At 40.9% G+C, this 268,139-nt stretch overlaps 7 protein-coding genes across 13 annotated transcripts; all 7 read right to left on the reverse strand.

The window, feature by feature from the left end:
• Nucleotides 1–2,797: 2,797 nt before the first annotated feature.
• Nucleotides 2,798–8,918, reverse strand: LOC125376141 (serine/threonine-protein phosphatase 6 regulatory ankyrin repeat subunit C-like). Of its 2 annotated transcripts, XM_048387943.1 has the most exons (2): nt 5,708–8,918; nt 2,798–5,503 (listed from the first exon to the last, which is right to left on the reverse strand). In XM_048387943.1, exons 1-2 carry the CDS (start codon nt 8,863–8,865, stop codon nt 3,469–3,471), a joined length of 5,193 nt encoding a protein of 1,730 aa, XP_048243900.1. In that variant the 5' UTR covers nt 8,866–8,918; the 3' UTR covers nt 2,798–3,468. The 2 variants fall into 2 exon arrangements, with proteins under 2 accessions (XP_048243900.1, XP_048243899.1); XM_048387942.1 differs by having other exon boundaries at nt 2,798–8,918.
• Nucleotides 8,919–9,451: 533 nt separating this feature from the next.
• Nucleotides 9,452–49,735, reverse strand: LOC124124932. The gene is made up of 5 exons (XM_048387716.1): nt 49,638–49,735; nt 34,366–34,501; nt 31,823–31,912; nt 11,185–13,481; nt 9,452–9,511 (listed from the first exon to the last, which is right to left on the reverse strand). The coding sequence occupies exons 2-5, from the start codon at nt 34,493–34,495 to the stop codon at nt 9,452–9,454; spliced, it is 2,577 nt and encodes an 858-aa protein (XP_048243673.1). The 5' UTR covers nt 34,496–34,501; nt 49,638–49,735.
• Nucleotides 49,736–70,282: 20,547 nt separating this feature from the next.
• Nucleotides 70,283–75,141, reverse strand: LOC125376145. The gene is made up of 2 exons (XM_048387951.1): nt 72,515–75,141; nt 70,283–72,171 (listed from the first exon to the last, which is right to left on the reverse strand). The coding sequence occupies exon 1, from the start codon at nt 74,627–74,629 to the stop codon at nt 73,643–73,645; it is 987 nt and encodes a 328-aa protein (XP_048243908.1). The 5' UTR covers nt 74,630–75,141; the 3' UTR covers nt 70,283–72,171; nt 72,515–73,642.
• A 3,886-nt stretch (nt 75,142–79,027) lies between these two features.
• LOC125376143 lies at nt 79,028–95,168 on the reverse strand. Its single transcript, XM_048387949.1, has 4 exons — nt 95,063–95,168; nt 91,502–91,642; nt 90,987–91,082; nt 79,028–81,328 (listed from the first exon to the last, which is right to left on the reverse strand). Exons 2-4 carry the CDS (start codon nt 91,629–91,631, stop codon nt 79,179–79,181), a joined length of 2,376 nt encoding a protein of 791 aa, XP_048243906.1. The 5' UTR covers nt 91,632–91,642; nt 95,063–95,168; the 3' UTR covers nt 79,028–79,178.
• An 823-nt stretch (nt 95,169–95,991) lies between these two features.
• Nucleotides 95,992–124,933, reverse strand: LOC124141914. Its single transcript, XM_048387717.1, has 5 exons — nt 124,879–124,933; nt 123,937–124,077; nt 123,011–123,100; nt 111,919–114,293; nt 95,992–96,141 (listed from the first exon to the last, which is right to left on the reverse strand). Exons 2-5 carry the CDS (start codon nt 124,064–124,066, stop codon nt 95,992–95,994), a joined length of 2,745 nt encoding a protein of 914 aa, XP_048243674.1. The 5' UTR covers nt 124,067–124,077; nt 124,879–124,933.
• A 23,600-nt stretch (nt 124,934–148,533) lies between these two features.
• LOC125376142 (serine/threonine-protein phosphatase 6 regulatory ankyrin repeat subunit A-like) lies at nt 148,534–164,141 on the reverse strand. Of its 5 annotated transcripts, none has more exons than XM_048387947.1 (4): nt 164,048–164,141; nt 157,217–157,357; nt 156,691–156,786; nt 148,534–153,699 (listed from the first exon to the last, which is right to left on the reverse strand). In XM_048387947.1, exons 2-4 carry the CDS (start codon nt 157,344–157,346, stop codon nt 148,784–148,786), a joined length of 5,142 nt encoding a protein of 1,713 aa, XP_048243904.1. In that variant the 5' UTR covers nt 157,347–157,357; nt 164,048–164,141; the 3' UTR covers nt 148,534–148,783. The 5 variants fall into 5 exon arrangements, with proteins under 5 accessions (XP_048243904.1, XP_048243903.1, XP_048243902.1 ...); XM_048387946.1 differs by having other exon boundaries at nt 157,217–157,352; nt 164,063–164,132; XM_048387945.1 differs by having other exon boundaries at nt 164,063–164,129.
• Nucleotides 164,142–172,574: 8,433 nt separating this feature from the next.
• LOC124141900 (zinc finger protein mnm-2-like) lies at nt 172,575–241,676 on the reverse strand. Of its 2 annotated transcripts, XM_046510093.2 has the most exons (9): nt 241,516–241,676; nt 241,097–241,136; nt 234,010–234,049; nt 204,352–204,921; nt 196,342–196,450; nt 189,737–189,827; nt 187,698–187,879; nt 181,806–181,980; nt 172,575–178,795 (listed from the first exon to the last, which is right to left on the reverse strand). In XM_046510093.2, exons 1-8 carry the CDS (start codon nt 241,637–241,639, stop codon nt 181,808–181,810), a joined length of 1,329 nt encoding a protein of 442 aa, XP_046366049.1. In that variant the 5' UTR covers nt 241,640–241,676; the 3' UTR covers nt 172,575–178,795; nt 181,806–181,807. The 2 variants fall into 2 exon arrangements, with proteins under 2 accessions (XP_046366049.1, XP_046366050.1); XM_046510094.2 differs by lacking the exons at nt 234,010–234,049; nt 241,097–241,136; nt 241,516–241,676 and adding an exon at nt 206,960–207,296.
• Nucleotides 241,677–268,139: the final 26,463 nt, after the last annotated feature.

The raw sequence follows: 268,139 nt of genomic DNA on the forward strand, positions 1-268,139 counted from the left end.
GAGTGCATGGGTGAAACTACAGGTGCCTTGTGTCAATATTCCAATCACATATTTGCGCTAATAATACGACAATGGGTTTCACATATTGTCCAACAACCATCAAGCAACGTCTGACACTATGTTCCAAACACATTCGGCTTGAAATATTCTTGTATCCGTTAAATATTCAAGAAATACATTATTAATGCAAATAATGAAATGACTCAAAAGGCATTAAGATCAACAATTTATTTTACAGAAAATACTTGAAAATGACAAATAATCAAGTCTGTGACACACAAGCCAATAAGGAGTGTGTGCAGGGGGTTGGGATGTGGGGGGGTGCCATCAAAAAAAGGCACCGCGCCTGACCACAAAATAATACTTTTCAAAATCTTAATATTTAAATTAAGTGGAAGGCACAGGTAGCCCGTCGTCTAAGGCTGTGCAGAATTGCGTCACATATGATCCTGAGTTCCCCCAATTATGTTTCTAGTTTTGTCAGCACCATACATGTGCTCGTGGGTTTCACCAAAGTGGTTAAAGTCTGAGCCCTGCATCACTTTCCTCCCACATTTTGCTGACACGTCTTGATATAACTGTTCAAAGCAGCGTTGAACGTAACTCACTCACTCACTCAAATTAAGTGAAATACATTCACATCTTTCCAATAAAACGGCAGACATATATAATCCTGCTAAGAACTGACAATTGCAAATGAGGGAATGTTGTTGAGCGCCACAGTCATTATCAGTCCAGGCAAAATAAATGCCCCAATAAGGATCTTTGGTTATAAACAGAAGGTTAAATTGATAAACCTAAATCACTTTAAGTTGCCCTTCCACACTAAGTTGACTCTGAATTAACCGAAGGATTGTTCACTGGTTTGTCTGGTGGTTTTGACTGGCATTAAAAAACATTCACTCAAACCAACAAAACAAATATTATCATCATATTAATATATATATAAATATAACATTTCAACTTTGACACTGTACAATCCTAAATGCACCATAACAACACTATACAATGCTACATACACCACTACATCAATATACAATGCTATATACGCCACTACAATACTATACAATGCTACATACACCACTACAACTCTATACAATGAAAATGACGCCACTACAACACTATACAATGCTATATATGCCACTACAATTCCATACAATGCTACACACGCCAATATAACACTATACAATGCTATTTCTAAACAATGCTTTATACACCACTATAACTCTATACAATGCTATATCCACCACTATAACACAATACAATGCTATATACACCACTACAACACTAAGAAATGCTGTATATGCCACTACAACACTATACAATACTATATATGCCACTACAACACCATACAATGCCTATACACCACAACAACACTAAGAAATGCTATATACGCCACTACAAATCTATAGGATGATATATATGCCACTACAACACTATACAATGCTATATACGCCACTACAACACTATACAATGCTATATATGCCACAACAACACTATACAATGCTACATACACCACTATAACACTATACATTGTATATACACCACTACAACACTACACAATGCTATATACACCACTACAACACTACACAATGCTATATACACCACTATAACACTATCCAATGCTATATACGCCACTACAACACTATACAATGATATATATGCCACTACAACACTATACAATGATATATACGCCACTACAACACTATACAATGCTATATACACCACTACAACACAACACAATGCTATATAAGCAACTACAACACTATACAATGCTATATACACCACTACAGCACTATACAATGCTATATACACCATTACAACACTATACAATGCTATATACACCACTACAACACTATACAATGCTATATATGCCACTATAACACTACACAATGCTATATACACCACTACAACACTATACAATGCTATTTACATGGCATTATTCATATCAATGCAATGCCACATTTAATGCATAAAATGCCTCACACAAACACACAATATTACATCATTCATATCAAGTAAAAATAGACATATATTTGGTCATCAATACTACTTCACCAATAGTAACACAAGGTAACATATACCAAAAACCTGAATCCACACTACAAGTATGTCTAAACCATGTGAGGATATATTCACTATCATAAATCATGATAGACAAAGTAGAAAAAAATCTAACATGTGGCATATTGTCTACATTACAAGAGAAATACTACATCATATGGTAATCCAGAGGCACCACCCTATCTAAATATATACAACTGATAAATAGCAGGTACATAAAACAGGATGCTGCTATGGTATATACAATATATGGTGTTTTCACTATTGAACATTATAGCTAAAATCGATAGAATTATCATTAAACCGCCCGCATGTTATCAGAAATGAGTGGGCCACTGTAACTTGATAATGCCCTCATATTGCTTGGCGACGGGCCATTATCACGCCCGTTGTTAGGTGACATCATAGGATAGGGATAGGTGACGCCACGTTCAATAGTGACATCATCTGGTTTGTTCTATGACGTTTCCATATTTGTAAAAGTGGGTCAGTGACATTCGTATTGAATGCAGTAAATGTTTAAAAACCGATATTGTTGTTTCTTTTTATTTGATAACAAATTCCATCCATTTAAGCTATAATAACGGTAACACTATTTTTCAGGGCATTATCATTTGCAGAAGCCCGAGGTCTTCCATTAACTGCCCGACAAAGGAGGGCAATTGAAAAGACCGAGGGCAATTTAATGCCCTGAAAAATAGCATTACCTTATAGTAATTCATAAACACATGCTTATGATATAGTTGGAATGCAATATATACCACTACAACACCTTACTGCTGTATACACCACTACAATGCTAGTGTACTTATATTATGCTTCAACCAACATGTGAGTGTGCGTTTGTTGTTTTACGCTGCACTCCAGGATTCCAGCTATATGACAGCGGTCTGTAAATTATCGAGTCTCGACCAGACAATCCAGTGATTTACATCATGACCATCAATCCACGCAATTGGGATACGATGACATGCATCAAACCAAGCCAGCGAGCCTGACCAACCAAAGAGGCAGTACGAGGGAGAGACCTAGACGCAGCAGATTACCCTTGACCAGGCCAAACGACAACTGCTACCTTCGGGTTTTGCACCTCAGGAAATATTTTTTGGTGGTGACGTCATCGGCTGCAACAACCTTAGATTATCAGAGTACACCACCGATGAGGGAAATGGCAGGCATGTTTGTTGTGATCTGGAGGTCGATCAACATGGTGTGGCAAGGAATCTGTGGTGATGCCAGTGTGAATTCTCAACGCTAAATCAACCAGGAACATCATTCCGTTGTCCTGCCTTTTCCTCCACTCACATGAAGAGACCTTGCTCAGACACTGGTTGAGGAAGGTGCCAGATGTAAGCAGCCCTCGTGAGTTTGGTGTCAAGTTACAAAAATACAGGTAACAATATTCTAGTCTGTGTTTTCGTCTTCGGTAAGTGTCATATCTGCACCCTCAGATACAAGGAGATGATAAATATCATAGAGTTCTCCTTCCAATGCCATCATAACTGGTGTTTGTTTCAAATATCCTCCCCGCCTGTTGATGTCGCATGTTTTCATTGACAAGACATGTTTCACTATAGATAGGTTTCCTCTCTTACATGCCAACATCAGACAGTCTCTGTTGTCATCATCAGTAACAGTGAGATCTGCACCCTCAGACACAAGGAGATGATAAACATCATAGTGTCCTTCTTCCAATGCCGTCAAAATTGGTGTTTGTTTCAACTTTCCTCCCCGCCTGTTGATGTCGCATGTTTTCATTGACAAGACATGTTTCACTATAGATATGTTTCCTCCCTCACATGCCAACATCAGACAGTCTCTGTTGTATTTATCAGTAACAGTGAGATCTGCACCCTCAGACACAAGGAGATTATAAACATCATAGTGTCTTCTTTCCAATGCCGTCATAACTGGTGTTTGTTTCAACTTTCCTCCCGGCCCGTTGATGTCGCATGTTTTCATTGACAAGACATGTTTCACTATAGATAGGTTTCCTCTCTCACATGCCAACATCAGACAGTCTGTGTTGTCGTCATCAGTAAGGGTCAGATCTGCACCCTCAGACACAAGGAGATGATAAACATCATAGTGTCCTCCTTTCAATGCCGTTATAACTGGTGTTTGTTTCAAATATCCTCCCCGCCTGTTGATGTCGCATGATTTCAATGACAAGACATGTTTAAGTATAGATAGGTTTCCTCTCTCACATGCCAACCTCAGACAGTCTGTGTTGTTATCATCAGTAACAGTCAGATCTGCACCCTCAGACACAAGGAGATGATAAACATCATAGTGTCCTCCTTCCAATGCCGTTATAACTGGTGTTTGTTTCAACTGTCCTGCCGGCCTGTTGATGTCGCATGATTTCATAGACAAGACATGTTTCACTAAAGATACGTTTCCTCCCTCACATGCCAACATCAGACAGTCTCTGTTGTATGTATCAGTAAGGGTCAGATCTGCACCCTCAGACACAAGGAGATGATAAACATCATAGTGTCCTTCTTCCAATGACGTCAAAACTGATGTTTGTTTCAAATATCCTCCCCGCCTGTTGATGTCCCATGTTTTAATTGACAAGACATGTTTCACTATAGATAGGTTTCCTCCAACACATGCCAACATCAGACAGTCTCTGTTGTATTCATCAGTAAGGGTCAGATCTGCACCCTCAGACACAAGGAGATGATAAACATCATAGTGTCCTCCTTTCAATGCCATCATAACTGGTGTTTGTTTCAACTTTCCTCCCCGCCTGTTGATGTCCCATGTTTTAATTGACAAGACATGTTTCACTATAGATAGGTTTCCTCTCTCACATGCCAACATCAGACAGTCTCTGTTGAATTGATCAGTAAGGGTCAGATCTGCACCCTCAGACACAAGGAGATGATAAACATCATAGTGTCCTCCATCCAATGCCGTCATAACTGGTGTTTGTTTCAACTTTCCTCCCCGCCTGTTGATGTCCCATGTTTTAATTGACAAAACATGTTTCACTATATTTATGTTTCCTCCCTCACATGCCAACATCAGACAGTCTCTGTTGTATTTATCAGTAACAGTCAGATCTGCACCCTCAGACACAAGGAGATGATAAACATCATAGTGTCCTTCTTCCAATGCTGTCATAACTGGTGTTTGTTTCAACTTACCTCCCCGCCTGTTTATGTCGCACGTTTTCAATGACAAGACATGTTTCAGTATAGATAGGTTTCCTCTCTCATATGCCAACATCAGACAGTCTCTGTTGTATTTATCAGTAACAGTCAGATCTGCACCCTCAGACACAAGGAGATGATAAACATCATAGTGTCCTTCTTCCAATGCCGTCATAACTGGTGTTTGTTTCAACTTACCTCCCCGCCTGTTTATGTCGCACATTTTCAATGACAAGACATGTTTCAGTATAGATAGGTTTCCTCTCTCACATGCCAACCTCAGACAGTCTGTGTTGTTATCATCAGAAAGGGTCAGATCTGCACCCTCAGACACAAGGAGATGATAAACATCATAGTGTCCTCCTTTCAATGCCATCATAACTGGTGTTTGTTTCAAATATCCTCCCCGCCTGTTGATGTGGCATGTTTTAATTGACAAGACATGTTTCACTATAGATAGGTTTCCTCCAACACATGCGAACATCAGACAGTCTCTGTTGTATTTATCAGTAAGGGACAGATCTGCACCCTCAGACACAAGGAGATGATAAACATCATAGTGTCCTCCTTCCAATGCCATCATAACTGGTGTTTGTTTAAACTTTCCTCCCTGCCTGTTGATGTCACATGTTTTCATTGACAAGACATGTTTCACTATATTTATGTTTCCTCCCTCACATGCCAACATCAGACAGTCTCTGTTGTATATATCAGTAAGGGTCAGATCTGCACCCTCAGACTCAAGGAGATGATAAACATCATAGTGTCCTCCATCCAATGCCGTCATAATTGGTGTTTGTTTCAACTTTCCTCCCGGCCCGTTGATATCACATGTTTTCATTGACAAGACATGTTTCACTATAGATAGGTTTCCTCTCTTACATGCCTGCATCAGACAGTCTGTGTTGTCATCATCAGTAACAGTCAAATCTGCACCCTCAGACACAAGGAGATGATAAACATTATAGTGTTCTCCTTCCAATGCCGTCATAACTGGTGTTTGTTTCAAATATCCTCCCCGCCTGTTGATGTCGCATGTTTTTAATGACAAGACATGTTTCACTATAGATATGTTTCTTCTCTCACATGCCAACATCAGACAGTCTGTGTTGTTATCATCAGTAAGGGTCAGATCTGCACCCTCAGACACAAGGAGATGATAAACATCATAGTGTCCTCCTTTCAATGCCGTTATAACTGGTGTTTGTTTCAAATATCCTCCCCGCCTGTTGATGTCGCATGTTTTCAATGACAAGGCATGTTTCACCATAGATAGGTTTCCTCTCTCACATGCCAACATCAGACAGTCTGTGTTGTTATCATCAGTCAGGGTCAGATCTGCACCCTCAGACACAAGGAGATGGTAAACATCATAGTGTCTTTCTTCCAATGCCATCATAACTGGTGTTTGTTTCAAATATCCTCCCCGCCTGTTGATGTCGCATGTTTTCATAGACAAGACATGTTTCACTAAAGATACGTTTCCTCTCTCACATGCCAACATCAGACAGTCTCTGTTGTATTGATCAGTAAGGGTTAGATCTGCACCCTGAGACACAAGGAGATGATAAACATCAAAGTGTCCTCCTTCCAATGCCATCATTACTGGTGTTTGTTTCAAATATCCTCCCCGCCTGTTCATGTCGCATGCTTTCAATGACAAAACATGTTTCACTATAGATAGGTTTCCTCTCTCACATGCCAACATCAGACAGTCGCTGTTGTGTTTATCAGTAACAGTGAGATCTGCACCCTCAGACACAAGGAGATGATAAACATCATAGTGTCCTCCTTCCAATGCCATCATAACTGGTGTTTGTTTCAAATATCCTCCCCGCCTGTTGATGTCGCATGTTTTCAATGACAAGACATGTTTCACTATATTTATGTTTCCTCCAAAACATGCCAACATCAGACAGTCTCTATTGCAGTGATCAGTAAGGGTCAGATCTGCACCCTCAGACACAAGGAGATGATAAACATCATAGTGTCCTCCTTCCAATGCCATCATAACTGGTGTTTGTTTCAACTTTCCTCCCCGCCCGTTGATGTCGCATGTTTTCAATGACAAGACATGTTTCACTATAGATATGTTTCCTCTGTCACATGCCAACCTCAGACAGTCTCTGTTGTTATCATCAGTAAAGGTCAGATCTGCACCCACAGACACAAGGAGATGATAAACATCATAGTGTCCTCCTTTCAATGCCGTCAAAACCGGTGTTTGTTTCAACACCCCTCCCCGCCCGTTGATGTCCCATGTTTTCAATGACAAAACATGTTTCACTATATTTATGTTTCCTCCCTCACATGCCAACATCAAACAGTCTCTGTTGTATTTATCAGTAACAGTGAGATCTGCACCCTCAGACACAAGGAGATGATAAACATCATAGTGTCCTCCATCCAATGCCCTCAAAACTGGTGTTTGTTTCAACTTTCCTCCCCGACCGTTGATGTCGCATGTTTTCAATGACAAGACATGTTTCAGTATAGATAGGTTTCCTCTCTCACATGCCATCATCAGACAGTCTGTGTTGTCATCATCAGTAACAGTCAGATCTGCACCCTCAGACACAAGGAGATGATAAACATCATAGTGTCCTCCATCCAATGCCCTCAAAACTGGTGATTGTTTCAACTTTCCTCCCCGCCTGTTGATGTCGCATGTTTTCAATGACAAGACATGTTTCACTATAGATAGGTTTCCTCCCACACATGCCAACATCAGACAGTCTCTGTTGTATTGATCACTAAGGGTCAGATCTGCACCCTCAGACACAAGGAGATGATAAACATCATAGTGTCCTCTTTCCAATGCCATCATAACTGGTGTTTGTTTCAACTTTCCTCCCCGCCTGTTGATGTCACATGTTTTCATTGACAAGACATGTTTCAATATAGATAGGTTTCCTCCCACACATGCCAATATCAGACAGTCTCTGTTGTATTGATCAGTAAGGGTCAGATCTGCACCCTCAGACACAAGGAGATGATAAACATCATAGTGTCCTCTTTCCAATGCCCTCATAACTGGTGTTTGTTTCAAATATCCTCCCCGCCTGTTGATGTCGCATGTTTTCAATGACAAAACGTGTTTCACTATAGATAGGTTTCCTCTCTCACATGCCAACATCAGACAGTCTCTGTTGTATTGATCAGTAACAGTGAGATCTGCACCCTCAGACACAAGGAGATGATAAACATCATAGTTTCCTTCTTCCAATGCCGTCAAAACTGGTGTTTGTTTCGAATATCCTCCCCGCCTGTTGATGTCGCATGATTTCAATGACAAGACATGTTTCACTATATATACGTTTCCTCCCTCACATGCCAACATCAGACAGTCTGTGTTGTCATCATCAGTAAGGGTCAGATCTGCACCCTCAGACACAAGGAGATGATAAACATCATAGTGTCCTCCATCCAATGCCGTCATAACTGGTGTCTGTTTCAACTTTCCTCCCCGCCTGTTGATGTCGCATGTTTTCAATGACAAGACATGTTTCACTATAGATAGGTTTCCTCTCTCACATGCCAACATCAGACAGTCTCTGTTCTCGTCATCAGTAAGTGTCATATCTGCACCCTCAGACACAAGGAGATGATAAACATCATAGTGTCCTTCTTCCAATGCCATCAAAACTGGTGTTTGTTTCAACTGTCCTGCCGGCCTGTTGATGTCACATGTTTTCATAGACAAGACATGTTTCACTATAGATAGGTTTCCTCTCTCACATGCCAACATCAGACAGTCTCTGTTCTCGTCATCAGTAAGTGTCATATCTGCACCCTCAGACACAAGGAGATGATAAACATCATAGTGTCCTTCTTCCAATGCCATCATAACTGGTGTTTGTTTCAACTCTCCTCCCCGCCTGTTGATGTCACATGTTTTCATAGACAAGACATGTTTCACTATAGATACGTTTCCTCTCTCACATGCCAATATCAGACAGTCTGTGTTGTTATCATCAGTAACAGTCAGATCTGCACCCTCAGACACAAGGAGATGATAAACATCATAGTGTCCTCTTTCCAATGCCATCATAACTGGTGTTTGTTTCAAATATCCTCCCCGCCTGTTGATGTCGCATGTTTTCATTGACAAGACATGTTTCACTATAGATAGGTTTCCTCTCTCACATGCCAATATCAGACAGTCTGTGTTGTTATCATCAGTAACAGTCAGATCTGCACCCTCAGACACAAGGAGATGATAAACATCATAGTGTCTTCCTTCCAATGCCGTCATAACTGGTGTTTGTTTCAAATATCCTCCCCACCTGTTGATGTCACATGTTTTCAATGACAAAACATGTTTCACTATAGATATGTTTCCTCCCACACATGCCAACATTAGACAGTCTCTGTTGTATTTATCAATAACAGTGAGATCTGCACCCTCAGACACAAGGAGATGATAAACATCATAGTGTCCAAATTTCAATGCCATCATAATTGGTGTTTGTTTCAATCCTCCTCCCCGCCTGTTGATGTCCCATGTTTTCAATGACAAAACATGTTTCACTATAGATATGTTTCCTCCCACACATGCCAATATCAGACAGTCTGTGTTGTTATCATCAGTAACAGTCAGATCTGCACCCTCAGACACAAGGAGATGATAAACATCATAGTGTCCTCCTTTCAATGCCATCATAACTGGTGTTTGTTTCAACTCTCCTCCCCACCTGTTGATGTCGCATGTTTTCATTGACAAGACATGTTTCACTATAGATAGGTTTCCTCCCTCACATGCCAACATCAGACAGTCTGTGTTGACATCATCAGTAAGGGTCAGATCTGCACCCTCAGACACAAGGAGATGATAAACATCATAGTGTCTTCCTTTCAATGCCGTCATAACTGGTGTTTGTTTCAAATTTCCTCCCTGCCCGTTGATGTCGCATGTTTTCATTGACAAGACATGTTTCACTATAGATATGGTCCCTTGCTCACTTGCCAACATCAGACAGTCTCTGTTGTATGTATCAGTAAGGGACAGATCTGCACCCTCAGACACAAGGAGATGATAAACATCATAGTGTCTTCTTCCCAATGCCATCATAACTGGTGTTTGTTTCAACTCTCCTCCCCGCCCGTTGATGTCGCATATTTTCATTGACAAGACATGTTTCACTATAGATAGGTTTCCTCCCACACAAGCAAACATCAGACAGTCTGTGTTGTTATCATCAGTAAGGGTCAGATCTGCACCCTCAGACACAAGGAGATGATAAACATCATAGTGTCCTCTTTCCAATGCCATCATAACTGGTGTTTGATTCCACTCTCCTCCCCACCTGCTGATGTCGCATGTTTTCATTGACAAGACATGTTTCACTATAGATAGGTTTCCTCCCTCACATGCCAACATCAGACAGTCTCTGTTGCATTCATCAGTAAGGGTCAGATCTGCACCCTCAGACACAAGGAGATGATAAACATCATAGTGTTCTCCTTCCAATGCCATCATAACTGGTGTTTGTTTCAAATATCTTCCCTGCCTGTTGATGTCCCATGTTTTCATTGACAAGACATGTTTCACTATAGATAGGTTTCCTCCCACACATGCCAACATCAGACAGTCTGTGTTGTATTTATCAGTAACAGTGAGATCTGCACCCTCAGACACAAGGAGATGATAAACATCACAGTGTCCTCCTTCCAATGCCACCATAATTGGTGTTTGTTTCAAATATCCTCCCCGCCTGTTGATGTCGCATGTTTTCATTGACAAGACATGTTTCACTATAGATAGGTTTCCTCCCTCACATGCCAATATCAGACAGTCACTGTTGTTATCATCAGTAAGGGTCAGATCTGCACCCTCAGACACAAGGAGATGATAAACATCATAGTGTCCTCCTTTCAATGCCGTTATAATTGGTGTTTGTTTCAACTCTCCTCCCCGCCTGTTGATGTCACATGTTTTCATTGACAAGACATGTTTCACTATAGATAGGTTTCCTCTCTCACATGCCAACATCAGACAGTCTCTGTTGTATTGATCAGTAACAGTGAGATCTGCACCCTCAGATACAAGGAGATGATAAACATTATAGTGTCCTCCTTCCAATGCCATCATAATTGGTGTTTGTTTCAACCTTCCTCCCCGCCTGTTGATGTCACATGTTTTCATTGACAAGACATGTTTCACTATAGATAGGTTTCCTCCCACACATGCCAACATCAGACAGTCTCTGTTGTATTCATCAGTAAGGGTCAGATCTGCACCCTCAGATACAAGGAGATGATAAACATCATAGTGTCCTCCTTCTGCTGCCTTCATAGCTGATGTTGGGATTAAATATGTTTCCTTCTTGTTCACATTAAACATTTTCAGAGAAATCAAAAACCTCACAGTTGACAGATTGCCATTTTCACTCGCCAAGTGCAAACAATCTACCAAGTTATAGTTGGTAAGAGTTAAATCGGCTCCTTTTTGTTTAAGGAACTTTAGGATCAAAAGGTGACCTGCTTTGGCACAAAGCATTGCAGGTGTTAAACCTACAAAACTCATGGAATTAAGTATAACAGGATGCATTTCAACCACCTTTCTGGTCAACGCCATGCTTCCTGATTCACAGGCATAATGTAAACAGGTGCTTCCTGTCCAGTCCGTCACTGAAATATCAGCACCCTTCTGGATGAGGAAGTTGAACACTTCTGACTGTCCTGACTTGGCAGCCATGATCAGAAGGGTTTTCCCGTCTATGGAAAATTCAACATTGAATCCTCCATGTAGACTCATGACTGTAACGAGGTGTTCCAAGTGTTTCAGTTTGCCATGAGTAACACAGGCTACCACACAGTCATATAGATTAGTTGATGTGTCACCCTGTCTTACAACAACTTCTAATGACTTTGAGAATAGAAAGTAGCTCTCAGATAGGGAAGCTAAATACAAAAAGGATTCACCTGAGTCCCTATCCTTTTGTTCGACAATATCAACAATGTTATCATTAATCCCTGTCCATAGTAGGGAGGCAATCCTCTCATCACGGAGAACTGGATGTTTCACTGTCCAAATGAAGCATTCTTGTCGAATACCTTCCACCAGTCTGTCCACTACTGTTTGGTGTAGTTGGGGGGTGATGTAGATCATGTTTGTGACATCTTCAATGTCTGATGTCTGTATACCTTTACCCAGCCTCACTCTTTCATACAGGAATTTCAGGGAGCAGTGTTCCAGCAGCAACACGATATTGAGATGTCCCACAGCACAGGCTGCAGCATCGTATATGGAGGGGTGAGAGAAAGATGCGATGTGATCCACGACTGTACAGTAGACCCCAGTAAAGTTTGTGATCTCCTTGGCAATCCCGGTGCTTGTACAACAAGGAACTACGTCCTTCACAGCATCAAACATGACATTTCCAGCTTTCCGTGACTGCAAAGAAACAAGGTTCAAGTTTCCATCACACAGGACCAGGAGGAGGATGGCTGCTGATCTATTGCTCTCTTCCCGGACAATGGCGTCAAGGTCACCTCTCAGGTAGGTCAGAGGATTATTGAAGAATTTTACGTTGTGCATCTGGAAGACTGCATGAGTGAAAAAGAGTCTGCTGATAAGAGGGAATCCAAATATGTTGTGTTTTGAATCTGTGATGCTACAAATATCCTTTTCAGAGATATCATATTTAGGATGTTTGCTCTTGTAGGAACGTAACATACGTTTCTTTTCTTCAACCGTGAGATGGTCTTTAGTCATATCAAGCATAGCCTCTGTTTTAAGTAGATCCACTTTGTACTGATGTAGTCTTGAACACCCCTCCTTCCAGATGTATGTCCTAGATGTAAAAACAAGCTTCAGTCTGTAGATGGGGGTTTCGTCATTGGACTTTTCCTTACCTTTTGATTGTTTATCTTTCTTCTTCTTGGAATCCTGCTCTTTATCAGCGGCAGTTTTAGCAAGATCATCAACCAAGGCACTGAACAATTCATGTAGTTTTTCCAAATTTGAACTGAATGTGACAGAACCAAATATATCATCAAAAACAACCAGCATGTGTGATTGCCGTTTAGAAATTGTATCAACGTCAAAACGTTCAATGTTTTCCACAAACACTGTTTCATATCTCTTTTGTTGATATGCCTCACAGATCTTCAGAGCAATGCTGGTCTTCCCATCTCCAGGAGCTCCACAGATGCTGACATGGCCATGCTTCTCAAGGAGCTGTTGGGCTGTCTGGAGGGCATGGATGTCCACAAAATACTCCTTGAGCAGTTCCACCTTTTGGCAGTAACGTTCTGTGGGAAAAGGGGAAACATTGATTGTGTGAATGTTAAGTTGGTCTACATATAATCAAATTTGGACCTGTGGTAGAAAGCATCATTCCAGGCAGAATAGACAACACAAAAGCAAGGCAGAGTTTAAATCAAGCCACACAGTTTTACCACTTGGATCTGATTCAGGCTGTTCATACAATTATCACAAAGATTTAAAACATTGCGCCGAGTCATTTCTTTGCTTACCAGGTGCGTTCAATGATCCTAAGCAAACTCATAATCATCCTCAATCCCCCAGCCATGTCATACCAAACAATGGTAAAAGTATTCACCATGAAGGAGACAAAACAAGGATTGGTCAGTTTGGAGTTAGTATCGGTGGACATACGTATTGAACTGTGGCATGGTATCTCAGTGGTACAGCACCATAAAGCCACAATATATCCGGACTAGTACAAGCAACCATACAGACACATGCATGCCCATCGCTATGCATGTGTAGTAATCTTCAACATGACTTTAAGCCCAATGTCTATGCTGAGATAAAAAAAACATATTGTATGTTCAATCTAAAAGTTGAATCACTATCTTAATCTCATTGCCAATGATTAAATGTGCATCCCATTTCACATGATACATATCCTACCAAAATGTCGACTTTCCCAGCATTTGCATTTTTGAGATGATCATTGTTAAATATGTTTCTCAATTAAGAAAAATATTTTTGGTCAACAGAATAAAAAGATATGGTCCTTCACATCATAATACACACATGCATCTGAGAAGAAACATTCAGTCAGTGAAACCACAGGTACAGAAGCTCACCTTTATTCAGTGATGTAGCACTTAATGGGTGAAGATGTGCCGAATGATTTATTTTGCATAAAAGACATAATTACCAATAAACGGTTAGTTTTTTTAATGAATAATTTAAGTTATTAAGTGATGAGTTTTCTTAAAAAACCCATCCTCTGTTTATAAGCTGGCAAAAGGATAATGACTACATATTTCTCTCACAGTATCTATGAAAGTCATTAAATATCAATTCTTCTCTCTTTCTATCATAACCTATATTCTCTGGGTGATGACACATCTGCAGGATTACAGCTACTGTTTACACATCTCAATTCGGTTGACGTCAGTTGCTGCATGAATCACCGAGAGATGATTTGCTAAAAACATGAGGAAGCAGGTTTTCTCATTGGAGATATCTGATCACTGCCATGCTATCTGTCCAATAATATACAAATGATATACTCTTTAAAAAAAGAAATGCAAAGCTAGATTTGTGTGAGGTAGGAAAATACATTTATGCGAGGAACCGTACAAAGTATTGAGCCAAAATGTTGTGGAGAGAACACTTGGTGATTGTAGTCATCTCATTTATCGGTACATAGGAAAAGTCCTAGGTGAAGGTCAGCTACAATCAATAACGCGTATGTCCCCGTTGGAATCGATAATGGCATGACATCTCCTGCCCATGGTTAAGACGAGTAGGCAAATCACATCCTGGGGAATTGTCTCCCACTCAACCTACAACGCAAAAGCCAACTGCTGAAACGTATGGGGTTGTGGTTGACATCAGCGTAGCTGTCTATCCAATCCAAATCATCTCACAGGTGCTCCATCTATAACGCTACCCTCACCAAACCTGTCCACTTCCTGTACGCAGTTTCCGGCGTAACATTCTCCCCGATGTCTGTTGACCCGTACTCTTCAATCACCTCGACGGAGGAGAAATCTTGATTCATCTCTGAACCAGACATCTATCCATCGCAGTTGAGGCCACACCCTGTGTCAAGGACACCAATGCCGTTGTTGTTGACGATGTTGTCAAATCAGTATGACCCATCAAACAGGACATTTTGCTCAGGTCACCTGCTGCTCTTAAACGGTTTCATACAGTCTGGTCAGAGATTCTGCCCAGTCCGGGTATTTGGGATGAGGTTGACGTGGCTGTGGTCGTCTTTTCACATAGGTGGCGCAGTTGGATGTTGCAATCTTGGGCGGGGGTGGTTACTCTTGGTCATGCCGGCCTTGGCTGATCTATGTGTTGAACAGGGGTCCAGAAACCGTCATATGCGCCGGACATGAGCAGATATAAGTCATGAATATTAATTAGACCGTTCCCTACGTTAACAGATTGTTATTATAACAGAAACAAACGTATGTTTTCCATGTATATCTAAAATGATATTATTTGTTATTAATTGTCCAGTGAATTAAACAACTTAGATTGAAATAATTCATCATATTATGAATACGTAACAACTTGTAATGTGTGTGAAAAGTCGTACTAAAATACGCTATTTGAAGGGGGCGTGACCTAAATGCAAATGTCCGATTGGGATTTTAAATTTTCCGGACCCCTGGTGTTGACCCATGATGTTGAAACCGATCCCATCGCCTTGTGATGGTGCTGGGCGCTACATTGAAAACCCTGGCTACAGCTGATCGGGATTCCTCTTCCTGCAAGCATCCTATGATGTTGTTTCTTTGCACTTCTGTTAATCTTGGTACGTTGTTAACTGTCACTGTTCGATTGATGCAGATGCTAGGAAATCAAAAACCGTTCACTTTAATACTGTTCACCGTTCATAGTGTTGTTAATGCACTGGGTGCTTTTTCAGAATCATAAGTGTTTCCCATATAATGGTTTGCATGTCCTTGTTGTGATCATTTTGATTCGTGAAATTTGTCACTGACACTATAACACTTTAAACCTCTTCACTCTGCACCTCTTAGTTTTGCTTTTGTGGCCAAAAATATCCGTTTTGCTTTTCTTTTTTTGAAGAGCATATTTAGAGCTCTATCTCTTAAGAGTCATGGTACTAGTGCGAGCAGTGAGCATCGCTGCGGTTAGTTCCATTCTCATCTTTCCAGCAGTTTACTGACTTTAAAGTCCAGTTTTCACCCTTGCCGAACTTGGCTTTCAGTTGCAAGTTCATCTTGTTCAAGATTTACACTTTTTAATTCCTTTGATAGCTCTCCTTTTGAAATTGTGGCCATGACTGAGTAAATGTTGATGATCCATTTAGTTAAATGGAAGCCACCTTACTGGCATGGTTCACCCACATTCTTTACAAGATGTCTCCCTCATCTATAGGCCCACACTTTAAACAATTGTCCACACAAAAGCTCTTTCTTATCACTACTAATGCCTTCTCTGAAAAGTCATTTTTATAATGATTTGCCCCTTTCGAGCAGCTTTGTGATGATATTGAGCCATACAAATGTGCCACCATTCCATAAGATGTTGGGTATAGATGTACATCGCTTCCAGCAACAGGTAGTATCTGAAGAAATTCGGGTCATCTTTCACTACTTCCACCTGGTGGAACATGGCTTCATTATCTGCCATTATGGCTGTATGTTCCTGTCTGAATCGCAGAAGGACGCCTGTGAGATTACTTTGAGCTGACTGTTTTGGGACATACCTTCATATGCTGCCGAGCAGCCAAACACAACCCGCAGTGTATCAAGTTCCTGAGGGTGGTACACACCATGGTGTGGCAAGTACCACACAAGGCCGATAGTACCCATCACCTCATCTGTAGGTATGCTCTCAGCATTGCCCTAGTCAACAAGTTTAGACATGGAATCTTCATATTCTTCCAATAACTTCCCAGCTAACACACGACGTTGTCACAAGGTTGTGGAAAGGTTGTGGATAGGTAACGTCGTGAAATAACGTTATTATAACGTCAACGTGCAACGTTATTTCACAACGTTATAACAACGTTGCACATTCACGTTGTGAAAACGTTGTGCATCGGACATCGCACAACGTTTTGTAACTGCGTTTCTGAAACGTCGTTTGCTTCTTGATAGTCATATAGGAATAGAACTGCTTTATCAAAATCAACATGGATTTGTCAGAATACCAAGGCAGTAATGCATTACCTTTCTGTATATTCGGCATTTGAATTTTCATCTCTTAATACTAAAATTTCCAGAACGTAATTGCGTATCTCTATTACAACGTTAGTATTACGTTACATTGTAACGTTAGTATTACGTTACATTGTAACGTTATTCCACAACGTAACAACAATGTTGCAAATTAACATTGTAATAACGTTATGCTTTGGACATTACAACACTTTTTGTAAATGATGTTTAGGAAACCACTTGTAGATCTACCATCTCGTAGTTTTATTTTTTTTTAAACATATATATCTATGAACGAAGTTATCCGTCTACTAAATGTTGTCACAAGCAAAATTACAGTTAAAAACACATTGGCCCGCATTTTTTGCGGCGTGAAAGCGACTGCTGAAAAGTTTAGCCTGTTGCCTCGTGAAGTGATGTCAAAATGACGTCACATTGTCGCGGAAGATTTGCCATCTTAGTTCAAGCTTAGTTCAACCAAGTGATTGTGCAGCAACGGGAACTGGACAGATGATCTGTGAATTCGGATAAGTTATTTTTCAAAAGCAGTCTCCGCTTGTTGATATGTTTCTGTACATGCAGATAGTCAAATGATTTAAATGTATCGTATTATTCAGAAGCGGCGGGGTTTAGAATGCAGTTTGCCGGTCACTTTCACTGAGCTGAGCGTCAGTGTTGATAGTAATATTTGATACACAGAACGTGATGTATATAGAGGTGAAGGAAGCCCATGACTTTTTACCATATTATTATTTTATGGATACCAAGGGAAATTACCAAGGGCAAGCAGTATATGTTTGACCAGAATTCAGTCTGGCGGCGTTTTGTGGTCGTCATATTATGTTCGGGTTTCGATCGTAAGCGTATAAGGTCTGTAGGCCTAAATAGGCCTAACGTATGCATCGCCTACTGACCACTGACAGTTATTGCCATTTCTTCCGTGTTATTTCTGAAATCTGAAAGTTTACATGTACTAATATTCTGACTTTGATTTTTGTGAAACAATGTGGCTCATTCAGGCCATCGGAAAGGTTGAGTAGATTTCTCTTATACAGCGAAGAGAGGGAATCAAAACAATGGAAGTATTTTCAGATCGACTCTCTGTAGGCTGCTAGTTATAGCCCTAGTCTAAAGGGCTCAATGATGTTATGAAAAATTGTATTTTCGGGAAGAGACAGAAACATACTTGTTGTTCCCGAAAAGGCCCAATTAGCACTGACTGAAGTAGCCTAATGTGGATCATATGGTTGTTGGTGCTGTCTATAAAGTTTATTTGAGCAAGGCGCTTATCATGTGTATTTTTAATATTTCCCAAAAAAAAGAATCAATTCATCATTTTCCGATAACTAGAACTATGTCCGATTCCCTTCTAATGAAAACGAGCAAAAGTAAAACGAGTCTCGTCGCACGCTATAACGGGGTGTTTGCGGTATTGTTCTCGCTGGTGATGATAAGCTAGTCGATAGTCAAAAGTTAAATACCACCATACATTGTCAGTGATTTGGTCATCGTTTGTTGATTATTAAGGTGAGATAGGTATAGATCTAGTCAATGTGCACCAATGAAAAATACAATAGAATTGATAGCAACCATATTCGTTCGGTTTTCGATCTCCGTATGTTGCCATGGAGGCTACCATACTACAGAACTATATTTAACGATATTGAACTGTATTATGTTAATAAACGTAGTAAGTATATGATACTTGGTTCTCTGAAACTTTTTGGCAATGAGAGAGAATAAAATGGTGATCGAAAACTGAACGAGTAAGTTCCAGTGCTCGCTACGAAATCGTACTGTAGCTAGATCTATATAAACAACGCTGCGATGAAGATGTGAGTCATTATTAGCTACAATGTCTGTCTAATATATATGTTCCCGTTTGGATTCCGGTTTAGAAAAGGTCCCCAACAAACCATGTTTGTACTAACATGATTGAGTGTCATTGTACTCTGACAGAGGTTGTGAGACGTGGCTCACTAAAACAATCACTGGTTTGCCTGACCGGTTTGTCAGACCGGTGTATATGTAAAACCAAATTACATTAGGTGTTGTTTTTTTTATGATGGTACTCATAATTGTGTTACTTATATCTGTAGCCTGAGTTTATTTCCGATCGGACCTTATACATGAAGACTTTAGATTTACAGTTTTCCTAAATTTTAGGCAATTATACAATGTATGTTATCTTTTTGTTTAGACTACAGATCTAAATGTATGCTTATTGAATATAGTTGTAGTTTTGACCTTTTTAATATGTTTTCGTTGCAGCAAGGGGGAAAATGTTGCACGACCATTCCAGGAGATAAAATCAAGAATGTTGAATCATTGAGGAACACACCAAATAAACCCTGGGCTGTGAATTATGTTAAGGTAAGTACAATTGTTTATAGGTACATTCCATTGTCTATATCCATGTTAATTGGTGTGGTTTTTTTTGCTTGAAATGAATGCTAAGAATGTAGATCTATTTATATCAATCTATGCTCGTACCACGTTTTGTATTCAACCTGATTCTTGATGTCTCTGAATGAATGTTAAAATTTGTTTCCATCAGTCACTTGAATTATACATTATTGTTTGAATATTGATAAAACCTTATCTCCAAATGAATGTTTCTCGTCATATGAAATCTTTCATATACCTGCTCGAGATTTATTATTTCAGGGAAGTGGAAGTGAACACCAAAGAAAGAAGATTCTAGCATTCAATAATTTCTAAAAGTGTATAAATTTTCTATAATCTAAAAATAATAAAATGTCAACGCAAATGTGTCTTGGAGTTCTTTGTTGAATGGTGACTTCGCATGACTGAAAGTTGAAGTATACTATATGGACTTGATTAAAGACCGACCATTTAATATTCAAGGAGGTGGGGACCTGGAACTTTTCTATGGAGATTACATACGTTTTCGGTCACAGCTACAAAAGCAGATATATGATTTTCTTTAACTCTATGAGCCTGAAGATAAGCACCTTGCATCTAGATCTATGTCATTTTTTTTGTGGCAGGCATTTTTTTCACCAGTCTGAACCATAATTATTTTGGTCAAGAATTTTCGGTGACAATATATTTTTTCGATAATATTCCAGAACCCGACTATCCATCCAAACCTGGTTAGTGTGGCATGTGGACTTCCACTTGGTCCAGTCTTCCACACTATCCATCCAAGCCTGGTTAGTGTGGCATGTGGACTTCCACTTGACCAGTCTTCCACACTATTCATCCAAGTCTGGTTGGTGTTGCATGTGAACTTCCACTTGACCAGTCTTCCACACTATCCATCCAAGCCTGTTTGGTGTGGCATGTTGACTTTCACTTGACCAGGCTTCCACACTATCCATCCCAGTCTGGTTGGTGTCGCATGTGGTCTTCCACTTGACCAGTCTTCCACACTATCCATCCAAGCCTTGTTTGTGTGGCATGTGGACTTCCACTTGGTCCAGTCTTCCACACTATCCATCCAAGCCTGGTTAGTGTCGCATGTGGACTTCCACTTGACCAGTCTTCCACACTATCCACCCAAGCCTGGTTGGTGTCGCATGTGGACTTCCACTTGACCAGTCTTCCACACTATCCATCCGAGCCTGGTTGGTGTCGCATGTGGACTTCCACTTGACCAGTCTTCCACACTATCCATCCAAGTCTGGTTGGTGTCGCAAGTGGACTTCCACTTGGTCCAGTCTTCAACACTATCCATCCGAGCCTGGTTGATGTCACATGTGGACTTCCACTTCACCAGTCTTTCAAACTATCCATCCGAGTCTGGTTGGTGTTGCATGTGGACTTCCACTTGACCTGTCTTCCACACTATCCATCTGAGCCTGGTTGATGTCGCATGTGGACTTCCACTTCACCAGTCTTTCAAACTATCGATCTGAGCCTGGTTAGTGTGGCATGTGAACTTCCACTTCACCAGTCTTCAAAACTATCCATCCTAGTCTGGTTGGTGTTGCATGTGGACTTCCACTTGACCAGTCTTCCACACTATCCATCCAGCCTGGGTGGTGTCGCATGTGTTCTTCCACTTGACCAGTCTTAGTCTTCCACACTATCCATCCAAGCCTGGTTGGTGTTGCATGTGGTCTTCCACTTGGCCAGTCTTCCACACTATCCATCAGAGTCTGGTTGGTGTTGCATGTGGACTTCCGCTTGGTCCAGTCTTCCACACTATCCATCTGAGCCTGGTTAGTGTTGCATGTGGACTTCCACTTGACCAGTCTTCCACACTATCCATCCAAGCCTGGTTAGTGTGGCATGTGGACTTCCACTTGACCAGTCTTCCACACTATCCATCCGAGCCTTGTTTGTGTGGCATGTGGACTTCCACTTGACCAGTCTTCCACACTATCCATCTGAGCCTGGTTAGTGTGGCATGTGGACTTCCACTTGACCAATCTTCCACACTATCCATCCGAGCCTGGTTGGTGTCGCATGTGGACTTCCACTTGACCAGTCTTCCACACTATCCATCCGAGCCTGGTTAGTGTGGCATGTTGACTTCCACTTGACCAATCTTCCACACTATCCATCCAAGCCTGGTTGGTGTCGCATGTGGACTTCCACTTGGTCCAGTCTTCCACACTATCCATCAAAGCCTGGTTAGTTTTGCATGTTGACTTCCACTTGACCAGTCTTCTGAACTATCCATCCAAGTCTGGTTAGTGTGGCATGTGGACTTCCACTTGACCAGTCTTTCACACTATCCATCCAAGCCTGGTTAGTGTTGCATGTTGACTTCCACTTGACCAGTCTTCTGAACTATCCATCCAAGTCTGGTTGGTGTTGCATGTGGACTTCCACTTGACCAGTCTTCCACACTATCCATCCGAGCCTGGTTAGTGTGGCATGTGGACTTCCACTTGACCAGTCTTCCACACTATCCATCCAAGTCTGGTTAGTGTGGCATGTGGACTTCCACTTGACCAGTCTTCCACACTATCCATCCCAGCCTGGTTGGTGTTGCATGTGGACTTCCACTTGACCAGTCTTCCACACTATCCATCCAAGTCTGGTTGGTGTTGCATGTGGACTTCCACTTGACCAGTCTTCCACACTATCCATCCAAGCCTGGTTGGTGTGGCATGTGGACTTCCACTTGACCAGTCTTCCACACTATCCATCCAAATCTGGTTAGTGTGGCATGTGGACTTCCACTTGACCAGTCTTCCACACTATCCATCCAAGTCTGGTTGGTGTTGCATGTGGACTTCCACTTGACCAGTCTTCCACACTATCCATCCGAGCCTGGTTAGTGTCGCATGTGGATTTCCACTTGTCCAGTCTTCCACACTATCCATCCAAGCCTTGTTTGTGTGGCATGTGGACTTCCACTTGTCCAGTCTTCCACACTATCCATCTGAGCCTGGTTGGTGTCGCATGTGGACTTCCACTTGACCAGTCTTCCACACTATCCATCCAAGTCTGGTTGGTGTCGCACCTGGACTTCCACTTGGTCCAGTCTTCCACACTATCCATCCAAGCCTTGTTTGTGTGGCATGTGGACTTCCACTTGACCAGTCTTCCACACTATCCATCCGAGCCTGGTTAGTGTGGCATGTGGACTTCCACTTGACCAGTCTTCCACACTATCCATCCAAGTCTGGTTGGTGTTGCATGTGGACTTCCACTTGACCAGTCTTCCACACTATCCATCCAAGCCTGGTTGGTGTCGCATGTGGTCTTCCACTTGACCAGTCTTCCACACTATCCATCCAAGCCTTGTTTGTGTGGCATGTGGACTTCCACTTGGTCCAGTCTTCCACACTATCCATCCAAGCCTGGTTAGTGTCGCATGTGGACTTCCACTTGACCAGTCTTCCACACTATCCACCCAAGCCTGGTTGGTGTCGCATGTGGACTTCCACTTGACCAGTCTTCCACACTATCCATCCGAGCCTGGTTGGTGTCGCATGTGGACTTCCACTTGACCAGTCTTCCACACTATCCATCCAAGTCTGGTTGGTGTCGCAAGTGGACTTCCACTTGGTCCAGTCTTCAACACTATCCATCCGAGCCTGGTTGATGTCACATGTGGACTTCCACTTCACCAGTCTTTCAAACTATCCATCCGAGTCTGGTTGGTGTTGCATGTGGACTTCCACTTGACCTGTCTTCCACACTATCCATCTGAGCCTGGTTGATGTCGCATGTGGACTTCCACTTCACCAGTCTTTCAAACTATCGATCTGAGCCTGGTTAGTGTGGCATGTGGACTTCCACTTCACCAGTCTTCAAAACTATCCATCCTAGTCTGGTTGGTGTTGCATGTGGACTTCCACTTGACCAGTCTTCCACACTATCCATCCAGCCTGGGTGGTGTCGCATGTGTTCTTCCACTTGACCAGTCTTAGTCTTCCACACTATCCATCCAAGCCTGGTTGGTGTTGCATGTGGTCTTCCACTTGGCCAGTCTTCCACACTATCCATCAGAGTCTGGTTGGTGTTGCATGTGGACTTCCGCTTGGTCCAGTCTTCCACACTATCCATCCAAATCTGGTTAGTGTGGCATGTGGACTTCCACTTGACCAGTCTTCCACACTATCCATCCAAGTCTGGTTGGTGTCGCACCTGGACTTCCACTTGGTCCAGTCTTCCACACTATCCATCCAAGCCTTGTTTGTGTGGCATGTGGACTTCCACTTGACCAGTCTTCCACACTATCCATCCAAGCCTTGTTTGTGTGGCATGTGGACTTCCACTTGACCAATCTTCCACACTATCCATCCGAGCCTGGTTGGTGTCGCATGTGGACTTCCACTTGGTCCAGTCTTCCACACTATCCATCCAAGCCTGGTTAGTTTTGCATGTTGACTTCCACTTGACCAGTCTTCTGAACTATCCATCCAAGTCTGGTTAGTGTGGCATGTGGACTTCCACTTGACCAGTCTTTCACACTATCCATCCAAGCCTGGTTAGTGTTGCATGTTGACTTCCACTTGACCAGTCTTCTGAACTATCCATCCAAGTCTGGTTGGTGTTGCATGTGGACTTCCACTTGACCAGTCTTCCACACTATCCATCCGAGCCTGGTTAGTGTGGCATGTGGACTTCCACTTGACCAGTCTTCCACACTATCCATCCAAGTCTGGTTAGTGTGGCATGTGGACTTCCACTTGACCAGTCTTCCACACTATCCATCCCAGCCTGGTTGGTGTTGCATGTGGACTTCCACTTGACCAGTCTTCCACACTATCCATCCAAGTCTTGTAGGTGTTGCATGTGGACTTCCACTTGACCAGTCTTCCACACTATCCATCCAAGCCTGGTTGGTGTGGCATGTGGACTTCCACTTGACCAGTCTTCCACACTATCCATCCAAGTCTGGTTAGTGTGGTGCATGTGGACTTCCACTTGACCAGTCTTCCACACTATCCATCCGAGCCTGGTTGGTGTCGCATGTTGACTTCCACTTGACCAGTCTTCCACACTATCCATCCCAGCCTGGTTGGTGTTGCATGTGGACTTCCACTTGACCAGTCTTCCACACTATCCATCCAAGCCTGGTTGGTGTGGCATGTGGACTTCCACTTGGTCCAGTCATCCACACATCCATCCAAGCCTGGTTGGTGTTGCATGTGGACTTCAAATTAATCGAACTGCATACATGTCCCCAATCAACAGGCCAATATCTGCTGAAGCTTATCATATGTTATGTTATGGCATACGAATGTCATGAAGATGCGGCCAATGACAAATGTCTGCATGCATTGGGATATTACACCGCGAGACAGTCATGTTGTCCTTTGTGTAGACCCTGGATGGTTCAATTACATTCTGTTCATCAATATCACACACTTCTTTTCACACTGATTTTAAGGTGATGCGAGCTGAAATGGGGATTAAGGTCGCGTTCAAGATTATTGTACCTAAATAGCGACGTGCATGTACGTGTGTGTGTGGCTGCTTGTTCTAGACCAGACAAATGCCGATTTTATAGTGCTAGCCCACTGAGATACAAGTGAGATACCCCATTTAGACACAGTATACTGGCTCCAAGCTGACCAGTCCTTTTTTTAGCCCCATAATGCCGAGTACCAGACAAGAGAGCAACAAGTACCATCTTTTAGCATCTTTTGGTATGACTGAACCCCCGACCTTCCACTCTCCAGGCAGACACTCTACCTCTAGACCACTGTCAGAATCTTAAAACTTTTTGTAAAATTTGAATTGATAAATATACTTCATACAAAAAACATGCAATCAATTTACACTGCTTATAATAACATAAGAAGTCAAGCAGTATCAGACAAGAAGATCTCTAAAAGCATTCTAAAAGGGCAAGGATCCGTCTACTGCAAAGGTCATAGTTGGGGTTATCAGGGGTTAAAGGGTCATGTACCCTTTTAAGTCCTCCGTCAATAGAAAGTAACCCTTCTTTGAAGTACTGTGGGGCTTAGCCCTTGCCTCAACAGCTGACAATTCGTGGACAATTTGGTCCTGCTTGAACTTTTACTATTCATTTCCTACATCAAAATGTGCATGAAACTTAGCCTAAGCCACAGTTCATATAGTCCTTTCTTGGATGTAAAAAATACAGTAATACTAGAAAAATGGGTATGTAAAAATCAAAGGTCATAAGTGGGTCAAAAATATAAATTTGTCAAAAAATGCATGTAACTCCAAAAGATGCATACTTGCTGCATATCAAATTTCATAATGATACAAGCAGAAATGCTGAAATAACACCAAGGACATTTTCATGATGGCCACCTTGGGGGCCATGTTTCATAAAATCAGATTGAAATCATATGAGCATATCTTAGAGATAACATAGCTTGGATCATTCATACAAGTTTCCCATTTTATTCTTGCGCCAACGCAGGTTTGCTTGGCATGCTTTAATGTAAGCAGGGTTAGCTCCCCTTGGTAGCTCGCCTGTCTTGGGAGGCTCGCTTGGGTTTCGCGGTTTGTTTCGAGTGTTGCCAATAAATATCATCAAGTCTTTACCTGTGTCCTGTCGATGTGTGACAAGTGTACAGTTCCCGCTAACCTAACTGGCGTGGTGGCAGCGGGTTTGAACTCACGTCTAACGAAGCAGGCGGCACAACGAACTGTAGTACTTGCATACTTTCACTGAACGTGATCAACAGGTCAGGCGGTAGAGTGCCTGGATAACGCAGAGTAAACAAGACTGTCATTATGGCCAACGCTCAACGTGCCCCGAAGCAATGGTGCCTCGGTAAGATTGAGACTGTAAATTCTTTCGAGAACTGGAGGCAAAATCTCCTTTATACATTATCTTTGGACACAAATTTTACTCCATTTCTTGCCGACGGGGCAGTCTGGCATAAGAAACTAGGGCCACGCCACTCAGGGGCATGACTGACGATGGGGAAGACGTCCGTGAAGCTATTAGAAGAACTGCAAGACAAAAGGTTAGCAGTTTGGAGCTCATGCTCGGCCAGATTGCCAATTATTGTCCGATAATTTCCCGGAACACCATAATAAAATCCTCAACGTCTGTAGATGCCATATGGCATGCCATACGCCTACATTTCGGGTTCCAAGCAACCGGCGCTCATTTCATTGACTTTGCCGAAATCAAACTTGAAAATGACGAGAGACCGGAAGATTTGTATCAGAGACTAATGGCTTTTGTGGAGGACAATTTACTCCGCCGTGAAGGGGGAATAACCCACTATGGCAATGCACCTGAAGAGGACGAGGAATTGTCACCATCGTTAGAAAATTTTGTTGTGCTCACATGGCTGAGGCTGATACACGTTGAACTTCCAAAGCTCGTCAAACAACGTTATGGGACAGATCTTCGCTCACGAACAATTTCCTCTTTGAAACCTGAAATCTCACAGGCTCTCGATTCACTTTTAGATGAAATCCGCACAGCAGAGGATGCTAAGGTTATGAGGACAAACACTTCACAACAGCGCTCGTCATTCTCACGTTTTGCTAAAGCACAACAAACGGGTAGAAAGTTTCAAAAATCATGCCCACTGTGTAAAGCTGCAGGACGCAGCGATCACCTTCATTATCTCAGCGAGTGCAAGTTCCTTCCAGATCATGACCGGAGATACATGGTCAAAGCAAGACAAATTGTCAGTATACTTGATGACCCTGCTGACAATGCTAGTGATACAGTTGAAAATGCGTGTGCAGTGCCATCTACTGAACCTGTCTCCACTCTTCGTGTGCAAGTCCGTCAGTCGCCCTATATGTACTGTTTCTGTGGCCACCAGACGGCACAGGTCACTGTAGATAGTGGAGCTACTGGTAATATGATCCGCCTCTCAACAGCAACAGGCTTCGGCGCTGACATCCAGACTAGCTCTCAGTCAGCCCATCAAGCAGATGGCTCTTCCCCACTGAAGGTCGTTGGAGAGACAAGAATCCTTTTCACACGCGACAACAAGGAGTTCGATTTTAATGGTCTTGTGGTGGAAAACCTGGATGTAGAAGTCCTTGCAGGCATACCATTTATGGAGGCCAACGATGTGGAAGTATGCCCTGCAAAACATCAGATCATACTTGGTGATGGTACGACATACACATACGGTTCCACAGAAACAACTGGTGACGAACATACTGTGAGACGAGCTTGTGTACTCAGAGCCCCAGACACTTCTACTACCATATGGCCTGGAGTCTTTATTGAGGTGCCGGTTCCTGAAAGCTTTGCTCCTTCGGATTTCACATTTGCCATAGAACCCCGCATAGATACCAGACCTGGACGCTCTACCTTATCATCCACTTGGCCAGAATTAGGAATTATCTCAAGCGTCTCAGGCAAAATCAGGATCCCGAATCTGTCCGACACTCCACAACTGCTCAAGAAACACGAGCACTTTTGCCAGATTCGCCCAGTTTTTATACCTGACTGCAACCCTGATTATGATGTTGAGCCGGCACATCTGCTACCACCAACTATGTCCCCTCAAATTAAGGACATTGGTTTCTCATCCACTGTTTGGGTAGACCCAGACAATATCCTCCCGCAAGATACCAAATCTCAGTTTGAGTTACTACTTACGGAGTTCGACGATGTGTTTAACCAACATATCAATGGCCATAATGGTGCTTCAGGCCCCTTTCAAGCATTTGTTAACATGGGACCTGTACAACCTCCACAACGGAAGGGTCGTGTCCCGCAATACTCACGAGATAAACTTTCTGAGCTCCAACAAAAGTTCGATGAACTTGAGCGGATGGGTGTATTTGTACGACCTGAAGATGCAGGTATCCAAGTAGAATACCTCAACCCTTCTTTCCTAATCAAGAAGTCCAGTGGTGGTTACAGATTGGTGACCGCCTTCTCTGATGTAGGACGATACAGTAAGCCACAACCTTCCCTCATGCCTGATGTCGATTCTACTCTAAGACAGATTGCCAAGTGGAAGTACATTATAACCACAGATTTAACCAATGCCTTTTATCAGATTCCTCTGTCCAAGGAGTCGATGAAATACTGCGGTGTAGTGACCCCGTTCCGTGGTGTGAGAGTATATGCCAGGTCTGCAATGGGAATGCCGGGCTCTGAAACTGCATTGGAGGAGCTCATGTGCCGCGTACTAGGGGATCTTTTAGAGGAAGGGGTGATTGCTAAGCTTGCTGACGACCTTTATTGTGGTGCTGATAGCCCGGATGAGTTACTTCGTCATTGGAGACGCGTACTTGAAGCGCTCAAACACAACAATCTCAGATTATCTCCTAACAAGACAGTCATTGCTCCCAGGACAACAACCATCCTAGGATGGCAATGGCACCAAGGATCCATTCAGGCAAGTCAACACCGCATATCAACTCTGGCTTCTTGTTCACCTCCGGAAACAGTGACTGGCTTACGGTCATTTATAGGAGCTTACAAGGTCTTGTCCCGTGTAATACCTGGTTGTTCCACACTCCTTGCCCCACTTGATGCTGAAGTGGGCGGTCGCCAGTCTAGTGAAAAGCTTCTGTGGTCTGATTCTTTGCTCGATGCCTTCAAAACAGCACAGACTGGTCTCGCATCCAACAAATCCATGGTACTGCCCCACCCCGATGACCAACTCTGGATTGTAACTGATGGTGCTGTTAGGAAGCCAGGAATTGGAGCAACACTTTATGTAACACGTAGTGACTCGCCACGACTAGCAGGATTCTTCAGTGCCAAGCTTCGGCGACAACAGGTCGCATGGTTACCATGTGAAGTGGAAGCCCTTTCAATTGCTATCGCTACAAAGCATTTCAGTCCTTTCATTATCCAGTCAAAACACAAAGCATGTATCCTTACCGACAGTAGACCATGTGTTTTGGCATTTGAGAAGTTATGCCGTGGGGAGTTCTCTGCTAGTCCTCGGGTGTCTACCTTCTTATCGACAGTTAGCCGCTACCAAGCAACGATACAACACCTCGCTGGTTCTGCAAATGTGCCATCCGATTTTGCAAGCAGAAATGCACCAGAATGTGACAATCCCTCTTGCCAAATCTGCTCCTTCATTGAGCGCACAGAAAGCTCTGTTGTTCGACAACTGTCTATAGAGGACATCATGAATGGAACAACCCGCCTTCCTTTCACAAGCAGGTCTGCTTGGCGTTCCTTGCAAGAGGAGTGCCAGGATCTTCGACGAACACATGCTCATCTTCTCCAAGGTACCCGACCATCCAAGAAGATAACAAACATCAGGGATGTCAAACGATACCTAAATACAGCAACCATCTCCAAGGATGGATTGCTTGTTGTCCGAAAATCTGAGCCACTCGGTTCACCAAGAGAGTGCATTGTTGTTCCAAGACAAGTATTAGACGGAGTCCTGACTGCCCTACACATACAACTGGATCATCCATCTGCACACCAACTCAAGCAAGTATGCCATAGATACTTCTTTGCTTTGGACCTTGACAGATTCATAAACACTGTCTCAAAATCTTGTCACCGGTGCGCCTCCTTGCGTAAGACACCTCATGTTGTTGTGGACCAAAGAACCAGTGATCCACCTGAAACTGTTGGGTTTGCATTTGCGTCAGATGTTATGCGCAGGGAACGACAACTAATCCTCGTTCTACGTGAATGTGTCACATCCTACACTGCGGCGTGCATCATTACCGATGAGCGTGGCTCCACCCTGTGTGAGGCATTGATTCGTCTTTGCATTGAATTCCGTCCACTTGATGGCCCTCACGCTGTTATCCGCACTGACCCATCCCCAGAATTAGAGGATGAGCTTGTGCGCCAAGACCCTGTACGGGGCCCCACTACACCAACAGCTCTTGCCATCGCTGTCGCCCGCCTAAACACACGCATTCGATCACGAGGCCTGTCTTCTCGAGAGATGTGGACCCAGAGAGACCAATTCACAAACTGTCAGTTGCCTCTGTCCGACAAGCAGTTGATCACAGAGCAACATGTTAATCGCCAAAAAAACCACGGTCACAGTGAAAAATCCAAGGCTCCTCGGAGTCATCGACCTGTTATTGATCAAATTAAGATAGGCGACCTGGTGTACCTTCATAACGATCGCAATAAAACATGTGCACGGAATCGTTACCTAGTAGTCACCAAAGATGGCCTCTGGTGCAATGTCCGCAAGTTTGTTGGGACCCAACTGCGGAACACTTCATACAGAGTTAAGCTCTCAGAATGTTTTAAAGTCCCCCTTTGGAACAAGACATGTGTGCATGAAGCGAACAGTGAGGACACATCTGACATCGATGATGACCCACCTGAGACACTTCACCAGACACCGGAGACTCCGCACATTCCTCTGGAAATTTCTACTCCTCCTCTGCCACCGCTTAAGAATGACGTGTTTGATGACAATCACCCAACTGACATCAGTTCTGCGTCGGATCAATCTGACCCCCTATTTGACCCAGGTATACAGTCATCTTCAACTTCAAGGCCATCGCGTCAACGTCAACGACCAAAGCGATTTGATGAATACGTTTTGGACTTTTGAAGTATTGTGTTTGTTTATTAAATGTTATGTTTGTGAGGGGCAGAATAATCCCCATCGACCAGAGGGCAGTCTACCCTATGATGGTTTACTTACCAATTGGTTTCATGGTTAACCAGAAATTGGATCTTTATTACATCATTGTTTACTTACCAAGTTGTTTTTCACGCCTATTTCCTTCATTATGGTTTGTTTAGATAACGTTTATCATGAAGAAAAAAAAGACAGTCACGCCAACGCAGGTTTGCTTGGCATGCTTTAATGTAAGCAGGGTTAGCTCCCCTTGGTAGCTCGCCTGTCTTGGGAGGCTCGCTTGGGTTTCGCGGTTCGTTTCGAGTGTTGCCAATAAATATCATCGAGTCTTTACCTGTGTCCTGTCGATGTGTGACAAGTGTACAGTTCCCGCTAACCTAACTGGCGTTGGACATTTTGTTTGATACATTTCCAAGCCCTCTCCCAAATAACAATTGGTTGGTCCTGTAGCATGTTTGAATCATGCTAAATTATCCTCTCTTAATTCTTATAATAATAGTTGTCCTCTACATCAATTTATCAGCATGTGCATGCTGAGTGGCATCTCACCTTGTGACAGACATCCTCTAGCTCCTTGTTCCCCGACGGAGACGGAGACATTGGTAGCATTGGTCAAGTCCACCTGAGACACTGGACCACCTGCAACAGAGTAAACCTCTGGTCTCATTATCGTCAGATACATACAAGCAACAAAACCCTCCCACAATCATGAGAAATCTCTCCTGAAAATATATTAACATACTTTGACATACTTTGGAATTTGGCACAAAATGAATCTTTGTCAAAAATATTTAAAAAAACATCAACACCAGAGAACTATCTGTCTCTACTATTCACCTGAACAGATTCCATCAGTCTGACAGGTAAAATTGTGGTGAAAATTATATGAATGGATCACTAATAGTCGTGAGGACACAAGGTGTTGGTGAAAAGGGTAAGCATGTCCTGCCCTACCGGTAACACCCTCCACTCTGTGTCTGTATGGTGCCTGATGCTGCACAGCAGTTTCCGTTCAATCTCAGCCCTGCTGACACGTATATTGTTTGCATATGTCAAATCAAGGTCAAAATTAATAATATTGTTAAGAATGGACGATAACTGTTTACTCCCAACTAACTACAAATATGCAAAATAAACATTTGAAAACAGATGTCCTTGTAATGGTCATTTGTGGTTGTACAAAAGCGGCCATATTAAATTCAGATAGGAATCCTGCAGCGGTTTGTGGAGACACCATAGCTGGGATCCTTCAAATGCTGTTTAACCTTCACAGTCGTAGTTTCACCTTCACAGTCGTAGTTTCATCTTCACAGTCGTAGTTTCAGAGGAGATGTATGTTGAAAATACAGTAACAGTCAAAAACGGGGATATTTGAAGGTCAAAGATTGTAGCTTGATAGAAAATATTCTTAAAATGCCAACCACCCTCCCCCCCCCCCCAACATTGTATGTTATTCTGCATATAATATACTATATTCTTGCAACACATCATATTTCAGAATAAAACATGGATCAATAAATCATGCTGCCAATCCTGCAAGAAACATTGCATCCTGTTTACACATCCCTTGACTTCCATTCTGTCACAAACCAGCTTATTCTTATCAAGATGTTACTATATATGGTACTGTTGGTACATATTATACATATCTAGATATGTTCAACTGTGAGTTTGACAGTTGCTATTTTGTAATTTAAAGTGTTCTTTATCGTGATCATCAAAAGTAGTGGGAAATCCAGAATTCTGTGAGCATCTTTTCGAGACATTAAAATGATGATACAAATTTTCAGCTCCACATTCCATTCCTTCATCGCCACATTTCAGCAAAGTGAAAAATGCTGTTGGAGAGGAATAGAGGTCAAAGGTCATAACTTGATAAAAAATCACATTATGTCTCAAAACAGTATATGTTACTTGGCTTAGAACATATCACATTTTCAGATTGATACATGCAGAAATGAGTGAGTTGGGTTTAACGCTGCTTTTAACAGTATTCCAGTTATATCGCGGCGTGTCAGCTTAATGTGGGAGGAAAGCCCGGAGTGCAATTACCACTTTGGTGAAACCCACGAGCACGGGTATGGTGCTTACAAACCTAGAAACAAAATCTGGGAGAACCGGGTTTCGAACCTAAAATCATATTTTCCTGGCGTGCCCAAGGGACGCAACTCTGCACAGCGAATCATGGTGCCTTAGATGACTGGGCCACCCGTGCCCCCACATGCAGAAACGGCAAAAATGACAATGTGGTCATGACAGAGTATAAAATCAGATCAGAACTCTGTGCACAAGTTTAAGAGACATACAGCTCCATAGAGGTTGTTGTTTCAGAGGAGACGTCCACGATGTGAAGTTAAGATGGACAACCTGATGAAGGACAACACCCTACGGCACTCAGTGAGATGAGCTGAGGACATATTGAATAAATTGGCATAGCAATTACTTCGTATTCACAGAAGCCTTACAAATATAATATCATTGGGAGTAAAAAACTTACATGGAAATTTTTAGAAAGGTAGGGCTGGGACAAGTCCAAATTTACTACCCGGGTACCCCACCTGCCATTACCCGACCCCACCCGGGTACCGGCTACAGGTCTCAAGAGATGGGTACACAATGTCCGATTGGGACTAGTTTGACCGTAGCCCTGGTAAAATGTCGATACTCGTTTAAAACGATCTGGTCATGCATACAATGAAGTTGACTGAAGTTTTATTTCTATTCAAGTTCTACTGAAGTTTTATTTCTATAAAGGTCAGAATGGTGCTTAGTCACATAGTGACTTGTATTGTTACCATAGAGTTCCAGATATTTTTTTTCTTTAAACAATATATCATGTGACTAACCACGGGTCCAGGTCGTCCTGTGGGTACCCGGGTCCTAATCAGTACCCACCCGAGTACCCGAGTTACCCGTCCCAGCCCTATAGAAAGGGCATACTTATGATGTGTTTCTTTTTATGTTTTACATATATCATTCCACATGTCATGCATATGACTTCCTGTAATTTGTGGGATATCAGACAATCTGATATCGATCTTACTCCTTCTTTTCTAGCTGTATGCATGACTGTACAGGTTTGAAATGCTCACTGTAGTTTTGCTGTATTGCAGTTGTGGCAGTAGGTTGTCTCCCTTGTTCAGTTCTCCTCAGTAAATCAGCTGCTTCCTCTGTGAGGCGTCCGGTCATCTGATGGTCACGTGAGTCTGGATTTCCTTCCATTTCTCACTGATCTGAAAGAAAACCATAGTTACTACCATCGATGATATGTCTCAGGACATTGATCAAGCAACACCAAATTCCCCAAAGCACAATAAAACGTTATCAACTGTTATCATTTACCAAGTCTCAGGATTCTACACATAAACGTACAAGAGTAACTGGCAATGAATGATACAACAATCTTTCACATTAACCTCAATGATGACCTTGGCCTTTGACAGACTGTTGACGAACTTTGATAGATATATTGTCAGAGTAGCACCCCATCCTAAAGAAGATGTATCTAGAAGTTTAAGGATAACTGCATTTATACTTTTTGAGAAAGTGCAACCACAATTGTTTCAGTGAGACTTTCTATCTCATGCCCTTGACCTCTGATTCCCAAGGTCAATGTGGGATAAGTCAATTGTAGGCAATCCTCCAATGCTAATACTCTTTACAAGTGAAAGAATAATACAAAGTTAGAACACAGTTGTAATACAGATCCATTGTGAGGCTAGAACTTGGTTGTAACATGTCTAGCCTGGTTGAAAATACAGGGCATTGATCTAGATCAGGAAGTGGTTTATCTTTTCTGGCTTTATAGTTTATACTTAAAAATTACGGTAGGCCCAGCATTACGAACGTCCTGCTCCCGTGTTTTCCAACCAGTCTGTTAAACGTGAAATGTCACGGACGTGCATGTAGCAGCAGTTAAAGCATCTCCCACAGCGGTTTTTGTTTTACATCCGAGTTCGAAGTAGTCTTAGACAGTAGTATAGGTAATGATGGTTCTGCCGCAACTCCACTGGAGCCAGGTTTATATACCTATACCACCACTACAGGAGGAATTGTTTATGCCAAAATGATTATGCGATTCAACGATAGTCATGAGATTAAGTTAAATTGGGTCTAGCTCACCAATACCTGGAGTCTATGATATAAATTTTTATAGGTAATGATGGTTCTGCCGCAACTCCACTGGAGCCGGATTCATATACCTATACTGCTACTACAGAGGGGATTTTTTATGCCTAAATGATGATGCGATTCAACGATAGTCATAAGTCGTATTAAAATTAATATTAATTAATAATGAATAAAATTTACTATAGCCCACGAGGATATTGGAAAGGTATAGGAGCATTAAAAAAATTAGCCACCGCGGCTAAGGTATCTAAAGATGTGGCCAAGGATTGGTTAAAGAAACAAGCGATGTGGCAAATATACTTACCGGCACCGCGTTATATACCGAGGAAGACATTTGATATTTTTACAACGAATGAAGTTCATCAGGCTGACCTCTTGTTTCTTCCCTACGATAAGGTAAAACGCAAAACGTATAAATACGCTTTAACGGTAGTGGATGTGGCTAGTCGCTACAAAGAGGCTGAGCCATTAACCTCGAAAGATTCAACAGAAGTAGCTAATGCACTGAGCCGTATATATAAACGCGGACCACTAAAATGGCCTTTACTATTTCAAGTAGATCCCGGTCGCGAGTTTATGGGATCGATAACTAAACTGTTAACAAAGCACGATGTCGAAATCGTCCGTGGTGAAAGAGAGGCCCACCGCAGTCAAGCTATCGTCGAAAGATTTAACAGGACATTAGCGGAACGTTTGTTTGGCTATCAGTATGGGATCGAAATGAAATCTGAGCGATTGAGATCAACCGAATGGGTGACACGATTATCAGCTGTTGTATCAGCGCTGAATAATGAAGTAACGAGATTAATAGGGAAGAAACCATCCGATGCTATTAAAATGAAATCCGTGACTTCCGATTCTTCAGCACCGAGGAGAGACAAAGAACGAAAACTTCCGGATAGAGTAAGGGTAAGATATTTATACCAGCCCGGTGAACTCGAAGGAGGCCTACGTCGCGCAACCGATCCCATATGGTCCCTTAAAACATATAACATTAGTCGATTGGTTATGAAAGAAGGAGAGCCTATTCTTTATTATCTTCAAGATGGACCGGGTAGGGCATTTGTACGAGAAGAGTTGTTCATAGTTCCCGACGGTACGGTATTACCGCCATAAGCATAGGTAGTTACACCATCATTATCAATCCATCTCTTTGTATCTAAGGGGGATAATGATGTCTTGTTCATTCTTAATCCATATATCCTATGATTGTAACTTCTTAAAGAGTTCATCTCGTGTTTGAACATTCTACCGTTGAATAATGATTCTTTATACTGTTCGTGTTTGATATGCTTTTTTACAACATACTTCTTAACACCCTTAGCTTTTCTTATCTCTCCATTATCAGACTTTTTTATAGAATACATCTTAGGTCTTAATCCTACATACTCCGCTATAGGAATCCCAGCACATTCATCCTTCATCTTACCTAATACCTTTTTATTTACTACGCTGTGCAGTGGATTATCTTTAGGGTAATCACTCGTGTCGTACATATCTATTTTTTCTGCCATATCTTTATACACGTCCTCGGTTTGTATTTCCATCAACAAAGAATCTGTGTCGGTATATAACACCTCGCATCTATCGCCGTATTGTTTCTTAAGTTCGTTGTAATAAAAGTCATACATTAAGTGTTTTGACAAGTCGAGAATACTCATACCGACGTACACCGGTCTGTTGAATTTTATATTACTTTTCTGCATATGCAACGCGGGCTAAGTCGTTATTGAATATCTTGCTTCTGTTAAAAGCCGGACTGGCTATAAGTTTCCTGAGTCTTTCTTCCTCATTAGATCTGACTAATTTAACATCAACACGCTTCCTTAGATTCTCCATAGTTTGACCAAATACCGAGTTATTCATGAGCTTATATAGATTCTTTTCGAAATCGCTGGTAGCTATCTTTCTTAAATCTGTGCCTTATATAGGGCTCCATCCAAGGGCTTTGATCAAACTTTAGAACTCTGTGTATTTTCTTAAGTTTCATACCTAAGGATAGATATAACTGGAGATTTCTGTAGTGAACTATATATTTTGTCTTATCCATCAAATTTGGTACGAGTTTTTCTACGTTAGCTAACCTTGTATTACCCATCAAGGAGCGTTGATATTCTGACATCCAATCTTTATTAACCATTAATCTTTCGGGAGCTAGCGGATAACTGTTATGGTCTTTATGTAACGAACTTGGATATTCCAAGTCAACATGTAGTATGTGCCCTTTATTCGCATCATTATTATGGATATCATCGACCCACTCAAAACTACCCGTGGGTAAAGGTTGACTCATAGCCCATCCGTATAAATTGTTGGCATCGAGATATAATATGTGCGTGTCGGGTTTACTGGGATCGTACCCTTCCACTAATTTATTATTAGCCTTAGAATACCTTTTCGCTACCATCGATATACCCCCTCTTAATCCTTTCTCAATAAACAAGTTCATATCGTAATCTGTGAGTAGTTTTAGTTCTACGCCGGTCTTCTTCAACAATGCATCCCACGATAGTCCGGGACTGGAATAGTACCATGCCGGGTCCAAGCCGTATTGTTTTAAACACGTCTTTCTAAATATCTCGAATATATCGACGAGTAAATTCTTACAACCTAATTTATCCCAGACCGTCAGAGCGTGTTCATAATCGGCATCGGTTATTTTAGATTCCGTTAAGTTACTATAGAATGATTCAAGGGGTGGTAATTTAGTTTCGTCGAATCTAGACCAATCATCCATATATTCGTAAGGATATACACCTTTTCTCAGCAACAAATGACGAGTTATCTTATCGGTATATTGATTTGTTATCGCAAAGTCATCGGGATTGTTCGCATTAGCTAAATTGTCCAGGGAAGATAACAGAAACTGTATGGAGTCTATGAATCTAAGCCCATTACTTTGCTTTATTCTGGATTTCCCATCCTTGTCCCTATAATGTATAGGTTTAGTCAACGAGAACGATATGTATTTTTCCATATTGTAAGGAATGTACGTTAAACCGCCGTCGGTCTTTGAGATAGCTTGCATGATGAGATGTGAATCGTATCCCCTAAGGTTATGAAACACAACGGGGATGGGTATTGTTTGAGAATTCATTTTTAGTTTCAAGTTACACTCGTTATGCGCGGCTCCCCGATAAATACCAATGATCTCCAGGGGTTTATTACAAACATGACAACTCGTTGACTTCTTATAGGCCCTCCAATCATCCCTCGTCATACACATGGGTTTCTTACACGATAATTTTTCCCTGATTATTCTCTCTTCATTTTGTAGATATTCTAGGAACTTTCCCACCTTACAACTATATATCCAAACCCACAAGGAATATGTTCTTGAGTTTTGTACGTAAAACTACTACCTTGATTATTATCTTGGTTGGTATTTTCTATGGGTTTGATAAGCGCTTCGAAGTCGGCATAAATTACGTACGGTACTGGCATTTGATTACAATAATGTTCAAATTTTAATATATTTTTTCCCTCTTTAGGTATATCGATCCTGATAGCGGTCTGTCCAACACCTCTACAGTCTTCTTTATGCGCTTCTAATAGATCTTGTCTGCTGTACCCATGTAGGCATCTTTCGCAGAAATATTTCTTTCTAGCATGTTTTGTTTGATCGTATAATAGCCTGTTTAAACTCTTTATCCACGTATAATGATATTTTCCATCTTTTTCGATCAGAAATGAATTGATTCTGGGGATATGTTCCGGAGCGGAGCTTATCCTGTGTACAGCAATTCCTTTAGAATGTCCGAAAACATTTATAGCTAAATTATTTTGCTTTTCCACCTTATCAATTTGTGATATTGGTGTAGGTTCGTCTATACCATCGAAGTTGAGTCCATCGTTTTGGGGATAGCTAGAAGGTCTATTTGCAATTTTAGAATCTACGGGGAACAATGCAGATCTTATCATCATTCTTAAACAGTCATCGGATTTATTTTTTACGTTAATTATGGCTTTTTTCTTTTTATGATACGGGGTTAAATCTATATAAGATCCACCTTTGAAGGGCATATAATTCGCTATATCTAAATATAAACTATCGATTTTATCCACACCCCAACCCGAACCTCTATTAGTCCAGCGTTCTAAAGTTTCCTGTATCCTCTGAATTGATGTATCTAATGATGCGTTTATAGTATCGGATTCGGTTATAACTTCTTGATTGCTACGGAAATATGGTTCGGTATATTCGGTGCTATCGTCTGCGCTACTTTTACTCAATGACATTTTAATCGTCAGCTGGTATTTCATACTATGTAAATCATCTAACTCCTCGTTGATTTTACTCCATATGATGGGCTTAATATCGTTAACATCCATATTGGAATTAATATCCATCTTCCAACCTCTTAGATATTTACCAACGCCGGCGGATGTGGGTACAAATATTAATTCCTGTTGTTCATTCTCAACATTATTATTATTATGTTCAACATCATTATTATCTAGTAAAGCGATCAATTCAGCTCTTCTCATTCGAGAATAACCTCTCAGCCCACTGTTTCTAGCTTGAGCTTTGAGTTCTCTAACAGTCTGGGGTCTGTTGTATTCCAAACCGAGTAAGGTAATCAATTCAGCTTTTCTCATTCGAGAATATCCACGTAGACCACGTTGCTTTGCCATAGCCTTCAACTCTCTGACAAAAACCATTGTGGTTAAATGGTATATGCAAAATGAGACAAATGTCTAATTGGTTGTTTTTCATATATCTAAATACGTATTCTCCCCAACCTATTCCTCTCATTGATGTAATCTCTCTTCCTAGCATAAATAATCTGGTTCCTGACCCTATCAGCACCGTGTTCCTTACATAAACAATAACGACCTTTGACCCCTATCCCGCATACAGAACACGTATAGTTTATGTTTCCGTGCCTGATGTAATAATTGTGTATGCCGCAGTAAATTTCAACACAGCGTCGGTTACATAGAGCTTTTTTCCCCATGAGTGTAAATCTGCAATGATTCATGGTTTATACATCTATCATATCATTTGTCTAAATGCAAATCACATCTACTCTAGTGAGATATTGATTAGGCAGTCAACCAACACTATTTATAGATTAGCTGTCACTCTGACTCCCCTAACTAGGTCATGGTTTATGCGTAGCCACAGCTGTTACTCTGGCTTATGCGTAGTTATGGTATAGCTGAAAATCAATACAGCAGATAACCCCATTATCACAAATGCGACCTCGCGGTTCTTTTGAGCCTCTGACGGTGTATAAAACTGACTCATTGTTGGTCTCGGTATTGGGTCGAGTTTTTTCCCATAAAACGAGGTAGTATTCGTGCATGGCAGATTCGACATCCTTAAACGTTTGAATTGAATGTCCTTCCTTAAGCAGTTTTTCATGAATAAAGTCTAATCTCTTCATTCTCTGCCGCGTATATTGTGACTGGGCTGCTTGGAGTTGTTCCATTGCTTCGTTATGTCGTTTATGCTCCTCTTCAACTTCTTTAGCGTTTGATTCCCTCATACTAGAAAATAAAAAATTACTCCCCGAAAAAGCTAGAGCATTAACAATAGCTCCACCGACCATCATCGCAATTGTTGCCATATGTTCAATAATATAAAATATTCAAATGTTTATATGAATATAATATATTCAAATGTTTAATTACTTCATTATGTCTTCTGGGATAAGCCCTTGTTTGATGAGCATATCCTTCGTTGCCATAGCATATCCAATAACCAGAACCATCATTGGTATATCATAACTATTAAAATCTAGCTTGGGAGGTGTGGCGTTAGTAATCATTTTAGCCATACGAGCATAGCCAATGGCCAAGCCGGTGACCACCGCTGAATGATACGTTGGGTTTACCAACATTTTACCGTCTGTAGCTGGAGTAGTCATGCTTCTTATAGCATTATATGGGGGCTAACCTCTAATTGAACTTGTTGTATTGGGGGTGATGTTTTCTCTTCTCCGATCTTATAAAAGAACCATACAGCCGCTATACCAGCAACTCCTACTAGTGCCCATGTTTTAATCGGATAAATATTTGAATTATTTATTAATTTCGCTTTCCTCGCCAGTCCTCCCTTTCTTCCTGCGGCTATTTTCAAAGGATTCTTTGTCACTCTGGCTTTAAGTATTTTCTCATTCACATGTGGTGCAATCTGTTTGTGGTGCATTCACATCCTCATTCACTCGTTGTTCCGCAATCTGTTGTGGTTGTGCAGTTATTTCCTCGTTCACAATCTGTTGTGGTGTCACCTGTTGAGTCTCCATTATTATTAAGTTGGCACGTATGTTTAAATTGACAATACCTAGCCGTTATTAAAGCTGTGGTGAACGGAGCTAAGAACATTCCGTATCTATGATAAAACTCACAGCTCACTTAGCTTATAGCCTGTTCGATGAATGGGTCTTTCTCTAGAGATTCGCATAAATACATGCGATGTTCTGCCGGGATAGGTAGAAACGTACTAGCTACGACTGTGTATAGTTGTAATATAGCCGACCCTATCGTTTTAGTCATGGTAGCTCCAAGTCTAGACTCGTAACGCGCGTACAGTTTTTTAATTTCTTCGTCGGTCATGTTATCAATTTTTTCGATGGTATAATTTTCCCCAAAATATTGGAAACATTTTCCACCGGCTACCAAAGCTGCGAGTCTTTCTCTATGTTTATCTAAAGATTTATCTGTAACTTGTTGATCAGGCTCATATTTGAGGATTTGTTCGATGAGTTCGTCGCATTCCATAATGTAATACCCAAGGAGATATTTAAGTCTAACATAATATAATATGGCATATCCAATACATCCTGTAATAATGAACTGTTGCGAAAGAATGATGATTTTGAGCCACATTTTATGTCATATTAACGGCTAATGTTCAATTTGCTACATTTTGCTATATATGCTATAATTTTGCTATATTTGCTATAATTTTGCCATATTTTTGCAATATTTGCTATAATTTTGCTATATTTGCCATAATTTTGCTACATTTTGCTAAGCAATTGCATAAGCATCTGGTTGATCGGTTTTTAATATGAGTTTACAGTGCTTCGTTGCCGATAACAGTTTTCTGACTTTATCTCGTTCGAGCTTGGTATAAATAACATCATTTTCGCGTAAACATTCCTCGAATGAATCTCGATCTTTGCAATGAAAGAGAGCTACCCATTTGGTTTGCTCTCTGAGATCTTTCAGGACAGAGTTGTATTTTTGAGTAAGTACCCAAACGCTATGTTGAGTATGCGGTCCGAAGAATGCTAAATACGAAAGCATATCTTTCTTTTTTGTGAGTTCTTTACTAGTGCTGCAGTCGTCTATTACAAAAAGGGTTGATTCTCCTTTGTATTTTTCGTGACATACTCGGAGACAGTCTTGTAAACGATCGCCCAGATCGACTCTGTGTACCCCGTCGTCGTTCATTACCCAATCTCTCGATAGGTATGTTTTATTAACGCTTATAGTCGGGCACAGAATAATAATATGATCGAAAACGTCCCTATAATGACTTTGTAAAATATCTAGAATAAAAGCTGTTTTTCCACAAACCGTTTGCCCGCATATGATAGCGCAGTGCGGATCTTTAGGTAAAAGATTATTAATAGATTGCTTGCACGAATCTCCCATTCTGTATATTAAGTTGCGCATCCATAATCACGTACAAATATATGTTTAATTTACCAGCCAATTCCTGGAGCTTCGTTATCTGTATAGTGACACCCTCGCTAGCATTTTCTATTCTCCTCCCACTGCTGTGTAGTTGGTCATCATCCGTTGTTCGCATGTCGAGCCATAGCGCGTACTTCGTGGTGAGGTATTCACCCATCGATACACTCCCGAGAGACAGATCTTTCACGACAGCGTTAACTTCCGGGGAGCGTTTTATAGAAGGAAGTTTTTTAATCTCATCCCACTGGTGATTAGCTAGCATTCCTTGGCTATATAGTTGATTAGGAACGCCCTCGATAGTCAATTCTACTTTTGTAATCTTGGGATTGTAGAACTTCTCGGTATTTCTTTTAAACGCATCGGAGGGGTCCTCGAACAACATTAAAATACCCTTCAACGATATCGTGGGGACGTTTAGATTGATATTCCACGTCGTATCTTTTTTGTTCCTGGAGATCTTTCGATGTCGCAGCACGCAATCGTACAAAATGGCTAAACTTCCGGTATAATGGTTACGAATTTGTCTGGCTAATTCGGGATCCCTTATCATATCGTACTCCAGCGAGATATTGTCAATGGAATAGCTAGCATCTTCACCAGCTCTGATTACTCTACCGTAGTCATTAAAAGTGAGTTCGTATTCTAACCTATCGCCTAGGGATGTTTGATAAAAGGGCATGTGGGAATCTAGTAATTCAAAGTCTAGCGGAACATAGAATCTGTTACCTAATGCGTCGGCAACGGCCTTATCTTTTACGACGGTATCATCACCATTTTCAGCACCTACGCGCAGTCTCAATGTGTTCTTATTACAAATACATTGGTATTGTAAGTTTTCCCGCTCTTTATCCGTTCTCCAGAGATCCATGTAACAATAGTATACATCGCTATCGTCGATACTCAAAACTTCATTACCGCTAATTTTAATGGCGATTTTCTTAACGATAGCACAACCTATGTTCTGAACGGGCTCCCTGTTAACGTCATTAGAATTCAAATTTATTGTAAATGCTAGTCGGACAGTTCCCTGAACTAACACATCGTGTGCGCCGAGATTAGGAAAGCGAACCAGAAGCGTTTGATTCTGATCGATGGTACTAGGGTTATTAGTTATAGTTACAGACTGACGAATTGCTCTGACCCCTAATGGATCTTGAAGTCTACGTTGTGGGTTTAACTTGCGTCCGTATTGGGAAGACATTGTTATATTGAAATTATATACCCATATGTTTAATATAAAAATGACTGATTTTGATCTAGATACCTTTGATGACTTTGATAACCCGAATCCAATCGAAGATACTGATGAAACCAGCTTTGGTGGCCTGAATCTTATGGATGAACTTTCACAAGCAACCAGTGGTGAAAATCTTTTGAGATCAACCGTTGATGATTATTACAATTCCTTTAAAGATGATAGTCCTATTGGTCGTGAGTATTCAAAGTTTACGATAGATAGTAATGGAATATTGCGACTGCGTGGCTCTCCGGATATTGATCTTATGCATTCTCGTACTCGTAAGCCCCTAGCCTTGTCTACGATAGCCGGTAAACACGGCATCAGCACTGTTCGTGATAAATTAGGTTTTGTAGACTACTCACGACTTTCCGCAAAGACTACTAAGGTTCTTAGGACTGTGCGTACTGAACTCGTTAACAACACAGATAATTTGGAAGCTTCCTCGAAGGTGGATGTATCACCATATTCGGAATTCAGTATTAGGGAATTACGAGGTCTTGACAAGGCAATGCAAACAATGCGGGGAGAACTCACCAATAATATGGCCAAGATATCCGAAATTGACAAGCATAGTTTACGAGAAAACAAAACTTGAACAGGCGGGCGATGAATTCAGTAGACGCCGCGTAGCGGAAAGATTGCGTAACTTAGCAGACGAAAGATCGGCCCACCTCGAGGCTGCTTCCAGTAATAGAGAGGCACTTCGTTCGCAAATCAGTCGAATTCGAGAAACTATCGATCGAGTCCTCAACAAAGACACTACACTGGCCGATAAAATTAAAACATTGTTCAGAGAACAGGGAATAACAATTGCCAGTATTTTAACCGCGTTGGGATTTATTATATCGACTTTGTTTCTCCCGTTAACCGGTGGCAGTACAGGTGGTGGTGGAACACCGCCTAGTGATGATATAAAAGAGTGGATAAAAAAGCATTTAAAAGCATTAGGTTCAGCACTGGGAAAGCTCACTGAGAAAGTCGCGGCCGCACTTTCCGGTATAATAGGTAGTATTGTTTCCTGGCTCTTGAATTTATTAGCTAAGACCACCACTTGGCTTAGTCAAAACTTGTGGGGGGTGATCGTAGCAATTGCAGGGCTGTTGTACGTATTCGCTAAGAACTATTTAACCAAATCAGTTCGCTAAGAACTATTTAACCAAATCATGAGTAAACCAGCCGCGACTCCACCTTATACAAGCACTGTTTTTTCATCGATATGTTGTTGATTTTTAGCCGCAATATGTGGTGGCACTTGTGCGTCAGTAGATGTTTGAACGATAGTTGGTGTTTGCGGCTTGACTATTCCCTTTTCGCCCGTGATCGTTTGCATTATTAATTCGACGTTAATATCTGAATTTATACCTGGTTTTTGTTGATCGGTAGCAATAACAATTTTATTATTATAGCCTATCACTTGGCCGATCTTAAGTTCCATATTACTCGGAGACATGTATAATCCCGGCGCATAAACGTAGTCCACTTTGGATTGAGCGTACTGTAATACATCTTGAAAACGCTTTATAGACAATGGTATGTCAACTGGTGAATTAATGGCGTCCTCCACGTTTTGGAGAAACTGTTTTTGCGCATCGAGCGCCGTCCCAGAACCGATAACGGACGTTCGTGTTTGCGATTGTGCACTGAGAATTGCCCATACATAAGTTCTTATCGATTCATTAACTCTTACAAATCCTGGGTTAGTAAAATTATTTTCCGTTTTATCATTAAGAAATTCATTCCAAGCGTTTGCGGTATCGTTCAGTTGTATAAATTTTGTAACAATATAAATTAAACCACTCTTAAAACTCATAATATCTCCTCTCCAATCGTTACTTGAAAGTTCCCAGTCTTTATACCAATGATGAGTTTTTAGAAAATAATCATACATTCTTATGTAAAGTTTGCTGGTATGCAACAACTTAAACGCATCAATTGGACCTTTGTTAACTTCTTTAAATAAATCATCACTTTCTTCTTTGACGGTTATTTCCCCTGTGTAAGGAACACCTAGACCATGGTTTGCTCCTTTAATACGCCAATCTTTACTCGTAGAAATATTAAATTCCTGACAAATACGCTCATACGCGGACCTATTGTACGGATTATTTGTGGAATTCCACGCTCCATCCTGCGGTAATGGAGCACTAATTTCTTTAAGTATACGTCTAATCTGATAGTACACGTGAAATGATATAACAGACTTATTTAGCATAAATCCTGGGGAATAAAGAGATACACCACATCCCGTTAACGTTGTGGCACACCATATGGCAAAGTTTAACTGATTCTGCCAAAATTGCACCGGATTGTGAAACCAATCGTGCACCATTTTATCGCTAGTTGCCGTGACTCTGTACTTTTCAAAGATATCAGGGAATTTTATGATAAATTCAGCACCAGAGGCAGTTACTATAATCGATTGATTAGTAATGTATCTCGATTTCATATTTAAGTTATGATATAGTATCATTGTATATTTAATATGTATGTTACACTCCCGGGAATAACAAATGGTCAGTCTATTCAACTGCTTCGTACTATCGATAACTCGGATGGTCAGCTCGAAGTCGCTATCTGTGACGTAACGTATTACCCGCTGTGGAACAATATAAATGCTGCAAAAAGAAATAATAAGAAGATGGTTATATTAGATGAAAAAAATATAATTGAAAAATTCATTATTATACTTGATGGGTATTACAGCGTATGCTCACTCAATGATGAAATTTTTAAGCCTAATGGAATTAGTTTAACACAAAATGAGTCGAATGGTACAGTGAAAATCGACACTTGAGAAAAAGGTGTACGGATTGAAATGAACTTATCAGCTACACTTGGATTTACACGCGGAATTATATCATTATTATTTAGGGCAACATCTGATGGAGATACATTACCCGATTTAGTTCCCTATAAAGAGTTGTGCATCCATCTTGATCAAATAAGCACGACGGATAATATTCAACTAGAAAGTCCTTCAACTCTGCTCAGATCTGTTCCAGTGAAAAATGAAAAATATAATAGCGGTAGAACGGAATCTTTCTCGTCATTACAATATAAAAAATTGAAGCGTGGTATTATTTCAGACCTCAAAATTTCTGTATTAGATGTAAAACACCAACCTGTACATATAGGATACTTAAGTGTAACACTCCATATTAAAAATAATGGTTGATGCATCAGGCCCTGGAACAGTAAGACAATGTAATACAATTGCGCTTTCCGATCTCGGAGACACAGAAGGATTTGATAAACCCGGTTACAATGGTAAGTTATACGCTTTACACTTACACGATAATGTATACAAGCGGAAAGAAGTCACATTCACGGGTAATCTAGGAGATTTAAGCGATGTCGACGTTAGTAGACTCATTAAAAACACTTCGTACAATATTACTCGCAACGACGATAATAAATGGACTATGGTCAACGCCATCATCGAGTGGCTACTGAATATCGTCATTACACCGCCGTATGTGATGATGGGTAAGGGACATAATTTAACTAAGATAATAAATAGTGGCATCGTACTCGCGGCTTATATCCCATCAAAACGAAAAAGTGTGTTAGTCACTTTTCTGCCAGAAGACCCAGGTCATATGTTATATAGTCGTCCGGCAGTAAAAAATGTTACTTTAAATTGGTTGCTGAATTCGATGATATTAAAGTTAACCTGAGTGCAATACATGTACCTCATATTTCTATGCTTATTATTGAAGTCTTGTTCGGAAATGCACCGGTAGATGCCTTCGAAATATTACCAGGCATATCGATTAAATGGCTCAAGAAACACGAGCGTCAACGTTGCAGTATTATTCATATCGGAGCATCACCCGTGGCAACCCTCGAGGGGGTCCAAATTACTAAAAGTGGTAGTATTTCTCTTTCTAAGATATTCTTGCCGTATAATATACATTTGATAAGGTTGATGTATACTCTCAAAACATTTATGCAAGACCAATTAAAGACTATTGTATGATCGTAATATACACTATGGGTTTATATCCAGCGCTCGATGAAGCATTTGAAAAGATGGATACTGTTGATGGATTTCGATTACATCAAATAAGCGACATAAAACATCGAATAGAGAAGGATAGGGAGTTGAGACTTGGATTGTATAAAAAGTATCGCAGAGCCGTAAATGCTCTGGGCGGAGTTGACACCGCGCTTGTAGCAGCTGGCATGGGACTCGGTGTAGCAGGTGTTGGTTTATTATCAACTATAATCGCCGCGCCTGTCGTGCTCGGCATGGAAATAGCGACCGGAGTCTCGGGACTGGCAGGAATAGCGATAAAATTCATTTCTCGTAGGTTGCAAAAGAAAGCATTAAAACACAATAGTATTCGGATACTCGCCAGGCAAAGTTGAACAGCATCGAGGATCATATTTCGACAGCAATGGTCGATTGTAAGAAATCCGAGTATGAGTTTCGTTTAGTGTTGTCGGAACTCACCAAATACAACGCAATGAAGCAGGAGATTCGATCAAAATCTCATAAGACCAGTGGTATTAGCGATGACGAGAAAAAAAAGTTTATAGAACAGGGGAGGCAACAGGCGCGTCAATTATTCCGTGCCAAAACCAAAAAACTGGTTGGAGATTAAAAATAGATTGTTTACTATCATTAGATCACATTTAGACAAATGCTTACATAAATATATAATAATGGAGAAAGCTATTCAATGGAGAGAATTTCCACAAGGTTTTTATTATATCAGTGATGTCAAACCAACCAAATACGGTTATCAATTGTTTCTTATCAATTTACAAGAAGAGTGTAATTATATAGTCTGGTCTCCTAGTAAAATGAATGAAGAACTTAATAAAAATGTTGAATATCGCTTTATTGATAAAAATAATAAAGAATATTTTTATTACCATTTAGGCTCATCTAAAGCAATGATTGGTCCCAGGTATTGGTGAGCTAGAGTCACTTTAACTTAATCTCATGACTATCGTTGAATCGCATAATCATTTTGGCATAAAAAATTCCCCCTGTAGTAGCAGTATAGGTATATAAATCCAGCGCCAGTCGTTGCGGCAGAACCATCATTATCTGTAAAAATTTATATCATTGACTCCAGGTGGTGGTGAGCTGGAGCCAATTTAATTTAATCTCATGACTATCGTTGAATCGCATAATCATTTTGGCATAAAAAATTACACCTGTAGTAGCAGTATAGGTATATAAATCAGGCTCCAGTGGGGTTGCGGCAGAACCATCATTATCTATACTACTTAGACACTTCTAACCAAGTCATGGCACTGTTTTACACCCATCGTGATCTACCCTTGCCATGACACCGTGTTACAAGCACCACATACATATAAAATGCTCACATTTCGTCAGTTGAACATGCTGAAGGGGCTGTGTGAGGCTCGTCTCATCGACTTGCATCAGGAATTTAGGTGTAGGAAATATCAACTTTCGCTTTCGCTTTGGCAAGGGAGGTAAGTATATAATATTCGCCATTAGTGGTATGCACCTCCTATGCCTTGTCTCATGGCAAGCTCCTTCCCAGCGCGTGACTCCTTCGTTACTCTCTCGATATAGAGAGCTCTGCGAACGAGATATCGCTGTGAGGAGCTTGGTCTCATGGCGCTTCAACAAACATAGAGAGTGATTAAGTAAACTCCTTAGTCCTTACTGGCGTGGTGGGAGTGACAAAGAGCCCATACGTCGCCACTCTTGGTGCTTATTTCTCCGTCACAAGCCCCTGCGCACCTGAGGACATATTAATTTTGTCAGTCGAATCACCGGAATAATAGGGTGAAGCTGCAGTAAAATATCGCAATAGCAACAACACACAGATCCCCAAAGCAAGTGGTGTCTCACTTGACAGGAAACTGGACGTCCTTTGAGAATTGGCGCCAGAATCTATACTGAACAGCAAAAGGAATGCAAGCTCATTTTTTGTTAATAATGACTGTATACACACCATTTTGTCTGAATACATTGGAAAATGCCGAAATGACGTATGAACTAGCGTCATGCAATGTGGCGTCCATTACACACATACACACAAACACAACCAACCAAAACCATGAATTGTGCACGTGCTGGCATAAACCGGGGTAAAAGCGCGAGCAAATATATTTTTTATAAAGGTGAATATCAAGGTTTAGTAGTATTCATACGAGAAGGTCTGCAGTTAACGTCAACGATGCCTAGACTGCCCTCTGTGCAGCGAGGAATGGCTCCCTGGAATGTTGTAGGCCGGTAACTCAGTAACAGTTATAGCCAGACAGTTTGGATGTCAACTCACCACTATCACAAGACTTGCACAACGTCAGCAGTTTACTGACCGACCACGTTCTGACGACCCAGAGTTACAAAACCTGCACAATATGGCGTTATGAGGGTCCCAGTCCTCAAGCTGCAACAAGAACAGCAGCTGTAGTTCAGGATCCAGGGGGCGCAGTATCAGCAGACACCACGCTGCTAAACTCCGCTGTCAACGTCCGTATGTCTGACCAAATTTGACACTGCAACTTCAACAACGTTTACAATGGGTCCGGCAACATCAACGTTGGCGACGTGCTCAGTGGTGTCAAGTGTGGACTTTTCGGACGAGTCTCGCCACCATCTTTTTCATGCTTACGGTCGTGTACGTGTTTTGCGTCGCCGTGATGAATGTTACGCTGATTTCTGTGTCATTCAGGCCAACAGATGGGATACATCAGCTACAACATTAGGTCGCCATGTCCCCATTTGTCTTCATGCATTCCTTCAGACCCCCGTTAACTCGACGAGGCGACGTTGTACCGCCTGTGTGCTAGCCCAGCTATGGGGCATGGTACCGAACCCAGATCTGGTGCTCTTGCCTCTATCAAACCTGAAATTTCACAAGTACTAGACTCTCTTCTGGATAAAGTGCAATCATCAGAGGGTGCAAAAGTAATGAGCGCGGCAACATTTCATGTAGGCAACTCTCACATAACTCCCTACTCAAGTCAATAAGGACTTGGTAGTCAATGTTTTCAGAAAACATCTTGAGTATGTTTCTTGTGTGAACTTCCAACACATACCACTATCTGAGTGAGTGTTTATTTCTGCATGAATTTCACTGGAAGTACATGCATGGCCCGCGCTCGCCAAATCTCTCACAGTCTGACGAAGATGCTATTGGACAGACTGTTCCGTGTGAGACTGCAACCAGTGCAACGGAATCTGTCAATACTACTCGTTCCGCTTCCACCCTCCGCGGGATAAAGATCCATCTGAAGTTATAGGTACAATGCTGATATTCTGAAATGCGAGACACAATTAATTCTAGTCCTTAGAATATCTAACTTACTTAAGAAATGCCTGTCACTTTGTGTGAGTTCATTGGATTAAGAACCTTCATAGGGTGAGGGCCAAGTTTTATGAACGACGACATTAATGCAATGTTTGACCCAAACCTTTTAAAGGTTAAAACTCCATTAGAATAAGTATTCAGCATCCCATGCTTACCGTAAAAGGCGACCATGCTTATCGAGGCGACTAACGGGACGTCAGGCTCGCTGACTTGGTTGATGTATGTCATCGTGGATCGATGCTCATGATGTCAACCACTGGATTGTCTGGTCCAGACTCGATTATTTACATACCGCCGTCATATGACTGGAATATTGCTGAGTGTGGCGTTAAACAACAAACAAACAAATATAAGCCCCCGTATGTTCATGACGTGGGTCACTGACGTTGCACCACTTTACGTAACACCTCTATCTACAAAACCATGGACATGGTCAATCAGAGAGAGGGCCCAGGTCAGCGATGGAAGCGGACGGATTGAACGTCTAGTCTCTCCAACGATTATGTCGAGGACGCAGAATCGCGGTCCGGCTTCCTGCTGTGTTTTAGTGACAGAACGGGTCTCCGCTCCTGCTGTGTTTTAGTGACAGAACGGGTCTCCGCTCCTGCTGTGTTTTAGTGACAGAACGGGTCTCCACTCCTGCTGTGATTTAGTGACAGAACGGGTCTCCGCTCCTGCTGTGTTTTAGTGACAGAACAGGTCTCCACTCCTGCTGTGTTTTAGTGACAGAACGGGTCTCCGCTCCTGCTGTGTTTTAGTGACAGAACGGGTCTCCGCTCCTGCTGTGTTTTAGTGACAGAACGGGTCTCCGCTCCTGCTGTGTTTTAGTGACAGAACGGGTCTCCGCTCCTGCTGTGTTTTAGTGACAGAACGGGTCTCCACTCCTGCTGTGTTTTAGTGACAGAACGGGTCTCCACTCCTGCTGTGTTTTAGTGACAGAACGGGTCTCCGCTCCTGCTGTGTTTTAGTGACAGAACGGGTCTCCGCTCCTGCTGTGTTTTAGTGACAGAACGGGTCTCCGCTCCTGTTGTGTTTTAGTGACAGAACGGGTCTCCGCTCCTGCTGTGATTTAGTGACAGAACGGGTCTCCACTCCTGCTGTGTTTTAGTGACAGAACGGGTCTCCACTCCTGCTGTGTTTTAGTGACAGAACGGGTCTCCACTCCTGCTGTGTTTTAGTGACAGAACGGGTCTCCGCTCCTGCTGTGTTTTAGTGACAGAACGGGTCTCCGCTCCTGCTGTGTTTTAGTGACAGAACGGGTCTCCGCTCCTGCTGTGTTTTAGTGACAGAACGGGTCTCCGCTCCTGCTGTGTTTTAGTGACAGAACGGGTCTCCACTCCTGCTGTGTTTTAGTGACAGAACGGGTCTCCGCTCCTGCTGTGTTTTAGTGACAGAACGGGTCTCCACTCCTGCTGTGTTTTAGTGACAGAACAGGTCTCCGCTCTTGCTGTGTTTTAGTGACAGAACGGGTCTCCGCACCGTGAACATATGGGCCACTCGGTCCCGGTGTGCGTTCTGTCACGTGATTGCCATTACTTGTATCTTTTCGACCGATATTCCCCATCAACTCTAAATATGGCGGCTGTCGTCCAAACTTCACCCCTGAGTTTTGTTTTCCGTCATCCCCCTAAGCTACCACCCGAGGGCAAAACGTACGCTCTTGGACAAATAACTACTAGAGCAATGGAAACCATGCACGAGTCTTGATAATCTATAATCTTGACCATCTTTAACTCTACTGATTCAGGGTAATAACAATCTCATTAAAATCAGATCTGAGTTCTTGCTACCGCTAAGATGTGTTTACCGGTAGCCAGAACTGAGATCTGATTTTGATGACATTGAGGTAATAGTATCTTATAATCCAAGTATGGTTCCCAGTTTTTTAATTCTATATTAAGATACAGTTACGACAGTCGTATGCAAAGATTGCTCTAGGGAACGACAGCTGCTAAATCGCATCAACCACTGGTTTTTGTCTCCATTATTTACAGGCACCAATGAAGCGGGACTACTGCCGAGTGCTGTGTTAATTCGGGACTATGCTCCGTCTTCTGTTGTCATTTCCAGTCTAGATCTAGACGTCATTAGACATCAGTGTCTGCATCATCAGAAAAATCATTAACTGCTACATTGACACACACAATACATCCTGAACTAGCAGACAACGTGGTGTTTGAAGGTCTTGAATCACATTTGCCGGACCCGATCCAACAACCCCCTTTTAACAACAAAAATAAACTTCAAGTTTACCAAACGGTTCATTTGAAAAACTATTTGGTCCAAAGTAATAGGTATCAGTGAGTTGAGCTGCTTCTTACTATTCCGCATGGGGAAAAAGGTCCGGCGGACTCATGAGCTCGCCCCCAGGACGTTCAGTAGGACCACGTGAGGTGGGAGTGAGGTGAAATGGGGTTTAACGGCGTCCAAGGTTATTGCACTTATATAGCGACGTGCATGCACTGGTGTGTAGCTGCTTGTACTAGTCCGGACTGATGCCGATTTATAGTGCTGGCCCACTGAGATACCATGCCGCAGTTTAACATGATTACCCCACTCAGACACAGTATACTGACTCCGAGCCGACCAGTCCTTGTTTTGTCCCCTTATGCCAGACAGGGTAACAAAAAGTGCCATCTTTTAACGTCTTTTGGTATGACGCGGCCGGGGATCGAACCCGAGAGCCGAAGAGGCCGCTCTACCACAAGAGAATGGAGGCGGTAGTAAGACCACATGCATCCGTATACCTAACGATTCTGTTAAGAATGTCTAGACTATGATTCTGTGAGGAACGTCGAAACAGTGATTCTTTAATCTGAGCTTTGTTTATCCAGGATACTACACCGTCCGGATAAACGGGTCTCACTGATTATTCATCTACAAGCAGTGGCAAAGATAACACTGCATCTGAAGGAAAGGTTTAAGAGTCGAAGCAGCATTTCACAAAGGATCTCCCATATTCTACCGACAGAAATAAGGGAACTAGTGATTTCAATGTACTTATCTTTGAGGTGCACAGTTACAATACCGTGGCGCTGCATCTGAACGCAACATCTAATCACGTGTAGTGTGGCGCGTGGCGCGTGGCGCGTGGCGCGCAGCATTCGTGAACGGCACGTGATGCACGTGCACAGACAAGCTAAAGGTTAGCACTTATAGGGGAACTCACAATCACTAATGCATTTGGGCTAAACACATGCTTAAAATGCATCCGAGACAGTATCTTAATGATCAGGGAAAATGGTAAATTGTGGGTTAGAAAGAGAGTAGAAATATAGACTACTAAACGAGCTCCCGTGTAATACCAATTTAATGAAATGAGTGAATAGTTGTGGTATCTGATGAGCGAAAACGAGTCAGATATCACAACTGTTCACGAGTTTCATAAAATTGGTTTTACACGGGAGCGTGTTTACTATTCTATTTATTACTTGCCATTTATAACGTTTTTAGAATTATACTGTTGAGCATGAATAGGATGACACCTAGACGATTCACGGCATAGTCCAATTGAGTTTAACATAATAATACTTCAAACGCGTCAAAAGTTGAAACGTATGAATTTAATATCATACAACGGTCCACCTTTAGAATTCAGGCGTCCGTTCCACAAAATTATCGTAGCGTTAATGTTATCGCAACTCACACACTTTAACTTAGAATAACGACTGTCGTTGCGCTACAAAATAGTCCGGTAATTAAAGGTTTATTTTTCATGAAGGTTCAACAAAATTGACGGAAAAGTTTTTTTAAGACATTTCACTGCCTTGATAGGTCTACTTTAAAACAAAAAATAGTTTACCAAAATTTGACTTGGGGAAACACCCAAAATAGGTCAAATCCAAGATGGCCGCCATCAATACATAACGAAAATCGAAAAAGTAAAAAAAATAAGAATCAATCAAAATCTAAACATGGATGATGACTCTATCTATAACCAACTTCATAGGATCAAGACAGTGGAATATATATTTAACAATTTTGAAGTGAAATCTTACACAGAAATAAATTACAGCTGCCCGAAATGTGAAAAAAATGCAATTGTTCCATATCGGACTACAAAATACTTAACACGGGCTTATAAAGAGGGAATAACACTGCAATACTACAGTTTACAAGTCAAACTTACTATCAATTTAAATGTCTAAAGTTCAAGACAGTCTTTATATTCACACTCATATACTGGACATGAAGAGACGATTATTCAGTAATTTCAGAGGGGCGGTCGGGTAGCCTAGTGGTTAAAGCGTTCGCTCGTCACGCCGAAGACCCGGGTTCGATTCCCGACATGTGTACAATGTGTCAAGCCCATTTCTGGTGTCCCCAGCCGTGATATTGCCTGAATATTGCTAAAAGCGGCGTAAAACCAAACTCACTCACTCACTCACTCAGTAATGTCAGAAAAGTCATGACTTGGTCCATTTGAACATGTCATCCCTTTGCATTTTCCACATGCTGAGGTAATTTGTAGACCAAAAATTTCCGCATGAGCATGTGTTTTCATCCACACTTTCCAGTAAAATTGTATCTGATTATTTTCAGAAATTTAGGAGTGACAGCTTGGTGCCTTGTGATTGGTTTCAATATAGTGCCCTTGTTGCTCTTGTGAAGCGTCTAGCCCTATTCTGTCGCATCCATATTGTTGCCTAGCCAGGTCTGCACTTGGAGTCAGACTCGTTGGCTGGGCAATCTGGCAGCATCTGATGTCGGTGGAAGGTGTCGAAGGGGTAGGTAATTTGAGCTTGATACATACCTTCTCAGTGAATTTTGTCACACGTTCAGAATTCAAATCCAAGCCATGCATACAGCCGTAGAGGATTGCAAGTGCCTGATTACCAGCCTGCTCGATTTCTGCATGGTTTCCACCTGTCACCATGAAAACCGTTGAATATTCCTGAGACCATCCCTATGCCATATGGCCTCGAAGTTGTGTCGGTCCCTGACAATGCATGTACAAAGAGCAAAGAATGGCTGAGATTAGGATCAAGGATCATCTGTAGGATGAAGATGTCAATGATCTTTGTAACTTATCTGAAGAAAGATGGCCTCATGGTATCAGGTCTGAAGTGATATTGCAACAGGATGAGAATGTCGGTGTCATTCCCTACCACTACCACAGGCTGTGTTTGAGCCAATGTACAGGCAGACATTGAAATGTCATAGTCAGCATATCCAGATGAGTGTTTAATCTGAAAACCCACTTTTTTTTTATTTTTGACTGCAACAGAGTGATGAATTTCTGTTTGTTTCTTTCATTTGCCAAAAGGGCTTTTTCTTCATTTTCAGAATCATGTCTGGTGTGAAATCCACATCCACTCCAATCTCACTTCCAGTTCTTCTCTGATGGGTCTCATCCTTGGTCGAAAAACACAACAATAACCATCAAACACGATAAGAGCATTGCAGAAGTGGTTCCTCAAGAAATGAGCCCGCACAGCTTGTGACACTGATTTGCCGGACAACATCTGATCTGTACTACCCTCTGAATATACTTGAGTGATGAACTCCTTTAACCCAAATCCAGCCATCAGATTCCCAACGGTACCCACAAAACTCATCTCAGTATGGAATCCCCCCAAGACCAGGGCTATTTGATGCAAGGGGCTCTCAGCTGGCCGTGATTCGATGATCATGTATGCAATTCACCAAAGTTGCTGGTCGATTGTAATAACCGGTGTGATTCCATGTCGTCTGGCATGTTTGGAAATATACTCCAGCGTTGATCTGACACAGGATTCGTCACTTGGTGTCATGTTGATAATCGACAAGAATATCTCAGAGCACTTCCTGGGGTATGGAATGTCAGAATTGAGCAACTGCATGCAACCGGAACACGGTGGTCGACACACACAGAAGTGGCGCACTCCACAAAATATTTAGTTTGCTATTCTTTTCATCAAGTCACCAATTGGTGGATAGATAATGTTCGCCAGCACTGCCTTTGGATTTCTTTGTGAGAATAGTTTGACACTGTTGATTTTTTTAACATCATCCAAGTCCACCTTAACTCTTGGTACCCTCCGTTTCACCATCTCGCCCATGGCATGGATTGAGCCAGTCCCATCAAACCTTTTGCTGGCATGATCTATATAACCAGCCTGGTATTGCACGAATGTATCTGCAATGTCTCTGATTAGGTGAACACCATGAGTTCTAAATTTACGGGAGCTGAAACCGAGTTGGCTTATCATATCCACTAAATTACGATGACCATATTTGTGTTACTTTGTCAAACTTGTCGAGGAGGCAGAAATGATTGGGACATGTCGAATGCATTATTGCCTGACCCAATGACGCAGTATGGAGTTTACTGTTTCAGCTCTTGATGATAGCTTGAAGGAGGATGCGTAATGCATGTGGGAGGTAATCAAGATTTGTGTCAATCAATGCCATCTGCTCATTGTCGAGATACACATCAACATGTTTTGACATGCTCTCTACCTGCGTATGAATGTATCCTCTCCCAACTTTAATCAAACTGTCCATGTCGGATTTGTCCACCTTTGCAACATTTTCATATGCCTTAGGGGATGCAATGTTAGGTTGTTGCCTGATTGTAGTTATGAATACCTTGTTCCCATAGTGATTCATGAATTCCCTTTTCGGCTGAGATGTAGTGTGTAGTAGATCATCACTCAGTGCACTCATTGACTTCATAATGTGATGCAAATTGTCCAAAGGAATCGTTTCATCATCATTCTCTTCCAAGTATAAATGGCAATCTCAAATGCTGTCATCCAGGACATACACTTCAGTCGACCAAGTGTCCGTTTCTTTGGTAGAGCTGCAAGTATACTTGTCCCTCTCCGAAAATTCTTATCACAAGCATGGTGATGGATAGCTTCTTCAGCTGGTAGATCGTATATGGGCACGATACTTGACTGTACCATCTTGGCCCAATCATCTTGCCTGTTGACACAGTATGTTGCAGACATACGAGGGGTGATCATTAAAGATTTCCCCTAAACCACTTAGGGTTATCATATTTGGTTGAAATTTCACATGTGTAATGATACATGTATCTATGGGTTATGTCTGAATTTGCAGCACCGAACTATTAATCTTACCACTTTTACAGGTGTTATGATCGAGTAGGGTGTGACAATGGAGCCAGTAGAATACCGAGCAGTGATTAGGTTTTTATATTTGAAAGGTCGCACACCAAAAGAAACTTTCGATGAAATGAAAGCAACTTATGGGGAAGATGCCCCATCATATGACGTTGTTAAACACTGGCATCGCCAGTTCAAGTGTGGTCTGACATCTGTGGAAACAGCTGCCGTTCCTGGTCGCCCCCATTCAGCCATTGATGAGGACACTATCCATCAAGTGGAGACCGCCATTTTGGCAGACCGACGTATAACTGTTCGTCAGTTAGCACAAGATGTCAAGATCAGTGTAGGGTCTGTGGAAAAAATCATCCATGACAGTTTGAACATGCATAAGGTGTCTGCACGATGGATTCCCAGGTTGCTCACACCTTTCCAAAAGCAGGAACCAGTCAATTGCTCAAAGGATCTTTTGATCATGTGCCACAAAAACCAGGCAAACCTTTTTGACAGACTTATCACACAGGATGAAACATGGGTCCATCACTTTGATCCTGAGACTAAAGTTCAGTCGATGCAATGGAGCATGTGGAGTCACATGTGATGTCTGGTGCATCTAATTTGTGCAGTCTGTTTGCGTTATTAATGCTACAGCAGCATTTTGCTGTCAACTTCACATAATCCGGGGGTTTGTCCTGGTTAACTGGTTTCATGCATAGCAAACAAGTCGCCATCTGTGATCTACATAGGACACCTTCAGTTGAGAATAGTCACCTGCGAATAGTAACAGTTGATAGAAATATGGCTGACATGTGTACAGATACAAATGTTGCTTTTCCGATTATAGCAAATGATTTTTGTACTAAATGTCTTGATTATATCTTCTGAATTAACTTTTAATAAAGTTTCTGAGAAGCTAATACCATTTGAGAAAAATAACTGCTTCCTGGAGTTTGGATTATCTCCCTTGATTTTCCTTGAAACAAATGTTGATGTTAATTTTAAGGCTCTGTTTCAAATTTTATATTTATATTTGTTCATATTTTCATCAGTTATTCCTCTCTAGAGCGAATCAACAATATATTATACAAGTTTTCATTTTAGCTATAAAAGAAAAATAGCTTATACATACCTTTATGTTCTTGAGGTCTATCTTTAAAACATTGTATGCTCGGCCACCATTTTGAAGAAGGGAATACTTTGGGTTTTTTTCAATTATATTTGTTTCTAACTTGATTATTTATGTGAAGACAATAAACTGTATGATTTTATATGTAAAACGTCAACATTATAATAAATCGGTTCATGTTCTGCAAGAATTACTGATATTAACAAATTTATGTACTTTTTCGTCATTTTGAAGCATTATTTTATATTTCTATGTGAATTTTCCTTTCAAAATTGTTAAATATATATTCCTTTGCATTTAACCTGGCAAGCTAATATAGATAGACTCATCATAAATGTTTTTATTGTTATTGGTTCCACGTTTATGACTATTATTACTTTTGTTGGCGACCATCTTGGATTTGACCTATTTTCGGATGGTTCCCCATGTCCGATTTTGGTAAACTATTTTTTATTTTAATGTATAGGTGCCAAGGCACCAAAATCCAGCAATAAACCTTTTCGTCAATTTTGTTGAACCTGGACCTTTTAATTACTGGACTAAAAACGATCGCCGTGTGGAATGGGCCTTGCACCTCAAAGTTTACAATCACGTCACAATACCCGATGACGTAATCTGTGGAATTTTGTTGCAAGGTCCATCGGCAAAAAATTGCCATGTGACGTCAGCCTAGCAACAAGGTTGCTGGGGTCATCGAGTGTGCATAAGCTCCTCTCAGTGATCTATCAACTCCACACGCAATGTCGTTGAATAAGCCAAGGGATGTTGAGAGCTTTCAATATTTGTTCGTGAAAACGTGAAACGTGTTTCCGAGAGTACATAAGTACGCGTTTTGGTATTACACAATGTGTAATACAACTGTATGTTTATTAAACGGGAGATATCTTCACGGGCAAGTAATAAACGTCAATATCCCACGTTGCCCGAATGAAGGCTAAGCAAACGGTGCAATCTTTCCACTGTGGGACAAGCACCTTCATATGGGTGGGGCTGCGAATAGATCTGGGCGTGACTGGCCTAAAAGACACCTAGACAAGATCGTCTCATTACGTTATTGCACTAAGCAATAGATTCAAATGTGTCCTGTTATCAATTGAGAAATCCGTTCAATAACAGGAAGGCGAATTTCAACCACTGAAGACCGGCTCTATGCAGCCCGCCTGAAAGCAAGGCGCCCTGGGAAGAGTGCGACCCGAATAGCTAACCAAAGGCAGCAAAGATTCGGTAGGCCAGGCAACCGTGACGCGGGACGTGTCGTGGACCACTGGCGTTACACCATGTTGACAGACGAATCAAGGTTTTGCCTCCGATCTCAGATGGCAGAAAACGTCACTGGTTTGTCAAGGCAACAATTCTTGACTATCATTGGTATGTGGGCGGAAGTGTCATGACAGGCGAAATGATTTGGTTATTCTGAATGTACACTGACTGAACGTACGATATGTTGACGAAATTTGCGTCTTGCCTTGTTCCATTCGCAAGAATTTTCGACAGAGATTATGAACTGAAAAGAGACAATGCCAGACATGGTTCCCAGGTCGTCTCCGATTATCTCCGACGAGAAGGCATACGGACATTGGACAGGTCCGCTGAGTTTCCTGACATGTCCCCAATAAAGTACATGTGGGATTTCTGGGTCTGAGAGTGTACACTGTAAGGGTACAGGTGGTCTGTAAGTAATCGAGTATGGAGTAATAACCAGGCAAACCATAGACTGAACACGTGAGCAACGATCCAGGCAAACCATGGACTGAACACATGAGCAACGATCCTGGCAAACCATGGACTGAACACATGAGCAACGATCCTGGCAAACCATGAACTGAATACATGAGCAACACTCCTGGCAAACAATTGACTCAACACATGAGCAACGGTCCTGGCAAACCATGGACTGAATACATGAGCAACACTCCTGGCAAACCATGGACTGATTACATGAGCAACGATCCTGGCAAACCATGGACGGAACACATGAGCAAAGATCCCGGCAAACCATGGACTGAACACATGAGAAACAATCCTGGCAACATATGGACGGAACACACGAGCAACGTTCCTGGCAAACATGGACTGAACACACGAGAAACAATCCTGGCAAACCATGGACTGAACACATGAGCAACGATCCTGGCAAACCATGGACTTAACAAATGAGCAACGATCCTGGCAAACTATGGACAGAACACGTGAGCAACGATCCTGGCAAACCATGGACTGAACACATGAGCAACGATCCTGGCAAACCATGGACTGATTACATGAGCAACGATCCTTGCAAGGTATGGACTGAACACATGAGCAACGAACCTAGCAAACCATTGACTGAATACATGAGCAACAATCCTGGCAAACCATGGACTGAATACATGAGCAACGATCCTGGCAGCCTATGGACTGAATACATGAGCAACGATCCTGGCAAACCATGGACTGAACACATGAGCAACGATCCTGACAAACCATGGACCGAACACATGAGCAACGATACTGGCAAACCATGGACTGAACACATGAGCAACGATCCTGGCAAACCATGGACTGAACACATGAGCAATGATCCTGGCAAACCATGGACTGAATACATGAGCAACGATCCTGGCAAACCATGGACTGAACACATGAGCAACGATCCTGGCAAACCATGGACTGAATACATGAGCAACGATCCTGGCAAACCATGGACTGAACACATGAGCAACGATCCTGGCAAACCATGGACTGAATACATGAGCAACGATCCTGGCAAACCATGGACTGAATACATGAGCAATGATCCTGGCAAACCATGGACTGAATACATGAGCAATGAAGCTGACAAACCATGGACTGAATACATGAGCAACGATCCTGGCAAACCATGGACTGAATACATGAGCAATGAAGCTGACAAATCATGGACTGAATACATGAGCAATGAAGCTGACAAACCATGGACTGAATACATGAGCAACGATCCTGGCAAACCATGGACTGAATACATGAGCAACGATCCTGGCAAACCATGGACTGAATACATGAGCAATGAAGCTGACAAACCATGGACTGAATACATGAGCAATGATCCTGGCAAACCATGGACTGAATACATGAGCAATGAAGCTGACAAACCATGGACTGAATACATGAGCAACGATCCTGGCAAACCATGGACTGAATACATGAGCAATGAAGCTGACAAATCATGGACTGAATACATGAGCAATGAAGCTGACAAACCATGGACTGAATACATGAGCAACGATCCTGGCAAACCATGGACTGAATACATGAGCAACGATCCTGGCAAACCATGGACTGAATACATGAGCAATGAAGCTGACAAACCATGGACTGAATACATGAGCAATGATCCTGGCAAACCATGGACTGAATACATGAGCAATGAAGCTGACAAACCATGGACTGAATACATGAGCAACGATCCTGGCAAACCATGGATTGAATACATGAGCAATGATCCTGGCAAACCATGGACTGAATACATGAGCAATGAAGCTGACAAACCATGGACTGAACACATGAGCAATGAAGCTGACAAACCATGGACTGAACACATGAGCAATGAAGCTGACAAACCATGGACTGAACACATGAGCAATGAAGCTGACAAACCATGGACTGAACACATGAGCAACGATCCTGGCAAACCATGGACTGAACACATGAGCAACGAACCTGGCAAACCATGGACTGAACGCATGAGCAACGATCCTGGCAAACCATGGACTGAACACATGAGCAACGATCCTGGCAAACCATGGACTGAACACATGAGCAACGAACCTGGCAAACCATGGACTGAACACATGAGCAACGATCCTGGCAAACCATGGACTGAACACATGAGCAACGAACCTGGCAAACCATGGACTGAACACATGAGCAACGATCCTGGCAAACCATGGACTGAACACATGAGCAATGAACCTGACAAACCATGGACTGAACACATGAGCAACGAACCTGGCAAACCATGGACTGAACACATGAGCAACGATCCTGGCAAACCATGGACTGAACACATGAGCAACGAACCTGGCAAACCATGGACTGAACACATGAGCAACGATCCTGGCAAACCATGGACTGAACACATGAGCAATGAACCTGACAAACCATGGACTGAACACATGAGCAACGATCCTGGCAAACCATGGACTGAACACATGAGCAACGATCCTGGCAAACCATGGACTGAACACATGAGCAATAAACCTGACAAACCATGGACTGAACAAATGAGCAACGATCCTGTCAACCTATGGACTGAACACATGAGCAATGAACCTGACAAACCATGGACTGAACACATGAGCAACTCTATTTGTACACAATCAGAGTCTGAATGCACACAATCAGACAAGTGTTAGATTTATACTGAGGTCATCTTCCCTTGGTGTCCTTGCATGGTGACAAGCTTTCAACACTTCACTCAGCAATATTTCAGCTTTCTCACGGCATCTGTAAATGATTAAAGTCTGGACCAGACAATCCAGTGCTTGACATGACAATGATCCACACAGTTGGGTTACGATGACATGCAATCAACCAAGTCACCTAGTCTGACCACTCGAGCTGTTTAGTCACTTCTGAGGACAAGCATAGGTTGCTGGTGAACTTTAGTCTTACCCGACTTCCTCACTAGTCTTCACATTTGGTAATGGTATAGAAGAACGTCCTATCAAAAGTTGGTCAAATTATTAAAATATCTCATGTAATCGGCCTCTAGCAAAATCCCTGCCTGTACTGCATGAAGAAACATGTGTTTACTGTGCATACTGAGGAAAGACCTGTTACATGTATACAGATCAGAGAGAGTGCATGGGTGAAACTACAGGTGCCTTGTGTCAATATTCCAATCACATCTATGTGCTAATAATACGACAATGGGTTTCACATATTGTCCAACAGACATCAAGCAACGTCTGACACTATGTTCTAAACACATTCTGCTTGAAATATTCTTGTATCCGTTAAATATTCAAGAAATACATTATTAATGCAAATAATGAAATGACTCAAAAGGCATTCAGATCAACAATTTATTTTACAGAAAATACTTGAAAATGACAAATAATCAAGTCTGTGACACACATGCCACACAACGATCAGGTGTGTGTGCGGGGGGTTTGGATGTGAGGGGTGCCATCAAACAAGGCACCACGCCTGACCACAAAATAATCCATTTCAAAATCTTAGTATTTAAATTAAGTGGAAGGCAAAGGTCATCTAAGGCGCCGCAATTTGCTGTGCAGAATTGTGTCACAGATGATAGTGAGTTCCCCCAATTATGTTTCTAGTTTTGTCAGCACCATACCAGTGCTCGTGGGTTTCACCAAGGTGGTTAACGTCCGAGACCTGCATCACTTTCCTCCCACATTTTGCTGACACGCCTTGATATAACTGTTCAAAGCAGCGTTGAACGTAACTCACTCACTCACTCAAATTAAGTGAAATACCTTCACTTAAGTGACATCTTTCCAACAAAACGGCAGACATATATATATATATAACTGCTAAGAACTGACAATTGTAAATGAGGGAATGTTGTTGAGCGCTGCAGTCATTATCAGTCCAGGCCAAAAAATGCCCCAATAAGGATCTGTGGTTATAAACAGAAGGTTAAATTGATAAACCTAAATCACTTTAAGTTGTCCTTCCACACTAAGTTGACTGTGAATTAACCGAAGGATTGTTCAATGGTTTGTCTGGCAGTTTTGACTGGCGTTAAAAAACATTCACTCAAACCAACAAAACAAATATTATCATCGTATTAATATATATATGTTTATAACATTTCAACTTTGACACTGTACAATCCTACATGCACCATAACAACACTATACAATGCTACATACGCCACTACATTACTATACAATGCTATGTACACCACTACAATACTATACCATGCTACAGACACCACTACAACTCTATACAATGATAATTACGCCACTACAACACTATACAATGCTATATACGCCACTACAACTCCATACAATGCTACAAACGCCAATACAACACTATACAATGCTATTTACACAACAATGCTATATACACCACTTTAACACGATACAATACTATATACACCACTATAACACGAAACAATGCTATATACACCACTACAACACTAAGAAGGCTATATACACCACTACAACACTATACAATACTATATATGCCACTACAACACCATACAATGCTATATACACCACAACAACACTATACAATGCTATATACGCCACTACAACACTATACAATGCTACATACACCACTACAACACTATACAATGCTATATATGCCACAACAACACTATACAATGCTATATACACCACTACAGCACTATACATTGTATATACACCACTACAACACTACACAATGATATATACACCACTAAAACACTACACAATGCTATATACACCACTACAACACTATCCAATGCTATATACGCCACTACAACACTATACAATGATATATACGCCACTACAACACAACACAATGCTATATACACCACTACAGCACTTTACATTGTATATACACCACTACAACACTACACAATGATATATATGTCACTAAAACACTACACAATGCTATATACACCAATACAACACTATCCAATGCTATATACGCCACTACAACACTATACAATGCTATTTACATGACATAATTCATATCAATGTAATACCAGGTGAAATGAATAAAATGCCTAACACAAACACACAATATTACATCATTCACATCAAATAAAAATAGACATATATTTGGTCATCAACACTACTTCACCAATAGTTACACAAGGTAACATTTACCATACACCTGAATCCACACTACAAGAATGTCTAAACCATGTGAGGATATATTCACTATCATAGTATATTCACTATCATAGATCATGACAGACGAAGTAGAAAAAAATCCAACATGTGGCATGTTGTCTACTTTACACGAGAAATACTACATCATATGGTAATCCAGATGCACCACCCTATCTGAATATATACAACTGATTAATAACAGGTACATCAAACGAGATGGTGCTATGGTATATACAATATATGGCGTTATCACTATTTAACATTATAGCTAAAATGGATAGAATTGTCATTAAACCGCCCGGGCCACTGTAACTTGATAATGCCCTCATATTTCTTGATGATGGGCCATTATCACGCCCGTTGTTAGATGATGTCATAGTACAGGGGTAAATGACGTCACGTTCAATAGTGACGTCATCTGGTTTGTTCTTTGACGTTTCCATATTTGTAAAAGTGGGTCAGTGACATTCATATTGATTGCAGGACATGTTTCAAAACCGATATTGTTGTTTCTTTTAATTTGATAACAAATTCCATCCATTTTAGCTATAACAAGTATTTGTCACAGAGTGACGAAATATCCCCCGCCTGTACACCATAGTACCAAATATGAAGACAATCCAGTGATTAGTTCTTGAGATATTGTGGCAACACCGTTTTCCAACTCAAAAAACAGATTTGCCTGCTGTGACCTTGAAAATGGGGATAGGTCACCAAATCTGACAGGTGTATGCGGTGTCTGTATATACACTATAGTTCCAAATATGAAGACAATCCAGCGATTAGTTCTTGAGATATCGCGGCAACACCGTTTTCTAACTCCAAAAGCAGATTTGCCTGCTGTGACCTTGACAATGGGGTCAAGGTCACCAAAACCGACTGGTGTCTGCGGTGTCTGTATATACACCATAGTTCCAAATATGAAGACAATCCAGTGTTTAGTTCTTGAGATATCGCGGCAACACCGTTTTCCAACTCCAAAAGCAGATTTGCCTGCTGTGACCTTTAAAATGGGATCAAGGTCACCAAAACCGACTGGTGTCTGCGGAGTCTGTATATACACCATAGTTCCAAATATGAAGACAATCCAGTGTTTAGTTCTTGAGATATCGCGGCAACACCGTTTTCCAACTCTAAAAGCAGATTTGTCTGCTGTGACCTTGAAAATGGGATCAAGGTCACCAAAACCGACTGGTGTCTGCGGAGTCTGTATATACACCATAGTTCCAAATATGAAGACAATCCAGTGTTTAGTTCTTGAGATATCGCGGCAACACCGTTTTCCAACTCTAAAAGCAGATTTGTCTGCTGTGACCTTGAAAATGGGATCAAGGTCACCAAAACCGACTGGTGTCTGCGGAGTCTGTATATACACCATAGTTCCAAATATGAAGACAATCCAGTGTTTAGTTCTTGAGATATCGCGGCAACAAACAGGTGGGACGTACGGACGGACGTACGGACGTACGGACGTACGGTCGTGAATACTATATCCCCCGCTTCGCGCTTTCGCGCGGCGGGGGATAATAACGGTAACGCTATTTTTCAGGGCATTATCATTTGCAGAAGCCCGAGGTCTTCCATTAACTGCCCGGGGAAGGAGAGCAATTGAAAAGACCGAGGCAATTTAATGCCCTGAAAAATAGCGTTACCCTTATAGTAATTCATAAACACATGCTTATGATATAGTTGGAATGCAATATATACCACTACAACACCAAACTGCTGTATACACCACTACAACAACACACTGCAGTATACACCACCACAACATCATACTGCTGTATACACCACTAGAACACCTTACTGCTGTATACACCACTACAACATCATACTGCTATATACACCACTACAACACCTTACTGCTGTATACACCACTACAACACCTTACTGCTGTATACTGTAACCTTAGGTTCCGGGTACTTTACCCTTCTACCTATGGTCACTTGGTATTAATCAACTACTCCTTGGTTCTAGGGATGATGTAGCTCTCTCAAAATCACAAGTCAGATGGTTTGCTCCAGTCTCTTTTTATTTATGATAGAGTTAATCATAAATACACACACATGGTCCTCAGATTAGTTCTTGTTGTTGCCTGATATAAATACAACACATACCTAGATGATGGTTGAAGAGCCTGATGGTTTTTTCTGATGAACGTTAACTCTACTTCTTTTCTGACTCGGGGTCCCAAAACCACAGTGAACCTTTCTATTCAGCTGTATGCTCCCGACTCCCCGCACCACTCTTGGACAACTAACAAAATACTATCGATGATAATTTTAGCTCCTCCCTCCAAAATCACATTTGACATCATGAGAAATGAGTCATAATGGTCATTCCCCAATTTCCATAGTAATTAGTTTTACCATAAAGCCCTTCGGTCTAACCAATTTGATTACCTCTTTAAGTCATTGGTCAACTTGGACATACTCATATAATCAAATACCCTCAAGTTCTCTGCCAGACTGGAAGGCACCGAAAACATACTTAATCATGTTATTTTGACATTCTAATCAAGCAGTAATACTCATAAATATTTGATCACCACAAGACTAACAATTTTGTTCCATCCATCTATCTCCCGTCTGACATTTTTATTGCAAGACCAATTCTACTAATTCATTGTACTAATGAAAGGTAAACTCTATCACTTAAGAGAAGCAAAACCAATAATCACTTGCCCCAGGAGTGTTGCCCTGACCCTGTACGGTCACTTCTCTCATATACATCCATATTTTACCCAAAAGCTTCATTTAGTAAACTACATTTTAAGTAAATATTAAAAACCCCTTTTTCCAAAATACCCTGGTTATACATGCCCTTCCCGTTGTAGAGCATGTCCCATGCGATTGACCAATGATAATAGAATATGAAATGTAAATACAATAGTACAATATCAATATGTAACAACTTGTGTGTGTATGCATCTGAGGACCAGAAAAATCAATACAATTAAATTTTTACAAGATAATGTCTCAGATAGGATCTGTCTTGGGTTGTACCTATCTGAGAATAATAACATGCCAAGACTTATAAAGGCATAATCAAACAATTCTTCTTTGTAAAATTTACACTTTTTCAGTAGATGCAGATTGGTAATAAAAACATTTTCTTAACATTTCGATCTTATATTTAAAGACATATGAGCATTTTCCTTCAGGCAAAAATCACAATAGTATCACAACACCAATAACCAACTGATGATCAGTTTCAGAGTTCTACGTATCCAATATATAGTCTTACTATTCTGTATCATCAACATGTTCCATGTCCGTATGTTCTAGAACATATTCAACTTACTCTTACTCTTATGGTCTTGATCCAATGGGAAAAGTTCTCCATATCAAATGATCAAAAATGTCCTCGAAGTTCATTAAGAAATGATTCTCTCCATCATCTTATAGAATGAGGTTGCTCATTCCTACATGTATGACAGTGAAATCTTTGACAGTCCAATCTCTGATGTCCAAAAAGGGTTAATTGTCCAAAGATTCAGTCATTTGTAAATCAATTAGGAAATTACTGTAAATTCATGTATTACACTCCATGAAGTCCTCTTTAACTGAAGATTACAACAGTTTGTTCTTATAATATCTCAAGTAAATGTTGAAATTTAGCTTCAGCATCTATACACAGTAAACAAACAACACCTCACCTGACTCAACAATCACAATAGTTTGGGGTTTTTTTGAATATCAAAACAACATCAACTTATCATAAAGTCACTGGACATGCACCTATATAGAATATTGTCAAATGTCTCATTGGGCAGTGATCGCACATGCAATCTATCAACTCCTGAGATGCAATGCAATGCACCATATACAACATCCTGGTAACATATAACGGATAGATTTTCTCTCATGAAATTCAACATATGTTTTTCTCATATGGTAGGTGTACCCATTCATATATATTATAAATAAATGCATATAGGTCAGCACAAAAACATAAATCATGTAGTAAAAGTAACATCTTGAATACAGTATAACATCAACATTTATACAAGAGGACACTAACATGTCTGAGATTACTTAAATTTCTAAAACTGTGACATTGCAATGTTCTCTGGTCTCTGCGGAACCAATGGATAGATTAACTTTACATCCCTAACAGCAACTGTTTGAGTAGCAATGGTGCAAGGTAGTGGAGTAGAAGGTCTACACAATTCATAAACAACTATGGGATATTGTACGTTCCCATGTAATCTTGTGACACGTTAAAAGCTGCTTCTTCCGCTCTCATTCTATTTGATAAGATATTGATATGTTGTCGTATTATGTTCACGCCACTGTCACGGCGGTACCAAATAAATTATTTGAGAATTCACCAATAAAAGGTAGCAATGCTCTCTTGGAGCGAGTCTGAGAACCAACAATTTGACCTCAAAGAATAATGTTCCTGATCAAAGTAACCCCTTCCAACATGTCTTCGAAAGTGTCGTCATGTATGCGATAAGTAAAATTCAATATAGCCCTCATATTCTCATCACAGGACGTATGATTCGCCTGAAGACTAATATTCCCTCACATCTCTCTAAGCATAATCGGATAGTTAGAGATCTTGGGCAATTCAATAGCAAACGTATGATACCATGTCTGTTTGTATGTTAAGTCGTCCCATATATCTGAAGGTATTACCCCAGAGATAGATATCCGGAATGCATGTCGTCAATGGGTTCCACATCATGAGTAGTGTCATCATAGCTTTAAGTGCGAAGCCTAAGGGTCCTTTAGAACGCAAATATCCAAGTAATCTCTCAGATTTTAGATCTGATCTCAATTCCCACTCTGTTATCCCTGTGAAGCCATATCTTCCCTAAGTGAAAAACAATAAACAACAATCCCTATTGATCGTCACCAATGTACCATACAACATATTACTCTCTCATAAATAATGTCTACCAACATTAAGTAAACCGCAGAACACAGCGCTTATGTTCATACAGTTCCAGTTCATGTATCAATAATATGTTATACTTGTGGGTCAGTTGAATATTTTGAAGTTAAAACGGCCTTGTTTTTAAACAACCTCTGATTTCTTACATCTTCAATCGCAGATATATATAACCGTATGTCCCTTTTCCCTCCTATTGTTGTGTCTTTATCTGTGTCAGCATCATAACTCATGAAAAAAAAAAAAACTCTTTAATATTCCATCTGTACTCTCTTCAAACATTTCCTCTCCTCAACAGGAGGTATACAACAGCCTTCTGACTAGGCAAAACTCTTCTGTACAAATATGATTGGCCAATCATCTACATCCCACGACCGATTTATAGGTCTTCACCCAGGCTACGAGACAAATCGACCCTCTGTCCTTCGTCCCAAGTGAATTCATCGTTAGTCTTTCGACTGTCCTCAACATACTCAGCAACTTGAGGTAGAAACATATCTACCTCACCACTAGAGACTGTCAGGCATCTCTAGACTTGATCTTTCAAGCTTTGAAACAGCATAGGCATTTCCTCATCTATGTGTTTATATTCAAATAACGTAGGCATGTCTCCTCTACGTCCCTGTCGACATTATTACTACGTGGGCATGTCTCCTCCACGGCTTGACAGCGTAGGCATGTGACCTCTACGACTTACTATCTTTTCATATCTACGTAGGCATGTTACCTCTACGACGTTGTTCATCATCTCATATCTGCGTAGGCATGTTACCTCTACGACTTTTCATTATCATCCTTGATTTCCTATCTGGGTACCCATTTACACATGACACTATAACTTGGGACTAAAACCAACTTGTTATCATAACCTTGGATCTACATATCCTCCGTATATCATATACCTATATGATTGTCACACTTCCTTACGTGCAGTTCTATTGTTTACTTTTTGTTGTTTTCTTTCTTCACTTTCCCTGTCATTGTTCTTCTGACATGGAAAACCTCCACAATTTCTGAATTGAGAAACTCACTTAGGACCCCTTCGCTTTTCGAGACACCCGGACTTGGTATCTCATTCCTCTACGACTTATCAACTCCCATTTCATATTTGGATATCCATATTCCCGTCAATCAATGAGTCTTGTCAATATCAACATGGTTGAATGCTTTGTCACCTGTGGTGATAGGCATGGTATGTGTGTTGTCACTGTCTTCTAACTCTCCACACACATTGGCAATATCGACTTCTTCAATGACACCTATTGCTAACTTAATCTCTGAACTAGCAGGGTTCATCAACCTAAACAATGGTACTTGATTGACAGATGAAGTGAGATATCTAGCACCTCACACATGTAACCATTCTGCAATAGACTCAATCGGCTCAACAACGCCTAACTTAATGTACACCGGCAACAAAGTTTCATGTGTGGTGGTGGTACCACATCACATATACATGTAACAAGGTTGGTATTAATCTGAATAGGCAATGAAATTTGTCTCTGTAAGTCCATCCTACAAAGTCAACCTATTATGGCTAACATCAATGCTAGCCTCTGGCTTCTCAAGAAATCTAAGCCTAACAACACATCAATTGATAAGGCAAAAAGACCTGAAAGACCTGTACAACACATAGCTGACCAACTGTAAGAGGAATTGTAGATACACCTAACACATCTAATGGTTTCCCATCTGCACCAACCAATGACCTTACACCTCATTTTGTTATAGGAAATCTACTCTCACCTCCAATAGATGAGAATACATTTGAATTCATACAGCTCAAAGTTTCACCTGAGTCCCATAGGGCACTGTAAGTCTTTCCAGATATCTTTACCCTAATACTGCTGTGAGATAAGCCCACACTACAAGTCAAAACAACAACCTCGCTCAAATCACTTATCATTTCTATGATCTGGTTCTGTATTATTTCTCATTGTAAAAGAGTGGCCTATGATGTTACCAACATTATCAAAATCAATATTTGCTATATTGGCGGCAGGCTCAAATCCACATGTAGCACTGCCCCTGTTAACCCTTGCATATGTTTGGCTTAATTAGAAAAGTAGAATCTGCTTAGGTGCCCTATCCTACAGCATTGAAAACATTGCATAGATCTCACAAGACTCTCAGACATACTAAAATGTGTCCTACCTCATTGTCCACAAATGTTCCATAATTGTGGTTGTGACACTCTATGCTCCTCATTGCTCATATTCCTTGGAGCAGGGCTCCAGTTTTGTCCACAGGGCACATCATTGTCACTCATGTCCCTGATATCAACATGTGTTGATGCACAACCACTTCTGTGATGTTGATGGAATGTTTGTGTCACGTTCTTCACTGGTTGTTGGTCCTCAGTACACTCAGTCCCAGTTTTAATGTACTGTTTTCTGTACATAGAGTCATCCTGATGCTCATATGAAAAGTTCCCTCCTGTTCGAGTATTTTCTGCACTGGTCAATAAGGATACTTGTCCAACGAGCTCCTCTATAACAGACACAAGTCTGTCATTCTCTGATGTGGCCAGTCCAAATGCAGCATCTGCTATTCTCGCACTTTCCAGGACTTGATCCTTTGTCTCATGCAATCTTGTCAAAATGAACTGTTTAATGTGAGGTTGAGAATTCCTAATGATGGCATCCATGATAAAGTTGTCGTCCACTCTATCAAGATGTTTTGCCTCATATTGCAATTCTTGAAGAAAGTCCTCAAAATCCTCAGACTGTTTCTGTTTCCTATTATAAAGCTTGTCTAGTCTTTCATATCTTTTTGCTGAACTTAGTTTGTACCTTGCAAGGAAAGCTGTCTTCACCTCATTCCAGGAATTGTCACTAAAGTCTTGAGCTTCATGCCACTTTAAAGCATTTTTGTCTAACCATAAACTAAATGCTGTCTTTGTCCTTTCTTCTGAATAATTATGTAAAGAATTAAATTTCTCATATCTGCTTAACCATGAACTTGCAATTTCTGGATCACTTCCATTGAATTTCTCAAGAGAAAACTGACTTAGGGAAAAAGCCCTTGCTAAAGCTGCAAAATTGTTCCCTAATTTGTCCTTATTCCCAAGTCCTCTTGAAAATAAACTGTCATTTGTCTCTGTAATATCAGAGGCAGAACAATTTTCATTGTCATGAAACATTTTGAGTCACTTTGGTTCTTCCCTGACAATATGTCCAAATTCAACATCATAATTTCAAGACGTCTCATGCTCATTGTTGGTGATGAGAGATAAAAACAGTCTTATAATACCGCAGAAAGTTCCTATGCACACCAGTGTGCAGCAAGGGTCCTCCATCAGTATGACTGTCCCACACTAGAAAATCAATATCACTGTTATGGTAGTAGCCGTACTACCAAAGAAATCAATAACACAGTCTCTTCATGGGAAACTGACCACCCCAAGGCTTTCAAACAGTGAACCATAGTCCCGCTGGTGAGCATAGTTCACCAATACAAGGGCAAAACACATCCCTCACAATCAATTCACGCTTTACAGGACATCACCTACCGTGAATGGCAAATAGCATCGGCTCGTGTCAGGCAAACAACCATCAAGTGTACATCAACTCAGCTGCAGGTGCAAACCGTTCAAACTTGTGATGAGCATGGTACGGTGATCTTAGAGCAACTCCGCCATATGTAACCTTAGGTTCCGGGTACTTTACCCTTCTACCTATGGTCACTTGGTATTAATCAACTACTCCTTGGTTCTAGGGATGATGTAGCTCTCTCAAAATCACAAGTCAGATGGTTTGCTCCAGTCTCTTTTTATTTATGATAGAGTTAATCATAAATACACACACATGGTCCTCAGATTAGTTCTTGTTGTTGCCTGATATAAATACAACACATACCTAGATGATGGTTGAAGAGCCTGATGGTTTTTTCTGATGAACGTTAACTCTACTTCTTTTCTGACTCGGGGTCCCAAAACCACAGTGAACCTTTCTATTCAGCTGTATGCTCCCGACTCCCCGCACCACTCTTGGACAACTAACAAAATACTATCGATGATAATTTTAGCTCCTCCCTCCAAAATCACATTTGACATCATGAGAAATGAGTCATAATGGTCATTCCCCAATTTCCATAGTAATTAGTTTTACCATAAAGCCCTTCGGTCTAACCAATTTGATTACCTCTTTAAGTCATTGGTCAACTTGGACATACTCATATAATCAAATACCCTCAAGTTCTCTGCCAGACTGGAAGGCACCGAAAACATACTTAATCATGTTATTTTGACATTCTAATCAAGCAGTAATACTCATAAATATTTGATCACCACAAGACTAACAATTTTGTTCCATCCATCTATCTCCCGTCTGACATTTTTATTGCAAGACCAATTCTACTAATTCATTGTACTAATGAAAGGTAAACTCTATCACTTAAGAGAAGCAAAACCAATAATCACTTGCCCCAGGAGTGTTGCCCTGACCCTGTACGGTCACTTCTCTCATATACATCCATATTTTACCCAAAAGCTTCATTTAGTAAACTACATTTTAAGTAAATATTAAAAACCCCTTTTTCCAAAATACCCTGGTTATAATACACCACTACAACACCTTACTGCCGTATACACAACTACAATACTAGTGTACTTAGATTATGCTTCAACCAACATGTGAGTGTGTGTTTGTTGTTTTACGCCGCACTCAGCAGGATTCCAGCTATATGACAGCGGTCTGTAAATAATCGAGTCTGGACCATACAATCCAGTGATTTACATCATGACCATCAATCCATGCAATTGGGATCGATGACATGCATCAACCAAGTCAGCGAGCCTGACCACCCGATCCCGTTAGACGCCTCATACGACAAGCACAGTCGCCTTTTAAAGCAAGCATGGGTTGCTGAAGATCTTCACAGGTCTTAAGCAACATGGCCGTTTTTGAAAACTCAAATATATAAGAATTGACTTTAAATAATCAAAAGGCAATACAGGTGCAAAATGATCTCCAAAGGGTATAAAAGCCAATTCGATCAGAATTTACACAAAGCAACACTTATGCCAAGAGTATCACCTGAGCAGAGAGAAAGGGCCATCGGTGTGATGCAGACAGGGGCTACCCAAAGAGATGTAGCAACAACCTTAGCCTGCGCACACATCACAATCACCAGATTGATGGCTCGTTTCAACCAAAGAGGCAGTGCCAGGGAAAGACCTAGATGCAGGAGATCACCCGTGACCAGGCAAAACGACAACTGCTACCTTCGGGTTTTGCACCTCAGGAAATATTATTTTGTGGTGACGTCATCGGCTGCAACTATCGTTGATCGTCAAGTCAGCAGGACAGTGTCTCTGATTGAGCATGGTATTCAGGCGTATATATCATTCCATGGAGTAGCCCTAAGGCACCAACCTTGACATCAGAGACTGAGATTTGCACACACAATTTGTTACTGACAGAACAGCAACTGGCAAAGACTGTTCTGTTGTGATAAAAAGGTCGATGCCAACGATGATATGATTATCAGAGCACACCACCGATGAGGGAAATGGCAGGCATGTTTGTTGTGATCTGGAGGTCGATTGTCATGGTGTGGTAAGGAATCTGTGGTGATGCCAGTGTGAATTCTCAACACTAAATCAACCAGGGACATCGTCCCGTTTGTCCGGCCTCCACTCACATGAACAGACCTTGCTCAGACATAGGTGGAGGAAGGGTGCCAGATGCATGCAGCCCTCGTGAGTTCGGTGTCGAGTTACTTAAATATAGGTAACAATATACTACATTAAGTCTGTGTTGTCGTCTTCGGTGTCATATCTGCACCCTCAGACACAAGGAGATCACAAACATCAAAGTGTCCTCTTCCCAATGCCATCATAACTGGTGTTTGTCTAAAATATCCTCCCCGCCTGTTGATGTCCCATGTTTTCATTGACAAGACATGTTTCACCATAGATATGTTTCCTCCCACACATGCCAACATCAGACAGTCTCTGTTGTATTTATCAGTAAGGGTCAGATCAGAACCCTCAGATACAAGGAAATCACAAACATCAAAGTGTCCTCTTCCCAATGCCATCATAACTGGTGTTTGTCTAAAATATCCTCCCCGCCTGTTGATGTCCCATGTTTTCATTGACAAGACATGTTTAACTATAGATATGTTTCCTCCCACACATGCCAACATCAGACAGTCTCTGTTGTATGCATCAGTAAGGGTCAGATCTGCACCCTCAGATACAAGGAGATGATAAACATCACAGTGTCCTCCTTTCAATGCCATCATAACTGGTGATTGTTTCAACTCTCCTTCCCGCCTGTTGATGTCCCATTTTTTCATTGACAAGACATGTTTCACTTTAGATATGTTACCTCCCTCACATACCAACATCAAACAGTCTCTGTTGTATTTATCAGTAAGGGTCAGATCTGCACCCTCAGACACAAGAAGATGATAAACATCATAGTGTCCTCTTTCCAATGCCATCATAACTGGTGTTTGTTTCAACTTTCCTCCCCGCCTGTTGATGTCACATTTTTTCATTGACAAGACATCTTTCACTATAGATATGTAACCTCCCTCACATACCAACATCAGAAAGTCTCTGTTGTATTTGTCAGTAAGGGTCAGATCTGCACCCTCAGAGACAAGAAGATGATAAACATCATAGTGTCCTCTTTCCAATGCCGTCATAACTGGTGTTTGTTTCAACTCTCCTTCCCGCCTGTTGATGTCGCAAGTTTTCATTGACAAGACATGTTTCACTATAGATACGTTTCCTCCAACACATGCCAACCTCAGACAGTCTCTGTTGTCATCATCAGTGAGGGTCAGATCTGCACCCTCAGATACAAGGAGATGATAAACATCATAGTGTCCTCCTTCCAATGCCATCATAACTGGTGATTGTTTCAATCTTCCTCCCCGCCTGTTGATGTCCCATTTTTTCACTGACAAGACATGTTTCACTATAGATATGCTTCCTCCCCCACATACCAACATCAGACAGTCTCTGTTGTCATCATCAGTGAGGGTCAGATCTGCACCCTCAGATACAAGGAGATGATAAACATCATAGTGTCCTCCTTCCAATGCCATCATAACTGGTGATTGTTTCAATCTTCCTCCCCGCCTGTTGATGTCGCATGTTTTCATTGACAAGACATGTTTCACTAAAGATACGTTTCCTCCAACACATGCCAACATCAGACAGTCTCTGTTGTATTTATCAGTAAGGGTCAGATCTGCACCCTCAGATACAAGGAGATCACAAACATCAAAGTGTCCTCTTCCCAATGCCATCATAACTGGTGTTTGTCTAAAATATCCTCCCCGCCTGTTGATGTCCCATGTTTTCATTGACAAGACATGTTTCACAAAAGATATGTTTCCTCCCACACATGCCAACATCAGAAAGTCTCTGTTGTATGCATCGGTAAGGGTCAGATCTGCACCCTCAGATACAAGGAGATCACAAACATCAAAGTGTCCTCTTCCCAATGCCATCATAACTGGTCTTAGTCTAAAATATCCTCCCCGCCTGTTGATGTCCCATGTTTTCATTGACAAGACATGTTTCACTATAGATATGTTTCCTCCCTCACATGCCAACATCAGACAGTCTCTGTTGTATACACCAGTAGGGGTCAGATCTGCACCCTCAGATACAAGGAGATGATAAACATCATAGTGTCCTCCTTTCAATGCCATCATAACTGGTGTTTGTTTCACACTCCTCCCCGCCTGTTGATGTCGCATGTTTTCATTGACAAGACATGCTTCACAATAGATACGTTTCCTCCCTCACATGCCAACATCAGACAGTCTCTGTTGTATTTATCAGTAAGAGTCATATCCACACCCTCAGATACAAGGAGAAGATAAACATCATAGTGTCCTCCTTCTGCTGCCTTCATAGCTGATGTTTGCATAAAACATGTTTCCTTCTTGTTCACATTAAACATTTTCAGCGAAATCAAAAACCTCACAGTTGACAGATTGCCATTTTCACTCGCCAAGTGCAAACAATCTGACAATTTATCGTCGGTAAGAGCTAAATCGGCTCCTTTTTGTTTCAGGAACTTCAGGATGAAAAGGTGACCTGCTTTGGCACAAAGCATTGCAGGTGTTAAACCCGCAAAACTCTTGGCATTTAGTAAAACAGGACGCATTTCAACCACCTTTGTGGTCAACGCCATACTTCCTGATTCACAGACATAATGTAAACAGGTGTTTCCTGTCCTGTCCGTCACTGAAATATCAGCACCCTTCTGGGTGAGGAAGTTGAACACCTCTGACTGTCCTGACTTGGCAGCCATGATCAGAAGGGTTTCCCCGTCTATGGAAAATTCAACATCGAATCCTCCATGTCGACTCATGACTTTTACAAGGTGTTCCAGGTGTTTCAGTTTGCCATGTGTAACACAGGCTACCACACAGTCATATAGATCAGTTGATGTGTCACCCTGTCTTACAACAACTTCTAATGACTTTGAGAATAGAAAGTAACTCTCAGATAGGGAAGCTAAATACAAAAAGCATTCACCTGAGTCCCTATCCTTTTGTTCAACAATATCAACAATGTTATCATTAATCTCTTTCCATAGTAGGGAGGCAATCCTCTCATCACGGAGAACTGGATGTTTCACTATCCAAATGAAGCAACCCTGTCGAATACCTTCCTCAAATCTGTCCACTACTGTTTGGTGAAGTTGGGGGGTGATGTAGATCATGTTTGTGACATCTTCAACGTCTGATGACTGTATACTCTTACCCAGCCTCACTCTTTCATACATGAATTTCAGGGAGCAGTGTTCCAGCAGCAACACGAGATTGAGATGTCCTACAGCACAGGCTGCAGCATCGTATATGGAGGGGTGAGAGAAAGATGCGATGTGATCCTCGACTGTACAGTAGACCCCAGTAAAGTTTGTGATCTCCTTGCCAATCCCGGTGCTTGTACAACAAGGAACTACGTCTTTCACAGCATCAAACTTGACATTTCCAGCTTTCCATGACCGTAAAGAAACAAGGTTCAGGTTTCCATCACACAGGATGAGGAGGACGATGGCTGCCGATCTATTGCTTTCTTCCCGGACAATGGCGTCAAGGTCACCTCTCAGGTAGGTGAGTGGATTATTGAAGAATTTTACGTTGTGCATCTGGAAGACCGCACGTGTGAAAAAGAGTCTGCTGATAAGAGGGAATCCAAATATGTTGTGTTTTGAATCTGTGATGCTATAAATATCCTTTTCAGAGATATCACATTGAGGATGTTTGCTCTTGTAGGAACGTAACATACGTTTCTTTTCTTCAACCGTGAGATGGTCTTTAGTCATATCAACAATAGCTTCTGTTTTAAGTAGATCCACTTTGTACTGATGTAGTCTTGAACACCCCTCCTTCCAGATGTATGTCCTGGATGTAAAAACAAGCTTCAGTCTGTAGATGGGGGTTTCTTCATTGGATTTTTCCTTACCTTTTGATTTTTTCTCTTTCTTCTTCTTGGATTCCCTCTCTGTATCAGCGGCAGTTTTAGCAAGATCATCAAACAAGTCACTGAACAATTCATGTAGTCTGTCCAAATTTGAACTGAATGTGACAGAACCAAATATATCATCAAAAACAACCAGCATGTGTGATTGTCGTTCAGAAATTGTATCAACGTCAAAACGTTCAATGTTTTCCACAAACACTGTTTCATATCTCTTTTGTTGATATGCCTCACAGATCTTCAGAGCAATGCTGGTCTTCCCATCTCCAGGAGCTCCACAGATGCTGACATGGCCATGCTTCTCAAGGAGCTGTTGGGCTGTCTGGAGGGCATGGATGTCCACAAAATACTCCTTGAGCAGTTCCACCTTTTGGCAGTAACGTTCTGTGGGAAAAGGGGAAACATTGATTGTGTGAATGTTAAGTTGGTCTACATATAATCAAATCTGGACCTGGGGTAGAAAGCATCATTCCAGTCAGAATAGACAACACAACAGCAAGGCAGAGTTTAAATCAAGCCACACATTTTAACCACTTGGATATGACTCAGGCTGTTCATACAATAACCACAAAAAATTTAAACATTGTGCTGAGTCTTTTCTTTGCTTACCAGGTGCGTTCAATGATCCTAAGAAAACACATAATCATCCTCAATCCCCCAGCCATGTCATGCCAAACAATGTGAAAAGATGGAACTTGTTACCTACCTGGTATTCACCATGAAGGAGACAAAACAAGGATTGGTCAGTTTGGAGTCAGTATCGGTGGACATCCGTATTGAACTGTGGCATGGTATCTCAGTGGCACAGCACTATAAAGCCACAATATGTCCAGACTAGTACAAGCAACCATACAGACACATGCATGCCCATCGCTATGCATGTGTAGGAATCTTCAACATGACTTTAAGCCCAATTTCACTCTGTCATTCTGAGACATTGCTGCTTACCAGGTACAATCAAAGTGAGCTGTATAATAATGGTCCATAAAAAAAAACGAATAGTATTTATTACTGGTGAGATAATAAAACATACTGTATGTTCAATCTAAAGATGAACCTCTATCTTAATTTCATTGCCACTGATTGACCAGTCTTCCACACTATCCATCCGAGCCGTGTTGATGTCGCATGTGGTCTTCCACTTGACCAGTCTTCCACACTATCCATCCGAGCCTGGTTGGTGTTGCATGTGGACTTCCACATCAATCCGAGCCTGGTTGGTGTCGCATGTGGACTTCCACTTCACCAGTCTTCCACACTATCCATCCCAGCCTGGTTGGTGTTGCATGTGGACTTCCACTTGACCAGTCTTCCACACTATCCATCCGAGCCTGGTTGGTGTTGCATGTGGACTTCCACATCAATCCGAGCCTGGTTGGTGTCGCATGTGGACTTCCACCTGACCAGTCCTCCACACTATCCATCCCAGCCTGGTTGGTGTTGCATGTGGACTTCCACTTGACCAGTCTTCCACACTATCCATCCGAGCCTGGTTGGTGTTGCATGTGGACTTCCACATCAATCCGAGCCTGGTTGGTGTCGCATGTGGACTTCCACCTGACCAGTCTTCCACACTATCCATCCGAGCCTGGTTGGTGTTGCATGTGGACTTCCACTTGACCAGTCTTCCGCACTATCCATCCGAGCCTGGTTGGTGTTGCATGTGGACTTCCACATCAATCCGAGCCTGGTTGGTGTTGCATGTGGACTTCCACTTGACCAGTCTTCCACACTATCAAACCGAGCCTTGTTGATGTTGCATGTGGTCTTCCACTTGACCAGTCTTCCGCACTATCCATCCGAGCCTGGTTGATGTCGCATGTGGTCTTCCACTTGACCAGTCTTCCACACTATCCATCCGAGCGTGGATGGTGTTGCATGTGGACTTCCACTTGACCAGTCTTCCACACTATCCATCCGAGCCTGGTTGGTGTTGCATGTGGACTTCCACTTGACCAGTCTTCCACACTATCCAACCGAGGCTGGTTGATGTCGCATGTGGACTTCCATTTGGACCAGTCTTACACACTATCCATCCGAGCCTGGTTGGTGTTGCATGTGGACTTCCACTTGACCAGTCTTCCACACTATCCATCTGAGCCTGGTTGGTGTTGCATGTGGACTTCCACATCAATCCGAGCCTGGTTGGTGTTGCATGTGGACTTCCACTTCACCAGTCTTCCACACTATCAAACCGAGCCTTGTTGATGTCGCATGTGGACTTCCACTTGACCAGTCTTCCACACTATCCAACCGAGGCTGGTTGATGTCGCATGTGGACTTCCATTTGGACTAGTCTTCCACACTATCCATTCCAGCCTGGTTGGTGTTGGCATGTGGTCTTCCACTTGCCCAGTCTTCCACACTATCCATCCAAGCCTGGTTGGTGTCGCATGTAGTCTTCCACTTGACCAGTCCTCAAATCAATCGTCATGCAAGAATATTCCCAATCAACAGGTCAGTATCTACGAATGTCATGATTGGGATATTACACCGCGAGACAGTCATCTTGTGTAGACCCTGGATGGTTCAATTACATTCTGTGCATCAATATCACTCACTTCTTTTCACACTGATTTTAAGGTGAGGTGAGTTGAAATGGGGATTAACGTCGCGTTCAAGATTATTGAACCTACATAGTGATGTGCATGCACGTGTGTGTGTGTGTGACTGCTTGTTCTAGTCCAGACAAATGCCTATTTTATAGTGCTAGCCCACTGAGATACTATGCCGCAGTTTAACATGAATACCCCACTCAGACACAGTATACTGACTCCAAGCTGACCAGTCCTTTTTTAATCCCATAATGCCGAGCACCTGACAGGAGAGCAACAAGAACCATCTTTAAGCATCTTTTGGTATGAACCCCTGACCTTCCACTCTCCGGGCAGACACTCTACCACTAGACCACTGTCAGAATCTTTTAACTTTTTGTAAAATTTGAATTGTTAAATATACTTCATACAAAAAGCATGCAATCAATTTACACTGCTTTAAATAACATAAAGAGTCAAGCAGTATCAGACGAGAAGATCTCTAAAAGCATTCTGAACAAGCACAGGTCCCATGTGCTCCCAAATGAATGCAGATAATTTGATGAAAAATGATGGCATGCTAGTGTGCGGTTGAATCTAAGATATGGTTTCCAAATTTGAACCTACTTTGATTTTTTTTGCCCATGAGAGCGTCTTTCACTTTCATGACACTATTTTCATGATAATGATGTAACCTAATATGACTATGATTGACGGACGTATTGAAAAATATCAAATCAGAAATCTGTGATCAAAATTCAGTTCAGTGGGATCAGTTGGCAAAGTTTCAGTTCATAGGTATTGTCGTTTTTTGGATGTAAAAAATACAGTAATACTTGAAAAATGGGTATGTAAAAGTCAAAGGTCATAAGTGGGTCAAAAATATAAATTTGTCAAAAAAATGTATGTAACTCCAAAAGACGCATATTTGCTGCATATCAAATTTCATAATGATAAAAGCAGAAATGCTGAAATAACACCAAGGACATTTTCAAGATGGCCACTGTGGGGGCCATGTTTCATAAAATCAGATTGAAATCACATGAGCAAATTTTAGAGATAACATAGCTAGGATCATTCAAAGTTTCCCATTTTATTCTTGGACAATTTGTTAGATACATTTCCAAGCCCTCTCCCAAATAACAATTGGTTGGTCCTGTAGCATGTTTGAATCATGCTAAATTATCCTCTCTTAATTCTTATGGCACTCGTGAAGAGCAACCTCCTCGTGGTGAGTGCTGGGTAGCGCTAATAGCTCTTCCCCCGTGTGGAACCGGGGTAGAATATATCCACAGCACCCCATTGCTGGTCGTAAGAGGCGACCAAAGTGGGCAGCCCGTTTGCCGTGGGTTGCGTCCCTGTGTCGGCGGAGGACGGGAGTCTGGTGGTTGAGGGCACTGGTTCCAGGAATAGTGTTCCTTTGCCCAATACACCACTTCGACCCTTACTTCGCCTAGACGGGTGGTAAGATGGGCCCGGTCTTATCAATCGGCTGGTCATGCCAAGCCCTGAGCACCTTACCTTTTTGCTCAATTTTCGAAATATTCGGCTTGGAAATATATAACTGTATTTGATTTACTGTTTGAATTTTTTGAATTTATGACATATGTTTGAATATACATGACTATTGATTTTGTTCTTGATAAATTCAAAATTTGCCTAGATGCCAGTGCCAGAAGGCGGTGGCTCATGGGCCAATCCGGTGGATATATTGATCTTCGATTAATACTTCTGCTTGAGTATACCCTCCTGGTATCCTTGGTGCCGTCTGTTGGAGATCCACAGACGTGTGGCATCGTCCACGTTGACACTCCATGGTGGGTGGGGAGCTAGGAGGGTGAACCACATTTAAAACTACCATGGCACCCCCACTCAAAAAACGCTCTCACGAATCTGATGATTCGTTCTCTTCTGAGGATGATGATACTCATAAACGTCCCACAAATCCTGAATATTGGTCTCGATTTCTTGTGATGTCTGCTCCAGATGGTAGTCCTTTAAAACTCAATCCGTTTGCCATAGCAAAGGGCATAGAAGGTTTGGCTGGCAATGTGAAAGAAGTGAAAAAACTACGATCTGGCTCTCTTCTAATTGAATGCAGAACACCCACTCAATCTCAAATTCTCTTATCAACCAAATCACTGGCTAATGTTCCTGTTCAGGTTTCTCCTCACAGAACATTAAATAGCAGTAAAGGCATCGTACGTGACATCGGACGTTGCCTTTCAGACATGACAGAACATGACATTGTGACAGAGTTGACTTCCCAAGGAGTAACTGCCGTCAAACGCTTCACAGCAAAGAAAAATAATGAAATTACCCAAACCAACACTTATCTATTCACATTCTGTCTTCCAGTGCGTCCAGACTCACTCAAAGCTGGCTACTGTAATTTAAGGGTAGATACATTTATTCCAAATCCCTTGCGCTGTTACTCCTGCCAAAAGTATGGCCATGGATCAAAGTCATGCCATGTTCCAGCTGCATGTCATCGATGTGCTGGCACATGTGAAAACAATACCATCTGTGACAAACCTCCACTCTGTGTCAACTGCTCTGGCAACCACCCCTCTTCATCCAAAGATTGTCCAACATGGAAACTCCAGTCTAAAATTTCACGAATCAAGCACGAGCGCAACATTTCTTTTTTCGATGCCAAAAAGATTGTTCTTGATCAGGAACATCCAGGTCCAACCTATTCTACTGCTCTTTCAGCTTCACTCCAGATTTCTAAGACTAAACCTGTTACATGTCACTCCACCGGTTGCCAGACCGATTACACATGGACTAAAACATCTGGTCCCACATTATTGTCTGCAGCTGTCCAGGTGAGGCATTCACATGAGAATTCTAGTTCCCAAACACTCATCACGTCACAAGAAATAACTCGGTCCAAGACTTCTTGTGGTAAGGATTCAACTATAACTCGAGAACAGTCATCAACTCTATCAGCTCAACCATCTGACTCAGACAAAAATATCAAACAAATTGTTAAGAACAAGTCTAAACCAAAATCAGAATCTTCCAAAAGGTATCAGAGTGGTAGAGCCTCAAAAGGGGCAGAGAATATGATCCAACTTTTTAATAAGTATGGATCCCTTGAGGACATGGATGTGTCCGACATCAGCCATCAAAGGGCACAAAGTTTGTCACCCTCAAGGAAGGTGAGGGGTAGATCTCCTGTCAATCCCCCTAAAAGTTAATGTCTTCAAATAATATTGTACAGTGGAATTGTAGAGGGATAAAGACTAATTTTAATGAATTACATATCTTAGTCCAGGATCTTAATCCATCAGCGTTCTGCTTACAAGAAACCTATTTAAAGCAGACAGACAATTTTAATTTACGTCAGTTCAGTGCGTATCATTCGTTTTCTCCTCCAGGGGATAAGGCCACAGGAGGATCTTCAATCATTGTGCGACAGAACGTTATACACAGTCCTGTTGTTCTCAATACTAATCTGCAAGCTGTTGCAGTGAGACTTACTTTGCACGTTGCATTTACATTGTGTTCTCTGTATATTCCGCCGTCATCAGCTCTCCAGCAGTCTGATCTTCAAAATCTCTACGATCAGCTCCCTAAGCCCTGTGTTATCATGGGTGATTTGAACGGCCACAATCCACTCTGGGGTGGTACAAACACAAATGCTAAAGGTAAAGTACTTGAAGATTTTATATCTAATTATGATCTGTGTATCTTTAATGATGACTCCCATACGTATCTGCATCCTGCAACTGGCACTTACTCATCTTTGGATGTGTCTCTCACTGATTCTACTTTACTGAACGATTTTGAATGGTCAGTTCACAATGATCTATGTGGAAGTGACCATTTCCCAACTATACTATCAACTGTTAATCCAACTGATGTTCCACCTTCTACAAGATGGAATTTTACAAAGGCCAATTGGTCTTTATTTCAAACATTATGCGCTGAAAGACTAAAACCCGAATTATTTCTAAATGATAATGACCCTATTCAGGTTTTTGCTGATGAATTGAATATAGTAGCTGATGAATGTATCCCAAAGTCCTCTACGGTTCCACATATCCGTAAACCATGGTTTACCATGGACTGCAAACAAGCTAGAAAGGCTAGAAAAAAGGCTGAAAAATATTTTCGTCGCCATCCAACAGTCCATAACTTGAATCAATTTAAAATTTCAAATGCCAAGGCTCGTCGCACCTTTAAGCAAAATAAACGACAGTCATGGCAAACATATGTTTCTAAAATTAATTCCCGAACGCCTATTTCAAAGGTTTGGAATATGGTTCAGAAAATTAAAGGAAAAGGATCCACATCCAGTGTTCACCATCTCAAGGAAGGTGACACTCTACTAACCGATAAATCTAATATTGCTAATAAATTAGGTGCAACATTAGCTCAACATTCCTCATCATCTAATTATGTACCTAACTTTCAGAAATATAAGGAACAACAAGAAAAAAAGAAGCTTAATTTTCACTCAGATAACGGTGAGGATTATAATGAAGTATTTTCCATTCATGAGCTCCATACTGCCCTTGGGCAAGCTCACGATACTGCTTCGGGGCCTGATAATATTCATTATCAGCTCCTTAAACATTTACCTGAATCGTGTTTAGAAACTATGCTAAATATCTTTGACAATATTTGGACTTCTGGAAATTTTCCATCATCTTGGCGACATGCTACTGTCATTCCTATACCTAAGCCTGGTCGTGATCATACTGATCCCTCGAATTATAGACCAATATCCCTCACTAGCTGTGTTTGTAAGACTATGGAACGTATGATAAATAATCGTTTAGTTTGGTACTTGGAAACCAACAATCTCATTACTAACATTCAATGTGGTTTCCGCAAAAATCGTAGTACTGTCGATCACTTAGTCCGTTTAGAATCTTTTATTAAAAATTCCATAATAAATAAACAACATGCTGTATCAATATTTTTCGATCTCGAAAAAGCGTATGATACTACATGGAAGTATGGTATTTTAAAAGATCTACATGATTTTGGTTTAAGGGGCCGTTTGCCTCTATTTATATCTCAGTTTTTAAAAAATAGACAATTTCAAGTTCGTGTGGGTTCAACCCTGTCTGACCATTACAATCAGGATCAGGGTGTCCCACAAGGCAGTATCTTGTCTGTAACATTGTTCAGCATAAAGATAAACAGTTTGTCGAAGGTTTTAAACGATTCACTTGATGGATCATTATTTGTGGATGATTTTAATGTTTCTTGTCGTGGTAAAAACATGCATACCATTGAAAGACAACTACAATTGTGTTTAAACAAAATCAATAAATGGTGTCTGGAAAATGGCTTTAAATTTTCAAAAGCCAAGACCAACTGCATTCATTTTTGCAGAAAGTATAAGCAACATAAGGACCCTGATTTAGTTTTGGATGGTGCTCCTATCAAAGTTGTCAAAGAGGCCAAGTTTCTTGGTCTTATTTTTGACCATCACTTGACGTTTCTGCCACATATAAATTATTTAAAAACTAAATGCCTGAAGGCTCTTGATATCATAAAAGTAATTTCAAACGCAAAATGGGGAGGGGATCAGAAAACCCTCCTCCAATTGTACAGAGCCCTCATCCGCTCTAAACTTGATTACGGCTCCATCGTCTATGGTGGAGCATGTAAAAGCAATTTGAAAAAACTGGATTCTGTTCATCATCAGGGCCTGAGGCTTTGCCTTGGAGCCTTTCGAACTTCTCCAATTCATAGTTTGTATGTGGAGGCTGATGAGCCTTCACTTAAACAACGTCGCATTAAGTTATCTCTACAATACGTTTCTAAATTACGTTCTTTGAATTCCAATCCAGCCTATGACTGTGTTTTTAACCCTCTTTATGAAGACCTATATAATAAAAAATCATCACTCACTCCACCCCTTGGACTAAGAATACAATCGTCCATTTTGGCTGCTCAAATAATTCTCGAAAATATAGCCCCCACCCAACTTTTGACTTCCCCTCCATGGCAGTTAGTGAAACCAGAGGTGGATCTAACCTTAACTAAATTTAAAAAATCTGAAACCAATCAACTAATTTTTCAACAAGAGTATAATCAGTTACGAAACAAATATAATACTTATCAATCTATATTTACCGACGGATCAAAGGATGGTGACGCAGTTGCAAGCGCCACCATCATCGGATCCAGGACAATATCATCTAGAATACCGGATAACTGTTCTATTTTTACAGCCGAGTCAAACGCCATATTAACAGCACTAAAATACATTCGTAAACAATCGAAGCATAAACAATTTATTATATTTTCCGACTCTCTTTCCTGTCTTCAGGCAATTACAAATCAATCTACAAAACATCCACTTTTAATCGAAATACTTGAATTATATAATGAACTTGCCACTGGCCAATGCGACATCGTTTTTTCCTGGTTACCAAGCCATGTTGGAATCAAAGGTAACACAGTGGCCGATGCTGCTGCTAAAGCTGCACTCAACAAATCTGTGACACCACTTCTTGTTCCATACACTGATTACAGGCCTGTGATTGGATCATATATACGAGATCTGATGCAACAGAAGTGGGACACCCAAGTAGGTATCAATAAATTACATGACATTAAACCAAATATCGGTTACACCTACTTGGGTTGTCAGTCCAGATTTGAAGAGGTCATTTTACGACGATGTCGTATTGGCCATTCGCGTTACACCAATGAATATCTATTGAAAGGTGAGGATCCTCCGTTTTGCATCCCTTGTGATGAAAGAATCACGGTCAAGCATGTCCTGCTTGACTGTGTTGATTTTTCCATCACAAGGGATAACTATTTCAAGGTTAATTCTATGAAGGATCTTTTTAACACTATTAGTTCTCATTTAATTATTGGCTTTTTAAAAGAAATAGAGTTGTTCAGTAAATTTTGTTAATTAGCTTTGTATATAATAAATGAATTTTAGCATTAGTGGAATAAATAAATCTGTGATTGATCGTGGCTGTATCCTCAAAGGGGGTTAAAGTAGTGTAAAATTATTGTCCCCCTGAGAGGGTATCGTAAGTCCATATCATTCAAAGTATGTTTTTCCAACTACAGTTTTAATCGTAGAATATGTGTTCTTTTAATTTGGCTACATTTGTCAATAATTGCCAACACCTGAAGGGATGATGTAAATCCGGCTGGGGTCCATGCAGGTAGCAAAAGTACTGTAAGTCCCCATGGACCCTAGCATGGTGATCTACCTTCAGTTGTTGGCGATCTATAGCCCGTTTTTATAATGTATTGTTATGTATAACGCTATTGATTTTATTATTACATACTAGTTTTAAATTTATTGCTGTGATAAGTCTAGTTGTTTTACTGTCCCTCGTTGGCAGGTTTTTACAATCGTTTCAATATATGTATTCTATTTAACTATTGATAGTCACGATATGGCTGAAATATTGCCGGTGTGACTTAAAATTAACTCACTCACTCACTTAATTCTTATAATAATAGTTGTCCTCTGCATCAGTGTATCAGCATGTGCATGCCGGGTGGCATCTCACCTTGTGACAGACATCCTCTAGCTCCTTGTTCCCCCACGGAGACGGAGACATTGGTAGAATTGGTCAAGTCCACATGAGACACTGGACCACCTGCAACTAAGAAAACCTCTGGTCTCATAATCGTCAGATAAATACAAGAAAACCCTTCCACAATCAGGAGAAATCTCTTACATGGAATTTTTTAGAAAGGTAGGGCTGGGACGAGTCCATATTTTCTACCCGGTGTAACCATAGAGTTCTAGATATTTTTTGTCAATAAACAACATATAATGTGACTAACCACGGGTCCAGGTAGTCCTGTGGGTACCCGGGTCATGCTCAGTACCAACCCGAGTACCCCGTCCCAGCCCTATAGAAAGGGCATACTTATGATGTGTTTCTTTTTATGTTTTACACATGTCATTCCACATGTCATGCATATGACTTCCTGTTATTTGTGGGATATCAGACAATCTGATATCGATCTTACTCCTTTTCTAGCTGTATGCATGACTGTACAGGTTTGAAATGCTCACTGTAGTTGTGCTGTATTGCAGATGTGGAAGTAGGTTGTCTCCCTTGTTCAGTTCTCCTCAGTAAATCAGCTGCTTCCTCTGTGAGGCGTCCAGTCATCTGATGGCCACGTGAGTCCGGATTTCCTTCCATTTCTCACTGTTCTGAAAGAAAACCATAGTTACTACCATCGATGATATGTCTCAGGACATTGATCAAGCAACACCAAATTCCCAAAAGCACAATAAAATGTTATCAACTGTTATCATTTACCAGAGACTGTTACGTGGTATGCACTCTTGTGACAACAGTTGCTTCCCTTGGCGTATGTCAGCCATGCAAGTTCTAATAAACGTTGATGCTTTAACCTGAGTTGGCTATGGCTATCCAGACATGTGTACAGCATACACAGCACGTAACATGGTGGCAGCAGGTGACTTTCTCACTCCTCTATGATACCACAACCTATTTCTGTCAGTTTTATGTCTGAAATGTTATAATGGAAGCCGAGGTGTTTCAGACCACGTGCGTTCGTTTGCTATCATTCAAATGTCTCAGCAGTGATGTCACTCGCTGAAATGAATGAACACTTGAATCTATTAGCTTAATTTGACGTGATAAGTGACATTCTGCACACTCGAGAGATTCCTGTCTGCATTTGTCGATGTCAACTAGCTACAAGTGTGTATTGTCTGTGAAGATAGTCTAGCCTTGCTTCAAGTCTGCAAATATGGCCGACAATCCTCCTCAAGCTCACTCAGCAAGCACTGCTCAAAGAGGGGGACTCTAGAAAGATGTATCGACATCTGTAAAGCCACTGAAAATGCGTCAGTTAGTCAAAGTTGATCAGACCTGAACCTATCAATAGAGTTGCAATAGACTTTTTGAGATCAAGGCAAAAGAAGCCTCTTCGTTCAAGTCAAAAGATGAATTCTCCATCGAGAAGTCAGAGACCCCAATCTCAGCATGAAAGAGACTGTAAATTCTGTGGTTATTCTCATATCATGGCTCGTAAAAGTTGTCCTGCATGGGGAAAAAAGTGCACGAAGTGTCACCAGCTGAATCATTTTGCACCAAAGTGTCCCAGTAAGAAGCAATACAGCAAAGTCAACAATGTTGAACGTCCAGATGAAGATTGGATAAATTCTGTGCATGAAGATTCAAACACGGACAAGCCTGCTAAATGTAGAATGACCGTGGAGGGAAGAGATGTCTTCTTCACTATTGATCCTGGTGCTGCTGTTAATATCATTCCGTCTTTTAAGGATGCTCTTCACAAACATGCAGAGAGGGCAAACTACCAAGCAGCAGTTTGGAAGAGGAGCCTGCAGCAGAAACCAGAGGTGCCTAGTCCTGATGGCTTTGGCTGGAGAATTGAGTGTGCACCTGAGGGAGGAGAAAAGCTTGTCATTGATTGGATGGACGGTGCACCAGCACCAGAAGCAGTACTTGAATTTCTTGCATGCAAATGCTCACGATCATGCAAGCTGCCATCATGTCCATGCATGGTCAACAGAATGAAGTGCTCTAGCATGTGTAAACTGAAAATGTGTGAAAATCAAGAGGATGAGGTTGAAACAGGAACTGATGTTTCATCTGAGGATGAATTTGATGAAGTCGACTTTTAGGGTGGTTAGAGGTTATCAACCACAAGAGGACTTTTCAATGTCCAATAACATTGTGAGTGCAAAGAATGAATCAATTGTGTAATATTATGCAATGAAAAGATATTACAGATATTTCTTTTCACAAGTTAAACTGTCCTTGAATTGTTTGTTGAAAGAGAGCATCGTTTCATGGAATGACAAGATTTTAGTTTGTCACAAAATGGTGGACGTACTCGTGGACATATTTTATATATAAAGCTACCAGTTACAGACTGCTATCATGCATTTTTATGAAGCAGGGATATTTCCCTTTTGAAAAAACAAGGTTAGAATTTGCCCCCTTGAATGTAACCGATTAGTCAAATATGGGTGCCCGGCTGACAGACTACACATAAACGTACAAGAGTAACTGGCAATGAATGATACAACAATCTTTCACAATAACCTCAATGATGACCTTGGCCTTTGACAGACTGTTGGAGAACTTTGATAGATATATTGTCAGAGAAGGACCCCATCCTAAAGAAGATGTATCTAGAAGTTTAATGATAACTGCATTTATACTTTTTGAGAAAGTGCAACCACAATTGTTTCAGTGAGATTTTCTCATACCCTTGACCTCTGATTCCCAAGGTCAACGTGGGATAAGTCAATTGTAGGCAATCCTCCAATGCTAATACTCAGGGGTTTTCCAGCCAAGCAGTAGCCACGTCAAAATAGTATATATTTTTATATATTTTTATGGACATGTAATATCATTCATTTATTAAATCTATCACATTTCACAATGTCTGAATTTCATTTCAATTGATCATTTTTTATCGATAAATTAAAACATTATTCACTATTTCCCGCGATGTTATTAAAATTCTCGTACACACATTTCGACAACGGGTCCACATCGAACATGTCAAAGAGCAAAATAAAGACGTTTTAAACAAATCTTTAAATATATTGTACAAAGTAATATATAAAATCAACAAAAATATATCTAAAAGTAATGAAACTTACATCTAAGTTATTATTTCCATCTTTTCGTGCGATCGTGTGTAATTTAAGCCAAATGACATCTCCGCTTTCGTCGCCTTGAATTCTCGGCTCGGACACGATGTTTAATGCAAAAATATATGCATGAAAAATCTTTGTCACAGCTCGTAACCTAGCACGATAAATTCACGAAATTCCATATTTTTAATATATATCGTGATTTCCTGCTTAAAACGTTTAGAATAACACGATTTAACAAAAATCTTTCGCCAACTTCTGAAATTTATCAAACACGAGCTTAGTATCACAGCTGTAATTTGATTGGCTGCCTGATGTCACGTGCTCAAAATTGACCAATCACGAAACGTGTAGCAGAATTCGGCAAGAAAGCGTCATTAGAAACCAATTTTAATCCAATGAAATCGCTTGTTATACCTACGGGGAAAAAACAGGCGATGTTACGAAAGCGCGAATACGAAATTTCTCTCAGCTAATTTATTGTACCATTTTACCAGTAGTTTGACATGTAGACAGTGATAGTAATTTCCAATATTACTTGCCTCCGGACAAGTTAAAGTAAGTGTTTTTGTTGCCCGACCTCGTATTTCTACTTGCCCCGGGAGTCGGGAAATGACAAATTTCCACCCCTGTAATACTTTTTACAAGTGAAAGAATAATACAAAGTTAGAACACAGTTGTAATACAGATCCATGGTGAGGCTAGAACTTGGTTGTAACACGTCTAGCCTGGTTGAAAATACAGGGCATTGATCTAGATCAGGAAGTGGTTTATCTTTTCTGGCTTTATAGTTTATACTTAAACATTACGACAGGCCCAGCATTACGAACGTCCTGCTCCCGTGTTTTCCAACCAGTCTGTAAACGTGAAATGTCACGGACGTGACAAGTCATGGCACTGTTTTACACCCATCGTGATCTACCCTTGTCATGACACCGTGTTACAAGCACCACATACATATAAAACGCTCACATTTCGTCAGTTGAACATGCTGAAGGGGCTGTGTGAGGCTCGTCTCGTCGACTTGCATCAGGAATTTAGGTGTAGGAAATATCAACTTTCGCTTTCGCTTTGGCAAGGGAGGTAAGTATATAATATACGCCATTAGTGGTATGCACATTATGTAATTCTACCATCAGTGAGGATTACCTTCCACCCCTTGTCTCATGGCAAGCTCCTTCCCAGCGCCTGACACCTTCGTTACACTCTCTGTATAGAGAGCTCCGCGAACGAGATATCGCTGTGAGGAGCTTGGTCTCATGGCGCTTCAACAAACATAGCGAGTGATTAAGTAAACTCCTTAGTCCTTACTGGCGTGGTGGCAGTGACAAAGAGCCCATACGTCGCCACTCTTGGTGCTTATTTCTCCGTCACAAGCCCCTGCGCACCTGAGGACATATTGATTTTGTCAGTTGAATCACCGTAATACAAGGGTGAAGCTGCAGTAAAATATCGCAATAGCAACAACACACAGATCCCCAAAGCCAGTGGTGTCTCACTTGACAGGAAACTCGTCGTCCTTTGAGAATTGGCGCCAGAATCTATACTGAACAGCAAAAGGAATGCAAGCTCCTTTTTGTTAATAATGACTGTATACACACCATTTTGTCTGAATACATTGGAAAATGCCGAAATGACGTATCAACTTGCGTCATGCAATGTGGCGTCTATTACACACATACACACAAACACAACCAACCAAAACCATGAATTGTGCACGTGCTGGCATAATCCGGGGTAAAAGAGCGAGCAAAATACATTTTTTTATAAAGGTGAATATCAAAGTTTAGTAGTATTCACACGAAAAGGTCTGCAGTTAACGTCAACGATGCCTAGACTGCCCTCTGTGCAGAGAGGAATGGCTCCCTGGAATGGTGTAGGCCGGTAACTCAGTAACAGTTCTAGCCAGACAGTTTGGATGTCATCTCACCACTACCACAAGAATTGCACAGCGTCAGCAGTAGGCTGTCCGTTACTGACCGACCACATTCTGGCGACCCAGAGTTACAACACCTGCACAATATGGCGTTATGAGGGTCCCAGTCCTCAAGCTGCAACAAGAACAGCAGCTGTAGTTCAGGATCCAGGGGGCGCAGTATCAGCAGACACCATTCGACGACGTCTCCACGCGGCTAAACTCCGCTGTCAACGTCCGTATGTCGGACCAACTTTGACACTGCAACTTCAACGTTTACGGTGGGCCCGGCAACATCAACGTTGGCGACGTGCTTAGTGGTGTCAAGTCTCGCCACCATCTTTTTCTTGCTTACGGTCGTGTACGTGTTTTGCGTCGCCGTAATGAATGTGACGCTGATTTCTGTGTCATTCAGGCCAACAGATGGGATACATCAGCTACAACATTAGGTCGCCATGTCCCCATTGGTCTTCGTGCATTCCTCCAGACCCATGTCAACTCGACGAGGCGACGTTGTACCGCCTGTGTGCTAGCCCAGCTATGGGGCATGGTACCGAACCCAGATCTGGTGCTCTTGCCTCTATCAAACCTGAAACGTCACAAGTACTAGACTCTCTTCTGGATGAAGTGCAATCATCAGAGGGTGCAAAAGTAATGAGCGCGGCAACATTTCATGTAGGCAACTCTCACATAACTTCCTACTCAAGTCAATAACGACTTGTCGGTCAATGTTTTACAGAAAACATCTTGAGTATGTTTCTTGTGTGACGTTCCAACACATACCACTATCTGAGTGAGTGTTTATTTCTGCATGAATTTCACTGGAAGTACATGGCCCGCGCTCGCCAAATCTCTCACAGTCTGACGAAGATGCTATTGGACAGACTGTTCCGTGTTAGACTGCAACCAGTGCAACGGAATCTGTCAATACTACTCGTTCCGCTTCCACCCTCCGCGGGATAAAGATCCATCTGAAGTTATAGGTACAATGCTGACATTCTGAAATGCGAGACACAATTAATTCTAGTCCTTAGAATATCTAACTTTATTTACTTAAGAAATGCCTGTCACTTTGTGTCAGTTCATTAGATTAAGAACCTTCATAGAGTGAGGGCCAAGTTTTATGAACGACGATATTAATGCAATGTTTGACCCAAACTTTTTAAAGGTTCACCCTCCATTAGAATAAGTATTCAGCATCCCATGCTTACCGTAAAAGGCGACTATGCTTATCGTAAGAGGTGACTAACGGGATCGGGTGGTCAGGCTCGCTGACTTGGTTGATGTATGTCATCGTGGATCGATGCTCATGATGTCAACCACTGGATTGTCTGGTCCAGACTCGATTATTTACATACCGCCGTCATATGACTGGAATATTGCTGAGCGTGGCGTTAAACAACAAACAAACAAACAAATATAAGCCCCCGTATGTTCTTGACGTGGGTCACTGACGTTGAACCACTATACGTAATACCTCTATCTACAAAACCATGGACATGGTCAATCAGAGAGAGGGCCCAGGTCAGCGAAGCGGACGGATTGAACGTCTAGTCTCTCCAACGATTATGTAGAGGACGCAGAATCGCGATCCGGCTTCCTGCTGTGTTTTAGTGACAGAACGGGTCTCCGCTCCTGCTGTGTTTTAGTGACAGAACGGGTCTCCGCTCCTGCTGTGTTTTAGTGACAGAACGGGTCTCCGCTCCTGCTGTGTTTTAGTGGCAGAACGGGTCTCTGCTCCTGCTGTGTTTTAGTGACGTGATTGCCATTACTTGTATCTTTTCGACCGATATTCCCCATCAACTCTAAATATGGCGGCTGTCGTCACCCCTGAGTTTTGTTTTCCGTCATCCCCCTGAGCTACCAATCGCGGGCAAAACGTACGTCCTTGGACAATAACTACTAGAGCAATGAAAACCATGCACGAGTGTTGATAATCTTTAATCTTGACCATCTTTAACTATTCTGATTCAGGGTAATAACAATCTCATTAAAATCAGATCTGAGTTCTTGCTACCGCTAAGATTTGTTTACCGGTAGCCAGAACTGAGATCTGATTTTGATGTCATTGAGGTAATAGTATCTTATAGTCAAAGTATGGTTCCCAGTATTTTAAGTTTTTTATTAAGATACAGTTACGACAGTCGTATGCAAAGATTGCTTTAGGGAACGATAGCTGCTAAATCGCATCAATCACTGGTTTTTGTCTCCATTATTTACAGGCACCAATGAAGCGGGACTACTGCCGAGTGCTGTGTTAATTCGGGACTATGCTCCGTCTTCTGTTGTCATTTCCAGTCTAGATCTAGACGTCATTAGTCATCAATCAGTGTCTGCATCATCAGTAAAAACTGCTACATTGACAGACACAATACATTCTGAACTAGCAGACAACGTGGTGTTTGAAGGTCTTGAATCACATTTGCCGGACCCGACCCAACGCCCTCTTTTAACAACAAAAATAAACTTCAAGTTTACCAGACGGTTCATTTGAAAATCTATTTGGTCCAAAGTAATAGGTATCAGTGAGTTCAGCTGCTCGTTACTATTCCGCATGGGGAAAAAAGTCCGGCGGACTCATGAGCTCGCCCCCAGGACGGTCAGTAAGACCACGTGAGGTGGGGGTGAGGTGGAATGGGGTTTAACGGCGCCCAAGGTTAAACAGCGACGTGCATGCACGTGTGTGTAGCTGCTTGTACTAGTCCGGACTGATGCCGATTTATAGTGCTAGCCCACTGAGATACCATGCCGCAGTTTAACATGAACACCCCACTCAGACATAGTATACTGACTCCGAGCCGACCAGTCCTTGTTTTAGCCCCTTAATGCCGAGCGCCAGACAGGGTAACAACAAGTGACATCTTTTAACGTCTTTTGGTATGACGCGGCCGGGGATCGAACTCGAGACCTTCGGCTCTCCGGGCGGCCGCTCTACCACAAGAGAATGGAGGCGGTAGTAAGACCACATACATTAGGAATACCTGAAGATTCTGTAAGGAACGTCTAGACTATGATTCTGTGAGGAACGTCGAAACAGTGATTCTTTAATCTGGGCTTTGTTTATCCAGGATACTACACCGTCCGGATAAACGGGTCTCACTGATTATTCATCTACAAGCAGTGGCAAAGATAACACTGCATCTGAAGGAAAGGTTTAAGAGTCGAAGCAGCATTTCACAAAGGATCTCCTATATTCTACCGACAGAAATAAGGGAACTAGTGATTTCAATGTACTTATCATTGAGGTGCACAGTTACAATACCGTGGCGCTGCATCTGAACGCAACATCTAATCGCGTGCATGAGTGTAGTGTTGCGTGTAGCTCCGTGAACGGCACGTGATGCAAGTGCACACACAAGCTAAAGGTTAGCACTTATAGGGGAACTCACAATCACTAATGCATTTGGGCTAAACACACGCTTAAAATGCATCCGAGACAGTATCTCAATGAACAGGGCAAATGGTAATTGTGGGTAGGAAAGAGAGGAGAAATATAGAATACTAAACGAGCTCCCGTGCAATACCAATTTAATGAAATGAGTGACTAGTTGTGGTATCTGATGAGCGAAAGCGAGTCAGATACCACAACTATTCATGAGTTTCATAAAATTGGTTTAACACGGGAGCAAGTTTAGTATTTTATTTATTACTTGCCATTTATAACGTTTTTAGAATTATACTGTTGAGCATGAATAGGATGACACCTACACGATCCACGGCATAGTCCAACTGAGTTTAACAGAATAATACTTCAAAAGCGTCAAAAGTTGAAACGTTTGAATTTAATACCATACGACGGTCCACCTTTAGAATTCGGCGTCCGGTCCACCAAATTACCGTAGTGCTAAGACTATCGCAACTCACATACTTTACTTAGAATAACGACTGTCGTTGCGCTACAACACGATCGCATTGTGGAACGGGCCTTGCACCTCAAAGTTTACAATCACGTCACATTACCCGATGACGTAAATTGTGGAATTTTGTTGCAAGATCCATTGGCGAAACAATGCCATGTGACGTCAGCCTAGCAACAAGGTTGCTGGGGTCATCGAGTGTGCATAAGCTCCTCTCAGTGATCTATCAACTCCACACGCAATGTCGTTGAATAAGCCAAGAGATGTTGAGAGCTTTCAATATTTGTTCGTGAAACGATATCTTCACGGGCAAGTAATAAATAGAGGATCTCACCCTCGTGTCTTTTGATATCCAATATATCAACACGAGTTGAAAAAAGTGGAAAAATTCCGAGGCTTGCCGAGGATTTTTGCCACTTTTATCAACGAGGTGTTGATATATTTGATATCAAAAGACACGAGGGTGAGATTTTATTTATCATCCAACATCATTCTTTCAACTTTTTCAATTTATAGACAGTAATTAGCAGTGTCTTCAGTGTAAAAAGTACTGCAAACAGCTTCAGTAGCAGAGCCATTAGTGATGTCATTTGATTGTGACGTCATGGTAACCAGTGACGTCACAATGGTCTGCAAAGCATTGTGATGTAATTTCATTGCAGCGATATCTACAGTGTAGATATCGCTTGATCTCATCCAAGCGATATCTCCTGTGGGAGCCAGTTTTGGATGATAAATAGAGATTACTACACGAGTGTCTGTCAGATACCATTGATCTTACAACGAGTTGTTTCAAAACGTATCTAACGAGCGAAAGCGAGTTAGATACGCTTTGTAACAACGAGTTGTAAGATCAATGGTATCTGACAGGCACGAGTGCAGTAATCTGTTTCTTACACACCCTAAAATCGCACCTTTTTAGCATCGAACCGATGAATTTTGTCTATTCTCATGATTGCAGTAGCGCATTAATACATAACACCACTGTCATAAGTGACGTCATCCTATGTGCTGCTTACTTCTCATAAATAATGTGACCCTACACAAAAAGGTTTTCGTCATATCTGTGGATTATCAAGGCGATGATGTAAATGCAAACTAGACAAAAACAAAGAACACGCTGGGTGCCAAGTTGAAAGTGTACACCTCAAAGAAATTACCAAATATGTACAACAATGTTTACTTCCGTATTACATCACTACCGGTGACCGACATTTACAAAATGGCGTGTTCACTGACAACAGTACGCGGGATTTCCAGAGGAGGATTTTCTTTGATTGAGGGATCGTATACACATAAATGTTTCACGTAAGTTATCAGAAACATTCTGACAATCTGCGTACTGTTATTTATCATATAATGGGTAGGTTTCTCGGCAGGATAAAGCCAACGGATAAAAACGATATCCGTTGGGGTCATATGCGGATAGAGATGCAAATATCAAAGGTCAAGTAGGGACTACTTTCACTGTTTATAAACAAACATCGAGTCAAAATTAACCATCGGCAATCTGGATAAACTACAGAGATAATTGCTATCATTATCAAAAGAACAGTCTAATATACTGGAAATCAGTGTCTAACTGTGACGTAGCGAAGGCATTTTATAAGTTTTGGCAACTTTGGAGAAACAATTTTGCGAGGGCACGAGGCCTAGCCAAGCGGGATCAGTAGCCATATCTGTGCTTGTAGACCTCTGCGGCTTGAAACCTCCACAAATTAAAATAGTTGGATTTGGCCGAAATATGTTTGAATTGTTACCTTGTTTCGTTTTGTCGCTGTGTGTACATCTGACTACACTGCTTAACGTTATGACAGGACAGACCGACTGTCAACAACGTCTGACTGTGGCCGTGACATCTCGTAGACTAGGTTTGGAGTAGCTTCCCTTTGACAAAGGGCAGTTACTCTAGCGGACAGACCGATGGATTGCCGCGAAAGGCAATTAAAAACAATTGTTGTTTTGCGTATATGTTGCTTCGCCACTGTATAAGAAACAGATTTTAGTTGGAACTATATTGTCTTCTGTCACTGTCCGACTGACACATCACTTACCCTGTGACGTAATAAATATTAATGCGCGCATTCCAGGAAAACTCGCAATGTTTCGGTAATGTTTATGAGAGAGGGAAAGCGATTTTGAAGCACAGAATTAAAGAATGACATTATATGATAAAGAGGTTATCACGCTTGTGTGTTTGGGGATGGTAAATATCCTGTATTAGGAATAAACACTATGTATTTAGCTCGCCAAGGCTCGCTAAATACAATGTTTATTCCTTATGCAGGATATTTACCATCCCCAAACACACTCGCGTGATAACCTCTATTTGTTTACCATGTTTTCCAATGTAACAAAGAGAATTAGTCAGAAATGCAGATAACTACTGTCATCGTTGTGCGTGATTTAGCGTCAGTCATGACGTAACACAGGACGGAAACTTTTACGGCTTTAATTTACCACATCATTGTTATGTGTATATGTGTATTTCTATAATTAGTGCAACGATACTCTTCCCATGTATAATCTTAAACGCGTGATCGAGCCAATGTATGCAACACTTAGACGAAAGTACCTCTAAAAATGCTACACAGTGTAAAATCTGAATTTTGCTTTGTTTACATTTCAGCAAGTACAGTTTTCCAAGCACAGTTTTCGTTTCCATACCTATACTCTAATTTATTTCGCATGATTTCATCTAGATAATTTGCATTGGTGACAAAGAGCATTTATCCATTGTTTCGAAAATGTATGAGGAATTCAGGGATGCTTGTATAGCAGCTGAGTTTGAAATATACCTGATCGAATAGGCGTCTAATAACCGGCATTTTGTAAACACAATCCAATCCAATATGGCGGAACGTATTTTCCAAAACATTATAAACGATTCTCGGCTTATCAGCGACGTTTCAGAATTATCATTAGTGATTTGATACCCTAGATCGCTAATATGCTATTTTTCTTCTTTAATGATTTGAGTAAATATCTGATATTTAGATTTCTAAACACACAATAAATATTTATATAACGCCGTGAATTGTGATTTGGCGAGGTTTACAATGTATCTAATATTCAGAAGTCACGTTCAGTAATTTTGAATTGCCTAAAATGACAGTAAATCATAAACAGAAGGGGGAATTCAAAACTGTGCACATGAAGTGTATTAGTCTGCGTGATGTATTTTGAATTTTATTCCATTTCGAAGTGAGGGTTGAAGAGGAGGGACATATGTGTCCCTGTGGCATCCAGGGGGTTTACGCTCTGAAAAAAACCAATAATGTTGACATAACAACAGATAATGTACCTGATAATAATACCAAACAAACTCGCAGACGAGGACGAGGTTTGTTTATTATTATTATAAATGACACGGCCCTGTTGTTCACGACAGACGTAGGTGAACATTCGACTGAAGCACGAGCACTTATGAATGACTGACACTCAGGAAAGTAGTCCGTCATCATCTGACCTCAGGTCATCACCACGGAGTAGCCAATCACGGGCCTGGATTTCGATCTCACACATATGTTTGATACCAGTTATCTCAAATGGGTTTCTCACCCACAGGTGTGTAAGAAACGTCAATATCTCACGTTGCCCGAATGCTGGCTAAGCAAGAGGTGTAATCTGTCCACTGTGGGACAAGTACCTTCATATGGGTGGGGGTGCAATAAGATCTGGGCGTGACTGGCCTAAAAGACACCTAGACAAGATCGTCTCATTACGTTATTGCACTAAGCAATATATTCAAATTTGTCGTGTTATCAATTGAGAAATCCGTACAATAACAGGAAGGCGAATATCAACCACTGAAGACCGGCTCTGTGCAGCCCGCCTGAAAGCAAGGCGCCCTGGGAAGAGTGCGACCCGAATAGCTAACCAAAGGCAGCAAAGATTCGGGCAGGCCAGGCAACCGTGTCGTGGGACGTGTCGTGGACCACTGGCGTTACACCATGTTGACAGACGAATCAAAGTTTTGCCTCCGATCACAGATGGCAGAAAACGTCACTGGTTTGTCAAGGCAACAATTCTTGACTATGATTGGTATGTGGGCGGAAGTGTCATGACAGGCGAAATGTGAATGTACACTGACTAAACGCACGATATCTTGACGAAACTTTGCGTCATGTCGTTGTTCCATTCGCAAGAAATATCGACAGAAATTATGAACTGAAAAGAGACAATGCCAGACATGGTTCCCAGGTCGTCTCCGATTATCTCCGACGAGAAGGCATACGGACATTGGACAGGTCCGCTGAGTTTCCTGACATGTCCCCAATAAAGTACATGTGGGGTTTCTGGGGCGGAGAGCGGAGAGTGTCTATAAGTAATCGAGTATGGCAACCTATGGACTGAACACATGAGCAACGATTCTGGCAACCTATGGACTGAACACATTAGAGTTGAACCTGACAAACCATGGACTGAACACATGAGCAACTCTATTTGTACACAATCAGGGTCTGAATGCACACAATCAGACAAATCATAGATTTATACTGAGGACCTAGGGACCGCATCTCCTCCGGGTCCCCTTGCATAGTGACAAGCGCCCCCCAAATTGAACAAATGATATATACTGAACAAAACAAGTTATGAATCATGTCTCCTTTGTAGTGAAGACTGAGCACACAATTTGCTTGCTTGGTTATTGACTGTCAACGCTTCACTCAGCAATGTTTCAGCTTTTTCAAGGCATCTGTAAATGACTAAAGTCTGGACCAGACAATCCAGTGCTTGACATGGCAATTATCCACACAGTTGGGTTACGATGACATGCAATCAACCAAGTCACCTTGTCTGACCACTCGAGCCATTTAGTGAACTCGTAAGACAAGCATAGGTTGATGGAGAACTGGAGAGTCTTCCCCGACTTCCCCACTTGTCTTCATATTTGGTAATGGTATAGAAGAACGTCCTCTCAAAAGTTGGTCAAATTATTAAAATATCCTTATGTCATCGACCTCCAGCAAATCCCTGCCTTTACTGCATGAAGAAATATGTGTTTACTGTGCATACTGAGGAAAGACCTTGTACATGTGTACAAATCAGAGAGAGTGCATGGGTGAAACTGCAGGTGCCTTGTGTCAATATTCCAATCACATCTTTGCGCTAATAATACGACAATGGGTTTCACACATTGTCCAACAGACATCAAGCAACGTCTGACACTATTTTCTAAACGCATTCAGCTTGAAATATTCTTGTATCGGTTAAATATTCATGAAACTCATTATTAATGCAAATAATGAAATGACTCAAAAGGCATTCAGATCAACAATTTATTTTACAGAAAATACTTGAAAATGACAAATGATCAAGTCTGTGACACACATGCCACACAACAATAAGATCCTGAGTTCCCCCAATTATGTTTCTAGTTTTGTCAGCACTATACCTGTGCTCGTGGGTTTCACCAAAGTGGTTAACGTCTGAGACCTGCATCACTTTCCCCCCACATTTTGCTGACACGCCTTAATATAACTGTTCAAAGCAGCGTTGAACATCTGTGACATCTGTGACATCTTTCCAACAAAACGGCCCACATATATAATCCTGCTAAGAACTGACAATTGTAAATGAGGGAATGTTGTTGAGCGCCACAGACATTAGATCAATAATCAAGATATCTCACAGCTGTCTATGAACAATGAAACCAAGGCCAGGAGACAAGTGTTTGTGAGGCCGATGGTGGGAGGAATCGTGTGTTTAATACAGCATCACTGAATCACCAGTAATAACTGATACCATGATGTCTCATTGCTGTGTCCATGGGAATGATAGATAGATAGATATTTTTTATTTCCTCCAATTGAATGAAGATTACAATATGCAGATATGATTATGTTACATATTTAACATGAACTGAGGGTATATTTACACATAACTGCGCTGCAGACATTATCAGTCCTGGCAAAATAAGGTTTCACTTGGAACAAACTGCAGCAGAATTTATTTTACCACAATACATTTCTACAAGGTCCCAAAAACAACATACTGAAAGTCCCAAGCAATCCCAGTTTGGGAAATATGTCTAATTTGCATAATCCAATATGGCCACCAATTATCAATATATCTTTTATATTTCAGGTTTGGTTTGAATTCCAGAAATGCCCCAATAAGGATCTTTGGTTTTAAACAGAAGGTTAAATTGATACCCCTCTATCACTTCCACACTAAGTTGACTGTGATTTAACCAAGGATTGTTCAGGACTCACTCACTCATTCATGACTCACAATCAATCACTGGTTTGTCTGGCGGTTTTGACTGGCATTAAAAAACATTCACTCATAGCAACAAAACAAATATTATCATCATATTAATATATATATATATATATATATATATATATATATATATATGTATAACATTTCAACTTTGACACTGTTCAATCCTACATGCACCATAACAACACTACATACTCCACTACATCACTATACAATGCTCTGTACACCACTACAACACTTTACATTGCTATATACGCCACTACAATACTATATAAGGCTACATACACCACTACCACTCTATACAATGATAATTCGCCACTACAACACTATACAATGCTCTATACGCCACTACAACTCCATACAATGCTACACACCCCAATACAACACTATACAATGCTATTTACACAACAACACTATACAATGCTATATACACCACTATAACTCTATACAATGCTATATACACCACTTCAACACTATACAATGCTATATACATCACTACAACACTAAGAAATGCTATATACGCCACTACAACACTATACGATGCTGTATATGCCACTACAACACTATACAATGCTATATACGCCACTTAAACACTATACAATGCTACATACACCACTACAACACTACACAATGCTATATATGCCACAACAACACTATACAATGCTATACACACCACAACAGCACTATACATAGTATCTACAACACTACACAATGCTATATACACCACTTAAACACTATACAATGCTATATACACCACTTAAACACTATACAATGCTATATACACCACTACACCACTATACAATGCTATATACACCACTACAACACTATACAATGCTATATACACCACTACAACACTATACAATGCTATATACATCACTACAACACTAAGAAATGCTATATACATCACTACAACACTAAGAAATGCTATATACATCACTACAACACTAAGAAATGCTATATACGCCACTACAACACTATACGATGCTATATATGCCACTACAACACTATCCAATGCTATATACGCAACTACAACACTATACATTGCTACATACACCAGTACAACACTATACAATGCTATATATGCCACAACAACACTATACAATGCTATATACACCACTACAGCACTATACATAGTATATACAACACAACACAATGCTATATACACCACTTAAACACTACACAATGCTATATACACCACTACAACACTATCCGATGCTATATACACCCCTACAACACTATACAATGATATATACGCCACTACAACACTATACAATGCTATATACACCATTACAACTCTATACAATGCTATATACATCACTACAACACTATACAATGCTATATATGCCACTACAACACTACACAATGCTATATACACCACTTCAACACTATACAATGCTATTTACATGGCATTATTCATATCAATGCAATGCCAGGTTTAATGCATAAAAAGCCTCACACAAACACACACTATTATATCATTCATATCAAGTAAAAATAGGCATATATTTGGTCATCAATACTACTTCACCAATAGTAACACAAGGTACCATATACCATACACCTGAATCCACACTACAAGTATGTCTAAACCATGTGAGGATATATTCACTATCATAGATCATGACACACAAAGTAGAAAAAAATCTAACATGTGGCATGTTGTCTACATTACACGAGAAATACTACATCATATGGTAATCCAGATGCACCACCCTATCTAAATATATACAACTGATAAATAGCAGGTACATCAAACTGGATGCTGCTATGGTATATACAATATATGGTGTTTTCACTATTGAACATTATAGCTAAAATGGATAGAATTATCATTAAATCGCCCGCATGTTTTCAGAAATGAGTGGGCCACTGTAACTTGATAATGCCCTCATATTGCTTGGCGACGGGCCATCATCACGCCAGTTGTTAGGTGACGTCATAGGATAGGGATAGATGACGCCACGTTCAATAGTGACATCATCTGGTTTGTTCTATGACGTTTCCATATTTGTAAAAGTGGGTCAGTGACATTCGTATTGAATGCAGTAAATGTTTCAAAACCGATATTGTTGTTTCTTTTTCTTTGATAACAAATTCCATCCATTTTAGCTATAATAACGGTAACGCTATTTTTCAGGGCATTATCATTTGCAGAAGCCTGAGGTCTTCCATTAACTGCCCGACAAAGGAGGGCAATTGAAAAGACCGAGGGCAATTTAATGCCCTGAAAAATAGCGTTACCCTTATAGTAATTCATAAACACATGCTTATGATATAGTTTGAATGCAATATATACCACTACAACACCTTACTGCTGTATACACCATTACAATACTAGTGTACTTATATTTTGCTTCAACCAACATGTGAGTGTGTGTTTGTTGTTTGACGCTGCACTCCACGATTCCATCTATATGACAGCGGTCTGTAAATAATCGAGTCTGGACCATACAATCCAGTGATTTACATCATGACCATCAATCCACACAATTGGGATACGATGACATGCATCAAACCAAGTCAGCGAGCCTGACCACCCAAAGAGGCAGTACGAGGGAGAAACCTAGACGCAACAGATTACCCTTGACCAGGCCAAACGACAACTGCTACCTTTGGGTTTTGCACCTCAGGAAATATTTTTTGGTGGTGACGTCATCGGCTGCAACAACCGTTGATCGTCCAGTCAGCAGGAGGACAGTGTCTCTCGTATATATCATTCCATGGAGCAGCCCTAACACCAACCTTGACATCAGAGACTGAGATTTGCACACATAATTTGTTATTGGCAGAACAGCAACTGGCAAAGACTGTTCTTTTGTGATAAAAAGGTCGATGCCAACGATGATAGGATTATCAGAGTACACCACCGATGAGGGAAATGGCAGGCATGTTTGTTGTGATCTGGAGGTCGATCGACATGGTGTGGCAAGGAATCTGTGGTGATGCCATTGTGAAATCTCAACGCTGAATCAACCAGGAACATCGTCCCGTTGTGCTGCCTTTTCCTCCACTCACATGAAAAGACCTTGCTCAGATACTGGTTGGGGAAGGTGCCAGATGTAAGCAGCCCTCGGGAGTTTGGTGTCGAGTTACACAAATACGGTAACAATTGTCATATCTGCACCCTCAGACACAAGGAGATGATAAATATCATTGTATCCTCTTCTCCATGCCGTAATAAGTGGTGTTTGATTCAAATATCCTCCCCGCCTGTTGATGTCGCATGTTTTCGTTGACAAGACATGTTTCACTATAGACAGGTTTCCTCTCTCACATGCCAACATCAGACAGTCTCTGTTGTATTCATCAGTAAGGGTCAGATCTGCACCCTCAGACACAAGGAGATGAAAAACATCATAGTATCCTCCTTCCAATGCAGTCATAACTGGTGTTTGTTTCAACAATCCTCCCCGCCTGTTGATGTCCCATGTTTTCATTGACAAGACATGTTTCACTATAGATATGTTACCTCCCACACATGCCATCATCAGACAGTCTATGTTGTCGTCATCAGTAACAGTGAGATCTGCACCCTCAGACACAAGGAGATGATAAACATCATAGTGTCCTCCTTCCAATGCCTTCATAACTGGTGTTTGTTTCAAATATCCTCCCCGCCTGTTGATGTCCCATGTTTTCATTGACAAGACATGTTTCACTATAGATACGTTTCCTCCCTCACATGCCAACATCAGACAGTCACTGTTGTTATCATCAGTAAGGGTCAGATCTGCACCCTCAGACACAAGGAGATGATAAACATCATAGTGTCCTCCTTCCAATGCCTTCATAACTGGTGTTTGTTTCAACTTTCCTCCCCGCCTGTTGATGTCGCATATTTTCATTGACAAGACATGTTTCACTATAGATATGTTTACTCCCTCACATGCCAACATCAGACAGTCTCTGTTGTCATCATCAGTAAGGGACAGATCTGCACCCTCATATACAAGGAGATGATAAACATCATAGTGTCCTCCTTCCAATGCCGTCATAACTGGTGTTTGTTTCAACTTTCCTCCCCGCCTGTTGATGTCGCATGTTTTCATTGACAAGACATGTTTCACTATAGATATGTTTCCTCTCTCACATGCCAACATCTGACAGTCTCTGTTGTCATCATCAGTAACACTCAGATCTGCACCCTCAGACACAAGGAGATGATAAACATCATAGTGTCCGCCATCCAATGCCGTCATAACTGGTGTTTGTTTCAACTTTCCTCCCCGCCCGTTGATGTCGCATGTTTTCATTGACAAGACATGTCTCACTATGGATATGTTTCCTCTCTCACATGCCAACCTCAGACAGTCTGTGTTGTTATCATCAGTAAGGGTCAGATCTGCACCCTCAGATACAAGGAGATGATAAACATCATAGTGTCTTCCTTCCAATGCCATCATAACTGCTGTTTGTTTCAAATAACCTCCCCCCCGCCTGTTGATGTCGCATGTTTTCATTGACAAGACATGTTTCACTATAGATAGGTTTCCTCCCATACATGCCAACATCAGACAGTCTCTGTTGTTATCATCAGTAGTGGTCAGATCTGCACCCTCAGACACAAGGAGATGATAAACATCATAGTGTCCTCCTTCCAATGCCTTCATAACTGGTGTTTGTTTGAAAAATCCTCCCCGCCTGTTGATGTCCCATGTTTTCATTGACAAGACATGTTTCACTATAGATGGGTTTCCTCTCTCACATGCCAACATCAGACAGTCTATGTTGAATTGATCAGTAAGGGTCAGATCTGCACCCTCAGACACAAGGAGATGATAAACATCATAGTGTTTTCCTTCCAATGCCTTCATAACTGGTGTTTGTTTCAAATATCCTCCCCGCCTATTGATGTCCCATGTTTTCATTGACAAGACATGTTTCACTATAGATAGTTTTCCTCCCACACATGCCAACATTAGACAGTCTCTGTTGTATTGATCAGTAACAGTGAGATCTGCACCCTCAGACACAAGGAGACGATAAACATTATAGTGTCCTCCTTTCAATGCCGTCATAACTGGTGTTTGTTTCAACTCTCCTCCCCGCCTGTTGATGTCCCATGTTTTCATTGACAAGACATGTTTCACTATAGATAGGTTTCCTCCCACACAAGCAAACATAAGACAGTCTGTGTTGTTATCATCAGTAAGGGTCAGATCTGCACCCTCAGAAACAAGGAGATGATAAACATCATAGTGTCCTCCTTTCAATGCCGTCATAACTGGTGTTTGTTTCAACTCTCCTCCCCGCCTGTTGATGTCCCATGTTTTCATTGACAAGACATGTTTCACTATAGATAGGTTTCCTCTCTCACATGCCAACCTCAGACAGTCACTGTTGTTATCATCAGTAAGGGTCAGATCTGCACCCTCAGATACAAGGAGATGATAAACATCATTGTGTTTTCCTTTCAATGCCATCATAACTGGTGTTTGTTTCAAATATCCTCCCCGCCTGTTGGTGTCCCATGTTTTCATTGACAAGACATGTTTCACTATAGATAGGTTTCCTCTCTCACATGCCAACATCAGACAGTCTCTGTTGTTTTTATCAGTAAGGGTCAGATCTGCACCCTCAGATGCAAGGAGATGATAAACATCATAGTGTCCTCTTCCCAATGCCATCATAACTGGTGTTTGTTTTATATACCCTTGCCGCCTGTTGATGTCGCATGTTTTCATTGACAAGACATGATTCACTATAGATAGGTCTCCTCCCACACAAGCCAACATCAGACAGTCTCTGTTGTCTTCATCAGTAAGGGTCAGATCTGCACCCTCAGACACAAGGAGATGATAAACATCATAGTGTCTTCTTCCCAATGCCTTCATAACTGGTGTTTGTTTCAAATATCCTTGCCGCCTGTTGATGTCCCATGTTTTCATTGACAAGACATGTTTCACTATAGATATGTTTCCTCCGACACATGCCAACATCAGACAGTCTGTGTTGTTACCATCAGTAAGGGTCAGATCTGCACCCTCAGACACAAGGAGATGATAAACATCACAGTGTCCTCTTTCCAATGCCATCATAACTGGTGTTTGTTTCAAATATCCTTGCCGCCTGTTGATGTCGCATGTTTTCAATGACAAAACATGTTTCACTATAGATAGGTTTCCTCCCAGACATGCCAACATCAGACAGTCTCTGTTGTATTGATCAGTAACAGTGAGATCTGCACCCTCAGACACAAGGAGATGATAAACATCATAGTGTCCTCTTCTTGCTGCCTTCATAGCTGATGTTGGGATTAAATATGTTTCCTTCTTGTTCACATTAAACATTTTCAGAGAAATCAAAAATTTCACAGTTGACAGATTGCCATTTTCACTCGCCAAGTGCAAACAATCTACCAAGTTTTTGTCGGTAAGAGTTAAATCGGCTCCTTTTTGTTTCAGGAACTTCAGGATCAAAAGGTGACCTGCTTTGGCACAAAGCATTGCAGGTGTTAAACCTACAAAACTCATGGAATTTAGTATAACAGGACACATTTCAACAACCTTTGTGGTCAACGCCATGCTTCCTGATTCACAGGCATAATGTAAACAGGTGCTTCCTGTCCAGTCCGTCAATGAAATATCAGCACCCTTCTGGATGAGGAAGTTGACTACCTCTGACTGTCCTGACTTGGCAGCCATGATCAGAAGGGTTTTCCCGTCTATGGAAAAATCAACATCGAATTCTCCACGTAGACTCATGATTGTAACGAGGTGTTCCAGATGTTTCAGTTTGCCATAAGTAACACAGGCTACCACACAGTCATATAGATCAGTTGATGTGTCACCCTGTCTTCCAACTACTTCTAATGACTTTGAGAATAGAAAGTAACTCTCAGATATGGAAGCTAAATACAAAAAGCATTCATCTGTGTCCCTATCCTTTTGTTCAACAATTTCAACAATGTTATTTTTAATCTCTGTCCATAGTAGGGCGGCAATCCTCTCTTCACAGAGAACTGGATGTTTCACTGTCCAAATGAAGCATCCTTGTCGAATACCTTCCACCAGTCTGTCCACTACTGTTTGGTGTAGTTGGGGGGTGATGTAGATCATGTTTGTGACATCTCCAATGTCTGATGACTGTATACTCTTACCCAGCCTCACTCTTTCATATATGAATTTCAGGGAGCAGTGTTCCAGCAGCAACACGAGATTGAGTTTTCCAACAGCGCAGGCTGCAGCATCATATATGGAGGGGTGAGAGAAACTTGCAATGTGATCCTCGACTGTACAGTAGACCCCAGTAAAGTTTGCGATCTCCTTGGCAATCCCGGTGCTTGTACAACAAGGAACTACGTCCTTCACAGCATCAAACATGACAATTCCAGCTTTCCGTGACTGCAAAGAAACAAGGTTCAGGTTTCCATCACACAGGATAAGGAGAAGGATGGCTGCTGATCTATTGCTTTCTTCCCGGACAATGGCGTCAAGGTCACCTCTCAGGTAGGTCAGTGAATTATTGAAGAATTTTACATTGTGCATCTGGAAGACTGCATGAGTAAAAAAGAGTCTGCTGATAAGAGGGAATCCAAATATATTGTGTTTTGAATCTGTGATGCTACAAATATCCTTTTCAGAGATATCACATTTAGGATGTTTGCTCTTGAAGGAACGTAACATACGTTTCTTTTCTTCAACCGTGAGATGGTCTTTAGTCATATCAAGCATAGCTTGTGTTTTAAGTAGGTCCACTTTGTACTGATGTAGTCTTGAACACCCCTCCTTCCAGATGTATGTCCTAGATGTAAAAACAAGCTTCAGTCTGTAGATGGGGGTTTCTTCATTGGACTTTTCCTTACCTTTTGATTGTTTATCTTTCTTCCTCATGGAATCACTCTCTTTATCACCGGCAGTTTTAGCAAGATCATCAACCAAGGCACTGAACAATTCATGTAGTTTTTCCAAATTTGAACTGAATGTGACAGAACCAAATATATCATCAAAAACAACCAACATGTGTGATTGCCGTTTAGAAATTGTATCAACGTCAAAACGTTCAATGTTTTCCACAAAAACTGTTTCATATCTCTTTTGTTGATATGCCTCACAGATCTTCAGAGCAATGCTGGTCTTCCCATCTCCAGGAGCTCCACAGATACTGACATGGCCATGCTTCTCAAGGAGCTGTTGGGCTGTCTGGAGGGCATGGATGTCCACAAAATACTCATTGAGCAGTTCCACCTTTTGGCAGTAACGTTCTGTGGGAAAAGGGGAAACATTGATTGTGTGAATGTTAAGTTGGTCTACATATAATCAAATTTGGACCTCCGGTAAAAAGCACCATTCCAGGCAGAATAGACAACACAAAAGCAAGGCAGAGTTTAAATCAAGCCACACAGTTTTACCACTTGGATCTGATTCAGAGCTGTTCACACAATTATGACAAAAAAATTAAAACATTGTGTGAGTCATTTCTTTGCTTACCAGGTGCGTTCAGTGATCCTAAGAAAACTCATAATCATCCTCAATCCCCCAGCCATGTGATACCAAACAATCTTAAAAGATGGAACTTGTTACCTGCATGGTATTCACCTTTAGGGGATAAAACAAGGATTGGTCAGTTCGGAGCTTGTATCGGTGGGACATCCGTATTGAATTGTGGCATGGTATCTCAGTGGCACAGCACCATAAAGCCACAATATATCCGGACTAGTACTAGCAACCATACAGACACATGCATGCCCATCGCTATGCATGTGTAGTAATCTTCAACATGACTTTAAGCCCAATTTCACTCTGTCATTCTGAGACAGTGCTGCTTACCAGGTACACTCAAAGTGAGCTGTATAATAATGGTCCATAAAAAAAACAAATAGCATTTTGACTCTGCTGAGATAAAAAAAACATATTTGTATGTTCAATCTAAAGATGAATCACTATCTTAATCTCATTGCCAATGATTACATGTGCATCCCATTTCACATGATACATATCCTACTAAAAAGTCGACTTTCCCAGCATTTGCATTTTTGAGATGATCATGCTTAAATATGTTTCTCAATTAAGCAAAATATTTTTTGGTTAACAGAAAAAAACGATATGGTCCAACACATCATAATACACACATGCATCTGAGAAGAAACATTCAGTCAGTGAAACCACAGGTACAGAAGCTCACCTTTATTCAGTGATGTAGCACTTAATGGGTGAAGATGTGCCGAACGACTTATTTTGCATAAAAGACATAATTCCCAATAAATGGTTAGTTTTTTTAATGAATAATGTAAGTTATGAAGTGATGAGTTTTCTTAAAGACCCCATGCTCTGTTTTAAGCTGGCAAAAGAATGATGACTACAAAGTCATATTTCTCTCACAGTATCTATGAAAGTCATTAAATATCAATTCTTCTCTATTTCTATCATAACCTATATTCTCTGGGTGATGACACATCTGCAGGATTACAGCTACTGTGAAGGTGAAGGTCAGCTACAATTAATAACGCGTATGTCCCCGGTTTGAATCGATAATGGCATGACATCTCCTGCCCATTGAAAAGACGAGTATGCAAATCACATCCTGGGGAATTGTCTCCGACTCAGCCTGCAACGCAAAAGTCAACTGCTGCAACGTCTGGGGTTGTGGTTGACATCAGCATAGCTGTCTATCCAATTGATCCCACAGGTGCTCTCTCTATAACGCTACCCTCACCAAACCTGTCCACTTCCTGGACGCAGTGTCCAGCGTAATGTTCTCCCCGATGTCTGTAGACCCATGTTCTTCCATCCCCTCGAACGAGACATCTATCCATCGCAGTTGAGGCCACACCCTGTGTTGATGACACCAATGCAGTCGTCGTTGATGATGTTGTCAAATCAGTATGACCCGTCGAACAGGATTTCTTGCTCATAGACCTGCTGCTCTTAAACGGTTTCGTACGGTCTGGTCAGAGATTCTGCGCAGTCAAGGTCTTTGGGGTGAGGTTGAGGTGGCTGTGGTTGTCTTTTCATGTAGGTGGCGCAGTCGGATGTTGCAATCTTTGGAGGGGATGGTTACTCTTGGTCATGCCGGCCTTGGCCAATATATGTGTTGACCCATGCTGTTGAAACCGATCCCATAGCCTTCTGATGGTGCTGGGTGCAGCACTGAAAACCCTGGCTACAGCTGATCGGGATTCCTCTGCCTGCCAGCCGCCTATGACGTTGTTTCTTTGCACTTCTGTTAATCTTGGCATGTTGTTGAACTGTCACTGTTCGATTGACGCAGATGCCAGGCAATCAAAAACCCTTCACTTTAATACCGTTCACCATTCATAGTGTTGTTAATGCACTGGGTGCCTTTTCAGAATCGTAAGTGTTTCCCATATAATGGTTTGCTGTCCTTGTTGTGATCATTTTGATTCGGGAAATTTGTCACTGACACTATAACACTATAACACTCTTCACTTTGCACCTCTTACTTTTGATTTAATGGCCAAACAAATCTGTTTTGCGGTTCTGTTTTGAAGAGTTTATTTAGATCTCTATCTCTTAAGAATCATTGTACTGATGTGAGCAGTGAGTATCGCTGCAGTTAATTCCATTCTCATCTTCCCGAGGCAAGGAGTTAAATGACTTTAAAAGTCCAGTTTCTACCCATGCCGAACTTGGCTGGAATTCCTGGGCTTGATCGTAGCGCCACCAGTGGTCATTACGAGTTATGTCCCTTTTAAGCCACTCCTATGGATCGATCAGATTCCACATCTCGTATCACTTGCATTTGTTTCAAACAAAACGGCTGCGCCCAGTCAAGACGATCTGATCAATAATCAAGATCTATATTGTGATAAAACGGGTCTTACATCGCGAAGTGCATCAAACCAAGTGTGCTCCTTGATTAGAAACATGAAAAGACTTGGAAATTATCTGTTGACAATGTGTTAGCGGTGCACATGTTTGCAAATCCTGCAATAGACCAGTTCTTAATCGGAAGTCGAATGTAACAACCACGCCAAAGCTTTGTTCACTGGCATCACAAAACACATGCTATGTATTTGAAATGACTGATCCAAAGTCAGCTGGTTTCTAATATCTGGGTACTTTCATGTTTTCCAGGTTAGGAAGATTCAAGATCCAGATTTACGCTTCTGTAAAGGAATCCCACTGACCTCGTCATCCCAGTCCACCTCTATTGTCACAATTCTTATTAGAGAATGAGGCGTGCAAAGTAACAGGTGAAGCAAGTCATAAGTGGTCATACACTGAAGTGACTGTAGGGAGAATTCCCCTTCCAGTTGAAGGCTGATTCGTCATCTGAATTTTGAAGCTAATCATGTCAGGTTCTACCTCTAACAGGACTCCAACAGCTCGTTCAGATGCAGGTTCATCTTGTTCAAGATTCAAACTTTTCAATTCCTTTGATTGCTCTCCTTTTGAAATTGTGGCCATGACCGAGTAAATGTTGCTGATCCACTTTGTTAAATGGAAGCCACCTTACTGGCACGGTTCACCCACATTCTTTACAAGATGTCTCCCTCATCTGTAGGCCCAGACTTTAAACAATTGTCCACATAAAAGCTCTTTCTTATCACAACTATTGCCTTCTCTGAAAAGTCATTTTTTATAATGATTTGCCCCTTGCGAGCAGCTTTGTGATGATATTGAGCCATACAAATGTGCCACCATTCCATAAGATGTTGGGTCTTGATATACATCGACTTCCAACCACAGGTAGTATCTGAAGACATCAGTGTCATCTTTCACTACTTCCACCTGGTGGAACATGGCTTCATTATCTGCCATCATGGCTGTATGTCCCCGTCTGAAACGCAGAAGGACGCCTGTGAGATTATTTGTTAAATCTGGCCCTGCAGCAGCTGACTGTTTTGGGATATACCTTCATATGCTGCCGAGCAGCCAAACACGACTCGCAGTGTATCAAGTTCCCGAGGGTGGTACACACCATGGTGTGGCAAGTACCACACAAGACCGATAGTACCCATCCCCTCATCTGCACGTATGCTCTTAGCATTGCCCTAGTCAACAAGTTTAGACATGGAATCTTCATATTCTTCCAATAACTAAGGATCTCTCTTCAGTTTCACTTTCAGTTATTCGAGTTTCTTTAGGACTTGGGTATGGTTGTCTGGTAGCTTCACCTCTGCTTTTTTCAATGGCAATTTTATGCTGAAATGACCATTCTCCAATGTAATGGAACTGTTCACGTTTTGCATGAATATCTAATCCTGGGAAATGAAGATGGATTGATTGTTTCACAAGTCTTTCCAGCTCGTTCACTTCATTTACAGCTACTACTTCGGTCCTGTTCAAAAAGGTTCGTCTGCCTAACTCCACTTGACCAGTCTTCCACACTATCAATCCAAGCCTGGTTGGTGTTGCAAGTGGACTTCCACTTGGCCAGTCTTCCACACTATCCATCCGAGCCTGGTTAGTGTCGCATGTGGACTTCCACTTGACCAGTCTTGCATGTGGACTTCCACTTGACCAGTCTTCCACACTATCCATCCGAGCCTGGTTGATGTCGCAAGTGGACTTCCACTTGACCAGTCTTGCATGTGGACTTCACCTTGACCAGTCTTCCACACTATCCATCCAAGTCTGGTTGGTGTCGCAAGTGGACTTCCACTTGACCAGTCTTCCACACTATCCATCCGAGCCTGGTTGGTGTCGCATGTGGACTTCAACTTGACCAGTCTTCCACACTATCCATCCCAGTCTGGTTGGTGTCGCAAGTGGACTTCAACTTGACCAGTCTTCCACACTATCCATCCGAGCCTGTTTGGTGTGGCATGTGGACTTCAACTTGACCAGTCGTCCACACTATCCATCCCAGCCTGGTTGGTGTCGCATTAGGACTTCAACTTGACCAGTCTTCCACACTATCCATCCAAGTCTGGTTGGTGTGCAAATGGACTTCAACTTGACCAGTCTTCCACACTATCCATCCAAGTCTGGTTGGTGTCGCATGTGGACTTCCACTTGACCAGTCTTCCACACTATCCATCCGAGCCTGGTTGGTGTTGCATGTGGACTTCCACTTGACCAGTCTTCCACACTATCCATCCAAGTCTGGTTGGTGTCGCACGTGGACTTCAACTTGACCAGTCTTCCACACTATCCATCCGAGCCTGTTTGGTGTGGCATGTGGACTTCAACTTGACCAGTCTTCCACACTATCCATCCGAGCCTGGTTGGTGTCGCATGTGGACTTCCACTTGACCAGTCTTCCACACTATCCATCCGAGCCTGGTTGATGTCGCATGTGGACTTCCACTTGACCAGTCTTCCAAACTATCCATCCAAGCCTGGTTGGTGTTGCATGTGGACTTCCACTTGACCAGTCTTCTACACTATCCATCCGAGAATGGTTGGTGTCGCATGTGGACTTCCACTTGACCAGTCTTCTACACTATCCATCCGAGCCTGGTTGGTGTCGCATGTTGACTTCCACTTGACCAGTCTTCCAGACTATCCATCCGAGCCTGGTTGGTGTCGCATGTGGACTTCCACTTGACCAGTCCTCAAATTAATCAAACTGCATGCATGTCCCCAATCAAGAGGTCAATATCTGCTGAAGCTTGTGGCATATGAACGTCCTGAAGATGCAGCCAATGACAAATGTCTGCATGCATTGGGATATTATTACCCACATGGTGAAGATACAGGTGGTAAGGTACTAAATCCGTACGTCACATGTGTGTCGTACAAGGTTGACCCTGTTTAATTTGTTTTGATTGGATAACCGTGACCTCTGTCACACCGGGACTACTTTTTTCATTCATAAAAAAATCGCGAGACATCATTCATTTTGCAGCTACAAGGGAGAACTGAAGCAATCTCATGTGAGCGAGGGATATTAACAAACATTTTATTAAACCAAACAAGATAGTCACAGGCATCAAATTCGGTTTGCATCCTATATAAGTTATGCATTGAGCTTCCACAGACATTATATAATCGGGCTATATCCATTTACAATGTTCGACTACCATTCAATAGTCCGAGGGTCCCCATGAGCGTGACGCATCCGACCACTTTCGCAATTTCCAATTTGATTTAACGTAAAAGGATAAGCGTCGTGAAATGAAGTCAGTTTAATCTATCTTGACAGATATCTAGACTTACTTGGTTGTGCCATCAGTGTCCTCTTCGAAGCGTATTTTGTGGCACTGTTGCGGGAGTTGTTTGTTCACGACTGCACGACCAGACCACTCAAAGTGAACATTTCCGATACAAATCATTCGAAAACTCCGTGGAAGTGTGCCTGATTTCTGATTATGTGGCCCAAAATATCCCAAAGGTGAACAATAACATTCCCTATCTCTAGCATAAAACGCTGAGAAGATCACGGTTGTCTTTTCTTATTCCGGTGGTGACCTTGCCCTTCGTTCGAAGCTGTCACTGACATGCAAGCAGACTTGAGTGGTTGATTTTTACGTCTTCAGTCAAGGGTGGTACAGTTAACATGAATGTCTTTGGCGAACACTCTGATTTCCCTCTTCCAAAATGGTATGGACATGATATAAATTCAGCTGATAGATCAAGGAAACCGAACCATTTTGAACGCACAGACGGGACCCCGGCAGTGCGAGTGACCGACTATTGCTCCAATATTCAAAGCGTGGCGCTAATGTGACTTTTCAAATTTTCTTATAGATCTCTAGGTGTCCTGCGTACTTACAACATGGCGCTTGAGTTCTCATAAGTTGAAGAAATTCTTCGAAAAGGATCTTGAGCGTCGGTGCTGTTATGTTTTCGATTACAACTGCAGGCACAATTTGTTAATGCGCATGCATAGGAATGTAAACAGTGCCCATATTTCGGCATATATCAACAATCATGCGCAACCAGATTTTGCAACCGGTTCCAGTTTGGTCTGTCAATGCATTTACACTTACATACATATTTAACGTGGGTAATAAAAAAAAAAACCACACTTATTCTCGTTAGATACCATATTTACGTAACTTGTGAACTTTCTATGGTATCTGGCCTCGCTTTCGCTTGGTCAGATACCATAAAGTCCACTAGTTTTGTAAAAATGGTATCTAACGAGAATTAGTGTAGTATTCTCTATTTACACCGCGAGACAGTCATCTTGTCCTTTGTGTAGACCCTGGATGGTTCAGTTACATTCTGTGCATCAATATCACACACTTCTTTTCACACTGATTTTAAGGTGAGGTGAGGTGAAATGGGATTACTGTCGCGTTAAAGATTATTGCACTTACATAACGATGTGCATGGATGTGTGTGTGTGGCTGCTTGTTCTAGTCCAGACAAATGCCGATTTTATAGTGCTAGCCCACTGAGATACCATGCTGCAGTTTAAAATTAATACCCCACTCAGACACAGTATACTGACTCCAAGCTGACCAGTCCATTTTTAATCCCATAATGCCGAGCACCTGACAGGAGAGCAACAAGTACATGTACCATCTTTTAGCATCTTTTGGTATGACGAGGCCAGGCATTGAACCCCCGACCTTCCACTCTCCAGGCAGACACTCTACCACTAGACCACTGTCAGAATCTTTAAACTTTTTGTAAAATTTGAATTGTTAAATATACTTCATACACAAAACATGCAATCAATTAACACTGCTTATAATAACACAAAGAGTCAAGCAGTATCAGACGAGAAGATCTCTAAAAACATTCTAAAAGGGCAAGGATCCGTCTACTGCAAAGGTCATAGTTGGGGTCATCAGGCGTCACAGGGTCATGTACTCTTTTAAGTCCTCCGTCAATAGAAAGTAACCCATCTTTAAAGTACTGTGGGACTTAGCCCTTGCCTCAACAGCTGAAGTAATTGGCAAAAACGTTTGTCTGCCATTCGTGGACAATTTGGTCCTGCTTGAACTTTTACTATTCATTTCCTACATCAAATTGTGCATGAAACTTAGCCTGAGGCACCCTATCAACTGCTTCTCCCAAAGTTGCTGGAACCATTTCCTTTTTGAGTTTGCTTTCCATGAACAGTATTCAAGATATAGCGCTAGCATGGCTTAGTGTAGGAGGAAATCCCACAGTGAGGCAGGTCTCAGACATTTACCACTGAAACCAACAAGCACGGTTCCCACGTGTTCCCAAATGAATGCAGATAATTTGATGAAACATGATGGCATGCTAGTGTGCGGTGGAATCTAAGATATGGTTTCTGATGTTGAACCTACTTTTGATTTTTATTGCCAATGAGAGCGTCTTCACTTTCATGACACTATTTTCATGATAATGAAGTAACCTATTATGACTACGATTGACAGTCATATTGAAAAATATCAGATCAGGATTCTGTGATCAAAATTCAGTTCAGTGGGATCAGTTGGCAAAGTTTCAGTTCATAGGTACAGTAAACTACGGTTATAACGAACACGCTTATAACGAACTGACGGATATAACGAACGTACTTTTTGGTCCCGACTACTTGCTGTAGTCATGCTGTATATGTACTTATAACGAACTACGGTTATAACGAACTAAAGTTAGCAGTCCCTTTGAGTTCGTTATAACCGTAGTTTACTGTATTGTCGTTTCTGGGATGTAAACAATACAGTAATACTTGAAAAATGGGTATGTAAAAGTCAAAGGTCATAAGTGGGTCAAAAATTTAAATTTGTCAAAAACTCCAAAAGACGCATACTTGCTGCATATCAAATTTCATAATGATACAAGCAGAAATGCTGAAATAACACCAAGGACATTTTCAAGATGGCCACCGTGGGGGCCATGTTTCATAAAATCAGATTGAAATCATATGAGCATATCTTAGAGATAACATAGCTAGGATCATTCATACAAGTTTCCCATTTTATTCTTGGACAATTTGTTTGATACATTTCCAAGCCCTCTCCCAAATAACAATTGGTTGGTCCTGTAGCATGTTTGAATCATGCTAAATTATCCTCTCTTAATTCTCATAATTATAGTTGTCCTCCACATCAGTTTATCAGCATGTGCATGCTGAGTGGCATCTCACCTTGTGACAGACATCCTCTAGCTCCTTGTTCCCCCACGGAGACGGAGACATTGGTAGCATTGGTCAAGTCCACCTGAGACACTGGACCACCTGCAACTAAGAAAACCTCTGGTCTCATTATCGTCAGATAAATACAAGCAACAAAACCCTTCCACAATCAGGAGAAATCTCTTACATGGAATTTTTTAGAAAGGTAGGGCACTAATTGTAATAAAGAAGTTGTTCATCCATATTTCATCACCTCAACTTCTAAATGCCACTCAAAGAAGGGCTGGGACGAGTCCAAATTTACTACCTGGTACCCTACTCGCCATTACCCGATCCTACCCGGGTACCAGCTACAGGTCTCAAGAGATGGGTACAAAATGTCCGATTGGGAATAGTTTGACCGTAGCCCTGGTAAAATGTCGATACTCGTATAAAACAATCTGGTAATGCATACAATGAAGTTGACTGAAGTTTTATTTTTATTCAAACCTATAATGGTCAGAATGGTGTTTAGTCACATAGTGACTTGAAATGTAACCATAGAGTTCTAGGTTTTTTTTGTCATTAAACAATATATCATGTGACTAACCACAGGCCAAGGGAGTCCTGTGGGTACCCGGGTCATACTCAGTACCCTCCCGAGTACCCGAGTTGCCCGTCCCAGCCCAATAGAAAGGGCATACTTATGATGTGTTCCTTTTTATGTTTTACATATATCATTCCACATGTCATGCATTTGACTTCCTGTAATTTGTGGGATATCAGACAAATTATGTGTTAACAAGATCAATGTTTATACCTGGTTTGGCTTCAAACAAAGGTACTATAACAGATTCTCCAATTTTAACTCAATTTTGTTTGTTAGATCAACTTCTGATATCGATCTTACTCCTTCTTTTCTAGCTGTATGCATGACTGTACAGGTTTGAAATGCTCACTGTAGTTGTGCTGTATTGCAGTTGTGGAAGTTGGTTGTCTCCCTTGTTCAGTTCTCCTCAGTAAATCAGCTGCTTCCTCTGTGAGGCGTCCGGTCATCTGATGGTCACGTGAGTCCGGATTTCCTTCCATTTCTCACTGTTATGAAAGAAAACCACAGTTACTTCCATCGATAATATGACTTGGGACATTAATCAAGCAACACCAAATTCTCCAAAGGTATGAACCTTGCACTTTAAAGCACAATAAAACGTTATCAACTGTTATCATTTCCATGATGACCTTGGCCTTTGACAGACTTGACAACCAATGCTGACATTGACTGTTGACGAACTTTGATAGATATATTGTCAGAACGGACCCCATTCTAAAGAAGATGTATCTAGATTTTTAATGATAACTGCATTTATACTTTTTGAGAAAGTGCAACCACAATTGTTTCAGTGAGATTTTCTCATGCCCTTGACCTCTGATTCCTAAAGTCAACGTGGGATAAGTCAATTATAGGCAATCCTCCAATGCTAATACTCTTTACAAGTGAAAGAATAATACAAAGTTAGAACACAGTTGTAATATAGATCCATGATGAGGCTAGAACTTGGTTGTAACACACATCTAGCCTGGTTGAAAATACAGGGCATTGATCTAGATCAGGAAGTGGTTTATCTTTTCTGGCTTTATAGTTTATACTTAAACATTACGGTAGGCCCAGCATTACGAACGTCCTGCTCCCGTGTTTTCCAACCAGTCTGGTAAACGTGAGATGTCACGGACTTGCCTGTAGCAGCAGTTACAGCATCTCCCACAGCGGTTTTTGTTTTACATCCGTGTTGGAACTAGTCTTAGACACTTCGAACCAAGTCATGGCACTGTTTTACACCAATCGTGTTCTAACCTTGTCATGACACCGTGTTACAAGCACCACATTCATATAAAACGCTCACATTTCGTCAGTTGAACATGCTGAAGGGGCTGTGTGAGGCTCGTCTCATCGACTTGCATCAGGAAGTTTGGTGTAGGAAAGAGAGTCAAGAATCAGTCAGGTCAAGAGGCAGTCAGTCATTTAGTCAAGAAGCAGTCATTCTGTCAGTCAAGAGGCAGTCAGTCAGTCATGAGGTAGTAACTCAGTCAGTAAGTCAAGTGGCAGTTAGTCAGTCAGTCAATCAAGAGTCAGTCAGTTAAGAGTCAGTCAGTAAAGAGTCAGTCAGTAAGTCAAGATGCAGTCAGTCAAGAGGCAGTCAGTCAGTCAGTCAAGAGGCAGCCAAGAGGCAGTCAGACAGTCAGGCAGGCGGGCAGGCAGGCAATAGGCAGGCAGGCAGGCAAGAGGCAGTCAGATATACTACTATTCTATAGATGTAAACACATTTGATGATACGTTGATTTTGACAACACGGGCCAAGTCGGACATAACACAGACCAAACACTTCTCAGTGAGACTATGTTGAGAATATACAGTTAAAGGGGCTTCAATTTGAGCAACATGGTTTAGTTAAATACTGCGATCCGAGACATAATAAAGAGGCATATAGGTAGACATAATACCAGCCTATCAAACACATTTGATGAAACATCTGTGAGTTTCAAGTTGATTTTGTCAGCCTGGCCAATGTCAGACCCAACACAGACGAAACACTTCTGATAGAGACTATGTTGAGAATGTAGAGTTCAAACGACTTCCTTTTGAGCACCGTGTTTTCTTTAAATACCGCGATCTGAGACACCATAAAGGGGTATCTAGGTAGATATAATACTAGTCTATTGATGTAAACACATTTGATGATACATCTGTGAGTTTCAAGTTAATTTTGACAGCCTGGCCAAAGTCGGACGGAAGACAGCCCAAACACATCTGATAGAGACATGTTGTACTGGGAAAAAGGCTTCACTTTGGGCGCCGTGATTACTTTAACTACCGCGATCTTAGACACTATCAAGGGGTATATAGGTAGATATAATACTTGTCTTAAGACACATATGATACATCTATGAGGTTAAAGTTGATTTTGACAGCCCGAGCCAAGTCGGACCCAACACTGACAAAACACTTCTGATAAAACTAGGTTGAGAATGTAGAGTTAAAAAGACTTCACTTTGAGCACCGTGATTTCTTTAAAAATCGCGATCTGAGACACTATAACGTGGTATTTAGGTAGACAGAATACTAGTCCATAGATGTAAAGTACTTTTAGTAATTTTAAAGGTGCTTTAACAGTTATTTTACTTTCTACACGTGTCGTGTCAGCTACTCGACATTCGCGAATATCCACTCCCAGAAGACATCCTGTGTTATTTTATCAAGATTGAGTAATGTTAACTAGGGAAGCCATACACGTTAATTAATGAAAGAAAAGTAGTCGAAACACTGTCATTTCCTGCCCCGGACATCACACCCTAACATGCTAAGGTCGGTGAGAAACCTTCTCATCAAAGAAAATACTCAGTCAAGACACTGGCTTTTCTACGAGGACTCTCGGTATGTAGTCATAATTATTACTTTATTATATTGTTAAATATACATTTTGATTCAAACGCGATTAATTGAGCAAAATTATACGTTTATGGACATTTGAGATCTGCACGTTTCGTTTTACTATTCTACAATCCATTTTTAGTATTACCCGTCGGCCCGGCCCGACATTTAGACTATCCCACTTATCGACCCCCGCAGTCATATTTACATTTGGATTGATACACACAGTCGATACTGTCGTGTTTTGCTTATCCATTGCTTAGTTACGACAACAACAAAATAAAATTGATCCGCAGACTCGCAATAGACTGTCTCGGTCTACTTCATGCCAGCCGATGTGTAGCAGAACGTTGTACATGCTGGTGGCAGAGCTCCGAATGTTATATACACACAGACACGTTAATCAGATAAAGGTTATTACGGTCGAAATGCATGACATTGTGTAAATTCCCCCACTCTTCTTAGATCCTAGATACGATAGATATACTAGTATATTGATGTAGTACGATAATTTGCGTACTGTTCATTAAATACGTTTAGTACATACAATGTAGAATACATCTTCTATTTCCCATCAATAAAAAAACGCGTGTCTTCCAACAGTAAGATACAAAGGCATAACTTGATAAAAGAATAAATGTCATTACGATTTAGATACTTTTCATATCATAAATGAACTGTTGTCATAATAAACAGCGTAGCCATGGTAACATCATACATATATTTCATGCTGTGTCGGCAATGTCTACTCTGCTAAGGCAGTATATGTGTAAGTTTTGATGATGTGTCTGAATATTACCTTTCAGTTCCTGGTCAAACGACGGATGCTTCTCCCGAGTCTGCTGGAGGCTGACGCGGTCCGGGTAACAGTGAGCTTTGCTTCCTGGAACCGGTGAGCTGATTACGCATGTATATTGATTTTCCTACCTGCTCGACGACTACAACATTTAGCCGTTGTTTGTTTGTTCGCTTGTTTGTTTATTGTTTAACGCCGCACTCAGCAGTATTCCAGCTACACATCATAGCTGTTGAAATATGTTTCTCGCGTACATTTGTTTCTACTCGTGCGCTTGTTTTAATAATTATGGGAAACATGACTTGCTGTAGGGTGTGAATCTGTTTATTTTTACGAGACGTGGAAGAGTATTATCCCGTCTATAACACAAGGCTACTCCGTCGTCTCTGTACGACGACACACAGGGCGTGGTACCTGGAGACCACTCTTGTGTTCAAGCTCCCAAGTTCACCTCTCAAATGCTCAGTTGAACGAAACCAGAAGGTACAATTTCATTGAAAAGCAGACGATCAAATCAGCCAATCAAAATGCTCAATATTATAACAAAGATACCAACTAACATGAAATGCACGTGCTATGCATATTCATTAACCTGGCCGAGACAAGGAACAGGCAAAGTGAATACCACGAATAATACTGTTGCCCACAAAACTGTTTAACACGAACAAGTGAGTGAGTGAGTATGGTTTTACGCCGCTTTTAGCAATATTCCAGCAATATCACGGCGGGGGACACCAGAAATGGGCTTCACACATTGTACCCATGTCGGGAATCGAACCTGGGTCTTCGGCGTGACGAGCGAACGCTTTAACCACTAGGCTACCCGACCGCCCCTAACACGAACAAGAAATGCTTTGTATAACTTTTTGTCTTTTATAATATAACATTATACAACGTGAAAACGTCACTGCTACACTAGGACGTTGAGCACGAAGGATTATTCAAGAAATAATGTGTAACGTGGTATTGTGGTTCAGTCACATCCCTACATGTGTAACATGCTATCATTCCTTCTTCCTTACTGAATCAAGCTGGTTAACTTGCTAATTCCAGGTCCGTGAATGGCTACTTTATCGTGATGATTGTAATTCATAGATAAGTGCTTAAGTCGCATTCGCCTACGTCTATGTCAAAACGGTATAGTTTTAGGGTGTTTCAGGAAATGTTCTTTGTCCGTATCTAATTTGCATTATCATCATCCACATATATTGCTGAATCTTTTTTTGTGGAGGTTCACACTAGATATTAGTAGAAAGTAGTAAACAGGATGACGTCACTCATCACAGCTGTGTTATCTATCAGTGCGTCACTGCGATCAAGTGAATAGACAAAATATGAATCGATTCGATGCTACAACTAGTAACAACTAGGTAAATGGTATCTGCAGCCATTCGTGTAATATAAAGGAAACATGCATCCCCTGTCTATACATCAAATAGGAAACTGTGTGTTCACCAAGCAGTGAATGGTACCCCGGTCGGATGAATGTGACTTGTATCCTTCACATGGCGTTGGATGGTTGTGTATGTACCCCCCAGAGAGTTAAGAATTCACATTGACTGATCCATTCACCGGGATGGAAATGGTTTCTAACCCCATGAGCATTCGCTTGATAAAAGGAATCTGCCGCATAATGAATGGATATACTGTTATTTTTAAAGTTTCCTCCTTATTTCATAAAGTACTTTGTTTGGTTACAGAATACACAGTTATATATACAAAATGAAATCGAAGGCCAGCCAGTCCTGTTTGCATGTACTAGCGTACATGTACAACTGGACCACACTCACACGCACGCACGCACGCACGCACGCACGCACGCAAACACATACCCAAACAAATACTGTTCATATAATGTACACACGGAAAAAAAGTAACTGTGCTTAAAATACAGTAAAAAGGTATATTTATTTGAAACTAAGAAATGCATCTTTCAATACATATTCATGATGACAGTCATCTTCTCGACTTTAAGGTCGAGCTTCACAATCTGGCGCACAATTTGGACGTTAAAGTGTTTGTTGGGAGCATGATATTTACACACGTGTTTTGTAATATGAACAGCGCACACTGATTATTTAGCTGTAAGGTGCTCATAAAACACTTTTGTTTAACCGTAAATAACGCTTACGCAATGTCACGGCATCCTGAATATCAACGTCCACGCGTCACCGTGACCCAGCATGGTGTAAACAGCATCGGAGTTTAGGAAACCAGGATTGGAAACATTTCAGTGACGCTTGCGTTACTCAACGTCGTCCGTGTTTGAAGCAGCATGTGATTGCTGTATTGCCATAGTCGGCTTTTACTCCAGACCTCTCCTCGATAGAACATGTCTCGGATGAGATGGAAGGATGCCAACAACAGGACCAGAAACAGACCGTAGCTCAGTTGGTCCAATGTTTGGTTGACATTTGGAACAGCATCCCCCAGCCTTTTATCAATCATCTGGTGTCTTCAATGCGCCACCATTGCCTCGCCTGTGGTCGCGTACACGGTGAACATACTTACAAGGAAGAAGTAGAAGAAGATGAAGAAGAAGAAGATTTTATCGTAGGGTCACCCGCTGTATATATAAAATGACAAGGCAAGAATGTAAAATCTCAGCTGCCGGTTAAAATGTCATACGAGACACTAAAAGACTCATAAAAGCAATATTATATATGTATGTATGCACACCACATTTAATAATAGTTATGAAAATAACATTAAGATTATCCCCCGTACAAGCATCCTATATACACACAACCGCACCCATTTTCCACATCCAGCCCTCCACTCACAGCAGCTTACTCAAACCCCTCAACACACCCGCTCATTCAAACACGTCCAAACGCTCATTGACAACCGCTCAATCACATCGGAACCCTCACCCACACCTTTACACAGTACCGTCACCCACACCCTATTCCTCAAACATACCCTCATCTGTACCCATTCCCGCACCCGTACCATTCTCCCTTATGTGCATTATCAACCGCGCCCTTACCCACGCCATCACTCGCAACCACATCCGTTCCCACTTCCACAAAGAGAAGCATCAACCAGGTACAAAGACACAAACAATTGTAACATTCCACTGTCACATATACACACTCCCAACTAAATACACCTTCACAGGAAGCGCGTGTGGTATTGGGAAAAAGAAAAAGAATGTATATAAAAAGAGCTCTTTATTGCTTTGAAGTAAGTATTTGTGTTTTGGGCGGTCGGGTAGCCTAGTGGTTAAAGCATTCGCTCGTCACGCCGAAGACCCGGGTTCGTTTCCCGACATGGGTACAATGTGTGAAGCCCATTTCTGGTGTCCCCCGCCGTGATTTTGCTGGAATATTGCTAAAAGCGGCGTAAAACCATACTCACTCACTCACTCACTCACTGGTATTATATTGTCCCAATAGATGGAATAGTTAGGCATACACAATGGGTTTATTTTACCACGTGGGGATTCCATGTAAAAACCTGGTCCCTTACAACGTATGCTGGTCGTGAGAGGCGTCTGAATGGATTGGTTGGTCATGCTCATTGACGGAAATACACTAACATGGATGGTATTAACATAAATACAACTTCAGCCTATAGCTTACACAATAATTCGTTGCAAATGTATCACAGGTGCGTCTGTAGGAACAGCAAAGATATGTAAGACAGTTAATCTATGTGAAGGTAATATATTTTAACAGTAAAAAAAGGACGCAAGGGACGCAACTCTGCACAGCGAATCGCGGCGCCTTAGACGACTGGGCCACCCGTGTCCCCAAGAGAGAGATGAAAAACAGCATATACATTTATATACAGCAGATATAATGTTGGGCACATTAGGTTCATCATCTGGTAATTTGGCATGGCAATCATTCCACCTTAGCAAATGAAGCGAAATTCAGAGCCATTGATTCTTACTCGACTTTCAATATTGATTACAATGACAATGGGGCCACATGAAACTCTTCAGCTAGCGTGACGTTCAATAATCAATATCAATTTACATTGGCCGTATATACAAAGATCATTATTCTACAATACTGAACCTATCCCGTTTCATTGAAATGTATCATTCATGCTTGTACCACCATATGGTTCTGCGTAATGTGCGTGAGACAAGAAATGAACATATCAGACTTGAATTTGCTAAATATTTTTTGTCTGAATTTATTTAAGCGGCACGGTGCCCGAGTCGTCTACCTGCATTTGTTGACACGAAGGTATGGAATCCTGGAAAGAAACATTGTCGCGTTGTCGCATTGTCGACCTTACAAAAGAACAAGCAAAAAGTGTCAAAATTAACCAAAGCGCGACAAGGTTTTTTAAAACAATTATTTTACCAAAGAGCGAAAATACGACAACACGACAATGTCCCTTTCAGGATTCCGTACGAAAGTGATCTTTTCTGTTTTATGTGTCTACAGGCAGGGAATCGCGGTGCACTTTGAAGTTTCTTGTTGTTATACTTGTGTTGGTGTGATTGACGGACTGTGTGAACAACACCGATTCCCGAACTTCGGTCATCGTAAGATGTGTTTCAAATGCATTACTTTGATATCATGGTTACTTAGTTCTTTTCTATATTGGATGGTGAAGACCCGGGTTCGATTTCCAGGTACAATGTGTAAAGCCCATTTCTGGTGTTCCCCCACGTTGTATTGCTGAAATATTTCTAAAAGCGAAATAAGCCACTCACTCACTCACTCACTCACTCTTGTCTTCTATTTATTACGTATACATCATGGTAATATGGACATTATATACAGCAAGTCTTGCTTAACAATGGTTTAAAGATCTACACGGAAGCGTCGATGTAACAAAGAAGCTGTTATCTATAAATTGTGTCTACTTTGTCATCCGTTAACGTTGAGATGCCTATCAAACAATGTATGTATCATTTGCTGAAGTTATGTGCATCACATTCGTGATGGGAAACGCACAGTTACTACACTACAAACCTCTTCCCACGTCGCGAAGTGGCAGATATTTGTGTGTTGTGGTATATAAAACCGTCAAGAGAAAGAAAGGAGAGGATTTTTTGGAGATGCACTTACAAAAATTGCAAAGGAACCGTCAGTATATCTTCATTGTAACGTTGGTTTGTTTGTTGTTTTACGCCACACTCAGCAATATTCCAGCTATATGACGACGGTCTGTAAATAATCGAGTCTGGACCAGACAATCCAGTGATTTAGATCATGAGCATCGATCCATGCAATTGGGATCGATGACATGCTTCAACCAAGTCAGCGAGCCTGACCACCCGATCCCGTTAGTCGGTTCTTACGAAAAGCATAGTCGCCTTTTTCGGCAAGCATGCATGGGTTGCTGAAGACCTATTCTACCCCAGATTTTCACACGTCACACGTCACACGTAACAGAGGAACTAGATATGGAGAATGATGAAATGGCACAACAGTTTGAACCCGAGTCTGTATTAGATGAACTAGAACTACCATTTGACTGGGAAACACAGGATAAGGCGAGATTGAATAATTAGGGCCATAAAATACTTGAAATATGTAAAATCTTAAATTTGTTCATCTGTAACGGTCGATTATGCAAAGACAAAATGGTTGGCAAAGTAACTTGTAAAAAAAAGGGTGGTAGATAATGTTCTTCCATCGCTGAAAGTACAAGTCATTCAGTGGGCGTGAAGATAACCAGGTTTATCACGACCATATTTGGTCGCTGTCAAAACTACACTGATTATCAAAAATAAGTTCAGTTTTTTATGTAATTAGAAGTGTTATGAATATGTATTCAGTGTAACTTTGTAGCAAGGAAACGAGAACTGAAGTTCGAAATTGTCAACTAAATTGACATTCGAATCATTATGCTCTCACGCCAAATAATTTTCGTCACGAAGGTTTGTCCGTGTGTATGTTATTTTACATTATCCCTGTGTCTGCTTGTTTCCTGGAAACACTAGCCTATAAAAAGACAGGCATGCTGTTTGAAGGTCAGTCCGTGTCACACTGTCAACGTGAAATCAGCAAACAGTCTTTGAAACAGGTATAGTAATTGAGGCGACAGTTGGAGTTCTGCAAAAGAGTAAGCATACCTGTATGAGAGATTTGGACTGCAATTTGTGCTGTTCACGGTGTTAGACTGCTTCTAAATAACATCGACTGATTAATGCTGATTACATTAATTTAGAAATCAATTTTACCATTATACTGTATCAATCGATTTAACCAAGTCATTGTGGGTGTAGATGGGTGGAAATCGCTTAGTCAAAGCATGTATAAGCTAAAAAGATACTTTCTGCGACAAAAGTGTAGATGGACATCTTAATAATTTTAAAAAAATAGAAAGTGACAATATACCCAGGTCTAGCACCTTTCCGTTCCTGTTTTCCAAACCCTCCACGCCCTATATAAATATCACCAACCTACTTTTCGAGACCACAAAGGCCGCCTTCTTTAAATATCACCAACAGACTTTTGGAGACCATTTTTCAACGATTTTTTAAGATTAATTTAGACAAGCTAGAAAGGTACTTTCTGCGACAAAAGTGTAGATGGACATCTTAGTAATTGTTAAAATAAATAAAAATAGAAAGTGACAATATGACCCGGTATAGCACCTTTCCGTTCCTGTTTTCCAAACGCTCTACGCCCGATCTAAATATCACCAACCTGCTTTTCGAGACCATAATTACCGCCTTCTATAAATATCACCAACAGACTTTTGTAGACCATTTTTCAACGATTTTTAAAAATTAATTTAGACAAGCTAGAAAGATACTTTCTGCGACAAAAGTGTAGATGGACACTTCAATAATTGTTAAAATAATAGAAAGTGACAATATACCACGGTTTAGCACCTTTCCGTTCCTGTTTTCCAAACCCTCCACGCCTTCTATAAATATCATCAACAGACTTTTGGAGACCATTTTTTAAAGATTTTTTAAAAATCAATTTAGACAAGCTCGAAAGATACTTGGGCGCTTTGGAAAACAGGTGTTAAACCGTGGGATATTGTCACTTTCTATCTTTTTGTAGAACTATTAAGATGTCCATCTACACTTTTGTCGCTGAAAGTACCCTTCTGTCTCGTCTATATTCATTGTTAAAAAGCTTTGAAAAATGGTCTCCAAACTATTGCATGGGGGCGGCCATGTTGGTCTCGAAACGTAGGTTGGTCTCGAAATGTAGGTTGGTGATATTAATATAGGGCGTGGAGGGTTTGAAAAACAGGTGTTAAACCGTGGTAACGGGAAGGTGCTAAACCCTGGTGGATTGCCCTTTCTGTCCATTTTAGAACTATTAAGATGTCCATCTACACTTTTGTCACCGAAAATACCCTTCTGTCTCGTCTAAATTCATCGTTAAACAGCTTTGAAAAATGGTCTCCAAACGTCTGGTGCATGGGGCGGCCATGTTGGTTTTGAAAAGTACATGTAGGTTGGTGATATTTATACAGGGCGTGGGCGCTTTGGAAAACAGGTGTTAAACCGTGGTGTATTGTCCTTTCCTGTCCATTCTAGAACTATTAAGATGTCCAACTACACTTTTGTCGCCGAAAGTACCCTTCTGTCTCGTCTAAATTCATTGTTAAACAGCTTTGAAAAATGGTCTCCAAACGTCTATTGCATGGGGCGGCCATGTTGGTTTTGAAAAGTACATGTAGGTTGGTGATATTTATACAGGGCGTGGGCGCTTTGGAAAACAGGTGTTAAACCGTGGTGTTTTGTCCTTTCCTGTCCATTCTAGAACTATTAAGATATCCAACTACACTTTTGTCGCCGAAAGTACCCTTCTGTCTCGTCTAAATTCATTGTTAAACAGCTTTGAAAAATGGTCTCCAAACTGTTGAATGGGGGCGGCCATGTTGGTCTCGAAACGTAGGTTGGTTTTGAAAAGTAGGTTGGTGATATTTATATAGGTCGGGGAGGGTTTGAAAAACAGGAACGGGCAGGTGCTAAACCTTGGTGTATTGTCCTTTTCAATAAAATAGAAAATGCATATAATGGCAGTCATCGGGGTTACCTAATCAGAAATCTCTCAGCATTCTAGAAGCAAGGAGCTACACTTCTTTAAAGATCGGACTCCTTAAAAGGTACATAAACCTGTGACCTCTTAAGCTGTGTTTCTCCGATCTGTTCCAGGATCAAAAACTGTTTTTTCAGCTGTAATACACCATTTTTCAGCCATATGTGACTCTTGGGGTAGTTGTTCGATTTCTCTCAATGTTCGATGTCATTGTGAGTTATATACAGACTCAAAGGTCAAAAGATTTAAGACTAATATCTACAAATTAATTAATTAAAACTGATTTAACCTGTTGTTCCTTAACAGTCCATGGAATGCATGATCTTTGACTTAAGTCCAAGGCACATAGGATGGCAGCTATGTTAGATCCATGATTGAAAGTATGTTTGGAACTAGAATTCTCATGCAGTCTAGACATTCGTCACCACTCGCCCCTTTCCGTAATATTCAAGAAGACTCGTCCCCCTATCGATGAATGTTATGTGCGAAAATACGACAAACCAATCAGAATGCGCGTATGACTTCACGTTCTTCATCAAAGAATCCCACAGGAATAATTTTTGATTTTGCATATGTCTTGCATCTAAAAATATACCCAAGACACAGTTAAATGTGTTCATCATTCCGTATAATTCCGCACGTCCCGATGTGCTTTGAATTGCATTTGAAATATATATAATATATGGGGAAATGTATGTGAAGCATTACGCAACGAGTTGACAATTGTTTTAGGTATGCCCGTTTGCGCAAAGACGGAACCCGGTCGCAAAAATGGCCATGAGATGGGCACGAGTCGCGAATGGCAGTCTAGAGTGTCTGAATGCACGGTTAACGACATTTAAAGCACGGAGCCGTGAGCCTCGTAGCTGGCGGAATGTTGGAGGGTGTGGTCGGTGTGTTATTGCTAATGACCACCACGATCACGAAACGGGTTGTCGGGAATTTGTTTCATCATATTTCCACCATTGGAATATTACTCTACGACATAATGTATTCTTTGATGGTGTATTTATTCAGCCTTATAAGATGGCTTTGGAAGTGGTGTGAAAATGGCCTCTGAAAGTCTGACTATTTAAATAGTGTCATATACAGACCCTGACAAGAGAATATACGAACATGTGGAAAATTGGCTCCTTTCTATTATGTATATATAAATAACAATTTAGTAAAATACATATTTTATGTATTTTATTATAGCAGCATATAGTAACCAATACGTATATGTCATGGGCGAATGGGGGCACGGGTGGCCCAGTCGCCTAAGGGGCCGCGATTCGCTGTGCAGAGTTGCGGCACTTGGGCACGCCAGAAACCTATGATTGTGGGTTCGAATCCCGGTTCGCCCCGATTATGTTTCTAGGTTTATCAGCACCGTACCCGTGCTCGTGGGTTTCACCGAAATTGGGAAACAATTTACTATCTTAAATATTAAATATGTGTGTGTGTGTGTGTGTGTGTGTGTGTGTGTAAGTGAGTGTGTGAATTCCTCACCCAACTAATTGGGAACAATGGAGAATTCCTAGACACTCCCAAATCAAAGACAAAATTCAGGGAACTCGTAGACAAAAGAATATTGATTGAATAGATTGATTTATTACATATAGATATTGAATTATTATGTGGCAAATGTATTTCAAATAGTAAGTTTTAAATGACAATAAATATTATTGCTATCATCTTGTCCTTCTCTGCTTTGATATGTGTACCTATTTACAAAGGATACTGCTAACGCTTCCAATACAAAAGTACGGTAATCCCCTACTCACCACTTACCGGATTATTAATTTATTTACAAAGCGGCCTCCCCATATCTTATATTTAACACTTTTAAAATTAAAAAACACATGCAAACGAAACACCCAGAAACATACACGAGGCCGGGATGCCGATAAGTAATAATAATAATATTGCTCAGATTACTTATCATCATTCAATTACAATATCTAAACAATGTGTCTTCGAATTCATTCCCGGTTTGTGTTCGAGGTGGCGGTGTCTACGAACTCACCGCATCCATGTATTATAACATTTCTTGTTGGCCCTCGACAGAGCGATAACAGCGCACATGTATTAGCCGAGCGCACGTATAATAACAGTCAAACTGAGTTGTACGCGCCATACGAAGAGCTATACCACTCGATAAAAGCGGTACGCTTTCGAGGTCTAGAAAAGTGTGTAAAATATCGACGACCTCTCCATACTATCGCTGCCACCAGTCAGAACTCCCCACTGTGATAGGTGGCCCCAATTGCAACCGTGCTTGGAGTTGAACTCGCAACCGAATGACCGTTATGTTTACAAACAAGTGACGACTGTCGTGACGGAAATTCTGCAGCGCCCCCTGGGCCTCTGTTTCTTACCGGTGTTTGCCATACACTTACCGCCGATAAGTTACTTTCTTTGTTTGTCAAATTTGAATTTCTATTTCATTAAAACTATCGTCTTTAATTGAAATAGTAAGAATGTAAGGGAGAAGTTGGTTGATTTTCCGTTAGTCTGCAATCTCGAACCAATCTGATTATCAAAACAATAAAGTAAATTCATCTGGGAAACATGGTCAGTCGTAAACCTTTTCAAAACGAAATATGATGGCATTCCCAAAGACATAAACAAAAGTATAAACGTTACTACATTTGGGGTTAGAGGGCAAATTTCAAGATTCTTGCAATGGCCTTTTACTTATTGTGAGTTCATTGGATTATGAACCTTCATAGAGTGAGGGCCAAGTTTTATGAACGACGACATTAATGCAATGTTTGACCCTCACTCCTTAAAGGTTCACACTCCATTACAATAAGTATTCAGCAACCCATGCTTACCGTAAAGGGCGGTCATGCTTGTCGTAAGAGGCGACTAACGGGATCGGGTGGTCAGGCTCGCTGACTTGGTTGATGTATGTCATCGTATCCCAATTGCGTGGATCGATGCTCATGATGTCAACCACTGGATTGTCTGGTCCAGACTTGATTATTTACATATCGCCGTCATATGACTGGAGTATTGCTGAGTGCGGCGTTAAACAACAAACAAACAAATATAAGGCCCCTCCGGGCAGGACCCTTAATCCCCATCGCTATCCATAAATGTCAATTTACATCTCCTGACGTTGCCGGATCTAACGTATGTTCATGACGCGGGTCACTGACGTTGCACCACTTAACTAAACACCTCTATCTACAAAACCATGGACATGGTCAATCAGAGAGAGGGCCCAGGTCAGCGATGGAAGCGGACGGATTGAACGTCTAGTCTCTCCAACGATTATGTCGAGGACGCAGAATCGCGGTCCGGCTTCCTGCTGTGTTTTAGTGACAGAACGGGTCTCCGCACCGTGAACATATTGACCACACGGTCCCGGTGTGCGTTATGTCACGTGATTGCCATTACTTGTATCTTTTCGACCGATATTTCCCATCAACAATAAACTTGTCTGCTGTCGTCTGAACTTCACTCCTGAGTTTTTGTTTTCCGTCATCACCCTAAGCTACCATCCGAGGGCAAAACGTACGTCCTTGGACAAATAGCTACTAGAGCAATGAAAACCATGCACGAGTGTTGATAATCTATAATCTAGACCATCTTTAACTCTACTGATTCAGGGTAATGACAATCTCATTAAAATCAGATCTGAGCTCTTGCTACCGCTAAGATTTGTTTACCGGTAGCCAGAACTGAGATTTGATGACATTGTGGTAATAGTATCTTATAATCCAAGTATGGTTCCCAGGTTTTAATTCAATATTAAGATACAATTACGGCAGTCGTATGCAAAGATTGCTTTTGGGAACTATAGCTGCTAAACCGTATCAATCACTGGTTCATTATTTACAGGCACCAATGAGGCGGGACTACTGCTGAGCACTGTGTTTATGGGGACAATGCTCCGTAGTCGAGATCAAGGCGTCATTAGTTATCAGTGTCTGAATCATCAGGAAAATCATTAACTGCTACATTGACACACACAATACATTCTGAATTAGCAGACAACATGGTGTTTGAAGGTCTTGAATCACATTTGCCGGACCCGATCCAACGCCCCCTATTAACAACAAAAACAATGTCAAATTTACCAAACGGTTCATTTGAAAATCTATTTGGTCAAAAGTAATAGGTATCAGTGAGTTGAGCTGCTTGTTACTATTCCGCATGGGGAAAAAGGTCCGGCGGACTCATGAGATCGCCCTCAGGACGGTCAGTAAGACCACGTGAGGTGGGGGTAAGGTGAAATGGGGTTTAACGGCGTCCAAGGTTATTGCACTTATATAGCGACGTGCATGCACGTGTGTGTAGCTGCCTGTACTAGTCCGGACTGATGCCGATTTATAGTGCTAGCCCACTGAGATACCATGCCGCAGTTTATCATGAATAATCCACTCACACATAGTATACTAACTCCGAGCCGACCAGTCCATGTTTTCGCCCCTTAATGCCGAGCGCCAGACAGGGTAACAACAAGTGCCATCTTTTAACGTCTTTTGGTATAACGCGGCCGGGGATCGAACCCGGGACCTTCGGCTCTCCGGGCGGCCGCTCTACCACTAGGCCATGGAGGCGGTAGTAAGACCACATACATCCGTATACCTAATGATTCTGTTAAGAACGTCCAGACTATGATTCTGTGAGGAACGTCGAAACAGTGATTCTTTAATCTGGGCTTTCTTTATCCAGGATACTACACCGTCCGGATAAACGGGTCTCACTGATTATTCATCTACAAGCAGTGGCAAAGATAACACTGCATCTGAAGGAAAGGTTTAAGAGTCGAAGCAGCATTTCACAAAGGATCTCCTATATTCTACCGACAGATATAAGGGAACTAGTGATTTCAATGTACTTATCGTTGAGGTGCACAGTTACAATACCGTGGCGCTGCATCTGAACGCAACATGTAATCACGTGTAGTGTGGCGCGTGGCGCGTAGCATCCGTAAACGGCACGTGATGCACGTACACACACAAGCTGAAGGTTAGCACTTATAGGGGAACTCAATTCTCTAATGCATTTGAGCTAAACACACGCTGAAAATGCACCCGAGACAGTATCTCAATGAACAGGGGAAATGGTAAATTGTGGGTACGAAAGAGAGGGGAAACGTCAATATCCCACGTTGCCCGAATGCTGGCTAAGCAAAGGTTGCAATCTTTCCACTGTGGGACAAGTACGTTCATATGGGTGGGATTGCAATGAGATCTGTGCGTGACTGGCCTAAAAAAAGACACCTAGACAAGATAGTCTCATTACGTTATTGCACTAAGCAATAGATTCAAATTTGTCCTGTTATCAATTGAGAAATCCGTACAACAGGAAGGCGAATATCAACCATTGAAGACCGGCTCTGTGCAGCCCGCCTGAAACCAAGGCGCCCTGGAAGAGTGTGACCCGAATAGCTAACCAAAGGCAGCCAAGATTCGGGTAGGCGAGGCTACCGTGACGCGGGACGTGTCGTGCACCACTGGCGTTACCCCATGTTGACAGACGAATCAACGTTTTGCCTCCGATCACAGATGGCAGAAAACGTTACTGGTTTGTCAAGGCAACAATTCTTGACTATGATTGGTATGTGGGCGGAAGTGTCATGACAGGCGAAATGATTTGATTATTCTGAATGTACACTGACTGAACGTACGATATGTTGACGAAATTTGCGTCATGTCCTTGTTCCATTCGCAAGAATTTTCGACAGAAATTATTAATTGAAAAGAGACAATGCCAGACATGGTTCCCAGGTCGTCTCCGATTATCTCCGACGAGAAGGCATACGGACACTGGACAGGTCCGCTGAGTTTCCTGACATGTCCCCAATAGAGTATATGTGGGGTTTCTGGGGCGGAGAGTGTACACTGTAAGGGTACAGGCGGTCTGTGAGTAATCGGCTTGTGACCAGACATCCAGTGATTCACATCACTCTTACGAAAAATATAGTCGCCTTTTACGGCAAGCATGGGTTGCTGAACCTATTCTAACCCTGGTCTTCATGGTTTCAAGTATATCACTGCAATCTGGATTCCAAATTAAGGCACCGTCAAATCTACAAGTAATAACCAGGCAAACCATGGACTGAATACATGAGCAACGGTCCTGGCAAACCATGGACTCAATACATGAGCAACAATCTTGGCAACATTTGGACTGAACACATGAGCAACGATCCTGGCAAACCATGGACGGAACACATGAGCAACAATCCTGGCAACATTTGGACAGAACACATGAGCAATGATCCTGGCAAACCATGGACTGAACACATGAGCAACGGCCCTGGCAACCTATGGACTGAACACATGAGCAACGATCCTGGCAACCCATGGACTGAACACATGAGCAACGGTCCTGGCAAAACATTGACTGAACACATGAGCAATGATCCTGGCAAACCATGGACTGAACACATGAGCAACGATCCTGGCAAACCATTGACTGAATACATGAGCAATGAAGCTGACAAACCATGGACTGAACACATGAGCAACGATCCTTGAAAACCATGGACTGAACACAATTAGCAACGATCCTGGCAAACCGTGGACTGAACACATGAGCAATGAAGCTGACAAACCATGGACTGAACACATGAGCAACTATATTTGTTATATTTGTACACAATCAGAGTCTGACTGCACACAATCAGACAAGTCATAGATTTATACTGAGGACCTAGAGACCGCATCTCCTCCATGTCCCCTTGCATGGTGAGTAGCGCCCCCAAAATTGAACAAATTATATATACTGAACAAAATAAGTTATGAATCATGACTCCTTTATAGTGAAGACTGAGCACACATTTTCCTTGCTTGGTTATTGACTTTCAACGCTTCACTCAGCAATGTTTCAGCTTTTTCACGGCATCTGTAAATGATTAAAGTCTGGACCAGACAATCCAGTGCTTCACATGGCAATGATCCACACAGTTGGGTTACGATGACATGCAATCAACCAAGTCACCTAGTCTGACCACTCGAGCCATTTCGTCACCTCTGAGGACAAGCATAGGCTGCTGGTGAACTTTAGTCTTCCCCGACTTCCCCACTAGTCTTCACATTTGGTAAGGGTATAGAAGAAAATACCTCATGTAATCGGCCTCTAGCAAAATCCCTGCCTGTACTGCATGAAGAAATATGTGTTTACTGTGCATACTGAAGAAAGACCTGTTACATGTATACAGATCAGAGAGAGTGCATGGGTGAAACTAAAGGTGCCTTGTTTCAATATTCCAGTCACATATTTGCGCTAATGATACGACAATGGGTTTGACATATGGACCAACAACCATCAAGCGATGTCTGACACTATGTTCTGAACGCATTTAGCTTGAAATACTCTTGTATCCTTTAAATATTCAAGAAATACATTATTAATGCTAATAATGAAATGACTCATTAGGCATTAAGATCAACAATTTATTTTACAGAAAATACTTGAAAATGACGAATAATCAAGTCTGTGACACACAAGCCACACAACAATCAGGTGTGTGTGCTGGGGGTTGGGATGTGGGGGTGCCATCAAACAAGGCACCGCATCTGACCACAAAATAATCCATTTCAAAATCTTAGTATTTAAATTCAGTTGAAGGCACAGATAGCCAGTCGTCTAAGGCGCCGCAATTTGCTGTGCAGAATGACGTCACATATGATCCTGAGTTCCCCCAATTATGTTTCTAGTTTTGTCAGCACCATACCAGTGCTCGTGGGTTTCACCAAAGTGGTTAACGTCTGAGACCTGCATCACTTTCCTCCCACATTTTGCTGACACGCCTTGATATAACTGTTCAAAGCAGCGTTGAACGTAACTCACTCACTCACTCAAATTAAGTGAAATACATTCACTTAAGTGACAGCTTTCCAAAAAAATGGCATACATATATAATCCTGCTAAGAACTGACAATGGTAAATGAGGGAATGTTGTTGAGCGCCGCAGTCATTATCAGTCCAGGCAAAATAAGGTTTCACTTGGAACAAATTGCAACAGAATTTATTTTACCACAATTCATTTCTACAAGGTCCCGAAAACAACATACTGAAAGTCCTAAGCAACCCAAGTCTGGAAAATATGTCTAATTAGCATAATGCAATATGGCCACCAATTATCAATTTATCTTCCATATTTCAGGTTTGGTTTGAATTCAAGAAACGCCAAATAAGGATCTTTGGTTTTAAACAGATGGTTAAATTGATAAACCTAAATCACTTTAAGTTGTCCTTCCACACTAAGTTGACTGTGATTTAACTAAGGACTGTTCAGGACTCACTCACTCACTCATTGTCTGGTACAGCAACTTGGAGTATTTTCGACTGGCGTTAAAAAACATTCACTCAGAACAACAAAACAAACATTATCATCATATATATATATATAATAAAATTATAAAGTCCACGTTAGTCCATCATCTTCTTTATATCAGTTTCATACATAGTACTTTCGCTGTCTCATGACAGCTCTTCAGTGTGGACAGCGAAACTACTATGTAAAGATACTGATATAAAGAAGATGATGGACTAACGTGGACTTTATTATTTTATTATATATTACATGTACACCGAGTGAACATTTACCTCATTTTTGTATATATTTATAACATTTCAACTTTGACACTGTACAATCCTACATGCACCATAACAACACTATACAATGCTACATACGCCACTACATCACTATACAATGCTACACACACCACTACAACTCTATACAATGATAATTACGCCACAAAACACTATACAATGCTATATACGCCACTACAACACCATACAATGCTACACACGCCAATACACCACTATACAAAACTATTTACACAACAACACTATACAATGCTATATACACCACTACAACACTAAGAAATGCTATATACGCCACTACAACACGTTTCAATGCTATATACGCCACTACAACACCATACAATGCTTTATATGCCACAACAACACTACACAATGCTATATACACCACTAAAACACTACACAATGCCATATACACCACTACAACACTAAACAATGATATATACGCCACTACAACACTATACAATGATATATACGCCACTACAACACAACGCTATATACGCCACTACAGCACTATACAATGGTATATACACCACTACAACACTATTCAATGCTATATACACCACTACAACACTACACAATGCTATATACACCACTACAACACTATACAATGCTATTTACATGGCATTATTCATATCAATGCAATGTCAGGTTTAATGCATAAAATGCCTCACACAAACACACAATATTACATCATTCATATCAAATAAAAATAGACATATGTTTGGTCATCAATACTACTTCACCAATAGTTATACAAGGTAACATATACCATACACCTGAATCCACACTACAAGTATGTCTAAACCATGTGAGGATATATTCACTATCATAGTATATTCATTATCATAGATCATGACAGACAAAGTAGAAAAACTCCAACATGTGGCATGTTGTCTACATTACACGAGAAATACTACATCATATGGTAATCCAGATGCACCACCCTATCTAAATATATACAGCTGATTAATAACAGCTACATCAATCTAGATGGTGCTATGGTATATACAATATATGGCGTTATCACTATTTAACATTACAGCTAAAATGGATAGAATTATCATTAAACCGCCCGCATGTTATCAGAAATGAGCGGGCCACTGCAACTTGATAATGCCCTCATATTGCTTGACGACGGGCCATTATCACGCCCGTTGTTAGGTGATGTCATAGGATAGGGATACGTGACGTTCAATAGTGACGTCATCTGGTTTGTTCTATGACGTTTCCATATTTGTAAAAGTGGGTCAGTGACATTCGTATTGATTGCAGTAAATGTTTCAAAACCGATATTGTTGTTTCTTTTTATTTGATAACAAATTCCATCCATTTTAGCTATAATAACGATAACGCTATTTTTCAGGGCATTATCATTTGCAGGAGCCCGAGGTCTTCCATTAACTGCCCGAGGAAGGAATTTTATGCCCTGAAAAAGAGCGTTACCCTTATAGTAATTCATAAACACATGCTTATGATATAGTTGGAATGCAATATATACACACTACAACACTATACTGCCGTATACACGACTACAACATCATACTGCTGTATACACCACTAGAACATCATACTGCTGTATACACCACTACAACACCTTACTGCTGTATACACCACTACAACACCTTACTGCTGTATACACCAATACAACATCATACTGCTGTATACACCACTACAACACCTTACTGCTGTATACACCACTACAACACCTTACTGTTGTATAAACCACTACAACATCATACTGCTGTATACACCACTACAACACCTTACTGCTGTATAAACCACTACAACATCATACTGCTGTATACTCCACTACAACACCTTACTGCCGTATACACCACTACAACACCTTACTGCTGTATACACCACTACAACACCATACTGCCGTATACACCACCTTACTGCTGTATACACCACTAGAACACCTTACTGCTGTATACACCACTACAACACCTTACTGCTTATGCACATGCTTATGATATAGTTGGAATGCAATATATACCACTACAACACCAAACTGCTGTATACACTACAACATCATACTGCCGTATACACCACTACAACATCATACTGCTGTATACACCACTACAACACCTTACTGCTGTATAAACCAATGCAACATCATACTGCTGTATACACCACTACAACACCTTACTGCTGCATACACCACTACAACACCTTACTGCTGTATACACCACTACAACACCATACTGCTGTATACGACACCTTACTGCTGTATACACCACTAGAACATCATACTGCTGTATACACCAATACAACAACTTACTGCTGTATACACCACTACAACACCTTACTGCTGTATATACCACTACAATACCAAACTTCTGTACACACCTCTACAACACCTTACTGCTGTATACACCACTACAACATCATATTGCTGTATACACCACTAGAACACCTTACTGCTGTATACATCACTACAACACCTTACTGCTGTATACACCACTACAACACCATACTGCTGTATACACCACTACGTCACCTTACTGCTGTATACACGACTAAAACACCAAACTGCTGTATAAACCACTATAACACCTTACTCCTATATACACCACTACAACATCATACTGCTGTATACACCACTAGAACATCATACTGCTGTATACACCACTACAACACCATACTGCTGTATACACCACTACAACTCCTTACTACTGTATACACCACTACAACACCTTACTGCTGTATACACCCGTACAACATCATACTGCTGTATACACCACTACAACACCTTACTGCCGTATACACCACTACAACACCTTACTGCCGTATACACCACTACAACTCCTTACTACTGTATACACCACTACAACACCTTACTGCCGTATACACCACTACAACTCCTTACTCCTATATACACCACTACGACATCATACTGCTGTTTACACCACTACAACACCTTACTGCCGTATACACCACTACAACACCTTACTGCTGTATACACCACTACAACACCTTACTGCCGTATACACCACTACAACTCCTTACTGCTGTATACACCACAGCACCTTACTGCTGTATACACCACTACAACACCTTACTGCTGTATACACCACTACAACATCATACTGCTGTATACACCACCACCACACCATACTGCTGTATACACCACTACAACACCTTACTGCTGTATACACCACTACAACATCATACTGCTGTATACACCAATACAACACCTTACTGCTGTATACACCAATACAACACCTTACTGCCGTATACACCACTACAACACCTTACTGCTGTATACACCACTACAACATCATACTGCTGTATACACCACTACAATACTAGTGTACTACTATTATGCTTCAACCAACTTGTGAGTATGTGTTTGTTGTTTTATGCCGCACTCAGCAATATTTCAGCTATATGATGGTGGTATGTAAATAATCGAGTCTGGACCATACAATCCAGTGATATACATCATGACCATCAATCCAAACAATTGGGATCGATGACATTCATCAACCAAGTCAGCGAGCCTGACCACCCGATCCGGTTAGACGCCTCATACGACAAGCACAGTCGCCTTTTAAAGCAAGCATGGGTTGCTGAAGATCTTCACAGGTCTCAAACAACATGACCGTCTTTGAAAACAAAAATATGTAAGAATTGGCTTTAAATAATCAAAAGGCAATACACGTGCAGAATAATCTCCAAAGGGTATAAAAACCAATTCAATCAGAATTTACACAAAGCAACACTTATGCCAAGATTATCACCTGAGCAGAGAGAAAGGGCCATTGGTGTGATACAGATGGGGGCTACCCAAAGAGATGTAGCAACAACCTCAGCCTGCACACACATCCTAATCACCAGATTGATGGCTCGTTTCAACCAAAGAGACAGTGCCAGGGAAAGACCTAGATGCAGCAGATCACCCGTGACCAGGCAAAACAACAACCGCTACCTTCGGGTTTCTCACCAATTTTGGTGATGACGTCATCGGCTGCAACAACCCCTGATCGTCCAGTCAGCAGGCGGACGGTGTCTCTGATTGAGCATGGTATTCAGGCGCATATATCATTCCATGGAGTAGCCCCAAGACGCCAACCTTGACATCAGAGACTGAGATTTGCACACACAATTTCTTAGTGGCAGAACAGCAACTGGCAAAGGCTGTTCTTTTGTGATAAAAGGTCGATGCCAACGATGATAGGATTATCAGAGTACACCACCGATGAGGGAAATGGCAGGGATGTTTGATGTGATCTGGAGGTCGATCGACATGGTGTGGCAAGGAATCTGTGGTGATGCCAGTGTGAAATCTCAACGCTAAATCAACCAGGAACATTATTCCGTTGTCCTGCCTTTTCCTCCACTCACATGAACAGACCTTGCTCAGACACTGGTGGAGGAAGGTGCCAGATGTAAGCAGCCCTCGTGAGTTTGGTGTCAAGTTACATAAATACAGGTAACAATATTCTAGTCTGTGTCGTCTTCAGTCATTGTCACATCTGCACCCTCAGACACAAGGAGATGATAAACATCATAGTGTCTTCTTTCTAATGCCATCATAACTGGTGTTTGTTTCAATCTTCCTCCCTGCCTGTTGATGTCGCATGTTTTCATTGACAAGACATGTTTCACTATAGATATGTTTCTTCCCTTACATGCCAACATCAGACAGTCTCTGTTGAATACATTAGTCAGTGTCAGATCTGCACCCTCAGACACAAGGAGATGATAAACATCATAGTGTCTTCTTTCTAATGCCATCATAACTGGTGTTTTTTTACAATATCCTCTCCGCCTGTTGATGTCGAATGTTTTCATTGACAAGACATTTTTCACTATAGATATGTTACCTCCCTCACATGCCAACATCAGACAGTCTCTGTTGTATTCATCAGTAAGGGTCAGATCTGCACCCTCAGACACAAGGAGATGATAAACATCATTGTGTCCTCTTTCCAATGCCATCATAACTGGTGTTTTTTTACAATATCCTCTCCGCCTGTTGATGTCGAATGTTTTCATTGACAAGACATTTTTCACTATAGATATGTTTCCTCGCTCACATGCCAACATCAGACAGTCCTGTTGTCTTCATCAGTAAGGGTCAGATCTGCACCCTCAGACACAAGGAGATGATAAACATCAGAGTGTCCTTTTCCAAATGCCATCATAACTGGTGTTTGTTTCAACCTTCCTCCCCGCCTGTTGATGTCGAATGTTTTCATTGACAAGACATGTTTCACTATAGATATGTTTCCTCCCTCACATGCCAACATCAGACAGTCTCTGTTGTATTCATCAGTAAGGGTCAGATCTGCACCCTCAGACACAAGGAGATGATAAACATCAGAGTGTCCTCCTTTCAATGCCATCATAACTGGTGTTTGTTTCAACTTTCCTCCCCACCTGTTGATGTCGCATGTTTTCATTGACAAGACATGTTTCACTATAGATAGGTTTCCTCGCTCACATGCCAACATCAGACAGTCTGTGTTGTGAACATCAGTAAGGGTCAGATCTGCACCCTCAGACACAAGGAGATGATAAACATCATAGTGTCCTCCTTTCAATGCCATCATAACTGATGTTTGTTTCAACTTTCCTCCCCGCCTGTTGATGTTAAATGTTTTCATTGACAAGACATGTTTCACTGTAGATATGTTTCCTCCTTTACATGCCAACATCAGACAGTCTCTGTTGAATACATCAGTCAGTGTCAGATCTGCACCCTCAGACACAAGGAGATAACAAACATCATAGTGTCTTCCTTTCAATGCCATCATAACTGGTGTTTGTTTCAATCTTCCTCCCTGCCTGTTGATGTCGCATGTTTTCATTGACAAGACATGTTTCACTATAGATATGTTTCCTCTCACACATGCCAACATCAGACAGTCTCTGTTGTATTTATCAGTAAGGGTCAGATCTGCACCCTCAGACACAAGGAGATGATATACATCATAGTGTCCTCTTCCCAATGCCATCATAACTGGTGTTTTTTTACAATATCCTCTCTGCCTGTTGATGTCGAATGTTTTCATTGACAAGACATGTTTCACTATAGATATGTTACCTCCCTCACATGCCAACATCAGACAGTCTCTGTTGTATTGATCAGTAAGGGTCAGATCTGCACCCTCAGACACAAGGAGATGATAAACATCATATTGTCCTCTTTCCAATGCCATCATAACTGGTGTTTGTTTACGATATCCTACCCGCCTGTTGATGTCGCATGTTTTCATTGACAAGACATGTTTCACTAAAGATAGGTTACCTCCCACACATGCCAACATCAGACAGTCCTTGTTACCTTCATCAGTAAGGGTCAGATCTGCACCCTCAGACACAAGGAGATGATATACATCATAGTGTCCTCTTTCCAATGCCATCATAACTGGTGTTTTTTTACAATATCCTCTTTGCCTGTTGATGTCGCATGTTTTCATTGACAAGACATGTTTCACTATAGATATGTTTCCTCCCTCACATGCCAACATCAGACAGTCTCTGTTGTGAACATCAGTAAGGGTCAGATCTGCATCCTCAGACACAAGGAAATGACAAACATCATAGTGTCCTCCTTCCAATGCCATCATAACTGGTGTTTCTTTATGATATCCTCCCTGCCTGTTGATGTCGCATGTTTTCATTGACAAGACATGTTTCACTATAGATAGGTTACCTCCCTCACATGCCAACATCAGACAGTCTCTGTTGTATTCATCAGTAAGGGTCAGATCTGCACCCTCAGACACAAGGAGATGATACAGATCATAGTGTCTTCTTTGCAATGCCATCATAACTGGTGTTTGGTTGAACTCTCCTCTCTGCCTGTTGATGTTGCATGTTTTCATTGACAAGACATGTTTCACTACAGATATGTTTCCTCGCTCACATGCCAACATCAGACAGTCTGTGTTGTGAACATCAGTAAGGGTCAGATCTGCACCCTCAGACACAAGGAGATGATAAACATCATAGTGTCCTTCTTCCAATGCCATCATAACTGCTGTTTGTTTCAACTTTCCTCCCCGCCTGTTGATGTCGCATGTTTTCATTGACAAGACATGTTTCACTATAGATATGTTTCTTCCCTCACATGCCAACATCAGACAGTCTCTGTTGTCATCATCAGTAAGGGTCAGATCTGCACCCTCAGACACAAGGAGATGACAAACACCATAGTGTCCTTCTTCCAATGCCATCATAACTGGTGTTTGTTTCAACCTTCCTCCCCGCCTGTTGATGTCCCATGTTTTCATTGACAAGACATGTTTCACTATAGATAGGTTAACTCCCTCACATGCCAACATCAGACAGTCTGTGTTGTCTTCATCAGTAAGGGTCAGATCTGCACCCTCAGACACAAGGAGATGATAAACATCATAGTGTCCTCCTTTCAATGCCATCATAACTGGTGTTTGTTTACGATATCCTCCACGCCTGTTGATGTCGCATGTTTTCATTGACAAGACATGTTTCACTATAGATATGTTTCCTCGCTCACATGCCAACATCAGACAGTCTCTGTTGTCATCATCAGTAAGGGTCAGATCTGCACCCTCAGACACAAGGAGATGATAAACATCATAGTGTCTTCCTTTCAATGCCATCATAACTGGTGTTTGTTTCAATCTTCCTCCCTGCCTGTTGATGTCGCATGTTTTCATTGACAAGACATGTTTCACTATAGATAGGTTACCTCCCTCACATGCCAACATCAGACAGTCTCTGTTGTCTTTATCAGTAAGGGTCAGATCTGCACCCTCAGACACAAGGAGATGATAAACATCATAGTGTCTTCCTTTCAATGCCATCATAACTGGTGTTTGTTTACGATATCCTCCACGCCTGTTGATGTCGCATGTTTTCATTGACAAGACATGTTTCACTATAGATATGTTTCCTCCCACACATGCCAACATCAGACAGTCTCTGTTGTTTCCATCAGTAAGGGTCAGATCTGCACCCTTGGATACAAGGAGATGATAAACATCATAGTGGCCTCCTTCTGCTGCCTTCATAGCTGATGTTTGCATTAAATATGTTACCTTCTTGTTCACATTAAACATTTTCAGTGAAATCAAAAACCTCACAGTTGACAGATTGCCATTTTTACTCGCCAAGTGCAAACAATCTGACAAGTTGTAGTCGGTAGGAGTTAAATCGGCTCCTTTTTGTTTCAGGAACTTCAGGATGAAAAGGTGACCTGCTTTGGCACAAAACATTGCAGGTGTTGTACCCTCAGAACTTAAGGAATTTAGTAAAACAGGATGCATTTCAACCACCTTTCTAGTCAATGCCATACTTCCTGATTCACAGGCATAATGTAAACAGGTGCTTCCTGTCCAGTCCGTCACTGAAATATCAGCACCCTTCTGGATGAGGAAGTTGAACACCTCTGACTGTCCTGACTTGGCAGCCATGATCAGAAGGGTTTTCCCGTCTATGGAAAATTCAACATTGAATCCTCCACGTAGACTCATGACTGTAACGAGGTGTTCCAGGTGTTTCAGTTTGCCATGAACTACACAGGCTACCACACAGTCATATAGATCAGTTGATGTGTCACCCTGTCTTACAACAACTTCTAATGACTTTGAGAATAGAAAGTAACTCTCAGATATGGAAGCTAAATACAAAAAGCATTCACCAGAGTCACTATCCTTTTGTTTAACAATTTCAACAATGTTATTTTTAATCTCTGTCCATAGTAGGGCGGCAATCCTCTCATCGCGGAGAACTGGATGTTTCACTGTCCAAATGAAGCAGCCCTGTCGAATACCTTCCACCAGTCTGTCCACTACTGTTTGGTGTAGTTGGGGGGTGATGTATATCATGTTTGTGACATCTCCAGTGTCTGATGACTGTATACCTTTACCCAGCCTCACTCTTTCATACAGGAATTTCAGGGAGCAGTGTTTTAGCAGCAACACGATATTGAGATGTCCTACAGCACAGGCTGCAGCATCGTATATGGAGGGGTGAGAGAAGGATGCGATGTGATCCTCGACTGTACAGTAGACCCCAGTAAAGTTGTTGATCTCCTTGGCAACGCCGGTGCTTGTACAACAAGGAACTACGTCTTTCACAGCATCAAACCTGACATTTCCAGCTTTCTTTGACTGCAAAGAAACAAGGTTCAGGTTTCCATCACACAGGATGAGGAGGAGGATGGCTGCCGATCTATTGCTTTCTTCCCGGACAATAGCGTCAAGGTCACCTCTCAGGTAGGTGAGTGGATTATTGAAGAATTTTATGTTGTGCATCTGGAATACTGCATGAGTAAAAAAGAGTCTGCTGATAAGAGGGAATCCAAATATGTTGTGTTTGGAATCTGTGATGCTACAAATATCCTTTTCAGAAATATCACATTTAGGATGTTTGCTCTTGTAAGAACGTAACATACGTTTCTTTTCTTCAACCGTGAGATGGTCTTTAGTCAAATCAAGCATAGCCTCTGTTTTAAGTAGATCCACTTTGTACTGATGTAGTCTTGAACATCCCTCCTTCCAGATGTATGTCCTAGATGTAAAAACAAGCTTCAGTCTGTAGATGGGGGTTTCTTCATTGGACTTTTCCTTACCTTTTGATTGTTTATCTTCCTTCTTCTTGGAATCCCGCTCTTTATCAGCGGCAGTTTTAGCAAGATCATCAACCAAGGCACTGAACAATTCATGTAGTTTTTCCAAATTTGAACTGAATGTGACAGAACCAAATATATCATCAAAAACAACCAGCATGTGGGATTGCCGTTTAGAAATTGTATCAACGTCAAAACGTTCAATGTTTTCCACAAACACTGTTTCAAATCTCTTTTGTTGATATGCCTCACAGATCTTCAGAGCAATGCTGGTCTTCCCATCTCCAGGAGCTCCACAGATGCTGACATGGCCATGCTTCTCAAGGAGCTGTTGGGCTGTCTGGAGGGCATGGATGTCCACAAAATACTCCTTGAGCAGTTCCACCTTCTGACAGTAACGTTCTGTGGGAAAAGGGGAAACATTGATTGGGTGAATGTTAAGTTGGTCTCCAAATAGTCAAATTTGGACCTGCGATAGAAAGCATCATTCCAGTCAGAATAGACAACACAAAAGCAAGGCAGAGTTTAAATCAAGCCACACATTTTTACCACTTGGATCTGATTCAGGCTGTTCATACAATTATCACAAAAATTTAAAACATTGTGTGAGTCTTTTCTTTGCTTACCAGGTGCGTTCAGTGATCCTAAGCAAACTCATAATCATCCCTGATCCCCCAGCCATGTCATGCCAAACAATGGTAAAAGATGGAACTTGTTACCTGCCTGGTATTCACCATCAACGGGATAAAACAAGGATTGGTCAGTTTGGAGTTAGTATCGGTGGGACATCCGTATTGAACTGTGGCATGGTATCTCATTGGCCCAGCACTATAAAGCCACAATATATCCGGACTAGTACTAGCAACCATACAGACACATGCATGCCCATCACTGGTTGGTGTTGCATGTGGACTTCTACTTGACCAGTCTTCCACACTATCCATCCGAGCCTGGTTGATGTTGCATGTGGACTTCCACTTGACCAGTCTTCCACACTATCCATCCCAGCCTGGTTGGTGTGGCATGTGGACTTCCACTTGACCAGTCTTTCACACTATCCATCCGAGCCTGGTTGGTGTTGCATGTGGACTTCCACTTGACCAGTCTTCCACACTATCTATCCAAGTCTGGTTGGTGTTGCAAGTGGACTTCCACTTGACCAGTCTTCCACACTATCCATCCGAGCCTGGTTGGTGTCTCATGTGGACTTCCACTTGACCAGTCTTTCACACTATCCAACCGAGCCTTGTTGATGTCGCATGTGGTCTTCCACTTGACCAGTCTTCCGCACTATCCATCCGAGCCTGGTTGATGTCGCATGTGGTCTTCCACTTGACCAGTCTTCCACACTATCCATCCGAGCCTGGTTGATGTCGCATGTGGTCTTCCAATTGGACCAGTCTTCCACACTATCCATTCCAGCCTGGTTGGTGTCTCATGTGGACTTCCACTTGACCAGTCTTCCACACTATCCATCCGAGCCTTGTTGATGTCGCATGTGGTCTTCCACTTGACCAGTCTTCCACACTATCCATTCCAGCCTGGTTGATGTCGCAAGTAGACTTTCACTTGACCAGTCTTCCACACTATCCATTCCAGCCTGGTTGATGTCGCAAGTAGACTTCCACTTGGACCAGTCTTCCACACTATTCATCAGAGCCTGGATGGTGTTGCATGTGGACTTCCACTTGCCCAGTCTTCCAAACCATCCATCCGAGCCTGGATGGTGTTGCATGTGGACTTCCACTTGACCAGTCTTCCACACTATCCAACCGAGGCTGGTTGATGTTGCATGTGGACTTCCATTTGGACCAGTCTTCCACACTATCCATTCCAGCCTGGTTGGTGTTGGCATGTGGTCTTCCACTTGCCCAGTCTTCCACACTATCCATCCGAGCCTGGATGGTGTTGCATGTGGACTTCCACTTGACCAGTCTTCCACACTATCCATCCAAGCCTGGTTGGTGTCGCATGTGGACTTCCACTTGACCAGTCCTCAAATCAATCGTCGTGCAAGAATGTTCCCAATCAACAGGTCAGTATCTACGAATGTCATGATTGGGATATTACACCGCGAGACAGTCATCTTGTCCTTTGTGTAGACCCTGGATGGTTCAATTACATTCTGTGCATCAATATCACTCACTTCTTTTCACACTGATTTTAAGGTGAGGTGAGTTGAAATGGGGATTAACGTCTCGTTCAAGATTCTTGCACTTACATAGCGACGTTCATGCACGTGTGTGTGTGTGTGGCTGCTTGTTCTAGTCCAGACAAATGCCTATTTTATAGTGCTAGCCCACTGAGATACCACGCCGCAGTTTAACATGAATACCCCACTCAGACACAGTATACTGACTCCGAGCTGACCAGTCCTTTTTTAACCCCATAATGCCAAGCACCTGACAGGAGAGCAACAAGAACCATCTTTTAGCATCTTTTGGTATGACGAGGCCAGGGACTGAACCCCTGACCTTCCACTCTCCGGGCAGACACTCTCCACTAGACCACTGTCAGAATCTTTAAACTTTTTGTAAAATTTGAATTGTTAAATATACTTCATACAAAAAGCATGCAATCAATTTACACTGCTTAAAATAACATAAAGAGTCAAGCAGTATCAGACGAGAAGATCTCTAAAAGCATTCTGAACAAGCACGGGTCCCATGTGCTCCCAAATGAATGCAGATAATTTGATGAAAAATGATGGCATGGTAGAGTGCGGTGGAATCTAAGATATGGTTTCCAATTTTGAACCTACTTTGATTTTTATTGCCCATGAGAGCGTCTTCACTTTCATGACACTATTTTCATGATAATGATGTAACCTAATATGACTATGATTGACGGACGTATTGAAAAATATCAGATCAGAAATCTGTGATCAAAATTCAGTTCAGTGGGATCAGTTGGAAAAGTTTCAGTTCATAGGTATTGTCGTTTTTGGGATGTAAAAAAACCAGTAATACTTGAAAAATGGGTATGTAAAAGTCAAAGGTCATAAGTGGGTCAAAAATATAAATTTGTCAAAAAATGTATGTAACTCCAAAAGACGCATATTTGCTGCATATCAAATTTCATAATGATACAAGCAGAAATGCTGAAATAACACCAAGGACATTTTCAAGATGGCCACTGTGGGGGCCATGTTTCATAAAATCAGATTGAAATCACATGAGCAAATTTTAGAGATAACATAGCTAGGATCATTCAAAGTTTCCCATTTTATTCTTGGACAATTTGTTTGATACATTTCCAAGCCCTCTCCCAAATAACAATTGGTTGGTCCTGTAGCATGTTTGAATCATGCTAAATTATCCTCTCTTAATTCTTATAATAATAGTTGTCCTCTACATCAGTTTATCAGCATGTGCATGCCGGGTGGCATCTCACCTTGTGACAGACATCCTCTAGATCCTTGTTCCCCGACGGAGACAGAGACATTGGTAGCATTGGTCAAGTCCACATGAGACACTGGACCACCTGCAACTTAGAAAACCTCTGGTCTCATTATCATCAGATAAATACAAGCAACAAAACCCTTCCATAATCATGAGAAATCTCTTACATGGAATTTTTTAGAAAGGTAGGGCTGGGACGAGTCCATATTTACTACCCGGTGTAACCATAGAGTTCTAGATATTTTTTGTCATTAAACAATATATAATGTGACTAACCACGGGTCCAGGTTGTCCTGTGGGTACCCGGGTCATGCTCAGTACCCACCCGAGTACCCCAGTTACCCGTCCCAGCCCTATAGATAGGGCTTATGATGTGTTTCTTTTGATGTTTTACACATGTCATTCCACATGTCATGCATATGACTTCCTGTAATTTGTGGGATATCAGACAATCTGATATCGATCTAACTCCTTCTTTTCTAGCTGTATGCATGACGGTACAGGTTTGAAATACTCACTGTAGTTGTGCTGTATTGCAGATGTGGAAGTAGGTTGTCTCCCTTGTTCAGTTCTCCTCAGTAAATCAGCTGCTTCCTCTGTGAGGCGTCCGGTCATCTGATGGCCACGTGAGTCTGGATTTCCTTCCATTTCTCACTGTTCTGAAAGAAAACCATAGTTACTACCATCGATGATATGACTCAGGACATTGATCAAGCAACACCAAATTCCCAAAAGCACAATAAAATGTTATCAACTGTTATCATTTACCAGAGACTGTTACGTGGTATGCACTCTTGTGACAAGAGTTGCTTCCCTTGGCGTATGTCAGCCATGCAAGTTCTAATAAACGTTGATGCTTTATCCAGACATGTGTACAGCGTACAGAGCACATAACATGGTGGCAGCAGGTGACTTTCTCACTCCTCTATGATACCACGACCTATTTCTGTCAGTTTTATGTCTGAAATGTTATAATGGAAGCCGAGGTGTTTCAGACCACGTGCATTCGTCTGCTATCATTCAAATGTCTCAGCAGTGATGTCACTCGCTGAAATGAATGAACACTTGAATCTATTAGCTTAATTTGACCTGATAAGTGACATTCCGCACACTCGAGAGATTCCTGTCTGCATTTGTCGATGTCAACTAGCTACAAGTGTGTATTGTCTGTGAAGATAGTCTAGCCTTGCTTCAAGTCTGCAAATATGGCCGACAATCCTCCTCAAGCTCAACGGCCTGTTAGTGGTATAAAACCTCCATCACCCCTTGTTATTGAATCCAACATTGCTGAAAATTGGAAATCATTCAAACAGAAATGGACCAATTATTCTATACTTGTGAACCTGCCAGGATATGGAAGGGAATATCAAGTAGCTTTGCTCCTAAACACACTTGGTGATGAAGCCTTAAAAGTTTTCAATGGATTCCATTTTCAAACACCAGAAGCTGAGAGAACTGTCAAAGAAATTCTAGACAAATTCGAAGCATTTACTATTGGTGAAGTTAATGAGACATATGAGAGATACGTCTTCAATCTCAGAAAACAGAAGGAAGGAGAGACATTTGAAAATTTCTTAGGATCAATCCGTTCTCTTGTGAAAACCTGCAACTATTGTCAGAATTGTATCTCTTCAATAATAAGAGATAGACTCATCCTTGGAGTAAGAGATCCCGACACTCAGCAAGCACTGCTCAAAGAGAGGGACCTCACTCTAGAAAGATGTATCGACATCTGTAAAGCCACTGAAAATGCGTCAGTTCAGTCAAAGTTGATCAGACCTGAACCTATCAATAGAGTTGCAATAGACTTTTTGAGATCAAGGCAAAAGAAGCCTCTTCGTTCAAGTCAAAAGATGAATTCTCCATCGAGAAGTCAGAGACCCCAATCTCAGCATGAAAGAGACTGTAAATTCTGTGGTTATTCTCATATCATGGCTCGTAAAAGTTGTCCTGCATGGGGAAAAAAGTGCACGAAGTGTCACCAGCTGAATCATTTTGCACCAAAGTGTCCCAGTAAGAAGCAATACAGCAAAGTCAACAATGTTGAGCGTCCAGATGAAGATTGAATAAATTCTGTGCATGAAGATTCAAACACGGACAAGCCTGCTAAATGTAGAATGACCGTGGAGGGAAGAGATGTCTTCTTCACTATTGATCCTGGTGCTGCTGTTAATATCATTCCGTCTTCTATTGTCCAGGACAAGTTGAAGAGTCTGAAACCTACAACTAAAAAGTTGAAGATGTGGAATGAGACTGACGTCACTCCTCTTGGTTGCCTAAACATTCTTGTTCAGAATCCTGCTAACAAGAAAAAGTATTCTGTTGAATTTGTTGTTGTGAAAGAGAACTTTGCACCTCTCCTAGGTGTCAAAACTGTTACACTCATGAACTTAGTCACAATTCATGAGAAGAATATTGAGCGTGTTGCCAATATTGAAGTTACTGAAAAGTTCAGTGATGTGCTGGATCGTAAACTTGGTACCTTTAGTGGTGTTGTTCATCTGTCAGTTGATAGTGCGGTGAGACCAGTTGTGATGCCAAACTGTCGTGTTCCTGTTGCACTGCGCTCAAAGTTGAACACTGAGTTAGACAGACTGGAGAAGTTAGGTGTGATTGCGCCCGTCAGTGAGCCAACCCCCTGGGTAAACCAAATCGCAATTACGCAAAAGAAATCAGGTGAACTTCGAATTTGTTTGGATCTGCAAGAACTAAACAAAGCCCTTTGTAGAGAGCATTACACTCTGCCTGTGCTTGAAGATACCTTACATGAGCTAGGGAAGTCTAGAGTTTTCTCCAAAGCTGACTTGTCATCTGGATACTGGCATGTCCAACTCGATGAGGAGTCAAGTCTTCTTACGACCTTTCAAACTTGTTTTGGTCGTTATTGATTTCTCAGGTTGCCATTTGGACTTTCTGTGTCGTCAAAAATCTTCCAAAAGAAGTTGATTCAAGCCCTTGATGGTCTACCAGGTGTCGTCTGTATTGCTGACGATGTGCTGATTCATGGTCGGAACCTAGAAGAACATTATGCTCATCTTGAAGCATTTCTAGCAAGATGTCGCGAGAGCCATATCAAGCTGAACCCATCAAAACTTGAACTGCGATTGTGCGAAATCACCTTCATGGGACATTTGATAACCAAAGATGGTTTGAAGTCTGACCCCGAGAAGGTCCGAGCAATTCAAAACATGGTTCCACCAACAAATCTTGAAGAATTTCGACGTTACCTTGGTCTTGTGAACTACTTGTCCAAGTTCTTGCCAAACTTAACTGATGTGCTAGCTCCTCTGCGTAACCTTGTAAGAAAGGACGTTGCCTGGACATGGTCCAGTTCTCAACAGGAATCCTTCCAAAAGGTTAAGGACATGGTTACCAAGGCACCTGTATTGACATATTATGATCCAGAGAAAGAGCTGACAGTTGAGAATGATGCGTGTGAACATGGCATTGGCTCAGTACTGATGCAGGAGGGAAAGCCTGTCGCTTATGCCAGTCGCTCGCTAACTGACACTGAGCAAAGATTTGCTCAGATAGAAAAGGAAATGCTCGCCGTGACCTTTGGTCTTGAGAAATTCCACCATTACACATGTGGTAGAAGTGTAACTGTGATAACTGATCACAAGCCACTAGTGTCTATCGTCAAAAAGCCCTTGTCTAGAGCTCCCAATAGACTGCAGTCATTACTACTGAGGACCCAGCGATATGTGTTTGATCTTCAGTATCGACCTGGAACAGCTATTCCTATTGCTGATACACTTTCCAGAGCGACATTGCCTGACAAACCTTCCTCTGAAACTGTGTATGTGAATAATGTCTATCATCTGCCGATCAAGGACAAGCTCATGAATGACATTAGAGTTGCAACTGCATCTGATGAAACCCTCACCAAGTTGAAATCAACTATAATGGAAGGATGGCCAACACATAAGGAGAATCTGTCCTCTGAGCTTACTCCTTACTTCAGTTACAGAGACGAACTCACCATTCAAGATGGGATAATTCTTTGTGGACCTAGAGTTGTCATCCCACTTGCATTGAGAGATGAGATCAAGAGTAAACTTCATGTTGGTCACATGGGGATAAACTCTTGTCTACGCCGTGCAAAGACACTTGTGTTCTGGCCCTTGATGTCAAGTGACATAAGACAGTATATCGAGTCATGTGATATTTGTGCTCGTTTCAGTGATAAGCAATCACCAGAGCCTCTGATTATGCATGAGATTCCTGATCATCCCTGGGAAAAGGTGGGAACTGATATTTTCACCATTGAAGGTAGGAATTACCTTGTGACTACTGACTACTACAGCAATTTCTTTGAAATTGACTTTCTGCCTGAAACCACTTCTGATGTTGTGGTTACCAAGTTGAAGCACCACTTTGCTCTTCATGGTATACCTAAAGTCGTCATCAGTGACGGAGGACCTCAGTATACCAGTGAGAAGTTCAAGAAGTTCAGTCAGTCTTGGGGTTTCTCTCATGAAACTTCCAGCCCTGGTAACAGTAAAGCTAATGGTGCTGCTGAAGCTGCCGTTAAAGTAGCTAAAAGGATGATGAAGAAATGTCTAGCTGCTAAAGAGGATCCTTACCTGGGATTGTTGAATGTGAGAAATACACCGACTGAAGGCGTACTAACAAGTCCAGCCCAAAGACTATTTGGTCGCCGAACGCGTACTCAGGTTCCTTGTACGTTAAAGACTATTGAACATGATTCTGGTCCGGATGACAAGCAACAACTTGAAGACAAAAGGATGCTTGTAGTTGAGAGACATAACCGGAAGTACTCTGGAAGACCTCTCAAACCCTTACGGGTTGGTGATACTGTCAGAATGCAACCCATTCAAACCGGCAGGAAGGAATGGAATGAAGCTACTGTGACAGCTAAGATCAAGCCAAGAACCTACTCTGTGAGATCTGATAATGGTCACTGTTTCAAACGGAATAGACAACAACTTCGACTTGCCAGAAAGTCTAGAGTTGAGGATGATGTTAATCTTGAGATTCCAACATTCCCAAACTGCCAGTCGCCAAGAAGATCTAGAGATGATGAACTTATCCAGGATAAGCAATGTGTTCAGTCTAGTGCTAACCTCTCTAATACTCAGACTGATTCTGTCATTCCAACAAGAGATGTTCCAAAGAATACCTCATCTCCAAAATCTGACATGTTCAAGACAAAGTCTGGGAGAGTAGTTAAGCCAGGTAAACGTCTTGATTTGTAATTCTTAGATGTGTTCTTTAACAGTTTTCCAAAGACTGGAATAATAATGTGTTTCTGATGTTGTTTAGTTAAAACTAATTATTTTGTCATTGCAAGTTGACAGCAAACTTTAATTCAGGAATTATGGGAAAGTGCTTTAACGGAATGTTATAGTGAACTGCATACTGTATCCCAGTATATGGACCGACTCGGTAATGTCACTCATTTCTTGGATTAATGTACCTGTAGTTAAAGGTTTAATTACTTTATTTGTTTTCCTCAAAGGAAGGGAGATGTTACGTGGTATGCACTCTTGTGACAAGAGTTGCTTCCCTTGGCGTATGTCAGCCATGCAAGTTCTAATAAACGTTGATGCTTTAACCTGAGTTGGCTATGGCTATCCAGACAACTGTACAGCGTACACAGCACGTTACAGAGACCATATAATTATCTATTATATGGTCTCTGCATTTACCAAGTCTCAGGATTCTACACCATAAACGTACAAGAGTAACTGGCAATGAATGATACAACAATCTTTCACAATAACCTCAATGATGATCTTGGCCTTTGACAGACTGTTGGAGAACCTTGATAGATAAATTGTCAGAGTAGGATCCCATCCTAAAGAAGATGTATCTAGAAGTTTAATGATAACTGCATGTATACTTTTTGAGAAAGTGCAACCACAATTGTTTCAGTGAGATTTTCTCATACCATTGACCTCTGATTCCCAAGGTCAACGTGGGATAAGTCAATTGTAGGCAATCCTCCAATGCTAATACTCAGGGGTTTTCCAGCCAAGCCGTAGTCACGTCAAAATAGTATATATTTTCATATATTTTTATGGACCTACATGTAATATCATTCATTTATTAAATCTATCACATTTCACAATGTCTGAATTTCATTTCAATTGATCATTTTTTATCGATAAATTAAAACATTATTCACTATTTCCCGCGATGTGATTAAAATTCTCGTACACACATTTCGACAACGGGTCCACATCGAACATGTCAAAGAGCAAAATAAAGACGTTTTAAACAAATCTTTAAATATATTGTACAAAGTAATATATAAAATCAACAAAAATATATCTAAAAGTAATGAAACTTACATCTAAGTTATTATTTCCATCTTTTCGTGCGATCGTGTGTAATTTAAGTCAAATGACATCTCCGCTTTCGTCGCCTTGAATTCTCGGCTCGGACACGATGTTTAATGCAAAAATATATGCATGAAAAATCTTTGTCACAGCTCGTAACCTAGCACGATAAATTCACGAAGTTCCATATTTTTAATATATATCGTGATTTCCTGCTTAAAACGTTTAGAATAACACGATTTAACAAAAATCTTTCGCCAACTTCTGAAATTTATCAAACACGAGCTTAGTATCACAGCTGTAATTTGATTGGCTGCCTGATGTCACGTGCTCAAAATTGACCAATCACGAAACTTGTAGCAGAATTCGGCAAGAAAGCGTCATTAGAAACCAATTTTAATCCAATGAAATCGCTTGTTATACCTACGCGGAAAAAACAGGCGATGTTACGAAAGCGCGAATACGAAATTTCTCTCAGCTAATTTATTGTACCATTTTACCAGTAGTTAGACATGTAGACAGTGATAGTAATTTCCAATATTACTTGCCTCCGGACAAGTTAAAGTAAGTGTTTATGTTGCCCGACCTCGTATTTCTACCCACCCGGGAGTCGGGAAATGACAAATTTCCACCCCTGTAATACTCTTTACAAGTGAAAGAATAATACAAAGTTAGAACACAGTTGTAATACAGATCCACGGTGAGGCTAGAACTTGGTTGTAACACACATCTAGCCTGGTTGAAAATACAGGTTATTGATCTAGATCAGGAAGTGGTTTATATTTTCTGGCTTTATAGTTTATACTTAAACATTACGGTAGGCCTAGCATTACGAACGTCCTGCTCCCGTGTTTTCCAACCAGTCTGGTAAACGTGAAATGTCACGGACGTGCCTGTAGCAGCAGTTACAGCATCTCCCACAGCGGTTTTTGTTTTACATCCGTGTTGGAACTAGTCTTAGACACTTCTAACCAAGTCATGGCACCTTTTTACACCCATCGTGTTCTAACCTTGTCATGACACCGTGTTATAAGCACCACTTACATATAAAACGCTCACATTTCGTCAGTTGAACATGCTGAAGCGGCTGTGTGAGGCTCGTCTCATCGACTTGCATCAGGAATTTACGCCATTAGTGGTATTCACATTATGTAATTCTACCATCATTGAGGATTACCTCCCATGCCTTGTCTCATGGCAAGCTCCTTCCCAGCGCGTGACACCTTTGTTACACTCTCGGTATAGAGAGCTCCGCGAACGAGATATCGCTGTGAGGAGCTTGGTGTCATGGCGCTTCAATTCAACAAACATAGAGAGTGATTAAGTAAACTCCTTAGACCTTACTGGCGTGGTGGCAGTGACAAAGAGCCCATACGTCGCCACTCGGTACTTGGTGTTTATTTCTCCGTTACAAGTCCTTGCGCACCTGAGGACATATTAATTTTGTCAGTCGAATCAACGGAATAATAGGGTGAAGCTGCAGTAAAATATCGCAATAGAAACAACACACAGATCCCCAAAACAAGTGGTGTCTCACTTGACAGAAAACTGGTCGTCCTTTGAGAATTGGCGCCAGAATCTATACTGAACAGCAAAAGGAATGCAAGCTCCTTTTTTGTTAATAATGACTGTATACACACCATTTTATCTGAATACATTGGAAAATGCCGAAATGACGTATCAACTTGCGTCATGCAATGTGGCGTCCATTACACACATACACAAAAACACAACCAACCAAAACCATGAATTGTGCATGTTCTAGCATAAACCGGGGTAAAAGCGCGAGCAAATATATTTTTTTATAAAGATGAATATCAAGGTTTAGCTGTATTCACACGAGAACGTCTACAGTTGACGTCAACGATGCCTAGACTGCCCTCTGTGCAGAGAGGAATGGCTCCCTGGAATGTTGTAGGCCGGTAACTCAGTAACAGTTCTAGCCAGACAGTTTGGATGTCATCTCACCACTATCACAAGACTTGCACAGCGTCAGCAGTTAAAGGTCCGTTACTGATCGACCACATTCTGGCGACCCAGAGTTACAACACCTGCACAATATGGCGTTATGAGGGTCCCAGTCCTCAAGCTGCAACCAGAACAGCAGCTTTAGTTCAGGATCCAGGGGCCGCAGTATCAGCAGACACCATTCGACGACGTCTCCACGCGGCTAAACTCCGCTGTCAACGTCCGTATGTCGGACCAACTTTGACACTACAACGTCAACAACGTTTACAGTGGGCCCGGCAACATCAACGTTGGCGACGTGCTCAGTGGTGTCAAGTCTCGCCACCATCTTTTTCATGCTTACGGTCGTGTATGTGTTTGGCGTCGCCGTAAGGAATGTTACGCTGATTTCTGTGTCATTCAGGCCAACAGATGGGATACATCAGCTACAACATTAGGTCGCCATGTCCCCATTGGTCTTCATGCATTCCTTCAGACCCATGTCAACTCGACGAGGCGACGTTGTACCGCCTGTGTGCTAGCCCAGCTATGGGGCATGGTACCGAACCCAGATCTGGTGCTCTTGCCTCTATCAAACCTGAAATGTCACAAGCACTAGACTCTCTTCTGGATAAAGTGCAATCATCAGAGGGTGCAAAAGTAATGAGCGCGGTAACATTTCATGTAGGCAACTCTCACATAACTCCCTACTCAAGTCAATATAAGGACTTGGTAGTCAATGTTTTCAGAAAACATCTTGAGTATGTTTCTTGTGTGACGTTCCAACACATACCACTATCTGAGTGAGTGTTTATTTCTGCCTGAATCTCACTGGAAGTACATGGCCCGCGCTCGCCAAATCTCTCACAGTCTGACGAAGATGCTGTTGGACAGACTGTTCCGTGTGAGACTGCAACCAGTGCAACGGAATCTGTCAATACTACTCGTTCTGCTTCCACCCTCCGCGGGACAAATATTCGAAGATCCATCTGAAGTTTTAGGTACACTTGCTGCTGACATTCTGAAATGTGAGACAATTAATTCTTAAGAAATGACTGTCACTTTTTGTGAGTTCATTGGATTATAATTGTGTGTGATTTGGGTTTAACGCCCATTTTAACAGTATTCCAGTTATATCGCGGCGTGTCAGCTTAATGTGGGAGGAAAGCCCGAAGTAATGCAGGTCTCAGACGTTTACCACTTCGGTGAAACCCACGAGCACGGGTATGGTGGTTACAAACCTAGAAACATAATCGGGGTGAACCGGGATTCGAACCCACAATCATAGGTTTCTGGCGTGTCCAGGGGACGCAACTCTGCACAGCGAATCGCGGCGCCTTAGACGGCTGGGGCCACCCGTGCCCCCATTGGATTATGAACCTTCATAGGGTGAGGGCCAAGTTTTATGGACGACGACATTAATGCACTTTTTCACACTCCATTGAACTCACACAAAGTGAAAATCACTTCTTATATGTTTTATGTTACTGTTTTATACCTCGAGGGATGTTTGAAATTGGATAAATAAGGTGTTTTGTTGAGTAGTAATTCTTTTTATGAATTGTTTAAAGTAAACGAATGTCGGATGTACGTATGTACAGATGTATGTTGCTTAAACCAACATGGGGATTATCCCTTGGCTAGCTGATGGACAAGTAGAAAATCGCCGTTATTGGTACCAAAACAGAATGTTATACATAAAAAGACCCGTCACAGACATTAATAATAATTAATTGTTGTTTTAATTATTTACAATGTCAAGATCAAGGGGTCGTTTCACACACTCAGCAAGGCTATTTTTGTACTGAACAATATATGCAATGTTACTTTTGTAGGATTTACAGAAATAGCAACCGCTGCCTGACGTAGATGTTGAGCATCAAATGTCTGCATATCAGCACCAAAAAAACACACTAATTTTGTCACGCACGGTTGCACCTCTCTGCCAGTAGCTTTGGGCCGCGCCACCAAATAGTTTCGTTTTGGACTCCGATGACGGAGTGTGTGATTTCAGCACCTTCACCTGGACATTGAAATGCTTTCTACGAATGTTTATAAAAAAAAATTCACTCGGGATTTGACTTAATATTTCTAGGACAATTGATATTCGCATCAAAATCGCAATCAATGGTTTCGCTTTTCTTTCCCTTTAAGTATGTGTGTGAATGTTTATGTAAACCAACATGGCTGTAAACCAACATGGCTGCAAATCATTTGGCACCATTTTATTAACAGAGGTACGTGCGCCGCGCGTTGAAGTCTGGGTGATCCACTGTTGGTTGGTTGGTTTGGTTGGTTGGTTGTTTAACGCCGCACTCAGCAATATTCCACCTATATGACGGCGGTCTGTAAATAGTTAGTCTGGACCAAACAATCTAGTGATTAATATCATGGGAATCGATCCACGCAATTGGGACCGATGACATATATAAACCAAGTCAGCGAGCCTGACCACCCGATCCCGTTAGTCGCCTTTTACCGCAAGAATGGGTTGCTAGGCCATATTTGAGCTGTTAGTATTATTACGCAAGTCGTCTCCTCCACCTTGTGGATGACTTTGTCTAGGAGACACCATGGTGGGAATGCGTAAGCAAACAGACTCGTCCAATCCGTCGATAGTGCGTTAATCTGGTGAGCTCTTGTCCGTGGCTATGAGGATCGACGATTGGGAAAGATGTATCTTCCATTCCAGGATGGCGTAATATGTGGCCTTCATTTCCCTGCAGTTGATATGAAGGTTCTTCTCTCCAAGATCCCTGTACCGTGATATCGTCCATATGGGCTCCCCATCCCGAATCTGAAGCGTCTGTGAATAGATGATGTTCTGGCATCGGAGAAGTCAGTGCGATGCCGCTCATCACTTGCTCTCTGTGAGTCCTCCAGTGAAGGTCTCTGTAGAGGACGTAACATCAACCTTCCTCTGAAGGTCATATCGTGTAGTACGTGCGGCTTGCTTGGGAGCCGCCGGTTGATGGAGATCATATAGGTAAGCCCAGTGGCTGGACGGTCGCCGAAGATGCGGCGAGTCATGCTACGTCTCCAGTGGCGACTCCTCTTGTAGCTGGCCAAGTTCAGCCCACCTGGTCTGCTGTCTACGACGTTGACGCACACATCTCCCTATCATGTCCTGGGGGTATTTTGTAGGGGAATGGTCTGGGCTCATTGCTGGGAGGACGTTGTGCTGCTGGAGGTGAGCATTGACGATTCGTGCACGATGAGATCGGGCGTTGTCTTCCCGAAAGACAAAACGCCACCCACACACCTTGCAACCAGGACAACAAAGGAGTGAATGAGTATAGTTTAACGCCGCTTTTAGCAATATTCCAGCAATATCACGGTGGGGACATGGGCTTCACACATTGTACAATGTCGGGAATCGAACCCGGGTCTTCGTTGTGACGAGCGAACGCTTTAACCACTAGACTACCCGACCGCTCCTGACAGCAAAGGATGTCATGATGTTAAATGATCGTGAACTCTTGTCATTGACCTGTGACACCCTGAACGGGGGCGGTCGTCAACATTTGGGTTTCTTGGTACCTGTTCCATAGTCTGTTCACCCGAGACGGTGAAACTGCCCTTGCTTGCACGGACCGCCTCCGTGGTCTAGTGGTAGAGCGTCCGCCCGGAGAGCGGAAGGTCCGGGGTTCGATCCCCGGCCGCGTCATACCAAAAGACGTTAAAAGATGGTACTTGTTGTTATCCTGTCTGGCGCTCGGCACTAAGGGGCTAAAACATGGACTGGTCGGCTCGGAGTCAGTATACTGTGTCTGAGTGGGGTAATCATGTTAAACTGTGGCATGGTATCTCAGTGAGCTAGCACTATAAATCGCCATCAGTCCGGACTAGTACAAGCAGCCACACAAACACACACGTACATGCACGTCTTGGACGCGACGTTAAACTCCATTTCACCTCACCACCTCCCCTTGCTGGCACAGTATGGAGTGGGGCTCGCTCAGTCATAGTGATGCCACCCCATGCACACCATACCCGATTCACCGCCATTATTTAATGTCCTGAGGGATAATGTTGACATTGGCTTGACGTCCATCTCGACGTCGTCAGACATGACCACGCTTATCAAAGAAGTTCAAAGTTAATCGGACTAATCTGAAAACATGACACGTGACGGGCGACGACTACTCCCGTTTCGACGTTGTCTACACCATCTGTGGGTGATAGGTCTGGCGATCGTGCTGGACAAGGCAAGGCGTTGTATGGGGCCTTGTGTTATCTTGTTGAAACAGGGCCCGGGGACACTGTTGCAAGAACGGTAGTACAAGTGGGTGGAGAACTTGGTCAATGTATAATTGTGATATCTCCTTCCAAAATCACCAGACCTGTCTTGACTTTTCCATAGATGGTGCCCCACACCTAGCCCTGTCTCCAGTCTGCACATTCTACAGCCACACCTCATTGCGACGTATCGTACTAACGGCTTGTTCTCTCTGTTTTGGCATGCTTTTTGTCACTGTTCAACCGTTTGGGAGTGAACAGCACCTCATTCCTTTTATATTCGTATTTTTGTAGGTTGGCTTGCTGCATCTGTAGCAGCCTTTTTTCCTTCAAACTCCACTGATCTGGACACACTGGCATGTGCATGATAAGCAAATGGTGTAGTGTTTGGGCGATTGATTCTCAACCATTTTGTAACACTATTCGGGGTTTGGACCCAACGTGTCCAAATTTCAGTTTGGTAACTTTTTTTCTGGGTCGTCAGTTTACATCAAAATGTTATTTATGTCCATCATCCCCAACGTTATTAACTGAAAAGTACACTCCTCTCGCCGTTGTGAGTAAATGTTAACATTCTTTCCACAGGTTGAATTTTAAATGTGACATAAGAAATATCTTATCTAAAAACAATTAAGAAAAAAGACAACTAACAATATGGCTCTACTATGGAATACTGTAAAAGTCATTCTCGCGGTCTCGCGGTCTCGCATTCTCGCGATCTCGACCTTTGGAAACGAGGTAAATATGCCCAAAACACGAGAACGCGAGACTTGGCCAAAATCTCGCGTTCTTTTGATCTCGAATTCTCGTGTTTTGGGCATATTTACCTCGTTTCCAAAGGTCGAGATCGCGAGAATGCCCCTAACAGTATTCCATACTCTACCAAACAAACTTCCCCTAACCTTCCCAATACCAAATGGTGTGCCCCTTCAGATATGCCCGGGACGAACTGGATGAATAGGGTTGTCTCCCTTCGTTCATAAAGTTTAACAATTTGCACTTCATGGGAGCGCCGCTGCAGACCGGGTATTGAATATTGTGTTTTAGTTTTGATTGAAATAATTACATCATATTAGTGTATATAAATTAACATTTATATTAATGCAGTGCAACAGTATATATACGTATGTAGCCCACAGATAGAAAAGACCTGTTAATTTATTTATGATCGCCCTTGCTGACGTGTTATACAATTCATTTGTTAATCGATACCGGAAAGAAAAGTAAACGTATAGAGAATCTCACCCGAATGTCTTCCGAAATCACAAATATTTCCAAGCAAGTTGATAAAGTAACAAATAACCGTGGTTTGCCGTTTGCCATCTTTTTCAGTTTCTAAACAGTAATGAATAAATTGCATGTGCATATAATTGGTTAACCAAGCAAATATTTTCCACGCCCACTAATGGATACTGCTGCCCGATCGGCTAAAACGATGTCACTGTAATGTAGCCTATAGTGTGTTGTGTGTTAATGAACAATAAACAGTCTGTGAAGTTATTGTTGTTGAGATATTTATTTATAAGAACTGATTTCTTAGAAACTTAAACAAGTTTGTACACTGTAGTTGACGTAGCGTTCAAGATTATTTCATTTGCATGGCGACTTGCATGCAAGTGTGTGTGTTTGACTGCTTGTGCTGGACTTACACTGAGATTCCATGAAACTTATCATGGATACTCCACTTTGACACAGTATATGGACTCCGAGCCAACCAGTTCTTGATTTATCCCCGCAATGTCAAGCGCCAGGCAGGGTAACAACAAGTACCACCTTTTAACGTCGTTTGGCATGACTCGTCCAGACTCCCATGTCTCAGTGATCTTCGCTCAAGTTCAACATTGGTCCCGTTCCACAAAGCTATCGTAGCGCTACGATTTTCATAAGTCTATGTTATAGTATGTGAGTTACGATTGTCTTAGTGCTACAATTGCTTTGTGGAACGGGGCTGTGGCCGATAGAGGGCACTATAGTCAGAATGGAGTAAGTGGTCATGAGCGGTACCCGGTCAGGTTTCTTCAAGTGGATGCAGTGTTCCTTGATATATATCTTAAGGTTGAGATGTCCTTCGAACAGTATCTGTCCTGTACCTCGCCTACTATGAGATCAGTGTAACATATACTCACCTTCCTCTAGCCCTGCCCAAGTCATGAGGGAGATGTACTCTAGCCAACGCCACTTGTCCTCAGATATAACCATAACAAGTTTTGTTTATCTAAATGAGTTCCCGTGGGTAGAATGTGTTTCCAGCACCCCATTGCTGGTCGCAAGATGCGACCAAATTGGGCTGTCCATGAAGATCAGGTTAAAACCGATCTTCAGAAAACCATGCTCGTCGTAAGAGGCGACCAACAGGATCAGGTGGTCAGGCTTGCCGACTTGGTTGATGCATGTCATCGTATCTCAGTTGCATAGATCGATGGTCATGATGTCATTCACTGGATTGTCTGGTCAGACTCCATTATTTTCAGACTGCCGTCATATAGCTGGAACGCTGTTGAGTGCCACGTTAAACGACAAACAAACCTAAATGTGTCAACTCATTTGTGTCAGTCTTACTCAGATTAGTAAATTAGCTTAACTGACCCAATTGCTTCGATATATACTCTCCATAAGAAGTAGGGGATCATGAAATGTAAATGTGATAGTTTGTTGGAAGAGTGAGTTGGGTTTAACACCTCTTTTCCAGTTATATCACGGGGTGTCAGCTTAATGTGGGAGGAAAGCCCGAAGTGATGCCGGTCTAAGACGTTTACCACTTAAGTGAAACCCAGGAGCACTGGTATGGTGCTGACAAACCTAGAAACATAATAGGGGTGAACCTGGATTCGAACCGAGAATCATAAGTTTCTGGCTTGCCAAAGGGACGCAACTCTACACAGCGAATTGCCGTGCCTTAGATGACTGGGCAACCTGTGCGCCCCCCCCCCCCCCCATTTCATTGGGCCATAAAAGGGATATGCTTGATTATGATATCCAAGATGTCTAAACACCTTGTGGTTTGAAAAACAAAGAGGATTGGTGGCAGCAGTGGCCTTTATTATGCTAAAACAATCACTAAAGCTCAATCACCATTGCATCAGATTACTTACTTAAACACCTTACACTATGGAAAGACAGTTTGTCTTGAGTACAAGGCATAGCCTTAAGTGTTCGCTTGTTAAGCCAAAGGCCTGGTTTCAAATCCTCACATGGGTACAATGTGTGAAGCCCATTTCTGATGTTCCTTGCCAGTCTATTGCAGGAATATTGCTAAAAATGGCATAACACCATATAATGACATTTACTCACTCACTTGACAGGTCACAAGGTCCCTTCCCAGATCTGTAAAGTAGCTGACAGTCAAATAGCCAAGTCACACACTCAGTCAGAAACAAAGAGAAGGTTTGGGCAAAACTGTGTTTATTTCTTGGTAACTTTATGGACAATGTTTATGTACAATGGTATTCAGATGGCAAGAAATGGATATATAGAAACATATAGATGTGGGAAAGTAACAATAGCAATGTTCACAGTATTTCACAATTCATGAGATCATACACTATCAGATGACGTTCTACTTCAGATAGGAAATAATAAGCAACTGCAATCCAGCACAACTCCATGGCACACACTGCCCAGCACGGCCCAGTAAAGGAAATGGTGAATAAAAAAAATCCTACAATAGTCAAATCTTGAAAAAATTGCAGATAATCTTGATAATCTTCTATGTCCTCAATTCCATTTGACCAAAGTATCGGTTATAGTTTTTCACAATAATAAACTTTATTTTTTCATTATTGACTGGACTGGGTTCACATTCAGCATCTGCATTGTTTCTGCCATGTAATGATGACGACAAGTTGTCAATAGATCAAAGTTATATTCAAAGCAATCTGTAAAACCCAGTTTATCACAGTAACATAATTAATAATTCTTGACGTGATATCTCACTGTAGTTAATAGCTTTATTGTCTATTAAAAAATATCAAAAACAACACTGAGCCTACATTATGTCATGCCATGGAGTTGGAAATTAATTTAGTATTTTATCTTCTTGAAAAAATATAATTCCTTTGGAATTTGTCCACGTACAGTGTGAAGCAGCCTTGAGTTCTATTGGGAACACACAGTGCATCCAGGTTTAAACTCCCCACACTTCACAATATTGTTTTCATATCATGACAATAGTGATACAGTAAGTACGTCGAAACCTTTCAGAATTTACATATTGCACATTTGGTTAAGTAAATCTAACGATCTTCCCAAGTTGTCCATCAACTTACCCATGTCGTGACGACATTGTTAGTTCCATTCATAAATCAATCAGCTCAACAAACGTAAATAATTAATTTCACAATGGCAAATAAATAATGTTTCGGAACGAAACCAGATTATTAGAAAACTGTAGTAAAAAATAACAACAAACTGTTCAAACAAAGAGGACCTTGCAGCAGATTTGTAAGCATATATAATGACATGTCATAACAACTAAGGCTGGATAAACAAAAACTAAATTGGTTGTCAGGCAAGGACATCTGAAAAACTTGTACCCTTTTTAAATAAGGCTATCCATGTATATGTTCTTCATCTCCAACCTGAACCAGTTAGACAGCGGGTGGGCAACAATAATAAAAAAGAATTAACAAAGAATTTACTAATAGTGTAACTTATTTGATGACATTTTAAAACTTAGACTCAATACCATTTTTTTTATGATGTAGATTGAAATTCTTTTGAAAAAACATAACTGAAGAAAGATCAAGCTGAACTTTTTTTTAATGAGTGTGCAATGGTTGGAGTATTTTTTCCATCACATCAGGGCATAAATTTCCTCAGGAATGGGGAAAATTGAGGATAGAAAACCTTTTATCATTTCCCATGGGAATGAAAGTTCTAAGCGTGTGGGAGATGGGAAACACAGACACAAATATGGACAGCGTAAAGGATGCTTTCAATAGGAGTGATGTCATTATGCAACAATGCCTGGGAACCAAGGGTGTTTTTTAGCCTAAGAAAATTGAATATGTTTTCTAAACTTATTGTTAAACATGATACATCAAACTGTAATGTTTAATAACAATTGGAAGTGGCTGATTCAACATGTTTTGAATCCTTAATCCAGTTTCAGTATCGGATACTGGAACAATAAATATTTCCAAACAAGAAACTGCTTATAAAATAAAGGACTGTCAACTTAGAATTCTAAAATGAATTTTTCAACTCAAAAAGAAAAAAACAACCTTACTAAATGTTACCATGAGCCTAGAAGATGTCATTTTTCAAAATTATACCATGTTGAGTTTTCACCCTCAATCAACAGTTCAAATAAGCAGACTTGTTAAAGGGAGACAACTTGCCAAACCTCAATAAAACTGGTGTTCGAGGAATTAACCTGTGGTAAGGAATCATCCAGGAGACAAACATCCTTACCACAAACTAAATATTGACAATCCGCTTGGCTTTGAGACGGCACAGCTATCCTGGTCAGGTCGGGTTGTAGAGAACTGTATTCCCGGTGGCATGCAAATATCGCTTGCTTCACAAATAGGTGCAAGAGGCAATGACAAATAGTAAGCTTCTCGCCCAGCTTCCGGCATGGGGGCTAGCCCTAATGAGCTGTTTGATAGCTCACCTTGGTGGGGACCAAATAATAGAAAAATTCACAAATTTTACAACCAAATTAGTATCGTATAAAATTCACTATCAATAGGATCAAAAATTGTAAATTCACATTTATTATATATACTAAACTAAAATAATCTGTTACCTCTTAACATGTTCTCATAAACAAAGATTTTAATTTTAAAATAAAATTATTGTTTATACCAACCCTGTAAGATAAGTAGGGCCCTGCCTTTTTTCATCTTGTGATATTTTCAGCACAGCTTTTACTATATGCTGCTACCTCCCTTTAAATCCCAGACCACACATTTACAAATTATAGCATTGGGTAATTGATACCTGCTTTGTTTAAACTGAAGTCAATTCAGTGAAAGCTTGACTCCATTTTCTCCTCATTGTACAACCTAGGCACACAGACTTGGTGAGTTTAGAATGGGCGCGGCATCATTTGCCGAAGTGACAGGATATGTCGATCAAATACACACCCCTGGAGGAAATCTTCTACAAATTTGTTCAGGGCCAAACCCACTCTTCTCACAGGTTTTTCAGAACATTGGATGCAACCTGTCAATCTGCTCTGCCTTCCTCTTTGCACAAGTCTGCATGTCGGTGTAAAAATATAAACATTCCTCATGCCAAATATTTTAGCGGAATTAACAGCTTCATTGTGACATGCACAAAATTAATAGATCACGTCGTGATATTTTCAGTGATAAATACAAATGGCAAAAAAATATTTTCACAGAGCCTTTATCCTGAAACTTTAACCCGTTTTAGTTAATTTATCCATAAAACATCTTGAATTTTATATGAATACATATATATATAGCAGCAGTAAATATTCGGAAGATTTTTTGCAACCATCACAAAAAGAAGGTTTTGAACAACAGTAACATAGGCAAACATAATTTCCTTGTCTTAAAACATATCTATCCACAAAACAGCAGAAATATGTGCAGAGGTTTTGTGGTTGGTAACACTTTATATTCATTAGTCCACAGTGTAAGAAATAATGATATAAGCACGCATCAGCATCTGAACATTGCTCTGAACAGTTATGTAATTTAATAATATTAATCTGTTCACCACATTGTACACTGAAACTGCAAAAAGCATAAAGAAAATAAAACAGGGAAGTCTTATTTGTCAGCAGAAATACACTTGGCACAATAGTTATCTGATTTTCTTAATATACAAACTGTCTTAAAGGGAGATAACTCTGTCCTCCATATCTTCAAAGGAAGCCTCCAAGTTCGGACAGCTCTATACGCAAAATATTGATTGCATAAAACTACAAAGCAAGAACTGACTTTAATCACCATGGCAAGATTGTATGAGACAGTTTACCATGTATCTTTTCATTCTCAATCATAATTCATCCTTTAAAACCACATCCCATTCAGGAGTCCCTGTTCCTAAGAGCAATAATGGTGGTTCCAACATTTTAGTAGTTTTGATTTGATGAAGCAATTCATGAAATTATTAAAGTAAAATTATTTCAGTTATGTTCATATACATTTTAATAATATTAACAATAATATTATACAACCGTTAATTTCAGTCAGTTGCCATCATAATGTTGATAGAATGTCAAATATCGATTGACATCTCCTGTACTGAATACATGTACATATACAACCCTGTTGGGTTAACAGTTTGACTAGCGCACTCATTACAATGATACAAAGTTTAACTTAATATCAAAAAGGTAGTATTTCTCAAGGTGACTATTTTACAATTCTGTCCAATTTCACATTTAAAACCTCCATGCAAACCTACTTCAGAAGTTCAAAATGTGAAATATTGTCTAGTCTTGCACATTTTCTAGATAGTTCTTAAAACATGCTGTTGACAATGCAACCATAATGGTCTATGACCACTAAATAATCCTTGTTAATCTGTAAAAGCACTAAATGATCGCTAGTATTTATCTTTTGGGTTCAGTTTCACTTTTCTATTTTTCTATAGTCATTTGTAACAATGAACGTTCTCTAATCTGAACTAATTCAAGCTTCTAAATTTCAACTTAAAAGGAAGCATCTGCAATTAAATTATGGATACAAAAAGTGGTATAAAAAGTGGACCAAACTGTGTACAACCATGAACATTTTGTAACATATCACAATAGACAGAAATATATCTACATTGTATACAGATATATAACAATGTTGTCATGGTTTGATTGACAGGTCAGATGTCACCACGGAAATGTACATAACCATGTGTAATCACATAACACACCCATCAGAAATTAGACAATACACAACAGATGATGTATTACATGTATATATCAAAATATCATCCCTTGCCCCTTTAAGTACATCAGATGAAGGCCACAGACACGATGCTGAAGCCTGTCAGTGGTTAGAGCCAGGACCTTGGCTAGTGAGTGAGTGAGTGAGTGAGCTGTGTTTAACATAACTTTGACTGGTATTTGTAGTCTTATCATATGTGTTGGCTTGAATGTTGGTGGTAGCCCAAAGTAGAGAAGGTTATAGACATTTACAACTTTGGTGAAATCCTTAAACATGTGTTTTCTGCCAACAGACCAAGGATCATTATTTGGGCAAATCGGGTATTCATACCAATGACCATGGATCCAGGCATGGCCAAGGGACACAACTCTGCACAGCAAATTGTGGCACTTTAGACCATTGGGATATCTATGTTGTTGTTTCAACACAAACACACCGTACATTAACATCTCACTTTTAGGATACAGACATTACCATCCAAGGAACATTATGTCAAAACATTTAAGGAAGGGAGTGCATAAGCCAAGTTCTTGGTTCTAAACATTAACAAGTCACATCAAGTTCTTGTGAGACTTTAGACATATGATGGATTATCATAGATGGGTGAAATACAGGTGTTTAGACAGGTTCCTCAAGCTAAGTTCATTCCAAATTTTACACAGTATCACAGCTGCACATGACATTTAACATGGGGACCATGTCAAAGGCTATGACGACAATTTTGCTTCTGCCTTATAAAAGAATCCATCTTTAGAAGGAAACAGCTCTTAAACCATTTTTTGCAAAGTGAAATCTCCAATCAATAATAAATAAATTCACCTTTCTAGCCTTTGATACAGTCCTATGAATATAGGGCATATGAATGTGATATTCCATTGTATCTTATTCTCACTGGGTCAACATATTCAGCATCAATTTTGGTCTTGGTGAGTTCACATGGTTCAGTAATATTTCAGCCTCGAAATTTCAATGATATCTGAGTTCATGAACTTTCTCTTTGGCATCAATCTAGCTGGCAATATGTGGTTACTGTTAGTCTTAAGCAGTTGATATATTGAGCAGTTTGTATAATTTCCCATATTACCATTACCTGAATATGTGGCAATGAATTTTTCACCTCTACACAAAAGAATACATTAGTCGTGAGACATTACAATGCCAATGTACAAACTATCCTTGCTCCCAATAAGACAAAACTCAACTCCAAATACAACAACTTACTTCTTCAAAAAACAGGCTGAGGTTAGAAGATGATGTCGATATTATCTCTGCTTATATACTTCAACAAATAGATTATCAAACAAACTGGTTAGAACTATCCTTGTGTAAAACTCAAATGGAAGCAACCAATCAGCAGCAGGGTCAAAGGTCACTCATGTCAGCCATTTGTCTTTCATGGCGAAAAAAGCAGGCAGTGTCATCACAAACGATAGCTGGTCCACCATCTTGGAATCACAGACAGCAGTAGATAATGTTTTCCTCATGACTAAGTTCCAGCAGAAGAAACTACTTTCTTGATCACTAATCATAGGGGCTCTGGACTCCAGTAGAACCTGGCAGGTGGTCCAGTGAGGTTATCACGCACGGATGACACCTAATGTTGACCATCCTCAAAGTTGGGTAACAAAGTCTCGATTCATCGATACTATGAGAAGAGGAGGCAGCCATTTTGTTGCGGTCATCCTGGGCAACAGACTGGTAGGTCTGGATAGGGGTGATGCACAGCCAACAGGCTTATTTACACAACCTGTAACACAAATAATTTAATTAAATACTAAGAAGGAACAGATCAACAAATTGAATTTAATAAATACATCATATATATTTACTGGGTTACAGGGACATTATTAGTACTAGTTAGTGTGAGTCTGGTTTGATGCCACTTTGATCATGATTTCAGTTACACCATGGTTCTATTGACTACCGATGATGATATTACATATATTGTACCTGGCATAAAAATGTACAGATCAGCAAATAACAATTTAGATGTATTTAATTAATCAGAATTTTTCGTTTAATGTTAGTTGTTATAAGGTGAGATTAAATAGTTTTCAGATTAGGCATTAGCATACAACTTCATATCAAACCGACGCGGCCTGGTTAGTGTAATAGAAGGTAAGGGAAATCAGAACTCTAAAGAGAAGACCTCAGGCCTATTCTGCTTAAAGGTCACTCAAGGAACAGGGGTCAGGTCACCCAAACACTGGTCAAGTCCTGAAATGGGGAAGTGTGTTGGTTGAGTGGGGAAGCCGCCTGATTAAATCTGTGCACACTGGATAACAGGGTGTTGCCATCTAGTCTGTTGTCTCAGAAGGGTGAAGGCTATTGTCTGGACGTGTCCGCAACAGTGGTCATCAACAACTGACCTAATGAGCTGTGCTCAACTCCCAGCACCACTGTCAACATTTGGACAGAAGCACGCACCTCCACAAATCGCCTAAGGCAAAACCTTCACTGCCCTACAGCTTTCACACAATGCATTGTGGGTGGGGAAACTTTGGACTAAACATCAATCAGGGACCAATTATAATCACTCCAACGCTAATTCTAAACCAATTATTTATCCCAGGAAGATAAAACAAACAGGATCAAAGCCAAGGCAGGGGAAGGTAACTCTCTGGGTCAAATAGGGAGGGACCACCATGCTGGTCCAAGAAGGGTGTGACGGGTGAGTTTGCATCAATGAGTACAACTTGGCACACCTGCAGTCTGCTGCTCAGATTGTAATTAAATGCACACAAATTCCCGGCAAAAAACAAACAACAACTCGTTGCCTAAACCATGTTTCATTTAGGCCTGCCATGTTCGTCTTCCCATTCTAAGTCTCAACATGATTTCTGGGACATTTTGACACAGCCGTATTTGAACATCCATCACACCTGTGAACATCTGTGTATATCCGAGACACATGTCTCGTAAAAGTTCAACAAACATGAATACATGGATACATTTTTTTCACAATGCACACTAATACTGATCTTATTCTATTTTTCAGTCATTATTTAACTGTGTTAAACAGCATGAGGGTCTAATGATGGTTGGGTGTGGTCCTGGTCTAAAAAAATGCCTTAAGAAGCAAAGAAAAAGCTATGAGATTAGAACACTTAGTTGATATCTCATGAGCTAACCCAACGTGTTAGTCTCTCATTGGTTGGTTTGTTGTTTATCGCAGCACTTAGCAATATTCCAGCCATATGATGGCGGTCTGCAAATAATCGAGTCTGGACCAGAAAATTCAGTGATTGACAACATGAGCATTGATCCACGCAATTGGGATACGATGACATATGCATAAACCAAGTCAGCGTGTCTGACCACCCAATCCCATTAGTCGCCTCTTACGACAAGCATAGTCGCCTTTAACGGCAAGCATGGGTTGCTGAAGACCTATTCTACCTCAGATCTTCACGGGTCTCGTTAATACCAACCCCAGAGCACATATTTAAAAAACCAGTATTGTTTAATACTACAGTCTGCAACGTTTGTACTACATCATGGCAAGTTTAATTCTTGCACAGGAAAACCACTCTGAATATGTTAAGCCACAAGATCAGTGAATGATAACAAGCAGCAATCAAGCTGACTTTATTCATGATTCAGCTGCCATTATGCCCTCTCAGTCCAACAAGATGCATGGGGTACAGGGGGCGTTGTGTCCTCTCAGACCAACAAGATGCATGGGGTACAGGGGGCGTTGTGTCCTCTCAGACCAACAAGATGCATGGGGTACAGGGGGCGTTGTGTCCTCTCAGACCAACAAGATGCATGGGGTACAGGGGGCGTTGTGTCCTCTCAGACCAACAAGATACATGGGGTACAGGGGCCGTTGTGTCCTCTCAGTCCAACAAGATGCATGGGGTACAGGGGCCGTTGTGTCCTCTCAGACCAACAAGATGCATGGGGTACAGGGGCCGTTGTGCCCTCTCAGTCCAACAAGATGCATGGAGTACAGGGGCCGTTGTGCCCTCTCAGTCCAACAAGATGCATGGAGTACAGGGGCCGTTGTGCCCTCTCAGTCCAACAAGATGCATGGGGTACAGGGGGCGTTGTGCCCTCTCAGACCAACAAGATGCATGGGGTACAGGAGCCATTGTGTCCTCTCAGTCCAACAAGATGCATGGGGTACAGGGGCCGTTGTGCCCTCTCAGTCCAACAAGATGCATGGAGTACAGGGGCCGTTGTGCCCTCTCAGTCCAACAAGATGCATGGGGTACAGGGGGCGTTGTGTCCTCTCAGACCAACAAGATGCATGGGGTACAGGAGCCATTGTGTCCTCTCAGTCCAACAAGATGCATGGGGTACAGGGGCCGTTGTGCCCTCTCAGTCCAACAAGATGCATGGGGTACAGGGGGCGTTGTGTCCTCTCAGACCAACAAGATGCATGGGGTACAGGGGGCGTTGTGCCCTCTCAGACCAACAAGATGCATGGGGTACAGGGGGCCTATTCACACACAGAACTATCTGGTGACCACACTGAGGCAATCGCAATCAATAAATGGACAACGATTTAAGAAAAAGCAAAGTGATGTGTGAAGTGAAATGAGGTTTAAGGTATGCTGTTCTTATAGTGCTAGCCCACTTTACCATGTCACAGTTTAACATAATATCCCATCCGATGTATTATACTGACTTCAAGCTTGCTAGTCTTTCTTTTAGGCAGGGCAACAACAAGTGCAATTTTTCTTGTCATTTGGCATGTTCATAAAAGATCAAATTCCTTCAGAATGGCAAAAAAATAATCTGAATGTTCTTACCTTCAGTGTCTCTTCATATGCAGTGAGAGGTGATCTGATCGTGAAAATGCTCGGTCGCAGACTTGACATTTAAAGGGTTTGTCTCCTGTGTGTTTTCTGTAGTGCCTCGTCAACTCATCGGATCGGGCAAACCTCCAGGTACAGCCCTCCCAGTTACACACATACGGCTTCTCACCTGATGGAGAAAGACATGATATAGTTACACATTTGTCCAGAAAGACATGATATAGTTATACATTTGTCCAGAAAGACATGATATAGTTACACATTTGTCCAGAAAGACATGATATAGTTACACATTTGTCCAGAAAGACATGATATAGTTACACATTTGTCCAGAAAGACATGATATAGTTACACATTTGTCCAGAAAGACATGATATAGTTACACATTTGTCCAGAAAGACATGATATAGTTACACATTTGTCCAGAAAGACATGATATTGTTACACATTTGTCCAGAAAGACATGATATAGTTACACATTTGTCCAGAAAGACATGATATAGTTACACATTTGTCCAGAAAGAACATGGATGTCAACTGACAAATCAATATAGTGAAGACACAGTTAACATGGGTCTAAACTGCTATATTATTTTTGGGATGTCACCATATAATGTATGTTCTTTGTTCACGATACGATACGTATCACGATATGCTGCTACTTTGAGGGAATATTTACATTTCATAGGGCATACAAACTATGGAAAAGGCTTGAAACTTTATGAATGTCTGGTCTTATATTTGAAAATAAAAATGTGTCATTTCAATGAATACATTATTACAGATATAACTTGAGTCTCAACACAATTAGGAAAAAGACTAAAACATTTATTAAAATGTATGTAGCACCCATTGTCCCAACAAAGTCATTCAAATTGCTGTTTATAAATGGTCCATGTGTGAAACATCACAGGTTTAAAATATGAATAGATGCAGGTGAGTGTGTATTGCATATCGTATCGTCTGAGAAAACTGTTAATGCATTAATTGATATATTGGTGAATCGTGACATCCATTTTTTATTTCAATGCAAATCTTTGGCAGGGCTGATGCTAGTATTTTCATCAAGCAAATTACCAACAAAGGTACTAGCATCTGTACCAGCATGTGATGTTGATGAAGTGAATTTATAAATAACTTCATACATAAAATTTATCCTCAAAGCACTAAGTAAATTATGTAATTTATAAAATAAACATTATTTACAAGCAATAGGAGAATTTTAACAGATTTTAACAGACACTACAGCCTATAAAATGCCACCTAAAGAAAGAAGCATATTGTGTGAGGTTTTATTTTAAAAAAAGCCAGGGCATGACTCAGAGTTGGGTCTTCCCAGTGCACTGTAGGCTTTCTATCCATAGTCAGGGACTAATCCAATCCCTAATCAAGCCTTCACTAACATGACTGGTCATCAGGTTTAACACCACAGTGAACAGATTTCTAGTACCCATGAAGCTCGAGGTTATAACTTTAGTTACAAGAAAATGGCAAATATGCTGGCCACAAGAGGCGACAAATGGGATCGGGTGGTCAGGCTCACTGACTTGGTTGATTAATGTCATCATATCCCAAATGTATAGATCTATGATAACAATCTCAATCACTTTATTGTCTGGTCCAGGTTGAAATATTGCTGAGTGTGTGGCCTTAAACAAGAAACTACAAAGAACACTTCTAGTTGGAAAGGAAAGCCCAAGAAAGGCAGATTGCAGACCTTGACCACATTAAGCCTAAATCTAGTATTTGAATCCACCATAAACAGATCCTGGCATAACTAAGGGATGCAACTCTGCACAGTGAACTGGTTCAATGAGGTGTGGTGAAAATGAGTTTTATATAAACGTTGCATTCAAGATTATTGCACTTATATAGTGATGTGCATGCAAGTGTGTGTCTGGCTTGTTTGTACTAGTCCGGACTAATGCTGATTTTATAGTGTTAGCCCACTGAGATACCATGTTGCAGTTTAACATGAATAACCTACTCAGACAGAGTATATGGACTCCGAGCTGACCAGTCCTTGTTTTAGCCCCTTAATGCCGAGTGCCAGACAGGGTACCTTCTATTAACGTCTTTTGGAATGACGCAGGCGGGGATCGAACCCCAACCTTCCACTCTTTGGGCAGACGCTCTACCACTAGACCACGGAGGCGTTCACTAGAACAGTGGACTACCACGTTCCTACTTGGGGATTAAACTGTGAGGGATCCACAACATAGGGGCAGGGAGTAACTCAGTAAAATACAACAATATTCTGTTAACACTCTATGTAACTGTCACCACCGACATCAAGTTTAAATTTCATCCCAATTCAAGCTCTTAAAGTACATAGGGTGCGGTCAAATGAATACTTCCTTTGGGCCTATTTTGGGGGCTGTGTCAATGCAAGATCTGGATGCATTACAGAAATCATGACAAAGTTGAGGCAAATGTGAATAAATAAAAGCACCAGAATGTGACCCTACTTGAGTGAACACCAATCTTAACAACTACTTCACTCTTTTTCCTTTCAGCTGACAAAATCTTCACGAAAATGTTTCTCCCTCAGCTATATGCAGTGGAGATGAATGTGTAGGAAATGAAGACATGATTGAATGTTAAAATGGTAATTTGTACTTGTGGAGGCGTCAGAAGACTACACATATTCAGTGTCTGTTTGAGTCTAATATTTACTCAGTACACAGCAATACAGGCGGTGCTTAACTAGGGAAATTATAATTCAACAACCTTATCCCCTTAAGTGTTTAAACTACGCGCAATGAATCATGTTCGTTATAAAATGCTTTCAGTTGTGAATTTATTTCAACTGATTCATTTGGTAACTCGAATAAATAATCAATACTATTTGGGTTTAATAAGTTATCATGGTAAGAAGTATTTGAATACCACTAATAAATTATCAACATTTATTTTGTTTTATATAACACAAAAAAGGAATTTATCTGAACATACTGAATGCAAACTATGGTTTTCCTTTTTAAAACACTACTTGTAACTAATGCAAAGTTAAAAGCTAAAAATTGAATTCTTGAAAAAAGATATTTTGTTTACTGAAATTTTTATATAAGTACTACAATCAAAGAACTTCCATTCTTACAAACATGCATCAGAATCTTTGAAATTGGGCCTGTATGCACAAAGAACATCATCATAACCAGGGCTGGCTATCAATACAGACATAGAGATGGATAATCGTTAACTAAACAACAATCAATTGTCAATAAATATCGGAGAAATAACTTTGAGCAAATGTGAAAAAGCTCCAAGTTATAACAACATATTTCACGTCACTGGTGAGTGGTGACACATGTAGGTATGGAATACTCTGTGGACATGCAAGATATAACAAATCAATTGCTTTCCGTCGTTGGCAATGGACAATAACAAGTCTGCTTTGGTAAATTAAAACCTTATTTCAACACAATTGTTCCTGTAAGATATTATCAATGACACAATTTTCATATTGATAATCATTAATATTTCTTCCCATCGACAATAATTCTGATTATTGATCTTTTTAGCAAGCCCAATCACAGCTGTTGTAAATCTATGTCAAAGCCCAGGCCTGACAATAGTCTTAACTCTAAGATTGTTTTGTGCAAGTGGATGACTAATGTTTGGTGTGAGTTAGAGTATAGGGTCCTACATTGCAGCTGTCTACGTTACACAGACTGTTACTTGTTCTAGGCACCGAGTCCGACCCATGCAGAGTCATTGAGTTGTAGTATCACAGCTGGGACAACTGGTGTAGGAGTGACATGTGTAAATCACATGGTGTACAGGACTGTACCACCTGAATGGATGATACACCACGAGACAGAAGGTTAGGAGGTGTACATCCACAAAACTCCACACACTCAGCTATTGGCACGTCAATCCAAATTGGTCATCCAAAAATAGGACAATCATTAGCGGAGGGTCATTACTTTCAGTACATTAGTGCATCAAAAATCTGGGACATTTTCTTCATAGTCAAAAAACTTATTTAGGCCATAATTAATAAATTGTAAGACTTTCATCCCCGACCACTTCAAAAGACAAAAAGCTGCCTCATGTAATTTTATTCTTCCCAAGTCCCTACTGATGAAATTCACAGTATGTTGATTTCTTTCTTTACTTGATGACATACACCTGTCCATAGCCCACCATGACCAAGATGAGAAAAAACACCTTCTGCCAACCTTGAAAAAGTTGGATGAAAATCTAATAATTTATTGTGGCCTTCGACTCAATTTTGGACCAAGTGTTAATACCATGATGATACTGCTACATTTGCTCAGTGAACCAGTGCTGTAAGTATCTATTTGTCGGCGAATATTCCCAGGGCTAACTAGGTCCTCCAACCTCCTGTTTCTCTCCAACCAACTACTCCTTGTCAGGGAATACAACAGAAAAAAATTGAAATTCTGTCACTCTCTTCCCATCTAACGGAGTCTTCCTTTGACTGTTTGTATAACCAGTTAATAATTTACAAACTAACGTCAAAGCCTACAATTGAGTAGACAGCTGTCATTCTCACTGCAACTGCTGGGGGCGTAACAGCACACAACCATCGTTACACCTTGACATTCACAGTAGATGGCTGCACAAATACATTCAACAGATACAGGGGGACCAATTCAATACAGGTTTTTTCAAGACCGCCCCTGCATACTGGCATCATTGTTAACTTGGCTGAATACCCCCTTGAAGTTATATCACACACACCACTGCTATGTACATGGGTAAAGTTTCATCTCAAATGTGGACTTGGACTTGGACTAGGTCAATTCTCAAGTTGGATTTAAAGGATTCAAAACCTGCTTGTTGATAAACTACCCTAAAGTTATTGATGTGCACAACAATGTTTCAATAGCACATAAGTCACTAGTTACAAAACCTTATGCTATTTAGCTCTGAAAGGAGTATTGAGGGGCAGTAGGGTAGCCCAGGGGTTCAAGTGTTCACACTTCACACTGAAGGCCTGGGTTCAATTCCTCATATGGACACGATCTGTGAAGCCCCAACCATTACATTGTTGGAATATTGCTAAAGCAGCATACAACCCAAATCACTTGCTCACTTGAAGTCACACATTCATCACATATTATACACATTCAGAGTTCATAATGATTATTATTATTCAGTATTTCTCAGGTAACAAACAGAAGTCAGATATATAAGGACATCAACAGTAGGCCACAATCTTTGAATTATTGCATTTTGAATAAAGCGACTGATTGAGTAGGTTGAGTCTAACTCTGCTTTCAACAGTCTGTAACTTTTATCACAACGTGTCAGCTTGACGTGGGTGCAATGACAGGAATAATGCAGGTCTCAGACATGTACCAGTTTCCATGAAATCAATGAGCAATAGTGCCGGCAATCCAAGAATCACATTCAGGGTGAATCTGGGATCTGGACCACCATCATAGGATTCTTTACGGCTAAGGGAGAACTTTGCACAGTCTCTATGAAACCAGATCAGGAACATTGCAGACCATCCATGAAGATCCGGGTTAGAATTGATCTTCAGTATTCCATGCTAATCGTAAGAGGCAACTTAAGGGATTGGGTGGTCAGGCTCGCTGACTTCGTTCATGCAAGTCATTGTATGTCAAATGTGTTGATCGATGCACATGTTGTCAATCACTGGACAGTCTCGTCCAGACTTGATTATTTACAGACTGCCATCATATAACTGGAATACTGCTGAGTGCGGCGTTAAACAACAAACAGACACAGCAGACAATCCAACATGACCATTGACATTTTTTAGCAATTTGCTCTCCATGACAGTTGTCAGGTGCAAATTTGTCATCGAAATTATGAAATATCATCGTCGTTGCAAGTTGAACACACTATGATATCCCAGACAAACATAATTAAAACAATGTTGCTTACCTGTGTGTGTTCTTCGATGTGCTTTTAAGTGAGAGCTCTTTGTGTACACCTTCATACAGCCCTCGAAGTCACATCGATGGACTCTCCGTTTCTTCTGACTGTCTGCGTAAGGATCTGTCTTACCAACCATTGTCACCGGGTAGGAACTCTTTGGCCCACCATTTTCTAAATATTTGAATTGCCTGAAAAGAAAATTGAAGTTTAAACACTGCTTTTGAAATTGGAGCTTATATATACCCGGCCTGCCAAAGCAAAGATCTAACAGTGTTGAAAAACAAACGTGTATTCTATTTCACTGTTTTGCTGACCAAGAGACATCAGTAGATTTTACACAAAACAATTATTCGCTGGGTTTAGTACGAGTTGACAATGTATTCACAAAACGATGATTAAGCATCAACTGAATAGCATATTTTTATTTTCTGAATACATTGTCGACTCGTAATCAACTTGGCGAATAGCTGTAAAGTGCCAACTCTTTTTTTTGGCAGGCCTGAATAGTGAACAACTTACTAAATAAAACAGTAGCTCAGTCCCCTTAAGAACATTTGATCAATTGATATTCTGCTGCTGTCTTTGAAACAATACCATTTTTGTTGTGTTTTTATTGTTAATTGGCATTTTCCATTTCAGAAATACATCATATTTATACAATCAATTAGATATTATGCTTGCAAAACAAAATATTGCCAGGTAAATTTAATGTCACATCCACTATTTGATGAGCATGAAATAGACATAAACAAATAAGAACATTCACACACAATGAACAAATGTAGAAACTTTCTTATCAACTGCCAGCCATCTAACTGGTATTCAGTGAATGGTGTCAAACCAAAGCTGCACACGTTTTTCACATATTAGTTGCTGTCCTGTGACAAGGACGGATAAATCACTCATGTAATGTGTTATTTTCCTAACAAATGCCACAGCAAGACACAAATACTGCCTACCACACCTGCTTTCTTCTGTACTTGTTCACCTCATCGTTACTACACTGAACAAAATTACTTAGGAATTGGAAATGTTTTCTGTCTGTGCCTAAAGCTTTTGAGTCCACTCGCACGAACTTTGCTCTCAGCATTATTTCCAGCAAATTTCACTGTTATCATATGGCATTTATGAGCTGATCTTACTAAACCGAACAGAATTTGACTAGACTCAGGCTTCGGACAAGTCGCTAGTCTGAGACTGTTTTTTTTTTACTGAGGACTGAGCATACAATTCTAAAAAAATGTCTCCAAAAATAATTATGATTCCTTACTTTTTTTGTTCTGTATAGTTGTGTAGACACATACTATTTCTCAAATCGAAACGCTGAGAATTGTTATGATAAATCTAACTGTATTTTGAAGAGACTTCACATAGTTTCATATTTACTGGAATCAGAGTAGGAAAAACAGTATTAAAGCAAAACAATCTTCTCATAATTTATCATTCAGCTTGAATCAAATATTTATCAAAAACTTTCTTTAATAGGTCTGTGTAATTTCAAATTTAGCATATGCACACAGTGCTGGGCACACATAAACTTATTGTGAAAAAAGGAACATTAATTCACAGTGAGAGCATATCCGTAAATTGATGTTCACTCTCTCAATGATATGTATCACAAGATCTTTTTTTAATGTCTGGTACATCGAGTGATTTCAAATAGCAATTTATATCATGTGTTTATTGTTATACACTTGCCAAATACCAAGAGCGTGCATCTGAAGCATGCATCAGTGCGTATTTATTGAATGTGTAAACATTATGTTGTACCAGCATCTTGTTTTGTTCAATTCATGAACTTGATTCATACACTGGTGTTTCAAATTGCTTCTGAATTCAAAATTAACAATTATACAATGTATCGTGATTCGTATTGCAACAGGCCTTGTGTATCGTAAAATCCCTGTCTGACAGATGTGGTAAAAGTCAACTTTTCAGAGTTAAAACTACCTAAATATATACAAGCTTGGCTGGACTATCTTTTCATTTCCTCTTGCACATCCACTAACTATACTGATCTGAAGAACGACAGATTTGTCACTTACTCGGATGCCTCTTTTATCCTCCTCAGAGACAGAAGAGCTGCTGAGCCGATTTTATTGACAGATTCGACAGAGACATTCGGGTGATCTTCATCTGCAAGACAATTTAATCCCAGTTACACAAAAGACTTGGTTCCATACACTGGAAATGCTTCGCAAACATCTTACAACCATTTTGTACCATATTCAACCTAATAAACAGTCAACTGTCATAAGCACTCTCCATTCAGAATACAGCAAAATGACCCTCTCACATCCAGGACAGACTGGCTTCAAGCCTGCATGCATCAGCTATGGCCCTTATTATTTCAACTGGTTTGCAGTTTTCTGTCAATCCACTAAGGTTTGGTGATCAAAATAAAATTGAGAACGCAATTAACATGATTTAAAAAAACCCGTACAAACATACAAAAACAACAGGAAGTAAAGTCTTTTTACATGAAAAATCAAAGAGATAGGTTTTTTTTGTCTTTTACAAATATATTTTCCTTATGACATGAACAAAAACAGACTGGGCAAGAAAAAGAAAAGATACAAATTACGATTTCAAATTATAATTCTTTTCCACATTTGTGAAATTGAATATATTACACACAATAAAAGCCTAATAAATGCATCCAAACAGTGGCCCGAGAAATATAGCATGAGTGAGTGAGTGAGTTGGGTTAACGCCATTTTTAACAGTATTCCAGTTATATCACGGCGTGTCAGCTTAATGTGGTAGGAAAGCCTGAGGTGATGCAGGTCTCAGACGTTTACCACTTCGGTGAAACCCACGAGCACCGGTATGGTGCTGACAAACATAGAAACATAATCGGGGCGAACCGGGATTCGAACCCACAATCATAGGTTTCTGGCGTGGCCAAGTGACGTAATCTGCACAGCTAATCGTGGTTCCTTAGACGACAGGGCCACCCGTGCCCCAAAATAAAGCATTTAACATAATGACAGTATGATTGACTGAAGTGCACTTTCACACTGTTCTGTATATTCCTCAAAAGTAAGCACTCCGTATTCTTTCCAAATCGTCATTAAAATATCACACAAGACTTAGCAGGCCCCGTTTGACAATGCTGTCAACTCTCTAAGTACCCCCTTGCCACTTACCATGCGAAATATACAATAAAGAGGACATTCAAACCACACTGTTATTATATCTTTCCATACATCCTCGTATTTCCCTACACTGTATGTAATAAATGGTTATATACATGCACAAGGGACACACTTCCCTTCTATTTCAAATAATATAAGGGTCTTTTATCACATCTCTATCATAAATATCTTCAGATGAACTAATGCACATTTGTCAACTGCAAATTTCCAAAGGGAATAGTCCTAACAATAAATACAGTGTATATGTTCCATCTCGATCTTTTGTTCAGATCTTGGGATATTTGAAATGCAGAGTAGAGTCATGATCACTTAACCATGACAAGGAGTGGGGAAATCCTGGAGAACTGTTTGAAACCCACATATAAAAGTAGTTCCACATTTTGTATGCAACCAATTTGAGCAGTCATTTATTCAGTCCCACGGCTGTATTAGTTCAACCACAATGACCCTTTTCATCTATAGGTACTTACTTTCAAACTCAATTATGCTATTGTTACTTTAATATGCCATGACTGGATACAGATACATAAGATCTGTTAGAATCCGTAATGTTCTTGGTAAAACATATAACTTAAACTTGCATGTGACGTCTGACTTATGTTATGTTAAGGATAGTTATCTGACACTTTCAACCTTATCACTTTGTGGGGGAAAACATTTTCACCACAGTCAGGTATATGACATATATCTCCCAGCCAACACAGTCAGGTATATGACATGTATCTCCCAGCCATCACAGTCAGGTATATGACATATATCTCCCAGCCAACACAGTCAGGTATATGACATATATCTCCCAGCCAACACAGTCAGCTATATGACATATATCTCCCAGCCAACACAGTCAGGTATATGACATATATCTCCCAGCCAACACAGTAAGGTATATGACATATATCTCCCAGCCAACACAGTCAGGTATATGACATATATCTCCCAGCCATCACAGTCAGGTATATGACATATATCTCCCAGCCAACACAGTCAGCTATATGACATATATCTCCCAGCCATCACAGTCAGGTATATGACATATATCTCCCAGCCAACACAGTCAGCTATATGACATATATCTCCCAGCCAACACAGTCAGGTATATGACATATATCTCCCAGCCATCACAGTCAGGTATATGACATATATCTCCCAGCCATCACAGTCAGGTATATGACATATATCTCCAAGCCAACACAGTCAGGTATATGACATATATCTCCCAGCCAACACAGTCAGCTATATGACATATATCTCCCAGCTAACACAGTCAGGTATATGATCTTCCAACAAACAGTCAGGTATATGACATTTGTCTCCCAGCCGACACAGTTGGGTATATGACATATATATTCCAGTTGACACAGCCAGGTATATGATATATATCTCCCAGCCAACACAGCCAGGTATATGATATATATATCTCCAAGCCAACACAGCCAGGTATATGAAATATATCATCCCAGTTGACACAGCCTAGTATATGACACATATCATCCCACCTGACACAGCCATCATGAAGCCAGGGATCAAACCACCGATCACCCACCCTCCAGGCAGATTCTCTATCCACGGGACCAAGGAGGCAGTTCTCTAACTAAGTTTGTTATGACAACATTAAGATCATTGTGAAACAGGGCTCAGGTCTTGCGAATTTCATTTTCCATGTTTCACCATCCATTTTTTTGGCAAGTTTACCACAGAAAACAGCTGCCTGATAACACCTATGATGAAGGATGTATTGATGTACGGCAAAATATGGGGACAAATATATCAAAGTGAGTGAGTGAGTTGGGTTTAACACCGCTTTGAACAGTATTCCAGTTATTTCACGACATGTCAGCTTAACGTGGGAGGAAACTTTGGTGAAACCCACAAGCACAGGAATACTGTGGCAAACCTATAAACATAATCAGGGTGGAGCCAGGATTCAAACCCACAATGAGGATTCTGGTGTGCCCAAGGGCGACAACTCTGCACAGCGAACGGCAGTGCCTGAGATGACTAACTGTATGAAACAAACCTCTGTGTGTCATGCCTATATGAAGTGATGAAAAGGAAAGGTTTTCCTTGAATTTCACCACTTAACTTCTGTTTGAGTTTCGAATTGATAATAATTGCTAGTGCCCTGTCTACCAAATAAGATCATAACTTCCAACCAGTGACTGTACTAGGAAAACATTGTGGCTATATAAAAAAAAAATTCTAATTTATTAATGTGAATTCTATGTAGTCATTTTAATATCCAATGAAAATATATTTTTAAATTTAGCAGTTTTACATAAAAAACAATTTGCATTTACGACATAAATTTAATAATATCTTTGAAACTTTAATAACATACCTCAGTAGTGGTCAGTAGTGATTCTCGTGAGTGTATCTAGTTTAATGCCACGTTGAACAGTATTTCAGATATGTGACAATGTCAGATTATTATGACAAAGCTTTTGAAACTAGACTATGGGCCACATAAACTTAAATAAACTTAAATAAAATGAAACCAAATTACACTGTCTTGCCACAACAACCTGCCTTTCACAATTCTCTAAAAATCAATCATCATGAAAAAATATGAAAAAAAATAATCAAGGGAAGTCAATTTATACCTCACAAAAATTTCAATTAAGGGAAAAGAAAAGTTTTTGTTTGTGTTTCAAAAATCAAATCAAAACAGTCTTTCCAGGAGGACAAACAGTTGGAGGTGTTTACACTGCCCAAAATAAAGATGTTTTGCTTGGACATGTTGAAAATCTTAGTCCCAATTCGAGTAAATATGTCAGGCAATTGTTGTCAACTTATTTCAACAAGACCCTCCACTGTGAACATGCAGTCACATGCTGAACAAGCCTGAACCTAGTTCTAGATCCCTGTTCGTTGGTTCGTTCGTTGGTTCGTTTATTTGTTCGTTTGTTGTTCATTCATTCATTCATTCATTCATTCATTCATGAGTGAGTGAGTGAGTGAGTGAGTTTGATTTTACGCCGCTTTTAGCAATATTCCAGCAATATCACGGCGGGGGACACCAGAAATGGGCTTCACACATTGTACCCATGTCGGGAATCGAACCTGGGTCTTCGGCGTGACGAGCGAACGCTTTAACCATTAGGCGACCCGACCGCCCCTAATTCATTCATGAGTGAGTGAGCATGTTGCATGAGGCTGCTATCATTGATATCATGCTACATCATGGTGGCCTGTAAATAATCTAGGCCAGGCAGTTAAAACCAGTGGTTGATAACATGAGCAACAACGAATATGCAGGAGTATGAAGACATACAATCATGAAGAGCATACAAGTCAACCACCTACTCCCTATCATTGATCACATACATCTGATATTATATTTTTATTCAATGAGGCATCATATAGTCCAGGTATGGAAGACATGATCCTCCACACATTCTGTACTAGCCACACCCCAATAACTCCCAGACCAATCTGTATGTAATCCTTAAAAGTGCCTCTTTTGAAGACCAAAATTGTCCTTGACAATCTGTATTTTCCTGTGTCTAATGCAGATTATTTATACAAAACAATGTGGACAAGCTAGAATGGGTACATCACCGCCCATTAACTTTTATTAAAATAAATCTGTTTCATCACCGTTGAACTAGGTTTGTTCACTACCGCATGATCTCGGGAACACATTTAACTCCTCCTCGTCCAAGTTTTGCATAAGTGCCCCCTTTGTGACTTTCAAAGCACCCAGGGCACTTATTACAGCAATTACAGCAATTATAGCAATTATTCTTTGTGGGGAAATCCAACCAGGCATTAGCCATGAAGGATGCTTTAACCACTAGGCTACCCACCTGCCCACTTGTATAGTACCACACACTCTTCCTACATACCAGCTACCCAGTTGTATAGTGAGTGAGTGAGTATGGCTTTATGCCGCTTTTAGCAATATTCCAGCAATATCACGGCAGGGGGCACCAGAAATGGGCTTCACAAATTGTACCCATGTCAGGAATCGAACCCGGGTTTTCGGCATGACGAGCAAACACTTTAACCACTAGGCTCCTCAACAGCCCACCCAGTTGTATAAGGGGTACCAAGGTGGACAATATCTATTTCAAGTTCTAGCTTCCCTAAACATGCTAAAAGGAGGTAATACGGTAACCATCAACGTTAACTGCTTCTTTAGCAGAAAACCAGAAATCAGCATCTGATTATCCAGTCACCAAATCAACATTTCAAAACTACTCCTAAAATGTTAAAAAAAACAACCAATCTATGTCATGAAAAGGCATCACCGATATGGAATAATTCTGGGATGGGACATAGCAGTAATTTTAAGTTCCTCATCACCAAACAGTGTGAAGGGCTTGTTGGCATCAATAGTGACGGGACGGGGTGAATGGAGTAGGTGTGGCCCAGCAAGGAAGTTAACAAGCTCGGGCCATAAACACTAGCCACTCCTATAACCTGCATCACGGTCAAGTTCCCCACTGTTCTACTGCCTTGTTTCCAATATCAATTTTCAACAACCACACACGGGACAGTTTTAAGGAAAAAACTACCAGGATTCTGCCTTCTTTTTGATTTTTGAACGAAAACATGTTAACAACTGTTCATTAAACGTGAGTAGATGATGAGTGTCTACCCTAATGTGTTAAAGTGTTACTGTTATGCAGTAATAGCAAACGATTCTTTACTTCACACAAAGTCTCACTAATCTCACAACAAAAATGTCCTTCAAGAAATCAGAAACTGTATGTTTGTAATCAGAAGATACCTGTTACCATACAAAATTTCACAGGACGTTTGGTGATTTTCAATCCACTTTGTTTAGTATTGTTAACAATCATGAATAAATTATAACTATTAATAACTAAATATGTCTAGTTGTCACATATATTTCCACTTTCTTACCTACAGCTAGTTCCTATACAGATAAATAGCCACTCTTTAATACTACAGCTAGCTCCTATATATATACAGATATATATGTCTACTTTGTCAGCTTCAGTTACTTTTTATACAGATATATCCACTTTTAAGACCTACAGCCAGTTGCCATAACGACATATATACACTCTTTGAAAACACTGCAAGTTCCCATACAGAATTATATCCACTTATAGAACAACAACTATTTGCTATAGAGAGATATATCCATTTTATGACCTACAATGATTTGCTATACAGAGATATATATATACTTTATGACCTACAACTATTTGCTATAGAGATATATCCACTTTATGACCTACAACGATTTGCTATACAGTGATATATCCACTTTATGACCTACAGCTATTTGCTATACAGAGATATATCCACTTTATGACCTACAACGATTTGCTATACAGAGATATATCCACTTTATGACCTATTCCCACAGATATAAACAGTCTCACAGGCTAGTCACAGCTAGTTGGTTATCAGATACATGGCATCATTATAACCTAACGCCACATTACACAGACCTACAGTTTGTTCATATACAGATAATTAACATCGACCTTAGTTTCACAGATGTACAGATATCCCACCTTTTCTTCCAACACGTAAATCCAGGCCTTGATGAACATGCATATCTGCCACAAACTCTGGTAGGCCCAGCGTTCTCTTGACAGACAGGTCGACAGGTTCGGTTTGTGGCTGCAAGAAAATAACTAAAGTTAGTTCATGCACAAGTAACAAATGTCCCAACTTCAGTCACAGACACAACACTCAGGAGAGACGAGGTCGTCTCAGAAATAATCATCATATTTATACACCATGTACACTCACATCGGCTAACCATGCCGGAGGACAACCCTCCCGTGAGCTTTATATTTACATGATATATTGTAGAAAGTAAGTTGGGATTGTGATAGTCACACCACAGGGGACAATGTCAACTCACATCGGCCATGGACAGTGTCTGGCAGCAAGCACACCGAGGTATCACCATGTCGGTGTGGGCAGCATATACATGAAATATTGTATTGAGTAAGTCACTCCAGGACGAGTTAGTCATTTGACAGGAAAGTGACGACAGCACAAGTGGAGCGTGATACACTTCACGGGTCGGTGGCCAGCGAGTAGCCTGCAGACTTACAGCTCCTGCTGTGCTGTAAATATGGGTTTTTTCTGCTTGAGTTTTCATAAAACTTCATAAGCACTATCAAACTCTGAGTCCTGCTGACAACCCATTACTGTGATGCAATTCCTATTCCAAGGGAATTTAAGTTAATATTTCAGTTATTTTTTATTATCCTATTTAATACCACAAATTAGACATCTAGGGCGAGGTTAAGATTTTGTCCATCCTGTTCATCCATACTATATGAGTGATATTTTATTACATAATCACCATATAATACTGAAGCTATTACAGTAAAAGTAACACTCTACCACATTTCTAGCACGTCATTTCACACTTTACCTTTATCAAATATCAAACAAGTTCAAACATAATTCATTAATTATATATCAAAAATATTCAGTTGCAGTATAACCATTTTGAAAAAAAAAAAAAATCACCAAAACCTACTTTTGTCTGTTGTTCCCAGTATAACCAGGCAAAATCGGCGGCTGTTGCATTAGACATGTGCATCCTCACACTTCCCTCTCGCCCTGTGAATAGGCGGTGGAAAGGTAGCCACACCTTATACATACACTACAACGGTGCAAGCGTGGATGGTATCCAAATTTACAAGGGGAGAGGCTTGGCTGCTATTAAGCGAAAACCTCGGCAAACTTCCACACACTTTTCAGAGAGCCCGACCAATCAAGCAGTCCGAAAATGGGTATCGTTGCAAAGACAAATTTCAAGCGTCTAATCAGAGGACGGGTGGTGTTGTCCTAGCCATCATGTCAACAGAGCGCGCCCCAATTGAAGGAAGTGAGCGTACAGGATGCTTGACTCGATGAAATTGTAAAAAGTTTCCCAGGATGTTATCGTCTATGACCGTTAAACATCAGACAGGGAATTGGTGAAGGTGTCAAATTGTTGTCAAACGCTTATCAAACACCAGAGAGGGCTGGTTTGACTTCTTGCGACCTGTCAGTCCAATCATGCATGACTCGGAGATCGAGCCATGCAGGGGTAATATAGCTGATCTTTGTAAATATTGTAACAGGTATAGGCCCTGGTTGTCCATTACGCGGCGGTGAGGGAGTGAGTGAGAATGGTTTAATGCTAAATTAGCAATATAATACCCACTGCTGGGGGTACAAGGAAGCGGCTTTACATTGTGTAACCACACAGGAGTTGAAGCTGGTTCTAGCTGTCCCACAACCCTCAAATCTAACTGAACAACTACTAGTGGCGAGTACCAATATATACTACAGCTTGGAAGTTCATAAAAAGGATGGACAACTATTTTACTGAGGTGCTGAAACAAATTTTCATAACATTTAGTTCAAGAAACAAAGTCATCTTATTTAAAAATATATACCTACACTTTAAATGTAGCATCCAAATAGAACCCAGAACAATGCTTAATTTCAGGTTTGCTAAATGTTTCTAGGCTTGAGTTGGATTCATTTTTTAATTCATTTTCTAGGGACCGGGAGAAAGACTAGTATTTTGGCATGACAAGGGCATGACTAAACTCATTCACCCTAAGTCCTTTTGATGAGTGTTTCTAAATGAAGAGGAACAACCAAGAGTCTAACCTTTATTTTTATCAATTCAAACAGGACAATCGCCTTTTCGCCGATTGCAGCCAATTAATAACTTTAAAAAATCAAGTATTCCTTAACAATTAACAACAAAAATGAATTAACATGATTATTTAATCATGAGAATAAATTAATAATTAGATTATCTTGATGTTTGAACAAGAAAGGAGGTATTTATGTGCTATTTAGTTTTCATTTCTTCTATCAAACAATTATCAAATTGGTCTTGCTTGCACACATTTTTTAAAATGAATCTTAGAAATGTGTGCAAGACACAGCCAAATTACAAACTGAGATGAGATTGGTGGGAGGTGTAACAGGTGGGTGGGTGTGGTTGATAAACTAGTGATTTAATTCCACCGGCCTAATGTTACCGCCATGCTATCCCATGGAGGACTGTCACTACAAGCAACATGACATGTACAATGAATGAAACTGAAAACTCCCAGGCTATTTCCTCAACCTGAAACTACGAACCAACCACTTAACTTGTGTAGTCCTGATTCCTGAGAATAACATTAAAACAACAAGAATAGGATTAATGATATATTTAGTTGTGAAACTGATTTTATTTTAACAATAGCTAAAATTAGGATGACGGAAATAATAGTGGTAGTTAACAAGTTACAGTTTCCTTCAGTGTATGTGTGTGTGTGTGCGTGCGTGCGTGCGTGCGTGCGTGCGTACGTGTGTGTGTGTGAGTGTGTGCGCGTGCGTGGGTGCGTGCGTGGGTGCGTGGGTGCGTGTGTGCGTGTGCGCGTGCGTGCGCGTGTTTGTGTACCTGTGTGTGTATGTCCGTGTGCATCTGTCTGTCTGTCTGTCTGTATACATACAGCGAGCCTGTATTTTGTTTTCTTTGATAATCTTGTCTGGAACAGACAATACCGTCAGTGATATTACATGCAATGACCCACACCGTCAGGGTAAGATGACACACAATTCACCTTTCACCGAGCCTGACAATCTCATCTATTCGCTCAGCTCTTACAACCAGCACAGGTTGCTCGGGACCTACTTCAACCAGATCCCCCAGGGCACGAACTGACTCACTAGACCTAGGCATCAGGCCGCAGACAGAGTCGTCTCACTCAGAATAGCTTAGCTGTGTGCACAAGATCTAAACCTGGTTTATATTTGAGGCAGTTTATTGGGATATATATGGTATGAGAATTTTGTAACGTTTTCATAGATGTCAAACGTGGCCTACCAGTTCATTAATGCCATATGTGATAACCCACTAATCTTAGGGAACGGATGAGCTTGAAGATGTGGTCTTATGTTATATATCCAACATTTACTTGATTGATAGGTATATTACAGCCTAGACCTGATAATTTTGCAAAACTCCTGACAAGGAATTCTATTAAAGCCATTTTCCACCCAACGGTTAAAAAACACCATCTTAATGAAATCAACATGGCCATTATATTCTGGTATATATAAGATGCTAATGCCTTGTTTCTGAGTCATATATTACTATGCAGGCGCTAACCCGACATATCACATTTTCTCTAACCCACCAGTGTTTAAAGAAATCCTCACTCAAACATTTCTCATCGAGGTGTGGTCATTTTTATACAAAAACATGTCAGTGAACTGTTTGAACTGGGCAGTGGTCTTTGGAACTCCTCTGTGACAAAAAACAAATACAGGAAAGTGTGACGACCGAGTCCAGCTCCGTCCCCTGGAGATAAACACTGCATGTGTGAAGTAGCCGCAGGCAACAAGGCCTCTTGTCGTTCGTCAGCCCGTGTCGTTGTTGGCACAGCGCTGTTGATGCCGTGGCGACCACAGTTAGCGGTGGACGACACACTGACACATCGCCTACTGGGAAATGTAAGTACTAGGATCAAACACTTGAGACGAATGTCAGGGCGAAACCGACTCCCGGAGGAAATGTGTTACCGTAAACTACACAAAAACCTTGATCAATATTACAAACTGTACTTGTAACATATCAAGCTTACAACAGCAACTCATTTCACGGGGGTAAACTTGATCAAATACGCAGAACATGATAAATAACACGGAAAATAAAAGGCAAACATTTTATGACAAAATCGTTGATGATGTCATTTTTTTCATTATTGGAATGAGGCTGGTATTTGATGAACTGGTTCCTCGACTAATTGGAGACAACTGACAACGAGCCATCTCATCACGTCCTCGTTAGGGTTCCCAGCATCATCAGGTGACACATCAAATGATGTGAAGTCCCCGAACGGCCAAGCCTCCGGGACTAGCCCCAGCCAGCAAGTATGTGAAGGACGCTTGCAATTGTTACAGTCTGATTGCACATGAAAAACCCATTTTCTGGTCAACAGTTGTGACAAGTGGATATTTTTTTCTCTCTCAAAAATGAAAATGATTCTACTTACAATGCATGGGGACTAATATGCAAAGTTTCTTTTATATCTAGCATTTCACGATTATTGAGGATTAAAAAATTACCATTAACTAATAGTTCTGATAATATATCGGTTTTTTTGTTTCAGTTGATGTTGGGAATCTAATATGTCAAAGTTTTCATCATTTCACAAGGTCTTTGACTTGCTCAACCCGTTTCATTGTCTACCTCATCTCTGATGCAACCCTACTCTCAAACAGATCTACTTATTTCACCTATATTTTGCCAGCTTGAGTCACATTTATTGATTTCAAGTCAGTTTTTTCACAAGCAGGTGCTTGAATGAGCTGCACACTATACATGCATCTGAATATCAGCTGTCTCCTGACTACACATAGTCACACAATCAGTGGTTGACAACTTGCTATTAAATCAGTGTATGATGCAATAGGTTTAACTCCAGCACTATGTCATGTCTTCATGGTTCTGAGCCTGGAGCAAGAAACCCATGTCGATCCATAGCACATGGAGTGAGTGAGTATGGTTTTACGACACTTTTAGCAATATTCCAGCAATATCAAGCGGGGGACACCAGAAATGGGCTTCACACATAGTACCCATGTGGGGAATGGTGTTTGTTTGTTGATTAACTTCACTATCTGCAATATTCCAGCTGTAAATATTCCAGTCTGGACCAAACAATCCAGTGATTAATATTATGCGCATTAAGATCCATGCTGTGGCTGTACGCTGTCACCCCATCAAGCAAGCCACGGAGCCAGCCAACCAATCCAGGCCACCATCTACGACCAGCAAAGGTTGCTGGAGCACCAACAGGTTTAGTATGAGTGAGAATTGTTTTACTCTTTCTCTTAGCAATATGACAGAAATATGAGAGACTAATAAGAAGGAGAAGGGAGATACTATTAGTGTATCAAGGGGGTGGTGGGTAGACTAACATTTAGTCACTGAAATCTTATATTACACAATATCCTTCTTGACTCTAAAAGCTAGCTTGAGCTGGCTAGACTTGCTTTTGTATTCATTTCTAGATATTTTTTTTTTCTTATAAAATAAATATATTCCATGGTCATGGAGCAGGACTAGGCGGTGGGCTACTGTAGTGGTTAAAGCGTTCGCTTGTCACACCGAATACCTGGGTTGGATTCCCCACATGGGTACAATGTGTGAAGCCCATTTATGGTGTTCCCCATGGTGATAAGGCTGGAATACAGCTAAAAGCGTGCGCAAAAACGTACTCACTCACTCGGTGTCTGAACTTAGTTGTGGATAGTTGACTGTGAAGAAGACTTCTGTTGAAAATCTTAAGATTTTTAGCGTTCAATGACAGAATTCCTGTACTTCTGGCAATGATTTAAGAGAGGTATTGTATTCGTAGGTATTATGAGGGACTAACAAGAATAGGCCACTAAGATCTGAAGGTGGGGAATAACAGGGACCGAGTGAGTGAGTTAAGTTTAAAGACGCTTTAAACAGTATTTCAATTATACCATGAAGTGTCAGCTCGATATTTTTGGTTGGTTGGTTTGTTGTTGAACGCCGCACTCAGCTATATTCCAGCTATATGACGGCGGTCTGTAAATAATCGAGTCTGAACCAGACAATCCAGTGGTTGATATCACAAGCATCAATCCACGCAATTGGGATCGATGACATGCATCAACCAAGTCAGCGAGCCTGACCACCTGATCCTGTTAATCGCGTCTTACGACAAGCATGGGTTGCTGAAGACCTATCCTCCCCCGGATCTGCACGGGTGCTCGATATGGAAGCAAGCCCAAAGTGATGCTCATCTTTTACCACCATTGTGAAATCCATGAGAATGGGTGCAGACAAACCTAGAAACATAATCAGGGTGAACTGGGATTCAAACTTACGATTAAGATTTTTGGCACACTTAAGATATACAACTCTGCACTGCAACTTGCAGTTGCAGCGCCTTAGACAACTGTGCCACTTGTAACCCGACCAACAGAGGACTAAGGCAACAAGTAAAGAGGTTGTATTAATGTAATTGGGTCAGGGGTGTTCAGTGTGATGAGTGAAAGCCTTAACGGAAGGCTATTCCATTGCACACCTGGGTATGATGCTATATTAAACAACAAAGTAACAGCTGGAGTGGGTGAGTGAGTGAGTTGGGTTTAACGCCGCTTTTAACATTATTCCAGTTATATCACGGCGGGTCAGCTTAATGTGGGAGGAAAGCCCGAAGTGATGCAGGTCTCAGACATTTACAACTGCGGTGAAACCCACGAGCACGGGTATGGTGCTGACAAACCTAGAAACATAATTGGGGCAAACCAGGATTCGAACCCACAACCATAGGTTTCTGGCGTGCCCAAGGGACGCAACTCTGCACAGTGAATCGCGACGCCTTGGACGACTGGGCCACCCGTGCCCCGAGTGTGCACCGTGCCCCATGCCTCGTGCCTCGTGCCCCCAGCAACAGCTGGACCCCCTGACATAACCAGGTCGCTGACATATTTATCTGTCCTGGATTTTCCCAGTGAAGATTTTCTAGGCTACAATCACACATTAAAAAAGCCACAGCTGGGACACTATGGTCACTGACATATTTGTCTGTCCTAGATTTTCCCAGTGAAAGATTTCTGGGGTATGATGACACATTAACACAACCAGGTTACGGACAAATGTATACCCTCAGTTTTCTCCAAGGATAGTATTAGGATATGTAACACGTTATAACGCATTCAAATATGTCCAGCCATGATTTTCCCAGGAATGACCTTGGGGCCTTGGGGACACAATAACATCAGGTCACCAGTGAAAATTGATTTTCCAAGATGGTTGCTCATTGTTGAGCCAGTCTCACTGACCAATAACTACTGGTGACACTTGTTCCCCATTTCTGTTGCATGTTATGACAAGTATGAATGAGGTGCTGCAGTCTACTCACAATCTACAAATAAAGTTTTGGGTATAAGGCTGAATGCTCTCTTTTCATGCCTGACTTAATGTCAGGCAAGGTCAATCTTGTTGTCATCTTATCCCAAAAGTTACAAAAAAAATAAATGTTTTGCTTGATTTATAGTCAGTTTCTGAAACCAACTTCAAATCAACCCTTGAGTAACAAATCTAATCTTTTTCTATATTTTACCCGATAGGATGAGATGGCAATATAGTTGTTAACCTTCCAGCGCCTAACAGGCAGCTTGGGTTGTATACTCCCCGGGGAGCTGAGAATGATTGTTGAGTGCACACTGATCCTGTGACCGTGGTAGCAGCTCTTTAAGCATGCCCCTTTGTGGGTGGAAATATGTGCAATAAGAATGGCCTATAATTATCATCATCATCGTCGTCGTTGTCGTCGTCGTTGTTGTTATCATCATCAAACTGACCAAGAAATAATCTGGCTTAATAAAAATGCATTTGAAAGCCATCTCATTTTCATTTACCTTAGTGTCACCACACAACATGGAAGCACAATAGCAACAGTCCTGACAGACACTGTCTAGTCCTGAAATAAACTACAATCTGTATAAAAGTGACATAAAGTACCAACCTTTCCGTCTTTATTTCTCTTCACTGGACCATTAGTAACCGGGATATGGACGTGATCCATTTCATCGTCCATTTCATCATCATCTTCCTCATCATCCTCATCGATCGGCTCCTGTTTTATCACTACATCATCAGCACCATTTGAATTTGAGCAGTTAAAAGCCACCTCGTAGTCCCCATTCACTGCTTCCGTCTTGATGCGTTTCTTCAACGCAAACATCTGGCCCACAGTTCCACTATTGGAGTGATTCGGACTGCGGTTTGCAAACGCAGATTTGATCTGACTTAGCTTAATAAGGTTGTATCTTGCATCATTTTGATGAGATGGTCGATGTAAACTTTTGTTTAAGTTGACTGTGTTAATACTGGAATCGGCCTCGATGGGCGTGGGGGCGTACACTCCCTCAGGAATACTGTCTATTGGGTAGGCGGGGTCCTCCAACCCCGGGGAAAGGGACTGGGGGGTGCTGGTGCCACTGGAACCATCCATGTCGCAGTGAATGTCGGGGTGATTGTCTGGATGGGTGTGGGCGGTGGGACGGCTGTCTTCCGTCATTGTATCAAGGGAATGCTGAAAATGAGGAAAAAAACAATCAATAACTTGGTTTAAAAAGGGTCAAACTGACAGATCACTTGACTCTGATAGTTGCTATCAGTAAATGTGTAAACAGTTTGATGCATCACAAGGAAGCAAGTAGGTTATGCTTTATACTACTTTCAGCAGTATTCCAGCCATATCACACCAGATATGGGCTACACACATTGTACTCATGCGGGAAACAAACCCAGATCTTTGGCATCCACTGACGGTGATTCTGGTAAGAAAACAGGCCCCCAGCAACCTATACTTGTCATAAAGGATATCGGATGGTCATACTCTGAGACATGGCTGGTTGAATGTCATCGTTTCCCAAATACACGGAGTGATGTCATGATATCAATCGCTGGATTGTCTGGTCAGGACTTAATTATTTACAGACCACCGTCATATAGCTGGAATATTGTTGATTGCTGTGTTAACCATCAAACAGACACATCTGGTTATTGTCCCTTGCAGTAGAATCTATAAATCTAGAGTATGGACAGTCGATTTGAATAGGAAGGAATCAGTAGACAATAAAACTGACTACACACATAACTGTGGTCCCCCTTGTGTGTGTGTGTGTGTGTGTGTGTGTGTGTGTCTGTGTGTGGAGGAGGGGGGAGTTGCAAGGAGAAGAGGTTTTGGAGGTCAGTGCTTACTGTGAGTGGGTTGTTGAGTTCTTCTATCTGGGTGGGGGTGGGGTGGGGGTGTTTCTAAACTGATTTATCTCTTTATGAGCGGTCATATACAAGGACACTTATCTCTGCCACATACATACAGCACACTTGAAACAATTTATCCTGAAATCCTTTCTCAGCCATTTCAACAATAAAACAATTATATAATATGCTTAACAGTGTACTTATACAGGGTCCTCTTGCTACAAGACTGACACACTGTCTCTTGGCGTCATTTTCAGTATGTTTTAGTCATTTATATGGACTTTCTTTGCTGAGCGTACATGACCAAACATATTTTTCTAGGCTCAGGCTTTTAACTAGCTTCTAGCCACTTAGTTCATATGATATATCAAGGTTTTAAATAATTGACATATTTCTCATTAACAGCCTAAGAAAAATCCAAGTATTTAAGCACATGAATTCATACTATGTCAAGTTTGATGTCATATCAAGTTCATTTCTTATTCTCTGGCCTTCTGTAAACACAATTATGTTGCAGAAAATAGAGTTTATAATAAATTTATTGTTATATTTTACTAGTATCATAAACTACCACACCATATTAAAATGACCTTTTTGGAAAGTCATCTGTTACATATATTACAGAAAGCTTTATGTTTTATCATTTTTCATTTTAAACATCTGCCACCAGTAATAATTCCAAAATCAATTCCAAAAATAATTAATCAAATTGACACACAAAAAACAACATTATTTCAATACGAACAAAAACTGTAGAAACATGAATATACTTTTGAAATGTCATACGTTTTCATTTATTGCGAAATATTTTTAGTTCATAATATTAAAGTTTAAGGTAATTGTAAATAGATACATCAGTCTAAAATAGCTGTTTCGTACTTGATAAAAATAAATAACTAACGAGACACACCCATTTCTCTCATTAATAAATCAAATGTGATAAAGCTGTGCTTCATCCACACCCACTCAGTATAATTTACAAAAAGAATATAAAAAAATAATGAAATTATTTTATTTGTTGAAGAAATATTATGATAAATGCTTCATAGAATGTATGTATCCACTCCAACGTTCTCGAGAGCTTGACAATAATGGAAAGTGTTGACATGAAGTTGGCCCTCAAACATGGGGACCCTCAGCTTTTCAAAATCTTTACCAACTAGACAGTACATGCGTTCTAATTGACAACCGTTAACTTTACAGAGGTGGTAGCGAACGTAACATCTGTTCAAATAGGCACTGAATACATAAAATCTTGCCATAACAAACGATATAAGGCCACTCCCTTGCAAAGATTTTCATCAAGGAAACTTAAACAGTGCTACCATATTCCAAAGAAAAGCTATGTTTGGCAATATACTCACAAAAAGCATCTCTGAATAATCTCTTTCCACAAGGTATTCCAGTACAGCTTTTACACACAAATCCAAGTTTTAGTATTCAGAAAGGCTAGTGAAGACAGTGAGGCCCAGTTACGAACTGAGGTAGAGCTATACTAGTGGGACGTGCCTGCCTTTGGCTGTATGTTGTCCTCAATAGCTTAGGGGGGTGAACCAGTGAGTCAGGCTACAGTGCTGGCATGCTTGCTTGGAGAGGGGAATTGTGGGAGTGGTTGGGAGCGGCACGGAAGGCGATCATATTCACATTACATCAGAGTCGTGCCTGATGAAGTAGGGCAGATGATTGGTCGATAGCTGTGTTTACATCTGAGTGGGTGAGGCCTTCTATAGCAGGAAAACATGGCCACACAGTGCTGTGTTGTATTCGGTGCAGTCTACGCCTACTCCTCGCTATAACGCTACAAGGGGATGTTTACTTCAAATCCTTATGTCAGTGTGTTAACTGAGCCTATTAAAAATTGTTGTGCTTACAACGAGGTAATAATGGGTTTTCCTGCCTTGCCCTTAATAGCCTAGAATTAATATTTGACTTTAATCCATTTCAAAAGGTTAAAGAGATGGAGATTCATTACTAGACTTGAAAATAGGCTTAAAACATAAATAAATGTACAATATTCAAATTATATATGAACAAGACAGCATAATAAGGATTTAAAAATTTCAATTGTTCATAACATAAAATTTCCGAAACTATAACTGAAATATGATATCAGTGAGAGAAATGAATACTTGTGGTTGATAATGACATGAAGTAACCATGGAATTATCGAGGATGTGATCATTGATCTATATTAAATGTAAGGCAAGGTTATGATTCAAAGATACACATAACGATTATATCCACTCAGTGTTACACATAACGATTTTATCCACCCTATCAGTGTTATCTCACTGATAAAACCCCAGGGGATATTGTGAACTCTGATGAGCGTAAACAGCTTGGGGGTGGGTTTGGGGTGGGGCTTGATGTGTGGGGTGATGGATCTCTAAACAGGGTATGACCTGAGGGTAAAAGGAACTTATTCAGTTATTGCAGGCCTCATTGTCTAGCGTATGTTGTCTGAACAGTAGAAAACCCTGTTCAGGAAGTTATGGTTGGGTTACGGGGAGTCCATCTTCCCGAGGCCAGAGAGTTAACTGACTTTAAAAGTCCAGTTTCCACCCTTGCCGAACTAGACTGGAATTCCTGGGCTCGATCGTAGCGCCACCAGTGGTTATTACGAGTTATGTCCTTTCTATGCCTCTCCTATTGACCAATCAGATTCAACCTTTCGTATCACTTGCATTTGCTTCAAACAAAACGGTGACGCCCAGTCAAGACGGTCTGATCGATAATGAAGGTCTATATTGTGATAAAACGAGTCTTACAACGCGAAGTGCATCAAATCACGTGAGCACCTTGATTAAAAACAGGAAAAGATTTAGAAAATATCTGTTGACAACGAGTTAGCGGTGCACATGCTTTGCAAATCCTGCAGTCGACCGAAATCTGCATGACGAACCGGATTTCGATTTCGGTGCGTGATTTTGATTGGACTATGCATAGACTCGTTAGTCCAGCCAAAATGTAACTCCATAATACCAGCCTAGTTCGGCAAGGGTAGAAACTGGACTTTTATAGTCAGTTAACTCACTTGCCTCAGGAAGATGCGGGGAGTCTGAACAGTGTCATAAAAGGGGAAGATTTAGCTCCAGTAAGAAGGTTGTAAAAGGTATTGTGGGAGGAGGGGACAAATCCAAACTGACTCCCCCACCCTAGGGCATTGAACAGATGATCTGCCAGGTGGTGGGGTGTCGGTAGATCTGGGGGTGAAGACTGTGGTAGGACTGGGGTGGGGTAACGGTAGGACCAGGGTGAGGTAATGCAGGGGCAGGGATGATGGTAGATCAGGGGGGTGAAGACAATTGTAGTTCAGGGGTGGGGTAAAGACAGATCAGGAAGATGGAGGTGGTGGTAGGTCAGGAGGGTGTTGATGGTAGGGCAGGTCCCTGAGGGAGGGGGTGTCCATGATGGCAGATCAGGAAGGTGGGTGTGATGGGAGGTGGGGGTAAAGGAGATATTGAACCCTGGGCAATCTGAACTCTGTGACAGGTTGAGGAAGGGGTGGGTAAGGGATGTTAATTAGAAGATGCCCCTCAGGCACCGGCTGTCATCTCTATTGAACTCTACTGTGAGAGGGGATGGCTTAGGACTAACTTTTTGACCATACTGCACTTAGCCCTCCATTCATCCTACCGTGGGGTTGGAGAGGAGGAACCTCACCCAATACCCTCCAAGGGTGCAATGTTGCTTCTGCCACCAAGCATTGATTGACTGGTCCAGGTTTGATTATTCATAGGCTGGTGTAATCTGTAGCTGCAATGCTGTTGACTTATAAGCATTCAAGCAGGGTTAGAAATTGGCACGAGTCCTGTAGTCCTTGCCAAACTGCCCTATAGTTAAGGTATCATAAGGACTAGTAGAAATATGCCATTTTTAAGTGTTTTGCTATTTGTTATCATTATAAGGACTAGTGGACTAAAAATATTAGTTTCCACCGCTGATTTAAGACTATTCTCTGGCTCACCCGGTGTCTTAATCTTCCTACAATGATTTTACTTCAGTTCCTACAGAAGCATTTAGGTCATCCATGTTTTACTGTGACAATTTAACCATCAACAACATAATTTGAATATTCCAGGTGTAGCATGACAGGGACACCAAACAAGTTAAAGTTCTTAGAGGACACCAACCTGCTTTTGGAATGTTGGATGCTGTGGCCTGTTAAGTGGCATTCCTGATGCCACATAACAGTCAGTGGATGCCATGAAATGTTTATCAGGTATGCCGATTGCCAATATTTCAATGTTGAAGTGTATTTTTCGTCTTGTTTTTTTTTCTTGAAAAGTGTGACGAATCAATGAACTATTCAGCCCCTTGCTTATGAACTTGCATGGTCGTGCATGTGAAACTCCCAGTCCAATTTACTTGTACCAGCTGTGTGCACTGATACAATTCAAAAAGTTCTTACATTGAATGACAGACAAATTAAGTGGAAAGCTGGATGCCTTGAACTGGCACCTCTCCTTGTCCAACTCATTTGTCCTATGAACATATCAATGTATATATTTGAGAACAATTATTCATGATTACTAATTGTTAAAACAAAAAAAACTTCTTCTTGCAATCCTAATTAAAACAACAACGATTCTTAATATAGCTCAGCTGTAAACAATAGGACAGTTTCTGACATTGTTAAGGAATCAATGAAGACATCAATATGAAACAGGCCAACACACATGGCATTGTGGACTTGCTGTGAAAACAAAATGCTCCCAAACAAACATCCAGAAAGGGCATTGCCTGACTAGCATGGCACAGACAGTGTTGTTTAAATGTCCAAAACATCCAATAGAAGTGTGAAAAAGTTTACATTTCTAGCAGGCTAGATATGTTAAATTTCTTAAAATAAAGAGATCTCTGGGCTCCATGCCACCTAAGTTATAAAGATAATTACAATAATAAAAACAAATTCTGGAGATTACCAGTAGACATTAATGATCCAGTAAGCTCCAGCAGAGTGTGTAGGGTGTGAGGGCTGGGGTTTGTATAGTGTGCATGGGGAGATGTGGCCAGGACCACTTGGGATAAATACATCAATGAAAAGTTTCACTGCATAAAAGCAAGTGTAGAACAACCCTTAGACTAACATCTGGTCTCTGAAATGAACATATCGTACAGAAAAAAACAGTTGTTCAATTATCTTAATGAAAATATAACAAGAGTTTGCCACTAACGGGGCTATATCCCCCGCCCCTGTTGCAGAATTTATGACATAATTAAATCTAAACAAACCCTAACATTTTTTAACCGAGGTGGAACTTGTCATTGAAATTGTAAAAAAAAGAAGAGTTTGGAACCTAGTTCCATCTTGCTGCCATGGAAACGTAAAAAATAAAAATTTCTAAAATTTCTAAGTAGCAAAAGGCACCAGTTCAGCATGTACCTGACAGACCTGCAAAGTTTGATTAAAAAATATTGAACGGTTTATGAGTTATGCTCTGGAAACGAACCCTACCCTCACAGAACCTAAGTCCATCTTGTTGCCATGGAAACGTAAAAAATAAAAATTTCTAAAATTTCTAAATAGCAAAAGGCACCAGTTCAGCATGTACTTGACAGACCTGCAAATCTTGATGAAAAAAAATTGAACGGTTCCTGAGTTATGCTCCAGAAACGAAACATGACGGACGTACAGACAGACGGACAGAGTCCGTTTATATATCCCCCTTGTTGGGCGGGGAGACTCTCTTCATTTCCTGATACTGCAGTAATCTAGACTTGACAAACATTATAGTTGGTTGGTTGGTTTGTTGTTTAACGCCGCACTCAGCAATATTCCAGCTATAGGACGGCGGTCTGTAAATAATTGAGTCTGGACCAGACAATCCAGTGATTAATATCATGAGCATCGATCCACGCAGTTGGGATCGATGACATGCATCAACCAAGTCAGCGAGCCTGACCACCCGATCCTGTAAGTCGCCTTTTACGACAAGCATAGTCACCTTTTACGGCAAGCATGGGTTGCTGAAGACCTATTCTACCCCGGAATCTTCACGGGTCGACAAACATTATAGACTTGCGTGGGCTATATTTGATATATTTGTATCAGGGTCTGTAAGACAGACTAAACAACCCTTTCAGAGAAATTGTCTGTTATTTTTGGAATATTGTCCATGATGGCAAGTGTTCTCTGTCAATGCTGATACTGACACAAATGTTTAATAGTCAATGGTGATTTAACATCAGTTACATATATAATTTCATCTGCCAGTGCCTTGTGAAGACAAGTTTTGTTAACGTCCTCTGAATTAGATTTGAGACTTCTATCTATCAAAAGCTAAACCAGGAATCTTTGAACCAGTCTGAACGCCATTCCACGGCTACCTATCTTCTTAAAGATTAGCATCCAACCCTTGTGGCTCCTGAGATAACAAACTCAACAGTTTCAAAGTAAGAACTGTCTTCCATTTTCCTAATGCCATGAAGAAATTGGTGCTAGACTTCCAATATAACTTCCATCCATTCAGCCATTTTGGAAAAGATGTAATTGTCAACAAAAGTCGGAGACACCATGAAATAAATCAACCCTGCCTACAATTCTTTTCAGACTAGTGGTTTATGTAACACAAATGGAGTTTGAGAGGAAGCAAGAAGCTGACTGAGAATGTCCGTCATCTCAGGACTGCAGACTATATATACTCTATCCCTAATGACAGACTACAGTGAGTTTGATCAGTAAATCACAATGGTAGTCGGCATAATGTGATTAAACTTCACAGCTCCCAACACTGTAAGTTGTCATCCATTTTCAGCTAAAAACAAGTTAGCTCGATCACTTGAGGCACTGCTTTAGCATGTGTAGACAACTGTTGACAAAACAGTGGATTCAAGTTGGCCACGTAATAATTATTTTCAAAGCATTTTAAGTAAATTTGTATTTCTCATTCTGTGATTTGTATGTGTGTCTGTTGTTCAATGCCACAATATTCCAGCTATGTGATAGCAGCCTGGAAATAATCATGTCTGGACCATACAAGCCATGATTACAATTATTAACAAGGATCCACGTCGTCAGGTACAATGACACACTATCAACCCAGTCATCCAGTGTGACTAGCCTGAGCCTTTACCTCACCTCGCACAACCAGCACCAGACTAACGCTTAGTCTCTGAAAACATAGAATTTTGATCGAAACAAGCAACAACATTTAAATTGAGATGTGAGATTCAGAACCAGTGGAAAATCTAGACTTGCTTCACTTAGGGCTGTAGCATTACAGTAAGGGATGGGCAGAAGGGAAAATAATATGGACTGTGAGACAGGCTAGACCAAGATAGGTTGAAACTAATCCGAACCTGGAAGCCTGGTTCTGTGATTTGACACATTGTTTCGATATATTGATATTTCAATTTCAATAATAGTCCTAATGGCTGAGGCGGAGGCTGAGGCAGAGGTGGAGGCTGAGGTTCAGTGTCGTCCTGTCAGGCTACATGAACCTGGGTTCAAAGAATAAACTATGCCTATTGTACTCCACATCCTATGTACAGATATAATTCACTAGAATTTAATTGTCAAATAGCATACACAGCAGAAGAAGATACTCCTTTATGCCCATCACTAATAATCAATACGGTTGAATGATTTCAATGAATGTTATTTATGAAGAGGCTGACACGCTTCCAGGGATGAATGTGGAGCATCCCGTGTAATAAGCCAGAGCTGTGACACAGCAGTCAGTGTTCAGTGCCTTTATATAAGCATGCATGCAGTCATGAAAAGAATGGGTTGTTTTTTTCTTTGTTCATTTGTGCTTTGTCTGAAAATAAAGATGCAAGTCTTCACAAAATGTCCTACTAAAGGGGTTCCTTTGAATAAATACAATAATACCAGCTCAAATATGAATGACTCTCAGACCCTTAATTTCTACCAGTACAAATAGAATTAATTTACCACCAGTAACTGAATAGTGTAGATTATCCTAGGGAGACAAGGCTTGTGTTTGTTTGTTTGTTGTTTAACACTGCACTGTGTAATATTCCAGCTATATGACAGTTGGATGTCAATAATCAAGTCTGGGCCAGAAAATCCAGTGATTGATGTCATGAGCATTGATCCATGCATTTGGAAAATGCTAACCAAATGCATTGAACCAAGTCACCAAGCCTCAACAGCTGATTCATTTAGTCTCCTCTTCCCATAGTTGCTGAGTGAGTGAGTGAGTGAGTTGGGTTTATCGCCGCTTTTAACAGTATTCCAGTTTTATTGCGGCGTGTCAGCTTAATGTGGGAGGAAAGCCCGAAGTGATCCAGGTCTCCGACGTTTACCACTGCGGTGAAACCCACGAGCACGGGTATGGTGCTGACAAACCTAGAAACATAATTGGGGCGAACCGAGATTCAAACCCACAATCATAAGTTTTTGGCGTGCCTAAGGGATGCAACTCTGCACAGCGAATTGCTGCGCCTTAGATGACTGGGTTCCCACATGGCACTAATCAAAGATCCAGACTGGTAAAAAGGCATGTGACTGTGGACCAAGGGTAGTTAACAAGAATCTCTTCAGCAGTAGTGTGGCTGTGTAGAACCCTGGTTGGCTAAGTAGAGTATAGTTTTACGTGGCTTTTAGCAATATTACAACAATATGATGCACCCACGTGGAGAAATCAAACATGGGCCTTTGATGTAGTGCTTTAAACACTTATAAGGCTTCCCCACTGCCCCCTATTTAACTCCTCAAAGAACTAACTCTAAGACTTTGCCTGGTTGTCTTAGTGTACTTTCATACTCCGACAGCATGTATTTATCTGATCATTAGGGCTGGGACAATACACCAACTATGTGATACAATATGTATCTCGATACCTTGTTCACGATCTGATACGTATGTACTTGTAGTGAGTGAGTGAGTTTGGTTTTACGCCGCTTTTAGCAATATTCCTGCAATATCACGGCGGGGGACACCAGAAACGGGCTTCACACATTGTACCCATGTCGGGAATTGAACCTGGATCTTCAGTGTGACGAGTGAACGCTTTAACCACTAGGCTACCCGACCGCCGCACGTATCTACTTGTATGTGCTCTTATCTGCAGTGCATAAGCCATCCTTTTCATACACAGAATAGTGTATACCTGGCACACTGACGATTTACAGTGGGCAGTGTCAAGTATGGCACAATGGATGAAAATGTTTACTTTTTCTCTGCTAATTTTCACTACTAATTAGTGTTTGGTGTAACAGCCATTAAAGTATGAATCGATATTTTTTACTTAGTGTGCGACTGTGATCAATACTTGTATTGTGAAGTAAGATATCGCGATCCACTGATGCATCAGTGTATCCTCCCACCACTACTGATCATCTTTCACTTCTTCAACAAAATTTTCACCTGATAAAGCAGAAAGCTTCCTAACTGTAATGGATAAGAAATATATCAGCACCAAGATTTTCTAACACAAAATAAGTCGAAAGTATATCAATGCTTAACACATCCAATAACTCATGGATCTATTAAAGCTTTGTATATCTCTAATTTACAATGGCTACTGTAAAAACAGAAAATTATTTTTGTCATAAGGTGCGTCACAGGAATCATATCCACATCCTCGTAGCATGACTGACACATCCTCATTCAACAACACTACACTGTCTGACACAGATGCTTAGCAACAATGGGATTCCAGGTTGTACCAGGAAGGATATTCACACCTACACCAATTCTACAAATGTACATTTCTAATGTCCTGCATATGTTGTCATTTGACAGTAATTAGATCTGACAGAAGTACATAGAAACTCAAATTGATTATAATAAGGGCTGTTAACATCATGAATTCTATTTCAGGTAACATTATTAGTATGACATTATAATGTCACTATTATGAAAATATCCAAATTAAATTCAATCAGGATTGACACATCTTCCCGAGACAAGGGACTTAACTGACTGCAAAAGTCCACTTTCCACCTTTACCAAACTAGGTCGGAATTTCTGGGCTCAACCATAGTGCCACCAGAGGCTATTACGAGTTTTGTCCCTTCTATGTCCCTCCTATTGACCAATCAGATTCCACCTCCACCAGAAATTACCTGCATTTTCTTCAAACATAATGGCGGAGTTATAGTCAAGACGATCTGATCGATAATCAAGATCTATATTGTAACAAAATGGGTCTTACTTTCCCAAAGTACATCAAATCACGTGTGCACCTTGACTGAAAACATGAAAAGATTTGGAAAATATTGGCTCTCGCTTCGTTGACAGTAAACATGCTTTGCAAATCCTGCAATTGACTGAAATCTGCATGTTGATTTTCGTTTAGTGATTTAAATTGGACTATGCATACACTCATTAATCGAGCCAAAATATAACTCCATTATTCCAACCTAGTTCGGCTTCATAAAACATTGCTAGAGATGATGATTTACAATTAAATGTAATAATTTCTTCATCAGCCATGACTGTAACACAAATATAAAACGGACCAGAAAATCCAGTGACAATCCACTTTGTCGGGTACGATGACAAGCCATCAACCAAATCACAGAATCTGACCATCCGATCCATTAAGCTACCTCTAACGATTAGCATAGGTTGCCGGTAGGGCGGCAACGAATACACTATGAGGCGAATACGATTTGTATCATGAATATAGGGTAACAAATACGAATAATAATTCACGAATACAATAACAAGTCAGCAGTTGATGTATCATATGTCATATTCAGCATGTTCAGTGAGGCAACAACAACATGAATTATTTGACATGGTTTGTTTTTTTTAATATATTATTAAATATATTATTAAATTATATACTGCATTTATCCGGGTACTATAGTATCTGCTCAAATGCAACAATGACCAGTGACCACAATACTGTCAAATTAAATAGCATAAGATTGTTGTCTTATGAAGAAATCTATGCATAAAATACGTTCTTATGGGTATTTTTTTTATGTAAATGCATATGCTTGCATATTCATAAATATTTGATTCTAGTGGCCATGAATAACAAATTCAATTCATGAATGAATACGGTTCGATTCACCGAATACGCGAGTGAATCGTAACAGCCCTAGTTGCCGGTGACCAATTCTACCCTGAAATCTGACTGGGTGATTACAATACATAACAATGAGAAAAAAGAAAGATGGGAAAACAACATTTGTGTTGTTCAGAATAACCATGACCAGTTTGTGTTGTTCAGAATAACCATGACCAGTTTGTGTTGTTCAGAATAACCATGACCAGTTTGTGTTGTTCAGAATAACCATGACCAGTTTGTGTTGTTCAGAATAACCATGACCAGTTTGTGTTGTTCAGAATAACCATGACCAGTTTGTGTTGTTCAGAATAACCATGACCAGTTTGTGTTGTTCAGAATAACCATGACCAGTTTGTGTTGTTCAGAATAACCATGACCAGTTTGTGTTGTTCAGAATAACCATGACCAGTTTGTGTTGTTCAGAATAACCATGACCAGTTTGTGTTGTTCAGAATAACCATGACCAGTTTGTGTTGTTCAGAATAACCATGACCAGTTTGTGTTGTTCAGAATAACCATGACCAGTTTGTGTTGTTCAGAATAACCATGACCAGTTTGTGTTGTTCAGAATAACCATGACCAGTTTGTGTTGTTCAGAATAACCATGACCAGTTTGTGTTGTTCAGAATAACCATGACCAGTTTGTGTTGTTCAGAATAACCATGACCAGTTTGTGTTGTTCAGAATAACCATGACCAGTTTGTGTTGTTCAGAATAACCATGACCAGTTTGTGTTGTTCAGAATAACCATGACCAGTTTGTGTTGTTCAGAATAACCATGACCAGTTTGTGTTGTTCAGAAAACCATGACCAGTTTGTGTTGTTCAGAATAACCATGACCAGTTTGTGTTGCTAGCCTGGGACCTACCACTTCATGATGAGTTTATTGTACAGCGACTGATGAGTGATACCCACATCAGTGACCACAGTTCAAACAATACATTGTTTGACATATTTTGTTTGATAATTTATAACCTTCTCTCATCCTCACATCCTGCCAACGTGTAAGCTTAGTTTCTGTTTCACCTAACAAATCAACCCTCATGCTGTTGTTTCGGGTATCGAATCAAAAACTCAAACCAGATCACTACATGAAAACATTCAGGCCTCCAAGTTCAAAATTTTACAAATTGACCTAATTCAGCTTTTTTCAAAAGAATCACAAAAAAGGAAATGATTAATACCAGTTGTCAAAATAATATGTTGTTTAAGGTGAGGTACAATGAGGTGAAATGGGGTTTAACAGCACATTAAAAATAACTGCACTAATAAGGGATGTGCATGCATGTCTACAGGAACAGCTGCTGTTCCTAGCAAGTGTCAGTGTTATGGTGCTAGCCACAGTTTAACATGGATACCCAACTCTAACATATTATACAAACTCCAAGCTGACCAGTCCTTGTTTCATCCCCTTAATGCTGTGCATCAGGCTGGATAACAACAAATACCATCTGTTAACATCTTTTGGTATGATGGGGACAGGATCGAACCCTGGACCTTCCATTCTCTGGGCAAATCACCCACTACACCACAGACGCAGTTTAACTGAGGTTGTCAGCGTGACCACCCGATTTTCATTTGTGTTGGCTAACTGTGGCTGCTGTGGAATCAAGAAAACTAAATTTGGTTTAATCTGATCCAGGATTGCCTTGGCTTTTAGTAGGAAAACATTTTTTTCCACAGTCATGGCGTAGAACTAGTCCTTTTCGTAAGACATAAGGCTCAAGTTTTCCTTCACTCAAACTCTCAGCATGACATTTTGATTGCATATTAGCAATCAGACACGCATCTTCAGTGCTCTGTGCCACTATGATGAAGATAATGTCTTCATGGAAAACGATTATGAACTGCCACTGTACGTTTCACAAGGTGCCAAGAGGTGACTTGTCGCTAGACCTAAAATCAAGTCACGTTTACAGCCACTTGGTGGCCAGTCATTTGTGCTAAAACTTTTAAGATAAGATCATGACCATAAAGAGGAGTGGACATTATAACCTTTTCCATCCCGACATTTTACAAGCGACTCATGAACACTGTGTTTATTATGATGAAAGGTGAAATGGGGTTTAACATCGCTTTCAATGTTTATAGCGACATGCATGCATCTGTATGTATTTGTGGCTGCTTATACTTATATAAGTCCCGACCAGTAATTTTGCAAAGCCACTGAGACACTGTGAGGCATGGTACTCAGACACATTATACTGCCTCTCTGCTAACCAGTCTTTGTTTGATCCCCTGGGGCAGGGTAACAACAAGTGTCATCTTTTAATGTCTGTAGGTATAACGTAGCCAAGGGATCGAACCACCGACCTTCTGGTGCTTATCACAAAATAAGTCTGGACATAATTCAAGTACGAAGCAGGACTAGGGCTGAGGGCTTCTGAAGGTCACCTTGGAAATGTCACAGAGAGTCAACCGATGATGTCAGAAGGTGTTGAGAAGGTCAAGCATACACTAACTCACTGTATTAAAACTAGGATGAACAGTCAGTGAGTGAGTGAGTGAGTGAGTAACGTATTTCAGGACTGAAAACGTGATATTGATCACTGGACCATGATTCTCATCCAGAAGCAGTTGTTGTCATCTAATCTATGTACAGCTACATGAGTGCTTGATATTATGAACAACGATCCTGATCTATTTAATCACGTTGTATGACAAGCACATGCTTGTGAGGACAAATGTGAAACCTAGACATTAACTCCAAGTCATTTAGGTAATCAGTTATTTCTAGCTTGATCACAATCAATAACAGTGAGAGAATATTGTTTTAAGCTCCTTTTAGCAAAATACCAGCAAAATCATGGCACAGAAGATCATAAATGTGCTTCATGCATTGTACCAACGTGGGAATCGAACCCTGGTCTTCAGCGAACACGCGACAAGCGAACGCTTTAACCACAAGACTACTCCACCACACCATACAAAAGATGTCTTTTAGTAAGGTGTTGTTGGAATGTTTGTCTTCAAACTTGCCCTATCCAAGCTTTTCTCTACAGATTGAACAGTGCTTTTTGATATAGAAATGTCCTTTTTGACCTTCTTACAATATAAGCAACATGGTTTACCATTCAGGAGGTACAAAATGTATTTTTGTGTTGTGATTAGAAGAATTTCTTATTATACCTGACACAAAAAGGATTTTTGAAAAAAAAGGTGAAGTATATTTGTTCTGATTTTTTTCCTCCCCATCCAGAAAATATGCTTGCTTGTCTCCATTAGCTGCCAGGATTACGTGCAGCATGTACCGTCTCACATGTCGCACCGCCTCACACATCTTGCAGTCTCACACATTGGATGCTGATGCTATTCGCATGCTTGTGTGAAGGAAAATAGTTTTCTTTTGCAGAGCAATTCCTGTTTGTAGAACAGATCGTACACATCATATGTTTGAGTGCGTTGTCATCGCATACACCAGAATCCATTCCTAGTGCCTTGTAACATTACCATCACAGGTATGCATTAAAATGAGTGAGTATGGTTATAACCTGCTTTCAGCAATATTCCAGCAATATCACGGCTGGGGACACCATAAATGAGGAATCGAACCCGGGTTTTCGGCGTGAAAAGGGAAAACCTTAACCATCAGGCTACTCCAACATCCTCCATATTAAAGAGAGAACGTACACAATGTACCAATCTCATTAAAATCAGATCTTAGTTCTCGCTATCACTAAACAAAGATATGAGGACATCCCATTATGTGTCACGTCAGAACGACCTTTCATCCAACCAATCAGAGCATCGCTTACCAGATCATGAAAGTGACAGACGGAATGTGTTTTCTGATCATGCAACCTCAAAGTATTTAACAGCGGGTATTCCGACAGTTAAGGTTTTATGATTATATCCACACAATCTAAGCCATCTGTAAGCCATTCCAGAGTGTTCTTTTTATCAGTTTTAAATTTTTTAACCGAGAATACGTCAAAATATGTTTCGAAGCGTAGTTGCCAGTTTGAAACTAGTGTCGTAAAGCTCGAGAAAGCTGCCTTCTGATTGGCTAATGTCAATTTCTTGTCAGTCATTTCATTGATCGGTCAAAGTTCGCGAGAGGTCATTCTGACGTGACCTGTAATGGGATGTCCTCAGATCTTTGTTTAGCAGTAGCGAAAACTAAGATCTGATTTTAATGAGATGGAAGATGTACTAATTTAATATGAAAGGCCAGTGCTTTTAATTCAAAATAAGTTTATCAAGTATGAAATATTTATGACTACCGAGTTCATGTACACAACAGATGTAGATGATATGTAATAGGTCTGGGACACGTCCAAATTTACTACCCGGGTACCCACCCCGCTATTACCCGACCCTAACTGGGTACCCACTACAGGTCTCAACAGATGGGTACAAAATGTCCGATTGGGACTAGTTTGACCGTAGTCCTCGCAAAATGCACTTAGATACACATATAGAATGATCTGGTCAATCATACACTGAATTTGACTGAAGCTTTATCTTTATTCAAACATATGAAAGTCAGAAGGATTGTGTGCATAGTCAGAATGAAATGCGGACATTGGTGACTTGTAGTGTAACCATAGAGTTCTAGATAACTTTTGTCATTAAACAATATATCTCGTGACTAACCATAGGTCCAAGTAGTCTAGTGGGTACCAGGGTCCTGCTCAGTACCCACCCGACCTGAGTACCCAATTTACCTGTATATAATGAATATAAGTAATGAATGTATACATTTCACCTCTAATTGTGTGATAGGTTTAACACATCGTAACTGGCGATATTATTCGGGACTTAGCTAGACCGTCTGGTGGACCCAATTTTGAGCTTAGTTGAAACCTAGAAACATATGAATAAAAGGATAAAAGGAAGTAATTTACTTTGCAAGTGTATGCCTAAAAAATAATATCTATGAACGGGTTTAGGGAGAGTAGAAAAGAAAATGTAATTATACAAGAGAAATAGGGATAGTTTTGGAATAGGGACAGTCATGCTGTGGTGATGTGCCTGGGTTTGTTTTCATGGGAGGGTGTTTATGAGAGAACTGAAAAACTCCGCTGAATGATTCACCAAATGAATACAATCAAGGGGAGTTAAACGCTGGCAGAATGAGCAATAATAATGAATGTAGCCTGTAAATAATTGAGACAGAACTAGATAATCCAGTGAGTGATACTATGAGCAACGATCCACTCTGTCAGGTTTGATGACACACAAAACAATCATTATGTCACCGCTAAGGACCAGCATAGGTTGCTTTGGATCCAGAATCTCACCAAGCCAGGTGATTACAAGACCCAGAATCCCACAGGGCAAAATCGGCAAGAAGCACAGTAATTATCTTGAAGATGCCTGAAAGTCAAAACAAAAGTCACTCGTGTATTGATTAATGACCCATACTACCCTATGCACCAACAGGTACGCCACGCCACGCCACGCTAGCCACGCCACGCCACGGGTGGAACCAGGGAGGGGAGCAGGGCATCAGACCCACCCCTGTATTCTGACACCTTACAAGTCAACCTCAATCAGTTCCTCCATCAGTTATTGTTCATTTTAAGACTTGGGTAGTATGCACCCTCATTTGTCATTTTTTTAAACCAGACCAGCCAATAATGAGCAGTTGTGGTAAGTCTGCACCAGTCCAAGAAGCTACCATATGCTGCACTCCTGAAGGACCGGCAGCATTATTAGAAGTCAGCCGATCCCTGAATACCGATAGTCACTTTCTGATAGGGCTGAGGCATGCACTGAACAGGGCCTTGGTGACCAAATCTACTAAAATTTTGGTTTAGTAGGCTACTTTGCTGTTAAAGTCCATACAAGCTTAGACCAAAATCTATTGCACAGGAGCAAAGACATCGAATGAAACTGTTTAGCACCCACAGGCTGCTTGGGTTGGATACTCTGAGAGCTGAGAGTAAACATCGAGTGCTCACTGATCCATTGACCAGGTAAACAATAAGATCAATCATGTTCTAAGCACATTTGAGCTGTTATAAATTGGAAAGTGCACTATACAAATTCATAATATAACACAATAATTAGACACAAAAGTAGTTGGCAAAGACTGAGAAGACGAAACAAAGCATCTCTATGTGTAATAACAATACAGAAAGGGTTACAACACTGCAAACAAACTAAGCCGAGAGATGCCCAACCTACCGGTATCTCTGCTACAGCAACTCTAACCATCAACATCAAAGCCTGTGACAGACTCCTCCCAAGGCAGCTCCACCCGCCAAACTGACCCAAATGACCAAGTTTGCTCCGTCTCGAAGCAACATCACAGTAATACCGGAGATGCTGAGGAGTGGAGACATGCATCCTGGTCTGACATTCCGCCGAGAAGGTGGACACACCAATGTTCCATGTGGTAATGCAGAGAGGGCCAGGAGCTGATAACACAGCCAAGGAAACTTTGATAAGGGTGGATCCACAGGGACACTCCCCTGATTACTTCCGAAATCTGTCCCAAACAACAAATTTTACCTCTTGTACATGACGGAATGTTTGTACAGTTTGGGCAATTTGTATTTCATTGAACTCTCAATGCAAATAGCATTACTGTAATTACAAAGAAGTATAGACACTCCTATACCGCCACAGAGGTTTCAGCATAATCATGGACAAATTAAGCAAACTGAGTCATGAAACGGAGAAGAAGAATTAAATTTAGCCACAGCAAGTTGTTCATAATGTTAAGGGGCCTATGATGGGATCGGAAATGTCATCACCTGGTATGTTTGTTTTTTTATTGCGCTCAGCAATATTCCAGCTATATGACGGCGGTCTGTAAACAATCAAGTCTGGATCACACAATCCAGTCAATGACATCCTGAGCATCAATCCACAAAATAAGGATCTGACATACATCAACCAAGTCAACAAGCCTGACCACCTGATCCCGTTAGTCGCCTCTTATGGCAAACATGGGTTGCTGAAGACCTATTCTGACCCGGATCTTCACGGGTCACCTGGTATGTAATGAGTGAGTGACTGTTGTTTTATGCCACAGTCAGCACTATTAGAGCGGCCAAATCTGGACCAAAGAAACCAGTGGATTACAGCATGAGCAATGTTCCTTCTGTCACGGCATGATGACACAGAATGTACCATGTGACATTGTAACCAAGGTAACCATCTGATCATCATTCCGGTTTGCAAATTGGCAGCTATGTTTGGCTGCTTTGTAAACCACATGCAAAAGACACTGTAAAACTTATCGATGAAGACCAAATGTTGGATGCAAAACTGCCAATTATCTGAAGAACATAACATTTCTGGAGCAGTTTTAAAGAATAAACATGCAAGCATCGAACTACTAGTGAGAGTCACTGTCAATTGTCTAGGTCTGTTTTGGGCAATATTATTTTACAAGGTTTTGGAAAAAAATTTTAGTTAACATAGCAACGTGACAATTGAGGGCAATACTTTTGAGTAGTTTACACATGGTACAACTTCTTGTAGTTAGTGAGTGAGTGAGTGAGTGAGTGAGTGAGTTGGGTTTAAAGCTGCTTTTAACAGTATTCCAGTTATATCACAGTGTGTCAGCTTAATGTGAGAGGAAAGCCTGAAGTGATGCAGGTCTCAAACATTTACCACTTAGGTGAAACTCACAAGCACGGGTTTGGTGCTGACAAACGTAGAAACATAATCTGGGCAAACCAAATCGTGGCGCCTTAGACAACTGGGCCACCTGTGCCTCCAAACTTCTTGTAGAAATGCATATTATTAATATATGAGACATGCAAAAATGAAATAATCCACACATTTACTATGAATATACTTATCAGGTTGAAGTCATAGTCATTATTTTCATCAAACAATATCAGTGGTATGTCAAGACCAACATGATCATCAGTACCTCTGAAATAAAAGGGCAACACGGCACGGAAACCAAATTATGAAGTATAATGACGGCCATATTTAAATCAGATCTGTATTCTGTGAGCAGTTTTTAGGGACACCCTAGCTGGGATCATTCCTACAAAGTTTCAGCTTGACTTTCAGTCAGGTGAGCTAAACATATTTGAGAATGATAAGATCTGATTGGTCCACATGATCTTGATAAAATACTGTCTCACCCGCCTTGGAGAGTAATAAATTTCTCAGCGAGGGAATAAATCTTGTATACCCCGCCACGAGCACTACAGGTGCATGTGCATTTCTGTGAGACAGAATAAATCCTTTATACCCAGCTTCAAAGCAAAAAGACGCACACTTTTTCCGAGCCACTGGATGTCATGTGACATAGCGCTAGCTAACCTCAGCTCAATCGAGCAGCTGTTTTCTATCAATTTAGAATTTATTTGAATTATTTTACAATGTCATATTAAAACATGGCTTGTGCTATAAAACCTAACGCAGGATGCATAAAACCCCTTGTTCCCTTCATGACCCTGCTACAACTTATAGTATGAAGCCTTGATTCTTGTGGTTTGGAGAACTATACTTATTATACTAACAAAAATTCCAAAGAGCATGAATCAGGGTTGGACACGTTGCACAAATGTGCATCCAGTATGCACTAATGTATAGAATGGACATTGCATTCATTGTACCAAACACATGACAAGAAACATACAGGTCCTGTAATTACATAATTATCAAATCATACAGTACAGTACACTACAAAATATGATCACCTTATAGGACCCTCATATTTCGTGAAGGATCATTAAATCAAGGTAAAATTCTGAATCAATATAACAACAGACAAATAATCACTGACAATTTATATAATTAAACTCAACACTTGGTACAAAGAATCATCCCCTGCTACAATTTTGTGACACAACCATATACATATATATATATATGAATTGGCACGAAAAAATGAATATCTATGTAACTCACTTCCAAAGCTTCCCGTGCTGTTTCTATAGCCAACTTCAACACATCTGACGGTCACTGAAGTCACTGACCAATCATACTGTGACCTTGTCTACACTTGAATTAACTTCTGATACTATTTCACAGTCGTAACGTGACTATTCCACAACTGAAAGAAGGATGTTTTGTCTACGAAGTCTTGACAATCGGAACTACACAGTGCAGCTTTCAACGACACGCAGTCCAGGGTGTTGGCCTGATCAAGCATTGGGGTGATAAATAACGTTCTCTTCTAACATCCAAATTTCTTTGTTTTTATTCCATTTTCACAAAATAACACATCTCATTACAGTAAATCACACATAGATGGCACCATCTTGCAAATATAGCTTAATTACTACTGAAACACTTAAGATGTCAAATTAATCTCATATACATTTAAAGCCCAATGCCCGGCAAACACTAGCTTCCGAAACCAACGAGATCTTATGTTAATAAGGGCGTCCCCTTCATCCTTGCCTGTCTAGCGACTCACTAATCATGGGTTATCCCGAATCACAACCTCTGAGTTTACCAAGGCACGGCAGGGCAAATAAGCTTGGTGTTTCTAGGGGGTGGGGCAGGTTTGCCAAAATCCAACGTTTCCTCGTACACAAGCAACACCAGAAGTGCTTCAGCAGGAAGCCCAGATGAAATAGAGAAAGGGTGTGACTTGACAATGTTCAAAATACATGGGGATACTTTTACAATCTTATCTCTCAAAGGCATATCGTCACTGGGATGATTGCAGACTTCAGCAACCAAAACCTAAACACTGGGGAATTTGATAACAGATATGTCACATTTATCTAATTAATCCTATAATAAGTTGTGTTAACATGAAATATAGGACATATTTTGTCTCTAATAACATATATTTTCATATGGTATACATGACATATATGCATTATCACCAATAATAACTTTATTATATTTTTACAGTGGGTGGGGATAAAAAGATCTGATTCAAGAAAATTTTCATTATTATTATTGCTATGTTCCTACTTATCATAAACATTACATTCTACTCATCCAATAAATATTTTTTTATGAAAAGATATTTCTTGAATAATTCCAACTGGAGCAGATCAATTTATTTAATTTCACTCCTGTCCACACATCTTATTTTAATAATCAGTCTTTTTCATCATTATTGGATAAACATGCTAAATACCTGAAGATATAACTATTTGATCACATATACAATGTTGAAATAAAATTATAAAAATTCACAAAAAGATCTGATGAAAATAATTTGTTTTACAGTTTTTAAGCATGTTGATTTGAAGTTTGTTAATCAAATATCTTTAACATTGTTGAAATGAATGGGCTTTTTTACAAAAATACAAACTTCAGTAATATTTTGATCAAACATCACATCTCAAAAAAGACAAATGAAGTCTTTTAATCAAATATCTTGAAATGAATACTTTTTTTACAAAAATAAATGAACATCAACACGATCATGATGACCAAATATTACATCTTAAAGAAAACATGATTCAATTTATTTATTTATATTTCTGCCGAATTTAAGTTTTGGCCATTTTAAGAAATACAAACTGAACATTTGATTTGAATGCTAAGTCATGTATGTATTTGACCCCTAATTGAGGGCAGATGGGTCTGAAAGCTGTTGACAGGGGAACAGTAGGGAGTGTCCCGTCACAGCATGTCAGCAGGCTTCCATCAAGTGCAACTTCCTTGTGCCAGGTAGTCGTCAATGGGACAATGTCTCCTCTCAAACTGGTATCGATAAAATTTATTGGACCTGAAAAGAGTGATTGATTGTGGAGGATTTCTTTATACCTTTCTTACTGTCGATAAACATACTGATAAATTAGAGTAAACAAATAAACAATGTCTGTAAACTGCCCTCTGAATATTTGATGTTCAAGAATTCTCAATTGATATAACTAACATGAAGTGTAGGTGAGCCAGATATATAATAACAAAGGTGTATTGATAAGGTGGGCACGGCGATGTGTATCTAATCTGAACATGTGAGATCTCTCTGTGTGTGTTGTGATAATTTAAAGTACATCGTGTGTGGGATTGCTGAGGTGGTGTTTATGAAGAGGTTTGTGTGTGCATGGCTGCAGATGCGTGGGAATCTGTGTGTGTGTATGTGTCTGTGTGAGTGTATGTGTCTGTGTGAGTGTATGTGTCTGTGTGAGTGTATGTGTCTGTGTGACTTTTAGTGCATGTGCTGTGTGTGTATGTATGTATGTATGTATGTATGTGTCTCTGTGTGTCTGTGAACGTGTCTGTGTCTTAGTGTGTGTGTTTCTGTGAGTGTGTGCATGCGTGCGTGCGTGTATGTATGCGTGCATGTGTAAATGTGTGTTTATGCATGTCTGTGTGTTTCTGTGGGTGAGGGCTTACGTGCGCATGAATGTATGTGAGTGTGCGTGAATGTGTGTGTTTCTGTCTATGTCTGTGTGTGTCAGTTATTGGTTTAACTCCACCTGAGAGATAAACTCCACCACGTCTACATACATGTTGTCACCAATATATCTGCTGGAGGCAGCAGCAAGGACTTGACACCTCTCTTGCACACTGTTACATTCGGTCCCCACAATTACATTGCTCAAGCTCCCTGTCTACTGTTTTTGTCTCCTTTGACTGTACAAGTCAGATTAGGTTCACACAAAAAGCTCCATGATTGCCCAAGTCCTCCCACAGCCTGCTCTCACTGTCAGCCCAGTGTTTTCTGCTCATGACACAATGACCTCGCAGGCCGCCTATACACTCTACCTACATGTCTTAACACAGACACAACTGTTCTTAGTGGCAACGTCTGGATTAACAAATTCCCAGATTCATGAAATATTGTTACCATGGTTAATGAGTAATGTCCTTCTATATATATACCGGATCCAGGATTCTGCTTTTTCAAACAGAGTGAATGAGTACGGTTTTACGCCACTTCTAGCAATAGAGAAATGGATAGACTAACATTTAGTCTCTGAAATCTTAAATTACACAATATCCTTCTTGACTCTAAAAATATATAAAAATTCCCTATGCTGATTTCAGAATAGAATAGAATAGAGCTAGCTTGAACTGGCTAGACTTGCTTTTGTATGCATTTCTAGATTATCTTTTTTAATAAAATAAATATATTCCACGGCCATGGTGCAGGACTAAGAAATGGGCTTCACACCCATTTTTCAGAAATTTAGTTGTGCTGTACATCATAAAAAGGTGCATTGCAATTTACAGTGTGAGCACAAAGATAACTGGGAATTTTGTAAATCCCTACGATCTTAAACCCCAAATAACTATACCCCATTTTTATTCTGAAAGCCTATGGAAATGGTAACAGTGGTCACTTGTCCTGACATAAGTAAATTGTGAGTTCACTTGAACTACTTGTCAGAAAAATATTTTGGTCCACATGATCTTAATAAAATACTGTCTTACCCGCCTTGGAGGGTAATAAATTTCTCAGCGGGGGAATAAATCTCGTATACCCCGCCACGAGCACTATACAGGCTGCATGTGCATTTCTGTGAGACAGAATAAATCCTTTATACCCCGTTCCAATATTTTTAAGGACTAATGGAAACCTTAATTCGCTGGTCCTCAGTGTCAAATCCGTGTTTAAGCCAAATTTCACATTTGCTTCCCCATTCAGAAATGAGACTATCAATGATAAACTCTTTATCATGCACTTACACGCTCAAAGACACAATTGGCAAAATTCGCACCTTTGACCAATACGTGGTCATATTGATATTTCAATATCAACCCATAAACAATCAATATCTCTTGATGCATGTCAAAATAGCAATATTCATTAATCTTAGTATATGCACACATGTTGGGCTGTCTGCACTAGAGTCAGGTGGCACAGGAGGCCCAGTCATCTAAGGCACAGCCAACAAACCTAGGATCATAGGTTTAAATTCCAGATTCAACTTGATTATGTTTTCAGGTCTGATTCTTCATTTCACAAAAGTGGTAAACAGTGAGGACATGCATCAATAAAGCCTGTTCTCCTACATCAGGCAAACATGCTGTGATGTAAGAGATTCAAAGCAGTTTTTAACGAAAGTCACTCCCTCACTGTAGCAGGTCAAGCAAATCAGGCACAGTGTTTCCACACCCATTTATTTGTTATACAAGCGCTACACTGAGCTCTAACACCGCTGTCAACAACATTGTGTGGTATTTATATCATTGGCAATAAGTACAGCATACTCAACAGTCTCTTACAAAACACGCAACCAAAGTCATACAAATGGCATTTGAACCCTGTATAATGCATTGCAAGATACCCCGGTAGAACTGTGAACGATAAACATATGGGTTTGCCTCAGTCCTTTCTCGTGGCTATTTTGGCCTGAAAACATGTTTCTGTTCAGGTGAGCTGAAGTATCAGATTTGTTTGGACATTATAATTACAACAATTGCCTTCATATGTTCAGTATTCATGTGCAAAATTAACGCAAGAGAACAACCAGTCTCGATAATCCGACGAAGCAGATTCAATTGGGTGTAACAGGCAAAATAGCAGTGAAAGCTTTATGAATGGATCACTGAAAATCAATGTCGACACCAGGTGTTCGCAGAATGGATAAGTATGTACTGCCCGAAACGCAGATTGGCCTCAAGAGCTATTCTAAGATGAATTGTTTAATAGGCATTACTTAGAAGTTGCGTGGATCGATGCGCATGATATGAATCATTGGATTGTCTGGTCCAGAATTGATTATTTGCAGACCGCCATCATATAGCTGGAATATTGCTGAGTGTTAAACAACAAACCAGACCAAACCAAATTCTTAGAAGTTGACGGATGACAAAGCAGAGATAATTTATGGATTACTTCTTTATAAATTTACTGGAAAGGTGACGTTTCGGTGTAGATCCTTATACCGTTGTCAAGCAAGCTTTCTATGATGCTTAAACTTAAGACATTTAAACATCAAATTTCTAGAAGAAACATTATACAGTTACCTTTTAGAACAAGAGCACGTTGCCACCTGTCTGTGAGAAAGTTACCTGATGCCTAGACTCACATCTGGGGGAAAGCCACAAACTGAAGTCACTATAGTATTAGTCACTTCACACAGTTAAGTTCAGGTAGTCAAGAAACTCAGGTATTCTAAAGGTTAGAAACTGATATCATGCAATACAATGACAAGTTGATCTGTGTGAAATCTGTACATGAAAGAGGCCTTTCAAAATGTTCAAGAAGCAAATGTCCTTTACGATCTAGTACTGAAATGATGTTAACATGAGCAGGAAACCAATATCTATATATATACTCACCGACAATAGAAACTCGAATACCATACATGTTGGTTAATATATGAAGAATTACTCATATATGAGAGATATTAGATTGTTTCGATGCACAAACGACAATATTGTCATGTTGTGTGAACGCTCATGAACGCATCACATGTGATGTCATAGATTCATGACTTGAGATGCACCATTTGTCTCGTGCAGGATTAGCGGGTAAAGTTTGGAAATCACATGCAGCATATCATGATAAGAAAAAAGACACTCTGTGGTAACACTTAACTGAGTTTTAGTTTTGTCATTAATTGTGACAACATCTCTTCTAAACATACATACCTCTCCATATGTTTCTATGGTTCGCATTTCTTTTGGCTGTGAGTATATATTTCATTTTATATAAGGAAATAAAATTCTTATCTCATTATTCAAGAGAACCCATCTTCCAAACAATCAATGACTGACAATCCTATTTCTGTATGCATTACTAGCTGAGTACCTTGTTCAACTGGGTCACTAGCCAGCTGGCATGAGGCTAGTGACACACATCAAGGACTAGAGAATATATACTACTCAAAAGAAGTTTGCTATGCTGTGACTGATAAATTTTAGTAATATGGAAGAGTCAGATGTTATAAAACATGAAAACCACCAAAAAATATTATGCTGAAACTTTTCACCCAAAACAAAGTGAATCCATTCTATTAAACTGCGAGACTGACAAGACCAATTTAAAAAACATGGCAACATATTAACATAATGTCTTGTAGAACAAAAACTTCATCTGAAAATATTTTTGTTCAATATATTTGCCACCTACAGAACAGGTCTTTTCAAAACCACACCCGTAAACATCAAAAACTAGGTTGGAGAGAGAATCTGTCTGGCACATAACCGATCAGGAACCAGTCCACTGAATTCTTCCTTATCCTCATGGTAGGGTAGATGATGCTTGTGTGGAGCTTTAGCATACTGAACTCAAAATATTGCAACCATTGGCAATGCATGTCACCAGTCCTCAATGAGATGAGGACTATGTATGTTTTAGTTTCGCAAACGTAGGCCATCGAGCCTATAATTCCCAAACAATATGTTGATAAGAGATCCACCTTTATACATTCAATACATTAATATCAATATAAGCATAATAAGTTGTCAACAATTGCTATAAAGTCACATCATAGTGGGTTGAGCTGAGGACTACAGATGTTTGGGTTCACTGAGCACATGGGAGACTACAAGAGAAGATTAACCATCGCAGGCATTATCAAGGTTTCTCTGCGCATGAAATCTATAGACTGTCCCTTAGGATGTGGGATCCCCTTGCTGTCAATATTTGAAGCTTAATGGGGTGAAAACTCATACAGTTAAATGAGGTGAAAAGAGCCTCCGGTGCAATGAAATAACTTTTCACACTGGCCCATTCTTGAGTCTGTTCTCATGACATATGAATACATCTTCCTGAGGCAAGGGCTTTACCTGACTATAAAGTCCAGTTTCAAACCTTGCCAAACTAGGCTGCAATTATGGAGGGTTTTCTATATTGGACCCTCTATATTACAAAAACGATTTTAATTATCGATCAGATCATCTTGACCGGGCGCTGACATTTTGTTTGAATCAAATGCAAGTGATATGTGAGGTGGAATCTGATTGGTCAATAGGAGGGATATAGAAGGGACATAACTCGTAATAGTCCCTGGTGGCCCTACAATCAAGCCAAGAAATTCCAGCCTAGTTCGGCAAAGGTGGAAACTGGACTTTTACAGTCAGTTAACCCCCTTGACTTGGGAAGATGTATGAATAAGAGTGAGAGAGTGAGTTTGGTTTAAAACCGCTTTGAACAGTATTCTATTTATATCACGGTGTGTCAGCTCAATGTGGGGGGGAAGGCTGAAGCGATGTAGGTCTCAGACGTTCACCACTACATGTAAATCCCACAAGCACCCATGTCCCCTCGTTTGAATAAGACGTATCCTACTAGGTTAAATACATGCACTAAGTCTTAGAGGTTCACCACTTTGGTGCTGACAAACCTAGAAATATACACTGGACATCAAAATGAGATTTGGACCCATCTGAATTCAGCTGCAGACTTTGGGGTCAAGGTGCATAATAGCTAGGGGTGGCATTGTATCAGTAAAATTGTACTGACAAAGCTGTATTAATGCAATGTATGAATTGTAATACAAAATGAATAATTAATCATCACAGAAATGTTTACACATTAGATTACCATGGTAACAGTGGACGATAAGAAAGCAGAAAATTCAATTCCAACATTTGATGGATCTGCCCAGTTCATAGCTAGCATGTTAGCATTTATTAATTGCAGGTGTACATGGGTATATTTATCTATGCACATACAGAATAATGAATTGTAATATTTATCGGCATATCAATATATCAAGATATTTCTGAGAGGATGTATCGATACTCAAATTTCCAATTAATGATGCCACTAGTGTTGACTCCTGTGAATCAAAATACCTGACATTACAGTCAGAACTCACGGTGTTAAAGTGTTTATTTGTTTAAAGCCGCACTCACAATATTCAACCAATATAACAGCCATCTGTAAATAATCAAGCCTGGGCCAGACAATCCAGTGATTGACATTATGAGCATCGATCTACACAATTGGGATACAATAACATGCATCAACCAAGTCAGCAAGCCTGTTACGACAAGCATGGGTTGCTGAAGATTAATTGATTTTATTTTAGCCCAGATCTTCACGGGTCTATAACTGATGTAATGGTTGGTTGATTTGTTGTTTTATGCCGCACTCAGCAATATTCCAGCTATATGACGGCGGTCTCTAAATAATCGAGTCTGGACCAGACAATCCAGTGATTGATATTATGAGCATCGATCCACGCAATTGGGATACAATAACAGGCATCAACCAAGTCAGCAAGCCTGTTACGACAAGCATGGATTGCTGAAGATTAATTGATTTTATTTTAGCCCAGATCTTCACGGGTCTATAACTGATGTAATGGTTGGTTGATTTGTTGTTTTATGCCGCACTCAGCAATATTCCAGCTATATGACGGCGGTCTCTAAATAATCGAGTCTGGACCAGACAAACCAGTGATTGATATTATGAGCATCGATCCACGCAATTGGGATCGATGACATGCTTTAACCAAGTCAGCGAGCTTGACCACCCAATCCCTTTAGTCGACTCTTACGACAAGCATAGTCGCCTTTTACGGCAAGTACGGGGATGTAACGGACTATCTGTGGTAGCTGCATATCAACAAACACCTTGTATCTACATGTAAGTTTATCCACGAAGAACAGAGAGTCATTGATCAACTTACAGTGTTGTTGACTTGAGCATTTGGGTCAGTTCCTTCAGAGCTGAAATAGACAACAACATGGTTTATTCAAAGGGTCAATATCAGCACTGTCATCATAATACAAGTAACTTACAATGAAAAGCAACAAAACTTGTAAAAGATTTCAAGATGTTTTAGTCTTTAGACATGAATCAGGTAATTACTGATTCCTACTTGGGGGCTTTGTCATGCATATGGGTTCCCACCACTCCGTATCAATTCAAATAGGTAGTTCATTAGTACATACGTATACCTCATCAGGCTGATGACAGATATGCAATAATTACTAACAGATTTGCAAAGCGCCTTGTTTCCATGATAAAGCTGCTCCACAGTGCTAATAATATATACAGTATATACAATATATACAATATATACAATATATACAATATATACAATATATACCAGTCCCAGATTCATTCTGCGGTAAAACTACCAACTTTCTGCAGCAAGAATTACAATATTCTGAAGCGAAAACATGAACATTTCCACCCTAATAATTAATACAAACTTTTTTTTCCCTTTAGAGATTTTAATCTCTTCCAATCAGTCATTTCAGATTTATACTTTATGTAGTCATAAGAAAAACGTTCCAACGTTCAAACGTAAGAACTATTTATTTCAAATTTCATTTTATTATTATTATAGGATTCATATTTTTTATGTTTGAATTACATGTTAAATGTTTGGGCATCCTTCAAGTGCTAAATTCAATCAAAAAGCTTGAAAATAATGAAAATTAGTCTTTTGATTGATAAATAAAGGCAAATGCCTCTGTTTTTCTGCAATTCTGCAGAAAGATATATTTTCTGCAAATGTTTCTGTGATTGCAGAATTGCAGTATTTGTTTTTGACTGATATTCAACTAAATTCTACGTAATAAGCATAAATGACGCATAAATATTTGGGTTTCATATTGATGACAGGAACTATTTCCTCTACTGCATTACACGAAAGTATAAACTTTGAGACAAAACTGCACCGAGTGAGTCAGAGATGGGTCTTAACTACCCTTTGAACAGAATTTAAATTATATCCTGGCATGTCAGCTTGATGTGGGTTGAAAGGCCAAAGTGATGCAGGTGTTAGAAGTTTATCACTCTTATGAAAGTATGGTGCTGACAAAGCATATTTAGGTTGAATCTGGCGTTGGAAGCCACAATCCTAAGATTCACACATGCTTGAGTGATGCGACCTCTGTCCAGCCAAGCAAGGTGAATTAGATTATGGATTAATGCAAGCCCTAAACAATGTATAGAATCCTTTTTATGTCATCTCCACAAAATAATACATATATACAAAAAGTAGAGCCTAACTACCAAACTCCTCACTGACCAAATTTCATTAAATTTTAAAACAAAACTAGCTTTCAGTATGATCAGTGTGATTACTATTTGTCTTTCTCTACCACTAGAGGCACTCTCATCAGCCGAGAGTTCAAATGGGATGGAGGGGTGGGGGGATGTTGCATATTTTGCTGCGCCACACCCATTTCATTTTATGCAACATATTGTAAATGTAAGAGCAGAGCACAACATGTACCATGATGCATATTTATCTCACTGTCACTGTATTTCAACTGGGCCAGTCAGACTCAGGAGTCTACCTTTTAGAAATTGAAATCCAAAAGTAATTAAAAATATATTTTTTTTAAACATCCATTATAATCAACTTTGATTTAACATTTAGCCTTAAGCTTCTCTGCGTATTTATCAACATACACAAGTATGCATAACACGAAATGAATTAGGTCTTGCCGTATACATGAATTCAAACAGTATGTGACAAAGTGCACATGTATAAACATGATAAAGATAGAAATAGATACATGTAAAGTCAAATAAATGTGTGTCAAAAGCTTTCGAAACTGAAAACCTATTCACAGTTGCCATAAAACAGTGATTTTAGTCAGTGAGCTGGGTTTTACGACACTTAGTCAATTTTGAACGGTCAGTGCTCGATTTAACAACATAAAACATGCACCAGTGCAACCTAATATATTGAAAATCTAAAAACTTATTATTTATCTCTGCATGCACTAGCGCATGTCATAATTGTACCAATTTATCACTGACTTCCTAAGAAAGTATTCTACACAACATCAATCTTTGAACTCATTACACAATATTTACCATACTACATCACTATTCCCAACGTTATGTGTAATTTCAATTCATTTGACATATATAAATGGGCTTGACGTCATTAAATGTATCTTATCAGGTCAATCTTATGATAATGACAAGAAAGCAAGCTCATTTTCGGGATATAGAAGTGATTCCATTCAAAGCAATATTGTCCATGAACTTTTCAAAATATTCACGACAACTCACTCACGAATATTTTCCAAATTATAAACATCTATTGTTAAAAGGTTTCGTTAAGAGTGCAACCAGGTTTAGTCTGGTGCCACAAGGTTGTGATATCAACATGCACCAGTGCAAGCTATATCCAGTTCTTTAAATCAATTGCTGACAGCATTTCACTTGCATAAAACCCCGAGTCAGCTTAATGTGGGGGAAAAGCCAAAAGTGATGCAGATGCTAGACATTCACAACTTTGCTGGCACTCACAAGAATGGGCATGGTGTTGATAACCAAGGATAATCATCAGAGTGAACATGGGATTCAAACCCATAATCACCGGATCCTGGCACACCTAGGGGCAAAAGGGATGTCAGGGATGTCGGCATGTCTTGACCAGGCTTGATGAGCCTCTACGACAGCTGGAATAGTGCTTACTACAGCATTCAATAACATGATTTACACACTCACTCACCATACATTCCCATGTATATATACTATTAGAAATATAAGGACCACCCGATTCTTTCATATTACAGTAAACTATGGTTATAACAAACTCAAAAGGACAACTAATTTTAGTTCATAATAACCCTAGGTCGTTAATAGGTTATATACAGCATATAAACAGTAAATGGCCAGGATTAAAAAATTAGTTATATCGGTCAGTTTGTTATAAGCGTGTTCGTTCGTAGTTTACTGTTCTATACCGGTAAATTAATCTGTCATGTCATAGTACAATAAAAGAATAGTAGGGATGTCACTATATGATACATATTGCGCTACTTTGTTCACAACAGGACACATGTCGCATTACTTAATTTAAAGCAACTCTTGCGTGAATATTTATATTTCATAGGGCATAAACGCTATTAGCCTGAATATCTGGTCCCATACTGGTCAAATATTAATGTCTCCTTCAATCAATACTTTAAAAGCTTAATTCAGATAAAACTGAAGTGCAAACATAGGTACTACCTATTATGAAATTCCCTGTTTGCACCTCAGATATGCTCCCCGAAATTAAAACAATCATATGTGAATAAATGGGTCCATGTTATGGATGGTAACAAAATAGTGTTCTTTGTATACATCTGGACTTGGGATTTATGTTTATAATCTATTTGATTAGTTTTAGTCACATTTATATTCAGTAATATTATTTTATTTTTGGCGAAATAATGTGTGAAACAGCATGCTTAACACTTACGACTTCAATTTACCCTGTTCCATGGGGTCCGCTTTACCCTGTTCCATGGGGTCTGCTTTACCATATACTGTTAGAGCACTAACTCACTAATCCTCAGCAATCACGATCAGATTACTGCTCTTGACGCCTTGAAGTGAGCATGTGAGTATGGTTTACGCTGCTTTTAGCAATATTCCAGAAATATCATGGTGAGGACATTTCTGGAATCGAACCCGGCGTGACAAGCGAACGCTTGAACCACTAGGCTACCTGACCACCCCTTGGCCCCTTGAACAAACCTTAGTTACCATATAATAGATACATATATCTTAACTGCTATGCTTTGACACGTTAAAAGTCATACTTGTTTAAGTTTGACTTTTATACGTCAACATTTATTTTTCGCAATGCAAATAGCGGAAGACTTGAGTGAGTGAGTATTGTTTTACGCTGCTTTTAGCAATATTTCAGCAATATCACGGCGGGGGACATCAGAAATGGGCTTCACACATTGTACCCATGTCGGGAATCGAACCCGGGTCTTCGGCGTGACGAACAAACGCTTTAACCACTAGGCTACCCGACCGCCCCGCAGGAGACTTGAAATGATAAATCGTCACGACTACTGATGTTTACTGTTTAATCACAATTTTTAATGACAAAGTTTGTTATCTCTTTTTCGTTCACTTGAGGCGATTAGGGTGTAACGACTGATCAAACAGTGGGTGCATTAGAATTGTCCAGGACTCAGCAATATTCCAGCCATATGACTACGGTCTATAAATACTTGAGCCTGGACCAGACAATCCACTGATTGACATCATGAGCATTGATGGACACAATTGGGTTACATGCCATGCATCAGCTAAGTCAGCGTGCCTGACAACCCGATCCTCTCTGTCACCTCCTGTGACAAACAGAAGTTGCTGAAGGCTAATTGTAACCAAGATCTTCACGAGGACAAGGAATGGTGGACACATGAGGACTTTACCCAGAAAACATTGGGGGGAGATACAGAAACCTTCTCATCACGCAACTACAATACCAACAGTGATGCAAAATTAACCTCAAGCATTAATATGCACAACTTGAAATAGTGATAACATACCTGGACAACCCCAAAAAGGCCTGAAATTCTACTGTCCCTATGGATACCTTTAACATCAGACAAACTGACTCGGCTAGCACCAATCTGGATTCTTCCATACCAGTACAACTACAGCAATATCAGTACAACTATATCAATATCAGTACAACTATAGCAATATCAGTACAACTATAGCAATATCATTACAACTATAGCAATATCAGTACAACTATAATAGTATCAGTACAACTATAGCAATATCAGTACAACTATAGCAATATCAGTACAACTATAATAGTATCAGTACAACTATAGCAATATCAGTACAACTATAATAGTATCAATACAAAAATAGCTACCATATTCGACATAATAAGCGCCCAGGGTGGCTCTCAAAATTAGAAATAGGGGGCTCTTACTAGAATATTATTTTGGTGAAAAAAACTGAGTTGAAAGATAAATATCGTTATTTATGCTGAAATATTTATGTACAACAGATATATTTTTCCATAATTCAATTACCCATAATTAAGGGTGCATAAAACACATTATAGCTAAAATGGATAGAATTATCATTAAACCGCCCGCACGTTATCAGAAATGAGCGGGCCACTGTAACTTGATATTGCCCTCATATTGCTTGACGACGGGCCATTATCAAGCCCGTTAGGTGACGTCATAGGGTAGAGAAAGTGACGTCACGTATTATAGTGACGTCATCTGGTTTGTTCTATGACGTTTCCATGTTTGTAAAATGGGGTCAGTGACATTCGTGTTGATTGCAGTAAATGTTTCAAAACCGATGTTGTTTCTTTTTATTTGAGAACAAATTCCATCCATTTTAGCTATAATAACGGTAACGCGCTTTTTCAGGGCATTATCATATGCAGAAGCCCTCGGTCTTTTCAACTGCCCTTCTTCGTCGGGCAGTTAATGGAAAACCTCGGGCTTCTGCAAATGATAATGCCCCGAAAAATAGCGTTATCCTTATATGAGTGCTTATCATACGCGAATAAATAAGTCTTGTGTACATTGATCAATCGGAAGGGGTGCTGATCATGCTAATTGGGATTGTTCACTAGCCAATTTCTTAGCAAATGTCACCGTGGGCGCTTATTAGAGCGGGGCGCTTATTACGTGGAATACGGTATATCAGTATAACAGTATAGCAATACCAGTACAACTATAGCAGTACTATGGCAATAACAGCCCATGCCCAGAAGGTTACACTTACTATCTTGAACTTATCCCACATCATTTTCACTGAATTTTAGAGTTATAACACACGCCTTTATTACCAGAATTTACTGGCCCAAACATAATTTTACTTGCCTCGGGCTTGGGACTAGTTGCTAAAGTTGCAGACTACAGTAGAGACATTACTGCACTACTATGGTGATAGTCCAAATGTCCACAACAGTAACACCAGCCAACCATCCACATGGTATATTCCATGTTGGGATTATTGTAATCACCTGTGTGACCTGAGCTGTGTATGTCAGTCATGTTGACCCACTGTGCGTTCAGACCACACCTACTTGACAGCAAATCAACACCCAAGTCAGCAACACTTCAAGAATTTGAAAGTTGTAATAACTCCAAATTAATCGTAACAAGGCTTACCATCTTGCCCTAGGCCTACATGGCAGTAGGAAGAGAAATTTCAGTCATGTGAGCTAGTCAATGCTGTGCCACGCCTACTTTCAAACATGTCCCCTGGCATGATTTATGTGCCCTAGGTTACCGGACACACCTGAGTGAACCCACAAAATGTGGGTGGGGCACTTGACATCCCCAGGCTCTGCTCCCCTTGCCTGCCAAGACACCACAATAACCCTTTGTGCATTACAAGTCACCCTGGCACAGGGCCAAAACACTGAGCTTATTGCCCCTTCTCACAGCTAGGGCAGGGACAGGGTGAGGAGGGGAGGGGGGGCTGATGTGAAAAATACATAAATAACAAACATGTTTTATTATTCTAATATAGTTTTACGCATGGATGAGATTTGATATTAACATGTCTAGCATTGAAATTGATATCTCAAGGTATTTATATTGAAATGAATATTTTTCAAATGAAACTATATCAAAATTATATTTGCTGGGAGAGCACATATACTTGTACTAAACCATGTTAGTGTGACAATTTCATCACTACTGCATATATATGACAATAATTAATAACCTTCCTTTTTTGACTTCTAAATAGTCTAATAAATTGTGAGATTCAGAAGTTCAGCTGATTCCAAAAATTACCTTATTCTTCATCAGTTACCAAAAAGAAGTGTTATACAATTTGTAAAAGACCTACATATTAATGCCGTGCCAGTGCCCTACTCGCATGACCTTTGCACTATTTCGGTTCAATGAGACCCACTTCCGCATCAAAACTGACAGCGGTCGAGGTTTTTTCAGCATGCAATACTTGACAGAGAGCATGCACACATCGAAATGAAGGGCCAAAAACAAAGAATATTAATGGAAACTTACTCAGATTCTCTGTTTTCTGTGATGTAGTAGGTTTCAGCTTCTGTAATAGAACAATAATATATAAAATACACACGTATGATTGAAGACGATTCCCTGCTGACGGCGTGTGTATTCAAGTAAACAAATGACCGGCTCAACAAAAAGTGATCAGCTGATTCCGTTATGAGTACAATTCACACGTGTTGTGAGATGGGAGGCCTTGCTGAAAAAAACGTAGATCTGCACGATACATGCTCCGTGTTTTGGCACTGTGCCTGTGCTTCACGGGCCTGGCAGACGAGCCACACTTGCCACAACTAACACGAAAACGTAGGGCGAGATCGAGAACGACCGTGCAGTGTTCTGCTGCAGGGTTTGTCGCGAGAAACGCCCACCTCTGCCGTGGCGCGATACTCGTTGAAAATTCAATCAGTACATACCTTCTATTCTTTCGCGGACTTTTCGGGTTACCACAGATCTTTTACGTTTCCTCTGTTTGGAAGAAGTATTGTTATTCGAGCCCCTACTACCCGCTATGGATGTCCTCGCCACACTATCCGCCATGTTGATATGAAAGCCACGCCTGACATCCGGGCATCGCCTTGGACACACCCACATCGCGCTCGGCAGCCGGGCTGTGACGTCACAGCAAGGTGCTGGCATGACTTTATCTAAACTCTTAGCCTTTCTACTTTGCACAGAATAGTTACCACTATGCACTTACCTAATGATTAAGGTGCTCTCATTCAACGTAGTACACATATCTTGCTATTGGATATACACGAGACAACTAATTGCCTTAGAGGCTCGTGAAAGAAATCCCCTACAATTAACTTTAATTGAAATTGACATATTAATGACATATTTACGAATGAATGAACTCACGAATAAAAGATACTTATGAATACCTATAATATGATATACTTAATAAAACGTCTCATAAATGTGACATAAATTTGTCTATAGGCAGTGTAGCTACAATTGATTGTTGAATTGGTCACAGAGAAACCTCTTCATTCTTCATTAGTTTCCATTTTTGCATAACTGCTGCTCTTCAGCATGTCGTCCCGCTGTGTGTCAAATGTCATCGATGTGGGTGCAAGTACGAAGTGAAATAAAACGCAGTCTGTGTGGCTTCCGGTTAGGAAAACTATGACATAGTCAAGCGAAAAGTAAACTTTCATGTAATTGTGTTCTGTAACCCCAAAATAGTCGACCAGAGAGCATGACACTTAATATCAATCAAGATAACGCTTCTTAAAACACGTAACTTTGTACATACTAAAAGTAATATAGGCGGAACCCCCTCCATTCTCTTTGGAAAAAAACAAATTTACTGTTTTAGACAGTAAAATTGAATGAGAGAGAATTTGGATATTTTGGACCCCTCCCTTTTAAATATAAGCATAAACGATTATTGTTCGGTTTGCGACAAATTATTTCGCTTTCTTTGGTGCAATAACTTGTACTGTGTTCTTTATACTTTCAGTGAAATCATGCATGCATTGAAACCGGATGCTCATTTATATACAGTCGTCGGCAGACCTACAAGAGCTACTGTTCCCTTGTCAAGATCAGGTCTCGCGAGATGTTAATGTCCTCACAGCCACATACATTGAATATCAAGAGTTCAGTTAATGTATGTGTGTGTGTGTGTGTGTGTGTGTGTGTGTGTGTGTGTGTGTGTGTGTGTGTAAAATAATTGCGAGACATAAAATGTCGGAAACATGCTCGTGTACACTATACAGTGGAATCTAGTTCATCTGAACAGCAGTTCCCAGTGAAATCGTCCGGATTAACGAATTTCCGGATTAACGAGGCATAGGTTAAAGACGTCCCCTAAAATAACGTTCCCAGCAGCTAAGGTCCCAGATGACAAGGCTTTCGGATAAACGGGATCCGGGTTAACGAGGGTTCACTGTACGGCGAATGTTATTGACACGGCATGCACGTGTTGGTGCGGAAACACGCACTTGCCGTAAATTCCTTTAGATTTGGTGTTTCTCTTCCCTATCAATTGTCACAGGTTACACAAAGATGTATCAATTACCTTGTTATTTGGCACGTCACATAATACGTTATCAAAAACCGACCGTGATAATAATTTCCTCGTGTTACAACGTGTGTTTTAGCTGTACCTCAACTCGGTCCACACTCTTAATGTCACCCCACAAGAACATCCAACCATAACCCACCCGTAGCCCCATCCCATAGTCACCAGTAATTGAATTTAATATTTACTTTTCATGTCAGTTACATACATAAAAAAATGTAAGTTAAAATAAGAACAACAAAGGCGTGCATTCGGCAATCATCGGTAATTTCCGCGATTGGTTAAATTCGACCCGCCAGCAGCATGCTGTAAGAATATATAACCGAGAACATATAGAAAGTACTGTTGAGGTAATTGAACTTGTGATCAACGAACCGTGACTTGATGTAAGCTGGAGTTACTCGACTGACTCCGCTCCTTGCCCATATATATGTATATTTACACAAGAGTTTATAACAAAATCTGAAGACCGGGGAGGGCCACAAAAGAAATATGACAGTCTCTTGGAGAGGGCCAAAGAGAAAAATGCACAAATTCGGAGAGGGTCATGAAAAATGGATATTTTTACAATAAATTATATAAAAACTGTTGCATGTTGTCTTGACGGAGAGGGACATGAAACAAAACGTATACACAGCCAAGAGGCGGGCCATCCAAAAGGGATCCAAAAATATGACAAGCATCAGGGGAGGGTAATTATTTTCGGGGGGCGGTCGGGTAGCCTAGTGGTTAAAGCGTTCGCTCGTCATGCCGAAGACCCGGGTTCGATTCCCGACATGGGTACAATGTGTGAAGCCCATTTCTGGTGTCCCCCGCCGTGATATTGCTGGAATATTACTAAAAGCGGCGTAAAACCATATTCACACACCCATTATTTTCGGTACATCAGTGCATCTTAAACCTCTTACCCACCCCAAATGATCGGTCCCTAGAAAGATTAAATGTCTTGTTTCACAAATATGTTTGTTTGTTGTTTAACGCCGCACAATATTCCAGCTATATATATATGACGGCGGTTTCCACCAATATGTCAAAACGGATGTACCCCGACTCGTAACTCCTGCCCTAAAGCCACTCTTACTGTTGCTATGAGGACCATCGGCATGCATGACAAGTCAGATATACGTCCAGGTGTCTCAATGAGCGAGTGGAGTTTAATACGGGGCTTTTGCAATATTCCAGCCATTTCCCCGCTGACAACATATAGAATGAGCTTCGGCAAATTTCTACATTATGGGAATCGAACACAGAACTTAGGCATGTCGGGCAGACGCCCAAACAACTATAGGCCATTCACTTCCCTCGTGCAGCGCATAAGTGCTCATAGTTAATGGAAGACGCATGTTCACCCTTGATTCACGAGGATGTTGAGTTCGATCAATTCAGATCGATGAATGTCTTCAAGATCACAGTTGTTGCTTGAACGAGTGCTTGATTTTTTATTAGTTGACTTTACCAAGTTTGTGACCTGTCGACGCATGTGATAAATAAAGACTTGGTGCTTCGGAGGACCAACGGAGAAGACGCAAGCTGTGTGAGATCACATTCAGCGACAAGCGTGTCTGTACGTTTCCAGTGAATGTCACGTCGATGCTTCGCAAGGAACGAAGAAGGAGCAGGCAACGATTGTTACCGATCGGAGCCGAGTGGTGCCTGGGTCGGGAGGGGGCGTGGCTGGGCGCTGTCACATCATGTTCCCGGCTGTCAGTTCGTGATGCCATGTCTGGCAGGCAGACTAGAGGTTGTGTTTGGACGAACGTTTAGAATCACGCATTCATAATCTTAATCTATGCACTTTCTGGCGACGTGCCACGGTTCAAATACTGATGTGTGTAACCACCTCCAGTTATCTTTAAATATGGTAGATTTAAGTGCAATCTATTATCCGATTATCGAAACCGTTTCTCGTGGGTTGAAGATTGTCGTGTTTTAACGAATGTTTCTGTTCATGGAGAGAAGTCTTCTCACTTGGCACGAGGCCAATTCTCCGATTATCTATATATTTAATAAAAAACACGTGTCACGCCTGTGCAATTCCTATGTGATACTCCTTAGAGATACTATATGTTTTAAAAGGGTTCCATCTTAGGTTCCTGTTGAATTTGAAAACGCTGGTATTTAGTTTTTTAATATATTCGAAGGGGAAAAAAACACTTTAGCAATTTCGTCTGCAATATATGCTCGCAAATGGTAGACGCGTCTCTCACTATGTTTACAGGGTATAAAACAGTGAAACCTTGTAAATCCGGGCGGCACCAATCCCCCCCCGCACGTCTGGATTAACGTGATTCAGGATTCACGATTCAAGGATTAGTAACAATATAGACGTCACCAACATTCATTGCGGAAGAGATAGTGAGTGAGTGAGGTGAAATGGGGTTTAACGTAGCGTTCAAGGTCACTGCTCTTATTTTGCGTTCGTGCGTGCATGTGTGAGTGCCGGTTTCATAGTGCCAGCCCATAGTATTGAGATACCATGCCGCAGCTTAACAAAGGATACATTATACTCCGCGCTGACCAGTCCTTGTTTAATCACCCTAATGCCAAGCGCCAGACAGGGTAACAAACAATACCATCTATTAAAATTTAATGTATAATTTTGACAGAAACAAATAACTCCAATTAAATTGAAAAGGAGCCCCAATGGGATGGGAGATTCTACACTAGCTTCATTTAGAGCTATAGTTTTACAGTGAGGGTTGGGCGGAAGACACATGATATGATTCAGGGACTGTGAGACTACCCCCTCCCTCCCGCTATCACGCCGCACCAACAGAACCGTGCCGGCACCCCTATGACCCACTGTTCTACAGGGAGCCACACTTAGCGGTGAGCCCCGTGTGGAGTCCGGGCAAGAATATAGATCCCAATAGCAACCTATGCTGGTCGGAATGTAAATGGTGGTCAGTTGATCAGGTGGTCAGGTTCGTTGATTGTTTATCCTCGTATCCTGATTGCTTGGACCTATGCTCATGATGTCAATCACTCGACTGCCTGGTCTAGACTCGATTATTTACAGACCGCCGTCATATAGCTGGAATATTGCTGTCTGTGGCGTAAAAAAACAAAACAACAAATTAATAAACTTTGTTGTGTCGAGCTACGTATACGTCCGTTAGCCGTTTATATCTGCCAAAATCTGCCTGTACTGGGTTCGAATCTCAACTCCTTGATTACTCCTTAATTTATAGGCACCAGACGCATGCTCGTGGGATTGACCAAAGTGATACATACGTCAATATACCAGCGGGATGGATACAACATTGTACTCTACAGTCTTGACGTACAAGCTCTCCCCTTCCTCTCAGCCCTACCCAATGTACAGTAGTCATCATCATCCTCATCGTGCAGGACATCCCCCCCTACACACATACACCCCTTTCTTCCCATCCCTCGCTGCTGTGCCTAGTTCTGTTATCGCAAGCCCTTCCACCTTCTGCATGCCTATCCCTGTCTATCCCTAACCATCACGCCAACTTTCAAGTTATGTATAGCCAACACTGTTGTGGGGGAACATGGGTGTGTGTGTGTGTGTGTGTGTGCAACGCTGGATCCGTGAAGATCCGGGGTAGAATAGGTCTTCATCAACCTATGCTTGCCGTAAAAGGCGACTATGCTTGTCGTAAGAAGCGACAAACGGGATCGGGTGGTCAAGGCTTGCTGATGCATGTCATCGTATACCAATTGCGTGGATCGATGCTCATGATGTCAATCACTGGATTGTCTGGTCTATATTCGATTATTTACAGACCGCCGTCATATAGCTGGAATATTGCTGAGCGCGGTGTTAAACAACAAACAACAAGACTCGCTTTCCTTCTAAAGAGTGAGTGAGTTGGGTTCAACGCCGCTCAGAACAGTTTTTCAGTTATATCACAGCGTGTCAGGTTAATGTCGCGTGGTCCTAACGTTTGGGTGTTTGAAGAGGTGAACACGACATCCCTCCCCTACAGCATCCCACTTATATGCTTGTCACACATTAACGTCATTATCATTCAGCCACCCAAACTCACACACCCGAGTATGAAGAACGGCGATACCAGGATAAACAGTATTTATAATCGGAGATATTTATATCTTTAAGGCCCTGCGTCAGCGTAAAAGCAGAGCTTACGTGCTGGTGAATATACAAACAGACATGCTGTCAGTGGATAAAGACTATTTTCACACAGAGACATGCACGCATGGTTAAAAATATTTAATGGTAATGTTAGTGAGTGAATGTATGCGATGATGCTCCTCCATGATATGATTTGAATATTGCTAAATACGGCGTCGGAACATGTAGCCTCACTTGGAGACAAAGTGCTACCTCACCCCGTCGGTGGGGTAGGATGACCTCCCTAGACACACGTTGTGCACCCAGAATGGCCAAAGGATCTCCAGTAATCGAGGGGGCACGGGTGGCCCAGTCGTCTAAAGGCGCCGCGATTCGCTGTGCAGAGTTGCGTCCTTTGGGCACGCCAGAAACCTATGATTGTGAGTTCGAATCCCGATTCGCCCCGATTATGTTTCTAGGTTTGTCAGCACCATACCCGTGGGTTTCATCGAAGTGGTAAACGTCCGAGAACTGCATCACTTCGGGCTTTCCTCCCACATTAAGCTGGCACGCCGTGATATAACTGGAATAATGTTAAAAGCGGCGTTAAACCCAACTCACTATCTCACTCACTCCAGTAATCGAATCCCTCGAAGTAGGAGGTGTGCGGCTGTGAACAGTGTTACGAGTATCAGAGTCTGTTTTGGGGAAAAGGAAAGTGATGCAGACGTTTACCACTTGAAACACACGAGCGCGGCCTGGTGTTGACAGACCATCAACAAGAAGAAGGGTGAATCTGGGATTCGAACCCACGATCATGAGATCATGACATCTCTAAGGGACTCAACTCTGCAAGTGCAGTAAATTGCGTCCCCCTAAATAAAGTTGACCCCAGTGCGCTTTGGAATTTCGACCTCTTGCAGGCACAAGGTCATCTTCCCGAGGCAAGGGAGTTAACTGACTATGAAAGTCCAGTTTTCACTCTTGCCGAACTAGGCTGGAATTTCGTGGCTCGGTCGTTGCGTCATCAGTGGCTATTGCGAGTTATGTCCCTTCTATGCCCATCCTATTGACCAAGCAGATTTAAACTATCATATCACTTGCATTTGCTTCAAACAAAATGTCGGCGCCCAGTCATCAAATCACGTGAGCACTTTTATTAAAAACATGAAAAGACTGACATCCATGTTGTTTAAGAATCGAATGTCTTGTTCGTTACGCGATTTTGATTGGACTATGCATGGGCTCGCTAATCCAGCCAAAATGTAGCTCCATAGTTCCAGTCTAATTCGGCAAGGGTGGAAACTGGACTTTTATAGTCAGTTAACTCCCTTGCCTCGGGGAGATGGCACAAGGTCTGGTCAGTCGAGATTCTTCATGGAGCCGCCACCTTAATCTAGCGCTTAATACACAATGAAAATACACAATTTTGACGGAATCAACTTAATTTACATTGAAAAGGAGCCCCAGAGAGATGGATCTACGTTGTCAGGCACAGAGACACACTATATCAACTATTGATGACACAAGTCACCACGTGTGACCACCCGATCCATTTACTCACATCATATGACCAGCATTAGAGTAACGCTGTCTTTGAAAATATATAATTTTGATAGAAACAAGCAACTACATTTAAATGGAGATATGAAATGGGAGATTCGGAACCTGTGGAAAATCTAGACTTGCATCATTTAGAGTTATGGAATTACAGTTGGGGCAGGGCGGAAGGGAAATACATATGGTTCAGGGACTGTGAGACAGACCAACCCTTAATGCATGGTTAACCCACGTCGATAAAAAAGTATGATCCTAAACAGACAAATCCTTGAGTGCAGGCATTTTGACCTGGTGAGCTAAACATCTGTTAAATTCGAGAGCAGTAAATACATTTCTCAGCAATGTCACCAATATTGAATTTGATTGATCATTATATATATCAAGTAATACCACAGAATATTTTGTTTAAAAAACCCCAGCACTGTTATAGTTTGCATCCCCATACAAAAGTACTGTAATATGAATCTCCGCACGACGCCCCAGGTGAGCTTCAAGCCACGGCCCCGCCGTCTATTCTGGAACCAAGCCCTGAACGCCGCTGTGCTGACATGTACATAGTTGGCGGTTGGACTGCGAAACCCCGGCGTCCTGGCGGCGACGGAGCATGTCCATGAGTATGACGTCGGCAGAGCAGTCCACTCCCCTTTCCCTCCCGACAGCAACCTCGTGAGATGGGCAAGTGACTACCGCTACGTGACAGGAACGCAGTCTGTTGTCGTCTGCTCGCAATGGCGAAGCAGCGCGAGCTGTCTGTTACCCCGACTGGGATGCTAATGTCCGCCGCACTCTACTCACTGGGGTGACAGCCGACACAGAATCTAGCTTGTACATTGACAGCGACAGCTGAAATTCATTTCTTAGCTTTCTTTGAACCTTGAATTAATTTCCTAGCGACATACACATAGCGAATTATGTTGTGATACGTGATATATGTTTTGTTCTTTGACAAGGCTATGCCTTGTTCAATTTCAGATTTATATTTCAAATAAATTATAGGAAAACGTGTTATATTGATATTAGAAGTAGAGTATACTCTCAGTCTTTCAATAATTTATTTCATTTTAAGACGAAACACGTATTTAACGTATACTAACTGCATTTGTATACAAAACGTTTTATTACAGTGATTAAATTAACTCTATACACGCTTGAGCCAATATATTAAGTATATTGAATCCATACTTGATTACAAAGTAAGATACAGTTAGTTGAACAGAATTCGAAGAATTTGACGACATGTGGCAAATTCTACCGTATTCTTACCAATCTAGCAAAGAGACATTTTCATGGGAAATTTATTGAACAAATACTTATAAACAAGGCATATGTATTTGACGATGCCTTGATCATTTTAATTGGAATTTATCAAACATGTATGTAGTTCTAATTTAGGCATAAGTTTGTTGACGATGCAACGTCGCACGATTAAGTTAAATCTTTTGGATTGACGTCAGCATGTCTTGGGTCGATTTCTTTTTGCTACCTGAATCCAAACATGGTCTCGCCCCTAGCACTCGGCTGCAACTGTGGCGCCCGGCTTCAACTGAGACAGCGAGCATGACCAGCAGACGATCAGGCGCTGCAGGGGGTCTCGACTCACGCGGCGAAAACCGCCAACGAATTATGTGTGGTGTTCACGACGAGAGAGCTATATGTACCATGTTATGATGTGGTTTGTTAATCCAAACGTCATATGAATAATTACCATACCTCATCACGTTAATCACGTCATGTGACGTCATCAATAGAATGTACCACCATGATCGGTCGGTCGTTTGAATTATTTGGAAACATAACCCGTCATGTCTGTCCTCCGAGCTCGTTTGCGTGATGAGAAAACCATACGCGTGCATTCATTTCTGGAGTTACCCCCCCCCCCCCAAAAAAAAAGAATTACTTGGAACTCGCGTGTCTACCTCCTCTATTGTTCGCTACGTCCTTGCGAGTGATGACGGGCGTTGCGTTGGGTCACATGCGAGGTTAACGAAGCGTCATATAATCAATCAATCAATCATTTCACGAGTGAGTGGGTAGGTTTTCATCAATTTAGCAATGTGTCAGTCGTATTACGTTTTTGCTTGTTTGTTTGTTGCTTAACGCCGCACTCAGCAATATTCCGGGTATATGACGGCTGTGTTTCAATGATTAAGCCTGGGCCAGACACTCCAGTGATTAACATCATGAGCATCGATCTACGGCATCTGCGTAACTGGGATACGATGACATGCATCAACCAAGTTAGCGAGCCTGACCACCCGATATCGTTAGTTGCCTCATACCACAAGAATGAGTTGCTGAAGGCCAAATCTAACCCGCGACCTCGCGGGAGGGTCAAGGCTGTATATATTGTATTGTGGGGAATCGATCCCGTGTTTTGGACAGTCCAAAAGAACGTTTTTTGTCTGACCTACCACCCCTTCTTGTCACAATTTTTCGATTTGGGTAAGATCGATGTTCATTTTGCCTACTGGGGTTTTAAGGGCACAAGATCAGACGTTCAACTCAATGATTTTAGTCTTGTTATTGAGATTTCCAGTCTGACATTTTATCCTGTTCGAGGACACTGTGTGCTGTAAATGGGCACTCCCAACGCACGCGTATCGGATTAAATAGATTCATCGGAAGAGTTCAATAATGTCTACATACTTATCACAAAGGTGTCGCAGCGACAGAGAACACACAGACCAGTCTGTATTGTGTATACGGGTGGAACTGCAGCACATGACACATTTCCTTTAAAAAGCTTTCAGGTTGTCATGTAACTGTGTAGAGTTTGAAGATATATACTTTGCTTGTTTTGTTGTCTAACGACTCCCTCAGCAATATGTCAGCTATATGATGGCGGCCTGTATATTATCGAGTTTTGACCAGACAATCCAGTGATTGATAGTATGATAGTTCACGTCCTCAGCCTCGCACACGCTCCATGAAGTCGCCTCTTACGCCTATCATGTGTTGTTGATCAATACTAATCCAGAATCCCCACGGGCCTAAATACGCAAACTGCAACCCGTGCTTGTTGAAAGCTGGATCGCCTTGTCAGGCTTGCTGACTTGGTTGATGCATGTCATCGTATCCTAATTGCGTGGATCGATGCTCATGATATGAATCACTGGATTGTCTGGTCAAGACTCGATTATTTAGACCGCCGTCATATAGCTGGAATATTGCCGACTGCGGCGTTAAACAACAAACATGTGACGTCACGACCAGTAGCGCGTCATTAAAACGAACATGTTCTTAAACCACATTTATAAGAGTTTAGATTGAATGTTGCTCTACATCAGTCAACGAAATCGTAAACCTTACTCCAATAATGAGACCCGTGAAGATTCCGGTGTAGAATAGGTCTTCAGCAACCCATCCTTGCCGTAAAAGGCGACTATGCTTGTCGTAAAAGGCGACTAACGGTTTCGGGTGGTCAGGCTCGCTGACTTGGTTGATGCATGTCATCGATCCCAACTGCGTGGATCGATGCTCATGGTATTAATCACTGGATTGTCTGGTTCAGACTCGATTATTTACAGACCGCCGTCCTATAGCTGGAATATTGCTGACTGCGGCGTTAAACAACAAAGCAACCAACCAACCAACCAACCAATACTGAAGCACAATACCTCCGTGTGCTTGTTTGTGATTAAAGAGAGTTTGCGAATTCCTTAATAATTACAGTCTCAAACAGGCAGCGTATGAAAAATAGTCACCGTAGCATGCGACGACACCAGCCCGGCCCGATCCCCTCGCCCAAAGGATTAACGTTAATAAATGTTTATATCGCGTCTTTTATGTGTTCGACATATGTCCCCGATGCCTTATTCCGCTCGGATGAACATTCAAGATAAAGATGGGAAAAAACCCGTCAGCGTCAGTGCACAGAGGCGTGACCAGTAGTTCTCGTGCCTCCATGCTACACGAAACACTGCTTTACCTTGTGAAGGAATTAAAATCCCAGGGGCGTATGTTCTTTATCTGATGCTGCAGCGTGAATTAATTGACGTGCAAAATGGTATTGTAATCCCAACATGTTATTTTTTGTGGATTTCCAAGTCTCGACATAACCTGTGATTAAGGTCAAATCAATGCACTTGTATACAGCTCAATGGTTGGTGTATTTAGTCCAAGGTTCGATAACTGATTTATATCAATGACCTGGTCACAACGGTGAATTGGGTGTTGTTGTTCAAAACAACCTCACCACAACCTAAGTCTATGTTAAGGTAAGGGAGTTACGATCACCTTAGCGCTGCGACTGCCGTAAGTCTATGTTAAGGTAAGGGAGTTACGATCACCTTAGCGCTACGACTGCCGTAAGTCTATGTTAAGGTAAGGGAGTTACGATCACCTTAGCGCTACGACTGCCGTAAGTCTATGTTAAGGTATGGGAGTTACGATAACCTTAGCGCTACGACTGCCGTAAGTCTATGTTAAGGTATGGGAGTTACGATCACCTTAGCGCTATAACTGCCGTAAGTCTAAGTTAAGGTAACTTAAACGGAGTTACGATCACCTTAGCGCTACGACTGCCGTAAGTCTATGTTAAGGTAAGGGAGTTACAATTACCCTAGCTTAAGATCTCTTTGTACAACGGTACCCTGTTCGGCTTGTTATCCTGCAGCATAGTTCCCTGGGTAGGATGTGCTTGCGCAGCCAACACAGGAAACGAGGCTGGTTTTCTGAACATTCCAATACATGTCACTCGACACTATTATGGGTTACAATCATTTTATCACTCAGAAACGACAAGTTTGTACAATCCAATGCAAATGTATTTAAAAGTAATGACCAGTTTGTATGTTAAAGCCAAAAACAACCCACAGGTTTAAACGTCAATTAAAAAACAAGATGAACGTCCAAGGACCAGTAAACAGTGGGAGGGAAAACAGTATATTTGACAAAAGTAAAATGATTGTGATCCTATGTTGTTATTAACTGCATACAGACTATGTGAAACTGTTCAGTCAACATGATACAAACGTCAGGAGGACGCTGAAAAAAGGTATTGTAAGTAAACCGTTTAAGTACTTATATAAGTCTAGTATTGGCCTTCCCTGGGTCTTACTGTGGATGCCATCCGTGAAGATCCGGGGAAGAATAGGTCTTCAGCAACCCATTCTTCCCGTAAAAGGCGACTATGCTTGTCCTAAGAAACGACTAACGGGATTGGGTGTTCAGGCTCGCTGACTTTGTTTATGCATGTCATCGTATCCCAGTTGCGTAGATCGATGCTCATGATGCCAGTCACTGGATTGTCTGGTCCAGACTCGTGATATCTTTTCAAAATTATGATAAATACCCTGGAACCATTCGCGACCATAGCTTCGTTGTGAGCCCGATTCGAATAGCACGACTTCTAAAAATGGCCGACCAGTCAAATTACTCTCCTGAGCGAGAGACATTGTGTGCGAAGTTAGAGATAGGATCGATAAATGTGGTGGCTTCACTTCCGAAACGAAGCTATGGCAGGGAATTGGTTCAGAATGTGTATCATAACGGAATGGAGAAGACCTATGAAGATCCGGGTTAGAATAGGTCTTCAGCAACCCATGCTTGCTGTAAAAAGCGACTATGCTTGTGGTTAGAGGCGAGTAACGGGATCAGGCTCGCTGACTTGGTTTGATGCATGTCATCGTATCCCAATCGCGTGGATCGATGCTCATGATGTCAGTCACTTGAATGTCTGGTCCAGACTCGATTATTTACAGACCGCCGTCATATAACTGGAATATTGCTGAGTGCGGCATTAAACAACAAACAAACCAGAAGCATATTAGTGCCCGAATGATAAAGGCTTGTTCCTGATAAGAGACACAGCGAGGAAGATAAGACAGACTGGAGATAAAGGCTACATTGGTGTACTTAATAATAAAACGGTTGAAGCAAATCGCCCAAGGCTTCTCTCCCTCCATTTGTAGACAGAGGATCTACAGGAGTCAACGTGCCACAATTTGAAAAGAATAGCAATAAAAAGCTAAATTTTTCACAACCGAAGTTTATATCTTTTATATTTCCAAGCACCTATAATGCATACTACTTTTTTAACCCAGTGCTGACAAGGTGCTATATATGTCGTAGTATATTATGTAAAAACCGCCACTTGAGTAAGTAACAGCTCGTCACAGTGTAACGTCTGGACGAGTTTAATGGCAAGATTGTCGTCAGAAGGTCAAAGTGTGTGTCTCCCTATGCCCTATTGTTTCCGATGACGTCAGGGACTTAGCACTAAACTAGAAACGAGGCCAGTACAATGTCGTGACGTAAACCAATAATTCCTAGGACGGCAGCATGTTATGGCATACAGCGCCAACGATGCGCGTCCATATAGGACATGCGCAGTGGCGAGTAGAAAGGGAGCGGCTGGGAGTGGTTTGAGCTGGGTCAGGTCGGTGCAGACATGTCAGCGGTAAAATGTATGGTAATAACGAGTCAGGTGATTGATCCCAAAGTTGTTATGTTATCTAGTGCGAGAAGTTGGCTTTTGTTATATAAATAAAGAAAATATAACCTTGAAACGGAAACCTTTCGTTTTACAGCGTTGACTAATTCTTGCCTTGGACGAGGAATTTGATTTGTGAGCAAGACAAAGGCTAACTCGTGTACCGTAACCGATAGCGGCGGAATACCGTCTACCCCGACAACCTTCGCCCGACGTATAGAAGACTGTTTATATGGTCATAATATTCGCCTCGGGGAACTACCATAAGATGATTATATTCTGTGTATGCCTTAATCTAAATATATTATCAATGCCCAGTTTGAGGTGAGTCCAAGCGGCTTAGAGTAAGCGGCACCGGTCTGATACCTCTGTCATGTTGTGATCTAGGCTGCTTGATAAGTCCCTTATATGAAATTGGATACTGACAAGGTGATGACAATGCATAAATCGTTACGTTCGCTGTATTTGTTGGTGACGGTATAGTATGACAAATGGCAATTAAACCACGTTAGGAAAGCATCGTTTTGTTTGACTAGATGCAGTTTATTCAGCCAGTGACACATCGGTACAAAATTAGGTAAATATGTTAAGTTATTCAAATTGAGACGTTTTGAATAGCATCGGTGTGCACCCTTACAAAGTTTTATACTGCTTTCTGAATATATAAATATTTACTATTACATGTATTATGAAATGCATGCAACAAGTGTAATCGGATACAATGACCACATCATGGGACTTTGACCTTTGTACCAAATAACCTTCCGTCTAGGCTGTTTAATGAGTTCCTGGTATGAAATGTGGTAGCATGTTGCCATGGTGGTGATGCATTATGTGCATGGCAGTGAAAAAAAGCAATCAACCCACGTAAGAAAATCATGGTTTTGTTTGACTGATGTCTGTATTTGCTTGGAAGGTGTAGCTTATTAAACCAAACACTTGGTCTGCACCAGCACGTGGAGGTTTCAGAATCATCTCACCCCGCGTGGGTTGTGTCTGGGTGCGTCTTGCATTTACAATGTGGGGAAACTTTGAAATAAACTGCACGATAAGATACACGAATCACAGCTATAGAGGAAATTAGTGACGGATTCAAAACCCCTCAAAGATGGTTCTCTTGCCGGGTGATGTTGAACAGTCTGGCCAATCCAGTTGATAGGCACTGTACTTTGCGTCATTTGTGATATTGATGCCTTGATTGTGTAACAAGGGGAGTCAGTAACTGCAATAGATTGATCGAATTCATAACATTTGATTTCATAGACGATTACTGTATTAATAAAATCGAACTGAACTTGTTGCCAATTGTTCCGTGCTTACAACGAAATCATGTTGAAATTGGATTTTCCTGTCGTATATAAACTGCCGGGGAAAATAAAGCACACCAGAAAATTATAAGACTTACTTGGCGCGTGTAATATCGTCCATATGATATTATCCATAACAAATACATCACCATCGAATAACACTCGTAAAGTTTCTGGTTAGAATTGGTCTTCTGTAACCCATGCTAGCCGAAAGAGGCAACTAACAAGATTAGGTGGTCAAGTTCGTTGACTTGGATGATGCATGTCATCGTATCTCAAACCCCGTTCCACGAAGCCATCTATCTTAGCGCTTAGATGATCGTAACTCCCATACTTTAACATAGGCTTACGATAGTCGTAGGGCTAAGATCGCTTAGTGGAACGAGGCCCTGTTCGCTATGGCTTTAGTAATGGCGGGTTTCTGCTCTTGGGGATAGGAAACTACGGATCACTGAGTCGTATTACAATCATCACATCATCAATAACTGATAAGGGTGGAATTCCGCATCAGAGTTCCGTAACATGGCACGGTACCCGTATCATACAAGACGTAATTCTGTACTATTACTAACGTGCAACGGAATACCGTATACCATGTTACATACCGTATCCCCAGGTTTACCTGTGTACGTGACATACGACGGAAGCCTTATACCATGTTACATTCCGTATCCCCAGGTTTACCTGTGTACGTGACATACGACAGAAGCCGTATACCATGTTACATACCGTATCCCCAGGTTTACCTGTGTACGTGACATACGACAGAAGCCGTATACCATGTTACATACCGTATCCCCAGGTTTACCTGTGTACGTGACATACGACGGAAGCCGTATACCATGTAACATACCGTATCCCCAGGTTTACCTGTGTACGTGACATACGACGGAAGCCGTATACCATGTTACATACCGTATCCCCAGGTTTACCTGTGTACGTGACATACGACAGAAGCCGTATACCATGTTAAATACCGTATCCCCAGGTTTACCTGTGTACGTGACATACGACAGAAGCCGTATACCATGTTACATACCGTATCCCCAGGTTTACCTGTGTACGTGACATACGACAGAAGCCGTATACCATGTTACATACCGTATCCCCAGGTTTACCTGTGTACGTGACATACGACGGAAGCCGTATACCATGTAACATACCGTATCCCCAGGTTTACCTGTGTACGTGACATACGACGGAAGCCGTATACCATGTTACATACCGTATCCCCAGGTTTACCTGTGTACGTGACATACGACGGAAGCCGTATACCATGTAACATACCGTATCCCCAGGTTTACCTGTGTACGTGACATACGACGGAAGCCGTATACCATGTTACATACCGTATCCCCAGGTTTACCTGTGTACGTGACATACGACGGAAGCCGTATACCATGTTACATACCGTATCCCCAGGTTTACCTGTGTACGTGACATACGAAAGACGCCCGTATTGTACGTATCATGCGATGGAAATCCGCACTGTACGTAACGGGACGAATGGCGTAGAATGTGTAACTATCACTCACGTGCGTGCTACGGATTTCCGTATTATACGTAAAACACGTCGGATTTCGTACTTAAGATAACATATAGATTTAACACATCTCTGTAATTATATGACATAACGCGACTTCATCTATATCACAAATAATGTCGTGTGTATTTATGGCATAATTGATACCACGAAGCATCTCCAAGATAAGGAAGGTTTAAGGATACATGTATCTTAGTAAGAACCACACACACACACACACACACACACACACACACACACACACTCACTCCATACTTGCAAAAATACTCCAGAACATAACGCATATACGTATTGCGGAAGTAAAACATTTGAGCGTGTTACGACTACACCAAACGGAAACGGAAATTTGTCTTGGAAGGTTTTGACATTCCGTCTTGGCATGTGTCAAAAGAAAGTGTACCGATTTTTTTTTTGTGCAGTTCGAAACTGAAAGAACTGTTGATAAATTTGATGAAGTCTATATCACTTAGACTTAGACTTAGTCTATATCACTGCAACAGTCTGGAAAAAGTAATCTGTAGCTGGGTAGTTTTGTACAAACATAAATTGGTTCAATGAAGCACATGACCCCTACCATGTTTTTTCATTTGTGTCGAAAAATACAACAAATTTATTGATGATCAAATGTATGGTGTCTAAGATACCCATCAGCAGTTGAGTATTATGCAAAAAAATTATTGCTGAGTGCGGCGTTAAACACCTTTCACTTACTCACTCACTCTCCCAGAGCTTTGGATGTGAAATGTGATAAAAAATGCAGTTATGAGAAAGATTTCTTCAAGATGCTTTATCTTTGTAGAAGTGAGTCATTAACAATGGGGTTTTTTCACCACAGTCACCATTTTAACAGCTGTGCGTGATAGTGCTCCTACCCGAGCCCAGAATACAAACCAGTGGTTGATAGTATGAGTAATAACCATGTTCCCGGAATACAATCAGTGGTTGATAGCATGAGTAATGACCATGTTCCCGGAATACAATCAGTGGTTGATAGCATGAGTAATGACCATGTTCCCGGAATACAAACCAGTGGTTGATAGTATGAGTAATGACCATGTTCCCGGAATACAATCAGTGGTTGATAGTATGAGTAATGACCATGTTCCCGGAATACAATCAGTGGTTGATAGTATGAGTAATGACCATGCTCCCGGAATACAATCAGTGGTTGATAGTATGAGTAATGACCATGTTCCCGGAATACAATCAGTGGTTGATAGCATGAGTAATGACCATGTTCCCGGAATACAATCAGTGGTTGATGGTATGAGTAATGACCATGTTCCCGGAATACAATCAGTGGTTGATAGTATGAGTAATGACCATGTTCCCGGAATACAATCAGTGGTTGATAGTATGAGTAATGACCATGTTCCCGGAATACAATCAGTGGTTGATAGTATGAGTAATGACCATGTTCCCGGAATACAATCAGTGGTTGATAGTATGAGTAATGACCATGTTCCCGGAATACAATCAGTGGTTGATAGTATGAGTAATGACCATGTTCCCGGAATACAATCAGTGGTTGATAGCATGAGTAATGACCATGTTCCCGGAATACAATCAGTGGTTGATAGCATGAGTAATGACCATGTTCCCGGAATACAATCAGTGGTTGATAGCATGAGTAATGACCATGTTCCCGGAATACAATCAGTGGTTGATAGCATGAGTAATGACCATGTTCCCGGAATACAATCAGTGGTTGATAGTATGAGTAATGACCATGCTCCCGGAATACAATCAGTGGTTGATAGTATAGTAATGACCATGCTCCCGGAATACAATCAGTGGTCGATAGTTGAGTAATCATCCTTAGAGTATTTGGAACCTAATCTGCTTCGGATTCTCCACGTTAAAACAGTGTCCATCGTTTAACACCACACTCGACAATAACCCAGGCGGCGCCTTGAAATAATCGAATATGGACGAGAGAAACAAGTGATTGATATTATAAGCATCGATCTAACCGCCTGGGTATGATGACCCTGGCCACCCGATTTCATATCAGTGACAAGTGTGTTTAGCTTGCTGATGGCTATTCCTAACATGGATTTTACAAGGGGGTAAGAACACTGACATAGATCATGCCGTACCATAATTATATATGTTCAGGTTTTCCATCCCTACAAATCATCCAGTGTTTGTATGTGCAAAAGATGTAATTTCCTGATCAGTTGAACTGCTTGCTGTTACACAGCGTTGCTGATTTTACGTGCGCTTGTTTGGACACGGAGAATCTTAAAGATTAAAACTTCACAGTCAAGAGTCTTATTCGAGTCTCGACCTAGGCTTTACCAAAATAACTGAGACACTGTCTCTGTGCAAGTGCAGATAATCTGCAAGCGCTAGACTGCTCTGTACAGCTACAGTTAGCATGTACAGCTTTGGGGGAAAGGGGTGATGCACTTTATGAATGGCAATACTTCGAGAAACATGACACTGATTTTTATACGTCAACATTTATTTCTGTCTGTTTTAACTGAGGGGCAAAAGAAAGTATACCGAGTTTGTTTTAATGTAATTGAAAATTGGAAGAACTGTTGTTGAATTTGATTATGTTCATTTAACCATCACTCATTCGTGCGACAGGCTATAAAAAGTAATCTGTGGTTGGCTAATTTTGTGTAAATACATTGGTTTAATTAAGAATAGGGCAAAAAATAAATTTGCAACAACATGACCCCTTCCGTGTTCGAAAAGGTTAACTTTAAATTTGAGGCCAAAAAAAGGAGCAAATTTATTGATTTTCAAAGATATGATGTCTAAGACACATATCAGAAGTTATGTATTATGCGAATATAAATAGAATTAAGGTCTTAAATCAAATTATATTTTAAAAAATATAACCCAGTAGAAGTATGCTTTGAGGGCTGACTAAGCGCCAGTACAGTTCATGTTTTGGCTGTAATATCGCTGACTTTAGATAATTTTCAAGCGAAATTCAAACATATGATAAAAAACAGCTGAGAGGTTTAGTTTCTTTTGCTCCTCAGTTTATGGCTAGTAATACAGGGGTGCGGGAACATCACTGCAAACAGCCACACCCACTTTGTCAAAGGGAATACGCGCTTTGATAATTGCCCCTAGTGCAGATGTCAAAATGGATAGCATCAAATATACAATTTACTTCTGTTGTACCTAGGCCAGAATATCTCTATAATTCACATGGCGGTGTTTAAATCGTTAGTTAAACAGAGAAGCTCCTGAACGATGGGTACGGCGTCTACTGACGACGTGTACAGCCCAGCCTCCGCACCCGATAGTTTCATACACTACTCTATTGATACATGTGCACTTAAACCGCACCCACCGCGCGTCACAACATGTAACCCTTTACACGATAAAACACACTCAAGTGCATGTAATTATATAACAGAAAAGTATACGAATATTGAAAGAAACTGTAATATAACCCGTTAGGTAAACAACGAGTTTTAATGAAGCCGCTTCATCTTTCAAGGGCTTCAGACAAGCGCGAACAATAACGATGTTCAGTGTGCGTGTATCGAGTTGGGTGGCTTCCCCGCTGTAAAGGGATGGGTAACCCTACCCGAGCTGACAATATTTAACTTTGGATCTAACACAGCACTTATTGCCTCTTACGAAGCTACAGCGTCGGATCAACGTGAACCACAAAGAACACTGCTTGTTCAGGTAAACGACGTTACTCCGGAGGGGTGAGTGTTTGCTGACAACGAGTTAGTAAATGGCAACAGTTCTCACCTGGTGAAAACCCCGGGACGACACCTCGCTATGAACGGATGATTGTTAAAATGTCTCTTTTCATTCGGTCACGAACACCAAAGGATTATTCTATTGATGACGCGTACGACCACGCCTTGTACATATGTCACGTGCTTCCACCCGAGCGGCGCACGTGCGATGAAGTTTAAATATGTACTTGCCTCATTTGCAAATATTGCAAACTCGTCCAAGTGTTGACCTCAACTTTTGCGCGTCTTCTTTATTATTTATTCGTCAAAGTTCATCACAACGGTGGATATAGTGTTGCATGTTGCAAAGATGCGAAAGAAAGTGGAACGCGCTGTCATATATTTCATAAGATGCGTGTAAATATACCAGTCACTTTATACGATCTAATAACAGACATAAAACATTTTGCATATAAAGATGCGTGCAAGTACACATATTAGTTTTTCTATCGTTTCGGTGCAGATAAAAAGTCTGTAGCTGTTCCATTTAATGATGTTAAGGATGTAACACTCCTCCTCGATTTTGGTTGAAAATGAAAACCGCGAACGAGGGCCTTTCCCGAGCTCAAGGTTTTTATATTTTCAACCAAAACCGAGGAAGGGTGTTTTATCAAACGTATGAACCCCTCAATGCAAGAAATACCGGGAAAAAACATCGGGATACCTTATAGTGAAACAATACAGTGTGACGCGGTTTAAAAGGAATTCGATCAAAGCGCGCGAGAAGAAAAAACACGTGCAGCATGCACACAACTGAAGTCATGACATGCAAAATTGAACAATATTTCATCGCCTGCACCTTGTGCTCAGTAGGAAAACAGTGGGTTACAAAACCTAACACGATACATGAGGTTGCAGGTTCGATTCACACCATGAAAGATTTTTGTGTGACTTATAACCAATCAAAAAAGACCATTATATTCATATCAAAAGGCAAGTTTATATAACTTCAATTGTAAATGTAAAACCTCTGAGCAGGTCTCACTTGAAAGTTGGGCTTCTCACTGGGTAACTATGAGTTAGGAAGACGCCACTTTTAGAAATGATTTTGTTTGTTTCTTGTTTAACGCAGCACCTGGTCTTTAGTAACACAAATGTAACTTTTAACCACTAGGCTACCCTACAAGGGAGGTGAGATAACATGGCGAGGTTGTGATCAGGACACTTATATAGCAATATGCATGTACAGATGTGTGTATGTGTGTTTGTGTGTGTGTGTGTGGTTGCTTGTACCAGTCCTGACTAATTCCGTTTTTTTAGTGGTTTGTTTGTTTGTTTGTTGTCTAACGCCACACTCAGCAATATTCCATCCAGTTAGATGAGAGCGGTCTGTAAATAATCGAGTCTTGACCAGACACTCCAGTGATAGATAACATCGATCTACGCATCATAGCATCCATACTAGCATCGATACTATGACATGTATCAACCAAGTCACCGAACCTGACAACCTTTACCGTTAGTCGCTTCTTGGACAAGCATGTGTTGCTGCATATCATCCCCAGCCCGGGGGCACTGGTGGCCCAGTCATCCGAGGCCGCAATTCGCTGTGAAGAATTGCGTCCCTTTGGCACGCCAGAAACCTCTGATCGTGGGTTCGATTCCCGTTTCGCCCCGATTATATTTGTCAGCACCATACCTGTGCCTGTGGGTTTCAGCAATCTGGTAAACGTATGAGACCTGCATCGCTTTGGGCTTCCCTTCCACATTAAGCGGACACGCCGCGATATTACTGGAATACAAAGCGGCGTTAAACCCTACTCATTCACTCAATTTAAACGGGCCTTCACCCCAGCAATATCATGGCGGGCAACTTTGGGAATGGGCGTTGTACCCATGTTTGCATCGAACTTCAGCCTTCAGTGTGACGAGCCAGCTCTTTAACCACTAGGCTACCCGTGTCAGTTCCCAGTAACAAGTGCAACATGCGCATCGCTTGTACCTGTTTACTGATGTAACCCCCGCTGTACAGAGTCAACATTTATGCTGCACCTCTGTACATACAGTTGTATAAACTTGTAAGGATGGAAGGCATGTGCACTCGGTGACACGGCATGTATACCTGTACTTCTGTAAACACAGACTTATAACATTGTTTAACTTGGCAAATGTTTCAAAATTTCAAATATTAATGTCTAAAAACATCAGAGAAGAATTGCATGAAATACTGAAATCGTTTGATCCTTTTTCACTCCATATACAAATAAACTACATGCGCATGCGTATTACCGTACACTTGAAAGTCATTGAATAATCATGGATCGTCCTCTTCCAACGAAAACCTTTTGGGGCCATTTGTTTTTTACTTTTTTCTTGAAATTTCGAGATGTTATGTTGAAATTTCAAGATACATATGTTGAAAATTCAAAATACTAAGTTGAAAATTCAAGATACATACTAAATTGAAATTTTAAGATAATCATAGCATCAAGATACCATCGAAAGGCTTCCGTATCTTCCCGTTAGTCAAAGTGGGTTGGGTGCCAAGTTGTTTATTGTAATATTCCTGCAACACCACGGTTTAACCACAAACTGTGGATTGGATCTTTGGATTTATTCAAGGCAAGATAACATTTTTACCGTTGGGCTACCCAACCGGCCCTATTCATATGGAGAAAATACTGTGGCAATACCAGGGGATGTTTTGGTGCAGAAAAAAAGTCTGATCGTTGTGAATAGTTGCGCCCCTTAGCTGTGAAAGGATGCAGGTATCTTGGGTTCGAATCCAAGATTTTCCCGCTAATCATCCTGTGCTTAACCGTAAGCACTATACCCGTACTCGTGGACTACACCAAACAGATGAACGTAGGCGTTAAAACCAACTCGTATACTTAAATCTTGGGAGGCCACAATGTCTGCAGTGGAGAGTGGGTGATGAGGGTTCGATCATACTAAGTAGACATACTGATTTGGCTGCAGTGCTGTCAACTGCGGCTTCAAATCCAATCACATGTCAATTACCCACTTACTGCTACACCATGGCGGTCTGGTGATCGAGTCTGGACCAACCATACCAATGCTTGATGAAACCTTGGACAATCCATCGTCGTCAATGTCCCCCAGAGTATTCCATAGTGTGACGCGTTTGTTCAGGCATGTTTTATATTCTTTCGTTAATCCTAAAATTTCATTGTAGTTTTTGTGTGATAGATCGATTCTTCTGCCACTGAAAATGTACATGCAATGTTTTTTAAGCTGTACCTCCGATTACGCGATGACGTTGAACCTCAGCCACTTATTGCCTTATGAGGATAAACTTGTCGCACTCCGCTAGATATCATGATTACGAAGTGCGTGCTAGGGTATTGGTGTAATTTGTTATTATCTAAGAATTGAACAATTTTTCAGTTTTGGTAATGTAGTCAATTTAAATAGATACAGGAGTGATATTCTGTTGAGTTATGAAACTTGACATCTCGAACTCAAGTATATGGAGGATATTTAATGTGTTTTCTCAAATACCACTTTTATCTCATCGAGTGAAGTGGGGAGAGTCTAATATTTTCACGAGTGACGCAGCAGTCACTCGTGAAAATATTAGACTCTCCCCACTTCACTCGATGAGATAAAAGTGGTATTTGAGAAAACACTTTGAATTTTCTATTTATTATATACGTTTTATTTTTATTACTTGCAATTTATATATTTTTTCGAAAACAGTGTCTGATAAATTACTAAGTTCTCCCTGTCACTAGTCAACTTGATCTATCGTCAATGATAAATCCCAGAATTTCATTCATATGTATATAATAAAACAGTGTATTGATTCCAGTCCATCAATATTTCAGTAATATTTCAGCAATGTCACGGCGGGGGACACCAGAAATGGGACTTGTAGATACGGCCTGCAGTGGACAGAGTGTGCGAGTGACTTTAGAAGCTGAAACTGACTTAGGTCGTAGACGCTTTTTGATAATGTGGTTGAATAATAGTAGTGATAGTGATGACTGTGGTAGAGGAGGTAGTGGTAGTCGTGGTGGTGGTAGAAGTGGTGGAGGTGGTAATGGTAGAGGTAGTAATGTGTGCGTGAGTTTGAACAGTATTCCAGTTAGATGACTGCGTGTCACATGAATGTGATACCGGTCTCAGACGTTTACCACTTTGGATAGGTAGTGGTAATGGTGGTAGTGGTGGAGGTAGTGGTAGTCGTGGTAGAGGTAGTAGTGGTAGTGGCAGATGTAGTGGTAGTGGCAGATGTAGTGGTAGTTGAAGAGGTACTGGTAGTCGTGGTAATTGTAGCGGTAATAAATTGTTTGTTGTTTAACGTTGAACTCAGCAATATTCCAGCTATATAACGGCGGTCTTTAAATAAACGAGTCTGGACCAAACAGTCCAGTGATTGACATCATGAGCATCTATCCATGCAGTTCGAATACGATGACGTGCATCAACAAATTCAGGGAGCCTGACCACCAGATCCCGTTTGTCGCCTCTTACCATCTGGAAGGGTGGAAACTGGACTTTTAAAGTCAGTTAACTCTCTTGCCTCGGGAAGATGCCTCTTATAGTCGCCTTTTACGGCAAGCATGGGTTGCTGAAGGCCTATTCTACCCCGGATCTTCACGGGCCAGCGGAAAAAGTGGTAGCTACAGAGGTGGTGGTAGAGGTAGTTTTGGTAGTGGTGGAGGTAGTGGTTAATGTTGTATTTCGAAGACTCAAAACTTTAAATTATTAACATCGGGCTTCGGTATATTTCGACAAAATACTATATTTTACGAATGCTTCGAACAATCTGGATACACATTTAACACCACGATTTGCACATATTTTACACACACACACACACACATATGTGTGCGTGCGCGCGCGCGTGCGTGCGTGTGTGTGCGTGCGTGTGTGTGTGTGTGTGTGTGTGTGTGTGTGTGAATGCATATGAAATCGGAATTATCTCAGAAACAAAGGTTAATAAAAATGTATATCCTTTCTGCATACAATCAAGAATCTGGTATTTTCCGGAAGTTATACAGTGCAGATTGGATGATCCCCATAACCCCGCCTCCGTGGTCAAGTGCAGTGCAGTGCTCGATATTGAGGGGCTATAACAAAGACTGGTCAGCTCGGAGTCAGTACATTGTTCTGAGTGTATCCATAAGTAAACTGTGGCATGGTATCGAAATACGCTTGCACTATAAAACCGGCATTAATTTCTAACATTCAGAGTTGTAAGCCCTTATTGGTAATGTTGGTAATGATATAACTCATATTAATTCACGTAATATACTGCTAGGTTCATTGCATTTTACGAAAATCATACTTAAACCTTAAACGCATTATCTTCAACTTCCTAATGCTTGATTCCAAGCTGAGAATGGAAACAATAAGTTGGTTAGTGAGTCATCGAGTGAATTAAGTTGTATGCCAAATCTAGCGATATTAATGCTACATTACGACAGGGGACACCAATAGTTGACTTCACACAAAGACCAATAAAGCGGAATCGAACCGGAGTCGTCAGCGTGGCGAGCCAACGTTTTAACCACGTGGCTACTCTATATTGTAACCTGTCAAGATCCGGGTTAGAATAGGTCTTCAGCAACCCATGGCCATGCTTGTCGTAAGAGGCGACTAACGATATCTGGGGGTCAGGCCTGCTGACTCGCCCAATTCCGTGGATGGATGCTCATGATGTTAATCACAACATTGTCTGGTCCAGACTCGATTATTTACAGACCACCGTCATATAGCTGGAATATTGCCGAGTGCGGCGTTCAACAATGAATGAGTCTATGTTTTGATATACTGATCATTCTCTACTTTGTAAATGGTAAGTATCAAATAAGCTCCTGAAGCTTTTTCCAATCCAACTGATTGTCTATAAAATGCTCGCTCCTAATTGTAATAAAGAAGTTGTGAATCTTATCCTTACTTTATAAAATGTTGATTTATACAGATTGACGCAGATTGGAACTTCATATAGATATATTGTCTCTATGCTGATCTATGGTCTATTTTGTACATTCATCAGTAGCGGCTAACTTTTCTTGATCAAAACCACATTCAGTCGTTAATTGATAACGCGGATAGCGTTTCACGTCGGATGCGGACATAAAATATCTATATCTCGACCCGTGCACTCCCGGACTTGTAAACTAGTCCATTAACAGTCACATGTGTCAGTGCGCGCGCGGCAACAGACAATAATCTAAATTCTAACTTGATAATGTGTCTTTGGACAAATGTAATATAATGATTATACGGACGGTGGTGATATCATTACGACTTTGGGACTTAAGAGAATAAAATACTTTTTTCTATATTATTTCATGCTAGATGTTACTGCCTACACAATCTTTTGCAACCCATTTTTACGTCCTAATCAAACCAAAGAAACTACACACTGGGCAGAAAAGAAAGTTCGACGGAAAATACTCGTGAACGCGGCTCCCCGAGGTAAGGGAGGTAACTGAGTA

The sequence above is a fragment of the Haliotis rufescens genome, unplaced genomic scaffold (assembly GCF_023055435.1).
Source record: "Haliotis rufescens isolate VD_foot unplaced genomic scaffold, xgHalRufe1.0.p SCAF_7, whole genome shotgun sequence".
Classification (NCBI taxonomy): domain Eukaryota; kingdom Metazoa; phylum Mollusca; class Gastropoda; order Lepetellida; family Haliotidae; genus Haliotis; species Haliotis rufescens.

Excerpts from the sequence above, each read along its gene's own strand:
- LOC125376141 (XM_048387942.1), bottom strand. The coding sequence starts at position 8,865 with ATGGCATTGGAAGAAGGACACTATGATGTTTATCATCTCCTTGTGTCT.
- LOC124124932 (XM_048387716.1), bottom strand. The coding sequence starts at position 34,495 with ATGGAAGGAAATCCAGACTCACGTGACCATCAGATGACCGGACGCCTC. Across the intron at positions 31,913-34,365 it reads TGCAATACAGCAAAACTACA|GTGGTCCAGTGTCTCAGGTG; the intron begins GTGAGCATTTCA and ends ACTCTGTTGCAG. Across the intron at positions 9,512-11,184 it reads AGAGAGGAAACCTATCTATA|GTGGGGAGGATATTTGAAAC; the intron begins GTGAAACATGTC and ends TGACATCAACAG.
- LOC125376145 (XM_048387951.1), bottom strand. The coding sequence starts at position 74,629 with ATGTTTCATGACAATGAAAATTGTTCTGCCTCTGATATTACAGAGACA.
- LOC125376143 (XM_048387949.1), bottom strand. The coding sequence starts at position 91,631 with ATGGAAGGAAATCCGGACTCACGTGGCCATCAGATGACTGGACGCCTC. Across the intron at positions 91,083-91,501 it reads TGCAATACAGCACAACTACA|TTGCAGGTGGTCCAGTGTCT; the intron begins GTGAGCATTTCA and ends AGGTTTTCTTAG. Across the intron at positions 81,329-90,986 it reads TAGAGGATGTCTGTCACAAG|AACGTTACTGCCAAAAGGTG; the intron begins GTGAGATGCCAC and ends CTTTTCCCACAG.
- LOC124141914 (XM_048387717.1), bottom strand. The coding sequence starts at position 124,066 with ATGGAAGGAAATCCGGACTCACGTGACCATCAGATGACCGGACGCCTC. Across the intron at positions 123,101-123,936 it reads TGCAATACAGCACAACTACA|GTGGTCCAGTGTCTCAGGTG; the intron begins GTGAGCATTTCA and ends TCTTAGTTGCAG. Across the intron at positions 96,142-111,918 it reads AACAAACACCAGTTATGAAG|CTTGAGGACTGGGACCCTCA; the intron begins GCATTGGGAAGA and ends TTCTTGTTGCAG.
- LOC125376142 (XM_048387947.1), bottom strand. The coding sequence starts at position 157,346 with ATGGAAGGAAATCCAGACTCACGTGGCCATCAGATGACCGGACGCCTC. Across the intron at positions 156,787-157,216 it reads TGCAATACAGCACAACTACA|TTGCAGGTGGTCCAGTGTCT; the intron begins GTGAGTATTTCA and ends AGGTTTTCTAAG. Across the intron at positions 153,700-156,690 it reads TAGAGGATGTCTGTCACAAG|AACGTTACTGTCAGAAGGTG; the intron begins GTGAGATGCCAC and ends CTTTTCCCACAG.
- LOC124141900 (XM_046510093.2), bottom strand. The coding sequence starts at position 241,639 with ATGGCGGATAGTGTGGCGAGGACATCCATAGCGGGTAGTAGGGGCTCG. Across the intron at positions 196,451-204,351 it reads AGAGAAATAAAGACGGAAAG|CCACAAACCGAACCTGTCGA; the intron begins GTTGGTACTTTA and ends ATTTTCTTGCAG. Across the intron at positions 189,828-196,341 it reads TTTACGTGTTGGAAGAAAAG|ATGAAGATCACCCGAATGTC; the intron begins GTGGGATATCTG and ends ATTGTCTTGCAG.